Source organism: Colius striatus, chromosome 8 (assembly GCF_028858725.1).
Source record: "Colius striatus isolate bColStr4 chromosome 8, bColStr4.1.hap1, whole genome shotgun sequence".
Classification (NCBI taxonomy): domain Eukaryota; kingdom Metazoa; phylum Chordata; class Aves; order Coliiformes; family Coliidae; genus Colius; species Colius striatus.
Genome location: NC_084766.1, coordinates 1,318,276 through 1,571,445, shown reverse-complemented (window position 1 = coordinate 1,571,445; position 253,170 = coordinate 1,318,276). Strand labels below are relative to the sequence as shown.

The 253,170-nt window shown below is 49.5% G+C and overlaps 3 protein-coding genes across 28 annotated transcripts; 2 read left to right on the top strand and 1 right to left on the bottom strand.

Annotated features, from left to right (window-relative positions):
- Positions 1-42,512: 42,512 nt before the first annotated feature.
- On the top strand, positions 42,513-188,409 carry SORBS1 (sorbin and SH3 domain containing 1). Of its 24 annotated transcripts, none has more exons than XM_062001183.1 (32): positions 42,513-42,591; positions 81,656-81,714; positions 116,214-116,324; positions 130,135-130,190; positions 131,375-131,440; positions 134,357-134,452; positions 137,183-137,302; positions 139,008-139,123; positions 141,347-142,126; positions 142,577-142,948; positions 145,662-145,809; positions 147,834-147,863; positions 149,377-149,552; positions 150,250-150,313; positions 151,835-151,897; positions 154,978-155,025; positions 155,137-155,266; positions 155,586-155,700; positions 158,693-158,776; positions 161,450-161,554; positions 162,996-163,045; positions 165,848-166,023; positions 169,690-169,778; positions 171,220-171,387; positions 172,810-172,856; positions 173,549-173,663; positions 173,772-173,897; positions 174,874-175,068; positions 183,419-183,478; positions 184,245-184,303; positions 185,405-185,517; positions 186,254-188,409. In XM_062001183.1, the coding sequence occupies exons 4-32, from the start codon at positions 130,181-130,183 to the stop codon at positions 186,319-186,321; spliced, it is 3,789 nt and encodes a 1,262-aa protein (XP_061857167.1). In that variant the 5' UTR covers positions 42,513-42,591; positions 81,656-81,714; positions 116,214-116,324; positions 130,135-130,180; the 3' UTR covers positions 186,322-188,409. The 24 variants fall into 24 exon arrangements, with proteins under 24 accessions (XP_061857167.1, XP_061857168.1, XP_061857169.1 ...); XM_062001184.1 differs by lacking the exon at positions 42,513-42,591 and adding an exon at positions 74,252-74,478; XM_062001185.1 differs by lacking the exon at positions 42,513-42,591 and adding an exon at positions 75,252-75,270.
- Positions 188,410-191,193: 2,784 nt separating this feature from the next.
- Positions 191,194-226,904, top strand: PDLIM1 (PDZ and LIM domain 1). Of its 2 annotated transcripts, none has more exons than XM_062001496.1 (7): positions 191,194-191,353; positions 200,411-200,562; positions 212,118-212,202; positions 220,005-220,177; positions 223,897-224,051; positions 224,813-224,930; positions 226,383-226,904. In XM_062001496.1, exons 1-7 carry the CDS (start codon positions 191,258-191,260, stop codon positions 226,567-226,569), a joined length of 966 nt encoding a protein of 321 aa, XP_061857480.1. In that variant the 5' UTR covers positions 191,194-191,257; the 3' UTR covers positions 226,570-226,904. The 2 variants fall into 2 exon arrangements, with proteins under 2 accessions (XP_061857480.1, XP_061857481.1); XM_062001497.1 differs by lacking the exon at positions 191,194-191,353 and adding an exon at positions 191,540-191,726.
- A 1,355-nt stretch (positions 226,905-228,259) lies between these two features.
- On the bottom strand, positions 228,260-250,223 carry HELLS (helicase, lymphoid specific). 2 transcript variants are annotated; one of them, XM_062001103.1, is made up of 22 exons: positions 250,154-250,223; positions 249,200-249,321; positions 245,961-246,083; positions 245,037-245,096; positions 244,521-244,557; positions 244,360-244,424; positions 243,866-243,907; positions 242,809-243,033; positions 242,020-242,202; positions 241,630-241,773; positions 241,005-241,201; positions 240,269-240,365; positions 239,180-239,341; positions 238,563-238,705; positions 236,902-237,040; positions 235,727-235,810; positions 235,514-235,633; positions 234,207-234,323; positions 233,196-233,355; positions 230,641-230,737; positions 230,327-230,403; positions 228,260-228,789 (listed from the first exon to the last, which is right to left on the bottom strand). In XM_062001103.1, exons 2-22 carry the CDS (start codon positions 249,302-249,304, stop codon positions 228,692-228,694), a joined length of 2,475 nt encoding a protein of 824 aa, XP_061857087.1. In that variant the 5' UTR covers positions 249,305-249,321; positions 250,154-250,223; the 3' UTR covers positions 228,260-228,691. The 2 variants fall into 2 exon arrangements, with proteins under 2 accessions (XP_061857087.1, XP_061857085.1); XM_062001101.1 differs by lacking the exon at positions 250,154-250,223 and adding an exon at positions 249,404-249,478.
- Positions 250,224-253,170: the final 2,947 nt, after the last annotated feature.

The following is a 253,170-nucleotide window of genomic DNA, read 5'->3' as shown; positions in this document are numbered from 1 at the left end:
TGATAAAAGGCATTTTGATCTAAAAGGCAGGTTTCTGTGGAGGCAGCACTGTAACCCATCAGCCTTCAGAGGGAACGTGTCAGTAGTAACGCGGATCAGGCTTTGCCTGGTGTGTTGTTGTGTTGGCTTTTGTAGTTCAGTGCATAGGGTTGGGATCAACAGCCAACTGCTTTTAGTGCCAACAGAACATTCTGGAGGGTTGTCTCACGCACAGCCACGTGTTCATCCTGTTTTCCCAGTTGAGTTTAACCAACTGAAAATGCTACCCCTACCATTCTATATAAAAGCCTCAGTGTGTTGAGTTGTGGAGATCTGTGTCGCCTCTACACGTAGCAAACAGTGACTAAACTCATAAAAGCCCCCGTGGAATTTATGCTGTGAGGATACACCCTTGGCTACATTATTTGTTGCAAACTGTGTTTCAGGTGTTTTCAGGGCCGGGTCAAGATCACAGAATTCTTTGGTTATGAAATCAAGGTGTGGAAAAGGTAGCACTGCATCCACGGTTAGCTGCTGCTTTGTGCTGGCTGCAGACTATGCAAACACCCGTGGCAGGGGCTAAGGCTGCTCAAATAATGCTGAAAAAGCTGACAAGCATAATCCCTGCGTGGGCATTGCCACGAAACACACCTGCCACACCACAGCAGGTTGAGGAGAATGAGAAACAGTGGTGCCCCAGCTTAGATGTGCGTGCTGCAGACGTTGCATAGACACTCCTGCTTTTTGGACATACCGTGTATGAGGTGTCTTGGGCTTTTTATGCCTTCAATGAGAAGCTGCACAGCGCAGATCATCGCAGACACTTCACGTCTACAGACAGAAAGGTGTGAGGATCTTACCTGAAGTGTGCTGTTGTCTGGGTTTGGGGGTTGAAAAGGTTAAAAAAAATGCAAGGAAGGAAATAAAAGGATGAAATAGTATCTAGAGAGGAGATGATGAAAAGGTGGGCAACTGGAAACAGGCTTGTTTAGGAAACGTGGAAGTCCTTGGTGTGTGAGATCTATGGCCAGGGAAGGGTAGGAGACAGACCTGGAATAAGCAATCTGCTGCTTGTTCCAGCAGGATCAATGTGTTATAGGAGGTATAAAAAGTCAAGTGGTTTTATTGAATACTTATTGTTTAGTAAGATTCCTAAGTAAGTTAGTGTAAGTAAGCAAAACTAGGCCTCCTGGTGAAGCCACTCTCAAAGAGAAGAACATGCATGAGAAATCAGGCACATGAATAAGAGTGGTAAGGAGGGGGATTGTTTACATCCATGTACCTGCAAGCCTTAAAGTATCCAAGAACAATGTTGAGAGTAATTGTATCAGAGGAAGAAAAGAGTTTGTCATATTAACCATGAGGCTGTTCACTGTCCCAAACCCCCATAACATTCTGGTTTAGAGCGGCAGATAGTTGGTACCATTCTGGTCCAGAGCACCAAATAATCAACAGCTTAAATCAGTCAATTGGCCAAGGAATTCATACAGATGAATATGTATAACTTGTGTAAAAAGGGACTAATCAGTAAGAGTGATGTAGTGCGTGAAAGTAACAAGCAATGAAGGTAAAAGGCAAATGCAATGAGCAGTTCTAAGCAGGCTTTGTATACAGAGTGAAAAAGAACAAAAGAACGCTGGGGATACATATCTGTTAACTTTGATGATTCATTGGACATTCTTTGGGAATGTCCCTGGTGCATCCTCAAATAAAGGGCGTCTATTTCTTGGTGTAGATAAGTTTTCTTCCCTGCAGATTTGCAACAAAGAGCTCTAATCCAAGGTGCAGCCTCTCTGGGCAGGGCATCTAGGGCTTTTGTCAAAGGGCTTTGTTCTGGCCGCCCAGGCCTGGATGCGCCAGGCTCCTTCTGCCTCTCTATTTCCACCCGTGTTTGCAGACTGAGACGATGAGAGGAGGTCGGGCTGAGCGCCGCGGGGCTGTCCGGCAGGGGGCGGCAGGCGGCCGCGCTCCGGGCCGCGCGGGCACCGGCGCCGTCACTCACGGGCTCACAGCTCGGGCTCGGCAGCGCCTGCTCTGGGGAGCGAGGCTGCAACACAAGTTCCGCTTAAACACAAGGCAAAACTCTTTCTGTGCTGAGGTGAGGGAGCCCGGGCCCAGGCTGCCCAGGGAGCTGCAGGGAGGGTGTGGAGGCTCCTTCTCGGGAGGTCTCCAAAACCCGCCAGGACACGTTTCTGTGCGACCTCATCTAGGTGAATCTGCTTTAGGAGGGTGCTTGGACTGGACCATCTCTAAAGGTTCCTTCCAGCCCCCACCATGCTGTGATTCTGTGACTTTCCCCATCAGTATTTATTGTACGTGTTCGATCTGCCAGTTTCTTTCTTCAGTTCATAACGTTAAGATAGAATCAATGAGGTGGAATTCATGAATTTTACTTTAATTCTACCTTAATTATTCTGTGTCATTTCACATAAGAATGTCACAGAGAGGTTTACAGACAAGTGTTATGCCATTGCAATCCTAAGATGTGCTGTACAACCTCAGACTGTACTGAAATGTGTGGTAACGAAAAGTGGTTTGGGTCTTTGAGGAAAGCACGATCTCTCCAACATCTCAGGACATTCCTGCTCATTGGTGATCTGTGAGTGTGATTATTTTCTCCTGTTGACTCAAATAATGTTCAGTTACCTTTCAAGTGAGAGACATTTAATATATTACTTGCACTTAAAACGAAGAGTCTGCTTGTACTGACTTAGTCGAGCAGCTAGGTGCACAACCTTGGAAGATCAAAGCTTGTGTCATTATAGTACATTCTTCCTGCCTACCCCATGCAGTGAGAACTGAAGAAAAACCTAGATATGACTCTTAGCTTTTTCACTGTTTCCTATGAGAAGGATGAGGTAGAAGTGTGCCAGTGCTACTGTCCTTTCCATGTGATCAACTGGAGTAAGTCATCTCTGGCAGGCAGCCTTTCACACAGCGTCTCTTTGTCTGGTAACTTGCTGCTAACTGTGCTTGACTTAAAAGCATTTGTCAGGGGGCAGTGCTGTGTCCTTGAGTGCCCACTGACATCCAAATCGAATGAAGTGTGATGTCACTGGTGGCAGATAAGTAGGAAAGGTCTTGTGAAGGCAGATTGCAAATACTAAACATATCCAGCATTTGTAACAGCAGAGGCATCAGGGTGCTGTTGGCTGGGAAAATAGTACTGTCTTCCAGTTTCTTGCTCTTATAACATCACTTTACAGCTTTACTTTTCTTATCAATAAGCATGTTCTTTCCTTGGGTTGGTGAAAGTCACCACATGTGAGCCCAGACCCAAGTTGCATATGTCCCTAGAAGCACTGAGCTGGGTCTTTGGGACTGCCACTGGTAGCTGTGTCATCAGCACAAATGTGTGCTTGGGTGCCTTGGGATGGAATCTGCAGGAAGAAGTGAAGTAACTCGACTGGAAAATACCTCTTTAATGTGATGGTGTGGGGAAGCTTTCTGGGATGTAGAGTGGCAAAACTGTTAATCTGTGAGCTCCCAGGATTTCTGTGCTTGTTCCTGACAGTGTGCTCTGTCCCTCCACAGCTCTGCGCCTTTCCTCCGCTCTGAGGCAGCTGCATCGGGACGTGATGGATGAATAAGCGGGCAGTGGGGGAGAAGGTAAGAAGATAATCATTTACATACAGAAATGGGAGCTGAAAAGAACAGCAATAATAAAATCTAGGGGACAGTTTCTTTGCAGGAGCCTGGGAGACCTGAGGGTTCATTGCATTTCTGTTACTGGTGTCTTGGGTGCTGTAAGGCAAGCCATCCGTGTAACTGAAGTAATGAGGTAAAGACATGCTTTGGGGAAGTGTTTTAGCTCTTTCATTGTGGAAGGCTTGATAAGAACTGGATAGTAGTATTCTCCTCTTGTCTGTGCCCTGACTTTGGGAAAGCCAATTGCATCTCTGTTTTCTACTTCTGCAAAAGATGACTGATGATGTTGTAGTGGCCAGGTTTGTATACAGCACATGCACGGTCTACTGAGGAAAGGAAGGAAAGACCTTACCCTTTGAGGAAACAGCTTTGAGAGGAAGCTGAAGAGTGCATTTCCTGACCCAGAGACTGTGCACTTTGGAGAGGGAGGAAGTGTTTGACTAGCCTAAGCAAGAGGAGAACAGTGACTGTCTCTATACTGTTCTCCAATAATAAATGGAAGTAATTCTTTAGCTGAGGCGAGTTCCTGCTGCTGAGGCCTCAGGTGTAACAGAAAAATGTGATTGCATTTCGTATCAAACCTATTCATCATGAAAGCTTGGACTATAGTGTTTTCAAGGACTGCTTTTGCTGAATGCTGCCCTAACCATCCTGTCTGTAGACGTGAAATACCCCAAGTGCTGATGTATAAATTCACTCTCCCTATTCTGTTTGCCAAGTTGTCTTTCTGCATCAGAAAGCATGGTGCAGCACTGGCTGAATGAGCTGCATAGGGCTGGTTGGGCTGCACAGATAGGGGATTGATTCCGAGCTGCTCAGTACTCCAGCTTTTGCTCAACTTGAGTTACTGTGGCAGGCAGAGGAGTACACAAACACGATCAATTAGGCTGTTCAGGTGAGATTTCCAGCCCTCTTCTGAAAAGTCTGATTTCCATTTGCAGCTACAATTTCACAGATAATTTATTTCACCCAGTGTAATTCAGCCTGAAAAAATTAGAATTTCCCAAGCTGTTTTTAGATGTTCTGAGGATTTTCTGTTCTCATTCTCTCAGACTTTGGGGATTTGGCACTTACTATTCTGAATGACATCCCTTTGCATCTGGGTGGGTTTTTTTCTGCATTGGAATAAATTAGCTGATCCATCACTGAAGTATCACCCCAGTCATTTGTTTCCATAGCTGCCAGCAAGGCTGCCTTCTGCCAGTGGCAAAATTTATGGGAGAGATCCCTCACCATGCCCAGTCATCTTCCCTTAGCTAGCTCTAGAATCTTTCCTTTTCATTCACTGCCCTCTGAAGCCTACAGTGGATTCAGTCTCTCTCTGAAAAGGCTGTTAAGCTTCTCTCCCAGATCCTTTTGTTGTTAGGCATTTTCCATACCAGGTATGGATAAATTGCCGGTATCTTCCACTTCATCTGTGTGCACCTTGGAGTGTTCTGTAGTGCTGATGAACACAATGATCAGGTTCAGTAAGTACATCTTATCTAAGGCAGAGGAAGTCACAGCCTGTTGTATTTTTGGATGCCTTGTCCCACTTTAGCAAGTATGAGAAGCAAATTCCTGAAAGAAAACCAAAAAAAGAATGGTAAGAGGAACTTATCCAGAACAAAACCCAGAAGCAGGAAAATTATGGAGACAATTAGCTGGTTAGAAGCTCGGGTGTTCTGTCCTGGGAGATATATGAGTACTGCAGATAAATAGAGTGAAAAACTTCTCTGTATTTCTTCTGTAAAACATTTCTGAGGCTGGCAGCCTGCAGCCTTTCAGCAGGGCTTAAATTCACTCTCTTGAAAAGAAAAGCATCTCGTTCTCAGTGGTACCATTTGCTGTTTCTCAGTTTGAAATCCTCTCGTAGAAGCTCAGAGGGTTTCTCCCACAACAGCTGACCATTAAACACGGTCAGGAACAAAGATCAATTGAAAACACATTTAGATTTCAGCTTCCTGGCCTGCTTTTAATTTCTTCGAATCAGCATTGGGAATTGTTACCGTGGTCAGTCTGGCCCCTTGCTTGTTTTATGGCTTATTCATACAAATGAGCAACTTCAGGGGTCCCCAACTACTTTCTGGGGTTTAATATTGTTAGGGGCCTTTTTCATATCTCCCAAATATTCCCAAAGTTGTCAAAGGTTTATGGTTTTCAGTGCAGAAAACACGTCAAGTAGAAACACGTTACTGGAAACAGAACTGTATTTATGAGCCTAGAGGGAGTTTGCAAGAAACTCAGCTTGCAAGCTAAATTTGGGTCATGGTACCTTCAGTCTGGGGTCTGGCTTTGTGGCAGCCTACGTTGTTTCTGTTCAGATGGAGATATACAGTCACAAAAAGACACATGGCTCCAAAGAGTTTGCAGCTCAGGTAGAAATCAGGACTAGTCAGTGCTTTGGCTGAGCTGCTTTGTGCCTTTAGGGGATAGGAGGGGAATCTTAAACGTAGTTTGTAGCAACCTCTGGGCATTAAAATGACTGAAAACCTTGCAGCTCTGTCCCTGACCCTTCTCAGCCCTTAATTCTTTCTCTTGCCTAAGCTGCCACGATACTGTGTTGCCACCAGAACTGTGATGTCAGACACATGGTTTTGTTGCCAGTCTTGCAATAATTGCTGATATTGGATTTGGGGTTTGTTACTTTCTCTTTTTTTTTTTTTTTTTGTTCCTAAGCAAACTACTGTCAGCCTCAAGTCAGAGGTAATATCAGCTTTTAGAGTTTTGTATGATGTTTGTAATTCTCAATGCTGCAAAAGAAAACCATGACTATAGGAATGCTGAATGAAGCAAATGTTGTTTTGTCAAGCTGCAAAAACCTTCACCCACTTTCACAATTAGGGGATGGTTGGATGGGATGTTTGAGTGTTGAAGGCTGATGGCAGTGTAGCATCGCTGTCAAGAAGAAAATAATAATTAAAACACAGTCACAACAAATGTTTGTGTGACATATGTTAGAACAAATGCATTGGCAGATACATTGTGATGCAGACACACTCAGAATCACTTAGGTACGAGAAGCCCTAAGGCCACCTTGGTACAGCATCCTCCCTGGACTAAATACACCCTTCACAGTGGGCCACTTAATTTCTGTGCTCACTCAGCTGTGTTTTTTCCCCCATATCCAAACTAACTTTCTCTCTTGTAGGGTGTTTTCCCTAAAAAGCAGATGTTGGACAGATGGTAGTCAAATGATCAGTCATGTCACCACCTACAGCACTCCTGAGGGCTGTGGGGGAAAAGATAGTGTGTGGAACGTGCTTCTCATTCCTGTGGGAGCCTTGTGCTTTTAAAGGCATACAAAGGCTCACAGAAATATAGAAGCTGATGGTTAAGAATTGTGGAGCTGCTGATGGTTGACCACAGCAAGTCAGAGAAGCTTCACCTCAATGTGCTTGTTACCTTTGGGTGACTGAACGCTGTGACGGAACGTTCCAAAGGCGATGAGCCTACGGGCTAGCCAGAGCTCTGCAGAAGCCTGGTTTTAGGCCCAAACACTTCTTGCTTCTCTTTTGATTCCTCTTCCTTGAAAACTTTTGGATGCTTTTTTTCAGTCTGCTTTCTCATGGAAGCTCTCTGTGCAGCTGTGTGGCACTTCAACAGTGTTGGAACAGTGTCTCTCCAACTGAAAATGTCAATATTCTGTTGCAACTGAGGTGCTACAATATGACTGCCTGTGTAGATAGTGGCTTGGAGCATAGTCCAGTATTGAACAGGGCTTACGTAAGGTAGTGTTCAGCCTTTATCATCTTTGTTCAGCAGGGGAACAAGAATTGTGTTTCCTGTAGCAAGCCTTTCCCCAGACATAATTCTGACCATGGCTTCATAACAGTACTGATTTTAATGTATCTTAATTGCTGAAAAACACATTTGTTTTGTCAGCTGAAGTCAAGTTGCAGGACACTTGCTATGCAAATAGGACTTGGTACTTTATTGTTTTAGGTGATGTGTCCAGTTCTGGGGACTCCACAGGAGTTCTTCTGGGTTTTTGGGGGAGAACTTTTGCAGAGGCTCAAAACTGCTTCATTAAAATGAAGTCTTTGATTTCCATTGCCCTTTAATCAAATGCAAACCAGAGCTTCCAGGGATTGTAATAGTGTCGTGAGTTGAATTTGGCTCTTTTGTAACCCATCAAAAGAAGTTGTCCTTGACAAAAACAATATTTTAAATATCTGCTCACAAGCACTGGAGCCAAAAGGTTGCTATTTCATTTGGCAAAATACCTTCCCAAGAACAAGACCGAGACCTGAATCCGAGCCAAAGTAAGCTCTAACAGATGCTCAGCCTAGAAAGCACCAGTCTGAATGGCTAAGATTGTTGAAAGAGTATACAGGAAAAGGGAAGGGCAGCTAGCTAGTCCTGCCTCTGCCTTGCTGTGTGAGCAAGGTGCATCCCAACCGGCCTACTGCTCTGCCAAGTAGAAGGCTATATCATCTGCCCGCCCCTTCAGTTTAAAGCCCTCAACTTTAATATCAGCTCTCTAGCTGTGTGTCCATATGACTGGGTCAGATTAAAGTGATGACTTCGTGTTGTAGTAATTTTGAGAACTTTATTTGGTCAAGTGACCTTTCTTGTGGGGATTCCTTGCATCTGACATCTGTATGTAGAGCAAACAAGTGATTAGCAACTACCATGTTTGATTGGTTTGGGTTTGCTTCTGTCCTGTAATACATCCTTGCAATTCCTTCTTGGCCATTGCAAGGGATGGGAAGATACTATTCCCAAAGGAATAAAACAGTTGTTATCTGATGCACCAAGACTAGTAGGAAATCTTAAGATCCTCTGTATATCATCTGTTGGTTTTTCAGCCTTAGAGTTGCAGCTTGAGGACTGGCTCTATGAACATCTGAAGAATTGGCCGATCCACCCTCAATCCAAACATCTCTGGGTGGCTCTCCTGTGCTCAGAGGGAGGGAACCAGTTCCAGGAGCCCACTCCTCAATCTGCTATGCAACCCCAGCATGCAGGCATTCAAAGCATTTCCCATAGGTGATGTTTTCAGCTCCCTGAAGAGACCAGACTTTTTACCTCCCCTTTAATAAACTCTGGCTGCTTTCTCTACATGTCAGGAAGGGCAATGGGAGTGGTTTCTAAAGTCTTCTGCAAAGCGCTGCAGGACACCATAGTGTGTGTGGCACTGTTGGGGTCTCACAAGAAGGGATCCTTGCAGCAGAGGGGGCAAGGCAGAGCAGGCAGATGTAATAATGAGCCAGAGGCACTGAGAGTTTCCATCTGCAGCGTAGGAAGAACCTTATTAAGTTGTTCTTTATGGGTGTAAGGCTCAGCTGTTTCTCCACATTTTGAGGGGCTCCTTTTTAGTTGGAAATATTTAGACAGATCTTCAAAGCATCAGCAGATGTTTGAGACCAACAGTTCAGCTCAGTGGGCCTCCGTTTTGTTGAGACAGTATCTGATACTAAAAGAAGCTGGTTCTGTTGCTTATTACTAGTTAACCATGGTATCCTAACTGCTGAGTTTGTCCTGTTACCTCTGTGCACAAACTGCTGTGTTACCAGGTATTGTTAGACTGGAGAAGGCAATGGTCCAGCAAGAGAACATGAACAATTGAGTTGGTTTAAACACTTGGATCTAGCCACCAACTTCTTGTGGTTACATTGCAACTGTGTGGTTTTATTTTCTGTCTATAAAGTGTGACAAATGCGTTCTTCTTCCTAGCACATAGAAAATTACGTGCTCTGTAGGACAGTGACTTTTCAGTTCACGGTGCTCAGAGGACCCCTTGTGACCCGTAAGCACACCAATGCCATCACCAGTAAAATGATCATAAGTCTTCAGCCACTGACTTGTTCTCCAAGCCAGTCAGCATGGTCAAAGGACCTGCAGGAACCAGCAGTGTTTCATGCCCTTCTTGACATCAGCTAAATACTGTGATGGTGCTTCAGGGCTTTTTGTTTCAACTCGTGTGATTTTGAAGGGTGGGAAGAAGGGTGCTTTCTATACGGTGTGCTTCTGCATTAAGTAGCTGTTGCATTGGCAAGTAAAAAAGAAAAGAGCAGCCTGTGTGATGTAGCTCCCGTGTGCTGTTCTGGAAATACTGTTTCTACTGGCATGGGTTAACAGGCTTCCAAAAAATAACTGAGTATTGCATGGAATATACAGTTCTGTTTTGACATTGCATATATCTGGCTTGATATATTTATCTGAAAGATAACTGATTGAATGAAAGTAGCTCAATACCACCTCCAGCTGAGAAAACACACAGCTTTGGTACAGCATAGCCCTTGGGAAGCTCAGATGCGTGTCTTGGATCGAATTACTTTTTAAAGTTGGAGACCCCTTTGGAATTTTGGACCCTCTTTGTCAACATCTAATCAGAAGGGGAAATTTGGCATGTAGGTTCCCTGTGACTGCTGATTCAGAATTGATTGCTCATAGTTCCTCTAAGAATAAGCTCAGTGTAATTTGTGGAACATAACTGGATGTTAAAAGAATATTATGCAATAAGAGTATTGATAAGTATTGAGTACTGAGTATTGAGAGTATTGATTATTTATGCAATAAGAGTATTATGCAATAAGAGTATGGTTGATTCTGTACTGGACCTCTGTGTGTCCTCCAGAAATGAGCTTTGACTGTATGCTAAAGTGTCTGGCTGGAGAGGAAACTGGGTGTGTGTTTTCTGTCATGATACCTGTCTGAGGGAGATCTGGGTTTTGGTGGGATGTGGCAGATCTGCAGTATAGATGCCAGCAGGCACTGCAAGGCTGGTTGGGCACGCAAACAGGAGCTGCACAGTCAGATGGGTACTGCTGAGCACAACATGTTCCAGAAAAGCAAAGCAACAGCCATAGTTCAGCCCACTCCTAAGTGCACTGTAGAAGACACAAGGCTATAAACTTAGCATCTAGTCCTTCCCTTCATTCCTCATTTAATCTTCCCCTAGGGTGAGTACCAGTAAAGTTCAGTTTAAGTCATGAGTCCTAAAATTGTCAAAACTACCTGAATATTTGACCAGTAAATATAAGTCACCTAGAAGACAGAGAAGATGGCTTGTGATGTGCAAGTGAGAGATCCCACTGTGTACTACTACTATGCAGCTGGTGGTATTTGAGGTCGACCTTTCTCTTTTGGCAGTGCAGAATATTTTCCAAGACAGGCACAAGCCAGTGAGTTCCAACTCGGGAGCTCTCTGACTCGTGACTCCCTTCCTAGCAAGGGTTCAGATTGAAAGCATCCAGCTTTAAGTTCTCTTGAGATGCAACTCCTTGTTCTTTCCACATAAGGCGCAGTGTTGCCCTTCTGCAGGGAATTAATAGGACCTGGAAAGAATGCTTTGGAAAATATTTCTATTGTTTAGAGCTCTGAGTTTATCACTAAGTTGATGAATTGTCTTTTTCATTCCTCCTCAGTCACCACCTAAGTTTTTTCTCCCCACAGATATTCAGGTTTTATTTTAATCATTATCTGCCTAAAACCTATCCATCTGTGACCCTGGAAATACTAAATGTAACTGATTACTTTACACTGCCCAACTCCATAATAATTCTTTCCCATCCCAGTTAAGACTGAAACACGCAACACAGTGGCAATGGGGATCCTCTTGCACGTTTGAGAATTATGGAATGGGATTTTGGCACGCTGGCTTGCAGCAGAGTAGGACCAGGAGTTTACTTTGTCATTAACTTGAGCATGAAGTCTGACTTGCTAGTGAGCATAAAATTGCCTGGTTCCCCTATAACAGAGAAGACCTCCTGTTCAGTGATTTCTACTCTTACTGGGCTCTCCAGTATTTTTCATAGATTGAGGAGAGACTCTACAGAGCCCTAAACTGACAGTTTTGGTTTTTTATTCAAAGATCAAATGCTTGTCCTCAATGCCTAGTTGTACGTGGAGAAGGAAATTGAAGGGATGAGAGGGAAAGTGAAGTGGAAAGAAGGGGGAATATCAGCTGAAAATGTTTGCTGCAAAGTAAACACCCAAAGTGATGCCAAAACTAAGTAATCTACTGTCCATTTTAACACCATTATGTTCCTGATGCAGCTGATCAGATGAGGAAGCTTTTTCTTTCTGTTTGCCATCAGCTGCAGAATAATATCACAATGTAAAAGTGCAAATTAGAGGCTGACACGACGAAATTGATTTGCAAATGGTATAGCTCTGTTGAAAGGCTATATTAGGAACACACACACACACACACAGAGTTATGCAGATCATTTCTTTTCCATTTCTGCAGTGTGACTGAACTTCTTAGGTTTGGGTATTTAAAGGACTGTTGCTGTGTGCAAAAATGTGAGCACAGAAATGTTGGTTTTGGAAGGATATTGTAGTTGAAATTGGAGAGGCGCTGAACTAAGAGAGTTATGGCAGACTAGGAAAGAACAGATGTACTGAACCTGGGATTTGCTAATGTAGTTTGCACGCCACGAAGAGCAGAAACTTAACTACTGCTCTGAAGAGGCTTCACAATGGATCCCCCCAGCTTTAAGCTGTTCTGGTATTTTAAGAGATATCGCTTATTCAAATGCTAGATCAATGACTTAGCTGTTCATAGCTTCAACTCTGCGGAAAAACTCTTCAGAAATTTAGTTGCTGAACACATCCTCCCCTTAGTGTGGATTTCTGCCAGAAAAACCCCTTATGTTTGATGTTAAAAACCCCCTGACTGTACCAGGTTCTAATGTTCCTCCTGTGTTGTCCGAAGGCTACACTTAATGATAGTAGAAATCACGGGGGGGTAATAAATCCTGGATGTATTGGAGACTTTGCCATAGAAATTACAGGTCAGGGTAATAGCATGTTTTGTACTTCACACAAAGCAGTGGCATGCCATTTACAGACTTCTGAAAAGGCTCTTTAATGAGCATGTAAACAGCAGGTAGACACTGATATGTCTTAAATCTTACGGCTGATAGTACGTCCAGGATAGGGCTTGTTGAAGGCACGGTTTTGGCAATAAATCACGTGACTAGGCTGGAGCTGCTAGGAAGGAGGCTCTGGAAATCCTTGTCTGGGCCCAGAGACTGTACCAGAGGAAAACTTGACATATGGGGGACTGGTCGGTGTGATGCCGATAACCAGGAGCCTGAGGAAAAGGTTCAGCGTTAAGCGTTGGAGCTGGAAAATTAAACTGATTCCTCCAAAGTTGAGCAGAGCCAAGAATCAGACTTGGAGGACATTCAAAGCAGCAGGCCTTGTAGAAGTCTTGGAATGATGGAAGTACCAAATGCTTAATATTCCAAATAACTTCTGAACGATGGAGCCTGAGGGCACTTGACTGTGATCTCCAATTACACTTCATTTTGCAGGCTCTGAATACCTGGAAATGATGTACATGTGCTGCCTTCATCCTTCTGTTTCCCCCACGCTCGAGGGGATTTCTTCAGCTCCATAGCTGGAGGGATTTTGAGTGTTTTCCACTAGTTAGAAGCATTCTTGTACTCTAGATAAGAACTTTCTATTTTCAGCTGAGCTCTTTAAGGATTACTGAAACAACAGGCAAACTATAATTACGCCACAAACACTAATTATTGGGAAAATGGGACAAGTTCTAATTTTAAGACTGCTAAATGTTCAAAACTGCTAAATATTGGGGGTGGTTTCTTTGAGACTAAGCTTCAAATTAACTTCACTTTTCATTTAAGCATTCTTACGAATTGATTGCAACATGTCGGGATGTTGTCGCTACTGAGCGTTAGTAGTTCAAACTCATTTGTAGTTGGTAGCAGATAAAGGCATTTGGATAGGGAGAAATAACTATAATTCCTTGTAAAATAGCCCTTAAGAGATGTAGTAACATACTTGTACAGCTTCTAGTGCCTGACCTTGGTATGGAGCCAGGCCTTGGGGAGCTCTGTGCGTCCTTTGCTGTTCCAGACCCTATGCATGCTACTATAACCTGTGGCATTGCTAGCAGCTGCCTGGAACTTCAGCAGGTTGTTGTGAGGTGCAGATAAGTCCTGCCCACTGACGCCTATGCAAGAGGAAACAAGTGGGGAAAGTGAAAACAAGGACACTCTAGGCACTCAGTATCACAGATACTGACCCTGTTTGCTTCTTTTACATTGTATGAGGCGTTCTTACGAAATATTTGTGGTTTGATCTTTGTAATTAAAAGCAGCAGGGTGTGAAAATACAAAAACCATGTAATCCCTGCAACCAAGCAAGTGGTGCTTTGTATCTGCAAACAGGGAATCAATTAGGCATCCAATGATGACAGCTTATAGCTTATGAGGTTTGTCAGTCGTGATCTGTAGTGTGAAGTGGAATATAAACCACCCAGATTAACAACTCAGTTGCCATAGAAACTTGTTCTGAAATTGGAACTGAAACTTGCTGAAGAAGGCAGCCCAGAACAGTTTGTTAGCTCTAAGCCTTTCTGTGTAATATCAGCTGTAACAATGCCTGTGTGATGTCATTTCTTTTTCTGTCCTCCTAACTTCCGTTAACGCTGGAAATAGGTTGTTTTTGGTTAAGTCTGCAGCTGCTCTTGTTCCAGATGTTAGATCACTCCCTACAAGTGACCATTCCAAGTCCTGATATTGTAGGTAGCATGGAGGGAATTAGGTTTTTAGTATTTGCACTCAAATGGCTTTGTCAGTCACAGGCCAACTTCAGGAAGCTATATCTAGCTGAGTTCACCAGCTTCCACAACTCAGCTGCTAGACTGGATCTAGAGTGACCCTCTATGCAATAACAGTTAGCTGATTCAATGGAGAATGGCAGCGCGTGGACTTTCCATTTCTAGGACACTATTTTAAATCCTGATGTCCTCTCATTGCATGAACACTGGTTTGTTTAGCTCAGTGCATCCACAAGTTAGACATCTGTAGCTTCAGAGAGAGGCTATTGTTATAGTATGCTGAGACACATGGTGCTGAAGTCCACGTTAATGTAAAATCCATGCTTATATCCACCAGCTGGATCATGGTTAGGGTGATGAAAGACTACTCTGCTACTCTCCTGTGTTGTGTCCTCTCTGTAGCCAGGTGTTCTCTCTTCAGAGCTGTTAGTTCAAATCGCTTGAAATAGATCTTGGTGAGCTGCTAGGATAGAAAACTAAAATAGCTCTGGAGTGACTTACTGCAAGAGAGAGTGTCAAATCTTTGTTCAACCGAAAGTGAAGGGATTTAAGACTTTAAGGTTTGATCCAGCCTTTAAGTGGGATGAAAGTCAAGCAATAAACATCCTCAGCTGTAACTTTGTTCGAAGTTGTTTTCAGCAGTTTTTATCCTGGAGAAATCTGAGAGCTGGCCTGAAAAGAAACAGCACAATCTTTAAATGATGCCTAGACAGCCAGGCCTGGCTAATCCAGGTGGCTTTTAAAACCCCTATTAGATTAATAGAAAAGCCTACATTATTGACCTGTTGGTTTACTTGCACTTTAAGCCTTTGGATACCTGTACATCTGGATGAGGCATCCATGGATTAGTGAGGTCTCTGTGTAGTAATAGCTAACTGAATCCCTCTTTAACCTTTAGTCTGCTGTTTAACACATATTTACAAGAGCTTTGTACTTGACCAAATTATAATACATACACTCATTGCTATTATCAATGCAGAACCATATTGGAAACAAAACTGTCTTGTGCACCTGGGTTCCTCAGTCCAAAGTTTGATTCCTGTTGGTGCTTCCTTGCTGGCTGGGGTCAAGCCACAACGTGCCATTTTCAGCATTTTTGCAAGTTATAAGACCTAGCCTCTTGCTGCCATTTTCACTCTATGCCTTTCATTTTTTAGGGCTGTTGTTTAGAATCTAACTATTTGTAAGGGCCCTGTAACGTGCATTTTGGCTGTACTGGAAACTGAGATGGGAGTATTATAAAAACATAACCAGTGCATGCAGTCTTGGGCTGTGTGCCAAGATAAAGAAGGGACTAGGGGGCAGGGGGAGGTAGGAATAGCTGGAATGAAAAAGGTCATGTTCTCAGAATAAGTGGCTGCAGCTTGGTGTAAATTTGGAAGTTGTATCTGTTTATGCTAGTGATGAATTTGGCATAAAGTTGTTGCCAGTTCTCTTGAATCTAGAGTTCAGTCTTGTAGCCCTTCTGAATGTCCTGTGGAATCCTAGGCTTGACCCCTTAGTCTGGTTTCCTTTATTTCTCTGAAGGTGGTGGATCAATAAGGTTGGCTGGCTGTGCCAGAAGGTCTGGAAGATTACTTACACTCCTCTAAAGGAGCTGAAATTGTAAAGACTTCTAAAGGGAATGAAGCTACAGAAGGAGCCTTTAATAATGACTTTGTAAAACAGTAATAATTTAAGAATCCATTAAAGCTGTGTAGTTAATGGATGCAGTGGTCAGAGATACCAGGCTCTCTGGAGGCTGTGCTTCCACCTAGGACATGAATCCAGAACAGCAACGCACTCAGCTATCTGCGCAATTGATGCAGCTGAGTCTTTGCTGCTTTGTGGAGCCTTGCAGAAGACATGCAGTTTGCAGGATTTGACTGCTTAGTGTATGAAGGTGTTGTGGGAAATATCTTTTCAGCATATCACCTCTTACTGCTTGCATGGATCTGATAATCTGCATGGCAATAACAGTGAGCACTCGTGCTATTGAAGTTGGCACGCCTGGACTAGTTTCTGTTGTGACAACATGCTGCTGTATCAACAGAAGATTCAAACCCCCTTTATTTGTCTGCACTTGGGTTTCTCTCTCTGTTTTGTTTTTTAAAACCTGTTCAGTTGACAGCCCAGCTAGTTACTGTGCAATAGAAGGGAACAGAATTCCTTAGAGCCTAAAAGCTACACGATCGTTTCTGGAGTTTATTTATACTTGAATGTTTAGCAGCAGAGGAGTCAGGGGTGGAAGGAGTTATGTAACTGCAAAAACAAATACAACTAGAGGGACATTGCACAAAATTATGAACTAGACCAATGGAAAACTGCAGATAAAGAATGGCAGGAAATGTACACAAAACCTGCTTCTGTGGGAAGCACTTTCCCAGCCCTCCCCTCTGACAGCATGTGAAGGGCTGGATCCTCAGTTGGTGTTAGTTGCCCTCAGCTGAGCCAAAAGAGCTGCAGTGATTACCAGCTTAGGCTCTGACACAGCCCAGCTTGCACTTGTGCATCTGGTAACGCTGTTGTTGTGCAGGATATACACACATCCATGGCGGAGTAGGAAAATGCCTCAGCTCTTTTTCTACAAGAGTAAAGGCTGACAAATACCTGCAACAGAGGAGTTTGGTTGCTGGGTAGGGGAGGCCAGCAAACAAACCAACACCCCTCTCTTACCCCACCCCATGTTTATCCATGCAAACTTCTCCTTACAAGAACATTCCTGGAAAGAGAAGAATGAAATCTTTGCAAAAAGCACTTGCTGAGTACTTGTGATGATTTTTCTTTGTGGTCAGTGTAATTTGAGCAGTGCAGTGAGCCACAAACTGATACCATATAGGATAGGCGAAGGAGCAGGAAAGGCTGGTGATTGATGTAAACCAGCCTTTTTTGGCTGGTTTTGCCAGTTGGCAGGCACAAAATTGTCAATTTACTAATGCCATTAGGAGTTCAAACAATGAATGAGGAGGACATTTCCAAATTCCAAGTCTGGTCAAGTGTTTTTCTAAAGAAATAAATAGAGTAAATGTTTGAAGATGGCTTTTATGAGCCATTACTGAAATCCATTGTCCTGCACCCTTTGTAGGGTTCATTAGAACCATGACTTTGTTGAAGAGCACACTTAGAAATCTGAATCAATACAACTTTTGCAAACAAATTGATACTCTGTTGTTATTCGCAGTGCAGTTCATAGAATCATAGAGTGGTGGGGGTTGGTTGCCCACTTTTCAGGGGTGGTTCCACTGAACTGAATGGCATCGTTTAGAGAATAATGAAAATATAGTCTAATGCTGAGATTTCACTGAAAATGTTCTGAATGCTATAGCTAAACACGGGTGTGTACAACAGCTTGAGCCAAGTGTTGCAGACATGAAGGGGTTGTGGATCTGCTGGGATCTGCTGGAATTTTGCATCCTTTATGCTGATTACAGTTTTTAAGAAGCTCTTTTGGTCCTGTCTGTGCATTTCACATAAAGCACCTTGTAACAGTACTATTACAGGTTTGCTGCTCCTTTGTCATAGGATGTTACTTCCCCACTTTAAGAACTGACGTTACTTTCTCTACAGTTGAATGTTAAGGAGCACAGAAGTCTGGTTTTACCTCATCGTGTCCTTCCTTGCATGATCTTGCACAAGTATGGCCAACTGCATAAGATGATATGAACGTTGCCTGGTAACACTGATGCACAAATAGCTATCAGAATAGTCTCTACAGGGATGACTTGATTAAGGCTTGCTAGACTCAGGGAACACTGAGAATGCACATTTAAAAGAAACGTGACTGCATTAATACGCTTTTGGAGATTGGCCTCATTATCCACAACGTCCCACTCAGCGTGGCCCAGCACTAAGAGACACTCTTCCATTGTCTGTGGTAAGGGTAAAGTGATGGCTGCTTTGAATTTTCCCTTTGCAAGGGATGTTCAGTCAGTGCTAGTGACGTGGATGTTGCACCTTTGTCTGGGGAATGCACGCGATGCAACAGGTGAAAACTTCTTTTCTTGTCTTTCATATGTTTCAAGCAGCTATCCCTTTGCCTGTCAAATGTGTTTCTGAGCCTTTGAAACACTGAAAAATGATTTCAGAGTAAAATCCACAGTGCAAAACACCCAAGGTCATCAGGTTCCTTCTGTCTAGAAAGCCATAGTAATCACCATGTACCCTGTGACTCTCTCTAAAAAGGAAACCAACAAGCATTTTGCCTTTGCTTATTAAGATCTGGCAAGTCACATGTTAAACTACATTTTGGGTAAAGCTGCTCAGCTGACCGTGGTGACCAGTTTGATTTAAACAAAAGCACAAACCAGCTGAAAGCTTCTTACTGGTCTGATGAAGACACAGCTGAGGAGTCAAAAGCTCGAGGAGAAAGTTTGAAAGGCAAGTGATAGACTAGACAAGGTCACTATTTGGTGAAAAAGAAGCACAACTGTAACACTGCTCTGTTACAGATATGCAGTCAGGAACGTTTTCTAATCTAATGCCATTATCAGGCACTGAATTTGTCCTGTTTGTAGCCATTCCATATCTTGCAGGGGGAATTATGGAGGTGGAGTCTCTGAAACAAGCCAGAACTTAATTTCTATCTTGCTTTTGCAGATGAATTTACACCCTGATTAAAAAGAAAGCCCAATTGCTCTTCAGCTATCTGTTTGGGGTTCCCAGTAACTGCTATTAAAAATGTAATAAACCAAATGTGGCTTCCTCAGTGAGGCTCTGAAATGTTCTACATTAGGTACAAACGTTACGCCATGTGAGTAATGCAATAGGCTTGGAGTTCATGGGATTAGCTGAGGCTGGCAGAGTGAAATACCTCACCGAGGAAAAGCAATCAGCCTAAAGCACAGATAGATAGCTGTGGTAAGTGGAGGTCAGCACATTTAAGATAGAAATGATGGGAAAACTGTAAATACTGTGGATAAATGAACAATTGCAAAATGTGACTGGAATTCAGGGGACTTTCTGTAGGCTGCTGTCTTTATATCCAGACTGGCTCTCATGCCAAACCTTTCAAATGGTTGAGTTATTGTTGTGCTACTTAGCAGAGGGTGCATGAGTTATGGTTGTACTCCTGCATGATATTCCCATGGAGCAGTCAGGGAACACTAGTGCCCTGAAAACAGGGTTGCTGTCAGCATTAAGGTGAGGAGGATTCAATACTGGATCGTGGCATACCAAAGCAGTGTTGTGACTTCACTCTGGTAACTTTTGTTTGCTTGAGTTGATGCTAGCAACAGGAAACTGTGCATTAGCCTTTGGGGTTTGGCACCTAGATTGTGGCCTCCTTTGAAGCGAGCCCTTGCACTGGCAGGGAGAAGCTGTCTAGGCAAGGCAAACTCGGTGCCTACCTCAGGCTGCACTGTAGTTGGGTTTAGAAACACATTATGGAGAGGACAGGTTTCCTTCTGGCTCCAATGGGAGAAGGCTGAACCCTCTGGTAAGGATGCTGAGCTGACTATTAGCCCTCTCAGGCAAACAGTTTCAGCCTGTTGGAACAGGAGGCTACATCTAAGCTACTAGAAGGTAAGGACTTTGTCTGCTGTCACTGTTTTGCCTGCCATGAATAGCAGTCCTGCACAAATCCATTTTTGTCTTGCCTTCTCTGAAACAAGATTCCCTTTGTTCCACTCCAGAGCAAAGAACCTGGTCGTTTTAGATACCTGGTGGTACTACAGACCATTTCCCTGACCAGTACTTCCAGCACCTCTGGCACTGTGTGCCATTTGCCAAACACCATGCATGTGGCTTTATTCCTGTACCAAAGACGATAAATTTACTTGGGGAACTATTTTCAGCCCAGATCACAGTGCTGCTTTTATTTGCTGATTGGCCTCTGTATTTCTTTGCCAACATTCCTGCGTGTTTCTGGTTCTTATTTATTTATTTGTCTAATGCTGGTTTCCTCTCATTAATCACTCTAAACCTATACAAAAGGGATTTTCTCACATTACAAGATATCTTATGTTACTTCCTGAATATATTATAATATCTTAACTAGGCTACATACTAAATAGAAAACTACTTGATTAGATCACTTACTATTTCTGTCTATGGCAAACTAGCATCTGCAAGCTTAACCCTGGAGGCTGATCCTGGCTAATCATATAGCACATAAATCACGAGTGGCCTCAATGTAAGCAGCTTTGTAATACCCCAGTCTCTCAGCCCTGATAAAACTCTTCCCTAGAGGACAATTCAACACCTGGTTATTGGATATGAAATGACAGAAGTATGTGAGGCAGATACATTCGTCTCCCTCTTACCGAGCATAAGATGAGCTGGCTAGCTCTGATTTTTGGGAACCTGGTCTGGCACTAAATAACGTTGGGCTTTTTTGGCGTTAGGTGACTGAAATACCCAAAGCAATCCCTGCAGCAGAACTATGTCAGTTATAGTTAAGCATCATCTGTATGTGTGTGGGGGAAGAAGACTGAAATAGGTGATTTAAGAGCAAGTTCCTCCTACGCTGAATCACTAGTGGGAGCAGGGGTGTCTCACTGCACTGCAGTGGGTTTTACATCTCTTTCGTGTCTGAGAACCCAAAAAGTGATCAGGAAACAAGTAAGTGCCTAAAAGGAGGATTATAGAGAAAGAATTGAAGATATAGTTATCCCACTCAGTAAATCTGTCAGTCTGTAAGGTCTGGGACAACTGTGTGTTGGGAGGATGATCAGTGGAGTGTTGGGAACCAGCCCTTGCTGAAGAGGAACGTGGTTTCTTGTGCCAAATTGTGTTTTCTGGTTATTGCTCATTTATCCCTCTTTGAGGTTCACACAAGCAATTTTGGGGAGAAAAACTACATTGCTTTTAAAATGCATCTTCTTACACTGGAAGAGCAAGTATTTTGGAAGGGGGAAGGAGGAATATTGAGGGAAGGATCAACCTCATTCCTTGCACAGCGCCTTGATCACTTCTTTGGGTTGTACCTGCTGAGCTCTGTGCATAGCTACTGGGTATGCTCAGTACAGCTTTCAGGAGCTGTTTCCAGCCAATTTACTCAGGAGGAGCCTGTTTACCAAGTGGAGCCACCTCCCTCCTTGGTTGTGTTTATGAAAACACTAAATGTGGAAAACAAGAGAAGAGCAAACAGATTCCTTGTCCCGCCCAGCGCTCCCCTGTGCAGCGCGGCCGCTCCTGCTGTGTGGGATCCGTCACATGATGGGGACGTGCTTCTGGGAGCTGTTATTTTAAAATATTGGCAGCACATCATTGGGTGGAACTGCTCTATCTCGGATCTTCTTACATTCTCCTACTAGCTAGCAACTTTTCCTCTCTTATACATCTTCTTGCTCTGGCTGTACGACAACATAATTCTTGTTTGTCCTCTGTGTGTGGCTTTTTTTTTCATGTGCTTTGAGTGAGGATTGTTCTGTGGATGATGTGCCAAAGACCAGTCACTAAACCTGAGACTTGTGAGAACCTGGAACCCCAGTGAGGAAACAGTTAATGACCTCCAAGTGGTATGGGTGATTTTTGACACTGTATTAATGCACCTGCATGGGCCAGAGTCTGTCTGTGCCCAGACGCATGAAGAGGCAACCCTAGTCTAAAAGCAGATTATCTGTGCAAGGTGTGACAAATGGCCTTATGTGTCCCTGCTCCCTGGTGCAGGAGCATAGCCAGAACTTCAATCTGTGTGTAGGTTCCTGCTGTGCATTTCACAGCACCTTCCCCTCAGCTTGCTTGGCTTCAGGAGGTCCTGCCCTACAATCTCCTCTTCCATTCACCACACAGCAACCTCCTTCCCTTTCATTGCTTGGGACAGTGGTTGTGCATGGGGAGGGAGAATGGCAGGGAAGTGATAAAGCATATGTAAGCCCTCACCTTGTGGGTTTTTTTTCACTGTCTTGCTGTTTTAGATAGTAACTAATGGTATTTACAAAGCTTCTGGTTGTTACACAGGGTTGTTCCGTTCCAGTGAGGGAGACCCTTTGCTTCTTGCTTGGGTGTCCAGAAACAATAGACCAGTCACAAAAGGATTTTGCTTTAGCAGTTGTTGCAGTTGGCTGGCCTGCTCCTGATAACGTTTCCTCCCAACGTGTACAAAGAGTGCTTGAGCTAAAGGCTTTACTCTCTTGTATGGCCAAGGTTTTGTTTTAAAGGGTGTAGTAGTTTATTTTTGGAAGGAACTGAGGAGCGGCCACATAGCATTGAACTCTCCTATCCTGTTTATCACCTCCAAGCACAGCCCTTCTCCCAGAATGGGTTTTCAAGATGCAGCACTGTGCTTAACCACCAGACTGGATTCAGTAGTTTTCTGCTTTTGGCAAAGTATGAGTTGGCACAGGAATCTGAAGATGGAAATTGCTTGGGCATAAAGTACTTAGGCTAATTCACACCAAGAATACTATCAGTGGCTTGCTCAGTTCCTTTACAAGGGAATTTGTTCTCTTTTTCCCATATGGTGTCTTAAACCTGCTGGAATGGGACTGCCATAGCCACCGTGGGAAGGATGGTTAAGTCAAAGAAGGGCTAATCCCCACCTTAGCTGAAAATACTTTTTGAAAATAGTAAAATACTTGAGTTTTCTGTTCTCATGTATGTTGTCCTGTCGAGTGATTTGCTTGTGGTCTTGAGAGAATCCTTCACAGAGCTTTTCCAGCAAGGCTGGCAACGTAAAGAGAAGAACACAGAGGGAAAATTACTGCTTAAGAGAGCTGTCTAAGCTAGATGGATGGATACCAGCAACCCTAATTTGCAGAGTCTTGGAGTTCTGAGTAATCTAATTTAGCTGTCTGAGAGGTATAATTTTGCTGGACTTCCAGTGGTGTGCTCCAGGAGCATGACTGGAATGCTGCACCAGGAACTCGGATGTGCTTGAATGCGTCGCTTGTTTAGTTTCTTGAATGAATGCTGATAAGCAAAGCTGCAACAGCCCAGGCTTCAATCTGTTGGTTTCATTGAGACTTAAGTCCCTTCTCAAGTGCTCTTCTTGAATTATTGTCTGACTACTCCACTACATCCTTAGCAGTTGGACCCAAGTCAAGAGAACTAAGAAAACTCTTAACTGAGCAAAGCCCCACAACCTGCCTCCATTAAGGGCAGGTGTTCAATATTCATATTGGAGGGATGAGCAAGAGATAAGGAGTACAGAAGGCTGTAGTGTGTTCCCTATTGCATAAATGCATCTTTGAAAACATTACCAAAAATCCCCTGCCTATCACTTTGACTAATTAATAGAAGTAGGGAAAGCCTTTTTGTTTTGCATGTCATCCAGCCTGAGGTAGCAGAGTTGCTCGTTGTACTGGCACACCTACAAATGCTTATCTACAAGGTTTGAAGTGGGTCTTCCAATTTTAGAGAAAACTCACAAGAGTTTGAATCATGCTCTGTTTTCCTTCTGCAGAAGATCTTGGCATATGCATTTGAAATGGTAGTCGAGCACAGAGCTCGGTGCCAGCAGCTGCACCACTGAGCAGATGTTATCTAGCAAGGTTCGGAATTAATTGGAAACACCAGCTCCCTAAAAGTCTTGCATCCCGTAAGGCTCTTTTCTCAGATGCAGTTAAGTGCTGAATGCAGATGGAAACAGGTTGGGGACAATGTTAGGGGTTCAGAGAGCACAGTAGTTTCCCGGTTTTGTGTCAAACTGTGCTAAATTTGTCAGTTTGTACCTTGCTCTAAAGGTTACATGAAGGGCTGCTGACCCCTTGTTCCAGAAACTGGCAGCAGAGGATTGTTGCTGTCCAGGCCTTATTAACTTTCCCAGCTGTGTTTCCTGTAAGGGAGCTGAGGAAGAAACTGTTGCAATTGTCTTTTTCTACAAAAGGTTTCCCTGCACAGAAGTGTCCTGCTGAGAGGATTCACTGGGCTTTAAGCCTGCTTAGTGCAGTGACACAGGACAGCTGTAACAGCTACAGGATGGGGTCTTTCAAAGGCAACACTAGATACAGAACAGGTGATTTCTGAGAAGTAGTGTTCGGATACTTTGTCTCAGGGATGTCAGTGTGTGGTTCTGGTGCTCACTGGTAGGCAGGATGCACGTAGCCTTCAGTTCTCTCCAGTCAGCACAGTGAAACCTCCATAACCGTGGGGTTTCTGGGCCTTGTGAAAAGTACCATCTCTGACAGGAATGCTCCACTGTCTCTCAGAGGGGATTTATCCTCCTGCCTACTGAGTGTTGTGTGAAACTATAACCTCTTCCTGAAACTGTTCATTTAACAGTAAACAGCTTCTTTCAATAGCTTAATGTGCTGCCTTTGGTGTCTCTAGATCCTGTGTGCCTGCTTTATTCCTAATAGTGTCAGCAACAGCCATCCACATACACTGCACAGGTGCTTCACCTTGGTCTCTTGGACCTTTCATCAGTCCCAGTGATCTCTTTTTATTAAAAATAAATGATATTGACTGGGTCTGTTTCACAAAGCATTGGAGAGATTAGTGGCAGAAACTAAATGCAGAAGCAGTTGCTGTTTCTTCAAGAGATCAATTTGGCTCGTTAGAAGTGAGAAACCTTTAGCAGTACCCCTACATCCACGGTCTCTGGGTACAGATCTTTGGGCTTAGAAATGCTTAGCTGAGGCTTGGTACTCAGTGAACAACAACTGTAACCAAAGTAGAATGTTCATGTCTATTGGAAAACGTTTTAACAAGTCCACAGATTCAAGAAGGCTGGTCAGAGTGACTGAAATGGCTTGTGCTAAGTGGTACGGTCTTATTATGTGTTTTGAACAAGTGGCATTTTAATGTGTCTCTGAATTTACTTCATGAGGGTAAAAATCATCACAGAATTTCCATTCCTTTTGCTAAAATAAAATCCTGTGGCATCTGTCCCAGCCAATAGTGCAGTAGTTTCTTTTTCTGCTGGAGGCTGTCTTGTTCCCTGAACATTATGGTACTTAAGCGTAGAAAATTCCTTCGTGTGTCCTGCTAGCTTGCTTGGAAAGCCGTAGTAAAACCTCAGTGCAAGCCACACAGTTATTGTGGCAGTAAACTATGATGTGATGCCCACACATTTTCTGGTGTTTAATTTCTGTAAGCTTTTGTTAAGAAACACTTTGTAATGCAGATCAACACATGCTAGACCAGAGCTTTCCAAACAGACTCCGTGCTGTGACAGCACATGTGGATGGAGTCCTGACAACAGCACTAGTAGTTACCTGCAACTGTGCTGGCTTTGCACAGTGTTTCTAGTTGCTTCAATTGAGGTTGTGCCAGGCCTGGTCCAACTTTTGAAGGTCTTTAGGACAGCAATTTTCATCTCATCTTTTGTCCTGTGAACTATGGCAGAGAAATGAGCAATGGGGGAAAGGGACTTGCCTGAAACCAGACTGCATGTCAGTGACAACAGGGGAATGCAATGCATGATGCTGGGAGGACTGCAGTCGATCATCTCTCTTGCTAGCTTATCTGCAAGGTCCTTCGTGGCTGGAACGGGGCAAATGGGGTTGCTACAAAAACACTGACTGCCCCATTCCCCAAACCAGGCAGCTGAAACAGAACAAGGCAATGTTTGGCCAACACTGCTGCAGAAGCACATGGGAACAATACAAGCTCCTAGCACACCTGTTTGAAGGAGAGGTGGGTTGTGTTGCTGAAGGCTTTACTCTGGGCTGTACCTCTGCTAGTAAAACAAAGCTGCATTCCTCCTTTCAGATAGCCCAGCCAGGACTCCAAGTGTTCTATCACCATGGTATCTAATATTATTTTGACATAAGTGTGGCTGAAGGCAACACAGGAAAGATTGCCCGTGGTTTGGACTCTTACTGTTGTTCAGCAGACCCAGGGTCAGCTTTGCTGTGGAAAGCCGTTCTCTCCAGCCTCCTGGGACATGCTGCAGTAGGAAGGGATTTGGTCTCTGGAATTCCCATAAAAGAGGCTTAGCTGACATCTCTTCATTAATGCTGCCACTCTCATGCTGCAGTGATTTACTGCTTTGAAAGCCTCAGATTGCTTTAACCTGAGATTGGATATGCTCATTGGCAAAATTGTGTGATGTGTAGTGACAGAGTTCATGCCACCTATGCCTGGACTTTGGTTCCTGCTGAAGTTGCATACGTGTGGACAGCTTCATAGAGGATCTATAAATAGCGCAGCTTTCAGTGGGACAGAGCTGATTTACAGTCCCTAAGGATTTGGTTCTTTTTGTCTGGAAGGCATGGGGCTATGATGGTTCTGTGAGGGAGGAGGTGTCTGTCTGTGGCAGCTGCGTTGGTTGGAGCACTAGAGGGTGAGCAGTCACCTAACAGCCCTTGAGTAGCTGCAAGAAGTGTTCCCTTAGAGGGAAACTCTGAATTTGCCAGAGCAATACCTGGTCAGATGCACTCTGACCTTCACTGTGCAGCTGCCTCTCCAGATGGAGCATCAGCACCACACCAGTGAGGTGCTGGCTTGGCAGACCAGATTCTGTCTTCTGCTGGTTCTGAAACTGACTTTCATTCAAGTACTACTGTTCTCATTCGGGTTGTGAAACTCACAGAAACTTGTAATAAATGCATTTGCAAAGTGCATGGTTTCCCTTCACAACCAGCAGCTGGAGAAGTTGCTTTCTCGTGTGTGGACCAGGACAAAGCAAACAGATTGGTGCTTGATCTGCTCTTCCTTGCAGTCACTTTTAAAGGAAGTTTGTGCTTATTGTGAGAAGCTGTGGGAGATACAGCAGCTAAAAGCAATCTGTCATCTGTCCAGTCCAGATTCAGGAATATAACAGCATGTGCACAACAACTCACTTCCCTTCAAACAAGACTTGATTTATCTGTCTTTCTCACTCCTATTGTGTGTGAAAGACTTGCACTCTTTATGCAGCAATTATCTTGAGTGAAAACGAGGTGTGCATCTGGGAGACAGGGGTGTGTGGTAATAGCTTACTGAGTGACTTTGCCTTCATAACTTGAACATTAATTGTAAGCATGAGTAGATGAAAATAGGTCAGTGCTGGAGATTACCAGCTTTTTCTCAGCTCTCACCATAAATCAAGGGTTGGTTCTGTGAGACATACACTCTGCTTTGTGTTCAAATGGCATTTCTGGGGAAACTTCAGTATTCTCCTTACGCTACAGCTTTGTGTGATGTGACCTGAAGTCAGTGACAAGGAGATCCTGCGCTCTGGCACCACCAGCCAGGGCTCTCCATGCTGCCTGCAGCAAAAATAACAACAGAATTGAGTTCCTGAAGTGTGTTTTAGCAGCTGCCTTGAAAGAGGAGAATCTGTGAGTGGAATACTGTGTGAGAACAAGCCTCTCTCACAGAGGGCTGAGGGGATGGAAAAAGAAAGTGTCCACCCAAGTGGTGCAAAGGAAGAACAAATCTTAACCAATGCTGTGCAGAGGGAGAGGCTGAGTCAGGGAAGGGCCAGTTTGGCTATTGTCACCCAGAAGGCAGTGGCAGATCAGCTTCATTTCCCCATTCCACATTAGCTGTGCTGAACCCATGCTTGGTTTGGTTTACTGATGTTTAGTTACATAACCAGGGAGACCAAAATGATGCTGAGCTCCAACTAATTCCTCCATCAGAGCAGCTAACTAAAGAGTGGGAGAAATTGCTGAAGATGGCTCCACTGATGCTAGAGCTGGAGAAAAGAAAGGCAACATTTGAATGAGTCCTCATCCTTGACACCTTTAAATTGAAATCTGTGTAACTTGAAAGCTGTTTTCAGAAGTGCTGCACACTGCAGGCACTCATCACTTGAGAGGAAATAAGGGCCAAGATAATTCAAATTGTGCACCTGCAGTCAGTGATTACTTAAAGTCATTTTTACTCTATTTGCTGCTGTAGCCTTATTGCTTCTCTTTATGTATTACAGCTCTGTTCTTAACTTCCATGCCACTGCATTCCTAATGTCATGTAAAAAATGCCACAGGACATGTTTCTACCTCACCACATTTAATTTATTTGGCATTTATGTCACTGAGGTGCTTGATTTGTGCATTCAGAGTGTCAGCTTTAAATAAACATCTCTCATTTTAATACTTGCTACAAAGCTGGAAGTGTTTTACCAAAGACCTCACCAACACTGAGTTTTGGAAGCTGCAGCCATTGAATTGTCCTGGAACACAGCTCTTGTAAAAGAGAGCTCACTCTGCATAATGCTTTTCACAAAATAAAACTCTAACAGTTGCAGTTGCAGTTTCCAGGCTGCAGATGCTGACCTGCAGCTCAGGCTAGCCATGGCCTGCGTGCTTTGAGGTTCATGATCAGAGGTCAGGAGGTCCTCATTGCAGCTCTGCTGCTGACCTAATGGCTTTGAACAAGCTTCTCCTCTATTTTTAAGGGCTTCTTTATTTGTCTACAAGAATAATTAACAGAATCTTACCTTGTATATGACTACCAGACAACATTAGGAAGTTGGAATGCTGTAGAGGCTTGAAGTTTCAAGGTGCAGAACTAAGCAGCCCTGCATTTGTGTTTCAGTGTCAGGGACCTACAGCCTTGGCAACTTCTGAGATAGATCTGATAACAGAACATAAGAAGCAGCTTGCATGTGGTAGATCACTTGCTGCTGGTGTGCTTGACCCTCCGCTGTGTGAAACTTATTACCCTCTCCTCTAAAGCAAAAAACCCCACAAATCCTCTCTATTGATGTGGAAAAGAAAAATCTCCTTGCATGTGGCAAAGCCATAGCTTTAGCCTGAGTGCTTCACAGGTGCCTTGATGCAATTGCAAGAGCAGGTTTGTCAGAAATGTGAGTGCAGCTGTATTGCACAGCTCTCGATTTTACAGGCAGAATAATGACACGGGGCAAAGAGCGAGAATGTTCCATTTAGGAGAGTGCTAAATTGTTTCTGTCAGAATAAAGGAAGTGCTGTTACACAGAGAAGCACCAGGGAAAAGCCAATCTGAGGAGAAGCAATTAAGACACTATCCATTATTTGGTAATTATATGGCTGTTTCTGCTACAGGAAGGGAAAAGCACGCATTCAGTGTTTGAAACACATAAATGAGAGTGCCATCATGCTGCCTGCCACCTACCACTGAATGTGGTTCTGCTAGTGCCAGCCCCACCTTTTCATGGCCTGGCAGCTCTGGGTAAGCACACTCTGTAGCTATGGCCTGACCTTTTCATGAAGTGACAGAACTGGTTTGCCAAGACTCTTCATGTTGGTTTAGATGGCTTTAGTTTCCTCTATCGGGGAGAGACCAAGAAAGTGATGTCTGAATTTGTGAGCTTTTGGCAAGATTTGAATCAGGATTTTGGAGACCTTATGAGCTGTGACTTTAGCTGCTTTTGGGTCCCAGTAAGAGAAACTTGCTCTTAAATGGTTCCTTGATTTTGTAGGAAAAAATATTAGCCATGTCCAAACTCCTGTCTGACACAAACACGAAATAGCTGAGGGAGGGCAAATTGTAGCTAACATTGAGATTTGTTCCACGGATACGTGGATTGCATTAGAAGTTTTGGTCTTGTTCCAGCTTGTGTATGAACCTTGCACAGCATTTGTGAAGTGCTCAGCATCAGTTTGGACACACCAAGCAGAAGAAGGACCTTCTGCACTCCCCCACCTTCCTGCTCCATCCTCTGAATATGTGAGAGCAGCTCGTGGTTCTGCATCCGTCTGGGGAGCTCCTGCTTCCTCCCACGTGCAACAGACCAATCCCATCATCTGTAACTCATCTCCATCATTAAATGTGCTGAGGTCAAGTTTGATTGTTAGAGTAAGAACACCAGATGTCTGCTAGTGGAAGAGTCCTGATGATCAGGCACTCTTTCTCTTCGCTGAGCTTGTGTATCTGTGTTGGATTGTTTTCTTTAGGTAAGGGTGTACAGTGTATATATTTCAAGCACAGTGAGCGTCTCTTTCGACTGTAGCACTCTGCTCAGTCTCTAAACAGTCACTTTCTGAAGTCAGCTACATGCCCAGAAGAAGGATCTTTGTCTTGCAGAGGCAGAGCTGGTTCTGCAGCTTAGTGTAATACTGAGACAAGCCAACAAGCCAGTGAATGGCTCCTAAACCTGTAATGTTTTTTACTTTGATACTTGCCCTCAACACATGGCACTGAGGAGGGTGTGGCATTTCTCTTTGCCTTCCTAGAAATCTAAGGAAATCAGTTAACAGGTTATGGGTTTTATCCCCTCTCTTCTTTCTCTGCCGATGATACACAGAGAAATTGAGTAATGGTTTGCTAGATGTTCAATGATCCTGGAATGGTCTTTGTGACTGTTCCCTTCTGTTGCTGACTTCCAGATGCAAATGAAATGCATGGTCTGTGTCAGGGCCCAAATAGCCTGGGACCCAGGCTTGCAGATTTGTCCTAGAATGATGCTTATTTGGAACATTACATTTCAGCTCCTTGGGAACAAATTTTTTTCAGTGAAGGGCTCCTGGCAAGAACAAATTTGATACAGTAGTAGTACTATAGCAGTATAGTAGAACATGTGCCTGGCTCCCCTAAAACTGTTATTCTTTTTATCACTAGTAAGTGAAGTGGCATATTCAAAGCTTTGTGTCAGAGAAGGTAAATCCACTGGCAACGAGGGAGTGTTCCTGTCATAGGCTTGGGAAGCAGACGTCACCAGAAGCTTGTCTGGTTTTTCTCAGCTGTGCCAGTTAATTTAGGAAGGGATATTACCCTTCCTTACAAACCTTGCCCCAAAGGATTTTACTAGTAACATAACTGCTAGCTAGGGCTCAGTGAGAGCTATTCAGACATAGTATTAGTGGAAGATACTGTCGGTTTAAGCAGGGATACAAAGTACTAAATTCTGTTGTATCAGACTGATTTCCCTGCACTGCCTTTTGTAATATATTAATACTTGGCCTTTCACCACTCTGCCAGTGAAAGTTCTTACTGTTTTCAGAAGGTGAGTATTCATTATTTCACCCAGTAGAAAAAAAAAACCCCACTCAGCTTGTCGAGGTAGTATCAGCTGGATGCTTCAAGCCAGAAATCATGTTTCATTAGAAAAAACCCCACCAGCCTTGGTACCTATAGGAAAGCCAAAGGAGCAGTTTCTTTTTCATGCTAAGAAGTCATCCGCTATTTATTCATCCACCTGACTTCCCATGCCTCTGCTTTATTCCACCAACCTTTATTTCCTTATTCGTTTGCATTTTCCCCCTCAGGTGTCTTCTTTTGTAAGTGGAACTCCTCTGCCCAACTTTAACTACCTCCTAACTGTCCTCCAAAAGCCACTTTGAAGCCCGTGTTTGCTGCACTGCCTACCAGTCCCTGTCACCTGGCAGTCTTGAAGCTGGAGAGGCCAGCTGTGACCATGGTGACTGGAGATGTATGCAAGCACACCCATCTTCATTGTTATTCATGCCACCTTCTTTCACACGTTTTCCCTTAGTCACTGGATTTCTTGTCTTGGGAACATGCCTAAAATAATGAATATGAGGTGAAGAATAGATATGGAGCTTTGTGAAAAATATATTGAGTAATAATAATATGTTGGGAGTGCTTATTGTCAAAACAAGATTGTATCAAATCTAATTACAAAGGAGGACATAGCCACCAAAATATGAGGCTACAACCACTGATCTAGCCAAAGGCTGGAAGGACTTAACTCACAAAGTCCAAAGCTAGATGAGCCTCCATCTAACTCAGGACAACAAAAGAAACCTTGAAGCTTTTCTGAATTTTCTCCTCTTTCATAGGTCTCAGGGCACACCAAAGCTTTGATGTTTTTGGGACATATCCTCTCTCAGATGGCAAAACCCCCAGCACTGGTGGCTGAGAACGGGGCATGGTGTGTCACAGACATTTTTCTGTCCACATGGGACTCAAGTTCTCAAGAGGAAAGCTTTATGGCTGCTGTGTGTCTGGAAAAGAGCCAAACATTTACCCTTCTACAGCAGAGAGGAAAATACAGAAATGGGAAGCGCATAAATCTGTGTAAGGAAAACTTGTTGTACAAATGAGACAATGCATTGTTTGGGAAAAGCTGTGTCTAGTAAGTGTGACATCATTTGAGTGGTAGTTCATTCATTTTAGAGGAATATGCTGTATTCAACAGCAGGGGCCCAATCCTGCCATCACTGAAGCTCACCTAGGACACAATTCCTAAGCTGTTAAGTAATCTTTACACAATCTCTGCAGTGCCTCTGTCCCTGTCCTTTCCCAGGCCATAGCAGCAATCCAAGCTGACGTTAGAGCAAGCTGCTCTGTGTGTGTGTGTGTGTGTGCAGAACTGTGCTGCAGAATCAGCCCAGCCTTTTGGATTTATTTGTCAAAGCTCTTGTGCATGGTTTCTTGCTTGATTTTCTTGTCAACATGATTTAATGCAAATCTCCGGGGATGCCGCGTGCGCTACATGAAACGTGTTCCTGTTGTCAGAGCAGACTCGAGCAAAGAGCTTCTGTGTGGAACTGCTTTATGTTACATGCCTTAATAATATCAAACTGCTGAAGGAAGATCTCCTGGCACAGGCTAAAGCTGCGTTTGCAGAGGAATCCCTTCGCTCTTCCAAGCCCTGCCATTCTGTGGGTCTGTGATTCCCTGTTCTCTGATCTTTCTCCATTCCTTGCTTCCTCTGATGAACTTGTTTTTTGGTTTGAAACTTGGCTGATTAAGAGCTTCCTGTCAGTGCTCTAATTGCAGCCTGGTTTGCTAGCAAGGTGCTGAGCATCTGGGTGAGTCAGTGGGAGGGGCTGGCATTCAGCACTTCAGCAAACCAGGACACTTACTTCAATGACTCAGTATGGGTTCAGGAGCCTGATTTAGGCTCCTATTTTTATAAACCAGAGTCATGATATCCAAATGCATTAACTGATGTGTTCTTTGAATAATTACAGCTAGTATTTTTAAAGAGGATGAAGTCACTTAGCCAATTTTTATGGGATTTGGCTGTCCAGCACCCCGAGCTTCTCAGAAAGTCCTGTCCTGTCCCTTTGGTTCAGCATGGCTCTGAGGCAGGAGAAGTTTCTTTCTTCCATGTGTGAGTTTTGGTGAATATGTGCTTGGTCCTTCTGTTTGCCATGGCAGTGTAATTGGGATGTGGTGACTGCTTTAAAATGTGGGGACGGTCAAGATGCACAGGGTAACTCTGCTTCCAGTACATGTGTGCTGAATGTGTTTGGGGCTGCACGGGGTGAACAAGGAGGTAAGGAAAGTCTCAATGTTAAGCATTTCTCCAAAAGGTGCTGTGAGTCTTTGGTCCTACTGCATCTCTCTTGTTGCATAAATTGACCCAGGGAACATGTCAGATCTTGAAACTTAGCAAGCTTTTGCAGGTGGTGTCTGAAGCGAGCTGCAAAACAAGACAGGCTTTGATTGGTGTATGAATTTGTGTCAGTGTATGAGGAATTGCTCACATAAATCCCCGTGCTGCCATGGTGATTTATGACATGTGCAAACCTCAGAACATCCAAATGGAACTGTAGCTGTGCTGGCTAACAGCTGGACCTGGAATGAATTAGTACAATACCATAATTTATTAAAGAAGCTCTGCTCTTGTTGCAGAACCAGAGAGCAGCAAGCATCCAAGTGTTTGGTCACCCCAGCAGCGACCTGAGAGCATATAAACAAGCTTGTAGTATGTACTGCTGTTCCATCTATGCATTAACACAAGTATTTCTGTGGCACCATACTCTGATTAAACCAATAAATGCAGTCCAGGTGGTACTTGAATGAGAGATATCTGGTAGAATGCTTTAATGGGATCATTCTTTCAAAACCAATGTATGTGAGTTTTTAGAGTTACTCCTCCAGAGCTCTACACAATGGACAGGTCAGTAGGCAAATAAAACTATTTCAACAGGGCTCCAGCTTGTGACAGTGCCTCTTGCCCTGTCACTCCTTTGTGAAATGAGACCCACCCTGCAGCGTGCCCTAGAAGCCAACGTGCTCCTGTTCTGCCGACACGAGGGAGACTGATGGATCTCAGCCTGGGGAGGCTCTTTTCTAAGAATACCCTATCCCACATTTCTGTGCACTGCCCTCCTGACCCATCTCAATCAGTGTGAGAGCAATGCTGTCACAGGCAAAAGGAGGCAGTACTCAAACTAATGAAAATACGACACCCGTGCAGCCCTGTTCTCCATTAGCTACAATCTCAGAGTGGTGTTTCAGTAGAGCAATTGCAGTCTGTCTGGCTAAGAGACAATGAAGGGTCATAGAATAGAACCTTTCAGGATGGAAAAGGTCCTTAAGATCGAGTCCAACCATTAATGGAATGCTGTCAAGCCCATCACTGAACCATGTCCCTCAGCACCTCAGCTATGTGTCTTAAATACTTCCAGTGATGACAACCCTTTCAAAGTAACACCACAGACCTCTATAGTTAACACAAGGGATACTGGTTTTCTCACTCTCCCCGTATTTCTTTATCAACTGCTGTTTGAAATGCTCTCTAATAGTCTACTAGCCTTGTGCTAGCTTGAGAACTGCCATGGAGCTGATGCTTTTAGTATGATCTTTCCAGACACGATATTCATCATCTTTATTGTGTTATAAATTCTGGTCATAAGGTGTTTGTCTAATTTGTTTTCTCTTGCTTCGAAGAGTAGGCACTCTGTCTTTACTTACTCTTACAGCTAGTTGTGAATGCACTGTCAGACCCAAGGGATGCTTCGTTCTCCTCCATTCTGTGCCCCTCTCAAAGCTCCCCCCAGGCCTCGGTCAGTTCATTTACTCTCAGCCCCTGTTAATCATTGCCATGTGTGTCTCATTTTGCAGCCCATACTATGGGCCACTCATGGCTGTGGAGCAAACGTGGCAGACGCACATCAGTTGCTGGTCATACTTCATGCAGTGAACAGACCACACACAGACACAACCTTCAAAGGCTGAAAAGTCAAAGATGCCCATTAATTTAAAATGGAGCAGCTTTTTGCAGTCAGAGAGAGAGGGGAAACACTGGCTTTTATTTTTGCACAGAAACTGATTACATGATGATTTATTTTAAGGGGAGATCAGGTCAGATCTCTGTTGATAAAATATCCCTGTGAATCTATTTTAGTATGTATCCAGCTTGAGCTTAACCTCATCAGTTTAATTGGAGTTTCACAAGACAGGAATTTGCTCTATTGTTCTTGAAATTCAAAGTGCTTCACATAGGTGATCTGAATGTATTTGCACACTCCAGTATGTGTATAAATAACGTGTAGCTGCTTTGAGCTGTTCAGTTGGTTCCAACACCCAAGCTGCTTAACTGTGTGGTTCTTCTAAGTTTGTAATGTGTCAGGCTGCTGCAGCAGCAAAGGTGGAACAACAACAAAACACAAAGAAATGTGCTGATGTGGTAATAAAAGAAATGCTTTTTCACACAGCATGTAATTAAAGAGTGGAACTTACTGTTGATGAATGTCATTGAGGCCAAGAGTTTAGCAAGATTCAAAGTGACGCTGGATTTTTACAGGCTCCTCCTATAATTACTCTGTCTAAGCACAATAAAGGAAAAAACCCAGAGCTTATTGCAAGTGTGACAATTCTAGGATGTCAGCTGGTAAAGACATGACAATCTGAAGTTTCTGCTCGACTTTCCCGTGGTGTCAGGGGCGGCTTGCCTCAAATCTGAATGCCAGTGTTGTCCCAGTGCTGTTTCTCCTGTTAACCCATCCCAGCTACATTTTATTTCTGTGTGCTCACATTCCTGACAGAAGGTTCCTAAAAGCTAAAGCAGTGAGTTGTAGTGGATTAGGTTTGTGTAAAAAGACTAGAATGAACATGTTGTGTGGCATGTCACCAGAGCAATTTTGCTATATAATGGTAAGTTGACTTTCCTTTCTCTTTCCTAGTAGCAGTAGCCCATGCTGGTGTACGTGTGAGATGCCACTGCTGTGTTTCAGCAGTACACACAGCTTTAGAACCATTTAGAAGTGCTAGAAAAAGAAATGTCCAGAGGTGTGCAGCATAAAACAAGCATGAAAATAAGAAAGCAATAAAGTCTTTCTCAATGTTCAGTGCATGCTTTGCATGCCCCACTGGGGCCCCTGGGGAAGTGCAGTTTGGGGTTGCCAAACACTTTTGGAGGGGATTTTCTCAGTGTGCTCTCAACTCATGGGTGTTCTGATGATGAAGGAAACTCAGGTGCCACTATGATGGGCATGAACCCAAGAGGGGTTCAGCACGTAGCCCGCACAATGGTGCTAACTTGGTGCAAGAGGCTTGGAAAACCTTTTGACTCCCTCTCTTGTCCTACTTCTAGTGTGAGCCCTGAGACTTCTGTCAGCAGAAACAGCTCAGACTACTGTGAGTCAAAGGTATGACAAAACGTTTCAGAGCGTGATCATTAAGTCTGCTGCTAGCAGCAGGTTTCAACACGTTCACAAATATTGCTCCATCAAAAATGCTGGCAGCAGTGGCAGGAGTTGTAGCTTGAGGTTTAAAGGTGCTCTCTCACATCACCACTTTTGCCAAGGTGATCCTCTCGCATCACTTCTATGAAGGTTAATCTCATAAACCTCAGAGTATCAGAGTCTGTGCTGTAGACAATAGTCCTTTTAAAATATCTTTGTCGAGACCATCCCCATCCAGCCCAGCAATTCTGTTCTGAATGGTCTTGAAACAGCCTGAGCACAAAGATAATATTCCAAACACACCACTGAGATACCCCAGTAGCAGCAATCTCTGGTGCTGTTTAACCCAATGGGGTTTCATGTTTGCAGTCCTTAGGGAGAAGCTCTGTATCTCTCTCACTCAGCTGCACCACATTACCTGTTTGAAATGGCTATTGATTTATTTGTCATAGATGTGGCTTCTATTGATAAACATTCTCAGCCAAAGGCTTTTATACAGATGGTTTTCCTTAAATACTGGGCAATCCCAAAGCATGCCACTAGTTTTGCAACTAATGGAAGTGCTGGGATAGCAATTGAGCTGCAATTGTTTTAATGGCTTGGAGATGGTGCAGGGAGTTTTCAGGGCAGTTCCTAGGTGTGAAAGGACAGATTCTATACAAAAAAATTGCCTCCTTTGTCTTAAGAGAAATGATTACACCTTGCAGCCAGTGTCCTGTAATGGTACATTTGGTGCAAAGGAGCTCAGGCTGGGAGTCACAACAGTGGATTTCTGTCTCAGATCTACGGGGTGATGTTAGACTGTGTGCCAGTCATTTCATTGGCTGTCTCAGAAATAATGAGCTCTGCTTTCCATCTGAAAGTGCTTTGAAAGCTACAAAGGAAAGTTGACACCCAGCTTGGTCATTAAGGGTATCCCAAATTAAACAACAGAAGTATTCCTGTATGCTTGTAAGGGGTATGTCATCAAGCCCTGGTGCTTTGATCCTTTGTGATTACAATAGAAAGCATCCACACTCCCACAGTGGATCCTTTATTTAGTACACAATTAACAGTGAAAGCCCAGTGACTTGGGGCATGTCTTCCAGTGGTTGTCTCCAATTTGTATATGTTTGTTTCAAACAAATGCTGGCACAATGACTCGATGTTGCCCAAACGTTTTAGAGCATTAGGGATCCCATATACACAGCTTACTTCTTACTCATCAGTTTCCAGTCTCAGACTGAGCAGACATGCACTATGCAGCACAACACAAATGTGAGGGCTCAAAGAGGTTTGGTTGATTAATTGTGATAACTTTCAAAACAGCTTGAATTGCAGGGGCTGGAAATACTGGCAATGCAATAGAGTGGACAAGTGTTTTGTAGAGGGCTGCAGGCAGCAGGGGCAAAGCTGGACACAGAGCCAGGGCTCTACATGATTACTTCTACACATCCTCCTCCATATCACCCTATCTACCAGAGAGACAGAAGGAATAGGCTGTGATGGTGGAGACTGAAGGGCCAAACTTTATCTCAGAAGCAAACTGTCTTGGTTTGCAGAGCTGCTTGTTTCCTTTACATAGCTCCCAGCAAGAGAAGTGTTAAACCAGCATTCAGAGCCCTCGTTTCTCCTGGGGTTCTGAATATAACAAGAGATGCCAAGTGAGGCTCTAGAGCAAGCACAAACAGAATGCTGCTTTCTTCCCTTGTGCCCTCAATAGCAGCAAGAATCACAGTTCTGCACAGTGATGCCATTTGTGTTACGAAAAGTAAAGGCAGCGATCTAGAGATTCTAAGGTGGTTTAAAAGTAACTCAGAGTTTTTATGAGGACAAAACAAGGCTGCTCTTTGAAAGATGTTAAATCCTGTTTTCTAAAGCATCTCTGGACAACAATCCTGTCTTGCCCCCTCCCATATCAGCTGGGAGCCTGCAGCACTTACCACAGCCAAGGCTGAAAGCTGTGACACAAAATCCATGAGCTGTTCAAGATCACCTCACAGCTGAACCTTCCCACAGTGTAGTTGCTCTGCTTCCCCTGATTGTCCGTGCAAAGGTGATACAAATCACCGTAATCCTGGGTTAATCATTTGTAATGATTCTGATGGCAAACCAAGGCAACGCTGGCTGCTGGATACATTCAAACGGTGGTCTGTGATAGAAATATGGTCATTTCTGGCTTTTGATCTTTTTTCCGTGTTTTTGGCCCTCATCCTTGACACCTTTGTTCTTCATGCCATCATTTCCACTCTGCTCTATTCATAGAAGGTTAAATGGGAGAGGATTTCTTCCTTGGTGGTAGCCCACGTGCATTAGTCAAGATCCAACGGTGACAGAAATGCAGGGCAGTGGGGATGCAGCCCATTCATCCTGACAGCAGAAACAAATGTGTCTCACTTTTGCCCTACTATTTACTCGAGCAGAAACCAAAACAATAGAGGAGGGAAGAGATCTGAAAGAGCTGTCACAGAACAAGTGCACCATGCCAATAATTTGAAGGATTAAGGACCTCAAGCCCTATGTACTGACACAATAGCCAGGGCCATCCTGTTCACTGGGTTCCTGGATTAGAGAGATGTTTCATATGATTCTGGTTTTCTTTTCAACTCTGGCTGAACAAACATAGCCTGTGTGCTTGCAAATCCCTTGTTAGCCATGCAAAAACTCACCACAATTTCCCTTTCACTACACTCTATGATTTGGCCTTTGGAAAATGTTGCAGTGGCTCTGTCTGGATGCCTTCACAGAACCATGGCTTTGTGTCTGGTTTAAATGGTGTGATGGTGGGAGCCCAGAGGAGGAGCCTGAAGTCAATATACCTGCGTTGGGATGTGGCACTGAGAGTCTGACCTGAGTTACACCACTTGCTGTGCTTGATCCAAGATGCTGTCTTACAAAGCCTCGCTTGAGGCGCACCTTTGCTCACACTCTGTGTCAGGGTTTGGGCATCAGTGGTGTCACAGCTTTTAGTTTTAAAATGTCTTTAAATGGTCTTCTTTCAGTGCTGTGGGCCTGAGTCAAGCAGGGATTTGTGCCTAGAGGCTCAGGTTTGGCAATGTCATGGTCAATGTGGTAAACTCTCATCATCAGGAAAGCTGACCACACAAGTCTCACAAACTTCAGTGACTTAGGAGCGTGTGCAGTATGTGTGACAATACATGTTACCTGTGTTTGTGTAAGCAAATGTGCAGTATAGCCAAAGTCTTCTCAGTAAGGAGGATTCTGATACATTTGTGAGTGGTTTTGTGCCCAGTAATCAGTTTATCTCTGTTTTCCCACACCGCTTATTGAGCCATTCCATTTGTCTTGTTTCAGTGAGGGTATTTAGACTAGCATTAAAATTCCAGAGCACCTGAGTAATGTCTCAGGGTTGTGAATGTGGTGCAATCTTTGTATTTGCACAGAGGACAAACTCTTTAAAGGAAGGGATGCCTGTCAGTTGATATTACTGTGAAGGCTATTAGACAGTTCTTCTTTAGTTAGTCCTTGCACTTGTCCTCAAGAGACATTTCAAGAGTAAAACAGAGTTAAGTCTTGCAGTGGTTGCCTGGTTGCTCTCTGGGGCAGTTTGCTGGAGATGCAGTCGCTGTGGGGAATGCTCATTCAGCCTGAGTTGCCTCTGCATTGGATTCAAAACAGTAACTTTGTGATAAAAGACTTGCTCCCTCTGGGATCGCTGCTCCTCGCAGGAAGGACCCAGTTCACTTCCTAACGGAACAACTGGCCCTGCTGCATACTTGTGTTGGTCCCTCATGTTCATGTGCCCTCTCAGAATGATTGCTACATTACTAGCTTGGCTGCTGGTAACATAACAGTCCATTACAGGCCTTTTATTTTCATACAGCAGGGGCACAGGCAGGAAGGCAGGCTTCCTGCTTTTGAGTGGAGCAGGAAGATGGGGCATTTCAGGGGACAAATGTTTGCTGTTTCCAAAATGCTGAGCAGATGGGCATCTGTAAAGTCACCTGCTGACAGCAGTAAGGTACAAAGCCTTCTCCTGTTAGAGAGGAAATGCTGGCTTTTGGCAGATAGGCAGAGTACAGTTCAAAGGGGTTTGTGTCTGAGCTGAATGGTGCAGACTTGTATTTTGAGCATTTTTTGAAAGACATTTAGGTGGGTGTTCATAAAAGCTCAACATGGTTTGAAAATAAGGTCATACATGTAGGGATGCTTTCACTTAAACCCTGGTTTCTCCATGATGTGACTTGCAGTTGCCTGCTGCTATGGGTGAGACTAGTTTGGTGGCCATGTCAACGCTAAGCTTAGATCACAGCAGTCCTGACTCCTCTGTTGCAAGCAGAAAAGATTCATTTGTGCATTCCCTGTGATCCTGTCAATTCACTTGTAGTGCTGCACAGGATAGCAGGACTGGTACTTTAACAGTGCAGACAGAGACAAGGGGCTTCTTGCACCGAGAGGTGCTAATAGGGTAGAAAGGCACAGCCAGCTTTGCTTTGTGCTGCTGGTGGATCTGCCTGATAGATGCACCTGTGCTGCTAAGCCCCTACTGCCTTCTCCATGCAAGAGCCTGAACAGAACCGTTCCTCGAGATTGGTGGATCAACATTCCTGGGGCCAGGTACAAAACAGCAAATCCTCAGCCTACTTAAATTAAAGGTACTAGACCTAATCCTTAGAAGCACTTTCAAAAGCAGAGACAGGCAAACAGCCCTTACAGACCCCAAACAGGTCAGGAGAGATCAAGAGTACGGGGATTAACCTGCCTGTGCTAGCCACAGGGCAGCCTGGGCTCTGCTCCTTTGCACAGGGATGTGTGCACACCGCTCACTGCCATTTGGCACCTCAGTGAGGCTCTAAACTGAAAATGAATGTTTCGGCCCCAGGCCTTGCTGTGAGTCATTCTCCCAGGCTGCAGCTCTTGTGATGCAGGGAGCCTTTCTTTTTTCTGAGGGGTGAGAGTATCAGGGGATAAAATCTCAGCCTTTATTTCCTCCTTGGTGCTGTTCAGCCTGGGCAAGATGAGGTTGTGTGCCTGAGGTGGGTTCAATGGTTCTGGCAGGATGCCACGGATTTTAACACCCTTCTCTGGGCTGGATGAGAGAGCCATGGACATGCATTTTCTGCCCAAGCTGTACGTCAGCTCTGAGATCTCCCGGCTGTCCGTTCTGCTCTGGGATGACGGTCACGTCCCTCTCTCCTGGGGACTGCAAGGAGCGGAGGCTGCTCCGCATCACCCGCACACTTCCCGCCCCATCTGGAGGGCAGCTCGCCTACCTTTTGTGTGCATTCATCCCTCTGAAATGAAGCAGGCTTTTCCAGCTGCCCTTGAGAGCTTGCTGTGCTTTTAGAAGGAGCAAACTTTGGTGCTAAACTTCTTCTGTGCCTCTGGCCCTTGGAGCCAAATTACGTTTGATCTTTTCTCAAACTAATTCACAGATTGAGATCTAATTAATTTCTTTTGACAACTGAATCATTTGGTGATCTTTTGATTCCTGGGCAGTCTCCACTCAAGACAAATAAAGGAGATCCTGGGGCTGTCAGTATATCAGAGACAAAAAGAACGCTGAAGGTGAAAATGCAACAAAACAGATCTGTAACTGCTGAAAAGGGACAAAAAGAACATGAGATATCCCCAGGGCCTGAGAAGGATGGAATTCCCTCTGTGTCCATTGTGTTTCCTCCTCACACAAAGGCAGCACAATCAGGCCTCTCGTGGGTTGGTACCTTTCTGTTCCGTGCATGTGCTCTTGGTCACTGGCTGCCTTTCCCTCGCTTTTCTGGAGCACCTGAGCTGATCCAGTAGTGGCCTAAGCACTTATGAAACTAAAATGGACTATTAATCCCATGCACTGCAGGGTCAACCAGACAGGGATTTCCCCACCCCTCTATTTGATCTTATTTTTACCCTAGACGGAGCATTCGCTGATTTACCAGTCAGAGCCGTCTCTTCCCCCTTCCTTTGTCTCTCCCTCCTCATTTGCCTGTGATTTGTGTTACCCACGATCAATACAGCGATGGTTGCATTGAACACCCCTTGCTTCACCGCTTGCCAAGCCCTGACCCCATCCACACCACCCACCGCTTCCCCAGCCCTCAGCGGTGGGGAGCCACCAGCCACTGCCGCGCAACAGGTCGGCGAGAGGCGGCTGCCGGGCTGCCGCCTCCCTGGGGCTCAGGCCGGCTGTGTTGCCCAGGGGAGCGCAGCCCGCCGCGAGGAGCGGAGCCCGAGGAGCGGTGCCCCGGCTGCGGCGGCTGCGCTGCGGCGCCGGGCGGGCGGAGGGCGGCGGGAGGCGGGAGGCGGGGCCCGGCCCGGCGCCGCCTGCCGGGAGCGCGGCCGCACGGCGGGGCCGGGCTGCGGGGCTGCGGCGGGACTGCCGGCCCGGCGCCTGCCCGCTGCCGCTGCCGGGACAAGGTAAGCTCTTCTAAGCGTTTGGCTTTGCGGAGCAGCCGGGGCTTTCGCAGCTGCGGCAGCTGGTCCATCTCCCCGCTTCCCCCGCGATGGAAATCGCTTTGGCTCCGTGTTATTCGTGAGATTACTGATACCCATAAGGACTAGGTGTTCTTTAAAGGGCCATTATGCTGCGGGATGTTAGCGCCTCGCTCACTGCTTTTTCCCCGAGGAGGGGTCGGTGTTACACCACAATTTTTTCAAGCCTCCTTTGCAAGTAAATTAGATTGCAGATGCAAGAGAAGTCGATTTGGGGATGAGTTTCTCGTGCTTCTAAATAGAAATGTTATTCTTCCGACGGTGGGAAGGGAGAGCAGAATACAGCATTGCTTTTAAAATGAGGGGATGCACAGGGGCGTTTTGCGTGTGCCTTGGGACTCGGCAGACTGAATGAGTCTGGTATGGAGAGCGTGTGTCTGTCCCGAGAGAGCTACAGCCGGGGTGTATGCGTTATGGTTGTTCATTCATCAGTGGCTGCAGATAATGCAATTACCGAGTCAGCGGCGCAGGGATGCTGCCCGGCGTGTGACACGCTGAGGACACCGTACTGTTAGGAAGCCAACACTTAGTGTAGTTTGGGTAAAACAGAAGCTGAGAATGGCAGCATATGAGAGCGTTGTGCCGTGACGTGGAGGAGAGGCTACCGTTTCTGAGGATTTCTATTTTCTGTGCTTCTGGGCAGAGCCGTAAATACCTTTTGCCATCTGCTTGTAAGAAATTAAAGAGTGAAAAATAATTGGCAGCGCCTTCAGGTATCGCCAGCGCCTGATGAACGGGGGATGGTTTGGATGCCTGGGAATCCACAGCACTTTTAACTACATCCTACGACAGAAAAGGCTTCATTTATGTCTCAGGTTTTTTTATGTACAGCCCTGGCATGGCTACCTCTCTCCTAAGGTGTCTCGGAAGGGAAGGGGAAAACCAAATCCCCGGTGCGATTACCATGGCCACAACTATCCCTTATTTATTTATTAGGGTATTAGAGTAGTGAAGAAAAGCTGTGCCTGCCCTGCTGTGCAGATCTCATTTCAGCAAAAGTGCCCGAGCTCCTGCTGTTACCCATGTTTGATTTCTAGTCAGTGAGTGCCCCGTGCTCCTGTCACTGCTGCTATTGCTACACCTCCACGGATGGCTGTTCACTGTAGCCCCCAAATCGAGGGCATCAGAGTGGCTGGTTAGTGGGATTTGCTCTAAGCAGAATGTGCTCTTCACTCTACCCAACAATCAGCGTTTGCTTACTCGTAGCTGCTGCTTCTTTATTGTCCCTGGTGCTGCTGTTACTGTGGCTGTTCTGGAGCAATGTTGGTATTTCATGTTTATGGATCCTGCTACTGAAAGATGTTTTCTCTTGTATTTGTTGCTACCATGTCATAAAAAGAAACAGTATCTGTCCGTGACAGCTTCTCTACCTAGAAGGTATGTGTAGGCAAGGGGAGATTTAACTTGCTCAAGGTTACTAGCAGAGTTAGTATCTCTTGACTTCTAAAGGCTGAACTACGTTGGTTCTGCTGCACATACACACATACAGAGACTAGCTGTGACACATCAGTGTCCCTAACGACTGCCAGGTTTTTTACACTCGTGCTCAGTGAGTACATTTTACATAGGACATTATTTTAAAAGAGAATCCTGTTCTACAAAACCAGTATTGACTGAGAGCACCATAAAAAGATAGGAGTAGTTTTAACTACCTAAAACACAGCGAGTGAGCCTTTTTTGGAATAAGTCAGATGTTTTGTGAGTGTAAACAGAAACACACACGTACACACAAGCTCAAGCCTGGGCTGTGGACAAGAGGAAAGAAACAGTCTCTGACAGATTTCACATGCTCACAAGGCTAACCTAAAAGTCAGGAAGGTAAGAGCTGTGTGCTCCACGTGAATAGTATCTGCAGCCTCCTTTATCTTCAATACATAAGTGATTCAGAGAGTACAAGTGTAAGGATGCCTCCAAATGTCATGTGATAAACAGGTCTCTTCTTGTGTTTTCTGTTTGTAGGGGAGGGAAAATATTTGGGGGCGGAGGGGCGAGGAGAGCTCAGAGGAGCTTCGAAGCACTCTGCAAATGCTGAATTGCAAGTTTACTGGTTTTGCAAAGGGTGAATCTGGGCAGAAAACAGGAATGTTAAACCTTTGTGCAGATTAGGTGTCCTGTTTTTAAGAATGTGCTCTGTGTGTACTCAGTTCGTGTGTGTGCAGGCACTTGGGTCACTCCTAAGAGATGGCAGCACATGTTGGTCACAGAATTTATTCATTCTGATGTGTTACTGTACACAATGTGCTAATTAATTGACGAAACTACTACAGGAGGCTTTGTCTCGATGGTATCCTGCAGCACAGAGCTACACTGGTTATCATCTGTTCCTCTGTGTTTCTTTGATGGTTCTTTTTCAGTTTTCTGGTCTTCAGCTTCACTCTTTGGTCTGTTACAGAACAGGGCAAATGGGGATATCAAGGCAGTGCTGTTGATGCTTTTGGTTCTGTTTTCAGTGAAGGCTATGGTATATCACTCCTAGGATGGATGAACAATCACCAAGTTTTCTGTCTTTGCTGAATCCTTTGCAATGAGCCAGAGAGGTTCTGTTGGTCTGATGCTGAAGTCTTCAATCCCTTCCATAATCCCATTAACTTCTGTGGAGCTATATATGTGAAGGAGCACTATGGAGTTAGGTTGTACACTGTCTGTTGTTTGTGGTGCAAGTGCTAAGCCAGGCCCAGCACTTTCATTGCCTGGCATAATCTGTAGCAGAGCAGAGGCTGCCTGTGGCACTGTGGAAACAGCGTGTGCCTTTAAAGGTGGACGGGAAGCTTTGGTGGGGTTTTTGAGTGAGATTTGTGCTTTGGCTTGGTTTAGCATGGGGAAGTGCACTGGCAGCATGGGTAACATCGTGTTCCTTGAAAATTGTGTTTAATTCAGGCCTTTGAAGTTCTCAGTCATGAGTAGGTTGTTTTATTCTTTGCTCCTACTGTGTAAAAGACCATGCTAGGGCTTTTACTTGCCGATCAAGATTTCCGAAGTAGGAGCCTAGCAAAAGCCTGAGATTTCACCCATGCTGGGTACCCAGATGCATCCCTTCAGTTCTTCCTTTTCCTTGGGTGATTGGCACTTAGTCTGTGTGTCTAGACACGGATTTATGAACCTGACCTTCAACTTTGGTACGGTTTCAGCCTCCATTCCTGTGCAAACTATACTGTGACCCTTCTACATGGCACAATGTAAGCAGGTTTTGGACTGACTTGGTATTTGGATCAGTTAGGGGAGAGGGTTTGGGAAGTGATGATGTCGAGTCATCACACTGAGCTAAGACAGCACTTACCCAAGCACAGCAGGAAAGGTAAATGTGCTGCTGGAGGTCTTTCAAAGAAGGTGTCAAACTGATGCACTCTCAGTTTCTCCAGCACTCCCCAGTCCTTTTTGCGTGGAAATTGATCTGTGCCAAACTGCAGCTCAGATAGTGATGGTCAGCCACTCTGTAATAACTCTGCTAACTAGCTATAGTTATGCCTGACTCCCTTTGGTTGCCAAGTGTTGCTAAAGCAGACACTACGTGCCATCCCAGAGAGAAATGCTATTCCAATACCAGGAGGAGTAATACCTTTCTATACACCTTCTCTCTCGTGGTCTCACTGAGATGAAGCACGATGAAGTAATTCTGGATTCCTGCATCACAGATGCCCTTCGCTGGAATGTGGTTAGAAAAACAAATACTATTAGATGAGAATAATTAGGCAGAAAAACTGGTTTGTGATGTGCTTCCCAGATCAGACACTTCACATCTGAGTTTGGGTGTGTGAATTCCTGTATGCCAGTCAGTATTTTCTTCTCTCTCTCACTCTCCCCTCACTTTCACACCTGATGTGCACGATGTAAACCCGGGTGTTTGGGTTTCCTACCCATCCACAGTAAGAGGAGATGATCCAGATTGATTTTCAGGCAAGCTTGTTCCATACCCTGTGTGAAGTCTTTCTGACAGCAGAATTATAGTATAGCACTAAATCTGTTTCTTATCTGCAGATGCCAGCATAGGCAGGCAACTCTGCCATCACTGCACAGCTGAAGGAAATGACATGTGGAGAGGGAAAGCAATTTCTACAAGAAATGATCTTTTATATCCATAGCCAATCTTGTAAGAGTTTATTGATGTTTGGCCTCTTGATAATAAAAGCTTCGAAGTGAGTGGCCTTATCTTAGAAAGCAAACTGTTGCTAAAGGGTTTTTTTTGTTTTTAGGATGACTTCTGAAATAATTCCACCTCTTTTTATCCTGAGAACTGAGAGCATTCAGTAACATAACAGCTGGGGGGTTTCACTGCCCCCCTGGAAATGGGAAACCAGGAAACAGCAGCATGCACAAAAGCATAGTTTGCCTACAGGTTTGGTTTATTGCTATCTTGGTCTTTCAAAGAGTTAAGTGTTTACATAATATGAATGAAATATGTCTGAAGACAAGAAGGCTCTTCTGGTTTTGAACAAACACTGCAACAGTCATTCACTAAGGAGCAGAAGTTGTATTTTCCTTAGAGCAGAATGAACATAATTAGGATGAAGATGACTGTGTGGAAAGGGAGGCTGAAAATTGAGCCAACTTGTCTTTGTTTCTATGTCTGCATTGATCCTGGCATTTAAAGGTCAAAAGCAGTGGTGGTTCAGTTATAATTATGAGGTTTGTGAGCTTCAGCCCACTTTCCAGCACCTGCAGCGTTGCCGTTACAAGAGGAGGAAAGCCAAGCCTAAAGGTCCTCACAGTCAAGTGCCTTTTATCATCATAGGCATAGTTCTTCCAAGGCAAGCAGGGCCAGGCAGTCATGTGAGACCCTAAGAGAGAAAGGCCAGATTTAGGGACTGTGTGCTTGGAGCTTTGCCCAGCTACACCAGTAGCAGTACTGACTCGAGAGGCAGCCCTGGGCTGTGCTTGGCTCAAGTGCACCGTTTAGGAGAGCTACGAAAAATCAGCGAACCTTGCGTTGGAACAGCGTCTTACTTGATACAGTGTGGAGTTACAGCTGCCATCTCAGATCAGGTCACCTGAGATTTTACACAGTGTTGGTGGTAGATAAGGATATAGGTACAAAACTGTCCGTGTCTAGGTGAATTTATGGGTAAGCAAGGGACAGTACTAGGTAGCAGTGTTCCCTGCTCTCTGTGTTCATTGCTGTGGTGTACTCTGAGCTCTCTAAACACTGTGGTAAACTATTTCCAAGTGATTCTCTGGGAGTACCACTGAACACCCATCCAGAGGTTCCTGCCAGGGAGTAAATGGATTCACTACTCTGGACAACCTCTGTCTCCAGAAGCCTTAGAGAAGATCTTTGTCTTAATTACAGCGGAGTCCCCTTTGTCGTGTAGCGTGAGAGATGCTGCACGTAGTATTCTGTATATCACCTTAGAGTTGCCAGTCAAGTCTTGTGTTGCCAAGAAAAGTGTGGTGGTTTACTGCTTAGCACCCCATACCAGTGTAACGTGCTTCAAGAGCCCATCTTCTCAGGAACCTGTTGGGCACAAGTCTGCAGAATCGGGAAAGAATATGTGGCGTGCACAACCACGCTGGGTGAGAGTGAAAAGCTACGTGTGCCCCCCAGCCATGGCTTCAGAAAGAAATGAGTAGGTATCACGCGTTGTCCTCATGCAGTGTGACATTTGAAAGGCTAGAAATAGCACTCTGATAACACATTTTAATAGGTGACTAGATGGATAGTTTTGTTTCTTCTCTTGAAAGCTCTGGCTGTGCTGCCAGTACAACTAGACTGAAAGCTCTTAAGCTGGTTAATTATTAAAAGCACCCACTAAATATTTAACATATTTTTATTGTATATCCTTTTATCTATTGATACTGTTCTTCTTCTGACACTTTACAACAGCAGAGGAAAAACTAATCACAACCTATGCTAAGAACTTACGTGGCTTCCTAGAAAAGATTAGAAGTGAGCAAAGGTTGTGTCAATATTTGTTTCCTCACTCTCTTTGCTGCAGTCTCTCCCCACTTTCTCCACAGTACCTCTGAATGTGTTTGTTGGGTAAGTGAGCACGGTTTTTCTCTTTTTCTTGAGATGTGGTGTACATTTCTCTGTCCAACAGTTCTGTGTCTGCCCTTTGGCCAGGTGTTATATGAGTGTGGAGTAAGTGCAAATCCGTGTGGCAGTTTGCTTTCTAGAAGGTGAGATGTGCCAAGCAAGGGTCACACTGTGCTGTAAGACCTGGGCAGAACACATTCATGAATAATACATGGCTCTGTGTCCTGCCTCCCCATATTAATAGGCACTCTCACTTAGCATATCTGTGAGCTGGGAGCCTTCACTGCCAACTGTACAAACGGTTGAAAACCCATAGAATCAGAGTCCCCAGACCTGGAAATTGTGTTGCCTCAGGCACTTGAAGACATTTGGATGCGAATTTAGCATCTTGAACATGCCATCAGAATACTTGTATGCTCTCTGCTTGCTGCTCAGACATCACGTTTCCAGGAGCTGTACAGGTCGTGGTGTGGCTCTCGAAGCAGTGCCTCGTTCCACGTGTGCCAGTGCGAGAGGACAAACAATCTGTTACCATTCTTCATCCTTTTTTTGCAGCAGGTTCTAGTTTATTGCATGGATTCAAACAGCACTGGCACCAACCAAGATCAAAGTCCTCATAACAATGGGCCTTGTGCAAATACACCAGCGACAGCATTGACTCAGCATGCTGTTGTGCTGGGGACGTGGGGAGGATGGGGAGAGGACGGGGAGGTGGTGGGGCACGGTGCTGCTCACATGGGCTCAGGCCTGGGCATACTTACTGACAGCAAGTTTTTAACAAAAGTGTTGTTAAAATGTATGTCTTACCACTTCAGCTTGCTAGGTGGTCTCTGCAGCACTGTTCAAACACCAGTGTCAGGATTTGAATGCAATAATATTTGAGATGAGTATCAAATGTAACAGTAGTGTCATAGTTTGGTTTTTCTTTAAAATTCCTTACACTTGCAAAAGCCCCCAAAGGCTGTTTGCTGATGGGATTCCCATGGCCCTGTGCCTCATTGCAGAACAAATGGATACAGATGGGGCATCAGTCTTTGTGCTTCTGGTACTCAAGGAGGGATTGCTGGACTTAAATCATGTTGCTCATATCTAATGAGCTGAGAAACGTGATGCACATCCCTTTGCATGACAGTTGTGATCCTCTGTGGAAACACTGCACTGTGGGGCTAAAACCAAACAGGAAGAACTCTAACTAAAGGGTTTCTCAAGCAAGTAAACTAGCTGGAGATTCTTGGGTTAGAAGCCATGGAGGACAGAAGGGAGTCCTGTTATTTAGCTCTGAAGGGTGGAAAGCGGGATAGGCTTAGCAGTCAGATGTTCCACATCAAACCATTCTGTTCAGTGCAGGAAATGAGTGAGGCAGAGACGTTTCTTCTCCCTGCTGCTGGCTTTAACTTGTGGCACTCGTGACAGGAAGGATTTTTTCCTCAATCTCCACTATTTTGTGTGGCTGTTTCACTTTGGGTGCAATTTTGATTAAAAGGAACCTAAGTCTCTTGTTTTGCCATCAGAAACGTCTCAACATCTCCCCTCATCTCCTCCATCTCCTCCCTTGGAGCGGGGGTTGTAGTATCACTGTCCCAACGTGTGCATGTGTGAGACTGGAGATGGCCTCTGGAGAACCATCTGCTATTTTGTGAGGCTTCATTAAAGAGAGAGCCACAGCCCTTTGCCATCTCACAGCCCTCCCTTTTGTTCTTTCTTGCTGCCTTGCTTTGTTTTTCACTGGAGCACACACAGTAGGAGTGACTCAGATGTGCGTGTTTGTGCCCACTGACGGGCACGGTGTCAGCCGTGTGCTCGCTGTGTTGACCCAAACAACTGTTCTGCTGCTGATGCTGCACTCACTGGAGCTCAGACACAGTGTGAGCTGTGGTATTTTGTGACTCATGCTTCATCAGACTGTGTTCCAGCCCTCATCAGCGCAAGGGACCCAAGGTCTGATCCAAATGTGTTGGAGTTGGTGGAAACAATCTTATTGGCTTCAGTAAAGTAGATTTATCCAGAGAGGTTTTGGGCTGGGTTGTCAAGACAGGATGTTAAATAATTGCTCTCTTTTGGTTTTTAAATGTAAGTCGGGCTGGAATGAGTAGAGAGTGGGAGAGGACGTGGAAATCCTGCAGTGGCGTTGTGGTTCATTGTTACTTCTGAAGCAATGCTGTAGGAACAGCCCCTTACAGCAAATGCCAAACCCTCCTGCTGAACACTACACCGTTTGCCTTCTGAGCCTCCTCATGGCCACAGAGATTCCCTGCTTTGAGGAGATGACATTGGCAACTTCCAGTCACAAGCAGCTCAGCGTTTCCTGCTGGTCTGGGGACTGTGCAGATTCCTCAAAGAGAGATGATGGAGAAGCTCTGGCCAGGGCCAAAGATATCACCAGCTCACAGTCCAGTAAGAGAAGGCAAAGTGTGCATCTCCACCTCTCCCTCCCAAAGCAGAGCTGTTGGGAATTTCTCCACTGTTGATGTGCTTACATGAGCGGTTTCATTTGCTTTTTGGTTACCACTGGAACTGAGTGGGGTTTATTTTTTGATTGAATGGGACATTTCTCCTCTCTTCTTGTCAAACACTGTCCTGCTGCCTTTGTAGGTGAAGTGCTGTGTTATGATTTGTTTCTTTTTTAACCCCATATAGTGTAGTTCACAGAGCCTGTTGTAGTTCAGCCCTGTGACTACTTCATGATGTGCCCATGTTCAATTGTAACAGCTTATAAGCCCCTGGCTGAGAGACATGATGGATGTTTCTACAGAGACAGTTTCTTTTCTTTTATAGGAACACTAACATTTTATGATAAATGATTTCAATACCCATCTATCACAGTTTTTATCCCTCTACTAGCATGTTGCAGTACTGTAGCAGTAGCAGGCCAGCCAGTCTCTCACCTTTGGGATGAAGATGGGAGAAGTCTGTAAGAATTTCAGGCTGATTACAGGCTTTAATTAAGACCCTTGTGCTCTAGTACATTCCCTGCTACGTGAGCTAAAGCAAAATCACTGTTAGTGGGTAGTGTCTCAGAGCTCAGCAGTTGGGTCCCATCCAGGCTCTATACTCATCTGTTCAGTCTTTTCAAGTGAAATCTAGCTTTCTAATTAAAAAAAGCCATAAAAATCAACCATGATATTTTGTACAGACTCATGACCTTCACAAGTATCATGCTGCTTCTCAGGCGTGTCAGCTGAGACAAGAATTCAGTCACCTGGCAACGGGAGTCCTTCATGAGCCCCGAGTACAAGGACATCCCAGAGCTTCTGTTTGCCTCCTAGCAATGAGTGACAGGAAATCCTTGCTGCTTGAGCTGCTGGATGTCACAGACCTCTTTATCTTAGGTGGCTCCTTGATGCTGACCTAGCCTCTGGTTGACAGCTTCTCAGACAAAGCCTAATCCTATGCAAAGTCTGCTTTACTTGGCATCTTACCAAACCAGAGTTTGTCCTCGTATTAATTCAGAATCACCTAATTATTTCTGGGTTTATTGGCTTGCTAAACTAAGGCCAAGAGAGAATGCAATTCATTTTGTATTTGGGAAGACTCCCACTGAAATGAGGATCATTTTGCTTAAATAAGGAGCCTTGGGATCACTGCCTCTCGTTATTAAGGCTCTATTAGAAACGAGTCACTGCCACGTTACCTCCTCTTGCCATCATGCAGACAGAACAAACCAAATCTGTCTCCTGCAAGCTGGTGACTGCACAGAGTGTAGATGCAGGGGAGAGCATTCACCAGCAAGCCTAACTGAGCCTGTCTCAGCACCCAGCTTTGCCCCCCTGCGACACTGTGCCCACGTTCTAGTTGACACATGGAACAGGGCTCCCTGAAGCACCTGTCATGCCTCTTGATGTGGTGTCTAAGAGGGGAGGTTTCTATTTCCAGCTCTGTTACCGATATAGAGCAGGGTAAATTACACAACGTTCTGGTATGCTGCTGCCTCTGCCCTCCTCTCTGTGCTGTGGCTGGAGGACTTTTGCTGGCCAGTAAGAGTTGCCTTCTACAGCTCCTGTACAGTGGGATCCTTGGTTTATTTGTGCTAGTGCTCGAGGTGATTTTTGGGCAGGAGGAGGATGTTCTGTCCACATCTAATATTTGAATTTACATGAGAACATAACTGATGCAGGAGGCAGCATTGATGGCTCAGTCCTGCTGGGTGCATACTGCTTGTGATGCCATCCAGGGCAAGCAGCAAGTGGACTCGTAAGAGCAAATGTGAGCAAGAGGTCTGACTCTGCCTGGACCTTTGCAAGGGTACAGAGATGTTAGCTCTGGCAATGTCCCCTCCTTTTGGATGTGCTGTAGAGGCACAGTTCCAAGCATCTGTTGTAAGCTACCCCAGAAGTGTCTGTGCTCCCTGTAGTGAGCACAGGAACTTTCACCACGTGTGGTTCATGGGAGTGACTTTGAGTCATTATGAGTGGAAAGCACAACAGATATGTGAGATGCTATCTTTGTGGGAAAAAAGTCCATTGCTGAAGTTGACTTAATCATCTTTCCTACTGTAACCTTCCACTCCAAACACTGGGGCTTTGTACATTTTCTTCTGCTTGGTCAGTGTTTTGTGCAAGTCTGCTCGTCATAAGAGCTTCATAAGCAGTGGGTGTTATCTTTCAACTCTATTTTGCTTTCCCCTCCATGAAATTTTGAGATAAACACATTTATAGCCACTGAGTGGTGTGGACCATATGTTCCTGTAAAAGCTATAATTTCCCACTGAGGCCTTCTGTTTCTATTAAGGCTTTCTGGATGTGTGCTAAATGCTCTAATACCCACTGACGTGGAGAGCTGCATTGCAGCCCAGCTGGGTATGGTGCTGGTGCCTGATGCTGAGACATGAACCCAAAAGCATAGCTGAAGTATTTGGAGCCTTACCTGAGGCCAGGTCTGCGTCTGAGAGAGGAAGATTTCTTCTTTAGCTGTATGCAACAGAGAACACCTGCAAAAAAGCCTGCTGGCATGGTGGAGACTGTTGTTTATGCTCCCAGAAGGATGACAGCACAAGAGCACTCTGAGGCAGTGTAAGAGAGGAACAACTATTCAATCACTAATAATTCAGTAGCTCATATAATTCAATTCACTGGATACCCTGGACATTAAAAGAACTAAAACAACTGTCACTTTCCCCAAGCCATTTTATATCTCAGACACCCTACATAGCACATCAAGTTGCCACAGACCTTCCCAAGGTGCTTAATGGTACCTGTAGAAGAGCCATTGGTTCCTGAATTATCCTGAGCGATGCTGAGCTCCCTCAGTGTGCCCAAGCATTCCTGTCCTCAGGTGTGAATTACATGCTGAAGTACCCGTGTAAGCCTGCTCCACTTTTTAGTAGCATTATTGAGGGTGACCAGCCTGTGACTTAAAGGGTATCTGGCTCTGTCAGTTTGCACTTTTTCTGAGTGCCAGCTCGGAATCAAGCAGGGATGTGTGGATGTGGCAGAATTGGCTGGTTTTTGTTGGTGTGGCAGCAGCTGGCATAGCATGGGGCACAGATGTGGGGTTATGTTGAGACAAGGACTGGACACCGAGATCCCTGCAACTATGAACGTAGGGTGGGCAGTCTCCCTGCTGGGAGCTGGGCTCTCACTCTGGGGAGTCTCAGATGTGAGTCAGCAGACTCTGGTGCTCTGTGCTGTCCCAACCAGAATAAGAGGATAATCTTAAGAACAGGCCATGGACAAGGAGCAGCAGAGGGATAAAAGGTGTGAGTAACTTCCTCAGTTGCCACAGGCTCCTCTGGTACTCCAAAGAATGAGTTATCCCAACTCCAGTTGCTATAGAAGGCATCTACACAACTAGTCCTCAGTCAACCTGTGGGTGCCCAGATTAGGAAAGCTGGAACCACAAGAGCACAAGGAAACAGAAACCAAATCCAGTTAGCTGAAGGAACAAGAGATTCAGCACAGGTACTCTGTCAGATGGGATCTTGTGCAGCAGCTGTTTTCCCTCCTTGCTCTTAAAAGAAACTTTGTAGATTTTTAATGTTTTTTTCGAATCCAAACAATGTGGTTTGTTGTGCAATTCTTGTCAGTTTCCCTTCCTGAGCTTAAAAAAGGACATTTGCTTGTAAACATGAACCTGAAAGGGATGTTTCTGTGATTGCAGAGTAGCCAGCTGCCTGCTACATGGCTGTCCTCAAGCTGAGGGCTGTTACTTTCTGTGACCCTCTCTTATTCAGTGGCTGAACTAAATCAATTAAACATTTAATGTCCTTCTGGATCCTTCTGCAGGCCAATATTAAATAATCTATAAAAGGTAAAAAGTACACTTGTGATCTCTTGTGGGCTGAGGGGGTGGGGGGTTCTGTTCCATAGAACAAAGGCCCAAAGGCTCCCTGTTTCCTACCCCTGGTTTTGTGCTCTATGAAATAAACATGCCCCGTGTCCTTTTATAGAATAATTTCTCCCAGAGCATATGTATAATTGATGATCTGGCAGAGCCCTCCCAGGGATCTTACGGGAACGAAGGCTGACTAAACTGTCCAGGGAAGGGGTGGTTTTTATTTTGATAGCTTAAGAGTTTAAAGCAAACAAACACCTGGATAAATATTTGCGAGAAAAGTCGGTGCCTGCCAGAGGGTAAGGGCTTGCTGGGATGGGTGGCTGACAGAGCTTCAAGCCTACGACTAGGGCACCTCAGGAAACCAGAGAATAAGAGCAATTGTCAGGCCCTCAGGAATTCTTTTAAGCAGGACTGGAAAGGCCGTCTGTTAGTGTGTATTTCACCCGGGAAGGCAATGTTATAGAAATTAGACTGATGAGCAAAACATTCTTTATGGTGGTAAATGTTAACTAAACAGTAATGAACACACCTTTTTGTACACCATGAGCCAGGCTGCCCCTGTTTGCTCTGAGCAGAAAAGCCCTGTCAGAGCTGGAACGTCCTTTCCCCGAGCAGACAGCGTTGCCATCTCTGTGCCTCTGAGCATGGAGGAGCTCCGAAAACATCCTTTCTGTTTTCCTTGCTGCTGTTGATAATTAGTAACTCCTCTGGCTTCGGGAATCATTCCATTTCTTTGTGCAGGAAGGCTTTGTGTCTCATTTTGTCAGGTCCTAATCGTGCCATTGTGTCTTGCTGTGTAAAAGCTGACTCTGATACAGGGTCAGCTCCCTGTAAGTGTGTGGCTGGGGCGAGGGAGATGCACAGGGCTGAGGTGGAAGGAAGGGCCGGGAAGGCTGCTGGGCAGAATCTGTCTGGCAGTACAGACCAGGGCTGTTCTCCCTTCCAAGGAAACAAGATAAGTCATAAAGTCACGCCCTGTCCTTCGGTTCCAGACAGAAAACAAGCTCTGGACTGCTGCTCCTCTTTCACTTAACTCTGTGTGTGTTGTTAGTGCGGTGCTTGCGTGTCTTCTGGGACTTGTCTTTCAGTTGCCTGAACGTAGCTAGACAAATGTAATTGATTTGATTCCCTGAGAAGCTTGAGAGAGATATAAAAAGTTAGATGTTTTGTTTTGTTAAACTAATTCCTATCTATGAAAGCATGTCCCATTAGTTACTGTTTGGGATTATGAAGTATTCCACATGTGCCTTGGGCTGGTGCTTGATGCGCTCAGTGCTCTCCTGGATAATGGCAACTCTCTCAACTGTGTATTTTAAGTCTTCTGCTGCTTTTGGAGTAGCTATTGGAGAGCATTATCTCTGTGCTCAGGGAGTTGTGCCAACAAGAACATGTACTTGCTGTCCTTGCTGAGGAACTGCAAATGACACGAGTACTGTGTCATCAGTGAAGTCACAGGCAATCCCTGTTGCTTCCATCGTTGAGGCTGCACAGCCTCAGTGCAGTAAGGTGCTCCTCCTTTGCACAAGCTGTTGGCTTGTAAATACTCTGGAGAATGTGTCTCAGTGCTCCTCTAAGACAGAAAGCAACCATGAGAAGACATTGAGGAGAATGCAAAATGCAAGAGGAGACTCCTGAGTCTTTACAGCCTCAGCCTTTCCCCACGCTGCTGCTGCTTTCTTTAAGAGGATGAGGCAGTGGGGTTTTTTTCTGTACTAGTTTATTTTGAATTCATGGTTAAGTTCCAGGCAAGATTAGAAATAGAGCTTTGGTCTGGATTTGAGCAAACTGCTGGCACTAGAGCTGCATTTGATTACTCCAGTGCAATCTTTTTGAGGTCTGTGGTTCAGATGGGCACTGACACTAAACTGCGTCAGACAGTCGTGCAACGTTAATGTAAAAGGACAGCAATGCTCCTCTGTGTGAAGTTCATCATACTGGCATGCCTGTCTGTCAAATCTCTATTGCTAAGAGGAAAGGAAAATATTTGCAAAGGAAAGCCATGTTCTGAAGGAAGCCCTGCAGTGTGTACCATGTTGCTGGGATGCTCTCAGGGCTGGTGATTAGAAAATCTGTCCCTGCTTATGCCACTCTGTCTTTCCAGGTATTTCAAGATAGGCAGGAGTTCCATCTCCTCTCTTGTCAAGAAGCATAGAAGCAGCAGGAGAGTACTGTTTGTCTAGTTATTTGGCCCTTCTTGGCCTTAAGGGACAACATCATCATGAGTCTGGAATGATCACTAGTGTGTATTTTCCGTGGAGTACAGTGGCCATCCATTTCCTCGGAGGGAAGATGCCTCTGCTTATTTTTAGCTCCTGCTCCAAGGAACCTTGGTATTCTATGTAGAAATTAAATCCTTTCTTTTTTGCTGAGCCAGCTCAGGGCATTGAAAGCCCTGTGCTTAGACCCAGACTGAGTTCCCAGTCTGGTCCTTGTCACTGATTTTCTCACACAGGTTGAGGTGAGGCTGCACGAAGCCCCTGTGTAGGACCTGGAGAGTTGCACACGGTATGGAGAGGTTCAGCTGCAGTAGTTTCATCCAGTAGCCATGCTGCTGTAATTGTAATTGCAGTATGTAATTAAGGTGCTATGGAGCTGTATCACTCACATGTACCCTTTTGTCATTAGACATGTATGATTGCATGTGAATTCTCAGGTGCCATAATCCAGTAGAGGCACTGATGCCTGCAACCCAGGCAAAGCCGCCTCTGCAATCATACAGCCTTTTACACCGGGGCCACTGACCCTCGTATCATTTCACTCTACCTTGCTTGACTGAACCTGACATCATTTCACTCTAAGGTGTCTTTTTATTGCTCCTGCTGAGCAGCACGATGGTCAGCAGCAAAGAGCTCAGTGCCAGTGAGAGATTGTTGAGTGACTGAAGAAAGCATCTACAGAAATTGTGTGGCTTTCACGTGTGGGCATCTCTGTGGCTGGTTCCTGCTCCCTCGGTAGCTGAGCAATGGGAGTGGTCTCAGATATTCCTTTTTGTTTTCCTCTTCTTTTACTAGTAAGGTCTGAAGCAGAATCCCTCATCTGGGCACCCTTTAAGATGATATGTGTGTGGTATTTTAAAGCTGAGATACAAATTGGATGGCGTAGGCTCAGATGGTCAGGCTTAAATTAGTTTATTAGTTATTGATGTTTTTCAGGCATTTAAAATGATTTAGTAAGTACTTCAGATGATTAAATATAGTCTTCTCCTTTATAAGCTCCCTCTTAGCCTGCCTGGAAAAGGAAAAATGAATCATTTGTGTGACAGTACCAAGATGTCCTAGTGCTAGATGATGATTTCCCTGGAAAGCAACAGAAGACACTTTCAGAGGGAAGCAGCAAAATATGATTTCCAAGAGCTCTGAACTAAAAAGGAAATAAAATAAAGATTTAAAATGTATCATTTATGAGGTTATCTGAAAACCAAAGCAAAACCTTATGATTAAAACAGAAGTATTGAGTTGAGAGAGCCAGTTCTCCTCATTTCTGAATGTTTAGCTGTATTCAAGGTGGTCATCTTCTAAGACACCCAAACTCTGCAGTTTGGAGCCCAGAATCCCTCATGCCACAGAAAAACCCTTATTCAGGGCTCGTTGTTGTTATAGCTCTTGCGACTCTAATGAGCTCTAGTACAAGTCCTAACAGCAAAGAGTGCTCTGAATGGCTGTTGGGAGGTGCAAAACACATCCATCTCCTGTAACGGTCAAACGTGTGTCAGGCACAGCCTGGCCAGGCCCTCTGCTTGCAGTTTCTGTCTCCAAATGTTCTGCATGAGATCTGTTCTTTCAACTATTAACAGTGGTGTTTTCTCATCTGGAGACTTAAGGTCAGGATCCCCTGCTTCTGTAACTGTCTGCTGGTGGGTGTATTCTTGTGTGTGTTTGCTGCTATTGTGAGATGCTGTCTACGGTAGCGTTTAGCAACGATTCCGTGCTGCTTGTTGCTGTTGCCCTGGCTAAACTTAGGCATTCCATGTTCCTAAGCACTTCTCTGTCCTGGTTGAGCATATGACCATCTGCTAACTGTTTGCAGGCATGCAGGTACTGGCCTTTGGCACTAAATGCCCTCGTGTTTCCTGACAGCCATGCTCTGGTGTGCCATGGCAGGTGTTGTGTGGTGTGCCATCGTGTGTGTTTCCTAAGTGATTACAGAGAAAGCATGTGGCCTAATGCTTGTGGAGAAAGGAGCTTGGAATTAATGTCTGCTTTTGGTACCAGCCCTGTCAAAATCTGACTGCCACATTGAGCACAGTCCTTCATTTCCCTACCTCTTGGTTCATGAGCAAGAGCTGTAGTGACAGGCAGGTGATGCAGGCAGTGCCAGTCACAGGGAGGCATCGCAGTTGCTGCTGCTCTGCCTGAACAGCATCTCCCCAGCTCACCTCTTGTGAACCCCTGTTCCTGTTGGTGTCTGCCCACTGCTCTGCACCTGCCTCAGTTCCCGTGTGAAACGGGGAGGGATGCAGTGTGTGCCACCAAGTGCCCCTGCAGGTGCAACGGGAGCTGAAACACGCGTGAGAAATGCCTGTGGGACGTGCTGGGGAGTCACTGGGCAGGGGCACCGTGTGTGTGGGTCCAGGAGAAGGCAGCTGTGGGGAACAGGCAGGACTTGGGCTGTGCTTCAGGTGGCTTCACTACACCTCCCATTTGTTACCTTTGGGCCATTTTCTATGCAAATCCACAGTTCCAGTGGTTTTGCCAGACTTTATTTTCAGCCATTCAGATAAGCCTGTGAAGTAGAGCTAAAAGACAAAAGCATTATTTACAGGCTGACTTTATGCTGTGTGCTGCTGATCAAACGTTCTCCCTCTCTCCTCTCGCTAAAATGAGAGTAGCTGTACACAGTGCACCAGGAAGCCATCAGAGTTAATGACTCATCCCACAGCTCTGAACATTCCAGCCTTGATGAAAATGTTTCCATCTCTAAGTACAGATTCTGCATGTCTGATCTAAGATGAAGAATGCAAGCAGGTATTTTGCAAAGCAGCTGTTTGCATCTGTGTGCTCCCAGAGCTTTATGTGACTTAGAAAGTTTATTGCAAGAGCAGTGGGAGGCCCCCTCCTACCAGTTAAGAGGCTTGAACAGTAGAAAGGGCAAACCTTGCACTGTTTTCAAATGACCAGGGCCAAAATTCTGCTCCCTTTGCTTGGGCCTGCCATTGTTTGGTGAATCTGAAGGTAGATTGTGACAGTGCAGTGACAGACAAATTGGTGGCAATCATTGCATTTGATGCTTTTTCAGTAGAAACAATAAAAAGAGCTCAATTCAGCACAGAATAAATCTCAGGTTTGTTGCACTAGTTGTCTAGAACCAGGCTGCTCTGCTCTAGATTTGCCTTTAAACTGTTTATATTACTTAAAATGTCATTCCAGGGGAGAGTTTGGCTTAGGAATATAGCGAAAGCCATTTCATTCCATGTATGGACCTGGTCTCTCAAGGCTATTTTAGTGAGTAGCTAGAAAATGTTTGAGTGAGCCATAATTTCACTTGTGTTTATGTGCATTGGCCAGGTTAATCGAGGAGCTACGCTGTTCTGCAGCTCAGCTCTGCTTTGGCTCAGGGAACACAGGAGTCTTCAGGTGCAGGCTGAAGTTGTGGGGTACATTTAAACTCTTTGTTTAAGACTGCATCTTGAAATCACTGTGTTCTCAGTTGAGCTACTGAGGATTGAAACCCTTCTGTGCCTAGAAGAGGCTCTGTTCAAAAATGACATTCCTTCTTGGTGTTAATCAACATTGCCTGTAACAGAACTGAGCCATTTTTAAACCGCTGCAGGCGCTGGTTCCAGTTTCCCCACCGCAGGCTGCAGAAACCCACCGCTCTGTCATGGTAGGACACAGCAATAGGCGGATGAAGAAGATCTGCTGGATCAGCACTGGACTCAAAAGCCTTTGTTTAAGCTTTTATCCTCGGGACTATGTCGTAGCAGCTCTGCAGAAGACTGATGGCAGGACATTGGCATAAACCCTGCTGCTCTGGGCATGGCAGCTGGGTTTGTGCTCCCAGGACAGCTTCCCCTAGGGTGGTGAGGAAAGTGTGTTTGCTTGACTGTATTCATAATTTGGCATCATGCCATGCTAAAGAAATAATGGGGAGCCTTTCTGTGTTTGAGACACCGCTTGGTGCTTGCTCAGAATACTCCCTGGAAGTGGGTGATGTGATGTCACCCTTTAACTCGGAGGAAATGTTCTGAAAGTGACGTGTGTACAGACATAACACCAGATATAATTAGAAACGGTAGCTTTTTATGCCATTGAATGCCCCTTTGAAAGTGAAGAGCCTGTATCTTCTCCTGCTGTAAGGAGCAAACAGTCCTTATAATATGGCTGCCCTGTTTCCTCCATATATGTTCTAGAGAGTCCTTTATTCCCCTTCCAGGGGATTCATCTCTGGAATTAAAAGGCAAACTGCACCTCTGACAAGGCATGCAGCCTTTGCACTGAGACTCCCAGCTGCTGTCATCCATTGTTATAATCTTTATACTTTAAGTGACCTGGAGCCAGATTTTCAAAGGTATTTATTTGCTTAAGAGTCATTAGACTCTAAATGGGATTTCAGAATTGCCTAAGTAAATTAGATTCCCAATTCACACTGCAGATCTGTGTAGGAGGCTTCGTGTATCTCTGGGTTCCTAAATACTTTTGTATAGCTGCCTGCTGGATACTGGGAGCTAGCCTGAAAGCATCCCTGAAGGCCACAAAACAACAGACAGGACACAATAGTTTTTGGTACATTTTTTGAAATGAGAAGTATTCAGATCACTGGAGAAGAGGTGGAGGGCTCAGATCCTGGTATTGATCTTTGCCCTTCAGAGTGCTGTGGGTCACCTGCTTGAGTGAGTGCGTGTTGTAGGGCTGGGCTTGAGTGGATCTGGGGCTGACAGGACACATACGTAGCCTGTGCCACTTCCAGAATCAGCTGGGCCACAGTCTAGAGCCATTTCAAGCTTCTTCTATTGATATGAATAAGGACTCACGAGAGACATTAACAAGTGTCAGAGAAACCCACAGTGATATCCCCTCAGCTTGAGCCTCAGTGTCTGCTCGGAGTATTTTCATCCCTTGGATTGCTTTCATTCAGCTTTGAGTTCCTGCAAAAGGAAGTTTCTCTTGCAGGCAGGTGTTCAGTTGGCAGGTTTGGGAGCTTCTGCTTGTTTCCAGTGAAGTTGCTTGAAAATGTTTTAAACTTACCCTTTAAAATGAGTACTTACCTTGATCTTTCTCCTAGCACAGAAATGAGAAAACGTGCAAAAACTGTAGGAGTTGCAGGAGGGGGCCTTGTAAATCCTGAACAGCTCTGCAAGGATTCAGTGGTGCAGCAGTCTGATATTGGGAGTTTGTATGATCGTTATGCATTTAGTACGTCTCAGAGCATCGCTACTACGTTCTGAACGGTCAGTTGAGAAGGTTCTTGCACAAGAAGTTTCTTTTCAAGCATGTTGGGAAAACTGTGAGTGGTCTGTCTAGGTCTTACATCTTCTTGCATCAGCCATGGCCATGTTTTTCTGTTCTCTGTAATTCTTCAAAGACAAATGCAAACCCATTCCTCAGGAACACTGCTGAGAGGTGGTTTTATTTATTTACTTTTAAATATCAAATATTTGGTTTTCATCTGTAATTTCCTTGGAAATTATTTAACTGTCAAATACACCTGGAATCCACTGGATACTGAAGAACACTGTTATCATTAAAAGGGGCAGAGAAGCCAGGGGAAGCTTTGCTACCATGCAACAATGTCCTGCTGGAGTAGCTCTGGGTAATGATGGTTGTCTCTATGTACCCCAGAGCTGGATCACATTGTTGAACTTTGTGTATTTGCTCCTTCCTCTGAGCTGGAGGACAAACTCTTTCAATCTGAAGCAGCACACATTCATACTTCTCAGTTAAAGTGTTCCAGCTTTGGTTTCTGTGAGGATGATGTTCCCAGCACATTCTTGTATTGGGACAAAGAAGGATAATCAGTAGCAAAACACCCATAAGAAGTTGTTGGTTAGCCACAGTGATGCTGAAAGAAGCAAATCATGTCTGAAAATTCACACCCCAACTTGCAAAGAGCTATTTCTTCTCAAAAAACAACTTTGCAAAGCCAAGACCTGTCCCTTGTGCCTTGCACTGGGAATTTCACATGAGCTTCTTAATAATGGCTGAGTTCCCAAACACCTCGGGCCTCTCTTAATATCAGGAGCAGAAAAAGTCAATAACACTGTTCTGAGAATGTGCCACACGGAGAGGACAAAGCACCTGGCTCTGGGTAGCGGTTTGCAGAAGGCTGTAAATACAGCTGGGGAGATCTTCCTGCATTCACAGTCACGATGGCGTAGTGTTGTCATTTGAGAGCGCTGAGATGCTGTAGTGATCTGTTAAGTGGAAGTCCAGCAGTAGACCCTTGAAAGGTTTCCACCACGGGTTCTTGAATGTATCTGCCTCCTTTTTTGCAGTTTTGGCTTGTGCTGGTTTGCATACCAAGTACAGTTAGTTAATGAATATTTAATTACCATTAATGCAGAGACTCTTGTTACATAGGGAAATGCTTTGTACCCATCCTTACCCTAGAAACAGAAGTCTGAAAGTGTATTGGAAGTCCCCTTTTGGAAGGTTTGCTGCTGTGTTCCAGTTTCTCTTTGAGGTGGCTGGGTGTGAAAGCTCTTTGTTTACTGGGGCTTTATTGTGACTGTTCTGAGGCTAAGTGGTGCTAGATTTTTGGGCATGCTAAATGGGGAGGAAGGATCAAATAGAATGGAAGCAGTTGTGATGTCTGATTCCTAGGCTGTACCTCCCTGAGACAGCACGTGTTATGTATCTGCCCAGTGTTTCTAAGTGCTATGACAGTACAAACAATTCATAACTCATTCCAGCTTTCTTTACTGTCCAGAGACATGTGAAGAATCAAATGGTAAAGGCTTAGAAATAAAGATGAGCAGAAGTTCAGATTGTGCAGTACCTGGAGCAAGGGCAGCTGGATGAAGGGTAACTGACCCCAAACCATCAGAAATGTGGGTGTGCATCGGTAGCGCCCCAGTTCCCAAACGAACGTGTCCCTCACGGTGGCCTTTCTCTGCTGCCAGGAAAGGTTGTGCTGTGGTCAGACTAGTCAGGCTCACTGCTTTACAGGCATCAGGTTGCCTGTGGGCAGGGATCTTGAATTAGTCCAAAGTCCTCACAAACGGGATATTCAGGGCTCAGACAAACACATGACGTTGCAGCTTGAGAACAGAGGAACTCCTCAGAGTGTCTGCTGAGCGAGGTGATCTTACAGTGGAACAGTCTGGCCATTTGATAGCGTGCTCCAAGTGCCCTAAATATTGTGTTTATTTGTTTGGCAGGCATTATGCTTTCCTATTGAGAGCTCCAACGATTCATTGACAGCAGCAATTCATCGGTAACAACCTACCTTAAACAGTTGGTTATTTTCATTAAACACAAACTAAGGTGACTAGTTGGGGAATCAGAAGGAAAAGCCATTTAGATTTAAAACACTTAAAGCAAAATTGCTTTTCACACAAGTTCCTTTCAGTGCTTTTTGTAGCACTATTCCCAGAGAGATGAACTCACTAACAAGAGAGTGTAACATAAGATTCTGAAGCCTGATCAGATACCTCGGTGTGAGCTGTGGGAAATGTGCATATTATGGAAAAAACAGCTTTAGGAAAAAAACCCACCACCACCAAGAAAAAAAAGCCCTATTGTTGTGAAAACCTGGGGATATTATTCTTTGTGTAGTGCCAAGAACAAGATCCAGACTCAGGAAGTGGTATTTCTTATCTTAAAAGTCCATGATCTCTTCTCTGCAGAGAGAGTCAGAAGAGGCTAATTTTCTCAGCTGCTTCCAAACTTCTGCAAGACCTGTTTTCCCCAAGTCATGTAATTAACTGCACTTTGGAAGCCAAGTGATAAGCAGTCTCTTCCTGCAGCCTGGAGTCTACAGAGGGCGCTAAGGATGAGAAGGTGGTGTTTCTCCTCTGTCCATGTACCTACATTTGATGGATGCAGCACATCATAGTTACACTACCTAGATGCATTTCAGGTTCCCATTGTTAACTGAGCCCTCAGCCAAAGTTAACATCACTGGAATTTCTTCCCTGTGGGATGTCAGGAGCTATATGCAATGAAATAGGCAGAGCATTGGTGTATCGGTGCGTTTCTGCCCTCGGCACTCCCTCCTATTGCATCTCAGCAGTCTGGAGCAAGGTCTGAATACATCTATAAAGGACTCCTTCTACAAATAAAGTGTAGATAAGCTGCCAGCCACTGGTCTGGCATCTCAGCTCAGGTGACTCTACCTAGTGCTGTGTTAGAGGAGGTTCCTGTGAAAACAGGGGGTTCTCCTTTCAGGCAGGTGCAGATTCAGCAGGCTGCTTTGTACTTGAGTTGATTGTCTTTTATGCATCCTTTTTCTAGTTTCTCTGGAAACAGTCAAGTTTTGCTCAGTGACTGTCAAGGAGCAGTGTGTTACATGACAACTTTCAGGCAGTGAAGAGCTTTCAGTATGTAGCTGAAGAGGTTGTAGTCTGTTGACAGCTGTGACTCAGCCGCAGTTCAGCGGGGACAATGTTTTATTGTTTGTGTTACAGTGGTGCTGGTAGGACACTCTCAGGCTCTAAACCAAAGTGAGTTTAGTTCTTGACCCAAAAGGCTGACCAGTGCAACCAGACATTGTAGCCTGAAAACATTTTATCTGTGGTCAGATGGAAGTATCTCTGTTTTTCTGCTCAGCTGAAGAATCGCGTAATGAGGCGTAAGCTTGAGAAGAAGTGGAAAGCAATTTTCACTTAGCCTGAAACAATACTCTGTAATTCTTCCTTATGACATCACTGGATGGTCTCTTGCACTCTTCAGCTGCAGTAATGGCTGCTACTGAGCCTCAGTTTGTCTGGTTTGGGCTCAGACATCTTCCAGTTGATTTACTCTCGCTTTATTTGGCATCTGCATCCTGAATCTAAGTCTATCTACCTGTCAGCCATCAACAACAAGGTTGTTCTAAAAGCACAACGTTGTATCAGTTCATCAGTGTGAACTCAGCACTGAAGGTGGATGTGCTGTGGGTTTGAGAAGAAAAAAGCCAACCCAACTCAACAAGTGAATTTGGAAGCCTTTCCTTGTCTCACCTTGGTTCAATTTGCAGCGTGTTTTGAGCATACACATTACAGTGTGTGCAGGGCCACAGGACACACAACACTGTGGACTGAAATATGGCTGTGCTATTAGAATCCATTTTGCACAGCATTTTTCAGTGTCCCACCATGGCAAGAACGTTTAATTCCAGCCCTGCATCAGGTCTGTTTCACTTACACATACCACAAAATACATACCCAAGTAAAACAAAGTGACTTCAGGTGTCAGGGCTCTGAGAACTGTCTGAGCAAGTGTAACAGTCTGGGTACTTGGTGCAACAAATATTGTCAGGAGATACACGAAGGAGGGCTTTTATATCTATGTAAATCAATTAAATTCACACAGCAAAGCACAGTGACTTCCCCAGGCTGCTTAGCAAATCTCCAGGCCTCTGCGATGGTTTCAATGAAGAGGAGCAATATGTTGTCAGAATGGCAGAATTGCAATGTCCTGAGGAGCCTGCAAAAGCATCTCATGCTCTTTAACCTCGTGTTTTGTTGTACTGTTACAGGAGCTTCTTCATCAGCATTGCAATTCGGTCCTATCTGTCTAGCAAAATGCTGAACGTGTTTCTGTAGGGAGCACGTCGTTGTTCTAACGTCGCAGCAGCTTGTTGGGGGTGTTTTGGGGGTTGTTTTCTTTCCTTTAACGGCACAGCCGAGTCAGCTGTGGTTCATTTACATCCCGTGAAAGAGATGAAGCCTTTTTATTTGAAATATTGAACAGTAAATGCCTCTTTTAGTCAGATTGTCTCAAAGCAAAACACAGGAAGATTGTTAACTCTGATGGGCTCCTGTCAAACGAGATACAGAACAGCACCCTAAAAGCCCCAAAACCTCCAAATGCCGCAAATCTGACCCCAGGCTGCGTAAACCCCAGATGTCAGAGGGAACATACTGAGGCAGAGCATGAAACCAGGAGATATTCTAGTCATGTCAGACCTATAAATACTGTGTGAAACTTAGATGCAATTGATGCACATTAAAGCACGTTAGAGTTTGGTTCCAGTGACTACAAGGTGTTGGAAGAATTCCAGTGCAATATTTTTAGTAAGTCACAAACTCTCTGGAATTGAAATGTGCTTCAGAGATAGCTCAACTCTGACAGAATGCTGACAGGATGCTGAGTGCCAAACACATTTCCTGTCTGGGTGCCTGTCTGGTGCCTGGTTGTCCGTTCGCTGGGGTACCTTGTCCAGATGTCGCTACCTCAGGAGGATGCTGAGGGAACTGCCTCTGGGCTGCAGGTCCCTGGCTCCCAGGACCCACAGCTTGCTCTGCACCCTCCTGCAGTGAATGGACAAAGATTTGATACTCCTTCATTCCAAAGCAGAATAAAAACCAATTCAAGATGGAGAAATTCCCCCCACTTAAGAGCTGCTGTTCCAGAGCATGCATTATGTTGGCAAGGAGGTGGACAGCTGAAGTTGTCTGTTGGTTTAGAGTTAAGTCCCCATCCTTTTTCAGAATCAGGTATTACATGGTTGCAGGGTGAAAGATAAATGCTTGCCTTAAATTGTTATGGAGGGTGGTGCTAGGAGATGAAATGGCTGATTAAACTGAACCCAGCTCTTCAGCCTTCATCACAGGGTCACGCAGCTTTCCCTCATGAAACAAAACCAGTGTGATATTTGGCACTGCAGCCCTCCAGCGTCTTGCTGCCAGGAGTCTCTGTGCATTGGATGCTGTCTCCAGTTGTAGTGGAATCGATTGTGTTGCAGAACGGAACCACCTTCCTTACATCTGAAGGCTGCTTCCAGGTGCCCGTGTGGGTGTGATGATAGGGGTTTGGGTGATGCTATGAACTGTAACTAAGAAGCTCTGTTCCCGTGTTCTTCAGCTATAAAAAGAACTTGTTATCTGCTTCGGTTCAGGCACAAAATGCTCAAGAGGAGCATGTGGGTGCTGCTGGGAAACACGTTCGTTTTCTTAGCTCTCAAACTAAAAAATGATAAGCTTAAATGACCATGTTCTGTATTGTAGCATTTCTTAACATAGAGTGGCAGAACCAGGAAGCATCCCTAGAAGCTGCTGGCCATATCTACAGTAGCGTTTCCCTTCCCCCTGCTGCACCAGTGCTGACAGCGATGATAGCTCTGGGTGTTTAATTGGTGCCTAGTGTCCTCTCCCTGTCAGCATGCCTGGTGGTCCCAGCTGGTGGCCACGGGCTACTGGGTTTAATAGGAATGCAGACATAGCTGCTCTGGGTCACATCCCTGCATGCTTCAGTTTGTGAACGTTTCCGATGGCCTCCGGTATGTGGTAGAAAGGATACAGCAGTTAAAAGGTATCTTTCATTACCATAGACTAATTAGGGCTGTCCTGGCTTCCTGAGGGGATATGGAGTAATACCCAGTAGTTACAGAAGCCTGAAACCAGGCAGCAGTTATTAGGCTGTGGAGGAGAAAATGTACTTGTTTCTGCTCCTCTGTCCGTTAGCTCCTTCTTACATCTTCATTAACCTGGATGGAAAACAAAGGTGGGGAAAAAATGACAGAGGACTCTGCATTCTTCAGAGCCTGTGCACAGCCCCCGAGGGAGGCTGGAAGTGTTTTCCTCCTCGCTATGGAAGTGTGATTGCACATCAGCCTCGCTTGGTAAATGTGCAGATTTCTGTCACTCTGTTTCTCCTTGATTTTTGTGTTGCTGCTCACTGCCACAACTGAGGCTCGTGCTGCCGTGCCTGCGCGTCCAGAGTGAAAACAGGCTGTGTGTGCGTGAGCTCCTAATCGGAAGCGATGACAAGCCCTTGGACGGAGCATCGTTGTCCTTGTCCTCATGAAATATTTTGTCCTTTCTGACATCATTGGACATGCAACTGGAAGGAAGGCTGGTTTGTGCCACTGGGTATGTGTAGAAGCTGATCCCTGTTATTTTTGTGCAGGAAGGCCTCGCAGTGACATCTGTGGCTGTGCTGAACATGATTTCCTCCGTTTCACGGGAATAAGATGATGCTTGTGCATTATTAAAAGGCCTAACAAGTTTCTGGGGAGAGCCTGTGAAGTGTCGTGTGTAACAGTATTTATGTAATTAACTCCTGGAGATTTTAATGAAAAATACTGCCACTTACAGCCATAATTTTAATTCTGTGGCAGCCTCAGAGTAACAAGGAAGCTGTAAATGGCTCAGAGTCCCCGAGCCGTTGTCTCTGATGGGAAAAGCAGATGATTTGCTGTCTTGAAGTGCCGATTAGCTGGGATCTAGTCATGATATTAGCATATCACCAGCATTCAGTGCAGTGCCATCAAAGTGTCCTTCCAAGGATGAGGGGTAGTAAGAAACACGCTTTCCCCCCCCCCCCCCCCGAAATTTTTATTTGAAGGAGATTTATGAAACTATCAGTAAGAGGTGAAACAAAGTACGTGTGTTGCCTCTTCACTTTCTGGAGCTTTCACTCTGCTTTCCCCCTGGATGCTGCCTTTAGTCGTGGCTACACTGCTACGCATATCTGAGCTACCAAAGTGAATGGTGGCTCAATGGTTGCAGTGCTGACTGAAGGATGTATGTACCTACAGTTCCTTCCTCTTTTGTCTTGAGACATGTAATCTGCCTCTGCACTGGTGTGAGTTGTAGCCCGTCCTGAATGGCCTGTCTCTCTGTGTGGCACATGGTTTATCTTTTCCACAACAGGGTTGAGCCCCTAATTTAGTACTCTTGTGAAACATCTGAACAGCTGTCTCTCTGTTCTCCAAACCCACCAGGAATGTGTCTCAAAGACTAGCAAAGTCATCTTCACTCGGTAGGTCGCCTCTGGTGTGGGGCCCCAGCCATCTCCAGGGACTTGAACATGGTGTGTGCTCCTGCAGCTCTGTTCCCATGACAGCGGGACTTATGGATGAGGAGACCGACACGAGCTGTAAGGGCTGCTTAATAGTTGTCTCTTGGGAGAGCCCTGGCATTGGGCTTCGTTACAGATGAGGGGATGAGCTAATCATTGCTGAAGCAGGACAGTAGCCAGGGCCTCTCTGGAGATGGGCTGAGTGCATCAGGGGCTGACAGAGCCAGAGCAGCCAGCTTAGGAGAGCTGCTGCCGGGTAGAATGTCAATCGTGGAGGCTTGTTTCAGCAGAGGATGGTATAAAGTCCCAGGCAGACATGTCCAAGGAATCTTTACAGGCTTTATGCCTTGTTCACAGTGATTACCTCACACATTTTTCAAATGCTCTGTTCATTTAGGTCCAAGATGTTCTCCCTTCAGACCAGACTTTCCCGAGGCTCACGCTGCCTGTGGTGACAACAGACAGCTCGGGTCCTTCTGGTCCTGAGAGAATTTCAGGGAGGTTTTCTCAAGTGAATGATTTACTGTCTCTTGCCCTGTTCCTTCTGCAACAGAGCAGAAACATTCCAGTGACCTCAAAGCTCATGCACTCCGGTGTCTCTGGATGGAGGCAGCAGCATTTTTGGCAATGTAGTTTTGGAGCATCATTCTCCTTTTCATTTCCAACGTTTTTGGGAATACTTCTAGCAGAAATGGTGACCTTAGAAGCATCATCTGGAGACCAGTTCCTCCAGACACACTGGGGAGATGGATTTTGCTCTTCGTGCCACCATGTCCCCTGTGAAGTTGCAGCAGTTTCCTGTGCACACAGATGTGGGGAGCATGTGATCTTCTGGCTAAACATGGACCTTTATCTGTCTTGTCTTAGGCCACTGAAGTTGGCCTGTCATAGTCTGTGGTTACTGTTATATGTCAGAAGGTTTAAGAGCAAGTTTCACTGTGTCTTTTCACATCTGAAACTTTAACAAATTATTCTATAGTGGAGAAAATATTTGTCTTATTTGCTTCCATGATTGCAGCCTTTTCTTCTCAAATCTCTTACTCGTAAAAGTATCAGCTTTCTCAGCTGAATGCCCTGCTGGTGTGGATATTAGTACTCTGCATTAACTTGGAATATAGTGAATAAGAGTTGTTGAAGTGATAAATAATGACTGCACTGAGGTGGACAAGGGAAGTTGTCAGCTCTTGGCATTGCTGCATTTCTGTTGCATGGGCTAAAGAGTCAAGTCTGCCAGTTTGAGGTCTGGATCGTGTGGGCTGTACAGTGCTCCTGTGGTACCTTTGTGTTGAAGACTGTTTTACCTGAAACAATTCAAAGAATTAGACTAGTTACAGCACCTCCAGTATTAATGATAGTGCATCTCACTCTTAATTACTCTACTGTAAGGTCAGAGTACTGCTTTTCAGAGGGAAGGTGTTGGATCCAGGGTAATGAAGATCAAAAGCTTATGTAGGATCTATAGCTCAGAGAAGCTTAGGTATCTGAGGACTGGAAGTTCTGGTGTTGGCAAATAGAAGTAGAAAGAAGTAAAATGATGTGTTAGCATTGGTATTACAGTACTGCACCAGAAACTGGAGTAACACCATTGACTTCAGAAGGTACTCACACTGTACTTGTTTGTTGAGGATCTCGTCTTTTGAGCCTATATATAACCCAATTAATGCTGTTAATGTCATAATAATTTCTCTTAATTACTTCTAAAAATCCCATCTTCGTTTTCCAGATGGTACCCTGGATATGATGGGGACTCACCCAGTCAGTTCTGCCTTCCATAGGCTGATGCCAATCTGTTTGAAAATCCTCTCTTTCTATATTCATGTCCTGCGTTGGCCTTGCTCATTCACATCTGAATGCCTCTCATTATTTTAGCCATCAGGGCTCAGTCTTTGCTGCTTTGCACAGCAGAACTGGAATAAACTGGCAGATAGTCTGTAAGATATAAACTCTAAGATATTCCGTGTGTACTTCAGACAATGGCCATTCAGCTGCTTCATTTCCTTAGCAGCGTTTCAAAGATTAGTCAGAGAGTGGTGTGAGCCAAGAAGAAGATAGCTGAAATGGATGAGAAATTAAGTATTTGTCTTCATAGTGCTTTGCAATGTTTTGATAACGGTGCAGCATTCACAGCAACCACGGGGGCTTGCTTGTGTGCCTGAAATTTGGATGAGCAGTGGGAGAGCAGCTCTCAAATATGCAAGGCTAAATTTGCCGAGCCCATTTCTCTCTGGGTCTTTGATGAGCCTGCAGTCAGCAGCCAAATGCTTAATGCGAGTGGCAGAAGGGGATATGTTTCCCCTGGGGTTGGAGAGCCGGCTGCTCCTTTGATAAACTCCAGACAGAGGCCTTGTACAGTCACTGTAGTATAAACCTCTCAGCAGCTAAAGCAACATCTCCTTCATGTAGGAGAGATGGCTGTTGGGGTCTGCTAGTGAGAAAGAAAAACATCTGGGGGAAGCATCTGGATTTCAAGTGCTCTAAAGGACGAGTGTATTAAAAAGTCTTTGCCACTGGGATTTGATTTGTAACTGCCTTGATTGTCATATTACCAATGTCATGAGAACAGTTTTGTAGCCTGATTGTTATGTTAAAACTCAAAGAGTGACCCCAATACCAACACATTATTTCCTGTGTAAAATAACCCAAGTAAGACAAAAACCCCTCACTAAAAACCAAACAGCCCCTTCCATAGCAACCTGCCCTGTCAGCCTTGTTGCTTGTAACAAAAGGACATTATGTGGTGTGTCTTTCCTTCCTTCAGGGAAAAAAAGGTACAGACACTGCTTGCTGGATGCCTTTTAATGAGTTGTGATTCACTCTTGCCAGTGATTTACCAACTCCACCACAGGTGTGAGAGCTGGAGATGGTTTCTGTTCTCTTTCTCTCTGAAATCATGGTTTGGTGTGGTTTGCTTTGCTTTGTTTTTCTGACAGGCAATCATTCAGTCTTAACTGAGTATCTCTGAGTCATGGGATCAAGCAAGCCTGAGGATGAGAGTTTAGATTATAGTTTATATAGTTTGTTTAATTGCTTAGTAATACAGCAAGGAAGGGCTGGGGAAACTTTGACCTTACCTGATGTGGATTTGACTGCATTTTGGGGAGAGACAGCCTGTCCCATGCATGCTCTCTGCTTATAATCTGAGCACTGCATTTAAACCCCGAGTGGAGGAGGTGTGTGGGAGGACCCTCTGATGGTCAGTGAAGCCTGGGTTGCCCATACACACCTTGAAGACAGATGCTTAGAGAAGTTGCTGGGCCTCGTTGCTCAACGGTTACGCAGCTGAGTAAACGGGCCCTTTGAGCATGCCCCAGGTTTGGCAATCAGTGCTTTTCTTGCTTTCAGGCTCAATAACAGGCTCAAGCCCTCGAACTTGCACCTGAGAAAATGTCAGCAATCAGTTGTGTGTCCTAAATGACCAGGGATTGTGTTCTGTGCTACTGTAGCTCTTCAAGTACCCTCTGTACCGTCTTGCTTCCATACACATTTATAGGTACTCCCTTGGACCTTTTCCTTATTGCCTGCCATCAGCATGAAGAGAACATTGAATTGCCACTCCGAGGGGGTGTCGTTTCTAGTTACATAAGATCTCTCCATATGATTTTTTGGTATTGTGACAGAATCTGTACTTAGTCATGAGCCTACTCCTAGGGTTTCCACAAATGCAACCAAAGAGGCGGCAGTGCCCTCAAGAAAATCCTTAGAGCTACTTCAGCCTATGCTGCTTTTCGTGTACAGCTAATATGGAATTGCTGTAAGGCAGAGCTGCGTTAGTTTTGGAAGCAGATTATAGTGCCAGCCTCTGAGAGAAGGCACCAAGTCTATCTGCTTTGTTACTTAACTTATTCAGCATAGCAGCTGGAGATGGGGTGGCCATATGCAATGTGCTGTCCCTGGGGGACACCAAAGATTTCATTTGGCTGGGCCTGCCTCGAGCTGTCACAGGTGTTCTCCTTTCGTGTCCAATAGCTCCCTTAAAATATACATGACTGCATTTATTACATCAGCTCTTCTTCCTCCTTTGGAATACCCCAGCTAAAGTTACGTTACACATGACACATGTTCTTGCTCCCGTAAGAATTAGTTTAATTACTGATGCAGGTGGGTAAAGGATCTCTAGGGTCTGAGGTACCAACTTTGCCATGCTTTAATTAAGAGGTCAAGTGTGAAAGGCTGAAAAATACCTCCCACTTCAAGATGCTGAGTGGGAGATGGAAGGCACTGATAGAAGAGGTTTTTGCTGCCTGCAGGAGGATTGATTTTCCTGCTGCATCTCCCTGTGCCGAGGCTGGCATCTGGAAATCCGCACCAGCTTTTATTCGCCTCCTGTGGTTTCCACATTAACGGCTTTTCTCATCCGGAGTCTTTCAAAGAACCAAACCAACATGACTCTGCTTTCAAAGGTCATAGTCACTCCCAAATAACCCTGGTTTGTGTTAGAAGTGTCAGGACTGCTCCTCTTGCCTGGTGTCTTTGAAGAACGGGGTTGTGACTGTCCTGCGCCACGGTCCTCTGTGTGCTCACCCGATGGAGGCTTCCATCTCTGAACACCCAGTTGTTCTGTGTCTCACTGAGAGTGTGGGCAGATTCTTTCTGGTGTTTAATTAGAGTCTTCTTTCTGCCCAACTCAAAACCCAAGGAAATGGACTTGGAAAACGTTTGGGAAGAAAGCAGCATAAAAATGGGCAGGTGAGAGGAACTTGTGTCTTGTGGCAAGACTGGAGCAAATCCGACATTAAGAATGCCTTGAGGTAAAGCAGCCAGGACATCTGTGACTGGGCTTGTGATGTTTGCCCTGGCAGCTGGAGCAGCACTGGTGTGGATAGCAGCAGGTGTCTGCTGGCCAAACTTGGAAGGTTTTCTTGAGACTGACCTGTTGCACTTTCATAACTACTGAGTGACCCAGTGAAGTTCTGTTGCTCTCCAAACAGCTCTAAGAGGGACACTTGAGTCTTATTAATGTCTTTTTCATCACTTACTGTCTATGCAAACTGCTGGTTCATTCACATGTTCTTGTGTGATTCAGAAAGTTTCTTTTCAGAAAACTTTCCTCCTTTTTCTTGTTTGCTGTTGCTGTTTTGTCTCCTCTGTGGTGGTCGCTTCTCTTGCTTTTAAATGAATCAGTTCAGCTATGCCACTGCCTTCCTCTGCATCCCTGGAGAAAGACTGGTGTAACACTGGAAAAACACAGAGTTAAATATTAACATGAACTACTGAATGTTCCCACTGAAAAAAATCAGGAACGTTTCCAAGTAGTGAAAGCAGACTTTCCTTTCCTTTCCTTTCCTTTCCTTTCCTTTCCTGTAGTGAAGTTTTGCCACTTAACTTTTGAAACGATGGCTGGCTTGGTCGTTTTAGCAGGATTAATAGTTAGAAATTGGGAGTCCTCTATTTAATTGCTCTCACCCAGGCTGCTTCTCCTGACCAGGAGAAGCATCTCATGTGGTGATTTAGTGCTGGAACGTGTCAGGTCTTTTCAAGGTAAGAGGTTTTTGGTTTGTTTTTTCTCATTCCCTCTGTGCTTTGGCTTGGAAATGGAAGTTGCATTGCTTGCTCTCAGTCAGAAAGGCAATGTATTTAAATGCTGTGAGTTGATACCGATGCTACAGGAACTCCTTAAGGCATTGGGGTTCCTCTTGAGCTATGAAGACGCCTAGCCACCCCCATTTGTATTAGCTGAAGACCTAACTAGCAAAGGCTGCAAACGTGACATTCTCTTCTGCTGACTTGAAATGTCACCATCAATCTCTGCTGAGAGGAAAAGGGGCACAAGGAAATGGTTTTGATGAACAGGAGTCTTTCATTCTTCACATTTTGATGTATTCAGAACACATATTTATTCTGTCTTGCTGGTTGTCTCAGGTGTCAAGGCTTCTGTCTGAGTGTACCAGGAATCCCTGCTCCAGGTGTCAGAGCTCTGATCTCTGCAGAGCAGCTCAGGTGTCAGCTGTGGTGAAGCCTGTGACCCTGACCTGGAAGGGCTGGATCGGTTAATGTGATGTTTGTGGATGGTATTGCTGAATCTTCCTTTTGTGCACGTAAAAACTGTGCATGAGGACATGGAATGAGTCCTTTAGAAACAAAATGATGGGTTTTTGCTTTAATCCCATTTGCATTGTGCAATAACATCCCAAAGCAAGAGTTGTCTTGGTATTTGCATGAGGCACGTGCTCCTGCCCACCACCAGCCAGTAAGATAAGTCAATAAAAACAAGCCATGCAAGGCATGAATTGCTTAGAGGTGGAAAAGACCTATTAGGCTATCTAGCCCAGCCACATGCCAGGGAGGAATTGCTTCAACTGGATTTGCTTTAGAGGAGGGACGAGTAACAGAGGATCCCATTTTCTGTAGGCGACGGTGGGAGGCTGCCTGTGCCTCAGGTTTGGCACGTGCCTCTAACTTTGAGCCTCATAAGCAGTAATACCCCAGAGCATTCTTTTCCAGGCTGTTTGATTTGAAGTGCAACAACGGTCTGACCAGGAACTGTTCTGATTGCACAGATGGGCAGTTTTGCTTTGGGGGGTGATTTTTGTCTCGTCAAAGGAGAACAAGAAGAAAAGGCAAAAGCCTGTGAGTATGGCTCAGGTGTGTCTGTGTGTGTCTTTGACAGCATGAGAGGTCTGTCCCTGTTACACCAGTCCTGAGAGCAAAATGGCTACTCTGCCTGACCTTAGGGGGGGAATTTTACACATTGCAAAGAGGACAAAGGCCCCACTGCGTTCTGGCTGTGTGCAGCACGCTGCTGATGCTAAAGCAAGCCACCATTTCCTATTAAAGTAGTGCCTTGGAAGAGAGGCTGCAATGCAAAGTGATTTAGCTTACAGGGAGCTGATGCATCTAGCTCTGGCACGGACGGGCGAGGTCTCTGTGGTCAGAGAGGCAGACAAACACGTTGGTGCTGATGTTTTGAGCAGCTTCATCTGGCGACTGGACAGGGAATTGCAGCCGTGTTTGCTTTATTGCATTGATTTTTTTTGCATTGTTCTCCTTTTGTCTGTTCTTGTTTCCTCACCACTATTTGTATTTGAATAGAAAAAGAGCTCTGTGGGAAATGGTTTGCATGCCCCTCTTCTTTCCAGGCCTGACATGTTTATATATACAAAGAATTATGGAGGAATTAAAGAGAGGACCAAAGAAGCTCAGAAATTTCCTTGGAAGAGCTTGTCAGATGTTTAATTAATGGGCATATAGCAGAGGGAGTGAAATCTGTTGCTCAGTACCATAATAGGCAGTGCAGTGCTTCTGCCTCTCTCTGTCATCCCTAACAGACGGGTTTATTTTTGGTAATGAGACATTTATCTCCTTTGCATCTATTAAAAGCCAGTTCCAGTTTCAAAAATCAGTTGGAAACAACACGAAAAAGTTGAGTGGTGAAATGTGTTTCTTTTGGATGCTCCATCAAATGCCGAGGATCCTTTTTTGCTGTATTTTGCTGTATTTTTGCCTTGCTGCAACTTGTGTTTGTGGATGATTTAGGTGTTCCACGGGCACCAAATAACGGTGTGAATACTTAGATGGTGTAGAGAGGCTCAAGTGAGTTACTTTCAGGGCAACAATTAATATACTGTTGGTGTAAATAATTGTTCTTCAACACTTTTCTGTGTGTGGAGCCCTTAGGGCTTCTTCTTAGCTCCAGATCCCTTCCTATGTGGCTTAAGCCTATTGAAAGCAGACTTGCTTTTCTTCCTGAGCACCCTTGAAGCAGTCCACAGAAATCCATGGGTGAGTGGCAGCCTGGTCCAACTCACTCGGTGCCATAGGGGAGTCCACACAGAAGTACTTGCGGAAAAAGAAAGCTGTTTGTCAGAAGATACGGGCTCTGCGTGTATTGCTGGTCCTGATGCAGGGCAGTGAGCAAAGTACTTTCACACTGTGGTCTGAGTAATTAACGTCCTACTTCAGCAGGTCAACAAGCAGACCACTTTCCTTAATCTGTCCACAGAGAAGCTCTAGGTGAATGCAGCGAGGGGTTTGTAGGCGTTTGCTTGAAATCCTGTGCCGTTTATTAGATGCCTTTCAATAGATTTTCAAGCTGTTCTGTAGCATTCTGCAGGTGGGATGTAATTTTTCCCAGTGAGGTCTGAAGTGCTTGACAACTGTGAGAGAACAACTGCCTTCTTTTGGTTGGTAAATAGGATTTGTTTAAAGAAGCTGTCTGGTCCATTTTGTTAGCTGTTAAAGAGGGGCAATAGGCAGGGTATCAGAAGGGATTACTGATGTGAACTGACACAGAGGCTTATTCCAGGAAGTTTATTTTCAGAAAGTGTTGAGTATTCATACTTCAAGAGCCCTTTAAAGTATTTGTGATTCACACCAGCCATTCCTTTCAGCCTTGGTTGGTACCCATCTCAGAAAGGTGACGTAAGACTAAAGAGATTCATGCAAGGAATGTTTTGACTTTTTAGCTGGTGAAGTGCTAATTATGAGAACCACAACCTGTCTAGTAACAGGGTCACAGATAACAAACATTGAGAGGCTGCTGTTCCAGAGGAGTTACATCATCCAGCTCCATGCATGAAACATCTTTTCCATGGAAGAAGTTGCATGGTGCATGGCAGGGATTCCTTTCTGTACGGTACAAATCCTCCAATTGTCCTCACCTACCCATTTCCTTCCACTCTTCCATTCACAGCAGGGATTTTCCTCAGTTGGCTCCTGCCACAGTGTCTGTGCCTATGGACTGTAAACAATGCTACTCTTTCTTCCCCCTATCCTCCTACACATGCTTTTGAACAACTCTGGTTTCTAGGCTGACAGTCCTTATAAGGCTGTGGGGTTGTGGGGAAGCATCCCTTTATCAGCAGCTTCCTTGTGCAACCTTCTGTTCTTCTTTGCGTCACTTGAGTCATGTTTTTGAAAGGCATGTTTGTTCTGAGACCTCTCAGCAGCAATGCTGCCTCTTCTGTGCTCCTTGATGCTATTCCTGGGGGCTTCTTCTTTATAAAGGCACGGAAAGTCAGTGACTAAGTTGGGGAAAATGATCTAATTTCACTGTAGGCTGTGAGCTAAACCTTCAGTACCTTGCACGGGGACTGTTTTCATTTGTGATGAAAAGGGACACGTGCTCCAAACCAGCAGAGGCAGCCACACTCTGTTCTGTTCCTTCTCCTTCCTCCTTCTCCCCCACACTCACTCTGACCAACGAGGGGAGCCTGTGATGCATCACACACCCTGCAGAACTGGGCATGTTTCTCCCTCACAGAAGGTGTGTGCAGAATGGCTTCAGCTGGCACAGCAGCTAGCCTTTGGTGTAAAAACTGACCTCGAGTGAGACTCTTGCAGGCAGCAGGATGGGTAGAGGTGCTGTGTGTTAGCTCAGAAACGTGTGCTTCTGCACACTGTGAGCACTGAGTTCTTCAATTCATGTTATTATTTGAGTGTGATGGTTAGAGAGGGGCTGTTGACACTCAGTGCAGCAACTTCAGGACAATGTCCACTCCATCAAAATCAAAGAACAACAGGGATACGTTCTTGCCATTTCTGGCACTGAACAGCTCATGTTGTGGTACAAAACATCCCTGTTTAAGCTTTGCCCTGGGTTCTGCGTGTCCAATTTGTTCTCTCTGCCAGGTCTTGCTTAGATGCTGCAGTGTGGCAGAAGTATCAGCTGGGAGGTTGGATGGAGCACGAGTGGAAAGCAAAAAGCTTGTGGGGAACAGGGGGAACGGTAATTAGGAAATACTTTCAGATTGGTTTGGGAGGAGGCTTGAAGCAGAATAGTTATGAATGAGATGCAGGGAAGGGTGCCCAGAATACCTCCTCCTACCTCCAGCACCTATCAGTAGCTTGGCATCCTTATTGATGCTGTCTAGGACACGTACTTCTGCTGCCCTTACCTGGGTACCCAAACATTTCACCCTTGTAAGTCATTTGGAAGATTAACTGGAGCCCTAAAATAGCACCTCAGTGGGAGCATATGTTCTGTACATTTTGCATACTGCTCAGTTGAGAAGCTAGTAATTCAGATACTGTACTCTTTTTGCTCAAGCTGTTTGGGGGCTGCAATGTTGCCACCTAAGCACAAGTCAGAGCACTGTGCTTGCCAGGAAGGAAATGTGTGCGTGTTCTGCCCTCCCCAGCGCACTTTGCAGCGAGCGGGTGGCATCCTGGAGACTGTTTCTTCAAGCTGTAAATCAGCAGCTAAAGAGCAGAATTTCTTTTTGCCATGCCTGCCTCTCTAGCTGTGAGGAATGTAGTTGCAGTGTGTGTGTGATGTGTGTGTGATCCTCGGGGATATCCGTAGGAAGCATCTGTCACTGATTGAACTTAAAGTGGGCTCTCAAAGAATTTCTCCTCCGTTGCAAACTGATGGAGGCAGCAGTCCTTTGGTGCTCTGAATTAACATTAGATAAGAATGGTTCATGTCAGAGCTACTCATTCAATGGCAACCTGTACTGTTACTACTGTTTGCTGTTTGCTTACACATTCTGCTGCCTCGTGCTGTATGGAACGTCCATCATTTGCCATGAGCAGTGTTGCTGGAATCAAGGGATATGTTTGTTACAGTCCTCAACCTTTGACTCTCCATTCTAGCCAAAAAGCATTTGTGCAAGTAGAGAATCTGAGTTTGACAAATGACAGGCAACCTGTAGTCAGCCTTTGTCCCTCATAAATTAATATAAGGGGAAAAAAATGGTCTTTGTGTTTTGCACAACTGTGCCAGCATTGGAGCATGAGAAAGTTGGGTTGTGGCTTGAGTGGCTTTGGTTGGTCCCATGACTGAAAGATAGACATTGGAGAGGAGATTTGATGCAGAGTGAGTATGGGATAGAAAGGGAAGACACAGCTCTGACATGGCCAGTGTGCCTCTCCTTTCTCTTTATTAGAGCTCCTCTGTAGGGATGTCGGCACATCATAGCACCCTGGTAGAACAGTGTTACTGTTTCCTCTTTACAGACACCCAGTGAGAAATAAAGAGCTGAATACCACAGGGAGACAGAGAGCTAGGCTAGGCATGCTGGCAGAATGTCCCTGCTGGTGAAAGGGGCTTTAGGATGTCAGTGGTACCACTTGATACCTGATTGGTACCCCCAACAGCGTTATGTCATGGCTGGGAGTCACACTGTCCAGTGTGGTGGGCTTCATCTGTTGGCTCTTGAGGAAAATGAGCCTCAGAACCCGAGGAGATGAGGGGAAGAGGAAATGAAGTGTTCCCAGAGCCCTGGTCCCTACTTCTGGCTTCAAGCACCTGGTGAGACGAGTTGCTTTCTGAGAGGGAGGAAGAGGTGAGAAAGTTAAAGGGAATTTTACTTACTTCCCAGAGCAACATTGTGAGGAGGGAAAAGTCCCTCAGTGACTGGAGTACCCCCAAGAACAGCATGAGCATGGATCTTGTGACTGAAAAAGGAACAGTAGGAGAGAAAAGTGGTGGTGTGCTGTGCATCTGCTGCAGAGCAGCTCCTCAGAAGGGCTTCTACAGGACAGTGGACTGATATTTGATGTGAGGGGTTCCCTGGCAGTGTAGGCAGGAAGCCTTCCCAGTGGCATGTTCCCGTCTCCAAATGCTAACAGCGGCGTGTTCAGTTCTCTGGATTTCAGCAGATAAAAGGGGGTGTTGCAAGAAGTTTGGCACAGTTTCTCTTTGCAGAATAATAAACAAAGATGGTGTTGTCTTGGGTTGCATATAGACATGGAGGCTCTTGCCCCATAAAAGCTGGTTCATGGACCCTTAGCTTTGAGAGATAACAGTGCTAGTTGAGGCAGCCTGCAAATCATTGTCACATTTTCTAGCAGATGATCAGGGTGACCACAGAGTCATAGAATGATGGTTTATTTCAGACTGAAAGAACAGTTTCTAATTCATTTTTTCTAATGGCTGCATTAGATTATTATGTTCTCTAACACTTAGTGCTGTTTTATTTTCCAGGAGGAGACCAGAACATACCTGTAGAGCTGTGGCTTCTCTTTCTCCAAGCTCTGCCAAAGGTATGGACTGTTATGCACTGTTACTGTCCCCAGTGTTCATCTCAAATGCAGTGTGGAAACTTTCAGCATAGTGAGTTACTAAGCTGTTGGCAGAAGAAAACTACTTCCTTTATTCCTGAATGCAATATTTTAAATGCATTATAAAGTTCTTGCCCAGCAAGCTGCACTGAATCAGAGCTAAGCTTGACAAGGCTGGTCAATGCATACAACAGTGGCTCTCCTGCTTCTGCTGCCTTTTGCAAGGGATCCTCAAGACTAGGCTGCCTGGTAATGGCAGCTTGGTTTCAGAGGCTCCAGAACGTGAACAGAGCTATTTAACAGCAGGTCTACACTGACTTTCAAACCATGGCCAGTGTCTGTTCATTAATATGAGTCTCCATGGCTATACCCTCATAGCTGGGCAAATAATACGGCAGAATGGCAGCCCCAGGGCCTTCCCTTGCCAAGCCTGTAAGAAGCTCTGGTGTCCTAATTAAGCACTGAATCAAGGTTGTGCTGCTCCTGCTCAGCAGCTTGGTACCTGAAGCAGTTTTACCAGGAGAATTGTCTGACACAGGGGAAGTGCTTTCAGCAGATGTGTAAAATGTTGACCTAAAAGTCGGGTAGCATGGTAACTAAGCCCCTGATGTTCAAAGGTTCACAGCTGTCCTGCTGTCTGGCTGGTTGCATAACGTGGAAGAACTGAAATAGCCTTTGTGGTGATAATTGCTACCATATGATTGCAGAATAAAGAACAGTGTATTTCTATGAATGTGACTGCAAAGGCCCACAATAAAGTGTGGTATTTCTATGGGGTTCTTTCTGAACTAATGCAAAGAAGTGTGCAGCCTAGAGATTCATTTCTATACCATTCCACAGGGTGCTGAAAAAGCCTGTGTTTTCTAATGAGCTCTGTGTGTCAGCTTGGCAGTGTCTGCCTGGCAGCAGAGAAAGCAACGTATGCTGAGGAACAGTGGGGTTCTTTGGGGTTTTTTTTGTTTGTTTTTGGTGATTGAGTTGTTTTCCTTTCAAGCAGAGGGTGGGAAATGGTTCACTTGAGCTATCACACCACGTAAACTTGGACTGCTGCAATTTGTACTTGCCACTGTATCTTCTAAAGCTTCTGCGACCCCCTCGTGGCTGGAGCTGCTGGTGCCCCAGGTTCTCAGTGAGCCGTGGGCAAGCAAGGTGCTGCTTCTCTCTTTCAGTGTCCCAAGAACATTTCCTAGCTGGAAAGCCAGATATTCCCTGACCCTGTGTGAACTCACCAGTTCTTTTCTCCCTCCATAGACCCCTCTTTTCAGTGTGGAAGAAAGAGCTGAGTATGATCCAGGATTCATTTACACAAAGTTTTCCTAAGTAATTCTCAGCTGCCCGTGGGTTTTCCTGGAAGGATGGGATACAATAGGCCATTTGTCTCCAAATGGATATAGTTATTACTTTTTAACCTAAATGCCCAGCTTGACCCCAGTCTTAAAGGGCTTTTTGTTCCCGAGGCTTAGCCCTTCATCCTTGAAACCATCTGAAGATGCGTCTCTTCTGTGAACATACAGGTATCACAAATGTGTTCAGTGCTCCAAGGAATGCAAATCATTCCCATTATATCTGGGCCAGAGCTTGCTACATTTTAGGGGAACTAGAGATGAAGCAAAATGGCTATGAGAGAGCTTTTTATGGTTTCTACAGGAATAATTGCTGTGAATTGGGCCTGAATTCCTCAGCAAAACCCATCTGGGGAGTGGGGGAGGGTGGGCACACCCTCAGCAACAGCTTTGGAGGTCTGTGAGCTCTGAATTGATCAGGTGTGAGTGGCTGCTCACTTAGCTGATGTTTTTATTGTTTGTTTGGGTGTTTGAAACTGCTTTCCTTAGAGGCCAAAGAAAATGATGAACGATCCCCATCTTCTCTTTGCTTCAAGTTAGTTTGCACTAAGCAGGAAGGCATCGTACCACTTCTCCAGCTGGTGACTGGAAATACCATTGCTGGAATAACGAGGCTTACATTCTTCTGCTTACAAGTGACTGGGGTTTTTTGCTGGTCTCTGAGCAGGTAGAAAGAGTGTGTTTTCAACTTAGCCTGTTTAAAGATCTCCGCTCCATTTCAGTTTGATTCCACATAGTTTGACCTTGTGGGACACAGCTTTCATGTGAAAGTCCTCTCACTTGTAAGCTCTGATATTTGATGAGCTGAGAAGCTCATGAAAATGACTGTATCTCCAGGGGAAGTGTTCCTGACACCAGTTGCAATAGCTGGGGAGCTGCAGCCACCTTGGGTTGGCTGTTTCCACGAGAGCTAAGTGGGAGTTGCTGTAAAGGGCTCAGCCTCCAGTCAGTGGTTCTGGTTTGATCTTTCTGAAAGTCTTTGTCCCTCACTTGTTGGCACCAAGTAGCTCCCTGCTCCCTCTTTGGAACTGTAATACTTCTTACTTGATACCTGGAGCACAGCTTTGCTCCCAAGGAGAGGTCAATGTATGCCAAATACAAACACTGAGAATTGTGCTGGTCACAAGTAAATACATTTGGCCTGGCATTGAAATCCTGTCATGCACAGTCCTGAGAGGAAAGAGAGTTGTTAGCTCATCTCATCGCCCAAGCTCGATCCTGATCCCAACACGGACAGAGCAGACGGGGCCATCTCCAGGGCGCTGCTCTTTTGTTAGAGCTTGCAACGCTGCATCCTTCAGCTCTGAAACTGCAGTGTCACCAATCAGCTGCAGCTTGTTCTTAACTCCAGAAGCTTCTGACAGTCAGCAAGGATTGTGTCCAGTCTCACTGACTATTGGCACACAGCTTGTTCCAGCAAGTGCATTAGTACCTATTAAACATTTATACAGCAGCAAATAAAGTTAGACAAAGATTCACAAACAGAAATGAGACCTGTAGAGCCTCCAGTCTAAATGAAGCCTAGATGATGACATACAGCACAGCTGCTGGTGGGAGGAAGGGTGAGAAATGTTTGAAGGAAAAGTGATTTCTGAGAAGCTGGTGACTGGGGAAGGGGGTTTGCAGGTCTGGGAACTAACAAATCAGAAGGTGTAGCAAGAGGGAAATTAGGAAGTGAAGCAATGTAACGAGTTCAGGAGGTAGTAAAGGATGGAAAAGAAGTTGTTAGCTATGAGATAAGCTTGAATGTGAAATGGCTGGGAATGGACAGGAGAATCCTCTCTTACCACTTTTTAATATTGGAGGAGAGATGACTCGGTTATCCAGACCTGATGGAAAGAGGATTGCAGATGCTGAGGGTGGGACACGTTGGGTGGCTTTCTACCAACATTCTCTGCATACCAGCTGGGTGGAATAAAGTCTGCAGAGGTCTCTGTCTTGAAAAGCAGAAAGTATATTTTCTTTGGGCTGCCCTGGTCAAAATGCAAGTGTTCCTTCACTGCCCACTGGTCTTTGGAGCTCTGCACTCCCCCGCTCTGTGCTCCACCTGGGAAACACTTTGAATCGATTTGGTGCTTCCAGAACTGAATTTCTTTTTTCTAGGTTAATACTGAGCCCTTGAGGCTTCTCACAGCTTTCCCTTTTCTTTATCTTCTTCTGTTCCCTGGAACGTGTCCTGTGTGGAAGCCACAGGAAACAACCGTGTCATGAGCTTCCAGCCAAACGGGACCTCAGTAAATCTGCAAGTCTGGTACACTGTATAGGGAGTGAGAAATAGTGATAGTATTATCTGAGGCTGGCTCTGAGCAAAGCTGTCTAGGACACTAGATAGCACTGGGGGAAAAGAAAAGAAGAGTCTTCTGTGGTGTAGAAAACCAAAACTGTCAGAGAGAAAGAACATGAAGCAGTGGGATAGTTGGTGTTGACAAAGAAGTGGCATCAGTTGCTGCTTCCCCTCCTTGCTGTCTGTTGGGAGTGTTGGGAGCAGCAGGGCTTCACAGCACTTTTGACACAGCCAGGTTCATCATTCATAGAATCACAGAATCGTTTTGGTTGGAAAAGCCCTTGAAAAGCTGCTGAGTCCCGGCCCTCTCCTCGCCCTGCCACTGACCCACAGCCCTCAGCACCTCAGCTCCACGGCTTTGGGATCCCTGCAGGGCTGGGCACTGCCCCAGCTCCCTGGGCAGCCTGGCACAGGGGCTCACACCCCTCTCAGGGAAACAGTTCTGCCTCAGCTCCAGCCTCCTCTGTCACAATTTGAGACCGTTTACTCTTGTGCTGTCATTTGTTACTGGAGAGAGGAGACGGATCCTCGCCTCACCACAGCCTCCTGTCAGGGAGCTCTGGAGAATGCACTCAAATGCATCCAGTCTCACCCATGCTGCTGGGAGCTTTTCACCTATTAAAACTAATGAGTGCAAATTCTTAGTAGTTCATAAAAGTGATTTCATGGCAGTGCTGCACAATCCTGCAGGTTTCTGCCAGTTCTGTTATGTGCTGCCTTGAGGCTCCACCTGAGATCTGGGCCTAGTGCAGGCACAGGGACAGGCTCTGTGTGCACAGCCTTGATGTATGTGGTGTGAGTGTAAACTTTTGCCTGTTTGTGAAGCACTGGAAGATGTAGTGACTCAGCTCAAGTCCCAGAGAGAGACTCTGTGTTCGGCTGGAAACGAAGCGAAGCTCTTTGCCTGGAGCTTTTCGGTGCCCACGCTCCCAGCTTGTCCCTGCAGCAAATCCACCTGTGGCTTTTGGAAAGCAAATTTCTTCTGTGCCCAGCACTGCACCGAATGTTCTCAGACCATTACACTGCTCTTTGCTCCTTGCCCCCCCTCCTCCCCCAGCCATTCCTAATGTACAGATATCAGAGGAGCTACCAAACCTTTGGCTGAAAGCAGCGATTTTTCCCGGAGCCCTTGCGGAATGTGGGAAATCACAGGCTGCAGAGCTGCACAGAGACAGCAGCTCCAGGGGAAATGCTGTCAGGAAAGGGGCAGCTTTTGTTCCCCAGCACAGTTGCCAGAGAAGCGAGGAGGCTGGTGGTGCTGCCCGTCCTGCCTGCAGCCTCTGCCAGCTCCCGCTGCGGGACAGAAGCAGCACGGCTCCCGCGCAGCCCCTGCTCGGGACTCGGACCACGGTCAGGCCTTTAAGAAGGAAATCCACATTGACAAGTACTTGGTGGACTGTCTTGTCTGTAAGCCTCCATCCAGAGGGCTTTGACCCTGGTTTGGACAAACCTGCATGACTTTGGTTTCTAGTTTGTGGGTGCTTGGGCTCTGTTGCTTGCCTGATCTCTTGGCAGCTGCCAGCACTTCACAGTGATGCTCACCCACTCCTTGGGCGAGGGCTGGCTCACCAGCCCTGCTTATGTGGCTACATTCTCCTTCTGTAGGGTGATGACAGTGTCCAGGACTTGGCCTAAAGTGTTCATGTTTGCTCAGAGAAATGTAATAGCGCATGGGAGGGGATGGAAGCGCTGCTCCCATCACTCTCCCCACAAAACCTGTCTGCATAGGAGGGAGCAGACGTTGTGGTACCCTAAACCTGGGCTGCAGTACCAGTCCAGCTGCAGTGGGTTCCTTCTAGATTTGATCTACAGTTAACCTGAGCTTGTGAAACTGGCTCGAGTTGGCCTGATACTGAAACCAATGTTGAAAACATGAAGCAGAGCAAAGGTAATTTGTCCATTGCCACTGAAGGCACTGGTGCAAAGGAAAGGCAGCAGGAGCGAGGGAAATGTCACAGGGAAGGGGGGTGGGACCTGGGAAGTGTCTGTGAACCGAAGATTTATATCTATAAAGAAGATTTCAGTGGCAGCTAGAAAACAGGGGAGTGGGGTAGAAGGGAAAGTGGCCAATGATGCAGATATTAATCCTGCCTGACAAAATGTTCCCAAGAAATCAAATATCAGCCCTGGAATACCAAAGCCAGGGCTGACAGCCTGAAGGTGAAACGGGAACCAAAGGCTAAGCTAAGGTTAAACCTTCTTTTTATCTCCTCCCCAGGGAAAAGGGCAGAGACTGCTGGTTTGTGCCTGCCCCCAGACCAAGCTGGGCAGGTCATTTGAGGGATACTTGCACTATTTTAGGACTGGGTCTGAGAGATCAGGGAGATAAATTGTTACTTGCATTGGAAGGGTGAAACACATGGGAAACATCTGCTCCAAGGAGGCATCTTAGAAATAAGCTTCAGCAAGAAGGAAGGAGAAGCAGCTGTTCAGGGGACCACCAGGCTTGCAGTGAGGAGCACGAGACAAGGAGAGGCAGAGCTGGGTAAGAGAGGGGCAGAGGGAGGACCCAGACGGCAGCTTTGTGGCTGACACACCTCTTTAGTCTAGACTGAAATGAAAACTTGGAGTATCTGTGGATAGGACACTGCCCTTAGCCTCGACCCAGCTCGGGGAAGGGAACAGGGCACTTTGGACTTGTGCTGGAGGCAGGATGAGTGGTGACCATATAGAATCAATTACCAGAAATGGTATGTCTTTCATGGAGGGGGAGATATCACCCTGTAATTGGGAAGGAAATGAGCTCTCTGGAGAACATGAAGGCAGCCAAAGAGGGAAGGTGCTACGTTAGAGCTTTCAGACTCAGCTTCTCACTGTGCCACAGGCTCTTGGGGTGACCTTGAACAGAGCAGATCAGATGTTTAGTTCTAGGTCTTGAGAACTGCCAGGTGCATTGTTCTGGAAGTACAGACAGTCATACTTGTTCCCAGATACCTGGTTTACCTGAATTGTTCTCTTGGCTTTTCCTTTGTAAAAGAACTTTAAGTTCTTCTGTGGAGCCCTGGTTTTGTGACTGGTGTAAGTTGATCCAAGCCCTGGCTGCCGCTGAAAGGACATCCCACTCCACTCCTACCTCAGCTTCACCCTTACCCTGTGTTAGCTCCAGTGTTGATGGGTCAGGTAAACTGAGAACAAATGCCCTAAAAACTTACCCAGCAAACACAAAACGGTGCCTCTGACCTGGGGAAGCTGCTTTGTTTCATCTCATCCAGGAGGGCTGCCCAGCTGCAGCTTTCCCAGAACTGCTGACTGGTTTCTCATATGTGACCCTCGTGCTTCTGGTACTGATAAAGGCTTCTGAGTTCTGTAAATCCATGATCTGATCAGCTGTGGCATCTCCCAGGTCCTTTTTTTCCAGAAAGTGGGGTTTTTTTCCCCCCTACATTGCTGAAATGACGCTGCCCTTGTTTCTCTCGTTGTCTAACTTCATATCCTTTTCCCATTGGTCCTGGGAGACTGATCCATTCATGTTACTGATAGCAGGCTTTGGATCAGAAATAAATTCATGTATTGTGCCTGGGGGTTGTGCTGTTTATGCTCCACAGCTCAGATTGTGTGTCCCACAGTGTATCATTAAAGACAAGCTGGAACAGAATTCCTCCTCTGTATCCAATTGTCTCTATTACCCTTTGAATTTATGGGAAGTCCTTCCTATACTTAGAGACCACAATTGCCCTGGAACTGATCTAATCTCTGTTTTCATAAAACCTTTTTTTGGATGAAAGCATCTTAAAATGCTCTGCAATAAGTATGCTCAAACCATCCCAGTGCAGCTCTTTCTGTGGTTGTGCCATACCCCCGCTGCCAGAAGGAGCCACGAGAAGCTGCAGTTTGGGGATTGCTTCCTTGCAAGCTGAGAACTGTCCACTGCTGAGCAGGGTCGTTGTGCTGAGTTTGGGCAGCATTCATATTTGCCTTTCCAGCCTAGGTGTGCTGGAGGATGAAACCAAACAAAACTCCCCAGGAACCACGTTAAAAGCAAGTTCTGCTTTCCTGGTGAGCAGCAGAGTGCTTTTGGGGCTGGGTGAAGGTAGTGGGAAGGGAAGGGCTCCACGGTCCAAAGAACATATTGAGGCTGTCGAGGTTCTGCTCAGCATCTCTGGTGCTTGCTCACATTGCCCCAGCCTGCCAGAGTGAGGTCAATCTCACTTTGGTTCCATAAAGCATGTGTGTGTTTTTTAATGGATCCTGAGGAATTTGAGCCTCCGAGCTCGGGATGGATGTTAAAACCTCCCATGGGACTTCCATGGAAGCACTGGCAGTTTGTGTCATTCTCAGTCAAACTAAACCTCACCTTCCATGGTCAGGACAAATGCTGGGCACCAGCAGCTCGCTGGTCTCTGTTGAGAAAGTGCTTGTTTCTGAAAGGAGACAACAGTGCTGAGGATTTGTTAGCGTGTGTGAGGCTGGAAGTGGGCGTTGGGAGCACGTCACAAGTGCTGCGCTTGATGGAGGCTTGTGGCTGGTTTCTGAGCCCCACGGATCTGCTTGTAGATGCTCAGTAAGGAGCAGGAGCCCTTTATGATCCTCCAGGGGTTTGTGATGCCAGACCAGCCAGAACAGATCCTGTGCACTGGCAGCTTTTCAGTGACCTTTGTCATTGCGAGAACACAAAATGTTTTTTCCAGGTAGGCTGTGCAAAGGGCCTGGAGGAGTAAAATGCTGCAGCACTGGGTAAAGGTGCCATGAGCCCCTGGTTATGCCTCAGAAACAGTGGTTTAAAGCCAGACTTAATAGTCTGGGTATTAATAAAATCACTGGGAACCTTCCAAAGACAAGAGTAGCTCTAGTGATGTAGGGCAGGCCGTTCTGAAACCAGGAGCTGAAGGGTTGTTGTTTTGATCCATTCAGAACATCAGCCGGCTTCCTCCGTGTGGGGCTCTTTGGCAGCTTAAGGGAACTGTCTGGCAAAGATGGCCTTTGACAAAGAGAACAGTGCCAGACCTGAGCCTGGATTACTTAGACAAGAAGTGACCAAAAATAGGCAGCATCTGTACTCTACGATGTGGATGGAAAGCAGTAAATATTTATCTGTCCGTTCCTTCCCTTTGAAATAAACACTTGAGAGTGCTGTCATTCAGATAACCTCTGTTTCTAACCTAACCCGTGTCTTTAAGGGAGACATCCATTTCCCATTACAGCCATATAGAGGCCCTGAACCGAAATGTTTTGCATGCCTTTGCAGGCCTCCAGGAAACATTAAACACACAAAGAAAGACAAACAGCTACGAAGCCCCTGATTAAAATTAGGAGCAGAGAAGGCAAGCAGAGTTTGTGGCTGCTTTTCTCAGACTTAATCTGAAAAAGATGTGGAGCCCATTCCCTCGTTTTGCACAGAAGTATCTTGTTTCTCTCTATGAATCAAGAGCAGCTGTGGAAGCAGCAGGACCAGCGGGCAGTTATGCCTTTTGCCACACAGTGAATGCTTGGCCACTACAAGGGTGTTTTTAAAGTGTGTGTCTTCAACAAGAACCAAACCCCAAAACACAGCCTTGGTTGCACAAGCCATTTGTTAGCTGCTGCTCTAAGAACAGCCATTAGCCAGTGATTGCCTTAACAAAAGTAATGCTATCTGCTAAACAACTCTGAACAGTTTCTCTACTGGAGTGAAGAGGGAAGGGTCACAAATGCAGGGTTTGAAAGGCAGCCCAGCTCAGGGGCTGCCCTCCAGAAGCACAGAGCCCCTCGGGATGACTTCCAAGGGGACTGCCTGACTGTCCAGTTGTGGTTGCTAGTCCAGATCTGCAAAGAGCTGTGCTGCTCAGGGCCTGAGGGTACAGAGGTCATCCCCCCTCAGTGAAATGGGCCTCAGAACACGGGCAGCTGTTGTGAAAAGGAGGTAGATGGGAGTATGAGAACAGGCACAGCCGGGCTTCAGAGGCCCTACTGGTGCAGTCTGCTGCCTGGCCGTGGCTGGTGTCATGGTTAATGCAGATGGCAAATGCAACTTGCTGCCTCACCTGAGACAGCCACACCTTCCGCTAACTTGTGGTGAATAACTTCACTTGGCTTCACATCTTCTTTCATTTCTTTTGGCGTTTTGTTTGCTGAGCTCACCCACTGCAGTGATCCCCCAGGACCCCCAGGCAACGAGCTCTGCAATCCAGGGCACGAGGGGACAAAGTACTTCCTTTGGTTTGGTTTGAAACTTGTGCCTAAAGATTCCTTTCAGTGCCCCTCACTTCTGGTGTTATCAGAAAGAACGAGCTGCTGTTCCCAGTTTTGGGTGCCTTTCAGGATTTCATAGAGCTCTCTCCCCTGTCAACACTTGCTCAGGCTGCAGAATCCTCTTTCACACAGTGTCGCTGTGGCAAGAAATAGTTGAACTTTGGTGGTTCTTACCACTCTCCTCTGTTTCTTATCTGAACTTGGAGATGATAATCTGTAAGAGGCACGCTATCAGTTCCAAGGGTTGCTATTTGTGAGCTAGTGTTTGTTGTTTGCCTGGGATTTCTCGGGCAGTCATTTGAGATCAGTTGAGTGTTACTATGTGAAGATGTCGGCACGTTATAAAGCACACATGTACTGGGCCTTGCAGGGGGGAGAGGGAGGATCTTTTAGGGATCTGTTTTCCCTAATGAGAAGTAATGATTTTGAGAAGCAAGACCTGACAGTGCACTGTGTTATTTCTGAGATGAATTAGAGCCAGTTTCTTTAGGAGCAATGCAGGGGAAGAATGCAATTCAGAAGAAAAAATGTTGTTCATGCTGAGATCCCAGAACAAAACCCGTTTACACCTAAGAAACTTCAATAAAAAACTGCCTAGACATCCTCTTCCTTTCTCATGGCAGCTGTTTCCACTCTGTATTTTAATGAGTGGGCTGAGCTGAAACCTTTGGGGAAGGGCTTTCCCCTCCCTCCCCCTCCTACGTAAAAGGCTGCACTCCAGGACCACGCTCTGTGCTTCTGGTGAATGAGGAGATGCCTGTAGCTGGACTGTCCAAAGGAAAGGTTGCATCACGTTCTCAGCTAGTTAAGCTCCTTCATGCAAGCTTTACAAATTCTTCCTGGTTGTTCAGCTGTTGTGATTTTGGCTGCAGGGAGTATCTAAAACCCCAGAAGGTTTCAGACCGTTCCAATCTCGTCTGAATTTTCCACGATGGATAACTTGTGGAGTGTCTGTTAGGTTTGGAGGTAGGTTCAGTTTGAATGACTTTGTTTAACATTTCCTCTTAGCTGTTTATATTTCTCCTGAATGATTTAGACATTTCCTAAAGCTGCATACTGGGGTTCTTGAAGGAAAGGAACTCCAGTGGTGCCGTGTGTGATGTGTGGCGGGAGGTATTGATTCCCTTTTGCTCTGTAACAAAGTGGGACTTGCTTATCCCTGCAGATGTTGTTTCCCAACTGCTTCTTGAGCCCCCCGGTTCTTGGTTTATATCTGCCTGCTGAGTGACTTTTTCATCCTGCTTATATAGTTGTATTCAGTGTCTAATCAGTGTCTCTTATGTGTGCTGCAGACATCTGCTTTGCATGTTTCTGGCTGCTTTCACAGCACCACAGTCACTTCTCTGTCTTTTGTATGCTGTCTCATACGAAGCAGAACTGAGAAAATGGTGAAAGCAGCGGCACTGGGGCTTTTTTGCTGGTTTTCCTTCAGTACTAGATTACATTCACTGCACTCAGCAAATAGCAGAATTCCCTCTGGAGTGCTGGGAAGCAGCCCAAACTCACTACAGTTGCCTTTTGCTGGGCTATTCTTGTAGCAGGATTTTCTTCTTTCCCTCTCTTTCTCTTTCATGGTCTGCTGAAATTCCTTCTGCTGCAACTGCATTCCTCATGGTTCCATTCTCACACAGGCATCCCTTGCCTGCTCAGTTTCCCCAAATGAACATGCTAAAGCAGAGGTAAAAGAGATGCCATGTGTCTAACTGCAAATTCAAGCTGAGAATTCTTTTAACCAAAGCTAGGAGTCAGTAAGATGGGCTCAACCTCAAGCGCTCCTAATGGCTTCATAACCAAGGCTGAAATTGTCTTAATTGAATAGGAAATGGCAGCTGACATTAAGCCTTAGAGACTCGAAGTTGGGGTTTGGTTCTAGATTTCTTTGCTCCATCTGGAGCCATTTAGGGACAGACACAAACCTGATAATTTGATTCAATAATTAGTAGCATGGTTAAAAAATGTAAATGAGACCTAGGGTTGAGTCTTTGCTGCTGCTGGCATTAATATGGCAGAATTCCTTTCATTGTAAAAGTTCCAGTCTCTGTGAGCATGCAGATGCCTGGACTTCAAGACAAGCATTGCGGTTGATATCTGGGCAGGATCTTCACTTGTGTTTTGCAACCCAGCAACTGCTCTCGGGTACTGGAGTTTTTCTGTAGGCTTGGGTTTGAGGAGTTCAGACTGCAGCTGATGTGGGTTTCATTCAGGCTGTGAGCTCCTGTCTGTTCTGGTTGGGAAAAACAGGCTTCAATTCACCATACAGAGGTTACAGTGACTCCAGGGATGCCTAAAAACCCCTTTAGATTTAGGCAGATTTGGGTGTTACAAGATAGTAGCCTCGTCTTTTCTCATGATGGACTTTATTATTTCATCTAGGCATTCATCTTCTTGCTTAGTAACTTGTGGTGGTTCTGAAAGGCTTGAAGCCATGTTATATGTTGTTGCAAATAAAGGGCTGCCTGCTGCTGCTCCCAAGTGATGAGGAATCCCACTCTGCAGGGCCTTCCCAGGTCTCCTGTCAGGGGCTGGAGCTGAGGGTTAATGGTCTGAGCCCAGGGGGCCGACCAGTATGGAACACCAGGCTTCAGTGTCCTGCTAAGCTTTTCCAGATGATTTCCTTGAAGTTTAAATGGCAAAGTTTGTTATTCCACAGCTTTCTGAGGCCAACAGTTCAACAGAGACCATCATTTAGAGGCAGAGACAGAACTCAGAGTGTGGTTGATAGCTTTATAAAGCATCTTGCAGAGGACTTCCCTCCTGCTCTCCAGGAGAGGTTTCTCTCGTGAGGCTCCTCTGAGGTGACTGCCTGGTCTCTCCCTGTGCAAAATATCTCTCTGTACAGCTCCCATTTACTGTCTTGTGCACATACAGCTCATGACCGCCAAGACACAGAGAGACCTATTTAGCTGCAGGGACAAGTGGGCACAGCAGCATTGTGCAGCCTGCCCTGTGGCAGATCAGAAAGAGCTTTGACAGTGATTCCCTGGGAGGGATAAGTTTAATACCTGCCTCTGTGGTGCTGCACGCTCTGTGGGGTCTCTCACACGTTATTTGATGTGCCTGCATCACATTTCCTCACCTGGGAATGCAATAGGGCTGGTCTGGTAAGGACTACAGTCTTATACATACCTAGCACATTAGGGGTAGGGCTTGGCTGCACCTTTAGGTAATGCTGTAATACAAATACCGACATATGAAGCATGATGGTTTCAGGTAACTGCATGATCTGTGTTTATCCACACAAAAGGCAGATGCTGAAAGCTCTATGAGGAGAGAGTTAACATAGATAGAGCATATCAGGTTTACTTCACTTTATCCCAACTAATCCACAGAGTGAGGTATTTGTCTCTTACTTAGGATTCTAAGTTCTGGTAATATCTGAATGAAGGGAAGCAGTTAGATTTGTGTGTTGCTGTCCCCTATTAGGCAAAATGCAGCGATGTTTAGCACATAAATGTGCTTTGTTGTAACTTTCTGTACTATTTTTAGACTCCATTGCAATCTGCTGTTTCTGTATGTGGCAGATTCTCCAGGGCCAAGAGCACATAACTCAGGGGGTGTCCTGTCACGCAAGAAACCTCATCCAGCCCCTGCCTTGATTAGTTTCTCATTCCTGCAGTTGTGTGTTCTGAGCTCCCAAGACTTGTAAGACTCAATTTTCACAGAGAAGAAACTCTGAAGTGTATTTCTTCTTCTCATCATTTTGCCATTTCTCCATTCAGAAGAAGCTTTTGGCACTCAAATCTCTGCCAACCTGTTTTGCAGCTCGCTCTCAGGTATCTCTTCAGTCTTTATTCCTCACTCAGTGTCCTGATACCTTCTGTGTGACAAAAGATTTTTCAGCTCTCCTGATTGTGATCTAGGAACTAAAAAAAAGAGCGGGAAAGAAAATGGGTAAAGAGCAAATTTGGGTCCTCAGTAATGAGTAAGGGAGGGTAGATCAAATGTGAGGAGTGTTGTTTAAAGATGTGGTTTTCTGCACATCTTTAAAGATGCTATGAAATGGGTGCATTTTATGAAGAACAGAGTACTGGTTATCTGCAGTGATATACTTACTTGTGGCCAGCATACATAGACAGACTGTTACTCATAAACTAACTGTCCATCAAGTAATTAAAAGGTATGGGTGGATTTTTCTTTCAGTGTACTCAATATTCTCATTCTCCCTAATTCATCATGTTGTGAATCAGGGGATGGCTGGGGGAGGAGTGAAGGTGGTAGAAGGGATCGCTAACGATGCCGCCCAAAATGAAATGGCACTAGGGATCACTTTGGACCTGTCCCTTTTATTGGGGGGTGTGTGACTGGGCAGGTGAAGGCACTTTCTGTATGGCTGCAGGTACTGGCAGGGATCAGATTCATGTTGAGGACCCTGATTTAGATTTACAGCAACAGGACCGAGACCTGGAGCAACTGCATTTGAAATCAGTTATTCTGGGTTGACACAGGAGCGAGTCAAGTCTCTGCTCTTGAGAGATGCTGCAGTGGCTGAGCTGGTGGAGATGTTAGCTGGAATATTGCAGGGGAATACAGCAAGGAAATGTCACAATCTGGTTGTTTTGGGGTGGAGGGATGGAATACTTCACGGGGTGGTAAAAGTGCCAAGCTTTTATAGGATATTGATTGTTTTTTAAGTGCTTGGAAAGGAGGCTGGTGCCTTTAGTTGTGATTTTGAATTGAGAAGATGAGGCAGCACTCTGTAGTGCAGTGACTGCAGAAGGCTGGGAATCAGCTCAGAGTTCCTGAATCCCTGTTTCTCAATGAGCTCCTTGGAAAGCCGAGTCCTGTTGAATTATCTTCAGGGAGGAAACGTCACACTGAGTGGTGATCACTGAGCACCTGAGAAGGTTTGTGAGCTGAGTGCTGTCAGAGAATCCGTTTTTCATAAAGGCAAATGTGGCAGATGTGAGGGGAAACAGCTTCTGAAGGTCCAGAGGAAGGGGCAAAGCCAGCTTCATTAGCTCTGTCTGCGTCTTGCGGTACGAGCAGGAGCAGGATGTTGTCTCTGGTAAACGCCGTGTGCTCGTGGACAATGTCCTATCATTGTGTTGGCTTCCACACAACGTTTCCTGTATCCTGCATCTTTCCTCAAAGTGTGGTGGCCTTTTGTTTTCTCTTCCTGAAGTGTCTGTTTTCTATGGGGAAGCCGAAGGCTGCTGGAACGTTCTCCCCAGGACGCGAAGCGCTGTGAGAGGAGACGGGAGCTTTACACTGTGTTGGAGCTGTTCATGCCATCAGCCACTCCTAGGAATGGCCAGACCTCGCTGCTTCACGCTCACTGAAGGGCTGTAAATAAGAAACTATCCAAAAACACCGGAGTTTTGGGCAGGAAGTTTGTCTGCAGATAACATACAAGCCTACTCCTTCAGTTGTTGCTCACTGCTTTCCTTTTTTCTTCTAATAACATCAAAAGGTTTCCCCCAGTTTTTGACATAATAATTTGTATTTGAACAAACTTTGGGGCACACTGTGTGCAATTAATTTTATAGACTTGTCCAAAACCTCAAGTCATCAGCCCCTACACATACATGGAGAGTCATCTATCACATCTTCAGTAGCGAGGGAGAGCAGGCTGTCTCAGAGACATTGAAAATGCTTTTCTTTCATATTTGCCAAGTTCTTGTACTCTCTGTAGGTTTGAATGACTCAGACCTCTGCAATCTCTTCCATACATGGTTAAAGTGTGGCCACTGGTTGGGGGTGGAGGGGAGGACGGAGGGAGCCGTTTACTAAACGGACAGAGTTTTAAACAAACCTGTGTGAAACGGCATCTCGGTGCTAAGTCACACGTGTGTATCCACACACAGGGCACCTCCTGGCCATAGTCATGCTGGAAGCGGACTCAAGTATCCGTATACAGGGAATGCAGTGCATCCAGCAAGGGTTGTTAGCCCCAGGCCTTCATCCAGGCCCATCTTCGCAGCCAAGATCCGTTTCTGGAGTCTTATTTCGACAACATTCCTTCAACCTTTCTGCTTGTTGTCCATCTTCTACATGCACACTAACAAAATGACTTGGTTAATATCACCTTTTAACAGCAGGCACCCATTGCAGGTCTGTCTGGTTCTCCCCTTGAAGTGCTTTAGCACAGACAGCACGTACTTTGGAGCAGGTTAGCAATGGGTGGTCAGCAAAGCAATCAGATCAAGGGATTTGCACCCATTTCTATGTTTAAAATATCCTCTAACATAGTTTTCTCTGTGGCTGAGCCCTCTTCCAAGCTGGAAACGGATTCACAGGGGCTGGTTTGATTCAGTGAGCACTGAAGTCAGGGAAACTGAACTGTCATACTCTCTCTGTCACAAGCCTGCTGTCTCGTGTTGGTCAGACCATGCAGCTACCGTAAGTGGCATCTTCGAGGTGCACGTGTGAATCCATTCCCATTCAAGCTGAGGGAGGCCTGACTCTTATTTCTCCTAATTTTCCATGGATTTTGGTGGAAGCAAAGTTAAACAGCAGCTTTTTTAAAATGTCACTGTGCACCTTTGTTTTCCTGCTGTAGAAACAACCTAATAACACATACCTGCTTCACACAAATGCAGCCCAGCTCGTGCCACGCTTGCACAGCTGCGTGAGGATGAGCAGTGCCACATTGTCAGCTCACATCATTAACTCAGACTGATTTCTCTGCTGAGCAGTCAAAAGTTGCTGTGGTATTTTACATCTCTGAGAGAAACATCCCCTAACCCAAGCAATTGAGTCTGATTAAGGCAAACAACGTGCTGATTGGGACTGAAGAGCCCCAAGTGCCGTGTGAGTTCCCCGTGCGCAGGGCTGCATCGCTGTGGGGGGCTGTTAGGTCCCGTGTTAGCCATGCTCTTGGTCACAAGGCTACTGATGGGAGCCAGTTTCCTCCTGCCCCAACTCTACAACAGTCTGTCAGTTGCTCGTGGCATTTTGTAACAGATCCTTGCAAGACAGCTCACGAGGGTACGAGGATCGCTGTCGTCTAAACGCCGCGTGTAGCTCACAGGCTGATAATGGAGTGTTTTGTTGCCACAATGAACTGCCTTTTCTTCTCCTGTTGGCTTTCTGGAGCCCAAGTTAATACCATGCCCTGTAGCTCAGGATAACATCACTCCATTGATATTAAAGTGCTACCAGAAGTAAATACTAAAATGTATGTTAAGGGTGTTCTTGTTAGATGAGCTGAAATGGTTGTTAGGGGAGAGACCACAATAGTAAGTTTCTATTTAATAGGAGCGTACAAACAGATAGATGTGAATGAGTGCCTTGCTTTCAGTGGGCTTGCTCATGAAAAGGCAGGCTGGGTGGGGAACTGCAAAACCAGACCCTAAGCAAAGGATCCTGTGAAAGTGGGGGCTTATCTTGAGGAGTGAAGCTTTTGTTGTCTCTTTATGGTGCAGAAATGGTCATGATCTAAAACGTTGCTTAGGAACTCTCTCATTCCCTTTCCAGTCCTTAGTGCTGTCTCTGGATTTACACGATCAATAACGTCCATAAATCTTTCATGCACTTCATCTGTGTGTCCTTCTCTTGGTGGTGTATTTTTTGTCTCTGTCAGCATTGGGATAAACAGGATCTGCCAGAACAGATTATTAAATACGCCTTATAATACTGAGTGTATCTGGGATGCAAGCTGATTTCCAATTAGGAGAGGTAACTGGGGCTTGTTAACACGGGAGCTGCAAAGCACGTTGGAAACGAATAAATCAGCGCTTTTCCAATAGGTGTGGAGCTGGTTGAGAGGACTCCTTACCACTTCTGACATCCAGGGCAGCATGTGATAAGTAGCTTATGTTCAAGTGCACTACACTTTATTGGCTATGGTGTTTTATATCTGATACAGCTGTCCAGGTTCCCCACTACTCCAAGCGGGTTGAATCCAGAGACCACCAGTGATGGGTAACCACCCTTAGGACTAGCTGCAGCCAGGGTGCAGATTTCCTCTGAGGAATCCAGGCCCAAACCAGGGTTTTAAGTGAATGGCCCACCTGTCAGAGCAGAGAGGTGCCAGGATTTTAGTGTCTGATGAGCACTGAGCAGTGCAGCCTCCGTGGCACCTTTGGGAACGTGGACGCGAGAGAGATGGCATTCTGTTTGTGATCATTTTGGCAGGGGTGGGAGGGAGGAGTCACGGTAAGATGCTGTGTCCTTGTCTTCTCTCTTTGCATCAGCAAAGAGAGGAAACCTGGTTTGGTAGCCAGGTGTATTGAATCCTTTGAGTCAGCGGCCTGTAGCCTGCACCACGGGCAGTGGCTATGTCAGATGCCACTCTGGCAGTGTGGATGGAAGCCTCAAACCATTCTGGTTACTGAGAGAAGCAGAGCCTGGGGAGGGCTTGCTGTGTTACTAAGGAAGCTCTTTGTTGTTTTGGGAGTCCACTGAGAGCTGACTGTGCTGTAGACTCAGTTCACCAGGCAGGCTGCTTGTGGCTTCCTTTGGGACTTGGGGCAAAACATCCTGCCTTGCTTCGATTTCTCCATCAACAGAGCAGAGACAACTGTGTTACAGGGTCGCAGCAAGAGGGACTGCTCAGCTTGGAGTTGCTCTGAGGTCGCTGAGGTGACATATGTTGTAGGAATGCGTCATTTTGTTCCCACTCAAATGCAGCATTACTGTTCCCCTCATCTGAGAAGAGTGCCAGGACTTGGGGACTGATAGCAGTTCTCTCAGTGCATCACTGGGCACGTTCTGGCTGTTTGTAGCAGCATAGTTTCCATGTGTCACAGACTATTTCTAAGCTTCCCTCATGATTTAGAGCTGGGTTCTGTCACTTTATTTGTTTCAGTAGATGCTTTCGTCAGAAACCAAGTCCAGATGCAGTGGGTTGGCAGTAGGTCAGGTTGAACTACCCAAGGGTTTGCTGACACTAAATAAGGCTTAAATATTTTCATTCTGTTTCCTTGTAACCTTACTTATCATGCTGGCATGGACAGCAGCAAGGCTGTTCCTGAGTGTTGATCACCCTTCTGCATCGTCAGTGAGTGCTGTTAGCAGTGTTTAAAATACAAGTGACTTGTTGATGCAAGAGAGAGACAGGGGTTTGAACAGCTAACTCTCCTTGTTTTGGCAAGCCTATTAAGATGTCAAGTGGCTCATACAGTGGATGGATTCTGAGGCCTGCAGTAGCACAGCCCTGACATTTGGAACTGGCAGCCAGCCCTGAAGGTAGCTGCACTCAGTCTGGTTTCACAGTGATTGCCCTTGCAGGTCTATATCTGGTAATAGGCTGCTGCTAGCAATCTGCATGGACTAATTGCCAACAGCACTGTCACCTGTCACAGACAATTGATAATCCAATACAGCCTCTCTGCAACTGGGCAACCGCCACGTGTGTTACGAGGTGTGCTGGAGTACAACAGCACCGTACCGACTCTGCTTCCCCAAGTGCGAGTGGAGCGCTGGTGGAAGGCCACTTGCTGCAAGGCATGACTACTTCTGGCCCAGAGGAGACATTCTTTGCTTTCAGGAGACAAGAATGAGGGTTGGCTTGCAGTGTTGCATGATAAAACGCTGCTTTAAGGGCACTGGTATCCCCAAAAGAGCCTCCTGGGAAGGCAGTTGGACCATTCCTCTCAGAATAAAAGACACAGTCTCCAGTGCTTCAAACCGAAGCCTTAGAGCAATGTGGGCTTTATGGAAAGTGCTGTTCTGATTTCTAGCAGTTGAGTCAGTAAAACAGCATGACTTGGCATCTAGTTAGAGAAGAGTTTGGGGAAGGATATTGCTTGCCAAATATGCAAAGCATTTATGCGATTTACTTCAGCAAAGATGTGAAAGGCATCCTACTCAGTCTGGGCTCAGCTCAGAGCTTTGCATGGCAAATGGAGAGTGAAAAGCTGTGAACAGCCCCCATGGGAGATGCCTTGTCTCCCACCTGCTTGAGACCAGCCTGTAGTCGTGACAGACCTACCTCTGGACTGAGCCCCCAGGACAGTTCTCCGTGTGACACTGTGGAATGACCAGTTCTGACAGAAGATGAAAGTGAGTTTAGGCTCCTGTCTCAGAAGAGCTCCCGCAGTGCTTTATTGAACACAATACTGCTGGAACTTGCTAACACAGTTAAACTGGGCCACTGCTGCTTTTCTGCTGATAGAGAAGTCTCTGATTTGTGACACAATTTAATTATGCATGAAGATAAAATGCCAACTGTTCCAGTCCTGTTTGTTTCCTTCAAGCTATTATAGGAAACATCTCAAACACTGCAAGCTAATTAATTGCAGATACTATTTAGTTACCAGTACCAAATCTGTTGTATCATCTTCTAAATATGTGGACTTCTGAAAGCTTCATGTTAGAATTTCTTCTTTTACTTCCCTGGGCTTGGGCTTACTGAATACTTCTCCATGACTTATGCAGATGAAGAGGGGAATAAAATGAGGCAGCATGCATCCAGATTTCATTCACAGAAGCGACTAGAGCAGAATTTCTTTGCATTGCAGAATTCTGCCTCTTTCCAGGAAACACATGTACCAGTGGGCTCAGCAATCAGTCAGTCTTCTATGAAAGATGCCATTCTGTTCAGCTGAGATAACTCAGTGTCACATATGTAATCTGAACCACATTAAGATGTGTTTAGTCACCCACCTCTTCACGGAGCACTTGCGGTGTTTCCCTATTACTACACCACAGCTTCCTGAGAGCAAAGCAAGAGAGGATTACTATGTACAAGCAGTCAGGTCAGGTCCATGTGAAGAACAGAGCCCTGGTACACTGTGGCAGAAATGGGTGCATACTGTGGGTATATAGTGGGCAGAGATCACCTCCCTCATTCACTAAAAAAGAAACAGCAAGATCCCAGTGCAGGGGTAGAACTGCACTGATGCCACCTCGCTAAAGTCAGCCATGGGTCATACTTCATATCACTACCTGGGCAAATCTGCATTCCCTTCATCAGTTCCCTCCTTTTCTCCTTAGTCCTATTCCTGTTAAACAGAGAGATGCTTTTTCATTGCTTTTAACATGGGGCCCAAGAATTCACTGACATAAAAATGCTTTCAAATCAATGGTGTTTTACCATAGAGGATGTCACACTCAGCTCCTGAACATAAAAGGTTTATCATCAGCACATCATCAATGAGAGAAGAGGTGTGATAATTGCTAGCTCAGGGGGCTATGGAGGGCTGTGGGCTTAGCTATGGAAATTCCTCCAGTGTGGAGGTGACTTTGGGGTGAAGCCAAGGCTCGTGAGGCACTGCTCATGTAGGTGCCTCTGTGGCATGGATGTGCCTTGGTGGTCTAAGTAGTGCCTACTTTTAACTGTTAGAGAGCCTCCTTAGATGATTCTGTTGAGCCTTACTTGAACAAGAAACCCAGGAACTGTCTGGCTCAATAAAATGTGGGAAATGAGACAATTTTAAGTAATTATTGTGAGAGCTCATTCAGCTCCTCTTGGCACATATCACAGCTGGGAGCTATGGAAGGGTCAGAGCGAAATACTTCTCCTTCTAAGGTTGGAACGTGTCTCAGGAGTCAAATATGTTGGCCATGAGCATACGTTAGAAATGGCTGTGTAACACTTGAGCACAGTCACCTTCAGTGTGTACAGACCTCGCAGATTTTAGCAGTCAAGGAACAAAGAGCTGAGTCTGTAGTGCTGCTGCTTCTTGATAGTGATCTTCAGAATGGGGGTATCTTCCCAACTCATTCCAGTCCTGGCACATCATGGCAGGGAGACGTGGTGGAGCGATGCTTGCTGAGAAAAGGATGCAATGGTAGTTCCCAAGAGCCTGACAGCTTGGCTCGTGGATGTTGCATGTCTTTGTTAGTGCTTGAACATCTGCTTAGTTAGTAAACCCCAGGACAGGTGAGTACCTTGCTCTTTTTAGGACCAAACTGTCCCTTCCAACCCTGCCATTCTATGATTCCATGTTTTGGCCCAGCTGTGCTGTGATACAGCCAAGCCATTTGTTGTCTGAATGGATGGATGATGGGAGAAACACTTCTTATCATAGTATAGCCAAATATAAAGCAGTTGGGTTACTGGTTTCCTGAAACATCTGTCACTTGTACTATGAAATGATGTTTAAAAGGTCTCTCTTGTCCTTACCATCCAGGGGCTTCTACCATCCAAGGCATTCCTGAATGCCTTGTTCTGTTAGCATGCTCGTTTCTCCATAGCACTGATTTGGCTCCATGGAGTCTCAGGAGTCTTTAGGTATAAATTCCCATCCTTAAGACTGAAGGTGAGAGGCTGTGCACAAGGTGTGGCACAGGGTTACTGGACAGCTCATCTGACCAAAACGTGCTCTCGTAAATGACAGCACTTTCTCCAGTTCAGAGTTGTGCCTTGGATTAAATGTATAAACATTTGCAAATACACCAGTAAGAGCAGCTGTAATTTTGTGTGGCACCGAATGATATGAACCAAGCTGAGTCTAATCTGGATATCTAATGCCAGATGAATTACTCATGTGCATCTCTTGGACTTTAAGACTTTTTTACAATGGAAAAATGGAGCAATGGCACCTCAGAACCACTGTACAGATCACAGGAGTACTGGATAATTTGGCCTTACCCTCACAACTGTATCCTTCCTCCCTTGGGAAATTCTGCAACCATATTTGACTCCTGTGTCTGCACTCTCCTAGGCATCTTTGCTGCCCCTGTCAAGCACATGGCTGAGCTGTCTCTTGGCACCGATTTGCAATCTGCCATATCTTCTGTCTCTGCCTTTCTCTTTTTTACTGATAAGTCTGAAGAGTTTATAGTTCATTTGGGTATTTGTGAGGTGTCCTCATCTCTCAGTTATTTAATGACCATATTAGGGAAGCTCTGGAAGGCCAGAGGATCTAGTTTACAGCATCAGCTCTCAAAGTTCAGTGTGCTTTTGTTTCCTTCTGAGCCTTTGATCGTGTTTTTCAAACTCGTTTTCTGTCAGACACAAAGAAGGCTGAGGTTCTTAAATATTGTGTGGCTCTTGCATTTGAAGGAAACAAAAGAAAAAGGAAATAGCCCTTTAAGAATGGCTAAAGCTGCTCTGCAAGGTGATGGAGCTCTTCTGCAGTGGAAGTCCAGGGCTGACTGGCACAAAAGTGCAGGTAGTTACCGGCTCTGGAGGATGGTTCTGACAGCCTCTGTGTTCAGAGGCAGTGAACAGGGCTTCTGCAGGGAGGTCAGCCTTTAGGAATGTGAGAAGTAAACACAGCCTAGGCTTTGTGTATATTTAGAGTTAAAAATACCCACATGAACGCTTGATCTCACCTGGGGAGCTGGAGCAGCCAGCTTGTGCCTGGCTGACGGTGACAGCCAGCCCAGGCTTTGCTCACCTAGCTGTCTTAGCCCTGTGTTGTGCAAAGCAGGCAGCCCCAGAGCTGCTGTGCTGGGCTTTGTTTCTCTTGTTTTAGTTGAAACCCAAGATTGCTGGTTACTGCATGAGCCACAGAAGCAAAGACTTCCCAGAAAAACCCAGCTATTGTGGGAATGGCAGCCAAAGCCCAGGAGCTGGCATGGCTGGGCCTTCTGCACTCAGTGCACGTTTGATTCCCAGCTGGGTGGTGTCCCCTGACTTCACAGGGAGGAAAAGCCTCCTGGGAGATGGGATCAAACTCTGTTTCATGCCTGCTGCAGAGTAAACTGTGAAAAGAGCTGGACCTGAGAAGAACTACTGCTTTGACTCTCATGGCTTCTTTTGCTGAGCTTGACAGCCTGTTCTGTGGTGGGGGTCGGTGTCTTCTCTCTAGGAATGAATGACAGGACAAGAGGAAACGGGCTCAGGTTGCACCAGGGGAGGCTGAGATTGGACATTGGGAAGAACTGTTCACCGAGAGGGTTATTGAGCACTGGCGTGGGCTGCCCAGGGAGCTGGAGTCACCACCCCTAGAGATACCTAAAAGATGCACAGATGAGGTGCTGAGGCCATGGGTTAGTGGTGGGCTTGACTCTGTGAGGCGAGGGGTTGGCCTCAATGAGCTTAAAGGTCTTTTCCAACCAAAACGATTCTGTGATTCTCATGTTTCTCAAGTCGTGCTGAGTGAGGTGAGTCCTGCAGCAGGGGAGGAGGACAGAGCTTCCCATCAGCTATGGAAGACCGATGGGAAAGCAGTGTCCTGTTTGAGATTCACCTCTCTTGAGCTTTTAGGATTACTGGACACATAGAGCTTCAATGCTAAGAGACTGAAAACCCTCTGATTTTATTCAGGTTTGGCCCTTTCTAACTCCACCTGATGCCTGGCAGGGTGGAGCAGCCGTAGGGAGTGTTTGCTGCTCTGGCTCTCATGGGTGGAAGCGATGAGCTCTGTTGAGAGCTCCTCAACCAAGCACAGCATCGTCCTGCCCTCAGCACCCACAGCTGATGGTCAAAGGGAGCTAGTGGCTCCTGATAAATGGCACCAAGAATTTAGAAAGTCATTCCACTTGGCAGCATTTCAGCTGCTGCTTTGATGACTCTCCCCTCCCTTGTCCTTTGACATCTAGGTTAAAGGAGGGTGTGTGTTTCCCAAGAGACAGCCTCGGAGCATGGTGTGGAGTCATGTGTTCTGTGTTTGTGGTATTTCCACTTCAAATATCCTTGAATCCCCTCTACCTCACATTAAGTGATTTCAGAATCAGGAGAGGGTTTGTTTGTCATGTAATACACCTCACAGTGACTTTTGTTTGCCTTCTGGCTCTCCTCTTCACCATGAGCATCAGGAACTCCAGGATGGTATTTTGGGGGTTGCTTTTTGATTTGTTTCAGATGAAAGACTCTCCTGCAACCTTCTGTTTCCATCAGATGAGGCTTTATGGAAGTACACCACGTTGCAAGAGCTGACGAGGCCATACAAGACGTGCAGTGCCCAAGTGCAGTCAGACAGGGAGCTGGCACTTTGTGCTGTGCCCGTGCTTGACTGACTGGGAGATCTGATGTGGTTCAGAGCAGCTCTGTAAGTGGCTGGGGACAATTGTGGATGAGTTTAAGCTTTGAGAATCCCCCAGGAGGTTTTTGGTTAAAGACTGGATGTTATGACTTGACCAGAGGAGACTTTGGTATTCTCACAGCAGCGTTTTCGGAACTAGTTCAGTTCCTGGGACAGTCTGGGCTGGTGTTGCAGCACTGGGGCTTTGTTGAATTAACAGGGTGGCTTTTAAAGCCACTTTACAAGAAATGAATCTCTGTCAAAGTCTGTGCATTTTGTGCTGGTCTGCACATGAAGACCAAAGATGGAGTTTTTTGCTGCTCGTCTTCATTCACAGGAGCAGACTGAGTCAGCGCTGGGGCAGACTTTATGGGGAGAAGGACTCTGGAGCTAAAGTAAGCAACTTGCTGCTGTGTTTGTTAGCTGTCCAGCTTGCTAGAGGAACAGAAGCATCAGTCATTGTACCAGACAAAACTGTAGGTTTGCTCCCTGGCATTGGCGCAACCCAGAAGTCTGAGGAGGGCTTGAAGCAGCGCTCCCTCACGGTTTGGCACCTGCCGCCCACGGGACTGTGAGGGCCAAGCAGGGATTGTATGGCCTTTTGAATCCCAACAGTGACTGGCAAAGAGCAGATCCTGCCTGAAGGCACAAGTACAGGGCTGCAAAGGGAGAGAAGAGACGCCTTTGGGCTGATTATCCTTGGAACTCCTCATGGAGCTCTCCCATGTAGCTGTAGGTATTATTTATGTTAATATAATTGTCTAGTCCTTTCTGAGAGCCAGCAAAGCAGTTTCCCTACAGTGTTCCCTCCTTGCCCTGTGCTAATAAATTCCTCAGGCTGCTTTTATGCCACCTTTTAAGAATTATTTTATAAAAGAATATCTGTTACATTTAATGCCTTTTTAAAGCATGGAGCAAGATAAATCAGCACATCCCAGCCTCGCTTCACACTTGTTCATTCAGTGCTTGCAGCCTGAAATCAATCAGCTTTTCCTCTTCCCTTCTGTGTTTTCCAGCTAAACACCCCTCGGATCTGGCTGCATAACCTCAGTGTATGTTTGTCATCCTTAGTCTGTTAAGCATTGATTTGATTCAGTTGTCTAATCTTTCAAGGCTCCCCTGTATTATTGAATTAGACATTGGTGAAGGGAGTCAGCTTTTCTGGCAGCTGCTCCAAGAGGCTGTGGCTGCTGCCTGGAGCATTATCAATCCCAGGCCAGGTAATACTGTGGTCCCCAGCACTTTAACAGCTTCCATCTTACCTAGTCCAGAGCTGCTCCTTCCACTGCCCCTGTGCTTGAGGCAGTTATCTTTGATCATGACTGTGAGGCCCTATGACCGTAGGCAAGAGTGCTGCCCAGCCCAGCCTGGGGACTGCCTCCCGCGTTCCACCCTTGAGCAGTAACCCTGCAGTGTGCAGCAGCTGTGAGTCAGTGTGCTCTGGCCCAGACACTGGTTCTCTGAGAGCTGCCGCTGCTGCTCAGTCGGGTTTAGACTCCTGGGAAGGCCATCTGAGCAGGAGATGTTGCTCAGTGAGATGTTTTCACCCGCCTGCAGCCGTGCTGCCGTCACTCTGCCAGCTGCCCGGGCACCTGCAGCGCTGCAGCACAAGTTGCAGGGCTGGCCGGGAATCTCACGAGGACTCTGCACGTTGCACTTACAGTTGATCTGCTTTTCTTCTCTGTATACACAAGGACACCAAAACAACACGAGGTCTGAAGAAACATGAAACAGGAGTTTGTTCTTGAACAGGAAGCATTTTTTCCTCTGCTGATGGAGAGCCCTAGCAGTCACCCTTTGTTTTGCCAAGAACAGACGGTGTTTGTCAGAGCCTGAGTCTAATTTCTGAATCAGAAGAGCAACAGAGAGGAAAAGAAGTCCATTTATAAAGTCTCAGTGGAAAAGCAGAGAAGGCACACAGGCAGGCAGGAGGGTGCATGCATCAGCACACACAGAGCCGGCACAGGAGCAGGGTCCGCCAGGCACTCGCGCTGCCATCACAACGTGCCCAGGGAAAGCAGAGGGGTGTCTCCCATCAGTCACCCTGTTCGTGCCTGTGTCAGCTTTGCTGTGAGCTGATGGTCACCCCATGCAGTGCACTTGCTCCTTCTCTCATTTCCATCTGTTCAGCGTTTCACAGTTCCTCGAATCCCTGGAAGCCTACTATTGATTTTCAGATGTGTCCTAAGTTTGCCATCAGTTGTATACAGTGACATCATACTGGCAGAAAGAAAGGTTTCAGGATGCCTTCAGCCCAACAGCTACCCAGGAATATGTGGAAGATGTCTGCAAATCATTGCAACCTGCGTATAACCCCATGGAAATGCCTGAGCTGGAAGAGAATCCCCATCACCTTGGTCGTTATTGATCTCTGCAGTCGATCTTTCTTTTCATGGGAGAGTTCAGCCACTTTACCCTTTGTTCCCTGTGTTTTGGTGTGTGATCATCTCTCTTCTGGTACGTGCACAGCAGCTCAGTGGTAGCACTGTGTCTGCCTTTGCCCAGCATGTTGTGATTTCTCTCATTCTCTACCCTAGATCAGACAGATCCTGCTCTGGCAACAGCACATCTGCCTGATGTGCCCCATTGCTCCAGCAATCTACTGCCAAACCCTCTGCATGTCGTTGCACTGTTCCATTTCTCATTTCCATCTGCTCACCATTCTGGAGCTGTCTGAATAATGGAGACACAGTGATTGCTTTGGAGATGTGTCATCCTTCCTTTAATAGCCCCTTTACCAGGCAGTGCAGTTGGAGGGTACAGTGAGGGGAACTGACAACTTACTCCAGCTGTTGTGCTGAAGCAAGTGCCAGTGGCTCTTCTGCACATTTCCCTGCTCACTCTCTACGCTGATTTTCTGTTATTCTTGGCAGAAATGCTGAGGCCTGTTCTGCAGCCACTGAACATTAAGGGGGGGGCCTCGTCCCTCGAAGTGTTACAAGAGAGATTTTCAGCACTGGGGAGATGGGGAACATGAATGCTCGTACTTGAAAGGATTATTAATGTAAAGTCTAAGGCAAGAAACTCACTCCTGTTCTGAATGTTGTATGCTTCCCCCTTCCCGCCTTCATTGAGGCAGAATTAATTACCATAGTTGTTAGCTGTGAAAACTGATATTCCCCATGAAGTGAACTCTTGTGGCTGGGTTTAAAGTCCCAGCTTCATTTACAGGCACTTCAGGTTTGCCTCAAGCAGTGATAAAGACCTTATACCTTAGGGCACCAAGGTATTTGCAGAGAGGTCAGGTAGAAATGAAATGCTTTCTGCCTTGCACAGTGTTCCTGAGATGCAAAGGGAGGGTGGGAGAGGAAAAGCCTTCCCCTGGAGTCCTGGGTGCTGGGTCTGGCCCAGGTCAGATCCCACATCCCCTGGAGCTGCGGCTGCCACCCCTTCCCCGAGGAAATCCCCCTCTCCCACTGCAGCATTCTCATCCTTGGCACATAGTCCTTTGCCAGTGCCACTGCACAGAGTGGGGAGATCACTCTCAGCCTTCTCTTTCTCTCCCCTCCCCTGCTGGTGTTTCTCTTTTCCAGGCAGTTCTATTCCTTAGCCTTTTTAAACCAAACCTGGTGAGCATGAACTCTTTGTTGGCTACTTTTCCCCTCTCCCTGGAATGAGAGGCTGTTGTCTCCTCCTTGAGCACTGTAATCACCACAGTGCCTGGAAGCTGAGCCACTGTGTGTTTGACCTTTGCCTTGGTCACTGACCCACATTTCATTCAGACACGGCTGGTAAACGGTGGCACTTCTTATGCCTTGAAGATTTATGTAACAGGTGGAGGAAAATGAGAATTGGAGGCATCTCTTACTATTTGGGGGCCTGGGCTGCCTGCCAGTTGTACTTCTTGAGAAGTGAGTGTTTAGTGTGGTGAGCACAAAGCGTGGGACTCGTTCTGCTCCCTGACACGCTTTAAGGCACGTCCCCAGTGGTGATGTAGAGGAGGATGCACTGAGGCTGTGCTCGAGCTGACAGCACTCCCTGCACTTCAGTGGGCAAAGAGGAAATGAGCTCATCTGCAGCTAAATATAGAGATGATGAAAGAGGTGGAGGGGAGGGGTTGACTGTAATCTCACTTAGGTTGGGGTCAGCCGAGAGTAACCTGTGTGTCTGGTTGGTATTACTCTGGGGTAGGTCCCGTCTCACTTCTGCAGAGCTGACAATATTGGCTCATGGAAAATGGCCACCGAGTGAGAGTGTGCCCTGAGCTCTGGTGGTGCTGCAGCATTGTTCTTTCCATTCACCCTCTCCATGTTGCTGACATCTTTCTTTTCCCCCACCAATGGATGTAGGGGTAAGCAATTGCACATTGCTGAAATGACATCTTAAGGACCAAGGCTGACAGCGGATCCATTCTCTGTTGTCATGAAGGTGCACCGTGGCTTTTCCCTTCATTTGTGCAGTGTATGTTTTTTTTCTGTTTGTTCTTGTCCTCAGCTTTGAGCTGAAGGTGCAGAAGAACTCAGAAAGCAGGATACCTGCTCTGTAGCAATCCTCTCTCCCTTTGTGTGCCAGTGTGTTAGAGCTGCCGCCGAGCAGTCTCTCCACTTTCCCACACACCTACATGGGATTCTCGGGGAGGCTGCCTTACTGTATTCCTTACTGGTATCTATTAGCTGCTCCTGAGCAGCTCCTCAGCAGAGTGCTGCAGGTTTGCTGCCTGCTGGCATGCCCAGCCCGAGGGACAGCCCCAGCTGAGCGAAGGGGGAGCTCAGCAGCAGGCTGGCACTGCCGGCTGTGCCGTGAAGCGGTGCCTGCGCTGCCTTGGAGGAGAGGTGAATTGGCTTTTGCTGACTGCTCTGGGCAGGTAGAAGCAGACTTTTGGGCATGGTTTGAACAAACCTGGAAGAGGAATTTCAGCAGCAGCCAAGAGTTGCTGCTCCTGAGAAGGCAGCTTGAGCTCTGCTCTGTTACGTGCTGACAGTGTTTTCTCAACAGAGCTGAACCCAGGCGGTCAGTGTGAGCAGTGTGCGTTGGGACACCACATGAGCAGTGGGTGGGGAAGGCCACTGGTTTACATGGGCAGGCGAAGATGAAAGGTCTGTCAGTTAGAAGAGTTCTTTTTTGTGTTGGACAAAATCTAAGACAAGTTTGTAGAGATCAAGATCTACCCTGGGAAGCACTTGTGCCTCTCCTGCTGGCTCCACTGGAATCACGTGCTTGAGCATGGTTTGGCCTGGCAGTAGATCAGTACCAGCATCACTGCTGCCTTCACCCTTCCCGTTGGCCCAAAGCGGTGCTTGGGAGTCACTGCAGTCCTACACACAGGCTGAACTCGGGCCATCTGTCTCGGAGCAGTCCATACACATCACATACAAACAGCCACAGGTAACAGCTAATAAATTATCCCAAAACCTGTAATGTTAGAGGTGCCCTATCAATGGCAAAGTGACGCTCAGTGTGGTTGTCAGTGTTACCAGAGCCTGATCTTTGCTGCCCTGTCAGGGGATGGTGTTTTTGGTGTGGTCCTGACTGAACTACACCTCCTAAGATGGAGTGAATCAGGAAAGAAGCTTTTAAAAGGTGCATTGATAGCTCTTCTTGCCTGAACCACAAGCCTTATGACTTCCAGAGTGGAAGAACACAGCCGTATGTGAGAGCAAGGGTGAGCATCAGCTCAGCACCCAGCTGCTTGTGTTGAGGACAGGGACCTTCACCCTGCCTCCCACGCTGCTGCGTGCTGCTGTACCAGTGCCGAGGGCTGACTTCACCCGCAGCTTTGCCAGCTGATGAGTGCATGTCAGTCCTGTGTGATCAGCAGTGAGAAAGCAGATGAGCTTCACTAATCTTCAGTGGTGGTTCAGTTTAGGTTGTGAGATCGTGCCTGGGCTGGGGAGCGCCGGGCTGGCCACGGGCACCGCGGGCAGCAGCAGCCTCCCGCGCCTGGGGTGGTGACAATCGCTTCTCAATGCAAACACCTTCAAAAGCTCGGTGTTGGTTTCCAGCCTTGGAGGCTGGACAGACCCCTGAAAAGAGCATTGTGCTTGGAAAACAGGAGCTACAGTTTGTTCCTGGCAGTGATCCCGCTGTTACGTGATCAGGTCGGGTCCCTGCTCTGCCACGCATCTGCGTGTCCCTCCTTGGCCGTGTCTGCTTCAGCCCCTTGGAAGGGAGCTGCCTGTCCTGGTGGCCACAATGGCAAAACAACATCTTCCTCCTGCTGGTCTTACAGAGCGTTTGAAGCTGTTTTCTAAACGGCCCTTAGATCAGAGGGCTGTTTGTTGTCTTTTCTCTTCCCTCCTTGGCTCATCCCTTGCAGAGCTGGCCCCACACTGATGTGTTTGATTATCTTTTCCATTGCCATTGTACTTGCTTTGATTTTTGCAGCTCAGTGCTCAGTTCACAGGGTGCTGTACAAACAGCCTGGTAAAGTCAAGCAGGGTCAGCCTCTTTCTCTTTTTACCTTGAAAACAATGTGAGACTCCTCTGTTTCTTTTGCTTGGCACCTCCAGTCCTCGAGCTCCAGGTTGTGTGTGTGTGTCTGCTGCTCTCCTGCAGTGCTCAGGTGTGGGATCACTTGGACAGTGGTTTATGTTGCTGCCAGTGAGTGCACTGGAAGATGTGCTCTCTGCTTGGGGGTGTGTGAGGGCAAGTTGTGAAGTGTGGAAAATTAATGCAGGACCAGCAGCATGCTGGGCTGACGTCCCTGTCTGCAGTGGGTTGGTTGTGACTAGGTGCTGCTACTGGGGCACCCCAGTGTCTGCATGGGTTTGTCTCGCTGCACCCTGCCTGGCCACTGTCTGTGACAGGGAATTTTCTCCTGTTTCTCACTTCTCCTTCCTGCTTTTGGCAGTGTTCCTTCCTCCACAGGGATGCAGTTGGAGTGTGGCTTGTATCCAGCCCTTTAGAGAAGCGCCAGGTTGCTGGCTGTTGCTCTGAGAAAGGGAGAAGTAGCTGGGATGGCTTGATCCTGCACTGTCATGGTATTGTGAGCCACTGTGTCAGCCCTTAGCATGAGTAAGAGCAGCCTCCCTCCTTGGGACTTCTGTGCTTGAGGCTCATCCCTGTCTTGTTCCTGCTATTCCCTTCCCATGTCACTCTGAAAACCCCCTTAGGGCAGGTCTGGGCACCAGGACAGACTGAGGCTGAAGCCTGGTACATCAGAGCCCTGCAAACTGCAGCTCTCCCTAAGCCACAGTGATTCCTTTGGCTGTGGGTCTGAACATTTTGAACTCAAGGAGAGTTTAGAGTTAGGGGAAACCCCTCCTTAAACACAAAACAACCCCTGGGGAAACTTCTTTCACCTTCTTTTCATGGTTCTTGTGGTGTGTTTTTGTTTTCCCCTCAGTTTGCTTGACCTCAGCACTCACCTGCTCCTTCCCAGCTCCCAGGTGGGAGCTCTGACCTGGCTGTGTCCTGCTTTCTGCAGCTCCCTGAGCACTTCAGCTGGTGTCAGGAGCCCAGCATGCTGCTGCTCCTGCAGGCACAGCCCAGCTACCTTTTGCATTATTCAGTGGAAACTCATTCAGCATGTTTTTCTGTTAGAGTGGAAAGCAAAGGCTTGCAGCAGATAAAGCCAAAACACAGACTCGTAATGGCTGGAAGGGCCCTCGAAGGACCATCCAGCCCAAGCTCCCACACGGCTGGACTAACAGGATTGCTGGGTTTCACATGTTGAGAACTTTTTGGCAGAGTCCTTCATCTCTGACACCATCAGCTGCCCTCAGTGTGCTGCCACTGACAGGAAGGGGAGTTTTTTCACTAACAACAGTGAGCTTAAAGCTTGTCCCAGTGGAATCCTTCAGTGAATTCTGCCTTCAGTTCTGCTTCTTGTGTTCCTCCAGCAGCTAACGTGGGGCATGTTTCCAAGGAGAAAGTTTGGATGTTGAGCTGCATCTCCTAGGTTGGGGCACAGAGCAGCCATAAGCTGCATCTGCATCCCCCCTGGCTGTGTGCAGGGCTAGAGCCTTAGCTGTGACAACTCTCAGCACCAGGGGAGTTTCCATCAGTTGCCCTTCATGCCATTTACTGCACCCTCCCCCTCTCAACCTAGCTCTTAGTCCTTGGGATGAGTAACGAGTTCTGTGCTTTGGGCAGCTTTTGGTGGCTGGGATTCTGGCCAGCTTCAGCCTTTTGCCAACTTGCAAGGACAGGGCAGGTTGGGAAAGTGAACAAGCTGTAGTTCATGCCAGCAGGACAGCTTCTTGTGCTGCAGCAAAGGCAGGGCTTGACCTTACCACTGGAATATTAACCCTCTCTTGGTGCATACTCTGGACAACTTTAGAGGAAGTTTTCTTCCCAGTGCTAGCAAGAAGCCTTTCAAATGTGTGTTCTTTCACTGAGCCCTTTCTGCTCGTTGGAGCTGCAGAAACTGCCAGACTGTCCTGGGCAGGAAGAAAATCTCATTGTGCTTTCCCAGGCCTATTTTAGTTCTGTTTTAAAAAGGGCTGATTCTTCTGGGCTCGTTGTTTGGGCCATTAGTGGGCCTTGAAAGAAGTTTTGAATCTTGTAAAAACTGGTCTTGCTGGGCCTGAGAGCACGATCTGAGGTGGCTCCCAGGCAAGGTCCCTGACACTCAGAGCTTTCCCCTCGTCGTGTTGGTGTCCCACCTGCCCTGCCGTGAGGGCACCTCAGTGCTGAGGCTTCCTGGCTGGCAGCATGGTTGGACCAGACCCTTGGAGCTTCTGGTCTTGCACTGCTTGAAAGAAACATCATAGAATCACAGAATGGTGGGGGTTGGAAGGGACCTTTAGAGCTCATCCAGTCCAACCCCCCTGCAGAAGCAGGGTCACCTAGATCAGGTCACACAGGAACGTGTCCAGGCGGGTCTTGAAGCCCTCCAAGGAAGGAGCCTCCACACCCCCTCTGGGCAGCCTGGGCCAGGGCTCCCTCACCTGAACAGATCCCCCCTCAGTCTCCTCCAGGCTAAACAGCCCCAGTTCCCATAGCCTTTCCCCATATGAAGGATGCTCCAGTCCCCTGATCATCTTGGTGTCCCTGCACTGGCCTCTCTCCAGCAGTTCCCTGTCCCTCTGGAGCTGGGGAGCCCAGCACTGGACACAGGACTCCAGATGAGGCCTCTGTCTCTACTCCCCTCAGGGCTGCAGTAGGACACAGGCAAGGAGAGACATCTCACTAAAGCCAGGCTGCTGTTAACGTTATTGAGTGAAACAATAAAGCTGCCTGGCCATCCATCACATCAATGTCAAACCTAACCATTTAGACTGAGTACTGGAGTTGAGCAGTCCTGTTTAGTAACCTCCAGTGCATGCAAAGAAGACACAAGTAGTGCTCTGTGAGTTCTGCCCCTATGGGTGCCTGCCCAGCTCTGCACCCCACTCAAGGAATTGGGCCAAAGACAACCTGATGCATGATTCCTACTATGTGTCTAATGCCTGTCCTCCCTTCTGAGGGGTTTTCTTGCTGGCAGCCTGGGGTGGCGTTTCCTGGCTGCTGTCACCCCAAGCTCCCAGCCCAGCCTCTGGCTTGGACTCGTCTGTTCCTGCATCAGGACCAACTGCATAAGACGTGTATGCTCTGCTCTCTTCCTGCATGTTACAAGCCAGCCTTTAAATGCAGCTGGAATGAGCAGGGATTTCCATGAGCAAGCAGCCTGTGTGTTTCAGGGAGGTGTGAGTACTTGTGCTGCTCAGCTGTCCCTGCTGCTCCGGGCTGGGGGGCACATCTGGCAGGAAGGCAGAAGAAGGATGTGGTTTTGGCCTTCCCCAGAGAGCACCATAAGCATGGGCTCTCCTGGGGGGATGCTGGGATGCAGAGCTGCTCAGGCTGCTGTTCACACTGTGTTTTAAGCACAGGGAGTTGCTCCATCTAAATGTGACGTTATGTCTGTGCAGGGCCCTTTGCTTTGGCCCAGCCCTCTCAGCTGGCCGTTGTGTTGGGCAGCGGGACGAGTGGCACTAACAGCATTTTCTTCTCCTTTGGCTTTTGTAGGTATGTGCTGCAATAGAGCAGTTGCATGTGAAGAGAAGACAGAGTGCAAGTCGCTGTCAGAGGGTTCTGTCTGCCTGAGCTGGGCCTGAGGAGCTGAGCCAGCTGCCTGGCGTGAGTACCCTGCAGGGGAGGGGAGGGTGGTTCGTGTCACTGGGGGCCTCATCCTGACCAAAAGCACGTGGAGCTCGGTCACTTGCAGCCTACTTGGTCTGTGCAGAAAGCTCCGTGCTGGTGTTGTTGGGGGTGTGGTGGGAGGTGAGTCAGTCAAAGGCTCTGGTTCTGGACAGAGGAGCAGGCTCCACGTGCTGTTTTTGTGGTGAATTGTGGATGCATTTGATACACCATCATAATCCCAGCGAGGTTTAAATCCATCTTTGCCACCATCAGATGTGTTCCTTGTTTATTATCTGCATTTGGGACATCCTTCTCTGTTTATTTCAATGCTGGTGCCAGTAAATATTTTATGCCTCAGTCTAGGTCAGAAGCATATGGAGGCAGATGGGTTTGGGAACTGGAGTGAGGGTTGGGTTTTAGGGTAAGGGCCAAAGTTTAGCAGTTGGCCTTCAGTAGGCTGCAGCTCCAGGTTTAGCACTGGTGCCTGCCTGCACACCAGGAGTGAGCTGGATTCATTGTCTGACCCGTGAGAGGTCGTTGGGTTTGGTTTGAGTGAGTGTCAGGATGTGTGACTTGGTTTGTTGTAGGTTTAAAGAAGACAGGAGCTGTTGCATTGGGATCATGGTTTGAGGGGTAATTATGGAGCTGGTGACATAAGATAAAGTCAGATCCCAAGGGACTGGTGGGACAGACTGAGGGCAGCTGCCAGCATGAGGGCTACAAATACTGGTGAAGCTGACTGATGTTCTTCAGAGGAGCTGGTGTGGGGTCTTTGGTGCTGTTTGGTCTGAGATTAAGTCCTGGGTTGAAAGAGACTTGACAGTTCTGAGATGCAGTTTGATATTCTTACTTGCCTGAGGCAAAAGCACCTCAGCCTTTGAGGACTCTGCTCTGAAGCTCAAGTCTGAGGCTCACGTGCCAAGCCCTCGAGACTACTTTTCCCCCTTAGGATGACTCTGATGTGGAGGCTGCTTGTGATCAGGAAGGCAAAGATCCAAGCAGCAGTCACAGAAGACTGGACCTCTGTCATCTCAGAAATGGCAAATACAGCTCCTTTGGGCTGCTTCTTTCTTTGTTTCTAAAAAGGCTGAAAGCATGAGGGGAGCAGTCTCTCCTGTCTCCTGCCTCAGCTGTGTACCATCGGGTCAACTCCTCTCCTGTTGTAAGTCTGTCCCTGATGTTTGTCTCCATGCCCAAGTCACGTTCAGACCGACACTGTGACTCTCAAGGGTTGCTCTGTGTGTCTCCTTCAGTGATACAGAGCCCTTCCAGTAAGGCTGCCTCAGTCTCAGGCATGTTGAACATGCAGAGGCTCTTGTCAGCCTGGCTGCACCCTGTCCCTTATGAACCAGTCCTCCCTGGGGAGTGAAAGTCCAGGCTGCTGGAGAAGCTCTTGGCATGGATCAAGCCGAGGTTTATGTCATTCTCCTGCTGCCTTGAAAGCAAAATCCCATGGATCCTGCTGTTGAACTGGCACAGTTAGTTGGTTTTCTCTAGAGATGGGCCATTTTACACCTGAGTGTGATCCTGTGCTTTGGCTGCAAGAGGCAGGGAAGCTGCCTCCCCTCAGTTTGGCTGCTTCAGAGGGAAGGGGTTGTGGTACTTGGTTCTCCAGCCAGAAGGACACAGTCAGGCACTGATATGGAGAAAGAGCATCTCCAAGCAGCCTTGATTCTGAGAGACATGACTGAGAGCAGCAGTGCCAGGGCCTGGCTATCCCATGTAGGAGTTTGGAGAATGGTTTACATTTTAGCCCCCATTCCAGATTAAGTGGAGTTCTAAATGGCTCTTTTTACCTTACCTATTTATATGAGAGAAAATACTTGCTTTTCTGTAGCCTGATGGCTCTGTTCCTTTAGTTGCAGCTCATGGGAATGCAGGGAAGTGCTTGTGTACCACACTGGTTTTCATTTGTTGTTGTTTAAGATCCAATTAAGGCTTTGTGTTGGTTTTTAATGTGACCTGCAGTGCATGCTGCAGATCAACTGTCCACTTCAGACCTTTAAGTCCAGGCATCTGGCACTTAGCAGAGCCAAACCAGTTCCAGACCTGACAAGCTGGAGCAAAGGCATGGAGAGGGGGGAGAGTGCACCAGGAAACAAACCAAGTCTGTGAAACACAGTGGGGAAATCTTGACTATGTCTCTTGCTGTCATAGATGGGGGAGTCTAAGTGCAGAAAACACTACCAACTAGGTCCAAGGCTGTCCTGCAAAGGAGAGGAACCACCCTTACTACATGCAGAGAGCTGTTGCAGAGGTTGCTGAAGAGATGCTCTTCTCACTGCTGTCCTATTCCCAGGGCCAGTAGCTGCTGTCACACAGTTCCAGAATCCCTTGCTTCAGCTGGATGCTGAGGGTTCCTTGGGCAGGCTGCTGGGAGGTGTGGGGAGTCCTCCTGGGGGTGCTTCCCCTGGGACAGAGCAGGATGTCTTGCAGGTTAAGGCATTGCCCAGAGTGCCATTTTGGCTCCAGCCAGCAGGTCACACCAGCTCCACACTGGCTCTGCCCATCTTGCACGATAAACGAGGCTCCCACGATGCAGAAGCCAGGGAGCAGCAGTCAGAGGGAGCTGACAGAGAAAGCAGGAAGGTGACGGTTTCATTTTTGTTGTTGAACTTGTGGGAACAGATGGAGAGTGGATGAGGCAGAGATGTTGGAGGGGACAGTGTTTCACATGGCGAGTCCTGCCCGTTCCGTAGAGGACAGTTAGGATAGGGAGTGAAAGCTTCAAAGCCCTGGGGCCTCCAGAGGTGGATATTCCCCAAGGGCTGTTGAGCTGTGGATTTCAGGCTAAGGAACTTGTGACACAGAGGGTCGTGGGAGCAGCTCGTGGCCTGATGGGCAGTGTCTTTGTTTACTTCACTTGAGTCTGGGCTTTCTGGATAGAGACAGTGACCCAGGAGCATCTTGACTGAGCCCTGTAGTGACACTAATAGGCCAGTCCTGCCTCTCTGGATGGCCAGGGCTGGGGGTTTTAATCTGGTTAGAAGCCAGGAACAATCTAATCAGAGCCCAGCAGTGCACAGAGCAGTGCACTGAGCAGCACTCATTATCATTGCTCAGACATGCAGTTGCTGTTGCTTTGCTCTGACAAGAAACGGTGGTGTGCTGCGAGGGGGGTGGGGGAAGATCAGCTTCTGTCTTCATCTCCTTGAAAAGGCTCAAGTATGTTTCCTCTCAATACACCTAAACCCAAGTGCTGTGCTTAGAGGACAGATTTGATGTCAATGAGGCCTTCCAAACCCTGTGGCAGTTTTCACTGAGAGAAGAATCCACGGGAAGGGGTAACTTGAGCCCTCACTAAGTCCCAAGGGCAATGACTTTTGGCAGTGAACTGTGAGATGTGATTACTCTCTCATTAGCTTTCCTAGTGATGAATGTAACTGGTTCATAATTCCAGCCAGCAGGACAAGTTAGAGGCAAACCCAAGTTTCTCCTCAGCATGGTGACTGTGCTCATTCACAGCACACACCGTGAGGACACTGGGCAGAACCGCTGGGACTTCCATCAGCGTCCAGGCTCAGCTGCTGGGAGACCTGTGCTGCTTCTGGGTCTGCAATTCTTTTCCTGCAGAAAAGGTCAGCTGTGGGCAGCCTGATTAGATATTCACTTGTCTTCAGCAATTAGGGAGAAGCGTTGCAGGGAAACACTGAGATGGAGAGAGATCACGCTCTGAATCTCTGCTGCTCCTGCTAGTTCTGCTGGTCCCTTTCTTCACTGCAGGCCTACCTCTGCTTTTGCTCTTGACAACCTACCAGCTGGCTGGAAGAGGCAATGAGCTTAGGTGCTGGCCCAGAGGTTGTGCCTAAATATCTGAGTCTGAAGAAAAAGGAGAGAATTTTCCTCGGGTGTTGTAGAGGAGAGCTGATTTTCTCCTGACTGGACCTGAAGGTTAACCCAGCCTCTACAGCACAAAGGTTAAGAGCACTGGTGAGCAGCTAGTGCCATTACAGAAGCTTTTAGTATTGACTGGGCTGTATTGTGTTACCTTCCCAGCCACCAGTGCTGGTCATTGAATGAGGCCCTGGGAAGGATGGTTCTGCTGTTGTTGGTCATCTTCAGTGGAGGAACAGAGCCTGGGACCTCTTGCCACACACAATCCAGCACTCAGTGAGTGTAAGCCTTGAGTCCCATACCCCAGCTTGCTAAGTATGCCACTAATCAAGTTGTGCTTGCATTTTGCTTGAGTGTAATTGGCAGCACAGGGTACAAGGAGCCTTCAGCAGGGAAGCCAAATGATGTGTTTGCTCTTCTCAGCCGTTTGAGACGATTCTCTAGCAGTGTGTCCTGCAGCCCATGCTGTTCCCTCTGCACATTCAGCACGTGATGTACCTGCACTGCATTAATGCACACATTATTGCTACAAGGGCCTCTTGCTAGCCCTTTTGCCCTTCAGACTTGCTCCTACTGACAGGTTAAGTTTCTATCGAGAGCTCTTTAAAAAGCCTGTATGCATCTTCAGAAGGAGTTTTGCTCAGTCCCTGGTGACAGTCTGAACTCCTCCATGCCATGCAGCTTGAGCTGTAAGCGCTTCCCCAGTGCGTGTGCAGCTGCACTGAGCTGCCTGGCAGGCTGCAGGGGCTGTGGTGTCCCTGCTTCCATCTGCAGAGCTAAGGAAGCTCAATGACTTGGGCTTAGCATGTCCTGGATCTATCAAAAGTAGCCTCTTTTCTGGGAGCCTCACTAGTCTCTGAATGAAATCAACTGAAGAGCATTCCAGCTTTGCAGCTTTACCCGTGCACAGGATTTGCCTCCTGCCTGCATCTTGGAAGCTTCTTGGTGTTCTATCCAGTGTGTATTTGAAACACAACTGCTTTGAATCCCACTGAAATTTCTCTTTCCATATCTTACAACTGGAACATCCCACTCCCTCCAATGAAAGGATTTGTAGATGACTTGTGTTAGCAAAAGAGACGTGATGAGGGAAGGCTTGTCCAGTGCCTTCTAGAGCAGTGGTCCAGACCTTCCTAGAACTGGCATCTACCCCTGTAATGCCAAAGACTTCCTTTGTTGTGCAGACTGTGTTGTCCCTTTTGCTGTTGCCCAGGGCACTGACTGGGAGCTGGTGTTGAAACAGCAATGCAAAGCACTTTGGAGACATCCAGGCTGTGTCGCTGTGCAGAGCTTGCTGCCCAGTTCTCCCTTCACCCAAGTGGAAGAGCAAACTCTGTGACAGTTCAGCTTTCCATCCAGGTGGTTGTCTGTAGCAGAAATCCCTCTGTCCTTGCCGAGCTCCTTGCAGGAACCAGCTTAGACAACCTTCCAAGTCCAGAAATGTTTCAGACCTGATCCTTGCCCTGAACTTTCCCAGCTGAACGTGGACTTGAGCCAGCCCCTGGGTCCTTGTCTTTGTCTCTCTCTGGGTGCCATTCTCCAGCTGTTGTTGGTACAGTGTGGTTTCTACTCACGGTGCTTTAATCATGGTCATTTTTATTATCTGAAGACAAACTGTCAGAGGCTTGTTTATAAAGCCCTGCTACACAGCAAGCAGGCTGCCACGCTCTCAGGTGGCCCAGGCTCAGAGGAGATGGAGCTGAGGGAGGGCTCCTGGTGTGCACTGTTACGGGAACAAGCGTGTTTCAAGTCACTGCAGCTGGGGATGGCTGCACAGCTGACTTTGGCCAATGATGTGGCCTTTTCTGTTGGCTTTCCTGGTTTGTTTTTGAGAAAAACATGGGGCTTTTTGGAGGGGAGGGAGAACCTTCTTAGTAGCGAATGTGGGCTCAAGGGCCCCTTGCTTACTCTGTTTAGAACAACCAGTGGCACGTCCACACTGGCCTGTGGGATTGGTGCTAAATGAAGTAAGTTAGAGCAGCCTTTTTCAGCCTCCTCTGGCCTCTTAGCCAGTACACCAAGTCAGAATTGTGCCTATATTGGCTAACAGATGCCTCATTTGATGAGAGGTAATGGTAGTAGGATGCTAAAAGGTGTGTTGTGGAGGAAAAAGGAGAGCTTGTGCTTGAGCCTCTGTGGGCATCTCACGGGGTGTGATCCGTGTTTACCTGTGTGGGTATTTGGAGACCTTTGCCCTGTGTCCCTTCACTAACCTTTCACTGAAAGAATGTGAGATGAGTAGGCACTGACCCACACAGTAACCTCTGCTCTGTGCCCTTCTGCAGTCAGCAGCTCTTGCCATCTCTGTTGCTTTCTAGGTCTTGTTTGCATGGGGAGGGAGCTGCTGGCCCTGCAGTAATTCTCAGTAGGTGTTTTTCAGGCTGGGAGTTTGGCAGCAGAGGAATGCCTGTACCTGTATGTTTGAAGAACAGAAATGCAGGGCCAGGCTGCAGAGAGGCACTCTGGAGTGCCAGTTACAAAAGCCAGCAGTGCTTGGTGCACTAGTTGCTGTGGTCTGGTGACAAGGGACAGTACCAAGGGACCTGAAGGTCTCCTTCAAATTATTTCCACTATTAAGCCACCACATGGTCTTGCAAGAACCAGCCTCCAAGGTCTGATTTCAGGAGGCATCAGTCCCAGTTGTTTGCTCTGTAGACATTCAGTGTGGAGGGAAGTGATGCTGCTGCTCACCTTCCTCAGCAATCCGCCGTGGCCAGTGCTAATGAAACGATTCCTTCCTTGACAAGCACATACTGCCTGGCTTTAAGGAAAAAAACACCAAATTAAGGTGCTTTTTCAAGTTCTTGGATGTTTCTTCAAGGTTTGTCTGTCTCTTCCCTTCTGAGGTGCCTCCCATACCTGTGCTACCACAGAGGGTCACGTCCAGGCTTTCCCTCTGCCCTCGGCAGCGGAGCTGGAGGCAGAGCCCGTGCTTTGGTGGTGACAGTGCAGGGGAGTGACAGGCTGGGTGGGGGTGACTGATGGTGAGCAAGCCTACTGCCAGCAAGGGGTGACTAAGAACCAACTGGCTAATTAAAGCACAGCAGTAGGAGGAGCAAAGTATTTAAGGGTGCCAGAGAGATGCCTCCATAAGTCTTGTGTTATACCTCAGCAGCCAAGTGACTGGGCAACACCCTGGAAGGTTTCCTTAACTCCTTCGTGCGTCGTATGGAGTGAAATCAAGGGACTAAGACAATGGCACCGTTAACTGCCAAGCCTGACTCGAGGTAAGGACAGCAGCATGGCTTTTAGGCATGGCCAGTCAAAGCTGTCCCTCCTGGGGCTGCTGAGAGCTGAGCAGCCAGGGCTTTGTGTGGCACTGGTGTGGACAATGTGCCCCCAGTGAGTAGGTGTGCTGGAGCAGCACACACTGCCTTTCAGATTGCTTCTTTCATTTGGATAGGTATTGCCAGTTACTGCTTGAAAAGAGAGGAGATAAATGTGGGTTGTGTTCTCGTGGAGGGGAGCAGGCATGGCCTTGGCTCCTTTCCCTGCTGGCTGGGTCTTTCCCCTGAGGATTTCTCTGGGAAGGAGGGACTGAGGGTGATTCCAGGGTGCTGATTGGAAGGCAGTTGCTAAAATGAAAGTGCTGGAGTTCTCAGCTGAATTTGGTCACCTGAGGCTGGACAAGCCAGAAGGAAGCAAGGGCTGGCTTCTAGAATGTAGTTCTGTGCTGTTTCTGGGGACACTGGGAGTGTCAGTCTGTTGCCTAACCCAGCAGTTTGTTTCAGTACTGCGTAGAGGAGCAGTCACCATGTTCCTCATCCCAGTGTGTAGGTAACTTTAGAGGCAGCACAGTCCAACAAGGCTGGCATGCCTTGAACTCCTGGCAGGCTCAGGTTTGCTGTCTGCCCTTGGGTGGGTGACAGTGACCAGCCTCCTGAGTTCTGCTGAGACCTGTCTGCTGTTGATATTCAGGTAGATGAACCATTTCCCTGGTGATCTTTGTCCCTTAGCACTGCCTCTAGGTGGGCAAAAGCCAGAGGGAATGATGCTGTCCAACTTCCATCCCTAGGCTTGTCAAAGGTGTGTTGGGAATACTGTGTGCCTGGCTCTCACGTGCCTTGGCTTGGTCTGGCTCCCTGGGGCTCATCACCTCTGTGTGTAACAGAAAGCAACTCTCAAACTGGTTTTGCTTATTCTGAGCCTGTGCCAAGCAGCCTGTAAGACTGATAGCTAGATGTGCCTTGTCACAGCGTGCCAGCTCAGCTGATCTCAGCTGTTGCACAGAGACCTGGATCTTCCCTCTCTGTGTAAAACAGGAGCATTGCCCCTGCACCTCGAGAAGTGCCATGTGCTGCTCAGTGCCTGTGCAGAGCTTCAAATCAGCCACTGCCAGCAGAGGTCCTGGTTAGACACTGAGGGCTGGGGTGGTACCAGAGTGAGCACTCTGTGGTGCCTGTGCAGTTCCTCTGCCTCACACAACCAGGCGTCTCAGGGTGAGTTTGGGACGTGGAAGGTGGTCTGTAGCATTCAGGTATCTGGTTTATATGTCAGAGCTGCATCAGAATCTTCTCTCCACCCTCATTTCTTGTGAAATGTTTGTCATCTGTGTTTGAACTTTGTGACACTAGTCAAGCTCTAATTACTACTGCTCAATGCAACTTCCTCACTTGCTTCACTGTTTGAGACTGTGTGACAGAGGTGAAGACAGCCTTTGTGGCCTTTGTTACACAAAAGGGTGCAAGAGAAGCTGCTGGATGTTGTTTAGATGATCTAATTGATTGTATTTATAGAACCCCATTCACTGTAGTAAATGCAGTGTAGTGTTTGTGTCCCCCAGTCCTGCAGTCAGCTGAATGGATCCATTGTCACACATAATGAGGGTTTCTGGAACTCGGGTCTGTTTATTTACAGCAATTGTTCTGCAGAGGCACCAGTGGCCCCACAGCAGGGCTGTACAGAGGGTGAGGCAGCAAGCAGAGCCCCCCAGCTGCACAGCTCTTAGCAGCAGTCTCACAGCGCCTTCAACTCAACGACTCTTGTGTTTCCCCCAGCTGAAGAATAAACTCAGCAGCTTTGTGGCCAGGTGCAGGTTGTCTGAAAGATTTCCCTTTTGCAGAAAAAGCAAATCTGGTGTCATTGCATTAATTGCCCCTTAAGTGTAAATAAACAGCCATGTCAGGAGTTAGGTGCTCCCTGCCCGGATTCCTTCGTGGCTCTAGGTGTCCTGAGCAGCCCTGGGGCTGTGGTATGCTGTGAAGTCATTTACAGCTTTCCCCCTGGGGCTGGCAGCCCGGGAGCTCCGTTGTATTGGATGTGCATCAGCTTGTTTGCGAGTGCTTCTGTCTGTGAGGTGCTCACATCCATACCCCAGACCAATTTGGGCCGAAGTCTGAGCTTCTGCTGCTCTGCAGGGCTGTGCCTCGTGTCTCCAGCCAAGATCAACATGAGATTGTATTTTAAATGTGCCAGGCATTTGTATTTTGCAGTTTTCCAGTGCTCCTGTGAGCTGCTTGGGCATATGGGTGTGACACAAGGCAGATGTGGAGCATCCCTGGGTCACAGCCACCGTCACCGTGATCTCGGCCACCAGCTGCAAACCCCAGAGGGCAGTGGTGAGGAACTCAAAGCCTGGCTACAGTGTGTTCCAAATCTATTGTCATGGGAAGAAATGTGTTTGACTGTGAGGCTACTGATAAGAGGAGTTAACTTACCCAGAGAGAGCCAGTGATGCTTTGCATGTCAGGTTACTGAGCCCTGTGCTGCAGCAGAGCAGGAGGTGGGTGGCTGGGGCAGGAGCCCTGTCTCATCCCCACAAGTGTTAGTCATTGTCACTCAAGGAAGGTGCAGTGACTGATAGGAAGTGATTCCAGCCTGTTTCTTTGCAGGGGGGTCCCTGTAGATATCAAATCGCTACCTGAGCTAGTGTTGACCATAGAGTTGCATTCAGTAGGCAGGGCAGAATTAGGATGGACCCAAAAGGCTGCTTTACCTTTTAAAGCTTGGTTTTCAGCTCTTGGGCATGTCAGCTGTAGGCTTTGCTCTCAGGTTCAGTGACATTAAGCAGAGTTTAGACTTTGGCCTACCAGCCTTTTAAAATCTTGTGCTCTCTGCCAGACTTCAGTGAGATGGGTGACAACACACAGGCCAGTTGCTCTGGATGTGCTCATCTGCAGGCGTGCAAATTGAAGGCCCAGAGGTGCAATTGCTTTCTGTGTGTGGGGTGAGCACAAAGAGCTGCTCAAACACAAAAATGTGTTGGTGCAAAACAATTCAGCTGGAGCTGTTCACGAATTTAACCTCAGTTTGCAAACGAGAAGCAGCGTCCAAGCCGTAAGAGGAGCGATTCTGGAGCAGGCTCCCAGGACGAGCAGGGGAGGCTGGATCATTACCAGTTTGAAGCTGGAACGTGGAGTGTTCTTGCCCAGGATTGCAATAGCATGGGAGTAGGCCTGATGACCCAGGAGAGACTGGTCAGCCCCCTGCTCCAACAGTGCTGACCTTGAACTGAGTTAACTCAGGTTGCAGCTGAACTGTTTACTCTGAAGTCGGTGGCTGTAAGATGACTTAGTTCAAAAGCATCTCGAAGTTCTTAAAGGCACATTTCCTAGCTTACATTTCCTATTGACTTCTGTTGTGAAGAGCAGCACATTCCTCTCACATCTGCCAGGTTTTGTGCAGTTTACCCCAAATAACTTGATGGTGCCCGTGGGAAGGAAGGAAGCACGTGCCACACTTATAAACCCAACCCAAACCCCTGCCGTGCTGCATGTGAAATGTGCTGTGTTTGTTTGTTCTAACAGCTGTGAGCTCAATTACTTATAAGAACACCTTACCCAAGCTGGTTCTGTGCTGCCCTTTGTTTCCTTTAGTGAGCTTTCTCTGCTGACTAAAGCCTGCCGAGGAGCCCGGGGAGGCTGCTCTGTACAGTGGCCGTGGCTCTTCCACCGGCACTGCTTGCTTGTGCATAGCCTTTAGATGACATTTATTCCTAGGAGCTTAATGTCTTCTGAAGGGATGGCAGCGTGTTCTTTAACCCTTAACATAAAAATGACAGGCAACATATTTCTCAGAGTGTTTGAGGATAAGAGAATAATGGTGGTTGGCAGGAGAGGCGACTGCCTGGGTTAACCCAGAGCTGCCTCCTGCGTTCTGGTTGTATTTTCGTGCCACTTTTTACATGATACAAAGTGGTAGGTTCAGAAGGGATCTTTGCAGCCAGTTCCTTTAAGCAGAGGAACCTCCTGGTAGGAGGCCCTGGCTGCACAGCCCTCTGCCCACTGTCCAGGTCTGAGACCCCAGGTTGCTGGTACGGCTGGCTGAGCACAGGGGCACTGGTGAGAAGGGGTCTGAGCCAGGGGCTGAAGGATTCAGTGCTGTCAGTGATGTGTGAGGCCTCACCAGGTGAGGAAGAGTAAGTTCTGGGATTGCTGGTCATCCCTTAAGGCTTTCTATTTCTTCTAAACATGTCAACTCCTGGGTGATACTGTTATAAATAAGGGTTGTGTTTTTCCTTGAAGGGCAGCCACAAAACACTTGAAACTCCTGCACGTGCAGAGAGAACTTTGGATCCGCAGCCAGCTCAGGACTGGAGAGACAAAGCAGGAGTCCAGACCTCAGGAAAACAAGGGGTTTGACTCAGCCCACAGAGTTTTGAACCCTCATCTCACGTTTAGCAGCTGTGCCAGTCACCAGAGCTCCCAGTAACCGTGAGAGAGGGAGTGAAGGGAAATTACTTTTCCCCACACACACATCAGACCCCCAAAAATAACCACCACCCACGACTCTTGGCTGAGGGGCCGGTGACTCCAGAGCCCGTGTCCCTGCTGGGAACTCTCCACCAGCTGTTTGTTACTCCCTGTCATTGCAATGTTTAGAGTGAGTGAGATAATCCAGAGATGTGCTGTGCAGAAGTAGTTGCCACTTATCTGCATTCCTCCTAAATAGGCTTCTGAATGCACTGCTTGCTTTTCCACACCAAGTAGGGAAGGAGCTGCAGCCTTGGAAGAGGTATGCTGGGGGTGAAAGGGAGGAAGGAAGCGTTAAATGCCCGTCCAGGGGCATGACCCGGCTGGCAAGGAGCTGGTGGGCGTTACACAGGGACATTGGCATGTTCAGGGCTGCAGCTGCTGCCCTGTGCCCTGAGGAACTGGTGACCTTTCATTGCATTCCCAATGTCTTTGGAGCCTTTGTTGCTTTGTCACCTTTGGGAAAGGCACTAATTCAGGTCTAGACAGGGGTTAGCTGGTTAAAGCAGGGGGCTGGAGGGACACACGTGGGGGTTTGGAGGTTTCTTTGTCACTGTTATTATTTAATTAGGTTTGGCTTGCTTGATCTGGCAGTGCTGGTTTCTCTGGTTTTGTATTGGTACAAGGCACCTCGATTTTGGTTCCCTTTGAAAGGCTCCCATCTGAAGTGCTGCTGTGTGTCTACACAGGCCTGTGTCTGCTGGGCTGTGTTCTCTAGGGGAGCTGGGAGCAGCAAATGTTTCCAGATCCACCTGCTCCCACAGCCCACGGACACAGCCTGTGTGGCCAACCTGGCAGAGGCTGCTGTGGCTGAGGATGTGCCACCCCAGTGCTCACAGCACACTGACTTACAGCACGTACCTTCCCAAGGGTTACACAGGGCAACGCTTTGCCGTCCAGGTGCCACAGAGCCAGAGGTGCTGTGTGGTTAGACCACAGCTCTGGTCCCAAGAGCAGCCTTGGGGCTGAGACAGACCTGATGAGACTACAGTGTGTGGTTTGGGTGAAGCATATGGGAGACAGGCAGGATAACTCCATTGCCCTGATGCACAAAGCCACTGAAGCATGTTCTAAACTCTGACCGTGCACCACAATGCCCTCAATCTCCACAGCAGTTATCCCTGCCTGTACACAGCAGGTCCGTGTGCAGACCCTCAAGTGACCAAAATCAGCTTTGAAATGGAGTTTGTGGAGCTAGAGCAGCCCAGGAGCTCAGGACTGGTTATGCTCACCCCAGGCACTCCGTTCTGAGCGTGGGAAGCCGCGCTGAGCGTGTGCCCATTTGGGTGCCCGGGTGACGCTGGTTGGTCTCACAGTGAGTGAACACTGAATGCCTGTCACTTTAACTGGATTCCATCATTGCTGCCAAGGGTGGGCATCTGTGGAAAAGTCATTTTTATAGATCTAATGAGCTTGTGCATTTCCTCCATGTCATTTTAGCAAACTCCTTTAATTAGCACTTTATTTTTAACCTCAAATCCAATCTTGGGAGAAGTGTTTTGTTCTTTTAAGGCCAAATGGTTGTGCTGCCTTCTGGTGTGGATTCTTTCCTTGATGCTTTTCTTAATGCAGTGAAGGCCAGTGCTTCACACTGTAAGCAGTGTCAGAGCTCTGCAATCAAAAAGTCATCGTTGGAGTCAGAGTTCTATGGTAGTTGAGGTGCCACTGTTTGAACAGAGATGAGACAGTTTCAAAAGCATAGAGTATGGGGTTACAAGTGTAATTGCTTGAGTCATGCCCGTGTGGAAGGGGACCTGTGTTGCTGTGGGACTGCAGCAGCAGTGGCTCCTCCCTTTGCCCAGGCAGCTGAGCTGAAATACCTCTTTCTTTTCCTTGAAAATGTAGTATGTGAGGTTTTGGGTGTTCAGGGCTTTTGAAATATTCCTGATTTTTTCTGCTGCACTCTGGAGGAAAGCCTGCAGCCTTTTGGGCTGCTTGGAGTGGAAGGAACTTTGTTGACTTGCATGAAGCCAGTGCACAGGCAAAGCTCCCTGGTGGTGCCAGCAGCTTTGTCATGACTTTAACCCAAAAGCTGAGTTGACACTTCAGTACTGCCCCTTCGTGTGGTTTTCTCCCTGCCCTGTGGGAGGACTTGTGTTTATCCAGTGGGTTTAACTCATAACAGTCTTCCACAGTTGGAAGAGCATGATACTGCTTCAGACCTCCCTGGCCTGGGTAGCCTATTACCTTGGCTTGTGTGATGAATGTTGAGCATCATCTCCACTGCTGGCTGGGCAGACATGGAGCATGACGTTAACCATTCTGCCTTTCACTTTAAACAGACATCAACAAAATCCAGAAGTGGAAAAGCCAAGTCCCTCTGCCACAATGAGCTCTGGTAAGTCTGTGTTGTTTTCCACTGGCCTTGCTTGGCATTGCTGTTTATTACTGGAAATATTCCAGTCTACTTCTGATGCAATTACTCTGTGTGTGTATGTCTTCTGCCTCCCAGAAAAGAGTCAAAGCCCTTGAAAGCTCAAGGAAACTGACTATTAGGGCACCTGCAGAATGGATTTGTAGTAAAAAGATGTCCTGTGTTGGTGTGTGTTGTTTCAATTTGGCTCATAGTGCTCAAAAATGACTAGAAACATCTTGAGCTGGAACAGGTCACTGTCAGCTTTGGAATACACGAATCCCAAATTATGGATTACCTGAAAGAATGTGGTGTGTTGGGGTTGGAGTGGATGCAAAGTTTGGCATCTGGGTAGGAGAAATCAGCTGTTCAAAGAAATATGATGGACCAGGAAATGGGGGCTGGCTGGCTGGGAGGAGAACGGCGAGTGAGCCTGTGAGTAACAGGCGTAATGAGGGCAGCAAAGCAGGCACCATGCTCAAGTGCCACTGCAGCACCTGGGGAATAATGTTCCCACTTGATTTTAGCACCTTCTCAAGCCTCAGCTGGAGTGTTGTGTCCAGTTTTTCGCACCACATTTTGAGACAAATGTGAGCCATTTGGGGAGTGCAGAGGAAAGCTGGGAGGCTGGTCGGGGTCTAAAACACATCAGCTGGGAATTTGTCTGAAGCATGGATAAGCTTCCAGGTTGTGAAGCTCTCCTGGAACAAGTTGCTTTAGGGAAGTCTGTAAGAAGTCACTAGGCAAACATTTCTCAACAGTGACAGAGGCAGATTTGTAGCTGCCATGAGGCAGGAATCTGGCTTTAGAAAGGACCTCCAAAGGTCGTCTGGCACTGCCTTCTGTGGTTTTTTGGGTTCCCATGAGCCAGGTGAATTCATGTCACCTGAGAGTGGTGCAAACTTGAAAAATCTCTCTTGAAAATCTCCTCACTGTCACATGCACATGCAGAGACATGTTTTAAAAGAGACTGTGATCCAGGTAGGGCAAGGGGAAGGTCATCCGAGGGAGATGTGTGTCTCCAAGCAACTTCTCTTGAGGTAGCAGGAGTAACCCCTAGTTGATGAATCAAATGGTGCTGAGCCATGGCACCCCCTCACAGTCAGAGGTTAAATTTACTTGCAGGGCTTTTAACCCAGTAGCAATTTGCCTCTTCATTTGTCTTGCAGAACACGAAGAAATTGATGTTGCAAAAACGGTTGTCAACGGTCTGACCAGCAATGGACAAGAAAAAGGTGAGTGCAGAGCTTCAGAGCTCTCTGCAGCTCCCCCTGCATGTCTGCTGCCTGGTGTGGTTGCTCCCCAGACACTCACTACAGCAGGAGTTTTCCAGCTTTCGTTTGCTTGGCAACTGGTACAAGAACAGCCTTGTGCTGCACCATACCAGCAGCAGCAGCACTTCCCGGCTCAACAAGTGTTCTTTGTCTCTTAAAGGTAGCAGGCTGGACTTGCCTCTGTGTGTTTTGAGTGCTGTTTGGAGGAAAGCTGTGCACCACTTGTGCTACCTGCTAGCACCTGTGGGTCAGTATCTCAGTATGCTTAGATAGCCCGTGTTGGTGGGTGCCAGTGAGTGAATCCCATGGACTCGAGTGGGAGGTGAAGGTTTGAGCCCAAGATTCAAGGGCAGGAGCTGCAACCTTTTAAGTAGTTAAAATAAATAGTCTATCATTACCAACAACGATTTAACCCCCAAACTTACCTCAACAAAGCAGCCTTCATGTGAAGAGCAGCAGGTTTAGTGTGCTTTGTGGCATTCAGTTCTGTGTAGTGGTGGTGTGTTTTGGCAGGGTGCAAGTGTGTGGTTCTGGAGGTTGGGCTTCTGCTGGTTTCATTTTGTTTTCCCTGATGCCCTGGTACAGTGGTGAGTGTTTTGACTGCATTGTGGATGGGTGAATTCAGTCAGTGACAGAACTAGTGAGTTAGTGTTGTTTAGCAGCCCACAGGCTTTTTGGATTTGGGATCTCTTGTATTTGCAGGGTCTCCAGTGCTCAGGGAGAAGTGTGGAGAACAGGGCTTATTGTGGCTTTCTCTTATTAGAGTAAACAACAACAACAAGCACTTGGAGCCTCTCATGAGATCAAGAAATAACGATTTGATAAGGTTTGAAAAACTCTACCAAGCTCTTCCCATGTCCCTGTGCTTGAGAACCCTTTCCTAGGTTTTGCCAGGAACCATAAAGATCTGCCACAAGAGGGGGTGTTCACACCACCCTGATGGCAGAGCCTGGCTCCAGCTGCCCCAGTGCTCAGTGTTGGCCTGTCGAGTGTTAGAGACGTGGCTCCTCTTACTCCAGATTTTGCAGACAGGAGAGAGGTGCCATGGCAGGTGAGGAGACATCCAGCCCTTTCCAGTTCCTACATGCAGAGAGCTAATAGGCTTTAAAGGAGAGCATCCTGGCTGTGCAGAAGTAAAGAGCATAACCCAAGTTACTGTGGTGGAGCTGTGATATATGAGTTATCTCCTTTTGCCTTTCTGTTTTCATGCTGTAAGAATTGCTGGCATTGTGTCTGGTGCTGTGTGTGGTTTTCCCCATGTTACTGCATCTAGTATAATTAGTGTGCTTGCTGGTGAAGTCCAGTAGAAACCTCTTTAATTTACAGTTAAAATCGACAGCTTTTTTGTCAAGTGGAGCTGCTGATGGCAGCCTTTGGCATAGGACTGTTTTCAAGACTATTTCGTGTTTCTCTTCCTTCTGTTGCCAGACTTGTGAAATATGTCCCATCAGATCCAGAGTCCGTGTGCTGTGGCCAGTTTAATGTTCCTCTCTCAGCCTTTCAGTGCTTGGGGTTTCCCTGTAACTCTGCCACATTAATGTTAACATCCTTATTTTTGCATGTAGTTGATCTGAGATAACAGTTACACTAAACTTTTGGATTTTGGTGGCTTCGAAAAACTAACGTTTCCAGATCCTTTTAGTCTGCAGCAGAGTGGCAGGCAGCAGTCAGGCAGGTCAGTGTCTGTACTCCTGCAGCAGAGTGGCAGGCAGCAGTCAGGTCAGTGTCTGTACTCCTGCAGCAGAGTGGCAGGCAGCAGTCAGGTCAGTGTCTGTGAGCAGGCAGCAGAGTGGCAGGCAGCAGTCAGGTCAGTGTCTGTGAGCATGCAGCAGAGTGGCAGGCAGCAGTCAGGTCAGTGTCTGTGAGCATGCAGCAGAGTGGCAGGCAGCAGTCAGGTCAGTGTCTGTGAGCATGCAGCAGAGTGGCAGGCAGCAGTCAGGTCAGTGTCTGAGCAGGCAGCAGAGTGGCAGGCAGCAGGCAGGTCAGTGTCTGTGAGCATGCAGCAGAGTGGCAGGCAGCAGTCAGGTCAGTGTCTGTGAGCATGCAGCAGAGTGGCAGGCAGCAGTCAGGTCAGTGTCTGTGAGCAGGCAGCAGAGTGGCAGGCAGCAGTCAGGTCAGTGTCTGTGAGCATGCAGCAGAGTGGCAGGCAGCAGTCAGGTCAGTCTCTGTGAGCATGCAGCAGAGTGGCAGGCAGCAGTCGGGTCAGTGTGAGCATGCAGCAGAGTGGCAGGCAGGTCAGTGTCTGTGAGCATGCAGCAGTCAGGCAGCAGTCAGGTCAGTGTCTGAGCAGGCAGCAGAGTGGCAGGCAGCAGTCAGGTCAGTGTCTGTGAGCATGCAGCAGAGTGGCAGGCAGCAGTCAGGTCAGTGTCTGTGAGCATGCAGCAGAGTGGCAGGCAGCAGTCAGGTCAGTGTCTGTGAGCATGCAGCAGAGTGGCAGGCAGCAGTCAGGTCAGTGTCTGTGAGCAGGCAGCAGAGTGGCAGGCAGCAGTCAGGTCAGTGTCTGTGAGCATGCAGCAGAGTGGCAGGCAGCAGTCAGGTCAGTGTCTGTGAGCATGCAGCAGAGTGGCAGGCAGCAGTCAGGTCAGTGTCTGTGAGCATGCAGCAGAGTGGCAGGCAGCAGGCAGGTCAGTGTCTGTGAGCAGGCAGCAGGCAGGCAGCTCAGGAGGCAGCTGTATGTGCTGCACAAAGCAGACGTGGCCAGGGTCTGGGCGAGCAGAGGGATATTTTTAACGGTTGCATCACTGCTCTCTGGACTGCTTTTGTGTTTGAAATTTCCTGCTATTGTGTCTCCAAGTGCATTAGAAGATTTTTGTGGCATGCTTCCCAAACTCTGTTCTTCCCTTTTTGGATGTGCCATTTACACTTTTGTGTTTGCAGCTGTTGACGGCCCTTTATGTACACGCTCTATTTCTGCCGTTAAAATAATCCCTGTGAAGAAAGTGAAAAGTTCTCCTCACCTAGTGCTGCCTACAGGTATCTTCTTCCTTCCTCCCCCTGCCTTGCATTAGTTGGCCATCATTCCCTCTCTTCTCTCCCTGTCTCCCTGCCTCACCCACGCACTCGGGTAGTTTTCGGCTTCATCCTCTGCTCACTGTTTCCAGCGCTGTGGATTTCGTCAGTAGGTCATAGTTAGCTCTCGATGGCACAGCTCGCTGCTCTCCATCATGCTGCTGCTCTGCAAACAGGGTTGTGCCTACTTGGATCTGGGATCAGTCCAAGCTCTTCTACTGGTGCATCACGATGAGTAATGTTGTTGTTACAGCCTGGATTTGAACCAACCTCCTGATGCACCAGAGAACGTTTCCTGCGTCTCTTCAGCCTTGTGACAGTAAATGGGTGTCAGGGATGGTGTTTTACAGGTTCAAGCACAGTTCAGCATCAGTGCATTTGGTTTTCTGTACATGCACTGGCTTTACAGCATCTTTACATGGAGAATTAAGGACGTTGGGCTGTCTCTCACCCCCTCGCCAGGCACACACTGGAAGTGCAAGATGATCTTTGTGTTTGGGTTTGGACAGCCACCCTGGTCAAGCTGGTGGTGCTGTGTGTGCTGATCAGCCACACGTGCTGTGCTGGGCCGTGTCAGTGCTAATGCCACGTTTGTTACCAGCTGCTGGATCTCAGTATTGGGAGATCACAGTGTTTGTTTCCATCATCTCACCTGAACTGTGAGGGAGTCCAGCATCGTGGTGTAGGGAAATAACAGCAGCTCTCGTTCCCAGTTTTCTCTCCTCCAATAAAACGGAGACATGTCGAGCTCTGAAGTGTTTTAGTTTCTCTCCAGTGACGGGGAATCTAGGTGTGGAAGCAGAGGAGAGCAGTTGTCCTGCACTCTCTGTGGATGTCCAAATCCTGCCTGCTGGCTCCCAACAAGCGTGCCCGTGCCTCAGAGTTACGGCACTCTTGAAACTGGAGTCTTTTGTCCTCTGGTTTGAAGGTGGATCTGTAGAGTCCTTGGGCCGTGTGTTGTGCTGTGTGGATGGGAACAACAGCCAGAACTGGCCTCCTGGGCAAAAGGAACCCTGACCCTATGTGAGCCATGCAAAAGTCAGGCAGAGGAGGGAACTGAGCATTGAAGTTTCAGCAGGCACATGGGTGACCTTAAGGCTTGATCAGATGTGTGGTGTGAGTACAAATGTGGTGTATTGAAGGACTAAAAGAGCATTTGGTATGTCTGTGTGGATAGTCTTTCTCCCTGCAGAGGCTGCCTCAGCGCTGCCTGGATGAAGTGTGAAGGGCTCGCTTGCTTACTCCATCCTCTCTGCAGCCCCAAGCGTGCATCTGGAGTGATGCCTTTTGGGAACCCCCTGAAGCGCTGGAGACCCACCTAAAAGCTTAGATTGAGGTGATTCCAGTGTAAGAGGGCTTTTGATATTTGCCAGCTGTGTGCCAGTCCCCTCACTGGTGCTGCCCACCTGGCAGTAGTGATGCTCCCCTGCCCTGTGGCCGCCTTAGCTGGGGCTTGTGTGTTCTGCAGCCTCAGAGGCACTGTCAGGGTCTGTAGGCACCGTGCTGGTGTGTGTGTAACAGGGCATTATCTCACTGAAATCAGCCAGGCAATACTGATCTGCACAAACATGGGCTGTTGCCTGGGCAATGAGCAGCACCCTTTGCCCCGCTGTGTCCAGTCTGAGGGCGCAGCCGTCGTTTGGATCACGGTTCCTAGGCAGGGATAATAAAAGTGCTCCAGCTGCCCTTTGTGTAACACAGCTCACGCCCAGAACCTCTTCAGGCTCCCTGTGTGGTGTCACGGGCACATTTAGGTAGGTCAGAGGGAAGCCTGGTGGCAGCTGCAGGGTAAGTAACAGTGCATGAGGAAGGGAGGTGATGGGTTTTCCTGGGGAAGTAGCTTGGGTGAGTGAGAGTTACTGCTTCTATAGGCATCTTAGAGGAAACAACTCTCTGGAAGAATTTTAAGTAAGGAGAGGAAGATAGCCTTGAAATACTGTTTTTTATTACTTGGTAGGAGTAAAGAGCCCAAATCCATGGGCTGAAATGCACAAAGGTAAGCCTGCACAGCAGCTGTGCTGCATCAGGCCTCAGCCAGGCTGTGGGCATCGCCTGGTGTCTGGCACAGGGTGATCTGGACAGGCATGTGGTGAATACCCTTCTAGTTTGGGCATTTGGGCTCCTGTGTCTGGAGGTGGAACACTGCCATGAGATGGGGGGAAATGGCAAGGAGGTGGCTTGCAGTGCCCCCTGCCTTTAGATCATACTCAGCGTAGTTCTGAGACTTTATTCTCCAGTGGTCATAAGACCAGAGGTTTTTTTCCTCTTTGTCGTGCACAAGAGGCATTTTTAAGGCTTCAGCACACAAGTCATATGGCTTTCCACCCTGTAGAAGAGCCCCAGGTGTAATGGTGGAATGTCCTTGCTTGTACAGTATCTCCACATAAAGCAGACCAAGTAAAGCAAAAGGGCCCATGAAATTCAGTTCAAACACTCATCCTTTTTTCCTCCTTTTCTAGCTCTGTTGCACTGACTTAGAACTTACTTCTACATTCAGCAGTCACATGAACACCTGCTTTGATTTCTCAGTGCTTCAAATCCAGAGCTAATCTTCATCTGCATAAACATTACTAGACTGATCCAGCTGGAGGCAGCCACGCTAAAACTGCTCCATAGAGCTCCAGCGGCTCCTGAGCCTTGGCTTTGTGTCCTCTCCTTTGACGTGTCTCCTCTGTGCGTGTGCATTCCCTCTAGAGACGGACCCCACTAAAGTCTGCAGTGGAAAAGGATCTGTGACCCTCAGGGCATCTCCAGCCCACCAAGAGAACCAGAATGTCCCTTCGCCGTGTCCTCAGGAAGCTGAGCAACCTCAAAGTAAGTGGGTGGAAGCTTAACCGGAGTGTGTTACCCACAATAACCTCAAGAGAGGTCAGTCAGGGGTCTTGGGGTGACTTCTTTTCAGCTAAGATTTAAAGCCCAAATCCCATGGCATGGTCAGAAACCTCTGGCAAGACCCAGGCCAGTGGAGGGAGTCTGAGTTCTCTCCTTGTGCAGGTTTCATGACCACTCATTGCCTTATGTTTGTTTGCACTCCCTTGGCTGCCAGGAACACCAAAACGATTGTTTTGAGGTTTTTTTCCTGGCAGCCCCATGTCAGCTCCTTTCATCCCAGGCACAAAGTGGAACAGAAAGAGGCTGAGTGGTGCTCCTGCCACTGCAGCATTCACTTGGGTTGTCAAGGGAGCAGGGCTAAGTGTCCCAGGCAGACAGTATCACCACAGAGCTCTGCCATCTCCCAGCAGCAGATGTGTAATTACTTAATTGTAGGAGACAGGCAAAGAATAACAAACCTGGCGCTGGTCGTGGGTCTGGCAGAGAGGATGAACTCCCAAAGGCAAGATGCTGTTAAGGGGGGAAGGGGTGAAACTTGCTCTTGAAAGCAAAGCATGCACCCTTTCTGACTGCATTGTTGGAGAGAGGGCAATTCTATTAATTCCAACCCAAATGTGTTGCTTTCTGTGCTGTCTTCTCCACCCATGACCTCTACCCTCTTTTCATGCTTGCCTTTCTGAGTTTCTTCACTCCTGCCCCCACCATTGCCTCTCTCCTTGCTGTTGATGGCTTCATACGTTTCCAGCAGCTTGAATGGCACTGAGCCCATTATTATGGAAATCAGCTCATTAATACTTCCTTCCCTTACTCTCTCAATTGCTTCATGAAGTGTACTTGGGAGATGAGAGAGGTTTCCAAATGAAACTCAAACAGCAGAACAGGTGGAGGGGTGGGGAGGAGGAGCCCAGTGGGAGGTGGGTGAATAGGTGCTGGGAGCAATGCTGTGGCTGCAGGGACTGGGCTGGCAAGTGACATCCCATTTTGCAACTCCCTTCACACACACACTTGGCTGCAACACCTGCTGCACTGGTTGGCAGTCCTTTCATTGCACTCTGGGATGTTGGTGAAGATAGCTCCATCTCCATGGCCCATGTGGTGGCTGGAGAGGGGCTCCCTGTGCTTGCAGCAGTCCCTGGTGCCTGGGAGCCGGGCTGCAGCTTCAGAGAGCAGCTCGCTGGGCTGCCTTTGGCCTCTGAGAGGAGAATGTCAGGGAACAATTGTTTCTTCATTGCTCTGAATGAATTGCCTTGTGTTTACAAAGGTCAGAAACAAGGAGGGCATCATGTTTAGGGCTGGTCTCTATGGTAATTAGGCAGCCCAGTCAGAAGGCATTTTCTGAGCTCCCAGCTTGGTTTGGGAACTGGGATTGCTCCACGTTTGCGGGAAATGTAACGCCTTATTTTTTCCCCCTTTCTTTTCCTCTGTGCTTGTCCTCCTCCCCCCACCTCTTCTGTCCCTCCTGTCCTGGGAAATGCTTAGGTCTGGAGCCAGAAAATCCAGAAACAGGTACAAACATTGTGTGCTTGTGGTGTTGCTTCTGGTGCTTGCTTGGAATTATTTCATACTGCCTGGGGGGAAAAAAACCAACCAGAAAAGAATAGTGGGAGGGGAAGAAGAGACTTGTGCTTTCGCTCCTGCTGTAGCTGGAGGGAATCCTCTGTGATCTGAATGTTCCTTCCCCTCGTAGATGATTGGAGGTCATCGGCTAGCGTTGATGCCAATGGGGATGCCCAACCATCTTCCCTGGCTGCCAAGGGCTACCGGAGCGTGCGCCCCAACCTCTCCTCAGACAGCAAGCCGCAGGTGAGCCTTCCCTTTGGGGCCCTGAGGGTGACCTTCTGGGTTCAAGCACTGGAGTTGCCGTCAGGAGGCCTGGGCTGAACCCCAGACTTGCTGCAGACTCGGGTAAGTAGCCATGCCTCAGCGTTCCCTGCCATTCCCAGGGGGGCAAGGCTGATGTGAGCACAGTGCTGGGGAGCTCTCGTGCTCAGGCAAGCCACAGTGCTCCTTTGGGGCATGGAGGAGGGGACAGTGCTGTTTGTTTGCAAGGAAAAAGGTGAAGTAGTCCTCTGTTACTGCTTTGGCTTTTGTGTTGGTCTGTTTCCTAGAGGTTGCTGTAGGCAGAAAGCAGAGTTACACCCTACATTAAAAACAAGGTATTGGGGAGGTGCTTTTCAGTTTTAGCACTGTAACTGGTGAAAGCCAGCAAAGGAAAGGTTATTTGTGCTTGCAAGCAAGTTGTTGAAGCCAATCTATTAAGAGAAAAGCAACTTCATCCTTTTCCTTTTGTGCACTTGGTCTGCACAGACACAGTCTGAAAGCTGGTAAGGAAGCACTTTGTTATAAAGCACTTCCTTGGGTGAAACAGAGTCCCTTTAAAGCCTGGTCCCCTGTAAGGGGGACTGCTTCCATCACCAGGGACCTGCAGCAGTGCCACAGAGCAGGCACCGCCCCTGAAACTGTGAGAGAGAGTGGAGGAAGCCACGACTCAGGTGAGGGCACGGGAAGGAGCAGCACCCTCAAACAGGGACTGCTGTGCTGCCTGATTCCTACAGCTCTCCTGCAGCCCCTCATTGATCTTGGTGATGAACAGGCAGGAGCACTGACACCGACTGCACTTCTCACAGAAGTCTAAAGGGCTTTCTGTCCCAACTGAGCTGAAGTGCAAGAAAATGGAACAAAGCAATTGCAGGTGGTGAATTGGTATTTGCTGAGAATAGTGTGTAGTGGTGAAGGGAGGCCTCACCTGACCTGGGGAAATGCTGTGGCTCTTGGAAGTCCCCAAACTGAAACTGCTGTCCTTAAGGAATCAAAAGGAATGAGCCTGTTCCAGAAGCAGAAGGAGCACTTACTGCTTTTGCACTCCCTCACACGTCAGGGGGAGGGGGAAGAAGGGCTGTAGTTGTATGAAGCTATTCTATGTCTGTGTCCACGTAACAAGAAGAACATGTGTTCAGATTTGGACATTGCAGGCTGTTAAGGCATCCTCGTTCTCTGGTTTTGTCCATTTTAGTAGTGGTTGAGACAGCCTTTGCCCATAAAGATATGACAGGAGAGTGTGTTTAAAACCTGCTTTCATAGTCGGCAGAGGGTTAAGGTGCAAGAGTGCAGGGAGATGCTGTTCACTAGGTGGGTGCTTTGTGGTTTATAGTTTTCAACTACAGGCAACAAAGCAACAAATCAAACAGAACCTGTCTATTGCTAAGTTGTGTTACATCCAACCAGTTTGGCTTCCAGGAGCAAACTGGAGTCAGGGCTGCAGCAGCAGGCAGTTGTGGAGTCAGCAGCCTGCGTGTTGCAAAGAACCAAACCCAGCAAGGCTTTTTGTGCATTAGGTACTGGGAGCAGGATTTCTGTGTCAGTCATCTTTGGTTCTGGAGGCCAGTTCTTGTGAACTCGGTTCCTCCTGAAGCTGTAATTGCTCTGGTCTTCCTGAACCGTTTTCAGGACTGAAAAGAACCCCTCAGGAGGGAATTGGAGAGCTGGCTTTTAGAAGTAAGAAATGCCAGCTGGGGCAGGCTGTGGGATCCACACCATGTGTGCTGTCACTAGCACTGGGGAAGCACAGACGTGCTGCTTTATCAGCAGTGCCCTTCACCTGCAGGGGTGTCCCACAGCTCTGAGCCCGCCATTCAGAGGCCCCTGTGCTGGGAAGCGCTCAGTGAGCCTGGCTTTGGTTAGGCAGGACGCTCAGTCTCGGCTCGTGGCTCTGTTGCTGCTCAGGCCTCTCGAAACAGCCCAGCACCGAGGTGTGTTGTGCCCAGACAGAGGCGTGCGGGTGGGGGCTGGGGAGGGGGTCGGGTCCGCAGTGGTGAGCGTGCGTGAGGCAGCGTGTGCGAGTGCTGCCCTTCCAGATGCTGTGGTTGCTTTTTGTTCTTGCTGTGTTAAACCCCGCTTAACCCAAACCTAACGACAGAATTCGTTCTTCATATTTACCGATTGTTTTTCCTCCCTCCTTCCTTTCATCTGGTGCTGCTCTCCCCTCTCTTCCCTTCTCTCTTTCTCCGCGACTCCCCTCCCGGGCAGGCCCTCGCTCCTCCCCGGCCTCCTCTTCCCAAGGAGGAAAGCTTTGCATGGCGTCCTCGCGCCGACACGAAGGCGACCGACGCGCCGCCGGTGCCCGTCCTGGACCGCGTGTACCTGAGTGCCCCCAAGCCTTACCCGCTGCGTGCCTCCCCCAGCGCCGGCGCACGCGGCTTCTCGTCCCCAGCGCCCCTGGGGAGCGTCGGCGGGGGGCAGCGGGGCTCGGCCGCAGCCCCCCGGGCCGAGCTGCATGCCGGGCTCCCGGGACACCGCTGCTGCTGGGGCGCGGCAGCCCCGCCACACGGCCCCGACGGGGCAGGTCCCGCTAGCGAGGCTGGAATGGATTCCGGCCCCGACACGAAGGCGGATAAAAAGGTCACCAAACTATATGTGGCTTGTTTATCTAACAGCACTTGCTCAGCCGCGTCTGAAAGTCCCACTGGCACCGCACGTGACCCGGCAGCCAGCACCAGTTTGGGCGCTGAGCTCACTCAGGCACCGGCCACCGACATTGTTTCCTCTGTAACAGATACTGGAAAGTCTCTTCCTGCTCCTCCTCCTCCTCCTGTTCCTCCCAGGCCGTACTTTTACATTGTCCTCAGTAGAGACGCAGTTAGTTATGGTGCGGGCCAGCCCTCCCGGACTCAGCCGCCACCTCCGCCAGCCGTGAGGGACAGAGCGCTGTTGCCCCCGAGCGCTGCTGCCGCAGAGGACAGGATGAGAAAAGAGCCTGCCCTTCCCCGGCAGCGACAGCCTCCGGCCCGGCCCGTGGGGCGCAGCATGGTACATGTTTTCTCCGTAACCTTGTTCTCTTTCAGCCGCGTGACCGGTTCTTTTCACCGACGTCCCCTCGAGCTTTGCTCCCCTCCTCCCCGATCTCCCAGCACGTGCTGTGCCGCCCGAGCCTCGCCGCCTCCCTGCCTGTGTGCCTGTGCGTGTGTGGTGGCTGCCGGGGCCGGGCTGGAGAGGATCTTTGCTGGTTCAGGCAGGTGTAGAAGCAGCGAGCTGCCTGCAGCGCGGCGGCCGGTGCTTGCGGTGAAGGCAGAGCTGTCCCGCGGCTGGACGTAGGGGCGGTGAGGGGAAGGCAGGCTGCTCTGGAGGACCGCGCGTGTCGGCAGCCGTCAGGGCTGAGGAAGGGCAGGAGCCCGCCGGGGCCTCGCCTCGTGGGCGCATCCTTGCATGACGCTGTGTGCCCGTCTGCCCCGTTGCGTAACACCACCTTGTTTCCCACAGGACGCCACTGCCACCAGCACAGCCCAGCCTGGGGTTATAGTAGTGCCCCTTCTGCAGGTTAACCCAGACAGACAGCGAGAAGGCAGCTCCAGCACGCCGCCACCGCCTCTGGTTCCCTTCGGGCAAGGCTCCGCGTTCCCCGAGACCGTTCCTCCCGGCTCACCCTTGACTTTCCCGACTCTAGACGATTTCATTCCCCCACACCTCCAGAGGGGCTCCCACCATAACCAGGCACCCTCCACACCCGGCACCTTACCCTCTGTTTACCCGAAACTGCCATTCTTCTCAACGCCACCTTCACTTGTCCCTCCCGCCGCGGGGGCTTTGCGCAGGGGCTGGCAGCCTGAACTCGCTGGAGGCGTCTCACGGACAGTAAGCTTGCCAAGTGCCCTCCTTGCCCTTTCCCTAAATCTGTATTCACAGATTAAAATTACTTTCTCCTTGCAATACTAAACTCGAGGGAGGAGTGATGACTCGCTCCCTGCCAGCAGCATGACAACTGAAACCTTGTTTATGTCCTGTGCTAGTGCATGCCTGTTGCCTGCCTCGTGCAGCTTTCAGCTCCCTATCGACTTCTCCCAACACCTGACTGTCTCCCTTTGTGCCCCTTCAGCTGGGTGATGCACACCTTAGGATTTGCTCAGTGAGTTCAGTGCCGACAGTACAGCTCTTTTAACAGCATCCTTAACTGCGTTTGGAAGCGGGGACGGCAGAGCGGTTAAAGGTTAGGGCTGGTGTCTGTTCTGCTGGAGCCACAGGGCCCCGTGGGGTCTGTACAAATCCCTGCTGGCATCGGTGTAAGATTGCTGCCAGGATCTGGTGACCTACAGGCAGTGAGATAGGTTACAGAGCTCAGAGTCCTCCAAGCGTGTGGGTGCTGGGGGATGCGTTAGAGGGGCAGTGTCTCTCCCCTGTGCAATGACTTGTTACTGAAAGCCCTGAAGAATTCAATCTACAGCAGTTTTAGCTTGGAATTCACCCTATCCTTCCTGGATTAGGTTTCATTTCTCTTTAAGCTCTTTAAAAAGCCCTCGGAGACGAGAAGGAAAAGCAGCTCTCGGTTCCAATTGCAGAGGAGGCGAGAAGTGCTTGACTGTCCTTGTACAGAAGTCTTGCCACCACCTTCGCTGGGTTTATGTAGCTATTTAGTACTTGTAAGGACAAGCAAAGTGCAGCAGAAACCCCCTGGTCTCACCGTGGTGCCTTCTCTGCTCTCTGACTACAGAAACAGGGAAAAAAGGCAAGAAACCAGCAAGGATGCCGTTTCCCAAAGCCCTCAGCATCAGCCTTTCTGCTTCAGTTTTAGCTGCAGAGAGGTCTGTTGGCTCGAGGAGGTGGCTGGGGGCTGTCCTGCTGCTGTGTGGTTCGTTGGCTTTTTTAATGGAGCCCACCTGCAGAGTCCAGGAGAAGCCATGAGGCATCCACATGGGTGGGAGCAGTGGGGATTCAGTGAGGTGCTTTTGTGTGTGCTTGCTTCAGGCATGCAGGCACACGGGTGGCTTCCACAGTGGCTTCCATCATCATTGTTCACCCACTGCGGTGCTGAGCTGGGGCTGCCCACATGGTCCCGAGCCGACATCCCTCCTCTTGGAGTTGTTCTTTATGTTTCATTTGGCAAAGCTCAAACTCAGCTCTCTCATACTTTTTCCTGGCTCCTTTTCCTAACCTGCATTGGTGGGAGCATTATCACACCAGCAAAATGGGGCTGGGTCTCTCTTTTTGAGGACATCGATTTCTGAAGGCCATCGGTTCTGTCCTGGTGATGGCCTGACCATGTGCTGCTTGGAGCAAGACCAGCTTCACCCAGCAGGACAACGAGATTGTTCCTCTCTTTACCCTGTAGGCTGGAGAGGCTGTAGCTGCTTGTTGTGATCATGGCCAGTTCCCACTAGGATCCCTCTCACAGCTCTGGTTACAGGCACTCTGGCCATTGTTCAGGCCCCTGCCTGATCCTCAAAGTCCTTTCCCCTGACGCTGGTGGCTCTGAAGGGCACTGAGTTGCACTCACCCAGGAGCAGGGATTGTTCTGTACCAGTGTTCTGTGTGCACCCAGCGTTTCTCAGTAGTGCTGACCGTGCCCCTGAGTGCCTGGCTGTGCCTGGCAGGTCGGCAGCCTGCAGCCTTTCAGTCTGGCAGTGGAGTAGCAGGAGCACAGGAACCCGGTACACGGTTCACACTCCCTTTGTTGGGATGCTCCTTCCTCATTAAAGATCCAAATTCCTTAAGCTTTGAAAGATGTCAGCTGAAACCAGCACACACAGTCTTAGGCACCATCCCTTCTTGTATCTTTTCCCCTACCAAAGAAAGCCTGGAGCAGCTTTTTCACAGTGGAACTAGTTTCTCAAGTCTCCCAGCTGACACAGCCCCTACTGCAGAACAAGCAGAGCTGTGGTGATACCAGAGGTGGGTTTGAAAGAAGGGAATGATGAGCTGGATGCTTTAGGAGATGGAGAACAGCTTGCTGTCTGTGCTCCAGTGGCAAAGCCATGGCGAGTACTTTCCTTGCTAGAGCCCTACTTCTGCCCTCTGTCAGTCTGGGGTTGGTTTGGTGTTTTCTTTCCTTTCTTTAAGCAGGTAGGTGTGACACTGTCTCCTGAGTGATGGTGCTAACAACCTTCTTCCTCCGGCCTTCCTTACCAAACCAGCTCTAGTAAAGCGTGGCGCTGGAGTTGCATGAGTTCTGCATGTCTGACGCCCTGCCACGAACGGGATCCTTCTAAACCCAACGTCTGTGTGTGTGTATCAGAGGAGGGATGGCTCCCCTCCCAACCAGATTAGCCCCTTTCTGACCGCCTGTGTTTGGTCCAGACTCTGCTGGATGAATGTAGTGCCTCCTTTTGGGGTTGGTGGTGTGAAACCCATCACCAGGTCACGGCAGTACTGCCTTAGCAAACTAATGGCATTAACAGCAAGCGGGGGACATCCAAGGAGCAGGGTAACACTCATGCTTGTGCCTTCTTTTACTAAAACTTGTTGTGATTATGCTTCTCATGCAGCTTAAGATGGTTTGGGTTTCTTCCAGCCTTTCCCAGTGTAGCAGCCCACGTGCTGCATGCTGCTAACGCCGTGCCACTCCTCGTTTCAGGGCCCAGGTCCTGTGCTGAATGAAGTGCCCCAGCCTGGCACTGGCACCGACTATCCAACCTCCTTCACTTCAATCAGCAAGTCTTCCTCTGCCTATCCTTCCACCACAATCGTCAACCCCACCATTGTCCTCTTGCAGCACAATCGAGGTAAGGAGGCTTGCCTGGAGGTGTGTGTGACCTGCACAGCCTGCCACGCCACGGGGAACTGCCAGACGTGTGTGTGGGGGCAACGAAGCCCAGAGTACTAAGAGCTGACAAAGCTGGAGTGACTGGGGACACAAGGGGCAAGGCGCAGGTTAGAGGCGTGGGACACTGCCTGTGGATGAGAAGCTGCTCTGAGGTTGGGGGAGAGACTTGTAACAGGGCTACAGGTGTGGGAAACAGCTCCTCTCCCATCATGGAGGGATGCCCATGGCTGTCAGCAGAAGCAAGCTAGCTAGAGGTAGCCTGTCCCTGTCTGAAAAGGGGATGTGTTACTTCTCAGCTACTGCGGTGTGAAAGCAGCTGTGTTTTCAGTCACTGTGGGAGAAGTCTGAGCTCTGGATTCTCAGCAGAATATACCCAGTAGTAAACAACTTGTTTACTCTCAGAAGTCTCAACTTGGTGGCTTGTTCCTCTGTCCATGACTGGATCAAGTAGCCCTTGAGCTCTGGGTTTGCATATAAACAAAACAACCTTGTCTGAGCACTCCCATGGTTGGTAACCTAAGCCTTTCTCTGCCTCACAGCAGCTCCCTCTGAGCTGCATCTCTTTGCCTCTGGCATCAGAGGGAAACTTTGCTTCTCGTTTCCAGTTCTCCTGATGGCTGGTGTTACCCCAGCCTCCCACATGTTTTTGTCAGGAGACCTTGGTGACTGAATAGAGTTCTCATCAGTGAGGGTGAGGGCTGAAGCTGAGACCGTCCCCACTGGCACCTCCTCTCCTCTTTCATAACACAGCAGCCCACTCCTGATGGCCTGCTTGGAAGGGTGAGCCCTGCAGCAGGTGGTTCCCAGCTCCTTTCCAGGTTCAGATTACTGACCTTCCCTTCTGCCCACGTCACAGGGGGTTTGTTTCGTGCGTTGGCAGCTCTCACAGGAGCAGCTTGCTGTCAGTGGTCAGCAGAGCAGAAGGGCTGCAGTTAAAGAACAAAAGCCATAGAAGATATTGGTGAGGGAGCTGCACTTAGTAAGGAGAAATCTCTCTCTCCCTTGCTGAGATGAACCACTTACGACAAACACCTCATGAAGGTGTGTTCTGCCAGCAAAGAGCGTACACCTGGAGGGTTGCAGGCTGGCTTGGCCAGTGTCCCGCGCCACCCCAGTGCAGCAGGGCAGGCATTGCATGGCATGGTTTATTGTGGAGATATCACAGGTGTGGTTAATGTATTGAAGTTTTGAAGTCTTTGCATTAACAACTTGAGCTTTTGAGAGTGTATTTTGTATGTCAGTGAAAGAGTTTGTTCATTTCCAATGGCTTTCGTGCTTTAAATGAAAGGATTAACTGCCAGGGAGTAGAGCACAGAGAGCTGAGGACTGTTGGTTTATTCCCATCGTGACCTGTACAAGTCCTTTGGGCATTCCCTTTAGAGAGCAGCTGTAAGCATCAGCTTTAGGGTGCTCAAACACACTGGAAGGTACCACAAACGTCCCACTCTGGGAGCTCGGTAATGAAAGGCTGTAAACCAAGGGCACCATTCTGAGGATCAGAGCCTTAACCAAGCTGTGTCTGTGTGCAAATCACTGCATCTCTGGCTCTGTAGTTTGTGAAGAGACCCAGCAAGCACCAACAGTGACTTGATCCTTCTGTGTATCCCATCAAAGTGCTACAGCATTGTTGTTTCAAGGTGTACTTGGTGCTAACGGTAACAGAGTTGAGTCTTTCCTCTCTGTCCAACTTTTTTCATTCTCTGATGCTAAGGAAACAAATATAAACCAAAAAAAATGCTGTTTGCAAGTGCATTGGTCACAGCATGGTGAGAGTGATGTTGTTCCACGAGGCTGCTGCGTGGAGAGGGGCCTGTGCACCGTCACTCTGGCAGGGGGTTTGGAAACAGCGTCCAGCAGCTGCTGCCCTTCTGTCCGCAGCGTATCTCTCGCCTGTCAGAAGCGCAGCCCCAGAGCACCTGCTGTTCATGTCTGACCCGTTTGTTCTGTATTTCTTTTCTTGTTTTGTTTCTTCCTTCATCACAGAACAGCAAAAAAGGCTTAGTAGCCTGGCAGGTAGGATGTGCAAGGTCTGCTGCCCCCCGCTGCTGCCTGTGCCGGAGCAAAGCTGCTGCCCCGTTAGCTGATGGAGTACCTTCAGCAAACACACTTCCTAAGAACTGCAAAGGAGTTAGCACAGATACTTGCCCTGGCTTTCTCCAAGTCACTGAATGTTTGATTTCAGTCTTTTCTCCAAATGCTGCCTGTGTGGACACAGGTTAATATGTCAGAATCCTAAATTCCCCCTCTGTTCCCCCCAGGCTGTCAGATTTATTTACGTGCAGTTGGCTGGTTCTAATTGACTTTTGGGGCTGATTTTTCCAGCCTTTAGGTGTATTCCCTTGAGGCATATTCTTAAGTTTCTCTACACAGCCCCTAGAGTTAATCTCTCCTGGAAAGAACAGCAAGTTGTTTTCTTGATCATCTTTCCCTCCCCACACCTCAAATGGACGTAGCTCAGTCTGCAGCGGGCATTGCAGGGAACAGCACGTACGTGCTGCCTACCCCTGTTGTTACTCACTGATCACAGCTATGGCAGGGTAAATGGAGAGGTAGGAGGGAAGAGAGTCACACAGAGTGCTTAAACACTTCAAATATCCCAAAGCACAGGGAAGCCAGTGCTGTGTGCTCTTGCTCTGCTGTGTGGGCTGTGGCCTGGCAGAGCACGTCCCACTCAGACTTCACGTGCTGAGTTTTGCAGGGCAGAACTGTGTTTGCTCAAGGTCCCAACAGATCAGTGCCTTGTTGTGCATGAGCCCTTCCACTACTAACTGCCCCTTTTGGGTTTCTGCACATTTAATGGCTTGAGCAGTGTGGTGACGTGCATGTGAATAAACCTCTCTCTCTCTCTCTCTCCAATGCATGCACTGATGTAAAAAGGACAGGACTCGGCCAAGTCTTGATGAGGCAGACTGTAAAGTCACAGACAGATGCTTCCTCTCCAGAAAATCCACCTAGAAAAGGTCCTCAGCAGACCCTAAGGACTGGTGTGCTGCAGCTCTGCAGATCCTCAGAGCAACCTGAGCTCCCTTGCTGGCGCCTGCTGCCGTGTGTGGCTGATGGTCAGGTGGCACCAAGCCGTTCCAGGAGGCAGCAAGGCAGTCTGGAGCAAGTGCTTGTTTCTCCCCACCTTTATGCACATTCACATGTGAGAGGAGTCAAGCTCTGTGCTCAAACAGCCGTGGGGTTTGTTGTTTACAAACTGTGGGGAGGGCACAGAGCTGAACTGGAAGCATCACATGCTGGCTGTAACTGGGGTTGGCAGGCAGGTGAGTGCAAGCTGTCCAAAAGCAGTGCCCACCTGTGGCCCTCGTGTGAGGGTCACAGCCTGAGAGACACTCAACTGCTTTTGCTGCGATCAGGCACGTTCCTGGCAGCTGCCTTCCTTCAGCCCAGATGCTAACCACAGCTAGCAGTGACACAGTCTGTCTCATCAACTGCTTGCTAGGGGTTTGCCTCAAAGCAGTGGAAGATGGGGATGCAGTGGGATGCTGGGATGAGATAAGAGTCTCCCCGTTGTCACTTGCAGACTCAGTGCCAGACAGACTAGCTCCTGATAAAGTTGATTCAGCGCTGGTTCGGGACAAGCCAGCTCAGGGGACGGTGCCAAGTGAGAAGAAAGTGATGGAGGAGAAGAGGAGCCTTGTCAAGAGCCCCCAGCACGTGGCTGATAGCTCCGTGGATGACATTGGCATTCCCCTGAGGGTAAGCACAGAGCTGGGGCCAGATTCTGCCTGCCTTGAGGCCCAGGGCAGGGATTTAGGGGCAGATAGAGCTCCAGTGTGTTCTATTATGAAGGTTTCAGTGACCTGTTTCATCTGCCTTGGGGGGAAAACACTAAGAATTAATATCTCTTTTCATTATATTTGAGAATACTGCTTTCTGCTCTTCTGTTTCATTAGCAGCTAAGGGAGAGTTTTGTCTCATTGCAGCTGTCTTAAAGGCACAGATCTTATAAGCTCCTTCAGTGTTAAGGACAAATTACCATGCAAAGAATTGTTAACCTGTTCCTACAGCTGGTATCTGCAGTGACTTGAACACTGCATGTTTCCAACTGACCACTGAGTATTTAGGGATTCGGTATGTGTGACTACAGCAGGCAAGGTGTCTGCTTTCAGATGTCAAACCAGATTACCAGGCAAAGCCTTCCATACAGTCCACAGTTCTGCACAGTTGCAACCTCTCCCTGCAGAGCTTGTATGTTATTGGTAGCTGGAGTGAAGCCTGTAGTTCCAGTACCTGAGACATCATGTACCTGAGTGAAATCACTCCTGTTTCAAAGCATTCATTTCATGTAGCAGGCTGTCAACCTCTTTCATGGCTGGAGGGCTGCTCAGACCTCTGCCAGGCTGTTGGGATTCGTGGCTGTGATTGCTGACGTGTGGATTTCTTTTCCCAACAGAATACAGACAGATCCAAGGACTGGTACAAGACAATGTTCAAACAGATCCACAAGCTGAACAGAGGTACTGTAACACAGATGCTTTCATTTGCTTCAAAAGGCCACCTTGGTAGCATTTTGTCTCATTCATGTGAGAAGCTGTACTGGATGTTTAAAGGGTTAACTAGTGTTTACTCTGCACCACAGAACTCAACCAATGTATTTGAAATCTCTGATGAGGTAAAGGTGAAGCCCAAAGAAGGGTGTGAGTTGTTCTGAAAGGTGAACTGCAATGCCCTCATGAAATCAAGAGTACTGCTTGAGATCAGAGTCTGCTCATAATCCCATACTTAGAGAAGGTAGCTCCCTGAACTCCAGTTTTAGCAGCAGCTAACCCCTCCCACCCACACTCTTCAAGGACAATTAGTTGTCACTGAAACTGCTCTGTGCATAAGGGAAAACTTTTTGCACTGTGAAGCCTTAGTAGCTGCATAGCAAAGTTTGATTTGAAGCTGACTGAAGCCCCTGAGAAGATTTCCATCCATTGTTTTGGTGAGGTCAGAATCTGAACCCTTGCTTTTTCAAAACCCCAGATTTTCTCCTTTTGGAACCTGCAGTGGTGCTGAGCACTTGCAGCCTTTGCACTCTCAGGGCCTCCCCTACTTCAGGGCACATCCCTGCCCGGCTGCTGGTCTGTTCCTGCTCTTTCTTCTGTGTGAGAAAAGCTGCAGTAGCATCTGCAAACTGAATCCTGTGAGCAGCCCGACGTGCAGGGAAATGCCCATCAGAGCTGGCTGACACAATGAAACACAGAGCATGCAGAGCTGGGGCTGGATTTGCTGCTGCAGATGCTGTCGTGGTGAGCTTCATGCGTGGAGAGATGCTGTGTTGCGGTGGATGGAATGAGCTGAGAAAGAGTCGAGCTGTTTCCTAATCCCAGCGCTCCTAACAGAGGTGGTTCTGCTCAGCCAGAGCCCATGCTTCAGGAGGAGAATGAGTTGAGTCACCTGGGCTTCCAGGACCCCTCACAGGGCCCAGACATGCAGGGCAGCAGCGAGCAAAGAGGCACCTTGGTGGTGTGATGCCGGGAGAGGGACGGTTCTGCAGGCAGCCGGTGCGGGTTCGTGTCTCGCCCTTCTTCCCCTTTAAATCTGTCCTCTCTCTTCTTTTTTGCAAATCATGTTCCTCTCCTTAGACACTCCTGAAGAAAACCCTTATTGCCCTACCTACATATTTCCAGAACTTCCTGAAATCCAGCAAAAAACTGAAGGTACCAGAAGTTTAGTCAGAGTATCTGTTGTCTTGTGCTTTAACTGTACTGTAGCACTCTAATAGTAACTAGATTCAGGTTCTAGGTTTGTTACCCGTGTCTTACACTGGCTGGAAATTCAGTAATGGCCAGTGTTCCCTTCTTGTGTGCTGCATAAAGTAAATAACTGCCTCTCTGCTAATCCATTAATCTTGTATTTTACAAGTGTGGTGCCATTTACTGTGGTGGTATGGAAGTCAGCAATAGGATGATATGGCGCTAGGGAGTTGGGGGATGGAGCAGAACCTCCACTTCCCTGTGGATAGTCTCAAACCCCACTGCTTTTCTCTGCTGCAGAAGACAATCCTTATTCTCCTACATACCAGTTTCCTGCGTCTACTCCTAGCCCTATGTCTGAAGGTAATGACCAAGGACCGTATCCATTTTCTCTCTGCACAGTGCTGCCTTCTCCATTTCTTTTCTCCCTGGAGTTTCCTCCTAGTCGCTGAGCCTTGTGCTGCCACCTAATGATTTGCTGCACTCTTTAAGCGTTGCCTTGACTGTATGATGCCTTTTTGGCTTTGCAGTGCTCCTCTGGCTTTGTAACTGGTGTCTGACTAATGCCTCAGACCTGGGGGCCGCTTGGTTTCATGCGCTTCCCGGGGTGTCTTCAGGCGTGTGCGTGCCGTGGTTGTTGAATAACACGCCTAGAATGCTGACTGACATACAAAGATGTGGTTTAACTGGGATTTCTCTCACCTCTCCCTTTCGGATCAGTACATTTATTTCGTTATTTACTCCTGGGTTTGAATATTAACACAGTGTTAGGACCAGACCCAAAAGGCCACTGGAGCCCGCTGGTGCAAAGGCTGCTTGCTTCCGTGGGTTTTGGGTCAGTCCCCCAGTGTAGTCTTTTAGGAGAAATATAACCTGGTAACAGAGGTTCAGGGCTGGCCTTAGGTGCACTTGGCACATCTAGGCAAGGGCAGAGTTGGAAAGTCTCATCAGCACATCTCACAACTTGGAATAAAACTGTCTCTACCTTGGCACTCTTCTTGTGCTCAGCAGATTCCTTCAAATTTCAAACAAACCCTTTGCAGTTGTGCTCAGGGGTGCTGAAGCAGCAGCTCTGGCAGTGGCAATCCTGTACCTGCGTGTGCATGCATGGGGACACTGAGCTGGGAGAAACTCTGGAGCCTGCTGCACACACAGACGGCTCCTGATGGGGAAATGGCTGGTGACAGCCTTGTCGACTTGGTGCTTAAGTGGCACTTGAGATCCTGCCCTTAGGTAACTTGCCTCCTTAGCCCATGCCTCAGGCCAGCCCTGGTGAGAGGATTAACCACAGCATTCAATGTTTGTATTCAATGTCTGGGGGGTACTTTGTGAGAAGAAAGCATACAATATGGGTTCTAGCTGAGGTGCTCAGAGAAGAGCAGGAGGTAGGAGTAAGGTGCATTTCGCTGTTAAAGTGGAGGTGGCCTGCTGCCATGCAGCTGTCTAAGGTCCTTGCTCATCTCTTGGGGAAATGTTCTGTCTCACAAGTCACAATGCAGTGGAAGTTATTTCCTGTTGGCAGGATGGTGTGAGGGTAAGGGTGAGAGAGGAAGGCTCTCAGGAACTAATTGATGAAGGAGTTTTACAGAGATTCGCTTTTCTTGTTCGTGATGAGGTTTGAAGAGTGCATTTTGCTCCTGCCTGGACTAACACAGTTTGCACAACCAATGGTGGTAATGGATTAGGAGTCCCATAGATCACAGAATCCTAAGGGCTGGAAGGGACCTTTAGAGGTCATCCAGTCCAATCCCCCTGCCAGAGCAGGACCAGCTGATGGACACCTATCTGTACAGGGAAGAGGAGAAGAACACAGAAAGCCTAAATAATGCTGGGCTGATGCTACATGTTATTGCTGATGCTATGTGTTATTTATACTGTGTGAACATTTCTGTCTTCAGGACTTCCTGACCCAGGTGCTGTCAGCAGTCCTTCATAACCATCCCTTCCATGAGAGTTCAGAGCTTGCTTGAAAACACACAGATCTCTTTCTGCAGACATTGTGTAGAGGGAGTTCTACAGCTTCAGGGGATGATGGAGACTGGGAAAAGCTTCTCCTGTTTGTTTTGGTCTTGCTGGCTTCTGGTATCATTTGCTGTCCTCGAATTCTTTGGAGGTGAAAGGTTGTGAAGATACTTTTAGGCATTTGTTCATCTGTATTTGTGGGGGCTGAAAGTTTTGTGATTTACCAAGTGTTTTCCTGTCTCAGTAAACCTGGATTTTGTATAGGAACATCAGTCCATTCCACAAACAACTCACTGTAACAACATGAGATAAATCCTTGCTTTCTGTCATTCAGGTTCCAAACATGAGAATTGGCCTGAAAGCTGACCTTTGCTGTGTTTTCAACCTGAAGGTTGTGATAAGCACATCGGTGTCAGCAACCATCTGGTTGGAACCTAAACCTTCTGGTTCATTCAGCAGGAGAACTCAGCAAAGAGGCTAAAAGTTAAGACTTTTCAGCCTTCCTCCAAAGCCTGGAGCGGAGCTTTGGGTCAGCTGTGTCAGGCCGATTGTTTGCTCCAGAAGCTGAGGTTGGCTCTTGCAGCTGATGGATGTGCTCCTGGAGATCTGGAAGTTGTTTCAGTCTGTTGATTGGCATCCCTAAATTCACACAACACTTTTCTTAGTGTGTCCTCTCCTTATCTGTCTTCTTCTAGCTTCACCTCTTTGGTTTTGGTCGCACAGCTCAAGGCAGCAGTGTGTCCTGGGAGTGACATGGCTGTGGTGGTGCAGTGACAGTCAGAGAGGGAAAGTTGTTGCACTTGGAGGCTGAACCACCCCCCGAGCTACACTGATGGCAGTGACAGCTCTGTTAGGGCTGCTTGAACGTTTCTAGTGTGTTCCATAGGCACATCTTCCTTAGTTCAAAAGCAAGCCCTTCAGAACAAGGACAGTGTCTTGGTGCAGGTGTACGTGTGTGTCTTGGGCCAAGAGCGTTGTCTGTGCTTAGCAGATGTCTGAGTCAGTGAAGACACTTTGTGTGCAAGTCAACACATGGAGGATGTCCCAGTGATTCTCATATGTGATTGGGAGCAAGGCTCTTCAGCCCTTGCCGCTGTGTCTAGCACCTGATGAGTTATTTCAGGCATGTACTACAGCTTTTAGATCCTCCACTTATGTCTCAGCTTTTGGTAAAGTGGGTCTCATAGCCTTTGCTGTAGAGGGGCTCTGTGATAAAAAGTGGTTGTTTTCTGAAGTGCTGTGAGGGCCTGGAAGAAGGAGTTGGTGTAAGCAGTGCATCAGTGATTATGTCTAATCTAGGAATTCTGTTTCAATGCTGTTTAAACTTCAGTGAGGTTTTCTGCTTTGGGATCCTCTCCCTGTGGTGAGTACTGGGCATGTCCCTGGAACCGGGGCTGATGTGTTAGTAGAAGGATCTCTGCTGCTGCTGCTGCTGCTTTGGGGCTTTCTTAACTCACTTGGAAAATGCTTTTGTCTTGCAGATGAGGATTCAGATTCATACTCTCCCCGTTATTCCTATTCTGAGGACAGTAAGTAGCTCACACTTCCTCTGCAACCTGCCCACAGAAACAGCACGTGAAGCGTGTCTGTATTCCCCTCCTGTCAGGTTCACCCATATTCCTGTTTGCCTCATCCCACAGGCAGAACCCAGCCTGCAGTTCCCCGCTCCAAGAGTGAGATGGACAATATTGACTCAGAGAAGGTTGTTAAGAGATCTGCCACCTTGCCACTGCCAAACCGTACCTCATCGCTGAAGTCAAGCCCGGAAAGGTAACCTGAGCTGCTTCGTGCGTGTGAGCTGGGTTGAAACCCATCACTAAGCTGCTTCCACTCAGGAAAGGTACCAAAGTCTGGAGGTTTATTAGAAGAGACCTCCTCTGCTGCGGTGGTTTCAGCAGCCGAGCTGTGTCAGGCTCTGCCTGCGCCTGGTCAACGGCGGCGTGCCCTGAGCCCTCTGATCTGTTCCTCTTGCAGCAGCCTCCTGTCCTAGGTCAAAGTGCCCTGATTAAACCATGATTAACAGGGAGAGGAGGTGCTCGACTCCACAGAAAGCACAGTGCTTTGGGTTAAGGGATCCCTCTTTCCTCAGGACTGACTGGGAGCCTCCAGACAAGAAGGTGGACACCCGAAAGTACCGCGCGGAGCCCAGGAGCATTTATGACTACCAGCCAGGGAAGTCCTCAGTTCTGAACAGCGAGAAGATGGTAACGTTTGCTTTATCCTCCTCTGTGGCTTTACCCTGCTCCTCGAGTGCTGGGGCAGTTCCCCTGGGGCAGGATTCCCCATGCTCACCTTGCCCTGCTCGTGTGACGTGTATTTTGTTTTGAAGACCGGTTTGCCTAACTTCCTAACATTTTTGTTCCCTATTAAGCAAGATCCAGGGGGATTAAGAGGCTTCTTTGCTCTTGGACGTGTTGTTTTCTGTGTTAAGTATGGATCACTAACCCCGGGTTTTAATCCCTGTTTGACACTGTGACCTGTCCAGCAGCTGTTTTGCCAGCTGTACTGTTTCTAGGGCACAGCGTTAGTTGATGCAGAGGGTTCAGGCATTATGCAGCAAAGCAGGTTGCTTCACTTTCTACGTTCCTCTGCTGCTTTAAACACCAAAGCACAACTTTTTAGGGTGGCTGTGGCATGCCTCAGGAGGTGCCTCTGAGGTGCGTTAGCACACGGCCATCTCTGCTGGGGGCTGCTTCCTTGCTCGGCTGGATCTTACCACCCCTGTGGCAGGAGAGCTGAATGGCAGCTGGCTCCCCAGCTGCACCAGCGTGCACCCTGGAGTGCTGAGCAAGTTGGTTGAGGTAGTGCTGGGAACTGTGACAGCTGAGGGATGTGCTAAGGTCTCATCCTGCAGGCTTGGCAAGGGGCATGGCGGAGAGGTGGTACTGGCCTCATCAGCCAGTCCTGCATAAGTCAGCACAGCTCACTTCAGGTGGCTGTCGGTGGCCCAGGGCACACCCTGAGTGCCAGAAAACACTGAGTGAGGTTAATAGTGAGTAGCCAGTTTGGGACATGAAGATGTAATTGTTATAGGTAGGCATTAAGTTGAAGGATTCAATTCGAATCATTGATTGCACACAAGGTTCCAAACAGAAGCTGGAGCTTGTGCCTCAGCAGCTCAGGCATTGGTCCATGCATGGAGCAGGGAAAGGAACGCTCCTGAAACATCTGTCAAGGGTTTTGGACAAGAACGAACAGTGATTTAAATCAACAGAAGTGTCTGGCCTGGGCCCTGACGTTTCTCCTCAGTATCTCAGGGGGTTTCCTTCCTTCCTTCCTTCCTTGGAGGGCAGTCCCGGGTCCGTTGCTGCTTTCCACACCCGAGTCCCTTCACACTGACTGCAAGAGTTGCTCCTGATAGCAACGTGATTCTGAGTGCCCCCTGAAAGGGCAGTGGGTGACTCCCTCCTGTCCCTTCTGGGCTTTGGCTCAGCCCATTAGAGAAGTGCCAGTGAGGACTGTTTGAACACAGCATGACAGCTCCATCCCTGCAGTCCACCCTGGAGCAGGGTTTCTGCTGACTTCAGTGGCAATGTCGTGTCATCAGCAGCAGCCAAGATTCAACCTTGTGGCAAAAGGCCTGCTTCATCTGTGTCCTTAAGCCTGTGCAAAGGCTCTGTCAGCACCAGTGACACTGCTTACACGTCCAGACTTCATCAGGCACTTAATTGAGCTGATGAATTGGAGTCTAAAAGCCACAAGCAGGTCCATGGTCAGCATAAGAGAGAAAAATTGTAGAGAGCCCGTCAAAGACAAGAAGGATCTGACAGCTGTGTTACTCCCAAAGGGACTTTTTTGAGCTTTCATTTGCAGCCATAGCTCACAGAAGAAAGAAGGTCTCCACTGGTCTCATGAAGTACAGCAGTAATGCAATGGTTAGCAGCTACGTCTTGCAAGGAGGCAGCAGGAGATTTGTGGACACTTGCTGGTGATCCCACCCAGACCCGTGACTATCTCACTCCAAATCCCTTTCAGAGCAATGAAGAGCCTGCCATGGGCACTTTTTTAATGTACAGGCAGTTATGTAACAAGGTGGATGCTTGTAGTTGGAGTGCAGCAAAGAGGAAAATGGAGGCACTGCTGCTGTTGGGCCTGTAAGAAATAGCCACATCTTCCTCCAGGCCATCAGAGATCAAACATGATGCAACTCAGTTTCAGATTGCAGCATTCCCCTCCTTCAGCATCAATCCTGAGCTAGGTGTTTGTTGTGAATGCCGGGGCTGTGGCAGAGCCTGGAGCATTCAGCATCCTCAGTGAGCCCATCACAGGATGATGTGCATCGGGACACTGCACGCTGGCCCTGTGTGCGTGTGTGGCTCATCACTTGTTGTGATGGAGCACTGGGCATCACACTGGCACTGCAGACATTGTGTATTGATATTTCTCATGCACTGGGATCCATTGTGCCCAAGCCTAGGTGCAGTGAACTGCAGGAGTTAGCTGGCTGACCTTAGGGGAGTAGCACCACCAGCAACGGGCTTTATTCTCTTACCAGTGGTGTTTGGAAACAGCTACAGCTATTTAAACTCCTGTTTTGTTTCATCAGAACAAACTGTATGAACAAAAGGCAGTTTCCTTCCCAACTGTGCTGTTTTCTGTCCTGTCTGAGTTCGCTTTGTTGCAGTTTTGTCTGACTCTAACACGTATTTGTGAGGAAAGCAGTGGCACTGTCTCTCCCTCCATCCCCTCAGGGGTGTGCTCTCTCTGACCCGTGTCTCCTTTGACTTAGAAAACCACCTTTCACTCTGTTTGCAGTGTATGGAACAGGATTTCTCACATATTCATGTGCTGTTAAAGATGCAGTGTTTGGTTCAGCTCCCACTGAGTGTTTCTCTCTCAACCAAATGAAGATTGACCAAACAAGAATGGCTGCTTGCCTCCCAGCTCTTCCATCAGGTCTCCCTGTGGCTCTGGGCAAGCTGCACAGTCCCTGTCTGTGTGGGTCTCCTGATCTGGAACATGCAATCCACGTTCACTCATTGCTCACAGCGGTGCCGTTGGGCTCAGCCCCCGGCTCCAGAGCAGTTCACGGCCTCGGTGGGAGAGGTGCTGTAGAAGGTCCAAATTACGGGGCTAAACATCTGCCTTCTGGCCCAGAAACCACGGTGTCTGCATCTCTAACAGTTCCTTTCTGTGTATTCTCTGCATAATGTTATCCTTCTCTCTCTTCCACTCCCCTGTCACCAACTCCTTTAGACTCGGGAAATAAGCCCAGAAGAGATAGATTTAAAGAATGAGCCTTGGTATAAATTCTTTTCGGAGTTGGAGTTTGGGAAGCCGGTAAGTTGCAGAACAGAGCTGCCAGCACCAAGCAACTCAACCTGCCTCTTTTTTGGTTTTGCTTTTTTAACCTCCCTCCCCTCCCCTTTATTTTTAATGGTTGTCCCATCTCTTTGCTAGGCCCTAACCCTGGAGCAGCTGCATCCCAGCACTGATGCAGAGCAGCTCTTCTGTGGCCGCTTGCAGTGTCTTGAAGCCATTTACAAACATTCCCTCCCTTGCCAGCAGGATGTAGCAACAAGGCAACGTGGTTTTTCCCCCACAGCCTGTAGTTGGAGCTGCATTTTTGTTGCTCACATGAGAAATAATGCCTTGTTCTCATTATTGAAAGTCCCTATTCACTCTCCCTGCGCCCGGCAAGATCTAGGATGACTTTTGTGACCAGCTGGCTGGTGGCCAAGCCTCATGCCTAACCAGAGAGCTCCAGCTGGCACTTTCTGGCACTTGAGATTCTCTGGTTGTCCCAGAGTTGGTTATTTTCCATTGCTGGAGGTAACTTGTATTTCCCCAGGCACGATTCCCCCGGCTTCCTGACTTCATTTGTAGCTGTGTGATGTGTGGCAGGAGGCAGCCCTGGTAAAGGAGGGCACAGGGGTCTTGTGGGACTGGGGGAGTTGCTCTCCAAAGACACCAGAATGACCAGGGTGGTGCTTTCTCCATGGAGGAGAGCACACGAGCTTCCCAGGGCAGCTGAAGTGACGCTTGGCACTTCTGGGCAGCTCTGTGAGCAGGCCCTGCAGACAGGCAGCTCAGTCTCTGCACACAGATGCTTTCCCAGTGCGCTGCTGGGGCTGAGTCTCCACGTGAGGGGATGCACGTCCTGCTCACCTCCTTCCCTCCAAACCTCAAACCAGCCACCCCCCTGCAGCTGCTGCTGTGGTGGATGAGGAGCAGGCACTTGGTGGCTGGCTGAAAGTGGGACAGAGCCAAACTACAGATCCAGGCAGTCCAGAAAGAAACCTGGACCAAGACCCAGGTGTTGTAGCTCACTCTCAGCCTTGATAAACTTTGACAAGCTTTGATTGCCTGTCAGTGTGGCTTTAGTACCGTGGCCACAGAAGGCAGTGTGGACACACAGGATGGTGCTAAGCTTGCCAGCCAATACAGGTCGTTTCTGTTTGGAAACAAAGCAAATGTGCTGTGGTGGCAGAGAGTAGGGGCAGAGTCTCTTGGGGCTGTGAGGGTACCTTGGAGCTGTACCTCAGGGAGAGGTACACATCAGGTGAAGTCAGGGTATTCATTAGTGTGGTGTTATTTGAGTAGGAGCATCAGGACAAAGGCCTCTGGGTGTGAACAGCCCTCCCTGATGCTGAGGTGTGCACCCAAGCAGGGAATCCCTGGCTTGAAACCGGCGCCTTCACCTCCAGGATGAATTTTTAAATGGCTGGTTCCCAGACTTCCATGTGTCCCATCCTCCCCACCAAACCCCCCCAGACAAACCCCCAAAGCAGTGAAGTACCAAAGTAACCACTGTGCCTTCTCGTGTCCCCACAATGCCACCCCTGGGGAGTCAGCCATTTGCCCACATGGTATGTATCCACGGCCTGGCGGGGTGGGAGCAGGCTCCCTGTGCTTTGTCAAAGGCCCTTCTTTTACCTTTTCCTTTGGAAGAGAAGAATGAGCAAAAGAAATGCTACTTTTTTCTGTTCTTTTTTTCCCCCTGACTGTGTGTTTTTGTCCCCGTTTGGTTTGGTTTGGGTTTGTGTTCAGAGTGCTGTAACCCCCAGCTGTGGGCTCCCTCCGCAGAGTCCACACTCCCGTAAAGCTCCTTGCAAAGGTGGAAAGTGTCCTCCAGCACGACTGACAAGAGCCCCTCCCAGGCTGCATGTGTGCTCCCTTTTGCCTCCCATGGTCTCTGGACACTTGTGCTGTAGCAGATTTATCCCTCTCTCTCTCTCTCTCTTTCTCCGTTGTGGTTTTGGGTTTGTTTTTAAAGTTCCTCTCAGTGTTGATGCAAATCCCCTGTTGTTCCCCCCAGCCCCCACTCTGTTCTAACCCAGTTTCCATATTCTCTGTGATGTCTCTCCTTATCTCCATTTCCTCATTTCCTTCCTCTGCTTTCCATCAGCCTCCAAAAAAGATTTGGGATTATACTCCTGGAGATTGCTCTATCCTTACTAGAGAGGATAGAAAGGTAATTGTGCTCCCGTGCGTGTCCGTGGGTTCCTTTCTTTTCTTGTAGTTTCTCTTTGTAGCATTGCTTGGGTTTTGTGTGTTGGGAGTGATTCTCTTTTTTGTTGTTTCTTTAATTGGGCTCGAGCTCATTAGCCTAACAATCAGTAGCTGGTGAACTGATGTAGTGGTGAGCTGTAGTTTGGAGTGGTGGTCTCGCTCTCGCCTCACACTGATAATCACACTAACAGCACATTGCACTTTGGGGTTGGCTTGGTTCTGTTTTTTCTTTACAGGTGGGTTTTGTAACTTTATGGTCTGTAGAATTAGATTCTGGGAGGCCTGTGCATCTCTTTATTTCGAATGTGAAATGCCTGGCAGCGTTTCCTCCGCAGTGACTGGGGGTGGTTGATGGCCAGTGAATTTGCACTGTCCACACCAGCTCTGTCTTTTGGTTTTCAATTTAAAAGGCTGGCTTGTGTTTTTTTGTCAGAATTAACATTCCTTTGGTTTCCCCTAACCCTAAGCATTATTTTCCCATTCTTCTTCTCCTTCTTTAAGCAGAGTGATCTAGAAAAAGACCTCTACCTCTACCAGACTGAGTTAGAGGCAGATTTAGAAAAAATGGAGAAGCTTTATAAAGCGCCACATAAAAAGCCACAGAAGGTATTTCCTATTCTTTTCATGCTGCCAATCCCTGTTTCCAAACTCTCTGCTCTAATCTGTTCACTGCTGGATGGTTATGGAATGAGGTTGGGGTAGCTGCTGGTTCTGACCCTCGTGCCTGCATGGCTTGCTGCGTGGCTGTCAGCAGGAGCAGAACGCGACGCTGGGAACCCGCTGGAAACCCAGCTCAGATGCAGGGATTTCCCGTCTGCCCCGGCCCCCTTCAGCTGCACTCCACAGCCCACAGCCCCCTTCAGGCTTTTAGCTTCAGGGTCTCTATTTTTCACATGAATAGGCAGCAGCAATCAGCTTAAAATTCTTGGTCGGCATCACGTCATCATCTGGTGCCTTTCATGCGCTGCCATCTACCCTCCTCCCTCTCTGCCTCCACACAGCCCTGCTCTCTGCCAGGGGCTCCAACCCTCCCTCTCTGCCTCCACACAGCCCTGCTCTCTGCCAGGGGCTCCAACCCTCCCTCTCTGCCTCCACACAGCCCTGCTCTCTGCCAGGGGCTCCAACCCTCCCTCTCTGCCTCCACACAGCCCTGCTCTCTGCCAGGGGCTCCAACCCTCCCTCTCTGCCTCCACACAGCCCTGCTCTCTGCCAGGGGCTCAGGGCAGCCACACATTTGGATATTCCCAAGACATTTTAGAGCGTTTTCCTTGTGCTGCACCTTGCCAGGGCAGCTCAGCTGCTGCTGCTGCTGCTGGGAGGGTCCCCAGGCCCTGGAGTGACAGATCCATTTGGTAACACACCATTTTGCATTTGCTTTTTCCTCTTGGTTTTTGTTTGAAGCTGCAGCATTTCACCAGGACTTGGAAAAGCTGCTTTTTCAAAGCTACTGTTTGCTTTTTCTTCCTACTTAGGAGAGGTGGGGGGATGCCAACTAGGGCATTCCTTCTAGAATTGCCTCCAAGTGTGGCAGTAGCGTGCCTAGGAAGCGTTAGATGGACTTAAAGCAAGTGGCTGAGGACTGGCTTTGGCTCTGTGCATTGCTTGCTGGAGTGAGGAAGCTGAAGGGACACGCTGCTTTCCTCGTGCTTTGGACGCTGAGGAATGTGCCGTGCTGCAGAGACGCTGTGACCTACCTTTAGAGCAGTGAGGGGCTGGGGGGAAGAGCTTGGGGGAATAATGCTGAGCATGTGTCTCCTGGGCCTGGCCCAGCTGGTTAGCTCTTCTTGCTTTTGGCTTGGCTCACAGTGACTCATTTGCAGGCAAAAGAGTAGGAGCATGGGCTGTGCTAAAAACCTGTCACTGCCCTGGAGGAGCTCAGGAAAGCTGTTGCTTTTCTGCTAGGGCATTGACAGCTTAAACTGTGTTTAGACTTGAACCTCAATGTCTCTTAAAGGCTCCTACTCGAGCTATAGATGCAAAATGACTTGAGCAAGCTTTTTCCTTCTCCTGGCGTGTGTCAGTGACTCCTTTGTCTGGACTCTTGCAGAACACAGCAGGTGCTGCTCCTCTGGAGACTGCCACAGACCATTCTCCCTAGTAAGTGTTCCAATTGCTCTTTGATGTCTCTCTCGCCATCTGAGGGCAGGTGGGGTGGGTTTGGGTGTCGGAAGGGGGTTGGCTTTGTTTTCTGGTGGTGGATATAGACATGGTGAGAACTATACAGTGCTTTGTATGAGCCCAGGTAACAGCATCTGCTCTTTGATCTTGGATGAGTTTTGAAGTGATTCTGCATTGTCTAGGAAAGAACTGCTGCTTGTGCCAGGCAATGACTTGAAAGCAGGACCCAAACAGACTTTTCACTTCACCTTGGTGAAGTTTGCAGTTGGACTGTAACTTCATGCCAGAAGCTCCAGTGCACAGAGTGCACCAAGTTCCTTTCTGTCACACACACGTGGGAAGGTTGGCTCTGTTAGGTGTCCCCACCTGTGTGCCCCAGGTGAAAGGGATGCTGCTGATGGCAGGCAAACAGTTTCTGGCTTCCAGGCAGGGAACAGTAGTAGCAATGATGATGATTTCTCAAAGATTTAACATGGCACTGCTTTTCCAGAGGAGTGTGTAATAAACAGTACACTCTGTCTATAGATGAGTTGTACGTGGAGCTGATGTGGTTGGAAAGACAAACAGACACACACAAAAACCCCCCAGAGCAAGATGCTGAGCTGTGCTGAGTTCCCTGAGCCCTGGAGCCAGCTTCCACCTTGCATCTGCTGCTCAGTTGGACCGAGTGCTTAATGTCCATAGGCACAGTGATCCCCCCACCCTGCGTAGTCACCCATTAATATCACGTGTTCACTGCCACTCTGGGGCTGCCTTGGAGGTCTCCTGTAGTTCTTTCATCCCAGTTTCCTCCTGGCTGGGTTTGTTCTGCCGGGAGACTCTCAGGCTGCTGCGTTTTGTTGATTGCTCCTGTTTAGTTTTGCTTTCATTGGAGGAGAGCAATAAAATAAATGGAAATCTCAGAGGTCAGCATCAATAGCTTAATGTCTGCCAGAGCCTGGTAAGGTTTCTGTCCCCAGCAGCACTGCCTGTGCCAAAACCATGCAGCAGTGCCAGGGTCTGAGCCAGGCTGGGGGTGAGGCACCACCAGTGGAGGGGCACATGTTTCCCTGCCCTGCCTCTGCACAGCAAGGAGAAAGATACCTGCAGTCTCTTGGCTTTCTTTTGCAGAGCTGTGCCTCCCTCCCTTCACCTGGCTCTGATCTGGCAAACTGCTTTAGCCCTCATGCACTACTGCTTGCTGGCCCTGATAAGGGAGGAACCAGCAAGGGGACTCTGCCAAGGGCCTCCTCTCTTCCCCCCAGGTTATTCCCACAGGAGGATCATTTTAAGCTCTTTGTTTTTTTAACAGCTAGGCTAAAATGCTTTTGCCTCCCAGGTGAGGAACCTCAGGACTGTCATTATTCCCTGAAGCAGCTGGCAGGGCTTCCTTGGGAACCTGTCCAAGAGAAGCACTGGGATAACCCCAGAAGACACCACAGCTCTGTAGCTGTGAGTCTGTTTGAGCATTGCCCAGCTTGAAGAAATGACAGTGTTCCCTTCCACTTTCATGCACTTTTCGTGAGCTTTTAATCCAGAAGGTAGTTAGTGGGGCTGTGTGTGACCTGCTTTTCCTTGCCTGGAAACCAAAAGCTGCTTTGTGATGCAGACATTGTGTAATTCTACCTCCACAGCCAGTCCTCTGATGTGTTTGAAGGCTTTCCCTGTACCCCATGAGGACAGTGTCTATCCAAAGTAAACAGATGCATGTACAAATTTATCCCCAACAAGCAGGCAGGACCCTGAGCATTTCCACACCATATAAATCTGCCCCTCTCCTGGACATTAGGGTGTAAAACAGCTTTCAGAGTCTTTCCAAATGCCCTATTTTGTGAGGGTTTTTTTCCCCTAAACTTTCCAGCAGTCATGCATTGGCCTCAGAACAGCTTTGTCTGAGACTCTGACTTTGAAGAGCCTGGTTGAGCTCAGGAATTGGTATGAGACGAGCTCAGCCTGCAGGACATCATGACCTGGCTGGTTGCTCGGGAAGTCTTTAGCCCCAGGAAAGGCCATTTGTACCATGGCATTCTCTGCATCTCTTTTTTGAGAGAGAGAACAGTGAAATCGAGAAATCAGATGCTTGGGCTGAGGTTAGTGACTGAGGAAAGGGATTTGTAATACATGCCCAACCTTTGAAAGCCTAAGAAAGGGAGGTTTTACTCATTTTAGTGGCATTTTGTGTTTAGCTGCAGGGTAGACCTGGAGTCCAGGATTTCTCACTCCCTGTGGTGGGAGCCTGAGACAAAGCTGAGCAGAACTGTGCATGTCTGGGCATTTCTTTGGTGTTTCAGTCAGTGGTATCTACTGCTGGTTCTCTGAATGGTCCCTGAGAGTCTTGAGCTGTAGAGTTAACTGAGATGCTGAGCTGAACTCCTGGGCAGCTGTGCTTTGTGTAAGCAGAGGACACACACAGTGGCTGGTGTTTAAAGAGAGAGGACAGGGAGCTGGAAGATACTCGTGCTACTTCCAGCTAGACAATCAATCTGTGTCTGCAGAGAAGCCATGCATCTGTTCTGGTCCTCTGCCTCATCTGTAAGACAGAGGAGGAGTGCTCTCCTGATGCCTGTTTTCTCAGGGACTGAGCTGGGAGAGTTTCCTCAGGGGGGGAATTGCTATGGCAGTGCCAAAACTAGAGCGTTGTCACAGGGTTTTCATAAGCTCTTCCTTCCTTCAGCACCAGTTTCTTCACACACAGTCTGTTCTGAGTTCACAGCTGTGGGTTTCTCTTATTTTGCACGAAGCTCCCAGCAAACAGAAGTGACCCACTGGTGTCCCTCCCCCCTTTTTGTGTGTGTTTTCCAGCTCCACATATTCACCTAACTACCATGCAGTGAAGAGGGAGCCAGAACCAGCACTGGGGGACCCTGCTGGCTTGGAGAATGAGAGGCAGATTTACAAGAGTGTGCTGGAAGGTGGAGATATCCCATTCCAAGGGCTGAGTGGTCTCAAGCGACCTTCTAGCTCAGCTTCCACAAAAGGTAGGTGGTGAGGGGGCTAACCTCTTCTCCATTCTGCACAGTGTCAAAAGCCAGGTGATACGGGGCAAACTGCTGCAGGGCTCAGTCCTATTCACATCAGTCGAGGTTTTCTCTGTCCTTCCTCTTTGCCATCCCCAGTTTTCCTTCCCTTTTTTTTCTCTCAACCTGTACTGGCCAACATTTTTCATGACCCCTTTATCTGATGCAGCTTCCTCTTCCCAGCAGGGACCAGCTCTCTCCATCCAGCCCCTCAGCCATGCCCCACACCCTCCCATTCTTCCTCGAGGCTGCTCAGGCTGGCCTTGCTGCCCATCCCCTCCCACTGCTTTGCCATGCTAGAGCCCATCCCTGCCCTTTCTGCTGGCCTGGCTACCCTGGAGTAGCTGGCACCCTCTGCTCCACAGCCTCCCGCCTGCAAGGGGTGTGCAGAGAATGCAGGGGACATGAGGCAGCAATGCCCCGTGGGCCCCGAGGCAGTGATGCTGCATCTCCTCCCCTCTCCTCCCCACGTTGCAGACTCTCGAGATCATGAGGACAAGGAAGAGCCTGAGTCCCATCAGGGAGTTGCATTGGGAAATGTATCTCTGAGCCAGCTTCAGCCTAAAAATGGCTTGAGTTGAGGAGAGGACTGGGGAAGGAATGCATTAGGTTTCTGAACCACTCTCCCTAAAAATAGTGCATCATACCAAAAAGGTCTGTGTCTGTCTCCACGTTCCAGCTGTTTTCCAGCCTGGAGTCAGGCCTGTGGGGCAGGCAGGGGGTCAGGCTGGATCTGAGCAAACTCAAATCGGAAGCAGCCCTAAAAAGTGCTGCCTGAGCTGATCCCAGACGGGACCTGACTCAAAGAAAAAGTATGTCCCGGTCTGACTCCGTGATTTTTGGAGCAAACGTGGCCAAGCACGTTGTCTGGAGGGTTATTCAGCCTGTTCCTGGCGTGGGGCATCTCTAAGCAGGCAGCTCTGGGGCAAGGCCAGCCGATGTGTGCTGCCTGTGCTGTCTTCTCCCTGCCAGGAACACGCTGCTGAGTGGTGAGACCACAGTAGGTGTGATTCCAGGCTCCGCGTCGAGCCGCTTGTGCCACGTTGGTGCCTCTGCATTCTCACTGACACCCTTGCCGATCCCGCCCAGAGCACAGCCGCCCTTTCCCGTGCTGCCTCGGCTTCCCTGGAAGCTGCTGATGCTGAGCACTTTCTAGGAGGGTCCCTTCAAAGTGCTGCAGATCTGCTTGTGGCCAGGCCTCCCATCCGGGAGGCGCAGCAGCACTCCAGCCCCCTCCCGTCAGCGCGGCTTGTTGTGCGGCCTCTTCCCGCTGTCCTTTGTGGTTTTGTTCCTTTTAAATCGCCTCCTATGAAATCCCAGCATGCTCTTTCTCCTTTCTCGGTGGCTTTTCCAGCACTGAAGCTAACAGGTTGTGTTTATTTTGTTCTGCATGCTTACCAGTGGATCGTAAAGGTGGGAATGCTCACATGACTGCACCCTCTTCAGTCCATAGCCGAACCTTTAACGCTAGTCATACCGGTATGTTAGGTCACGCATGTAAGCATAAGAAGCCCTTGTCAGCTGCCAAAGCCTGCATTGCTGAAATCCTCCCTTCTAAATTCAAACCCAAGCTAGCAGCTCCGGCTGCCCTTGTGCAGGACAAGAAGGGTACCTTGCTGTCTCACGAGAAAGCTCAAAGCTGCGAAAACCTTCGTAGCTCCGTTGCCTTGTTCGATAACGAAAGGTGTGTCGCGGTAGCCGTAGGGGAGAGCGTGGCAAACACGCTGCTGCGCTCCAGGCAGGAGTACGCCCTCAAAGCCGGCAGCAGCGTGAGCCTGCAGGAGTACGGCAGCGGCGCCGGGACAGGACCCGCGCTCCCCGCCGCCAGGAAGAGCGGGCTGGAGTTCACAGTGCTGTACAGAGACATGCACCAGATCAACCGCTCCCGGCTGCAGCTGAGCGCGGCCTCCTCCTGCAGCGTCAGGGACATGGCGTCCCAGTTCGAGAGCGAGGCCAGGGACAGGGCGGAGCGGAGCCCGAGCCGGGGGGACCCCGAGCACATCCCCAAGCACACCGTCTCCTCCCGCATCAGCGCCTTTGAGCAGCTGATCCAGCGGTCCCGGTCCATGCCCGCGCTCGACTTCTCCGCCGGGCACACCAAGCTCACCGCCTGCCTGCAGCCTCAGGCTTGCCTCGGCTCTGCCTACTCTGCCGAGTTCCTTCTGGATTTGCCGCCAGCCCAGCGAGAGGAGAAGGAGGCCGCCGGCCCGGCAGACAAATCCTCTCGCTCCTGCAGCAACGTGGAGGACGCGGCTTCGGACGCGAGCGACGCCGCGGCGCTGGACACGCTCTCGGCCTGCACGGACGAGCTGGATCTCCTCTCCAACGCCTCCAACGACAGCGGCGGCAGCCTCGGCGGGCCCCAGAGGCACAAAAACAACAGATGCAAAGGCTCGTGCCCGGCTTCCTACACCAGGTTCACTACCATCCGAAGGCACGAGCAGCAGCAGGCCTCCAGGAACCCCGACCCCTTCAGAGGGGACGTCTGTGGGGACCGGCACGCGCTGCCCAGAAACGTCTACCTAATGAGCCCGCTCCCCTTCCGGCTGAAAAAGCCCTTCCAGCACAAACCCTGCAGGACTCCGCCCCCAGGCTGCGCGGGGAGCCCGGCAGTGCCCGGCCCTGACAGCCCAGAGGAGCCCCCGCAGCTGCAGGGGGGCGCAGGAGACGAGAGCCACCAGCCGCAGCAGCAGCTGAGCTCCAGGGGCCGGCCGCCGGCCCCCAGGCGCCTGTCCTCCTTTGACGTCCTGGACAGGCTTAGCTGCTTCCCCGGCCTGGGAGCCGGCTTCACGAGCCGGGCTCACGCTCCCGACTCCTTAAGCAATGGCAACCCTGGTCCTTATGCCCTCTGGCACGGCCTGGACACAAACAACAACCCGCACAGTGAACTCGGGACGTACCTAGGAGGTGGCTTTTTGTGTTCTTTACCGGTGTCCCTCCATCTGTCATCTCGCTCCCTCTCCCCTCCCTCTTTCTCCCACGGCCCTTGCATTTCCCCCTCCCCACCTCTGCATCCCCTGCCTCCCTCTGTTCCTTCCCCTGGTGTGTCCTTGGCGTGTTTTGCTGGGCATCTTTGTTCAGGACTCGTTAACAGCTGCACTTCTGAGAAACGATTTCCGCTGCCTTTGTAACCGCATCGGGCTCAGTTTGCTTCTCAAGCAACTCCAGGGACACGAGGATCTCACCACGAGATATTTCTAGTCATGTATCATTTGCACGCGTGGGAGTCTAAAAAACCAAACCCCAAAGCCAGATGATTTGCTTTAAGGAGCAGTTTCTCAAGGTCTAGTTGTGTGTGTGTGCGTGTGGGTTGGGGTTTTCTGCAGAGTGCAATGCCAAGGCGTTCTTTGATGGCCGTGAATCTTCTCTTCACACAGTCCTTCTGTGTCTTCACACTTCCCCGTGCCGTTATTTCCTCCCTGTTTTTGGCTCTTTGTCCACAAGTACAGCCCAAAAATGGCGACGGGTAAATGATCAAGACCCGATGGGCAATCTGCTCAGTGGCAGTTGAGGCTCCTCACTGCCACGGCGCAAGCACGTTGCTTAAAAGTAGCTGTTGTTTTCTCCCTTTCTGGTGATGCTGGGTAAACCCATCTGTGTTTTTAACTTGCTTATGTTGTTTCGAAGTAGATTCAGAGTCACCAAGGCATTTTGCACCGGTTGATTACATGGAAACCCCCGAAGAGATCCTGCGCAGGCGGCACGACGACAAAGAGGTAAAGCCCTCCTCTGGGGCCTGGTGCCAGGGGTAGCAGCTCCACACGCGAGTGCAGCAGCCAGCCTGATGTGAGGACAGCTCGTGTGTCCATGGCTGTGGTTCAGCACTGCTGCTGCCACTGGTTTCATGTCTAATCATAGTGCAGTTGAGCTTGTGTTTAAAATGAACCCGAGCGTCCTTATTGACTGCACAGAACGGTACGTGGGGGCTTTAAAGGAGGTGAAAAAGGTTGGAGACGTGTGTGAGATGTGCTACAAGGCACCAGGGCTTGCAGACAAAGGTGAAATGGTTGTTGTGTGAGTGACTTTAAGCTTTCCTGTTCTCCCAGCCAGCCCCTTGAGTCGCTTTTAATCAAATCTTATGGGGCTCCTCAGGTTTTGAACAGCAACTGTAAGGTGCTTGAAAGCTCTCAGAAAGTGTGAATTTTCAACCCCAGAGTTCTTTGTGGCGTCTCAAGTGGTTGGTTTTGGAATGCAGCAGGTCTGGGCAACGCTGGGGCGAGCTGTGGAGTAAGAGGAAAGCCACACAGGCTCTTCAGCAGTGCCTCTGTTCAAGCTGGGTTAAAGATGTCACAAAGGGATTGCTTTCCAGAGAGCTGGAATTCATTTTCACTGCCTGCTGGGGGAGAAAAAACTAAAGCTGTATTTTCAGTCTTAACTTTGTGAGTTCAAACAATGTTTGTGTGTGCTTTGAAGCAAGGGCAAACCTGCTCATGGTCCTTACGTGCAAAATACGGATTTGCTGTCATCTGTGAAACAGTTCATAACCCCCCACTGCCAAAATCCAGCACCAAAACTCGTATAAAGCTCTGAATTCACCGACCTGCTGCTTTCAGATGAGTTGGCAGAGCTGAACTCTTCAGCCCCCAGTCAGCCCCAAACGGTGGAAGAATCCTCCTGCCCAGGCACTCGGGAACACGTTTCCACTGCCGTGCCAGGGAATGCAGACCAGAATCGTTCTTTGGGCTTTATTTACTTTCTTGTTACGAAGTTTATTACATGAGCCCCAGAGGTGGGGGGGAGTTGAGGCCTGAAGGTGCTTGGGCACTCTCCTGAGCTCACAGGGCTTCAGAACTTGCCCGTGGAGCTGATCCAGACCTTCTGGAAGTCAATGAGAGTGATTGTTGGGCGAAGGGGGTTTGGGACAGCCTTCTGTATTACCAGCTACCTTCTTCTTAGAAGAAAGAGGTTGGGTAAAACTTGGAAGGAGTGCTCTCTGGCTTCCATCAGCTTTGAATCAGACGCCTGGTGTGAGCGGGGTGCCAGCGCTGCCCACGGTGCCTGTGAGGCCACGGCGCCCCGCGTGCCTGGCAGAGCTGCTGTTCCATTCCCAGCTGTAGAGTGGGGCCTCAGGAGTTTGGTGTAAGCCACATTTATGGCAGCTTTGGGAATGCCTTTGACTGGATGATTTACTGCCCGTTTTGTGCGATTTCATGGCAGAAACTGTTAGAGGACCAGAGACGGCTCAAACGTGAGCAAGAAGAAGCTGATATTGCAGCTAGAAGGCACACAGGGGTCATTCCAACGCACCATCAGTTTATCACTAATGAGCGGTTTGGGGACCTCCTAAATGTAGACGATACAGCAAAGAGGAAATCTGGGTCAGAGGTCTGTTCCAGTTACCTCAGTCTGCTGCTTGACCCAAAGCAACATTTGCCTCTCACAGCGTTGTGCTTTAGGCCGACATTAGCTCTTCAGAGAATGCCCTTTGGTTTGTTTTGTTTGATTTCTTTCCCACCTTCCCCTTCCCCATTCTGGCTTCATTTAGATCTGCTTTGACTCTCATGCCTGGTTAATGAACTGGTGTCTCTCTCTCCCAAGCTGCATATGTTAAAGCATGCCCGCTGAGAGCTGCTGGTGCACACCTGCATGCCTTTAAATATCAGCTGCCTGTAGTGAAATCAAAGGCATTCGGCATCTCTTGCATCGTATTGCTACATTGCCTCCTTGGCTGCGCCTTGTGCTTAGAAACTACATGTCCTGATCCTGGGCACGCCGCTGTCTCATAGTCTGGGGGGTTTCTTTAGGAATAGATTGTTTCCTCTCCTCTTGAAAGATGCTTTAATGGCCTTTAGAAGCAACGGGGGAACGTCTGGGCGTGTGGCAGCGCGTGCAGCCCGGCCGGTGTTTCTGAAAGAGACAAAGGAGGAGGTTGGATGCCTCTCCCGGGAGCCCAAGGCACTGCTGGGTGCAGGGTGCTCGCCCAAAGGCTTTTTCTTGGCTGCCTTTGGGGTTGCTGCTGGGGCTCTGGGCAGCAGCTCTGCTTCCCCAGAGGGGAACACGGTGCTGGTGCCTGAGGCGGTCGTCACGGGGACGGAGGACACTTGTCTGCCCGTGATGCAGTTCCAAATGCTGTGTGACAACTACTTAATCTATGCTCTGTTACCCAGAAGGACTTTAAAATTGTCCTGTGTGCGTGCTGTGACCACTAGAAAGTCAGCCAGGTGAACAGAGCTCTAAAGCCAAGGCCTGGTGTCAGTGTCCTCCCTGGCTCTGTGGCCTCTGAAGACCTTTTTTCAGGCATACACTTGATGTATCCATGTTCCCTCCTCACCTTTGTCTCTTTTCTACCAAGATATCCATGGGCCACAATGCAGGATTCAGCAAGGCCAGGTGATAATCAGTAGGAGCCACATCAAGTAAAACCCTGCTGTGTTTTCCTCAGCTAGTCAATTTAGCTTTTCCTCCAACACGTCGGGGGACGTTTGGTGCTGGAGCCCCAGTGACTGTGCTTGCTGGCACAGCTTTCATCCAGCAGGGTTTGTCACATTTAAAAGCCCACTGCTGTTAAATCCATCTCCTGTAGAGCTCTTAATTACTGCTAGACCAGGTGAGCTTTTTGCCCTGGTGAGCTGCAGGGACCCATCCAGCCCATTTGGCCTGTAGTACCAGTTGCACACAAGCTCGTAGCAGAACATTCCATTTCTTCCCCAGACTAATGTTAGCTGTAGAAGAGTTTGGGTGCTTTTCCTCAGAAGAGGGTTGAGAACCTAATGATTGTGTTAATGTGCTGCTTTTTTTGCTCTCTAGATGAGACCTGCCAGAGCCAAGTTTGACTTTAAAGCGCAGACACTGAAGTGAGTACGGCTCGTTGCTGCTGCCTTGGCTGTTCTTTCTCTGCCTTTTCCCCTAGGGTGCAACGTTTATCAAGTGTCACACAATTGGACTCCTGTTTTGGGAGTGTCCTTCCAGCAGCTCAAAGCAAAGGCGCCTGTAGTAAGGAAGGGGAAAGTCATATGGATCTTGCAGGCCATAGCCCCTAAAGGACCTTTAGGAAAAGGTCATCCTTTTGGGTGTGTTATTGTGATATCCCCCATCATCCTCGTTCTTTGCTGGAACAAGGGAGTGCTCTGCTGAGGGTGGGTGAGGCCGTGGGAGAGCACTCAGCTGGGTGAGACCTTCTGGCAGTCCCTCTGTCACTGCCCTTGTCTGCTGGAAGGGATTCCCCGGTGTGACATCCCTTGTCGTGCCCTGATGTAGGAGCTGGAAAACATGGAAAGTAGCCAGTGGCATCTTGTCCTTGAGCTCGACCGCGTTTTTGCTAGAGGGTGTGTGTGTGGTTAGCAGGGCCCTCAAAGGGCAGCTTCTTTTGGCAGGATGCTCAAGGAGCAAGACAGTCCCTGCACATCAGGATAGGAGCAAGCTGGTTCTCCACATGCAGCTTTTCCTTTGAGTGGAGCATGATTGGTATGAGTGGGGACTGCTGGGCAGGAGCAGAGCACGTCTGTTCTTCAGTGACGGTCTGATGGAGTGCTTGTGTTGTTAACAGGGAACTTCCTCTGCAGAAAGGAGACATTGTTTACATTTACAAGCAGATTGACCAGAACTGGTATGAAGGTGAACACCACGGCAGAGTCGGCATCTTCCCACGGTCATACATAGAGGTAGCTGCTCGCCTTGCAGGTGTCCTCTTTGCCCCTCTCCCTTTGTGCCAGTGACCAGTCTGTGGGCTTTTTGTGTGTGGCTCATTTGATTCTGTTTGTCCGTTCCAGCTCCTCCCACCCGCTGAGAAAGCTCAGCCCAAAAAGCCGTCACCGTTGCAAGTGTTGGAGTACGGAGATGCCATTGCCAAGTTCAACTTCAACGGGGATACCCAAGTGGAAATGTCCTTCAGAAAGGTGAGACTTCTCTTGTGTTGGTGAATTGAATCTAGACAAGTGCTTTCTAACACCAGCAACTTGCAATCTCCACATGAAAGCTCCAGTAAGATGAGCTCCATATTCAGGAAGGATTCCCTGTCATCATCCCTGTTCTCACTCCACAGTTGTTCCACAGGGCATTGCAGGTGGACTGAATCAAGAAGTGCTTTCTTAGGGCTGTCTCAGAAGATACTTTGAGTGCCAAGTGCTGGAAGCCTGGTCCTGCAAGGCAAATGAGACATTTAGTGACGGGTCTCCAGTCTGATCCTCTCAGGTGGAGATGCACAGTCACATGGAAATGGCCATAGAGAAAGAAGGAAACTGGATTCCCCTTCTTTGTGCTACAGCCCAAGCAGTGAGCAGAGCCAGGCGAGGTTCTGTGGTACTGCAGTGGCTGGCCAGACCTGACTGCAGAGGGAAGTTGTGTGATGGCCATCCGGAGCAGCCAGCCACGCTTAGATTGTGGCAGCACCACCCTCTGCACCAGCCTTCTGGTTCGATGCTCAGAGTAGATGTTGTGTGTCTGTTGATTATTCACCAAGGTGAGACTTGCAGGTTGTGTTAAGGATCTGGAAGTCACTTCACTTGGCAGCAGAACAGGAGAGAGCATAGAGAGGCCCAGTTTAAACTGCAGGGCCGTGCATCCTTCCCGTGTGCCTCATGCCCCTGGGAGTGCTGCGGTCAGCCTGGAGCTGCTGGCCTCCGTTGTTTTAACTGGCTTTAGCGAGCAGGGTCTTGAAAACATGAGCACTGCTGAGTCTGCAGACAGCCCAGACCAGCACCTCTCTGAACTGGAAAACATTCCCACCCAGAGGCTGGGGTCAGGGCCCCGTAACTGGGAAACAGGAGGCTGGGAGACACCCACTGTTTAGCTGCAGCAGGCTGGGAAGCGCAATCTGCTTTGGGATGGTGAAACACGCCACAGCTGGGACCCCGCTGCTGTTCTTTGCCACAGGGTGAGAGGATCACGCTGATCCGGAGAGTGGATGAGAACTGGTACGAGGGCAGGATCTCGGGCAGCGCTCGCCAGGGCATCTTCCCTGTCACCTACGTGGAGGTGCTCAAGCGGCCGGTGGTGAAGAACGCCGTGGACTATCCCGACCCGCCGCCGTCACTGTCGCCCAGCCGCAGCGCCACGGCCTCGCCGCAGGTACTTGTGCCACTGGCACGGCGTGGGGACACGCGGGGGCTGCAGAGAGGGGGCTGAGGGGGCTTGGCTCGGTTCTCCTGCAGCTGCAGGGACAGCTGGTGGTTCATTTGCCGGGAAGGTTAATCAGCGGCTCACGTGGGGATCTGGGGACTCAGCTTTTCGTCTCTGATCCGTAGCTTGAATTCAGGCCAGGTTGGAAGGGCTGCGGTTCCAGGGACTGTCTGAATAGATTTCACTGCCAGAGATGGGACACACTGGTCCAGCTCCTCCTGAGTGCCTGTGTACACTGTGATGAGTGAAGTTTCAATGATGACTGTTAAAAGGGTGCCACAGGCTGTTACAGTCTGTAGCAGTCATGTTGATCGCAGCTTGAATCAAGCTGTATACTTACCCCTAAGTGCTCCAGCTCATGAGCAAGGTCAGGAGTGTGGCCTGTACTGTTTGAAATTGGGGCTAAATAAACTCAGGCTTTGAAAGCAGGCCAGTCTGGGATCTTCCATGAATAGCAGATCCGCTATAAACCACCCTGCACTTCAAGCCAGAGGTAAAAATGGCAGCAGGTAATTGTACGGGGATCCCGGAGTGTTGGCCATGGAAGACCTGCCAGGGAGGCAGTGAGTCTCTCAATCCCTTTGTTTTGCTCTCATCCTGCAATTACTCACACTTTGGAGGCCAGCATACTGGGATGCAGCCATGAGGTTCCCTCTCCCCCATGGGACCGAAGCAATGTCCTTCTGAGGTCGAGACTGCAAGGAGCAGAAGCAGAGAGTGGGAGGAAGGGATATAGGGTACAGGACAGATGGGAGAGGCTGCTGTGGCTCATGCCTGCTGTCTGGCTGGATCTCTGGATCTCCCCTCAAGGTTTTTGTTCCTAGCCACTGTGTAAAGAGGAAAGACCTGTTGCTTGTTTGGGCTGCCTCAGCTGAGCTTTTCAGTTGGAGCCCAGCAGTCTCTCCATCGCTGTGGCCTGTCTGCCACCAGCTCTCTGCAAAGAATCACACCCACCCTTGTTTTGTTTCCTTTGCTGTTCTTTTGATTCCTCCTCTAGTAAATCAATTCTTTCCCTTTCTCTTTTTGCCTAACTTGGCAGAGGCCTGAGAAACACTCTGATCAGCGCTCAGGTAGCTGATGTCACTGACGTCGCTGGCGGCGCTAGCAAAGGGCAGAACTCGGTTGTGTCTTCTGCCTTTATAGACAGGACCTGCTTTAATCACCTCAACACAAGAGCCACAGCTGGCTCTCCCACAGCTTCAGCAATGCAAGTTGCTTGAGGAGCAGGCATTACTCGATGCTAGAGCTGGATGAAGTCTAAACTCAGCAGTGAGCTCTGACTGAGTCCCCAGCACGAGCTGCTGCGGCCCCAGCTGTTACTGGCAGGCCAGTCAGATGTGGCACGCTGCAGTCACAGATGGTGGCTCCAACCGCTCCCTGAGGGACGTGGGGCATGTCCCAGAACCCCAGAGTGCTGGGGGCTGGAAGGGCCCTGCAGAGCTGCCCCAGCCCCTGCTACAGCAGGCTCCCCTGGCTCAGGGGGCACAGCAACGTGTCCAGCTGGGGTTGGAAACCTCTTGAGAAGAAGCCTCCACACCCTCCCTGGGCAGCTTGGGCCAGGGCTCCCTGCCCTCAGCACCAAAGTTCTCCCGTGTGCTCCAGCCCGTGTCTCTAACACAGGGTCCTGGCATCCTGGCAGAGGCTGCAGAAGGGCAGCAGCAGCAGGGACACGTGCTGGGCTCTGTGGTGGCGCTTTGGCAGCGCAGTGCCGCGGGCTGGCCGCCGGCTCTGCCCACCCCACCCCACACGCTCCTTTTCCTTTCGCTCGGTCGTTGTGTTTTTTCCTTTACTCTTTTGGTTTTTGTGTTGCTGCTGTTCATTTCTTCTCTTTCTTTTCTCTCCCGCTTTTGTCTCCTTCAAGTGCCCCAGCTCTGAGCAGCTGCCCGCTCCAGCTCCCGCGCGCCGCGCCGTGTCCCCCGAGGTGCAGGCGGTCACGTCGGAGTGGATCGCTCTGACCGTGGGGGTGTCCCCCAGCCCTCCCCTGCCGCCCCTGCCCCGCAGCCCCCTGTCCCCCCACGACCACCCGTCTCCTCGCAGCCGTTCCAGCCTCTCTGGCTCCTCCGCTCCCAGCTCCCTCAGGTCCCCACCTCCCTCCTACGCGGCCGCTCCGCAGAGCGAAGAGCAGCCGGCTGCGTCCCCGGCTGCCGGCCTGGGCTGCTCCAGCCCCCCATGCCGGGCTCTGGGCAGCCCCCACAGCGTCCTGCCAGAGCAGCGTGGCACCGAGGGCAGCCAGGCCTGGCTCCAGCAGCCCGGCCAGGGCGGCAGCAGCCCCGAGCAGGGCACCCACAGGCTGGCCACGGTGTCTGCCGAGCGCTGCCTGAAGCCGTCCCAGCTAGATATGCGGGCGAGCCCAGAGAGGAGAGCCCCGGCTTCCCCCCAGGACAAGCAGTTGTGTCAGGAGCTAATGGCTATTGTGCAGGGAGGTCACACAGAGAGAGGAGGCGTGAGGAAAGGTGATCTGGGGAAGTTTCAAAGCGGGGAGAAGCAGGTACTTGTGCTGCATGTGTGTGTGCTGCCTGTGTCGCTGACTCTAACCCGTGTGTCGAGGCCTGGGCTGCTCTGCAGAGGCTGCCACGCGGCCTGGGGGTGAGCCCAAGCCCTCCACTGGCTCCTTCCAGGGCTCACCAGTGGCGCTCGCTGCAGAGCAGATCAAAAACGCTTCCTTAGAGGGGAGGAATGTAGTGACGACTAATTTAGAGCAGGTCGTATCGCAGGGCTGCCTGGTCACATCTAACGAGATGGTTGTTCCACGGTGGCTGTCAGGGGATGTGTCAGGTGAAAGCATCACACCTTGTGCCCATGGATCTCCCTACAGGCAGTTCAGAGATTTTCCAGTGTGCAATGGGTCACCTTTGCTTGCAGGATTTATTTGTTCCTCCTAAAGCCGAGGACTGGCTCAGGGGGACCTGCTTCTGCAGGGGGTTGGGCTGGATGATCTCTAAAAGTCCCTTCCAACCCCCACCATCCTATGACTGAAGAACCTTGTCATCATCAGCCTGGCTCCTAGGATCACAGAAGCTGTCCCTTGCTGGTCCTGGAGCCTACAGTGCAGTGAACCTTGGTCTGGGGTGTGCGTGACTACATCAGGGAGGCTTCACTGCTACTTGTGCATTGAGTGGAACTTACTACCTCTGCACTTCCAAAACAACGTGAAAGGGTCTAGTGGCAAGTGAGGGGCAGACCCAGTGATGCTCCTCCTCAAGAGTCTGTTAGACACAGCTGTGTGTTAAAATGAGAGGGAATGTAGGGGGACCCCCCCAGCGGCTTTATCTGCCGCCCTCAGCCCTGGTGTGGGACATCTGCCTGACTTTGCAGCTCTCAGTTGACTTGGGGTCTGTGCTGGGCTGCAGACAGCCCAAAGGCACTACAGCAGCCCATGTAATACTTCTGAAGAGTGGAATACTCACTGAAGAGTGGAGGTTTGGAGAGCTCAGAGGCACAGCATTTGAAGCACTGTGGTGGGTGCCTGCATGCCACAGCCCATCCAGCCTTCCATCGTGAGGCGTTTGGGTTTCTGACAGGACACATTTCACACTGGCAAATCTGATGACAAATTGTTTGATCTCTGCTTGGTTTGTGACCAAAAGTGTATTGGGAGCTGTGTAAAGACCCTGCCCTTCACCCTCTGGGTGTGTTTGCAGCAGCAATTTTACAGGCATAGCTTGCATGTTGAAAACAGGAGGTGGCCAGCTCAGACAAACCCACCTGGGAGCTGCCCTTGCCCTTGCATGGGGTGTGGTTTGCTGTGTGTGCATCGGATGTGCTGGGGAGCAGATGCTCTTGTCCTGGCAGTGCCTGTGATAAGAGGGTATGTGCCAAGCTGACCGACTTTTCTTTTCTTCAAAAGACTCCAGACTCAAAAGCATTCTCTTCACCCGCTCCTCTCTCTTCCTCTGCCCTATCCTCCTCTACTGTCACAACACAGCCACCTCCCAGACTTACATGCAGAGTCACTAAGGCACAGGTAATCGTCTTTGCTGGTCGCTCTCCCCTTCGTTTCCGTGCCATTGCCATTGTTTTGTCACGTGCTTGTTCAGCCAGCCATCGATCCCACAGCTGAGAGATTTCTCCTCTCTTTTAAGTCAGAATTGGTACTTAATAAACAAACATTCCTTCCAGGCAGTGCAGAAGGGCAGGTATGGGCAAAACCTTCAGCTGGTGCAAAGCCACATAGCTCCAGTCTGGGTTTCTGCCAGTCTGTACCAGCTGAAGAGCTGATTTTCTGTTCCTGCAGAGGATTAGCCCAGGGTTTATTTAGCTCTGACCTTGAGTTCCTGCAGCTCGGTTGCATTGTACCAGTGGCTTTGTAAGCAGGGGGGATGTTGCATGAGATACTCTGGTTTGGGTTTAACCACCTGAGATCAGGCTTTGGGGTTTGAGCATCTCAGAGCTGGGGGTAAGGCATCCACAACTGAGTACCCACAGTCTCAGGGACCTGTTCCAGCCTCCTCAGGTTGGATTCAGAGATTCTCAGCTCTGTTGCAGAGCTAGGAGTGCCTTCAGTGCGGGGTGGAGCAGGGTCTGTGCAGCACAACCGGCCTCAGCAGCGAGTGGCTGGGCTGTGTGGAGGGAGCAGTGCTCGGGGCTGCTGTGTCCCGTCCGTCCTGCCAGGCAGCTTCCACCAGATGGCAATGTTGGAAACACAGAGCTCAGCTGCGGGAAGCTGGGCTGCTTGTGCTGGTGGCTGCTGGGGAGCAGTCTTGGGCTCGTTGCTGAGCCGGGCAGGCTGCTCCTGCGGGATGAGGGTGGAAAGCAGCTGCAGGTGTTGGTTGTTTTCTTGTTCAGTTTGAGAGCAAGGTACAGCTTTAATCGGGAGATTTTCCTGTCCCTTCTACTCACCTTATTTCCCTCTGACTGTGAGCTTGCACAACTCCCACCTATGTCCCTGTCAGGTTCAGTGCCTGAGCACAGTAAGCTCCGTGTTCTGCTTCACCTCAGAAACCCCCAGCAGGCTCCTGCATTGGCCTTTCTGCTGAGCTCTGATTCCCTCGGTGCTGCTGGAGGTGCAGAGGAGCAGGAGCAAAGAGCCACGTTCAGGGAAGGATGTTCCCCCGAGTTCTATTCTGGGTGTTGCACCTGGCTGTAACAGGAGCCTGTGGCCTTTCTTTGGAGCCCAAGTCGAGCCAGGGTTTACATTTTATATGCCCTGACAATCAGAGCATTGTCAGTGTCAAGTTATAACTGTGCATGACGTTACCAGTGGGTTTGACCTCCTTTCCAGCTCAGGGCCTGCTGGTATTTAGGGAGCAGGAGAGGTATCTATGTGTGCAAATGACTTCTCGTTACCTGCTTGACCATATGGAGGCTGATGGCTTGAGCAGGGCTGCAGGTAACACCCTGGAGGCCTGTTCCAGAATCTCTCATCTTTTCATTGACTGTGGTCAAACGGGAGCAGCACTCAGCAGACGTGCAACTGAGGGAGTGACGTGTGGGGTTTGTTTCCATGACCCTCCATCTCTGGTGTGTCAGAGGTTTCACCACTCTGAATTTCAGGTTCCTTTCTCATTGTGGAGAACATCCCCAGTCATGGCATTCTGACTTTTTTGGGATTTGGCAGGTTTGAGGCCTCTTTGGTACAGTGCTGCTGTAAGGACTGTGCTCTTGCCTGTTCCATCAAGTGACACCTTACTCCTCACCTTACTCCCTTTTGTTTAGTTTAACAGCCCAAACTAAAAAGAATAAAGAAGGACCCCACAGCATGTGAAAGAGATTTCAAGTGTAACTTGCAGATTTCAACATTCCAGTAAATCACAGAATCATTTGGGATGGAAGAGCCCTGGAGCCCAAGCCCTCCCCTCACCCTGCCCAGCCATTGAGTGATTTCACCCCACTGTGTGCTGGTAGAGAGCTGCTGCTCAAGGCTGCCGATGTGTGCCATTCCCTGAGGGGATACCAGTGTGTCTGTCTTGTCTGTCTCTTTGTTCTGCTTGGCTTCCTCTTTGCTTTGTGTAGTCCTTTAACTCCCACCAGGAAGGGATGGAAGAAGACACGTCAGCAAGAGCTGCAGTGGATAGACACACTGCTGACACCTGCCTGAGCCAGCAGCTGGGACAGCACTATGGAGCAGCCCCAGCATCTTCCTTCCTAATAGTTAAAACCTGCCTCGGGGCTTTTCTGGGCTCTTAACAAGAACCTCTTTCTGATATTCCTCCAAACCTGTGGTGCATTTACAGCCCAAGACTGTAGGATCTGATCTGGTCAGGTTTTCATCCTGTTTAGCTGATGTTGCATAGATTCTGGCTTGGGGGATGCTTCCCCACCTCACCACGGGGCTCTGCTGTAGCCCTGGGGGTTAGTGCAGAGCCACCCACTGCTGCCTGGATCTCTGGAGTGAAGGACAGAGGGGATGCACTTGCAGTCGTGCCTTGTTGGGAGCTGGGGGCTGCCAGGAGGGCAGGGCACTGCTTGGCCTCCTCCCCTGCCCGGCTGCCTCGAGGAGGTCCCCGTGAGGATCCCGCCAGTAAAGGGAGCGTGGCCAAGTTTCTGATGCTGGGAGGCTGCACCTCCTGCTTTTACCTGCATCAGCCTGCACCAGAGACACTGCCAGTCTTTTTTAGCTTTCAAAGAACTGCTTTAATTCCGTTATCAATGCTTATTGCAGGAAAAGCTACTCAGGGAGGTCACGAGTAATCCGTGAGAAACGGACCACGAGGTCTTAGGAGCCCATGGAGCAGTTCCAGCAGTTGTGTAGTTTATTACTGTGGCACAGAATCTCCTCCTGGAATTGAAAAACCATTCTACCAGGTGCCTCTCTCCTCAGCCTGGGAACTGGTTTTCCCAGCTGCCTGGCCACCTGAGCTAGCTCTGATCTCCTCACATTTGGTGCACTGTGTCCAGTTGGTCTGCACAGCATTCATTTGACATTTCTAATGACTGCATTTGCCTTTCAGGGCTGTTGATAGGCAGGAAAGGCTTCCAGAAACCCTGTGATGGTTTCAGACTCCACAGCAAACGCTTTGGATGCAAATCCCACTGCAGCTGGCCCCATCCAACTTGCATTTCATTTTCTCTCTGTAGAGATATACATGTTAACAGAGCATTGTTTCTTGTGTCAGTGATCCCAGATCCCAGCCCCAGACAGTGCAGCTGACTACAAAGGAGCTGCTGTGGGGCTGGGGTGGCCTAGAGTGGGCCACAGTCCTCAAGAAGAAGAGATGGGTTTGCTTTAATACAATGGGAGGCACAGCTCCAGAGGTCCAAGATGTGGTTCAGAGGAGCTTTGAGAACAGGAATGAGACAGGGGTGAGCTCATCACCCTGCACTTCTCTGGGCTTTTTGAGCATACTGGGGCTGAAGGTGTCACAAACCTCTGTATGCTCTGCTGCCTGCCTCTGGATGCCCTGAGCAAGCAAGCCTTGTGCTGAAGGGCACTGCTGAAACCAGTAAAGAGGAGAGGAAGTGTAGAAATGGAGGCCTTTGGAACGTGGGTTGCAACCTGTACTGAATGATGACAGAGGAAGGCAATGCTGTGTATCCCACCCAGTCCCCTTCACCAAGCAGTCCTGCAGTAGTTCTCCCATCCCCTTTGTTCACAGCCTGCCCTTGTCAGTAGGTGTTTGAATATGCAAACCTCAGTTCTGGATACCTGAGGCACTTTCTCAGTGACCTTCCCCATAGAACCCCCAACCAACCCCCCTGATTTTCCTTGCTGCGAGTCCCTGAGGGGGGTTGTGACCGAGGAGAGAGGCAGAGCAGAGCCCAGAAGCTTCACGGGTGGTGGTGCCTGGAGCTGCATCTCCCACTCGGAGCCTTCTCTGTCCTGAAGCTCTGCCTCGTGGTGGGAATTAACTGAGCAGCTCAGATCCTGCCTTAGATTCTGGTGAGGCTGCATGTCATTGTGCTTTCTGAGGACCTGAGCTGGCCTTCTTTAACAAGCGGGTGAGTTGGTGTTGTGGAAACAGCAGCAGGTTGCTCTCAGCTCAGCGTGCTGTGGCCTCTCAGGCTCGGTGCTCTCCAGGACCTGCCTGTGTCCCCTGTGGTGTTTCCCCCTCCAGAATGCAGTGTGAGCAATGTCCATCCCTGGTTGCAGTGGTGACCCCCCTCTCTGGTTCGCTGCCCTGGGCCAGCCTCTGCTGCACTGTCACTGCTCTGTGCTGCTCTGCAGCTGCAGCCTCGATGTCTCCTGTGCAAGTGACAGGCCTCACTGTCCGAGGAGCGTGGTGTGGGGCTGGGGAGGGCAGGACCTGCTCATCATTTCCTTTTGTTGTCTGCACTCCATTTGCTTTTGTTTTCCTTTGATTCTGACCGATGTAACATCTGCTAAAATGTCTTCCTTATCATTTGCTTGGTGATCACACAGCCTTCCCACCATTCATTGAGAGCTGGACCAGACCTCACAGAGTCTGAAAAGAGCTATGTGGTAAGGCCCCTGTTTCCATCAGATGTGTAGTCCCAGACCCTCTTCACCCAGACAGTAACACCTCAGTAGAGATGAAATGCCAGCACTGTCCTCAGCTGCCAGGCAGGCACATGCTTATCTGTTTGCATATGTTGCCTTATTTGCAAGGGAAAAAGGGCACTGGGTGATGAGAAGAGCTGTCCTAGCCAACGTGGAGTCGGGCTCATGGTGCTGCCAGTCCTTGGGTCTAAGTTAAACGAGGCCAAATGCATGAAGGGAGAGGCCCACCTTGTGTTCTCGAGCTGACCTCACAGCGTTTGTGAGGGTGCCACTGCATAACTAATTGCAACCTCTTGTGCTGCTGCTTTGGGAAATGTATGTATTTGTGTTGGTTACAACATCTTCAAATTAAATGCTGAATTCTTCTGTATCTCGCCTGTTTTTCCATGCTCACACCTGGACCCCTTCTGCACTCCACTGCCTGGATATTTACCTGGATCTACAAATCTTTTGTTGTTATTTTTTGGGTTTTTTTTACTGGACTTATGTGCTGCTCCTGGAATGTCCCATCTCTTCTTGTCTCTATCTTCCCCTCCCTCCCCCCTGTTGGCTGTCCTTTGGGTGTTCTTGGATGTCAATGCTGCCTACCACGCAGGAAGCTGTTTGCAATGAGATCATACACATTGCAGAAAAGTCTGTTCATTACTGCAGTACTATTGCTCAGCCTCTTGACTCTGGCCACAAGGTGACCCCTAATGACCATAAACCATCTCTCATCATTTCTCAGCAACCTCAAGCACAGCAGCAAGGAGCCAGCCCTGACAGAAGTCAGACACCACGAGACATGTAAGTCCTTTCGGCTCCCTCCTCTTCCAGGGTCCTGTCTCTGGCTGGTGGGGAAGATGGGGAGCTGTGAAAGCTTCAGGAGCCAGGTTAGAACCATGGGAAAGTGTCAGCTTTTCATTAAAGAGCCAAAATAGCCACATCTCCTCAGAGTGAGTAGTTTAGAGCTGGGAGCTCTGCGTCTGTACAGCACCTGTGACACTGAGCTGCTGACCCAGGACTGGCTCTCCTTGGGGCACTGCATTCGTGCTGGTTGTGGAGGTTACCTCCAGATTTCAGACCTGTCTGGTGGGTTTAAACCTGGAGCTGCCATTGAGCCTGGTGGGGGCCTTTGCTGATGGCTCTGAGGGCGGCAGCCTGCACTGTGTGCTGGGCTCTGCAGCTGCTTGGTGGTTGCAGATAGAAAGAAGCCTTTGCTTTTGGCTTTGCCCTGCCCCTTTATGCAGAACAGAAAGCCTCACATCAGCTCTGGTTTCCACTCCCCAAAGGCCAGAGATTCAGGCTTCTCCCCAGATGTGCTCAAAGGTGTTTCTGCTCTGTAAGGTTCCCTTCTGATGAGTACAGAGTGCTTCTGGTGCAGGTGGTCTCGAGGGGCCGGGTTCAGCCTTAGCTTCTGCTTCTACCTGTTCTTCCTCAGCCGTGATTTGTCCAGGAACCTGAGTGCAGAGGAGCAGGCACATTTCTACAGCCCTTCACTCTGCCATTTGGTTGTTCCTGGCCCTGCCAGTGTGTCTGAGCAAGGGAGCAACAAGGGGACAAGTGTCTCGGCCCAGGAACGTGTGTGCCCGGGCTTGCGTTCGGTCAGGTGCACGCACTGTAGGCTCTGCAGGCACTACACCTTGGGAGGATGCTGGGTTGTAACAGCCAGTGCAGATAACTGCGTGGCAGAGGAGGCAGAAGCTGTGTGCACATCCCACACAGTGCAGGTGTGGCATGCCCTGGCCTTGTGACAGCAGTTGGCTCCCACCTCTCAGATGCGAAACACAGGCCCGGGCTGCGTGGAACAAAATAGAAGAGGGATGAGGAAGGGGAAGGGAGCTGTCTCCCTCTGAAGGGCTGTTGGGGAAATCCAGTGGCTAACGTGCAGTGTCTGTCTGGTTTTAGAGTTAGCTACCAAGCCCTCTACAGCTACACTCCTCAGAACGATGATGAGCTGGAGCTGAGGGACGGTGACATTGTGGACGTCATGGAGAAGTGTGACGACGGCTGGTTTGTGGGTGAGTGCCCTCCTTCCCTGCCAGCAGGGCTTCTGGACATGCAGATGAGCAGTTCTGCAGAGCATCTGGAAGTTCCTTTCATTGGTGGGGTCAAAATGGTGAAAAAAACCCCAGCTTATTTCAGTTTCTGATCTTTTCCCACCAGTAAGATCAGGGCACAGGGTGGGGGAGCCTCGTTTTCCTTCCTAGGGCTCTAGTTCCTCCTGCTATCTCTTCTTAATTTCCCTGTTTCCCCTCTTCCTCGTGATCCTTCTTGCTCACACAGATGGCAAAGGAACAGGGGGAACCAAGGAAAAATGGGTTTCTGTGACTCTCCCAAAGCTGAGGCAGCTGTGACATTAGGGGACGAAGGGAACACGGGGTCCCTGCAAATCCAGCCTGGTCTGCAGCTGTGTGTTTAGCAAAGTCTAGTCCTTCACCTGCAAAGGGTGCAAGCCTGGACAGCGTTCTCCATCTCCATACTGCAAATCCAGGCTTGTTGCCTCTTCTTCAGGCAGATGAGCTCACTTCCACTGAGAGGAGTTTGGCTTCTAGCCTGTCGGCCCGGGAGCCTTCAGCACCGTGTTAACTGTTGAAAGGGGAGACCAAAGATGATTGGTAGCAGAACTCGTGGTGATTCGGTTGGCCAGGGCTCCAGCTGAGTTTCAGAGCGGTGCCTGCAGGCAGGAGCGGCTGCAGCACCTTTAAACCCTCCCAGGGCTCCGTCTCACTCTGGCTCCCTTGTGTTTTGCGACAGGTACGTCCAGGAGAACGAGGCAGTTTGGCACCTTCCCGGGCAACTACGTGAAGCTTCTGTACCTGTGACGTGGGCGAGCCCAGCCTGGCAGCGCTGGGAGTTGTTCTCCAGATGGTGTTTTTAAGCAGTGACGAAACAGGCGATTTGTGAATGTAGCAGAGGCGAGGCGCGTTAGAGGATGTGCTTACGTGGGACAGTCCTGAGCTGAATGTGTAGCCCTGCTTTCCCAGATTCAGGGTGTGATCCGTTTGCTGAAGAAGAGACAGTTTCTAGTTTACAGTGCTGCCTCTGTGTATTCCTCTCCCCTCCACAGCAAGAGTTCTGGCAGTAATGTTAACTCGTATGGAGTACTTGCCTCTGAGAAGGCTTCAGGGAAGCACACGGCCTTGGTTTTGTTTGTGTGTTGAGATAGGATAGTGCTTTTGGGCAGCACACGGCCTTGCAGCTGCTCCCTTGCCCTGGCAAGGTGCAGGGGGGGGGCAGGCTTTCTGCTCGGTTTCTGCCTCACAAGCCTCACTTTGCTCTGCCTTCCACTCCCACAGAAAACCCTTCCTTCGTGTCGTGCACCTTAGGACCCAGCAGAGGCAAAGGCTGACGCGGTGGAGCTGCGGTTGAGCTGCAGAGCTCCGTGTGGCTCAGGGGTTTGGGGCGGGTGGTTTAATGCAGGAAGCTCAGCCACAGCGTCATGAGTAACCCAGACCCTTGAGTAACCTTGAACCCCAGACCCTTGAGTAACACCTGCGCTGTCTCTGCAGGGCTTTCCCCCTTGGTGCAGGGAGTGTGTGTGTGTGAGTGTGTCACGTGCATCAAAACCAACCGAGTCCTGGGTCTGAAGGAGAAACCAGCCTTTGACATTTACCTGCACAAAGAACAGAACCAATAGAACATCCCCGAGAGCAAATCCTGCCACGAGTCCTATGGCCACTCACTTTCTCTGCCTCTCCTGCCCTGTTCTGGCCCTGAAGGCTCATACCCTTCTCAAAGAGTACTCTTTGGGATGGAGGCTTTTCTTCCTCCCCAGCAGCAAATCTTAGAGGCTCTGCTAAATCTGAGCAACATATCACTGAGGGTGCCTTTTCTTTTCCCCTGTAGGTTCCAGTGTCGATGATAGGTCTCAAATACAAATCCATGCAATCGGGCTGCCTCTTAGTCAGTTTGGAAAGCTGTTCCCAGCACTTACCACCAGTTACCTAGGTTTGTATTTTCTCGAGAAGAAAAAAAGCCCAGAAGCCCCCAGCAAACCATGGCTTGGCTGTAAATCACCCTGGACACCCTTTTGATAGCCCTTTTGTTACGGAGAGGAAGCAGAGACCCGGGCGGTGGGCTCGGACCCCGCCTGGTCCAGTGACCACGCCAACAGCAAAAGGGGTAGATTGCTATTTTGTCATAGAGCCCTATTTAATAATATAAGATGCCTATTTTTATGCTGATGCTTTTATACAGATTTATTAAGAGTTAACTACAACTAACTGTTAGCACGACTCGCATTGTTTTGATAACAGTAGCCCTGCTCCTGGGTTCGGAACCAAGCGGGCTCGGGGCAGAGAGAGGGCTGCTGGCTCAGCAGCTCCACTGTAAATATGTACAGTGACCTTTGTACAGACAGTGTACTTACCTTGTATAGAGAAAGTAATTTAAACACATGGAGTGAAGGGAAGGGGGGGGGAAACGAGAGGTAAAACCAAGAGGCGGTTGTGAAAGGTTGGGGATTCTCCCCTGCTTTTATTTAAGTGATGGAGCTGGGTGGATGTTGACACAAAGAGTTTGAGCACCAAATCTATCCGTCGTGGAAGGGTTTCAGGTATGACACACAGCACCACTGTTTCTTTCCCGCAGGAGACACCTTTAGTCCTGCACCTTATTTTATGGGTTTGGTTTTCTGCTTTCTTGGGTTTGCCCTCCAGTTACTTGCTGCAGTATTTAGGCCTGTTGCTAAGACTGGATAACACCAAATTAATCTAGCCAGCAAAATACCACGGTGATACTGACTGTATATAACATGCTCACTTCAAGGTTTCTATTTTGTTCTCGCCCTTGCTGTTTTAAGTTACACACACACACACACACATGAACTGCAACTTACTTTTGTGTTGATTTATTTTGTTTCTTATTGCAGTGGATTACTATTTGACAATTAATAAATGGAATTATACTACTGTGTTCCTCGTACAAATCCATGGAATAAGGTCTCTTCTCACTGTTCCTGTGACAGTGCACTTTCGTCCTCTCTAGGGGTCTTTGGTCCCTACTGAGCAGAAGGTGTCTGTCATGGGCTTCCCCAGCGTCCTGCACCTCAGGCCTGAGCTCACCAGTTGTCCTGAGCCATAGGCTGTGACTTCTCTCAGAGAAACCAAGATGGAAAAGCAGAGGAACAGGCTGTTTTACACCCAGATCCGGCTGTGAGCCGCAGGCAGGGTGCAGCTGCTGTGGCCTGTGTGCACACCTCAGGAGCAAGCCCAAGTCTGCTGGTTTACAAAGGGTCTTTGGAACCCTCTCAGATGAGGAGACCACACAGGTGAAGTAGAAAAAGAAACCCCAAAAGCCAGCCTCTGAGGGAAGGGCTGTCAGCTCAGGTTGGGGTTACCTCTCCATTTTTTAACCCCAACTCGGGTCAAAAGCCGTAAGTCACCGACTTCTGCAGTAGCTGCAGTCTGGGCAGGCAGCTATGGCTGCAGCACTGCCTCGAGGCCTTTGTGCAAGCTCTGTGAGCACATCTCCTGTCCCAGCCCTGCAGCCCTGCAGCAGAGAGGGAAGGCACAGCAGAGCTGCCCAGGTGGGCTCCCTGAGGTCATACCTCCACTCTTGTGGCTCTGCAGGGTCCCTGCACAGGGCTGTGCCCATCCCCGAGGCTGCTCTGACACCAGCTCTGACTCCCCTGAGACTTCCCCCTCAGGCTGAGCCAACGTTGGGCAGCTGCTTGAAACCGGGCAGTGATGCAGCCGGGTGGCCGGGCAGGCACATGCAGGTCGTGGCTGCACTCACAGCGCTGTTAGGAAGTGGGACTGTAAACAAGGCAGTCCTGACCCCAAACCAACAGGACACCAAGAGCTCCAAGCTCTTTTACACGGCCTCAGAGGGCACACTGACACCAACCCTCTTTTGTGTTTCACAGGTTACCTTGTACAACAGCAGAAGGGCAGCCTGACCAGGGCTTTGCTGCAGGCACCAGCATTGCTGGCCCGTGCTTTACAGTGCCCCAGCCAGGGAGAGCACAAAGAGACACTCTCGGTTCTGACCTTTGCTAGTTACTGATGTCTAGGTAAGGAGGAAGCTAGAGGTGCTTTTGCAGAAGCTGGGTGTGCAGAGAGAGGAAGAGGATGCAGTGGTCTGTTACAGCTTTCCAGGAATCTCTCACAGATGGGGGAAAGGAGCTCTTAGTGTGACTGCTGCTCTCTGATGGAGATGAGATTAATAGCCCAGAAGGAAATAAAGTGAGAAATGACAAGTTAATGCAGGAAAAAAGGAGGAAGCCCAGAAAGGGGATTGCAGAGGCAAGGCTGTACCTTGTGCTGAGATCCTCCTTGTCTAGGTCAGCACGTGGGTGGCCCAGTCATCCCCATTTCTGACTGCTCTGTGTTCCCCCCTGCAGCGCTGTACCTGAACTTCTGCTTGCTGATGAGATGGATTCATTTCCCAAATAAGCAGCAAGTTGTTGCTACCTGTCCAGCAATCAGATTGGGGGGGTTTAACATGAACAGCTCCTTTTCCTGAATCACAGCTAAGGCGGTGGGCTGGAAAACCCACGTGGAGGGATTCCTTGTCTGGGGGTAGAGGTGAACAAACCCACCCAAGGCAGCTAGGCTCCATCAGCAGGAAAGGTCAGGGCCCTTCCAGGCTCATCAGCTCCCACCTGTGAGGCTGTGCGGCCGTTAATTGCCACCCCCTGCAGCCGGTACCGGAGCGAGCATCGCGCGGGGCCGTCAATTGCCATCCCCTGCAGCCGGTACCGGAGCGAGCATCGCGCGGGGCCGTTAATTGCCATCATCTGCAGCCGGTACCGGAGCGACCATCGCGCGGGGCCGTTAATTGGCATCAGCTGCAGCCGGTACCGGAGCGAGCATCGCGCGGGGCCGTTAATTGCCATCCCCTGCAGCCGGTACCGGAGCGAGCATCGCGCGGGGCCGTTAATTGCCATCATCTGCAGCCGGTACCGGAGCGAGCATCGCGCGGGGCCGTTAATTGGCATCAGCTGCAGCCGGTACCGGAGCGAGCATCGCGCGGGGCCGTTAATTGCCATCATCTGCAGCCGGTACCGGAGCGAGCATCGCGCGGGGCCGTTAATTGCCATCATCTGCAGCCGGTACCGGAGCGAGCATCGCGCGGGGCCGTTAATTGCCATCCCCTGCAGCCGGTACCGGAGTGAGCATCGCGCGGGGCCGTTAATTGCCATCATCTGCAGCCGGTACCGGAGCGAGCATCGCGCGGGGCCGTTAATTGGCATCATCTGCAGCCGGTACCGGAGCGACCATCGCGCGGGGCCGTTAATTGCCATCAGCTGCAGCCGGTACCGGAGCGAGCATCGCGCGGGGCCGTTAATTGGCATCATCTGCAGCCGGTACCGGAGCGAGCATCGCGCGGGGCCGTTAATTGCCATCATCTGCAGCCGGTACCGGAGCGAGCATCGCGCGGGGCCGTTAATTGGCATCATCTGCAGCCGGTACCGGAGCGAGCATCGCGCGGGGCCGTTAATTGCCATCAGCTGCAGCCGGTACCGGAGCGAGCATCGCGCGGGGCCGGAGCGCACCGAGCCGCGTTTGCCCGGGAGCGGCCGCGGCGGGCTCGGACGGACCCCGAGGATCCCGCCACCGACGTTATCCCCCTCCGGCAGCGTCTCGCAGCTTCCCCGGGCCGGTTCCGGCTGCCGGCTCGGCGCGGCTCGGCGCGGCGCGGCTCGGTAGGCTCAGCCCCGGGGCGGGGCGGGCCGGGGGCGGAGGGGCCGGGCCGGGGCTGGAGCCGCAGCCGGAGCCGGGGCCGCGGCGTGTCCCGGCAGCGGCGGCCGCGCACATGGGCACGCTCCGCATCGCGCTGACGGGCCCCGGGCCCTGGGGCTTCCGCCTGGTGGGAGGACGCGACTTCGAGCAGCCCCTCGCCATCTCCCGGGTACGGCGGGGCCGGGGCGCGCTGGGGCTGGCAGGTGGCGCGGGGGCAGGGCTGCCGGCGCGGCCGCGGCGGGGGGCTCTTTGCTCTCTCTTCCCCACGTCTAGTCGGTTGAGGTTGTTGTTTTGGGGCTTTCTTCGGCTCCGTGGGGGGATCCGCGGTGGCGCTCGCAGCCCGTTCGGCTGCCCGTGGCCGCGGTCTCGGCTCGTGGGCTCAGCCGGGGTTCGCGGGGCATCCCCTGCTCCTGCCGCCGGTCCGGGCGCTGCAGCCCGGGGCGCTCCCGCCGCCTCTGCCTGCCCCGTGCAGGTGAAAGCGAAGCCTTTGTTACAGACGCCGTGTTCACCTGTGCCAAGTGCCTGCTTCCTAAAGGAAAAAGGTGAGGAGGTGGCCAAGTTTCCCATCCAGGCAGTTGTGGCGGTGTCCCGTAACTTGCCCCCTGCTCCCGCCGGTGAGCCGCCAGCGCCGGCTCCTGGATAAACCCCAGCTCCCTGTCCCCCCGCGGTTTGCCGGGGCTGTGCTGGCGTGAAGGACTGGCCCTGGCTTGCCGGCGATCCTCCTGAGCCCTGAGGCATCCCGCGAGCCGGGGCTGCAGCTCCCGCCGCCGCCGGGGCGAGGACGGGCCGCTGGGACGCAGAGCTGCCGTGAGCCGCCCTTGGAGAGGGACAGGGCGGTGGAGCCCGGGCGCTGGGGAGGGCAGAGCTGTCAGAGTGCTGTCAGACCCACAGAGGGGGGCAAGGTTATTCCCTTTCTGTGTCTCTTTCAATGGCACAGACCCACAGAGGGGGGCAAGGTTATTCCCTTTCTGTGTCTCTTTCAATGGCAGTAATAACACCTCATTCTCCTGAGGCATTTTTTGGACATGAAAGCAGCCCTAGCGCAGGGGAAGTGATATTTACTCCATTGTTATGGTAATTGTTGCAGTTTCCTTCCAGCCTGGCTCTGGGGTAGAACTATGTCTGGAGTCCTACCTCGCTGCTCTTGCCTCTGCCTGGTCCCCTTTGTCGCTGCTGATGGGCACATACCAAGGGATGTAGATCAGCAGAGCAGCAAAAATAACCAGCTCATGAGAAACTGTGGCCCTGGAGACTCCGATGTAATGAGCCGGCGTCTCTGGGAGGGTGACGTCAGTGCTGACAATTGGCAGCTCTTATCACGCCGTTCTCCTCTGGCCCCTCTGACATGTTTAATTTCCCCTCCAAGGCTTTGAGCCATTAATCTTTCCTGTGGTTTGCTCCCGAGGCTCCTGGGTTTGTCCCCTTGGCCCAGAAACAAAGCTCTCGGCGAGTCCCCTCCTTTACCATGTAAAACGAGAGAGACCTCGTCTGGTTGTGGCCTGTTTGAGGAGCCTGATCCTCCTTATACGGTGATTTTTATGGGGTTCTAACCTGATTCCTCTTCCTGCTTATTGCACTTGGTACCTGTGCCCAGACTGAGGATGGGTCGAGCTCTGTCAGCAAGTTCTGGCAGTGTTGGCCTCACAATGAGCTCTTGTACCTCAGCTCCTTCCTAAGGAGCTTTCCAGCTCCTTTCTGGCATTCCCTGTGGGTTTGTCTGGTCGTGCTGGTGGGAGGCAGCACTGTGTGAGTTCCTTAGGGGATCACTGGAGTTTGACACCGCAGTCCTGGGTCCTAGCAAGCTGGGGAGCACTGGAGGTGCCAGCACAGCAGCCTGGCCAAGAGCTGCTGCCTGTCACTGGCTGCCCAGCACCAGAGGAGAGCAGCAGGTGAAAGACTCCGGTATTCCCATTGTTGTTCCACAGTCCTATGCCCTTTTTCCTCCTGAACTATGTGTTCAAAACCACTTCAGGCTCAAACACACCACGAGCATCTTCCCATGCAGTAGCTTATGGTGCCTCAGTGCTGTTGGACCAGTGTTCCCAGTGAGCCCCGAGCAGGGGGATCCCACGTGGGGCTTTCTGTGGAGCCTCCTGTCTCTTTGGGACAGATGCTTCTGGTTTATGTTGCTTCTGAAGCTACAGGGTTGTGGTGGACACTTTATTCCTGTCTTTGTCCAGTAATGCCCTGTGTTGCTCAGCATAATGCCCCTTGAGCCAGAGCCTGCCGGTTGCCTTGCTGGGGTGGGAATCGCCTCACCTTTATCCCTCTTTGGATGGCAGCACGTGGTGAGTCAGTGGGGCAGAGCTGGAGAACTGCTCTTTCTGAGCTGGGAGTGGACACACTGCAGCATCAACAGTGTGTACAGAGCTGCCCTGTGCGTGGGGTAGCTCTCAGTTACATCCCAGTGAGACTGGGGGAGGGAGCAAGAGGAGAGATGCCAGCTGAAGGGCAGCGCAGGTGATGGTCCCCATCCCCTCCGTCCCTCCCGTAACCTCAGCTCTTTCCTGTTTGCTTGCATTTGATTCTGGTAAACATTGGGGATTCCTGTTTGCAGTTTGATACACACAGGGAGCTGTCTGATAAATATTGTTCTTGAGCTGGTTTTTGTGGTGGGGATGCACAATCTTCAACGTCTGACCCAAAACACAGGCACAGGACGCTTTTGCTCTGTGTTTGTTGTGTCCAACTTCCCAGCCTCCTTAAGGAGTGTCTGTCAGAGGCTGTGAGACTGGCCATTTTGCTGTGAGACTGGCCATTTTGCTGTGAGACTGGATGCTTTCCTGATGAAAAAGGGGTCTCAAGGCATTCAGGCTCTGCAAGTGTGTTCAGAAGCTGAAGCCTCAGCGCTACGCTTGCTGCTGATTCCACCCGCAGCAGCACGGATCCGTCCCTGCTTAGCCTGTTGCTTTTGTCTCTGTGGTATTTGAAAGGTTCAGGGTTTGGAGCAAGTACAGAGCTGGCAGATAGTTGTGTATTTACTGAGTGTTGGGCTTTGGTTGGGTTTTTTAAGCATGGCCCTCAGGAACAGCTCTAAAAACTTGATTTAGCGACCCAACTGGACTCGATGGTCTGGAACCAAGCACGGGGCTGAATCCCATGGTGTGAGAAGGAACTGGGTTTGGCTGATGTGCTCAGCCCTGCCCTCAGCCTGTCACCGTGCCAGGGAGCAGCTGAGCAAAGGCATCACAGGGCACCTCTCCGGGGACTCAGCAGGACACCCGTCCTCCCTCTGGAATGTGCCGGCGCTCAGTGCCTGGCACCAGTGCCAGCCCTGGGAGCTGGGCTGCAGCTCCTTCCCCAGGCACAAAGGAAAAACAAATAGCCCGAGCTGTGGGGAGAGCTGGGGCTGGCCAGGGAGGCCTGTGCAGCCCGAGGGGAGCTGGAATGCCTCCCCCTCTGCCAAGGGAAACACAGGGCAGGGTGGATGCGATAGGAGCTGGGAATGGGCTGGCTCTCTGCCCTGCCTGGGCCCTGCTGGGCACGCCTCTGGCTGCAGTTCCTCAGTGGCACAGCTTTACCTGTGCCTCAAAGGCTGGTGCTGAGCCTGGCCTTTGTTCAGAGGTGGGCAGGGAAGGGGGAGGCAGCTGGGGAAAGCAAGCTGCAGGGGTTTATAGGAAGGTGAACGTGGCTTCACGTTTCCTGTGCTGATGTGTTTTTCTGGGCTGGCTGTGGCTGGGGGCTGTGCCCAGCAGAGCTGCTCTGTCACTAACCAGCCCATCAGTGCCTCTGGGACACTCAGCATTAGGGTCACAGGAGCCTCTGGCCCTCCCAAGTAGCCAGGCTCATGATAAGAAGGCAGCATGATGCCTTTGCTGCTGGAGGGAGTCACAGCGTCACAGAGTCATTTAGGTTGGAAAAGACCTCCAAGATCATCACACCCGAGTCCTGTCTGGTCTGAGTGTGTGGGATGTGGAGAGCAGAGACTGGCATCTCCAGTAGTGCTCTGCAGCCTCAGGCAAAGCCAGCCCCGGGGCTGTTCAGCCTGGAGAAGAGAAGGCTGATCACTGCTGATCAGTCCCTAAAGGCTGGGTGTCCAGAGGATGGGGCCAGTCTTTGTTGTGTGGTGGCCAGTGGCAGAACAAGGGCACAAGCTGGAACAGGAGCAGAAACTCCTTTGGTGCTGAGGTGAGGGAGCCCTGGATCAAGCCTGGGGACAGACTTGATCTTCTCCAGCTGTTTCCTGACTCTGGGAGGTACCTTTATCTTTAGAAAAACTCGTGAAAGCGTTAGGATGCTGCTCAGACTCCTTCTGCCAGAATGACACACAGGAACAGCACCTTTCCTCTTCTTGGAGCCAGAGTCCTGCAGGTCACCCTTTCAGACCCACTTGCAGCGGGTTCTGTGGCAGATGACCTTGAGCACCCTTTCTCTACACTTCTCTCTCAGCCCAGCATCATTTCTTTTGGCAACATCTGACCCACCTTGCTCTTGATGAGCTCTCCAAAGAGCCTAAAAAGAGATCAGGAGGGGGAATGTACCAGCCCTAATCTTAGGTGAGAACTTAAGCCCCAGAACTTCAGTTGACAAAGACAAACACTGGACTTGCTGTGAGAGAGAGAGTCCCTCTTGCTCCCTCATCTGCTTGCTCCCAGATGTCATGGCTGCAAGCTCCTTGGTACCTTTCACCCTCAAAAATCACTTTGTCCACTGAGAGATGTGTTTTAGCCTGTAAGATGCTTTGGGTTTGAAGGGTGAACATGAAAACAACAGCAGCAAAGAGATGAGGGGTTTTTCCCCAGTATGAAGAGGGGGATTGAAGGAGACCTTGGCTGCACGAACAGCTGATGTTGTTCTGGACACTGACACAGTATCTCAGATGGCTGCTGGTTGCTGGACATGTTTTATTTAGAGGATGAAACAAGCCATGAGGAAAGGCTGAGCTGCTGAGTGACTCTGTGACCACCTCCTGAGCATCTGTCTGCTCCAGTCATCTCACCTATGTCTTTTTACACCACCTTGCTGAAGTCAGCCTTCTCCTTGCTGTGTCTCATGCCTTCTCCTTGCTGTGTCTCATGCCTTCTCCTTGCTGTGTCTCATGCCTTCTCCTTGCTGTGTCTCATGCCTTCTCCTTGCTGTGTCTCATGCCTTCTCCTTGCTGTGTCTCATGCCTTCTCCTTGCTGTGTCTCATGCCTTCTCCTTGCTGTGTCGTTAACCCTGGCTGGCTGGGCAGGAGGAGGGTGAGGGGGAGCTGGGCTGCCAGATGGGCTTGTGCAGTGGAAGCCCAGATGCTGCTGGAGCAGACTGATGCTGGTGGGTTTTGGCAGCCAGGGGCATGTCCCCCTTTCCCCTTCTTGTGGTGGTGGTGGGGGCCAGCACTGTGCAGCCAGCGAGCTTTGGGCTGTGGCAGCATCAGACTGTCACGGGGCAGAGAGCAGGAGCAGCCTGGGAGGAAAGTGTTCCTTTGCCAGCTGTGAGGAACTGGCCTGTCATCCCCCTTCCCCTGAAGACAAGGGGTGGGGAACATGCTTGTCTGAGGTTTCTCATAGCCTCTGATCTCTGCTGACCCAGCTGCATGCTTTTGCTGGGAGTAACTGTGGCTGCTGAGCATCGTACTCCAGCACTGAGGACATTACTCATGGTAAAAGAGCAGTGTGGGGGTGTGGGGAGGATCAAGCTGAATGTCAGGGATGTCTAGTTGTCACTGGTGGCCTTGGAAGGATGTTGCTGCACGTCTGGTCTGTCAGCAAAGATGCAGCTAGATTTTCCTCTGGAGCTCAGATAGGTGCTGCTTACTCAGATCGTTTTCTTGGCTGATGGTGACTTTCTCGTTCCTCCTGTTCACTCTGTGTGTGTCAGTGTGGGGTGCTGGAGCCTGTGAGGAAACTGTGGCAGGCTGATGGAGGCAGCAAGCCTGAATGGATGTGGGGAGAAGGCCAGAAAGGACTGAACTTTAGACCCACCATCTGTCCTGTCTCACAGGGAGCTGCCCTACGCTGCTTCTCGTGGCAACGCTTCCAGCCTTCCTCCCTCTCACCTGCTGTGAGCACCAGCTCCCTTTGACACACTGCCTCTGGGATCCTGTCCTGCAGCACAGGCACATCCCTGTCCAGGGCCTGCAGAGCTCGGTGGGTGCTGTGAATGGAGGTGACTGCACCCAATGTGAGCTGTGGCTGGGTGGCTCTGGGACAGACAAAGCTTTTACAAAGACAGCCTGGAAGCAGCCAAATGCATCTCCTTCCATCCACCACATCAAAGTGTTTCCTATTGCAAGCACACTGGCCCTTTGTTTGCTGCCTGGCTGCTGGTTGCAAGGGGAGGACAGCAGAGAAACGACCCAGGGGGCAGAAACCTGAGCTCTGCAGAGTCCCTGGGGTGCTGGCAAAGAGGGACCCACAGGGTGTGCAGGGAAGGGGGAGACAGTTTTTCTACCCTCTTCATGACTGCAGAGCTCACTATGTATGTGTGTGTGCACAAAGCCTGTGGGAGCCCTTTGAAAAGAGGGGTCCAAGCCTGATGCTGGTCTGTGCTGGGCTTTGCTTGGGTAGAGTTGCACCATCAAGCCCATGGGTTTGGGGGATTATTGGTTTCTTCCATACACTGGCAAATGTATCTGGGCTGGTGTGGAGGAACCTGGTTTGGTGTGTGTGTCTGAGCACCTGGATTGTCTCTGTAGTAGCCCAGATGTCTCACAGAGAGGAGAACCTCCCTGGACCCAGGATGGCTGTGAGGCTGACAGCTTTTGATGGTGTTGGAGTCCTCTGGGTTGGGTTGTGTGAGCTGCCTGGCGGCTGGCAGTGCTCTCAGCACCTCTGCCTCCCCCTTTCCCAGCCACTTGCCTGCCCCTGCTGCTCCCCATGGACCAGGGAGGGATGTGACAAAAATAAAAGCAGGAAAAGGTCTTCCCAGGGCCAGCTCTGTGCTCCTGTCACAGCCAGGCCTTTTGTGTTGGGCTGCTAGGTGAGCCAACCTCAGAGGCAGCGTTGACAGCACTGAGATAAGCCCAGGCCCTGCTGTGAGGGGGAAGGGAACTTTATGAGCAGCTATTAGTCGTTGTAAAAGGGAGGGGGCTGGGTTCCCCGTGGTAGCTGCCCTTGTGCAGGCACGTCTGCTGTGAGCAGCCCTGGCAGGGAGCTGGGCTGGGTGTTGCAGGGGAGCACTCTGGGGAAGGTTGTGTTTCAGGGCAAGTTATTTCCAGAACTGAAGAAACTGGATTTTAAAACATGTTTCCTCTTGGCAAATTGACTCATCTCTCTCATTCCTGTGCATCCTTGTGGCTTCCCCTTAGGGGAGAGGTTTCTATGGTACCTGAGTGCATGTAACTGCCCTTGTGCTACCAGGGGCTCTTATCTCATGCAGAGGAGCACTCACATTTCACATTCCTCTGAAGTGGACACAGAGAGGGAAGGAAGCACCAGGAGCACTGACAAAGCACTGGGGTGCTACTGAGAGTTCCAGTGGCCCTCGGGGCTTCTTCAGGAGCCTTCAGTATTTGGGTGCCCCTGGCTGCCCCAGCTCAGCTGCTCCTGGGCCACAGGAGGGTTTCTAGCAGTCTGCCACTTGTTGGGTTGGGTTGTCAGGCATTCAGCTGTCTGGCCAGGCCCCCAGCAGTGTGCCAGCCACAGTGTGAGCCCACCCTTACTCTTTGACAGCGTGTCTCTTGCAGACTCCCTCTGCTGCAATGGTGCCTTGGGGGCTCTGCCTCGTGGCTTCTAGAACGTCAGCTCCCTTACCTGGTGGCACTAGGGGACACTTGCAGTGCTCAAGACTTCCCCATGGCTGCTGGCTGTTCCTGCCCCAAGGTTTGCATGAGCTGGAGGCATTGCATCCAGTGGAGCAGCAGCAGACTACACTCAGGGGGGTCCCAGTAGGCACCAGTCAGCTTGTGGGCTGCAGCCTGAGGGACAAGGATCCGCGGGTCTGAAGCAGACTGGCTGTATCCACCTGATGGCTCGGCTGGGCCTCTCGTGAATCACTTCCCCTGGCAGTTTGTAGCCTGCTTGCAGCATTAAAAGTGATGAGCAGGTAGGTGCTATTTGGTTGACTCATCTGAAGGTCTTTGGGTCAATGTTGAGCAACTCAGCCAACCTTGGGACATCTGTGATCCTTCCCTCTGCCATGAGATGCTGTCCTGGCACAGAGGTGGAGAAAGGAAAGCATCTTGCAGTCTTCCTTCTGGTCAGGGGAAAACGTGCCAGTGCAGCTGTGAGGAGATGTGCTGAGCAGGGAAAGCAGTGGCTGCAGCCCAGGTGGGACACCTCTGAGGGGTGACTGGTGCCCACCCAGCACCACGCCACGGGGACTCTGAGGTCTGACAAACCACGTTTACTGACGTCTGGCAGCTGTGCTGGGTTTGCTCAGCTGCTTTGCAGCGTGCTGCAGCCTGGCATGAAGGCATAGAGTGAACATCAGCTGCACCAGACTCACAAAGGAGGTATGTCCTGGCTGCCAGGCGTGTTGGAATCCGTCCTGGTGTCTGGGAGCAGCTCACCCGACTCATTTCCTCTGCTTATTAAACACTCAGTGGAAGCTCACAGTAATCATGCTGCTCCTTCCACAGAGTCATTACAGCTGAAGAATAAACTCGTGCAGTGTTTGCACAGCCACAGACAAATGGGATGTTCATCCTCTGCCCAGGAGATAGTCCTGGCCCAGAGGGCTGTGGGCTGTTGAGAAGACACCCCTGTAGCAGTAGGCAGAAGTGAGCGAGCCGTGTAGTTGATTGGCTTGCAGATGCTTCTGCTGCCTTCCTCTCTTGCAGCCTGCCTGTGAGCTCAAGCACTGCCATGGGATGGATCTGCTGAAGCCAGTGAGTGCCTGTCAAAGCGGATCTGGGCAAACCCAGTTTGTTGAAGCAGCAGCCCAAAACCCTCACCCAAACCCTTCTTCCAAGGAGGGGGCAGATGAGACCATGATGCACCCAGAGGTGTTTGTGGTGATGCTGGCTGTGCTGCAGTGACTCTGATGCTCTCTCCTGCCACTCCTGTTGTTGGAGGCTCAGGCTTTGTGGCTGTCCCCAGCACCTTGTGTTTCAGAGAGCACTGCTCCGTCCAGCCAGTTGCCTTGAGTGAAAACACGGGTTTTGTTACTTACCTGTTGTCCCCTCCCCAGGTTTGTGTCTGTGGGTGCCACAACACAGGCCACCGAGGAGCAGCCAGGAGATTCCTGCCAGCGGATTCCTTAGCCTTCACCTCTTTGCCTCCAGATACCAGGAAGAGAAACCCAGTCCATTTTTCAAGCACTGCCATGGCAAGTTCCATCAGCAGTGTGTTTGTTTTGTCCCAGGTGACTCCAGGGAGCAAAGCTGCCCTGGCCAACCTGTGCATCGGGGACCAGATCGTGGCCATCGACGGCGTGAACACGGAGAACATGACGCACCTGGAGGCACAGAACAAGATCAAGGGCTGCACAGACGAACTCACCCTGACAGTCAGCAGGTAGCAGGGCTGGGGAGAGGAGGGGATGTGGGGTGTGCCAGCAAACCTCTCTGGCTGCTGTGTGTGTGTGACCTCGTCGGGCTTTCTCTTGGCCAGGTGCTGGATAAGCAAGCACTGCATTTCAGCCCTTGACCCTGCTGCTGCGTGCACTTGCTGCACTCTGACCTCACAAAAACAATTTTCCCAGTGAGAAATGGGCTGATAATCTGTCAGGTAGAATCTGTCAGCCTCTTCTGTGGCCACTGAGAGCGGGTCTCATGAAAACTCCACTGGTATTGGAGGAGGTGCAACCAGAGATGACCTTTCCTCCTGTGGTAGTAACTTGAAGTGTGTGGCTGTGTGTTGCCCAGCCTGTTAATTGCCTCCATCCTGCCAGGCACAGACTCACAGAGATTGTCTGTTTTGGAGCCTCTTGATCAAACAGCACTGAACAGCGATGACCCAGGGTGCACCAAGGGGCGTCAGTCCTGAAAAGCTAAGGGGAGGTGGCAGCTGAGCCATGGCCTCTGCCAGCAGAGCAGAGCACAGCCAGGTTCAGCCTTCCCACCATCCTGCCCTGCAGAGCTTCATGGCTTTCAGCAGCCATGCTTTGTTCTTGGGCCATCTTGTACCACCCCTGGTACAGAAGTGGAGCCTGGGAAGGGCAGGGGTCGGCTTTGCTTTGACTTGAGAGAACCAGAGCCTGGTTTTGAGAGCAGTGGGGATCTGTGCTTGCTGCTGGGTTGAACTGCAGCTGTGGGTACCAGCACTCCTCCAAGTCAGATGTTGGGTGCAGTGTGGCATTTCCCATGGCCCTGGGTGAGTTGTTCCTGTGGCCACCGTCCTGCAGAGCGATGGCCCATCAGCTCCATGGCAGGGGCTGAGATGCTTGCAAAGGAGTCTGAGGTGATGCAGTATTGCAGTTGTTCAGGGCTTTTCTGTCATAAACAGAAGGCTTTTACCACAGTCTGGACAATGCCAAGAGTTCAGCAGGTGCTTCCCAGTTCAGGGAGAAGCGCTGGGTCAGGCCACAAAGAGCCCAGCAGCTCCCTGAGGGAACTCAGAGGGAGAAGGAGCAGGGGCTGTGTGCAGCAGCCTGGCAGCCCCAGGGCTTCTCATGCTGGCCTCTGACCTGGCAGCCTGTGTTCTTCCTTCACAGCAGTGCTCCAGAACATTAGCAAGCCCATGCCATGTGCTGCTGGCTGGGAGGGAGGCGAGGGCTGCTCCAGCCTGGGGGCAGGCTCAGTCTGCACATCACTGAGGCTGTAAAATGGGTTGCTAATGTTCATTACAGAGTCGTTAACTTTATAGCTGAGCTTGGGTGTGGAAGCTGCCCAGGGAGGGATTTCTAGCTGGAGGTACAGCTGTGTGAAACCACGCAGAGCTAGCACAGCCCAGCTGTTCCTGAGCCCTCCTCTCAGTGAGGTAGCAGGAGGGTGCAGTGGGTGCTTGTGCTGCCCCCAGCACTGACAGAAGGGCTGAGGAGAGTGTCAGGACCTGAAGGACATGAGAGCAGTCACCTGGCTTCTCATCCCCTTTGGACTCTGATGTTGCTCCCCATTGCTCTGTAAAATCCATTTCAGATTGTTTCCAGGGCTCTTTGGTCCTTCTCCTTCCTTGGGAGTAAAGTTCTGCTCGGGGAGGAACTGCTTACTGGTTTGGAGCCGTGATCCCCGCTGGAGATGTGTTTGTACTGGGGAACATAATCCTGCAGGAGGCTTTCTCAGAGGAGAAAGCTGCTCTGTAATGCCAGAAGACAGTAGTGTGCATCATGTGGGCTTTCCTGGCTGTACTCTGTGGAGAGTGTTTTGTCCCTAGTGCCCAGCTGTCTCCTTCTGGGCCCCTGTGACTGTTGCTCCCACTGCAGCTGGACTTGCTGGTGGTCAGTCCTGTGCAGCCTTTGTTACTGAGGCTGGAGCCCTTCTTTATTTGACAGCCTAAGGTCAAGGCCCTAAAATGGAAGGAGACCCAGAGGGATGGCAGAGGAGGCAGTTTAAAGCAGTTGGAGCCCATGCTTCATCCTCCTGTTCAACTTAGGGCAGAGGAAAGGGGTGAGGAAAGAAGACTGGGACTGTGGTGAGCCCTCCTGGGAGTGAGGAAGGGAAGAGCATCGCTGTGGAGCTGCACAGGGTGGAGGGCACTTGGGAAACCGGCTTCCATCTGGCCAAAGGGCACGGTGTGGGTGTCCTGAGCCTTGGGGGCAAGCTCTGACAGTGAGGTAGTGAGGAAGGCAGGCAGGGGTTTCCACCATCAGAATAGCTCCTCACGTAGGGGGCTGAGTACGAAAGGGAAAGGAAATTGTTTGCCCTTCGCTGCCACCAATGCTTGGGTCAGGTCTCTGTGCTCTGCAGTTGCAGCTCCTTGGCTGAATCAGTTGTAGCAAGCAGCTGTGCTGGCAAGGACCACTGCTGTGACAGAGCTGGGGCAGCACAGGCAGCTGGGGCTGAGCGTGTGCCCGGCTGGGACAGCTGCTCTGCAATGAGGTGTCTTCCAGACCTCCTCTTCTGCCTCCCATTCACAGAGATGTCTTGTGGAAGCAGAAATCCCCAGGGATTTTGATTTCCTATCTGAATTTCAAATGAGCTGTGCAAAGCCCTCTCCAGCCTTCAGGGTGGCAGCAAGGTCGTGCCAGCAGGGGCTGGAGACGTGGATCTGAGCTCACATCTGGTGTTTCAGTTCCATCAAGCTGTTGTGACTGTGCTGTACATGCTGGAAGGGCTGGTGTGTTGGAGAGGAGGCTGGGCACACCCATGGCAGAGCAATCCATAAAGGGCATTGTACAGCATGGCAGTGCTGCAAGGGGCTGCAGGCTGGGAGGGAGTTCCAGGGAAATACTGCACCGTGCTGCTTGTGCTCTGCTGGGGGCCAAGACAAAGGTGATCTCTGTGTGTGTTCTGCACATGTGCAGCCCTCTTCTCTTCTATGGGAGCTGGGTGCTTCAGATGCCTTCGTGCTCGGCTGTGCTGGGGATTGTTGAGGAAGAGAGTGAACGGGAGGGATGTAAACGCTTCTGGTAAAGGAAATGTTGTTTGTGCTTGATTGTGAGTATCAACAGCATTCCCATGCTTCCTGCTCAGTGCTTTTCTTCACAAAAACATTTCAGATGAGGTTGTGGGCAGGAAATGCCACTGAGTCCAGCCCTGCCACTGAGTTGAGTCCAGCCCTGCCACTGAGTTGAGTCCAGCCCTGCCACTGAGTCCAGCCCTGCCACCACCCAACAGGGATCAAACGGCCGGGGCTGGGGCTGCTTTTGACACCCAAAGGTGCATATCTGTCAGTGCCCCGGGGTTTAAAACCCAGCCACAAAGTGCTGTGTCAGAGCAGGCTGCTCTCAGCAGTGCTGCCAGGTGCCTTGCTGTGTGAACAGAGTGGGAAAGCTTTCTTTTCTGCCTCAGCAGTGCTGGTGCATGCACCGAGTTCCTGCGGGGCTCAGCGTGCCTGGCAGCTCCCAGCTCTCCTCAGGCCCGTGGGGCTTCATTCACTTTGCTTTTTGTTTCAGGCTGGAGTGCTTTTAGGAATGCAATTCCCCAGAAACTGAAGGAAAAGGTTCCATTGTTGTCTTCAGCAGTGTACAGTGAAGCTCAGCACCGTGGTGCTGTGTGGTAGGGGCTGGCCTGCAGCACACAGTGTGCTCTGGGCAGCTCAAAACCACCCGGCTGCTAAACACAGAAACTCCACTGGCAGGCTTTGAGCCTGTCCCATTCAGAGGAAAAGCTTAGCTTTGGATCTTGGGTGTTTGAGAAGAGCTGCTGCTCTGTTTTATTTCAGTGCAATGATGTACACATCCTAATAGGCATCTTAGGGTCGAGCAGAGCCTTTCCCCAGGCTGTATCCCTTACAAACATGCCCCTCTGATTTTTCCCTTCATGGGAGTAAGCAGCCAGATGTGCCCAACAGACTGGGGAAAGCCATCAACCTGCTTGGTGAACTCACCATGCTTTGGGAACGATGCTTCAGAGCACTCAGAAGAAGGGAAGGCTCAGGAGGAACAGTTTGTCCTACCACTGAATTCACATGGTAGCCAAAAGATCCAAGCAGCACCCATATCAGTGCTGATGCTCATGAGGAGCCAGGCAGCTCCCATGCCAGTGCTGATGCCCATGAGGAGCCAGGCAGCTCCCATGCCAGTGCTGATGCCCATGAGGAGCCAGGCAGCTCCCATGTCAGTGCTGATGCTCATGAGGAGCCAGGCAGCACCCATGTCAGTGCTGATGCTCATGAGGAGCCAGGCAGCTCCCATGTCAGTGCTGATGCCCATGAGGAGCCAGGCAGCTCCCATGTCTGTGCTGATGCCAATGAGGAGCCAGGCAGCTCCCATGTCTGTGCTGATGCCAATGAGGAGCCAGGCAGCTCCCATGCCAGTGCTGATGCCCATGAGGAGCCAGGCAGCTCCCATGTCTGTGCTGATGCCAATGAGGAGCCAGGCAGCTCCCATGTCTGTGCTGATGCCAATGAGGAGCCAGGCAGCTCCCATGTCAGTGCTGATGCTCATGAGGAGCCAGGCAGCTCCCATGTCAGTGCTGATGCCCATGAGGAGCCAGGCAGCTCCCATGTCAGTGCTGATGCTCATGAGGAGCCAGGCAGCACCCATGTCAGTGCTGATGCCCATGAGGAGCCAGGCAGCTCCCATGTCAGTGCTGATGCCCATGAGGAGCCAGGCAGCACCCATGTCAGTGCTGATGCCCATGAGGAGCCAGGCAGCACCCATGCCAGTGCTGATGCCCATGAGGAGCCAGGCAGCACCCATGCCAGTGCTGATGCCCATGAGGAGCCAGGCAGCTCCCATGCCAGTGCTGATGCCCATGAGGAGCCAGGCAGCACCCATATCAGTGCTGATGCTCATGAGGAGCCAGGCAGCACCCATATCAGTGCTGATGCCCATGAGGAGCCAGGCAGCTCCCATGTCAGTGCTGATGCTCATGAGGAGCCAGGCAGCGCCCATGTCTGTGCTGATGCCAATGAGGAGCCAGGCAGCTCCCATGCCAGTGCTGATGCCCATGAGGAGCCAAGCAGCTCCCATGTCTGTGCTGATGCTCATGAGGAGCCAGGCAGCGCCCATGTCTGTGCTGATGCCAATGAGGAGCCAGGCAGCTCCCATGCCAGTGCTGATGCCCATGAGGAGCCAGGCAGCTCCCATGTCTGTGCTGATGCCAATGAGGAGCCAGGCAGCTCCCATGTCTGTGCTGATGCCAATGAGGAGCCAGGCAGCTCCCATGTCAGTGCTGATGCTCATGAGGAGCCAGGCAGCTCCCATGTCAGTGCTGATGCCCATGAGGAGCCAGGCAGCTCCCATGTCAGTGCTGATGCTCATGAGGAGCCAGGCAGCACCCATGTCAGTGCTGATGCCCATGAGGAGCCAGGCAGCTCCCATGTCAGTGCTGATGCCCATGAGGAGCCAGGCAGCACCCATGTCAGTGCTGATGCCCATGAGGAGCCAGGCAGCACCCATGCCAGTGCTGATGCCCATGAGGAGCCAGGCAGCACCCATGCCAGTGCTGATGCCCATGAGGAGCCAGGCAGCTCCCATGCCAGTGCTGATGCCCATGAGGAGCCAGGCAGCACCCATATCAGTGCTGATGCTCATGAGGAGCCAGGCAGCACCCATATCAGTGCTGATGCCCATGAGGAGCCAGGCAGCTCCCATGTCAGTGCTGATGCTCATGAGGAGCCAGGCAGCGCCCATGTCTGTGCTGATGCCAATGAGGAGCCAGGCAGCTCCCATGCCAGTGCTGATGCCCATGAGGAGCCAAGCAGCTCCCATGTCAGTGCTGATGCTCATGAGGAGCCAGGCAGCTCCCATGTCAGTGCTGATGCTCATGAGGAGCCAGGCAGCTCCCATGTCAGTGCTGATGCCCATGAGGAGCCAGGCAGCACCCATGTCAGTGCTGATGCTCATGAGGAGCCAGGCAGCACCCATGTCAGTGCTGATGCCCATGAGGAGCCAGGCAGCTCCCATGCCAGTGCTGATGCCCATGAGGAGCCAGGCAGCACCCGTGTCAGTGCTGATGCCCATGAGGAGCCAGGCAGCTCCCATGTCAGTGCTGATGCCCATGAGGAGCCAGGCAGCTCCCATGTCAGTGCTGATGCCCATGAGGAGCCAGGCAGCTCCCATGTCACTGCTGATGCCCATGAGGAGCCAGGCAGTGCCCATGTCTGTGCTGATGCCAATGAGGAGCCAGGCAGCTCCCATGTCAGTGCTGATGCCCATGAGGAGCCAGGCAGCTCCCATGCCAGTGCTGATGCCCATGAGGAGCCAAGCAGCTCCCATGTCAGTGCTGATGCTCATGAGGAGCCAGGCAGCTCCCATGTCAGTGCTGATGCTCATGAGGAGCCAGGCAGCTCCCATGTCAGTGCTGATGCTCATGAGGAGCCAGGCAGCTCCCATGTCTGTGCTGATGCCCATGAGGAGCCAGGCAGCACCCATGTCAGTGCTGATGCTCATGAGGAGCCAGGCAGCACCCATGTCAGTGCTGATGCCCATGAGGAGCCAGGCAGCTCCCATGCCAGTGCTGATGCCCATGAGGAGCCAGGCAGCACCCGTGTCAGTGCTGATGCCCATGAGGAGCCAGGCAGCTCCCATGTCAGTGCTGATGCCCATGAGGAGCCAGGCAGCTCCCATGTCAGTGCTGATGCCCATGAGGAGCCAGGCAGCTCCCATGTCACTGCTGATGCCCATGAGGAGCCAGGCAGTGCCCATGTCTGTGCTGATGCCAATGAGGAGCCAGGCAGCTCCCATGTCAGTGCTGATGCCCATGAGGAGCCAGGCAGCTCCCATGCCAGTGCTGATGCCAATGAGGAGCCAGGCAGCACCCATGCCAGTGCTGATGCTCATGAGGAGCCAGGCAGCACCCATGTCTGTGCTGATGCCCATGAGGAGCCAGGCAGCTCCCATGTCAGTGCTGATGCCCATGAGGAGCCAGGCAGCTCCCATGCCAGTGCTGATGCCAATGAGGAGCCAGGCAGCACCCATGCCAGTGCTGATGCTCATGAGGAGCCAGGCAGCTCCCATGCCAGTGCTGATGCCCATGAGGAGCCAGGCAGCACCCATGCCAGTGCTGATGCTCATGAGGAGCCAGGCAGCACCCATGTCTGTGCTGATGCCCATGAGGAGCCAGGCAGCTCCCATGCCAGTGCTGATGCTCATGAGGAGCCAGGCAGTACCCATGTCAGTGCTGATGCTCATGAGGAGTCTGACACCCAGCTCTGTGTAGCTGGAGCTGCTGGTGCACAAAAGCAGACAAATGTTCACTGCAGGAGGAAAGTGGTTCCTGAAACAAATGGGTCTCTGCTGTGTTTCCTAGTCACTAAGTGGGGGGTAGAACTGTGCACACATGCAGCCCTGAGCAACTCAGAGGTAAAATGCCTATTTAAATGATTGATTCTCTTTATTTTCAACCAAAAAGCTGCTCCTGCAGTGTCTGCCCTTCCCTCTGTGTCTGCAGGCAGGCTGGGGGTGGTAATGACAGAAGAGTTTGGGAGAGGGGATTGCAAACGTGTCATCTCTTGTTCTGCTCCTGCTGTCTTTATCTCTGGATTTCAAGGTGCTTTTGTGCAGCCCTGCTGCCACCATGGAACACACAACACTAATAGGGTATATTCATGCACCTCTGAGTTTGCCAAATGATCTGATGCCAAGGGGTGAAGCCACCCATTTGTCCTTGGGGGGGTGCAAGTCAGGTCTGTGACCAGCACGTGGTAAATGCCTTGTCAGAAAGGCTCAGGTGTGGATGCTTGTGAAGAGGAGAAGGTGTGTGCCACGTCTGCATCTCATTCAGCAGCCTCAGTCACACTCCTGGCTCTATGTGCTCCCAGGGCTCAGCCGTGGGGACTAGCTGCACAAAGCCACTACAGGCTCCAGTTTGTGTTCTAGGAAGCTGGGGTGGAATCCGTTGACTCATTTTAGGTTTGCTTTTTTGCTTCCCTGCCAAGAAAGAGTTTTCCAGCTCTGTCATCTTACTAATAATTGTCCTGGCCCTGGGAAAAGGCTGATGGCTCCCTGTGCAGCTATATAAGGGCATGCAGATGGCTGGGCCCTGGGTCACAGCCTCTCGGGCTGCTGGGGTGCTCCCAGCCCTCCTGGCTGCATCCTGGCAGGTTTTACCTTCAGAGTCAGGCAGGGCAAGTCAAGCCTGGCATTTGTTGTGTCTTCACAGCCTCTTTGTGGAGGCAAAAGTAGTTAACTGCCTCAGGGGCTGGTGGGAGAGCAGCTGGATTGGGTTTATCCTTTGTGACTGCTTGTAGCTGTTGTAGCTAAAGGGCTGATTAAGTACCACCCTCCTGGCAGCCGGGAAGCTCTTGTCATTAGTCTCTAAGTACTATTTAAGTGCCTGTCTAGAGCTCTGGGGAGGGATGGAAGGAATTCTCTCACTCTTCAGCTCACAAGCTTTGTGTTGCACAAGGACCTTCTCTGCCTTTGAGTCGCTGCTTTGGTTCTTCAGTTGCTTCCATGCCAGTGGTTGAACTGGGAATGTCAATGTGCCTCTTGCCTTCACACAGCTGAGTTGCACAACCCCTGGCACACAGAGCCAGACCCTGCTTTTCCAGCCCCGAGCTTCCCCTGGCAGCTGCAGCCCGGCTCTGCACGCAAAGCGCTGATAGCAGAGCCCAGGCTCTGCTGGTGTTTATGTTAAACCAAGCTCAAGCCAGACTCCTTGGAAAAGGCTGTGGTTTGTAAATACCTCTCCAGATTCCTGCCTCCACTTGCATGCAGCTTCCTTCCTCCCAGTTCCTCCCCATCCAGACGAGCAGCAGAGTGGTTTCTTGGTTTGTGCCTGGCTGGGGCTGCGTGGCTGGGGCTGCGTGGCTGGGGCTGCGTGGCTGGGGCTGTGTGGCTGGGGCTGCGTGGCTCGGTCTGTGGCTCAGGCTGTGGCTCGGACTGTGTGGCTCAGGCTGTGGCTGTGCCTCGCTTGCTCTCTCTCCTGTAGTAAGGAAACAGCGTGGAGATATGAGCTGCAAATGGGACAAAGTCTGTCTGTCCTTGTGCCTGCAGTTAATCTGCCTGGCACTCCTTCCTGGTCTTGAGTGCCATGGGTTTGTCCTCTCTTTATGCACTAGTTGAGTGTTGCTGTCTGCTGGACTCTCACTTGAAGCAATATGGATTAGAAGCCATGCTCTGAAATACCCATTCAAGCAGGGGTCTGTGAGATCCCAGGGGGATGCTGAAGTCTGCCAGCTCCTCTCCAAGGAGAGCCCAAAGCTGTTTTTTCTCCAGATCTGAAGAAAATCCTGCAGAAAGCAAGGACAGTGCTGCCAGCAAAGGCACAGCCCCAGGGGCTGGGTGTGAGCTGTTCTGACATCTGCTCCAGATACAGGAGATAAGAAAATACACAGATAAGATACAAACATGCTGAGTGTGAGCACTGCACCGTGTTCTCTGTGCCTTGTGCCCACAATCCACAGCCTTTCACAGAGTAAGTCCTGGGCCAGCAGTGGGATGTGAGGCTCTAGGTGCTCCATCTCCTGCCACGCTCCAGGACGAGTGCAGGCAGTGACACAGGAGCAGAGCCAGGCAACCCCTACTGAGCCCTGCCAGCCACCAGCTCCACGGGCAGTGTGGTGGGATGGGGCATGCACTGTGAAAGCCCTGCCTGGCAAAGCCAGGGAGAGCAAAGCTGTCTCCTCTGTGGCCCTGCTGGAGCCATAAATGGGCTGTTGAGGGTGGCTGAGGGGCTGTGCTGCAGCTGTTGTGAAGACAAAGGGAGGCTTTATCCTCCTGGCCTTAGAGGGACAACCTTGCAGGCTATTTAACCATGCTGTTGGGATGGCTTTAAACTGGACTGGAAGTAAAGCCCGGGGTGACCTTGCTGCCTCCATTTATATGCAGTGACAGATCAGAATGGCAGCTGCTGGGGAACACACGTGAGCTTTTTGCCTTGCTAATAAATAAGGGCCAAAAGTCTGGTCCAACCCCATCCCTGGCTGCAGCAGCTGGTCCCTGTGCTGGGCAGCAAGGTGCTGGGTCACCTCCACGAAAGCGAGTGCCTGGGGGCCTGGAGGGAGGTTGCTGTCCTGTATTCATTCTGTATCCATGTGTTGGACTGCTTAAACTTGCAGTCTGGGTAAAGCCTGTTGCTGCTTCTGAAATCTGGGCATGTGAAGCTCCTGTGGGGTATCAGCACTGCAGCCAAGCCCACGGGGTGCTGGACCCAGAGGTTTGCTGTACCTGAATGCCTGCAGGGCATCATCTGGTGTGGCATGTGGCTTTGTGCTTCCCTGGGAGAGGAGGTACAGCACAGCACATTGCATTCAGCTTCCCTCTGTGCAAAGTCCAGAGTGCAATAGCTGCAACAGCAGGGCAATGACGTTTCTCCTCCTGCCTGAGTGGGAAGGCTGCCTCAGGTCCCCTCCTCCCCAGCTGTGAGCATTAAAACACTGCCTACATAGGAAGTGTCTGGGGTGTACATGTGCACCCCAGCTAAGGGTGGGCTGCTGGAAAAATGTCCTGGTGCTGGAGGACTTGCAGAGGAATGGTGTAGAGCAGCCTGAGCTTACCCTGGGTGTCTCTGTACCCCTGTTGGTTTCAAAAGCCTTTTCTGCTTAAAGGCTCCTCCTAGTCACCCAGTTAACTCTCAGCAGAAGCGTTCTTGTCTTGCTGACCGAGTACTTGAGCTGGGGCTGGCCCACAGAGGTTTGGGAAGTGCCTCTCTCTGCAGCTGCAGCCTCTACAAAGGGCTCCTGTCAAAACAGGACATGGTTTTCAAAACTTACCCCCAGAGTTCATGGGCCATCTGGCTGCCACATGATGCAACGTTTGGGGCTGAGCAGCAGCCCTGCAGCCAGCCCTTCCCTGCTGTTGAACAGCAGTGTGGCCCCTCTGAGCTGCTGCCTGTGCCCCTGACAAATGCAGGTGGTGGGTGTTTCCCCAGCTCTGCTGCTTCCTCACCCCTGTCTGTCTGCTGCTCCTTGGCACTCGGTGAGGCTGGTAGAAGCTGTTGGTTTTGGTGACAGCTCTGGCTGCTGTGAGGGAGGGGCTGGGTCAGACCACAGCCCAGGAAAGCTTGTGTAGCCTTTTTCTGACACACGATGTCATCTCCATTCTTAGTCCCGCTGCAGACTTGGATGTGTGGGGTTTTTGAAGCCTCTGTTTGCTCAGCATGGAGACCACTGGGGAAACAAGAACAAAACTCCAAAGACCAAAGCAAAAACTTATCTTTAGCTTCCTCAGGGCAGCCCAACAAAATGTTCTCCATGTAGTCAATGGAGACAAGAGCCATTCCTCATCCTGAAGCTGAAACACGCAGTGAATTGTCCCACTCAAAGGATTTGCACCTAAGGGGTGTCTCTGACTTCTGCTCTTGGGTGAGCCCCAGCCCTGCTGCAGGAGTTGAAGCCCATGCTTGATGTGTCCCAAAGGACAGGCTGGGACAGTCACTGCTGAGCTCCTGTCTCTCTCCAAGGGCCTCATACAACATCAATCATCCAACTGACACCTGAAACGAGGCTGCCTGGCTTCCCCCTGCTGCAGGCAGAGCTGTGTGCAAAAGGCTGGGGCAAGGGGGGGATTGTTATTAAAAGCCTTGAGGTTTGCCAGTAACGGCCATAAAAACCAACTCAGGATCCCAAACTGTGTGTTGCAGAACAGAGTCCAAAGTCTGGTCACCGCTCGTCAATGAGGAGGGAAAGACACATCCCTACAAGATGAACCTGGCCTCTCAGCCACAGGTAAGGCACGGGGCAGCTGCACCCTCTGATCCTCCCGGGCAGTGTGTGGCCCTGGCAGCCGGTCCTGCAGGCACAGGCTCCCTCCCTCCCCGTGGCCAGGGCTCAGGTGCCCTGCCAGGGCTGAGCTGTGTCCTGCCACCCGCCTGCTCACAGCTCCTGCAGGGCACAGAGGGCTCTGTACAGCTGGGACTCCTGCAGCTGCTCAGCCTCTTGGGCTTCACAGACGGGGAGAGCCACGAGAGGGGAGCAGAGTTACTCACTCTCTGGTGGGGTTTCTTTGTTGTTTTGGTTTTTCCTCTTTCTGACAGCCTAGTCATGAAGCAGGTGGAAGGTAAACACACCAGCCTCTGCTGTTCTCATCTGTGGGGCAGATCTTGCAGCCTCTGGGCAGGAGCCTGGCTCTGTAACCTTCTGGCAGCCTCGCTCCATCGCTCTGCTGCCTCTGTCCAGTGACTGCAGCAGCAACAGTGGCTTGGGCTGGGTGTAGAGGGTTATGCTGCACAAGTCTACACTAAGTGCACTAAAATCAGCCTGGCTCTTTAGCAGGGCAGTGATGTGGCTTCTGGCCCAAGCACACATCCAGAGTGAGTCTTTCTAGGAAAATAAGTCGAGAGAAAAGCAGCTTGATTCTGCAGTAAATGAGGTGCCAGTGTATCTGTTTGGGTTGGAAAGCAGCTGAGCCTAAAGCAGCACGTGTGCAGCAACACCCTGGCCAGCCCTTGGCCTGGGATCTGTCCATGCTCCCACTGATGCCAAGCTGCTGTGTGTTGCTTGGCTCCAGCCTGGGGTGACATTCTGCATGTAGTCAGCTGAGGCACAGCACGAGGCTGAGCCCTCAGCTCGGGCTGGGGCAGTGCCTGTGGAGCTGAGATCTGCTCTGTCTGCTGCTGCCCAAGCTCTGGAGACGTGCTGCAGCACACCTTGAGGCTTGGGGGCTGTCTCTTGCCAAAGGAGCAGGGCAGAGTCTGCACTCAGGCTTTGTTACAGAGCCCTGTTTGATTCAGCAGAACTAATCCTGGAGACCAAGTCCCCAACCCAGCCATTAACCAGAGTTTATGTAAGTGCCCCAGAGGGAAGCACAGGGCGCCCCAGTGCCAGGCAGGAGTTTGCCTTAGTCCATCACTGCCAGCACCCCTGTGCTGCCTCCCCCAGCCCCCTGTTCCTGCTGGCCAAGCACTAGTAACACAGGCTATTTTAATTAATGATGCCATCTCTTCAACTCATTTCCTATGGCAGTTCTAACCTCAGTCAATGGCTCTCCTGTAGTCATCTGCCCTCTGGCTAGAGGGCTGGTGTGTGAGATTCAGATTCAGGGGAGCCTGCTGGAAGAAATGTGAGTGAGAGGGACTGACCTTGGTTCAAGTTCTGTACTGTACAAGTCATGCCCTGCTTTCTAAAAGCCAAGTCGAGGGTGTGACAAAGGTCAGACTGTGCAGGATGTCAATAAGCCCCCTGGAGGAGTGTATCCCCTCCCAACCCCTGAGTCCTAATCCTGCTTCAGCCTCGGCTGTTACACGGATACCCCGATGCTGCCACTGCAGCACGGCTCCAGTTGTTGCCACCAGCTGACTTCAGCAGGAGAATCTGGTGAGAAACTGGCTGTAGAAAGATTCCTGTTACACACCTTATTTCTGGGTGGTGACCTTCTCTTAGTCTTGCACAAGGAACCAGCTGTTAGAAGTTTGGCTGTGACCCCTTATGATGGCTGATACTGGACAAATTCTGTACTCAGGCTCTCACAAAAGTCCTGCCTTTCTTCCTCCCTGCCTTAAAGTGAGGCCAGTTGTGAGTGGTGCTTGGTGTTTCTCAGAGCATGGACCTCTCTGCATGCTCAAGCAGAGGAATTGAGCAGTGTGAGGGCAGAATGCCTCGTTTGCAGGTCACAAGCTGCCATTTACCCTAACAGCGTGTGCAGGTCCCAGGCCCCTGTGTCAGTGCCATGCACACCATGGAGTTTTGAGGTGTTTGTTTTAGATGCACACCCATTTCCCTTTTCAGGAGGTGGGGTCTGTGGAGAGGCCTGTCAGCCTTTGCAGGGTGATGCCAGCAGAGCATGCTGCCTCCTGCCTCAGCCAGGCAGGCGTTGCCCCACTCCCCCTGGGGCTGTGTCTTTGCAGCGTCACCAGAGGATTTGGGCAGGCCTGCTGTGATGGGGCTGCAGAAGGTGCTGTGCATAGGTACCCTGTCATGGCAAGCTGCTCTGAGCCTCACCACAAAGGTGCTGCTCTCCTTGTTGCAGCAGGCAGCAGAGCCCAGTCTTCGAAGGCAGCGCCGTCTGAGCTCTTCAGGCTTTTGTAACGTGCTTGCCAGGGAAAACAGCCTCTTTGCTTTCCTTGGCAACAGCCTTGTGCAGAGCACTTATTAATTCACTTACCAAAGCAAACAGGGCAGGCTGAGTCCAAGTGGCTCGAGTCCTGATCCAGAGTGCTCTGAGGTTTCGTTCCCCCTGGCTTTGGACGTGCTGCAGGCTCTGAGGAGGAAAAGCTTTGAAGCCTTTGCTGGAGAAACTGCACTTGCAGTTGTTCAGATAAGCTCTCACCTTTCTCAGAGCTGGTTGATGTTGCCTCTCCTGCCCTCAGGATCCTCACTGAGGTCGCTCATGATGCTTCTCTACCTTTTGTTTTGTGCCCTTCCCGTTGTATTGGTGCAGTTAAAGAGCCAGATCTTTGCAAAAGGTCTTGCAAGGAGAAGTAACTTGTAGCTGTGTGACGAGCTGCACCCTTTAAGAGCACTGCTTACACATTTGAAGCAGCCCTTTAGCTGGCTCCTGTGACTCTGTTGGAGGCTGGTACTCGTGGAGTGCTGCCCAGCCCCAGGGAGTGTTTTCCCTCACTTGGAATGCAAGTTCTGAGGTATTTGGAAACCAAAAAGACATTCCACAGCCTCCCAAACATTCCCTGGAGTTAGGAATCCCAAGACTGGTGTCATTGTGTGAGCTGACCTTTGCCCATGTAACAGCCACAGTCTGATTACCTGGTTGCCTTTATCTTTGGAAATGAAGGCAGGGTGCTGATAGAGCCTCTGTGGGAAGGTGCAGCAGCTTGCTCAGTGGGGATGGCTCAGGGGCTGAGCTGCCTTTGCTTTGGGTGCCACCATGGCAACGCTGGGGGAAGGAAATGACGGTGTATTGACTCAGTTATTTCACTTGCACTTCTCACCCCATCCCGAGGGCAGGCAAGAGCCTTTCCTCCCTGCGGGACGGGCTGAAGCAACACCACTGCCTCTCCCTTCTGCTCCGGCTTTATAAGTGATCACAGCAAGTGAGAACAAGCCAGGGGCTGACTCGGGTGGTTTTAGTGCTTGTGACAGTGACCAGCAGCATAACCTCAGGCTCTGCCGTGCTCCCTGGACACCCCAGGCATTGGGCTCTGGGTCCCTGTGTGTGCCTGGTGCAAGATGAACAGTAGAGCTCCATCCCTCAGCCTGGGCTGTGTCTTGTTACACCTGGGCTCTAGGGAAGAAGGTTTGGGGTGAGTTTTTCCCCCCCCTCGTAGGGCTCTGAGGTCAATGGGCCCCAAAGTCTCAGAGCTGAGAGGGACCAGCTTTAAGAATGGCCAACAGCAGGACTGTCTCTCAAAAAGCTTGTCCAGCTCCCACATGCCCCATGTGCAGAGGCACAAGCATTAACCTCACCCCTCAAGAGTGCCAGAGCCCTTGGTCTGAGGTGGATGGGTCAGCTCTTCTCAGCCACAGAAAGAGAGGGGCTTTCAGATGGGAGGGTGTTTTCAGGGGGCTTTTCAATGAGAAATCACCTTCAGACGTGGAGGAGCTGTGGAGGTGAGTCAGGGTGTGTGTGGGATGACACAGACAAAGAGCCCCTTCTGTCCTGGCAGGGCTTCTTGAGAGCCTGTCCCGACCTCATCCTTGTCCTTGCAGAATGATGTCATTGTTTCCATCCTCTGTGTTTTATCTCCTTGGATACAGGGAAGGCAGGGGCAATAGAAACTGGGTGTGTGTCTGGCTGGGCCTTTGATAAGGTCATGCATGTGTGGGCAATGCATGGGAGCGGGCTACAGTCCCAGCCTGGTGTTTCAGAGGAGGGACCCAGCGAATCCTGAGCTGCTGCTGTTAGCATATGGATGTGGAATGTGGCAGGGGGAGAGGATGTGGGAAGCCAGCCTTGTTGTTTTACCCCCCAACAATAACAAAACCCCCAACCCTGCCTGTTTTCTAATCGGGTTTCAAAGCATTGCAAGAGATCTTTCCATAGCTGGAAAACCCCAAACAATAACAGAGGGAGAGGTGAAAGTGAAGGCACTTCCTAATGCTTGCCATCACAGCTAATGGAACATAGCATGAGGCAGAGTTTGCCACGAGCTGTTGCTGCATGCTTGGGGCGAGCAGCCTCCTTATCACAACATGCTGGCTGGGCACAGGAGTGGCTTTCACTCCAAGGGCAGCTTCTGGGGGCTTTGAAGTGCCAGTCTCTGCCTGCCTGCCCCGTCTGCAGCACCAGAGCACTCTGCTTTGCTGAGGTGTGCTCAGGGACCTGTTTTGTCAGAGCTGAGCAAACACTGATGCTGGGTGTAGTGTTTGATCTGGTTTCCTCTTGGCTCTGCAGGTGTGGGACCAGCCCTGCAGCCTGTGAGCTGGGACCCAGGAACGTCCCCCCTTGCTGGGCCTGGGGGAGCAGCGGGTTTTGCCAGTCTCTAAATCAGGACTCCAAACCCAAAACTGGTTGTTGGTGGCTTCAAGCAGCCCCTCCCCTGCTCCAGACTCAACCTGCTTTTCTGCTGGGGGCTGCAGGGTGGGTGGCCTGGGAGGGGGAGAGGAAAACCACACTTGGGGGAGAGGCCCCCGGTGTTTCACGGCTCAGCTCCGTTTGTTTAGTGAGAACAAGCATCATCCAGGTTCTCCCCGTGTTCCTGGTGTGGATGCAGCCAGGCTGTGGTGGATGGGACCCTCACCCCACGCAGGCACGCAGATGGCTTTGTGCCCCGTGGGCAGCTCAGCTGCTGGGGGTGCTGGCTCTGGGCTGTCTGACAGCTGCCAGGGAGCTGTGGGGATTCCACAGGCTGGGGCTGAGCGTGGCCTGGCAGGAGCAGAACTGGAGGCAGGGAGGAAGGGACTATTGTGTTCCCAGCCAATTCCCCATGACGCACCGTAGGAAATGCTGATCTGCTTCCTGCCCTGGCACAGGGACGTGTTGCCCGTCCCTGCAGCCTGGCACCGTGGTGGCTGGTGGCTCTGTGGGGCTGGGGGGCCAGGGGAAGCCCCTCAGCACCAGCTGGAAGGTTGGCAGTGTCCCTGTCTGTCCCCAGAGAGGGCTGCTGCACCCAGAAAGCCCCTCTGACAGGAGAGCCGTGTATTCAGCCTCAAGCTGGGCTCCTGCACACCTTGCTTCCCCTTGGGGTTGGGAAATAGCTTTTTTGTCTGGGGTGGAGGGATTTGCCCTGATGCCTGAAGGACTTGGGGAGCACATGGGCTTGTGCCCTGAAGCCACTGGGAGCTTGTCTGTATACAGGGTCTAGCCTCAGCTGGGGACGGGGCTGTTGGAGGAGCGTTTCATCTTGAAAGCAAAACAAGCTGAGGTGAGACCCCTCTGAGTTCAGGAGCAGCAGCCTGGCAGGGATGTTTGTGCAGCTGCTCATCCATTGTAGCTTGGGCCAGCCCCTCTGGAGGCATAGCTCTGCCAAGGAAGGAGGGCAGCGGGGCTGGGATCTGCAGACAAAGCAACTTAACACAGTAGCAGTGTACAGTGATCAAGTGCTGCTCCTGAATATCCTCCCTGCAGGCCTGGGAGCTTCCCTAGCTTGGCTTCAGACCAAATGCCCTCAGGGACAGGGACTGGAGGCAGGGCCGTGGCTTGCAGGCAGGCTGAGGCGAGCGCTTCTGGATCTGCCACCTGAAGAGGCCTCCACAAAGATGTAACAGCCACCCAGCTCTGTGCTGCTGACAGAGCAGGCAGGGGACATGCTCCCCTTGGGGAAGGGCATGTCCTTGTGCCTGCAGCACTTCCCTTGCACACACACAGTTACTCAGAGCTCCTGCAGCCTGTGCCCCAGCCGCAGAGGCTGGTTAGCACCGCTTGCAGCCTTCTCCCAGCCTTGGTCCCGGGAGCCCCACAGTCTCAGGGTGCTGCAAACTCAGGTGGAGCCACATCTCTGATGCCTTTCTCCCAGTGTGCAGACACTGTCACATAAGCAGGTGACTCTGGGAGCTGGGGCTCGAGCAAAACTGCTGCCCATCAGCAGCTCTGGCAAAGCCCTGGGTAAATACAGCGAGATGTTTATGTTTTGATCCTGGGATCATGAAAGCACTTGTCCTTTGCAAATCCCTTCCAGAGCTCCAGCAGAAAGAGCAGGGCAGGGCTAGGAAGCGCTAGAGAATTTGGGTTGTCCACAAGCCCTTTCTGATGTTGCTGGTGTGTAGGCTCTGGAGTTACCCAGGGAGTTACACACTGCTCTTCTCCATGGGGCCCTTTCCTGGCCTCGTCTCCAGCCACACACCACAAGATCTCCGTTTAACCCGTTACAAACGCCCTGAGGCTCAGTGGGCTTCACCCACACGCTTGTCCCAACGCTTTTGAGAGCTTCAGTTAAGATCTTGGATGCTGTTGCACCGCGGGAAACCTTCCCAGTTGCCAAAAGCAGGCCGGAGTGTCCCGTGTGTGGGTTCAGTGCCTGAGTGTGTGTTGCTGTTCTCTGTGGAGCCGAGGTGCTGATGTGACCCCAGGCTCTCTCCTCCATCTGGCTGTTTTCTCAGCACTTGAGGAACCTGAACATCCTTGAGGCCTCCCTCAGTGTCAGGCTGCCCTGGGCTCGGCTGAGGGACGCCTTGGTGGGGGAAGGAACGTGCCCACCTGCACGTGGGCTGCATGACAGGTCCCTGGCTGCCCTAGGAAAGCAGAGCTTTGGAACCCTCTCCTGGTGGCCTCTGCATCGTGGGCCACGTGTGTTTAATTCTGGTGTAAGGCCTCTGATGCTTTTCCCCATGGTGTGATACACGGGGTGAAGCCTGGGGTTGGGTTTTTTGCTCCAATCCGCAGTTTCTGCCATGGGAAGGGCTCGTTCTGTGCTTTAGATGAGAGTGCAGCAAAGGGAGATGAGCTAATTACTGCAGGGCCTGAGTGTCTGTGGTGTGTGGGAAAGCTTCACGACCGGTGCCTCAGCCAGAAAGCTGTTTGCACCCAGAACCTGTGGCTGCTGCCTCACTCTTCTGGCACTGAAGAAGCCTCTGGCAGTCAGCTCTCGCTGCCTGGGGACAGTCTGTTGTGTTGAGTGGTCGCCGTCCCACCTCCACCCTGGGAGTGTCTTGTCCCTAAAGCCCAAAGTTGTTCATCAAAGGCAGGTGTGAAGCCCAGTTACAGCTGAAGGAGCAGATGTGCTCCAGAGCACTGGTAGTGATGACAACCCCCTTCTTTGTGGGTGGCTCCTCTTTGAGCAGAGCCAACCTTTCAGATGCCCCTGAAGAGTGCTCCCCCTTCTGCCCCCCACCTTCACTTGTCCACAGGAACCAGCCCTGCTTTCAGGAGTTGCAAGGCACGTTTAAGCTCAGCTGTCTTGCAGGAGCAGGTACCTTGTGGCTTACCATAGGCTTGCAGGAGCTCCCAGCACCTCGAGGTAACAGCTCTGGCAGAGTTTCTGAGCTCTGACACATCAGCTCTGTCCTGAGGCTCAGGCTTCCTGAAGCCCTGCTTGGGCCGGGGGTCCCCGTGAGGCTGGCGGGGGACGCCGAGCTGCGTCGGTGCTGCCGGCTGTGCTCTCCTCGGCTGTGGCCCCCCACAGCGAGCTCCGTGGCAGCGGCTGCCCCACGGTGCCCCAGCTCTGACGTGTGCCACACGTGTGCCGCTCTGCCTGCAGGAGGTGAGGCCCATCGGCAGCGCACACAACCGCAGCGCCGTGCCCTTCGCCGCGCCGGCGCCCAGAGTGCTCACCGCGCAGTACAACAGCCCCGCCGGCCTCTACTCCCCGGACAACATCCACAGCTTCAACTGCGCCGTGGAGGCCAAGGCAGCCCCCGAGCCTCCCAGCACGTGAGTATCCCCCTCCCCTCCCACAGCCTGCTGCACCAACAGCTCTGCTCCAGGCAGAGGCCCCGGGGCTGGGGCTCAGGGGATTGTGGAGAGATGGAATTAATGCTGCTCTTGCCTCTCTGTGTAGCAGAGGCCGAGGCAGTCTGTGTGTGTGTACAGCCTGACACACCAGCCTGCAGCTCAGAGAGCTCCCCACCAGCACAATGCTGCTGATCCGTGCTGGCTTTGCAGGCAAGGCTGGGCAGGACGGGCACCTGCCAGTGAAGGAAGCCCACGTGTCCCTGTTCCTGCCTGGCCTGGGATCGACAACCTTGTTTTTCACGGGAGTTTTAAAAAGTAGCTGGAATGTTCATACCTGTATGAGCAGCTTTATATATGGGGCTGGATTGTCTCAACCTTGAAAGGGCCTGTTGTGGCACATGTGGCTGCACCTGAGTTTCACCAAAGGCCTGGCTGCTTTATCCCAGCCTTCCAAAGTTGCTCGTTTTTCATTGGAGGCAAGAAAGCAGGAGTTGTCTGGAGGCTTTCTCGCTGTGTTGGCCAAGTTGCTTGACTGCCCCAAGTCTCTGTACGGCATTACCAGACTGCCTGGAGGGCTTTGGCCACCTTTACAGCAAAAGCTGGGTGGGTGATCTTGTTTTCTTGCAGGAATGAGCAAAGAGCTGTGTTCCTTCCAGTGCTGTGGCACACTGTGCCTCTCCCAGCGGGAAGCTCCGTTGCCAGCCCTGCTGCACGTGGGGTACATGGCATCTCTTTCATCTTTCCCTTGCTGAAACACAGCAAGTTGCAAAGGAATGCTGGGCAGGTCTGGGAATGGGAGCTCCAATGCCAGCAGACTTTTGTTTACAGAGTCATCTGTACATGGGTTGCTGCTGGTTTTCAGGAAGAGGCAGAGGCCTCACCCTGCCATTTAAAACCCACTGTGGTCTCCCAGTGCACAGGCAGATGTGCAGTTTCTCCCTTCACACAGCCTTTCAGTTCCTCTCTGGCTGAGTTGTTTGGGTTTACCTGGCCCTTCCCTGCGTGCCCATCCTGCACCCAGCAGAGGCACAGCCTGTCTGCAGCCTGAGCCTGCCAGGGCTCACGGGGATGTGACACGGGGACCTGCTCCCTGCTCCATCCTTAGAGGGGCAGGTGATGTAAACGCAGGGCTATGGTACAGACAGAAACACCAGCAAACATCTGCAGTGGCCGTGGTGTCCCAGAGTGGGTGGGGAGGGCGGGGAGCAGCTCCAGCTGCTGTTAACGTGGCCGTGTGCTCGGTGGCGTGTCCCTCAGACCCTGCTCTGCAGCTGCTCCTGTCGCTGGAGACGATTTGGTTCAACCCTTCATTAATTTCTTCCTTCTTTCCTCTCTCCCTCTGCATTTTCCCCTCAATTCCACCACGTAAGCCCCAGCTGAGCCCCCAGCCGCCGCCGGTGTGACGCGTGTGCCGGTAGCTGCCGCCCGCGACCCGCTGCCGCCCGCCTCCGCCCCAGCAGCCCCCTGCACGTGCAGCTGCCAGGATTGCACGTGCTGCACGTGCAGCTGGGCCCTGCCCTGCAGCTCTGCTGGCAGAGCCCCGTCCCGGACCCTCTGCGGGGGCAGAGCCGGCCCGTGCGCCGCGGGTTCCCCAGGTAACCGGCGCCCGCCTCGGCGCCTCCCTCCGGCCCATCTCCTGGGCCCTGGCTGTGGCTCGTGGCCTCGGCCACTCACAAGAAAGCAGCGCTGCCCTGGCACCCTGCTGACACTGGTGTGTGCCTCTGCCCTGTGTTTGTGCCCAGCACCGACACGTGGGCTCGGCCTCGCCCCGTGTCCATGGGGCCACCTGCAGCAGGGGATTTGCTGGGGAGGGGGCTGGGAAAGTGAAAGCCGGTGTTTCACCTGCACTGAAACAACCCTTGAAGGTGCTGCCACACCTGTCCTTGTGCTTTCGTGTCACTGGCTGCAGGCCACGGCTGTGTCTGGTGTTTCATCTCAGGCTGAAGCAGGCCACCCATGTGTCTGATTGCACTCAGGAGTCTGGAGCAACGAGGGCAGGAACTGGGCACGGGGAGCCAGTTTGTGCTCCCAGCCCTGCACAGCTTGGCTGCTCTTGAGGCTGCCTCTTTGTCCGTAGGATGCTGGACAAGCTCTGAAGGCTGCAGGACCCTGCAGAGAGCCTCAGCATCACAGGGCCCAAGCGCCCTTTGGTGTTTGCCATGTGGCAGCTGGGAACTAGCTGGCCTGTGCCTCCAAGGGACAGCCCTTGGGGTTTTACAGGGAGGGCTTCAGGATCCAGATGAGTGAAGCAGAAAGCACAATTGTCCACCTCACAGGAGGGCTCTCAGGCAAGCTGAATTGTTTCAGAGGTGCCCTTGTCCTGGCACTGGGCACTACAGAGAAGTGTCCCCCCATCCTCCTGACACCCACCCTTTAGGCACTTAGCAGTGTTGCTGAGGTCCCCCCTTAGTCCTCTCCAGGTGGTCTTTAAGCAGCATTGTCTTCTCTGGCAAGTTGAGGTGTTTCACTCTGGTGACACAGCCTCCAGGATGTGGGGCCTGTTTTGGGGGTGTGTATGCCAGTGTCCCTGCAGGGTGCCCAAGGGGGAGAGCTGGCTTGCACGCTGCCATGCTGCCTGGCTGCAACATGCCGGCTGTGGCTGGCTCCAGAGCTCTTGATCAGATGATTCAGCCTTTGCTTCTTGAGTGCTTGTCAGTGAAACATCCTCAGCATGCAAAGTGGAGATGGGCTCCTTGCCTGGTGTTTCTGTGGGTGGATGGAGCAGTGGGAGTGTCTGGCTTTTCTGCAGATGAATGGATTCATTTGGGTAAACTGGGACGTTTTGTGTTGGAGAAGGCAGATCATTAGTTTATCTTGGATGAAAGGCTCCAGCAAATGAGATTCAGCTGCTTGCAAGCCTCATGTGCTTCCTGCTCCACTGAAAACTGCTAAAGAAGGAAATACTACGTGCAATTCTGTGCATGGAAACAGCACTGTGTAACACGTGCACTGGCTCTGCCTCGGGTGCTCGAGGAGTTATTACGTAGAGGAACTCCCAGGTGACTCAGCTGCCTGGTGGCATGGGAAGGATGCACTTGCCTCCTCAAGGAAAAGAGTCCCCTCTGCAGTTCAGCCTGAACATCAGTGTGTGTGTGTGTACTCTGTGGGCAGCCACAGGGTGAGGGAATGCTGAAACCAGAGACCAGTTACATTTATTAGGCTGCATTATGTAATTGAGCTGCCAGAGGAGACTCATTTTTCCAGAGGCATTTTACTCCAGCCACAGAACACAAGGCAGCAGGAACCTCCTGGGACCTCCAGTCTATTCCCTAGCCCAGCCAATTTGAACCACTGATTTACATCTTTCCCAGTGGATATTTGTCCAGACCCTTTCTAAGTGCCATGGTTTGGAGGTCGTGCAGCCACCCACAGCAACCTGCCTCCGCTGTGGCAGAGTCTGCCCGCTGGAAAGCTTTTCCCAAGGGAGATTCTGAACAGCCTCCTGCAGCTTTAAGCCTGTAGTTTATCCTGAACCCACTGGAGGCACCCCCAGGGTCCTGAGCTGCTTCCCAGCAGGCTTGTGCTCCAGCCCCTCAGTGTCCCTGTTCCATCAGCACCTCCATGGTTCGTGGTGTCCTGGTGTGTGTTTGTTTTGCATGTTCATCCTTCAGGCACCCGCCACATCGTGACCCTGTCGCTGCAGAGACTGGCTTGAGCTGTCAGCTGTTTAACAAGCGTGTTCTCTGCTCCCTCCTCAGCTCAGAGCAGCACAGCCAGCCCCCAGGCAGCATTGCCATAGACAGACAATCTGAGGTTTACAAGATGCTGCAGGAGAATCAGGAGTCACACGAGCCACCCAGACAGTCTGCCTCGTTCCTCGTGTTGCAAGAGATCCTGGAGTCAGAAGAGAAAGGTGAGCACTCACTGCACGCCTCATCTGAGTGGCCTCTGCCCTCCTGCCATTCCTTGGGCTCTGTGCCATGTTTAACACTTCTCAGCTGTGGATCATTCAAGGTAATGTGTGCAGGTGGTTTGTACAGAAATCTACAGACCCTTTCCCCAACTGCACTCCTAAATGTTCTCTCCTTGGTTAGTTAGTGTGGCTGTGGGCCCGTATCATGGCTCACTCACTGGGTGAGTGCTGGAGAAACAAACCTCTACAACATTTAGTTAGCAAGAAGGAATTCCAGTTGCAAGAACTCTTCTGTGCTTTCTAAACTTTTGCCCCTTTAAGGTAATACTCACTGGGTAAAGACTGTCTTAGAGCAGAGCCTCTGAAAGTGCTCTGTGGGACCTAGAGCTTCTGATCTCCAGCCCTCTACACAAGATGATGGATCCCACCTCTTCTTTCTGAGCCCAGGTCTGGCAATCAGCATGACCCTGTGTGATCAGGACAGGCAGCCTCTGGTGCTGCCAAGGCTGGGGCTTTGCTTTGTGCATCTCTGCACGTGTGATGCATCAAGCATGATGGGCTTTCAAGATGAGCTGGCTCTCACCTGACCACCCACCATCTCAGGCCCAATTCCCAGGGCGAGGTTCAGCTGTGTCTCTTCTCCCCACACCTCCCTAACTCCCTGCCCATGCCTCAGAGCTGGGATTTAAAGAGCATCTGCTGGGGAGGGAGCAGCCTCGAGCCTCTCCCATGCTCTGAAGCTCTCTCTTTCCACCTGCCAGGAGACCCTACGAAACCCTCTGGATTCCGGAGCGTCAAAGCCCCCACCACGAAGGTGGCTGCCTCCATTGGGACTGCCCAGAAGCTGCCCATGTGTGACAAGTGTGGGACTGGCATTGTGTAAGTAGGCCTGTGCCTGGGGTGGGGGAATGGCTGAGGTGCTGCACCCAAACCCCTTCACTCCCAGCCAGAGCAGCCAGCAGCCAGCTCGAGGCACGTTTCCTCTCCCCAGCTGTGGGAGCGTTGATGTTGCAGTTCCCCCCAGCGAGGCAGGGGCTGGGTTCCCTTCTGCAGACCTCAGGGGAAGCCAAAGCAAGTCCTCACGATGCAAACACTGAGTCAGCTGTTGCTGCAGCATTTTGCTTCCCACCTGAAATCCCAGCCAGAAACAGAATGGCCTTTGGATTGAATGCTCTTCGTGCCTGGGGTGTGGGGCTGTGCCTTGGTGGGCCCTGAAGCCCAGGAGAGCTGGGTTCTGCTCCCTGCTCTGCTGCAGGCCCTCACACCTCTGCTGGGGCCACATTTATTGGTGCCTTTCTGGGGTTCAGCCCAGCTTGCAGCCACAGCAGAGGCATGGGGGTCTGTGCAGAGCTGCCCCACCACAAGTGTAACAGCACTAGGGACCCAACCCCTGTCTTTGCTTCTCCAGTCTCTCAGTCACCAGCTCTTCCTGACTCCAGAAGCCAAGTGCCAGTAGCCCACCTGCATGGTCATGGAGGAGCCCAGCTCCCTCCCAGCACACGCTGCCCGGCCCTGGCTCAGCCCATGTGCTCTGGCTGCAGGTTGCTGGGGTGCCTGCAGCACCAAGAGCTGCCACAGCCCTTACACAGGCAACCCCTACCCTGTCAGGTACCAGTCAGACACAAACCCTGTAGTTATTCTGCCCTCTGGGTTGGGAGCACAAGGCTGTGGATAGCACCGAAAGCTAATGAATTATGGAAAAGAGAGAGAGGGCTGCTGCAATGAACTGATGCTCATGGCACATGGTGTTGCTGCTGGGGGAAGCTGTGAGGTGCTGGGTAGTGTTTTTGACTCATTATCTGCTGGATTAAGCCACAAACTTTTCAGTAAGAGCCATCCTAGGTTTGGCTGCATCCCTTCACTGCAGCTCTCCAGCAGCAGCAGCAGCACTGGAGAGCAGAGCCAGGATCTGAGCCCTGTGCTTCTCCCATACCTGGCATGGCAGTGGCCAGCTGAGCAGCCTGCACTGCCCAGGGTTGGTGGTGGGCAGCCAGCTCTGCCATTTACCCTGAAGTCTCATGGGTCTGGGTCTGGGTTTTGGCCTCCCTCATTTGCTCCTGGGCGTTTGGAAGCTGTTGTGCCGTCTCCTAAAGATGCATTCACAGCGATTCCTGCCACCACAGCCGACAGGAGTGTCCCGTGAGGATCTCAGGCCAGTGTTGGGAAGCCCTTCCCAGGGGAGGGCTCCTCTGCCAGGCGGGAGGCAGGGCCTTTGCTGTGTCAGGAGCAGAGGAGCTGCCCCAGTGCGGCGCTGGTGTGGCCCGGGGCTGTGTGGGAGAGGGGAGGCAGCGGTGGGCGGTGAGCTGAGGCTGCTGTTGGTTCCTCCCGCAGAGGGGTGTTTGTGAAGCTCCGGGACAAGCAGCGGCACCCCGAGTGCTACGTGTGCAGTGACTGCGGCACCAACCTGAAGCAGAAGGGACACTTCTTCGTGGGGGACCAGATCTACTGCGAGCAGCACGCCCGGGAGCGCGTGGTTCCCCCCGAGGGCTACGAGGTGGTCACGGTCTTCCCCAAGTGAGCCGCTGCTCTGAGCCCCTCGGGGCTGCTTTATCTCTGCTGCTTCTCCCCGGAGAGCCTCAGCCCTGCCTCCCCTGCCACGGCTTGTTTGCAGTAAGGAATGTTAGGTATGGCTTTGAATCCCCTCGCCCCTGGTGCTCACTGCTTGTGAGGTGTCACTACTTGTTCTGTTATTGTCAGCTCCTCTCCCACTGTTTGGGTTTTTAATACACAGAATCGTTCTTCCCTGCCCCTCCTTTGTGCTGTCAATCACACAGGCCAAAGCCAGATCACCACTCTTCTGTGTCCCAGTCGTTTGCCTCCTGTTTGCATTCAATAAACAGGGTGAATCTACAAGGCAGATGTGTCAGCTTCCTCCTGCTCTCCCCGTGTTCCAGGCTGGGCTTCCCTGGGCTGCAGCAGAGGTTCCCAAACCCGCCTGGACACGTTCCTGTGCCCCCTGAGTGAGGGGAAGCTGCTGTAGCAGGGGCTGGGGCTGCAGCAGCACTGCAGGGCCCTTCCAGCCCCCACCACTCTGGGGTTCTGTGAACTACAAAAGGTTTGCAGGACAGCTCTGGAGGTGCAGGTTTCTTGTGCAGCTCACAGTGTTGATCTGTTTATTGCTGTGGGAGCAGGCTGGCTGAGGCCACTGCTCGCTGCTGCAGCTCACTACACAGAGAAGGAATGCATTCAGTTTGGTTTTATGAGGCAGGACAAAAGGTTTGGCAACTGCAGCCTTGGCTGGAGTCTGACTTTCCAGATTCCTCTGGAGTTTCAGTGTTGGCAGCTGGAGTTTGTCAACAGTAAGAGAGCAGGTTAAATTGGGTCATGCCTGCAGCCACACGGAGCTGCCCGGGCTGGGAGTGAACGGTGGCGGGAGAAATACAGGAGAGGTTCCCAACACAGACACTGGCTCTGTCAGTGATTCTGTTGTGCTGCTATTGCAGGTGCCCTTGCATCCTGCAGCAGGGCTGGGTAACAAACCACTGCAGGAGGGAGAGCAGAGCAGCCTAGTGAGTGTAACACTGGGGACAGCAAGGGCTGGACTTTGCTTTGTCAGGCTAATAAGTAACTGAGCAGGAAACTTAGAACCTTTTGTCTCTGCAGCCAGGATGGAGGCAGGGCTTTTAGCAGGCAAAGGTCAAAGGCAACCTCCTCCCTCACAGGCATGTTTGTTCCCTCATAGAGGGAAGGATAACACCCCACCAACTGAAAATAACCTGTCTTAAGCCAGGCTCACAGATTCCCTCCATGGACAGCAGGAACCATCAGGTGGCTGGAAGCTACTCTCCCAAGTCAGACAGATGAGGTAGGACTTGAGTGCATTCCGTGTTCCCTCTGCCGTGGCCCAAGCAGCACCACAGCAGCTCCAGCTGCAAAGCCATGACTGCAGCTCTTTTTCACACTCTGGTAGCACTTTCACCAACCAGGATGAGCTCATGTGCTGCCCAAGAAGCATTTCCTCCAGCTGCTATGTCCTTCCCAGCAGGTCCTTTGCTGTGGAGGGGAACAAGCCCTCCAGCACTAATGGTCACAAACTTTGGGGTGTTGGGGCTCACTCCAGCTGCTGTTTTTTTTCTTGTGGGTCCAGGCTGTTGTGTTGGTTTGTTTTGTGTGGGATTGCCTACTGCTAGAGCACATCAGCCCAAGAAGGAAGGGCTGGACACAGGTAAGCTTTGCTTCTTTATGCAGCCATGCTAAAACACTCACACTTTTAGACAAACCAAACATTTATTCAACCAAAATAATTTGCAGAAGCTAAAACCAGAAGCTACACACTGGTCTGTAACAAGGCTACACATTCTCTCCCTTCCACATCAAACCCTAAATGACTCCATAACAACAAAGTGTTTCAGGACTTCCACAGGAAGGAGTCTGTTTTCCCACACCAATTGGCCAGTTTCTGCCACGGTCAGCAGAGTTCACACATGCTCCTTCTCTTAATTCTTTACAAGAGCCTACCAAAGCTACAACGTGAAACTATCACCTGCAGTGTAGAACGTGGTACCATTTACTGAAGGAAGAGGAGAGTTGAACAAGGCCTGAAGGAAAGTCAGCATAAAGGGTGAGTGTGTGTAAGTGACATCTGACATTGGCTCTCCCAGAGAGGTCTGTCCCCTAAGACCTGGGCCACGGTGGGCACGTTAGAACACACATTCTGCACTGGAATCTGAGGACTCTTCCAGGACCCTGAAGACACCCGTTTTCTCCTTTTTCGTTTTCTCAGAGGTCTTCATTTGATCTGGGATTAAAACACAGCAAAGATCAGCAGCAGCAGGTGAATGAGGTGCCCGCCAGCTCCGTGCTGCAGGCCGGGAAGCTCGGTGTGTTTGGGTTGGAGCTGGGAAGCAGGTTGGCACAAGCATTTTGCTCTTTCAGCAGCAGTTTGCACTTGAAAATATATTTTGTTTCCAGTTGAGTACTTAAAGAAAACCCAAGTTCCAGCACCTCTGGCTAAAGCTGAATGGAAAGGAGCAGTGTGACCATCTGCCTGAACTGTTCTTGTTTTCCCCAGCAGAAAAAATCTGTTCAGTGAAGTGAGTGGGAGAGAGACAGAGAATGTTCCAGCTCTGCCCAGCAAGATTCCTTTCTAAAGTTCAAAGCCCTCCATCTTGTTTTCCTCCTGCTTGCAGTCACTGTGTTGCCTTTCCAGTGAATGTAAAGCAAATGGAAAAGGATTGTCTTTATATCAAAGTCCCAGCTTATAGGGCTGCGAGGTGTAAAGCCCCTGTAGTAAATATTCAATAAGCAAGGCCTGGCTGAGCTCTCAGGATAAACAAACACCTTTTGACACTTGAAGCTATTATTTTTGCTTGGTATAGTCGAGGGGAAAAAAAAAAACAAAACCCAGACACCATTATAAATATGATGTACACTAACAAATACTAAACTTAAGGGCACCTTCTCCAACTGGAAAGGAGCAAGTCAGGTTGTTCCACAGCCTGAATGTGTACAGATACAGACCACAGTATCAGTGCAGCAAGTCATTGTTTGTCTTGTCAGCTAACTGAAATGAGCAGGTTTAGGAAACTGTTTCTGTGGATGATCTAGGAATAAAATTAGGTATAGCAACAGTCCTCCTGAGGCCAAGTTATTTTACTCAAACCATCTGTAGAGCATTAAAGTCAAGTCATTGTTTATACAGGCATTACAGTTTAGAAGTGTCCATGCTTTGTGGCTTATTTCCCCCAAAGATGCTGAGGGAAACAAAGCATACCAGATCTCCTGCTTGGACAAACTGAAGCAGTTTTTCCCTCTTGCAGAACAGTTAAGGATATTGTGTAACAGCTTGGCCTGACCAAGCCCTACAATTTGCAGACAACCTCAAAAATGTTAATGTTTAAACCCCGATTTGAGGCTCTGACAAGCCATAGTCACTCTGAAAAGTGCCATTTCCACCCCCAAAGTGTTACCTGCATCTTGAACTAGGACAGGACCTGAAGATGCTTTTAAAGGAGTTTGCTGAAATATAACAAAATAGCACTTGTTCTCAGAGCAGCTGAACTACAGCAGCTTAAAGAGCATGGCATTGCACAGCACCACCTCAGCTCTGGTTCACAGCAGGCCCAGGGCATGCTAGGCACCAATGGGCTTTTCTGCAATGCTTTAGAGCTCTGTCAGTTCTCCTTCAGCAAATCCTACTGCACATGTCTACAAAGGGCCCTCCTGCAGATGTCTGGCCCAGCTGAAGCTAAGGCAGCTTCCTAAATAGAAGGGCTCTTAGAAAACTTGGATTTACTGTTGAACAGAAAAGCAGAGAGCTGAAAACTGAGACTCACCGAGAAGATCACTTCTATCCAGGAGTAACTCGAGGTCTTTATCACTGATTACTTTTTCTTTAGATCCTTTAACCTCCCTGTTGAGGAAGAAATATCTCTCAATACAGATAAGTGCACGGCCCAGTAAGTACTGTAAGTGCTTACACACTAAGTACTGCACAGAAGAGCCATTTTCCCACATGGCAGAGTCCCCAAGACATTTTTTCCCACCCTGAAGATCCACATACCACTTCCCAAGACAAGACAGCTATTGACAGCTGCTTGCAAGCTGCATCACCAACCCCTGCTCCAAGACAAACAGGCAGTCTGCATACCTCTCATAGTCCCGGGATTTCAGCAATTCCATTAATTCCTGAGGGTCCAGGCAGCTCTTGGACTGTGCCAGACCAGATTTGCCACCTTTAAACTGATCTGCAGGAAAAGAGAAGTTGTAAGAAACCAAACCACAAGACATGGGAACAAGTTGTGTTGTTAGAATGAAGGCAGGATGCACACCTTGAGCAGATCACTCTTGCACAACAAAACTAACGCTGTGTTTGATGGCTTTAGCCCTCAGGTAAACACACCTTACACCAACAGCCTAGCTGGTGAAGACAACTGGCATGCAGACCTTTCACCTTTGCAGAAGACCTGATTGAAACACCAACTCAACATGCACACACACACACACAAGCAGGAAAGCCAGTAGTTCTACTTACAGCAAAACCACTGTAAATAAAGTTAGGTGGTGGATGCTGCAGTTTGCTCCCTTTGCATTGTGAGCTGGTTGAAACAAAGTAAGCAGTGTTAACCACAAGATAGGGAACCTGGGAAGGATGGGTGGTTTGCAGAGAGAATGTCCCTGTTTAATGGCCCAGACAGACATGACAGAATTAATACCCCTGACACAGGCTGGGTTACTGAAGAGACTGCTCTGAAGCAACACATTGATCACACTGTCAGCCCAAAGAGAATCACAGTTACCTAAGGTTATCACTTAAGCTGAGCATGGATGGGGATTCTCTCCCTCACTAACAGGTCCTACAGTGGCACACAGGCCCTGTGGTGCAGTACCAGTGATGCAGTCTCTGCCTTTCACCTTGCTCAGAGTTTCACAAACTCCATGGCACTGAATTAGTGCCATACAGGTCTTGAGTTGCAATAATGGTGACACAAACAGAAGACCCTATCAAGCACCCAACACTTTCAGTAGAAGTGTATGTCCCTCACTTCCTCTCAGTTTGACATCTACTAACTGAGATCCTGCTGGTTCCCAAAGTTTCCCAGGCAACCTTCCTCAATAACACAGAAGCAGGAGACAGGAAGAGTAGCCTAAAAAAGCATCCTCTTTGGAACAAATTCCAGTTCTGAGGCTCCAGTACTTGTACTGTACATGCCCTCCATGCTCAGACAGCACTGAAAGGCCTGAATGAAGTAAGCTCTGTGATATTCCTTCCTCAGTCACTCCTCCCACCCCTTCTTTAGATACTCCAAATTACTGGATCCATTCCACCACCTTTACATTTAGAGAGTGGATCCAGAGGCTCCTTGGAGGGAACATCCCTACCTAAGCTGCAAGATTTACGTGTGACTCACCCATAGTTACCAACATAAACATTCAACTTAGAGCAAAACTGAAGGGATGTTCCAGCCTGGCACTCGGCTTCCTCCCAGGCACACTCCCTGTTCCCTTCTGCCCTCAGGAAAACATTGTGGGGTTAATTTCCCCTTAGTATGCTATCAGACATTCTGAACTTGCTTCTGAAGGCTAATTATTCTAAGAAGCCTGTACCAAGTGACAAGAATTGTGTGTTTCAAGTGGAAAATGCTATAGGGAGCTGCAGAGTAAGCCATGGAAGCACAGTAGGATTCCCACAGGACCCTAGATTAGAATCTTGCTGTGCTTCCCTACTTGGATCCTATAGGACCCAAACAAGAAAAATCTACCCCCAAGAGCGACACTTGGACCCAACCACTTCCTAAGGCCTGTTGAGTATGATCAGCTGTATAATCAAGAACACAACAACAATCCCTGTTGATGATCAGCACATAAAATCAAGGACTATTGTTCTGTTCAGCACTGGTCAATTGTTCAAACAAATCGTTCCAACTGCTCTGCCCTGCTTGTAACACGCTGTTCTTCAACTCAGGACACAAAACAAACAGACAGATGACAGGGGTTTTTTTTATACAGGGGTTTTCCAGCTCTAGGGTTTGTGATCTCAAGCAAAGCTGGGCAGGAAGCCCCCCAGAAACAGCTTTCTGTAGCCTCTACTCACTTGACCAATTTAAACAGGAATGCTCCCATCTCCAGCCAGTTTGCCAGTGCAACTGCAACAACCTCCCACTACACACCATGAACACTGCCCTAGGTGTTCCTAAGCAGGCACATAGCCCCAAGTGAAGGAGTGCTAGAAATTAAACTGCAAGTAATAAGATGATTTATGTTAACCTGCTTTTCCATTTATATTCTGGTTCATTCTAAACAATAACTAACTCTTGACCTGTGATCTACCAGTTGGGTCAAACAAAGTACCACCTTGCTGACAAGCTACCAACAAGCCCAGAGCTCTACTCTTATTGCCTGGCTTTACCAATGTTTCTTCCATGTGGGCTCAGTGTCTCATTACCTCTCTTTTTCCCCCTTACCTACTAGTAAAGGAGTAAAAGTGGTGACTCAAGAAACACCAGAGCTGCTTTCCTTTAATTTGCTGCAGAAGTTCCCTACAATGTGTCCAAGAATGCCTTTTGAAAAGCAATACTGTATTAGCCACTGAAGCCTTTTGTGTTGACAAATACTAAGCAGCCACAAAACTGAGCAACAAGCTCCCTCCTGAGATTTAAAGCAGCAACACATGCATATAGGAACTCATGGGAGAAAGACACTCACTTTTGTGGATAATCAGCTTCTCCAGCTTCCTTTTGGCAGCAGCTCTCTCCACAATCTTCTGGTCAATAGTATTTGCTGTCACCAGACGATAAACTACCACTGGCTTTGTCTGACCAATTCTGTGGCACCTGTCTTGGGCCTGCAGGTCCGACTGGGGGTTCTGAGTAGACAAAGAAACAAGTCAGCTACACCATCAGCTTTTGGTTTTTCCATGGGACATACCACAGGCAGCATTTTCAAGTGAACTCAGAGAGTCACAGTGGAAACAATGAGCAGGGCTGCCATGGTATAAACACAATGCTACAGCTCTTTGCTCCCTCAGCCATGAGCAGCTCTGCTGCTGTAGCTGCAGAGGAACCCAAGGAGCTCAGACTGCTCCTGCACTACGTGCTGTAGTCTTCAGCACAAGCTTGTGGTTTGCAGCACAAATTTAGCTGAGGGTGGTGACTGTAGGTTTGTGGGGGTTTTTGTTGTAGGACAAGGGATTTATGACTTTGAAGCTGCTTTAGCTCTCCTGAAGCTGAACAGTCACACAAACAGCAGAGTTGTCTATTAAATTAAAGTGAAGATGCAGAGTTCCTCAGTCATTTCCTTCCATACCTCCTCCCTCCTTCCCAGCCTCCATAGTCACAGCAGCAGCAGAATCCTAGCTAGCTAAAACACAAGTGGCAGGTCACAGGAGGAAATTCAAGAGGCTGGTACTGACATGGGAGCTGCTGAAAACAGGGAACCTGTAGGAGGTCTGTCTACATTCAAATAATGAATCAAAAGAAGGAAACATATTTTTAACAGTAACAGGAAAACCTCTCCTGCTTTTGGTGTGACTCAGGTGCTGACAGGCTACTTTGGAAACCAAGTCCATAAGCTGTGACTTTCCCAAGGAGGCTACTTCCTGTGTAACTTGTTTGCCTTCAGTACCTGCTGTTCCCTTCTTGTAACACCTCGCTGAGGTTACAGAGATGGTCTCTACCACAATGGGTTAGTAAATGAGAAGTCACTTGATCAACATACCCAGTCGCTGTCGTAGATGATGACTGTGTCTGCAGCAGTCAAGTTAATGCCCAAGCCTCCAGCTCTGGTACTCACTAAGAACAGGAAGACTTCAGGGTCAGTATTGAACCGACGCATCTGGAAGAAAATTCATCTATTAAAAAGCAGCAGATGGATCAAACACCACGTGGCTGATGGTTGATTGTCAGACACCTGGGTTTAACAAGCTGGACACACACACCATTAAAGCACATGCTGTCAAATGCTAAGTAAGGCTCCAGGACACATTGCATGCCTCTGGGACAGCACAACACCAAGCACTGAAGCAATTGTGTTTTCTTATCTGGTGATTCCAGTGCAGTCTAACACACAGAGTGGATATGGTATGGTCCAAAGCACATTCACCTCCACATAACCAAGCTGGCAGAGCCCAGAAACATATCTCCTTGTGGACACAAGCAGCAGTTTAAAATACTGATGCCAACTTGATTGCAACTTCCAGCCACCCTTTATCCCTCCTTCCCTTACTTTACTTAAAAAAACTGAGAGAGGCTTTCTGGCCTCCCACTCAGCATCCAGCCTGCTTTCACCACAACACGCTTCCAAGTGTCACCACAGCCCCTACTAGGCCTGCAGTAACAGTCAAGAGCTACTCTGCTCAGCCTCACCACTCAAATGCTGGTAGAAAACTGGGAGCGTAGACTAATTTTCAAGGACTTTGATCATAAGAGAGAAAAAGAAACCATCATTCCACTACCAGGTGGAAGCAGCTATCCAAGCTCTCTAAGAGAGACCTATATCCTCTGGGCTCTCCTGGACATCAGCATGTCCAGCACTAGCAGCAAAACATGGAGCTGCTAAGAGCCTGGCTGAGCTTAGACTGGTGACCTGGAAAATTTCTCTCATTCTGCACCCATACCACACTGTGGTAGGCACACAACCAACTCCTAAAAACGCCCACAGCCAACAGCATAAAAAACGTTACCACATTAATAAAAGTCACTGCAGCTTGCTGACATGTTGCTAGTTAGTTAGCCTTTCCTCTTTCACAACCAGCTCTGACAGCAGCAACTACAAGTGTTCAGGGGTTTGGCTTTCGTCAGCCACGCTGGGGCACAGATAAAAAGGATGGGGCAACAGGAAGCTCAATTTGAGCTAGATGATCTGTCATCTGCCACTAGCTTTCCACAGAACATTAGTGCATGCTTTAGAGAGCAGATGGCAAGTGCAGCACATCCCCTTGATCCATCCCTGTATACTTCCTCCAGATGTGCATTGCTCTTTAATATCCCTGCTACCAGGCTCAAAGGACATGTACAGGTACTTACATTTTCTTCTCTCTCTGAGTAGGACATAGAGCCATCCAATCGACTAAATTTCATGTCTCTCAGATAGCAGTAATCCATCAAAATGTCAAGCATCATTGTCATCTGTGAGAACAACAAGACCTACAAAACCAGGAAGACGCCTCAGTACCATTTTTTGGTCACAAGAAGACGACTCTGACTTCCTTCCCCCTGCCCCCAAATCATTAGCTTTACCTTATGTCCTCTCTTTTTCAGTTCTGGAAGCATTCGGTCCAAGAGTAGAAACTTGCCTGAATTCTTTACTAGATCTTCATCAATCTTGGAACAGGGGAGAAAGGATCATGTGTTAGGAGGGAAGGTCACCAAGTTTCCCTCACTCAGAAGCACCAACAAAAGCTGCCCGAAAGCTTCTCACAGGAACAAGCTTGCACCAGCTTTTTAACTAAAAGCCTTAAAGACTGGAGGCAACAGTAACTAGAACAAACCACACTGAGTCAGTTAAATGATGATGACACAACCAAACACCACCATTTCATATGCCCAAACTATTGAAAGAAAACCAAACTCAAACTAATTGGTTTCCATCCCATTTCTGGCAGGAGAAACCATGCTGATTTTCAGTGGTGCCATCTGTCATCTTCCACACTAAGTTCCCCTCATCACCCAGGCTGGGCTATCTGCTTTTTATGCACTGACTTTACATTGACAAACTCCCAGCAGCTTGTTCCTGAGCACAGCTGAATCTGTTACCACTCACTGAGCAGGAAACGTGACCACACATGCCCACAAACCTACATTTAGAAGGTGCAAGTGACTTCCAGTTGTTCAAGATTCTTTCAATTCAAATCAGTTCACACCTCCCTCTACTGCCTACTGCTTTGTGTGGACTGAACTACTAGCAGGGCCCTGTGACATAACTTGAGGGGTTTCCCCTTCTGAGGAGAAAGGATGTTGTATTCTCTGAGCAGATGACTCTTGTACTTGGTTCAGCACCTCACACTTGGGAGTTACCCCCACGCCTCCTGCAGTGGGTACAATTTCTGTCATCCACAGTTCCCCCAGGCCAGCATTTTTGTTTTGAAAATTGACAAGCGTGAGGAGTGATTCAGGCACATCCTGAAACACCTGGAGCCAACAGAACCAAGCTACTGCTTCAATTCAATAGCTTTTCCAGCACTACCATAATGAATCACTATGGCATCAGTATGCAAAGGCTGAGCAGGCACCGAGGCTCAACAGGGCTCTGCAACTGCTGCTCAGAAACTTCAAACAATGATTCAGTACACTGCTGGGATTAATGGGGAGGCATATGCCAAGTACATTGGAAAGGCTCACTCTTTACTGCCATTAGCTCACAGTCTATTGCTTTTTAATGCCTGGAATCATTTTAGTCCTTTCAAAATCCCTACCTTGAATTGTTGTGTGGCAGGATCCAACGGATATTCAATAAGATAGGGGTGATTGCAACATTTCCTCAGCAACATCATAATGTTCTGCAGCTTAAGGTTCACCTCTGAGTCCATGGGAATGCTCACTTCTACCACTGGCCTTGAAAAAGAAACGTCACCTTATTAGTACAGCAAGCGTCACCTTATTATGCTGCAGATACTGAAGAGAGCAAAAACAGCAATGGAAACAGAACCAAGCAAATGGATTCGTGTGCTGTGTCAAATGTCCTCAAAATCCCTCACAGTTAGTAAAGCTATTACCAGACAAAACTTGTTTTAGTGCCACACTTGGCACCGAAGGCTCGAGAAGCCGCCGTTATTGCTTTAGAACACAAAAGGGCAGCCAGCAGCAATCAGAGGCAGGAAAAAACAACTTGGGAAAGTCACCCAGCAGAAAAGGGAACAGAAGCAAGCTCTCTCCAGAACAGTCAGATCTCCTGCAGAACAACACAGCAGCTGTTCCAAAACCAGCGCCTTGCCTGACCCATGCTGGCCACACACACACAGAGCAGGATTCCCAACAAACACAGCGAGGCAGCTCTCCCACATCTAAGTACAGTCCCCAACATAAGGGATCCATGCATTCACTCAAGTTGCCTTTTCTTGCAAAGCACACTGCACTACAATAAAGGTCTAGCAAAATAAATGCATTTCAGCCCTGAAGATTAACCTGGATTTCCTTCTGTCCAAGGGATCTCAGTTTAGAGCCACCAGCAGACCTTGCCAGACCCAGGATGAACACGATTCCCCAGCTCCCTCAGTCCTGAACCTCAGCTCTGACCTTAACCACCAGAAAGCATCCAATACCCGACACCAAACAGCAATAACCATGCTGGACATTCAGTGCCAGGCCTCAGCTTAAGCCTACACAATTTACAAACTTTCAGCAAGGAAACTACTCCTCCCTTTTCTCCAGTCCTGAGCCCAACCTGTGCTGCAGGTGTTCCTGAGGAGCCCACAAAGCACAGGAGCTGACTGCAGCTGGCACACCAGCATTACACATACCCGTGAATGGAACTGGACATTGAAGACAACAGATTTACCTCAACCTTGCAAAACCTAGCAGCAAGCCAAGCTCTTCAGCTCTTTGTCTTCACTGCTAGCTGTAGTCAGGACCCAAGCTGTTGCAATGAAATCTCAACCCCTAAATAGGTAAGATGAGGCAGTTCTTCCCTGGCTGGCACTCAACATCATCTTAAGACTTTAAGGCTTTGCTGAAACCACAGTTTTTTGCAAACAAAGTGCTTTTAACAGCCCAAAGGAATTACCTTTCATACTAGGACATTTTAGCTTTCTGTATCAATAGCACTCTCATCACAGGACCTACCCTAGACAGGCACTTGAGAGGCAGATCTATTGCTAGGTCCTTGCTAAGGCCACAGGTCTAGGAGCAAACGTCATGCAGTTAACTGTAACACCAATGAGAGATGGTACAACCTAATCATTGCTATCACAGCCCAGCAAATATTAGCCAAAAGCAAAGAAACAAACCATAAAGCTGCAAGGGCAACACATTACAAAATGCCATCCTCTTGATCAATTTGGAACTGCAAAGCTCCAGAAGCAAACTTAAGAGGGAAACATTTGATACAATAACAAGAAGGATCTTTCAAGGCAGGCACCTCTCTTTTTCTACTTCGTCTTGCACTTTGTTGATGAGTTTCTCCAGGTCATCAGGTGAGCCATTACGGTTTTCACAGTAGTCAACCACTTTTCGACTCCGGCGCTTTGGTCTGCCTGTAGGACTCAACTCAACTACTTCTTCCTGTGGGAAATGAGAAGGTTGCCATCAGCAGCAGATAGCTTCAGGCTGCCAAGAAGAGCTCTCAGTGCCACGTAGGCGTCATGCAGCGCTTGGACTCAGCGGCTCTAAGCCTTGTTAAGGGGAAAACGCAGCCCAAGTTGTAAGGGTCTGTAGCAGCAGATTTTGAAAGCTTCTGCTTGACTATTAAAAGTTGCATTAATACCTCACTGGCTCTACAGAAGAAACTGCCAATTCTGTGACAACTGTCCTCTTTTTCTCCCTAAGCTATAAGTAAGAGCATATTTATACCCATCCTGTTCTGCACCCACCAAGGCCTGTCACGTAACTGCCATTGACAGAGCTGACAACAGGATTAGACTAAAAAGTGAAGCAAAAAGTGGGTTGAGTTCCAATGGCAATGAAGCAACACCACTGTGTGTTTGCCAACAACCCAGTACCAGGTGGCACATCCCCACCATCCACCTGGGCAGGTACCTCGTTATTTCCCAGCAGCTTCATGATGGTGCGGTTGACGATGGCGGTATAGAAAGTTTCCTGCTTCTTTGCCAGGGGCGCGTACACCACAACTTCTCGTTTAGGAGGAACCTCGAGAGCAACGTCAGACTTCAGTCTTCTCAGTAAGAAAGGTGTCAGAATCTGAAAGGGTGAGCAGATGTGTGATAATCACTCGAAGCTCTCAATGTGTTAAAAAAGCCAGCCCAGCAGCACACACAGAGGTTTGCTGACACAACAGCATTCTGGCCATTTAAAGCAAGAGAGCTCATTGGCAGAGTTCCACATCTCATTGTGGAAGCTTAGTCCAAAACTTTTAGGCACGTCCAGGTGAATACACATGTTCAAACACCAAACAGCTTCAGAGTGCTGGAGTGTTTCACAGGGTGCAGCAGTAACTACAGTACAGACCTTTCAAAGAATGTTCATTAACTGAGAGCAACGTTGCTATGAAACAGCTCATCTTGCTCGTTATACTCTTCAGTTATGCTGGGAAAGCCCCAAACCTTTAACTGAAATAAGTAATAACTTGGCACCATCAATTCTAACTTCAAGGTACAATTTATCTCTCTCACCACCAGCTTATGATGGGAAAAGGATAGCTCTGTAAGCATTCACCTCTACACTCCCCTTAAAAAAGGCTGGAGTGGTAGTGCCACAAGACAGGCACGCTGCACAAGCAGTCTGTCCAAAGGTACTCTGCTCAACACCTGAAGCTGACATAAATCCCCTCAAAGTTATCTTTCAACAACATAAATATGCCAATTAAGGTTTTTGGCAAACAGAAGCAAGGAAATGCAATTAAGTTTGGCTGAACTCAGTTCAGTTCCCAGAATAAAAGTGAGTCATTATCAAAGAGATATATTGTTCCTCTCAGCATTTACAAGCACTGTAAGAGACTGAAAAACACCCCACAAGTCAAAGGTAGCCCAGCAGTACCACAATAAAAGCCTCAGGCCTAGAATTCAGCTCCACAAACAGGACTTTGACATGCTTTGGAATAATGGTCAATGTTAGAAACCAACCACCAAAAGAAACCCAAAGCAACACAAAGAATAAGTAAGTGAAAACCTGATGCAGCATATGTAAGATGTTTTGCTCCCTTTCTTTAGCAATAATGTCTTCAGCAGTTTCTGTAATGCTGGTAATGTCAAACCAGGATTCAAAGCTATAAAAACAAAGCAAATAAAAAAAGGAACAGCTTACTACATAGCTATTATTCTTTATTATTAAAGTTCTTCTCTTCACCTGTGACTTAAGGAAAACAGCACTAATATCCATCGTGAACACAGGGTGGACAGGAGGTGTTTCTGAAACACACCTCGTTCAGATGCTTGAGGTGTGAAGTGATTGGCAAAACCACCTCTCTTAGCTTGAACAGATCATAGTCAATAACCTATCTTGTGTATTCTTTTCTCAAAATCAGTCTAAAGACTGTTTTTTAACAACATTCTTCCACCCAACTCCCTACTGCTTCAGACAAGGATCTATCTCCCCTGGGTCCCATGTCTGCCAGCCTCACACAGCTTCCTCCAGCACTGAGAGACTCTCAGGCAGCACCGGGCATGCTCAGAGTAGAGTTTCCACTATCTATAGAACTGAGTTCCTTCCTTCCTTTCTGAAACAGCTAACTGTGAAGGGCAAGACACATTTCAAAGCCTTTACCACCAAAGAATCACACCAAATTACAACCATTCCACAGAACAGTGCTTCACACGCCGACACAAGCTTAATAATTAAAGAGGCTCAATAACGCCCAGACGGAACAAAGGCAAAGCTGTCTCCATCAGCCCACAACCCAACCTACCTCTTCAGATCATCAAACACATCTGGCAACAGGAAGTTAAGCAGCGACCAAAGCTCTGCCAAGTTGTTTTGCAGGGGAGTACCAGTCAACAGGAGTTTATTGTCTGCGTTGAATCGTTTCAGTTCTCTGATAAGGCGGCAGTTCATATTTTTAATCCTGTGACCCTCATCTACTATCAGGTATTTCCAGAAGCAGCTCTACAAGAAGAATGGATATTTCAATAAACTTGAGCTTCACTCCATCAAAATGTGTGGCCAGACGAGATAAGCAGCACTAGTGAGACTGACTGATACTGTCTGTTACAAAGATTCTATTTACTGCTGTTTCTCACTTTGCCAGACTAGAAGAGCTGAGCACAAAACAGTTAATGCCCTGTATGTGCTTCACGGTGACAGCATTTAGAAAGCTCAGGTCATCACAAGAAACTAATCCTGGTGACCACCATTCTGATGTTAACCATGATATTTCTATACCAAGCATGGTTTTTACTCCAAGCCTCCCTCCCCACCACCTACAGAGGTAATGAAAAGAGCAAGTACAGGCAGCAGGCAGGTTTTTGCTCCAGCCAAAAGCACCAGCATTAGTGAGGAGGCATCCCAGCCACCCCAAGGAGAGCTGAGGATACCTGCAGGGCATTCCTGTCCCGCATGGCTATCTCAAAGGAGGTGATGACCACGGGGTGGATCTGCAGAGATCCCTGCCGCCTGTGAATTTTACGGACCAGTTTCCGACGCTCCTGCTGAGATCCGTGGTACAGCATCAGTGGGATCTGAAAGGGAAACAAAGAGCTTTAAAAGTCTGGTGGATCCAGCTCATTTAAACCCAAACAGAATTAGGTCTGTTACCAGAAGGCTGTAAATAACACAGCAAGTCCCTGTACAGTGTGTAGCAACCACATAAAAAACGACAGTTAAACTGATGTTCCACAGACAGAACATTAAAGAATTAGAACAAGAGGTAAATTATTTGGGGTTCTCTTAAGGAAGAAAAGGAAAAAAATCTCGATTTCTTTTACCTCTGGAGTAAACCTCTTGAATTCAGACATCCAGTTTGGAAGAGTAGACAAAGGACCACATACTAGGAATGGACCAGGGACTCCTCGCTCCACCATCAGTGCTATTGTGGCAATACACTGGATTGTCTTCCCCAGCCCCATTTCATCAGCCAAAATGCCATTGATACCATTCTCCCAAAGCATCTGCATACACAGGAAAAGAAATGTAACCGCAAAATAGCCAACACACCTTAGGCACAACAGACATCTTTAGGAACCTAACTCCGGTGGCAACTCTCTCCTGGCCACATTTTTGTATGACAGACGAGGATGACTCTCTCCATGATGGAAATAAATACAAGCATTCTGTAAACCCTGGGCATTCACAACAAAGTGTATGTGTTTCTAGCCAACTAAGTGCCTGACTAGGGCACAAAACCCAAGAACAGTATCAAAGGAAGTGTGATACGAAAAGCTCACGCCATCAAAATTCTCACGCATCCCAGCTCCAAAGAATTCCCTTGGCTCTCCACTCTAGAAGGACAAGGTCCTGTGCTGATGTTTCAGTTTTATCTATTCAAGCACCTTCTGTAGGCACAATGGCTTCATCGGGTGCAACGCCGAAACATTCTATCTGCTGCTTGACAGCCTTTTCAGAACATCATATCCTTCTCTCCTGAGAAATGGTAACAAATCCCTTCTCTTCACCTTCCCCCTACGAACTATGATCAGACTTCTACTTTCTCCCCCCCTCTATTTCTCTGTGTCCCCGCAGCTGCAGACACAATTTCACCAACAGATGCTCCATACCCTTAGCCACTCCATGCCTTCCACTTGGTACCACCTCATTACACCACCAGTAAAAATCTTGGGCTGCTGAAAAGGCACTGGCTGTCCATTAAACTTCCGCACCGGATCGAGGAACTGCTTGGCACTGTGCCGTACAGCTTGACACAACCTGTCCTTAATGACGCTGTTGGAGTCTCCGTTTTTCTGCAGGTCCTCTGGACACAGGTTGTCAGAAGAGCTTTCATCCTACAGGGGGGAAGTTCAAGGAACATGTGACAAGGGAAATGCACATCAAAGCCCAGCCAAGCCATACTTTTGCCTAACTTAGACAAGTCTTCATGTGCAGTGACATAAGCCAGCCCCTGACACAAAGACTTGTTTTGAGTAACTGCCAACTCAAGAATAGAATATGTTTTTATGATTAACACTGTAGATGTCAACATACAAAACTGGAATGCCTCACACGCATTTACTCCTTTAGAACTGAAGAGCAGTGATAGCTACCTACTGAAGTGTCTTGGCTTATAGCTTTCTCCCCATAAAAGCAGACTTAAAACATCTTCTCAGCAGCTGGCATTTAATACAGCTCATTCCCTTCTGAAAGTGAATTCTCAAGAAAGCTGGAAAGAAATTCATGCTGTGCATGTAGCTTCTAAACTACAGCAGAGCAGAGGAGACCATGCCTGTTGTGTCCATGCCTGAATGCTTCAAGATGACTGTCTTTTAATGTCTTAAACAGCGACGCAAATGTTTCACAGTAAATTCCTGATTATTTTTGAAGCTACAGGCATTCTATACAGCATTCCAGTTCACCTCTCTTTTCTGCCTATGTTCAGCTACACATTCAAATGCAGTGCTTTAAAAAAACAGTGAATTGGAAGCTTTCGTCTCAGATTTCTGAAAACTGGGTCTAAGTGCACTCACCTGCCCCACTGTTTGAAACCTCTCATGCAGGACTTCAACCTAGCAGAGACAGGTTTCCTTACAGGAAAAGTTAAAGGCACGCTATAATGCATAAAAAGCCCTCCCTCCCTTTGAGCTTAACACACCTAAACTGCAATAAGATGTGCCCACATACCTGATTTTCCACTTTACTTTTCTTTGCCACCGATAATATTTCCTAGAAACAAAGAAAAAACATGGTTATACTCTTTTCTTTAGCCTTAAAGGCTACTACCGTTTGTGTTTAATGGCACCTTTTACCTAAAGATGTATTTTAGAAAGCTCTCCATACATCATTGATCATAAAAGTGACTAAAGGTCACACACTAGAGAACATGTTCCAGTTACAAAAAGTAGCTGAAAATTCAACTGGCCTCTGCACAGCTTGTCTCCTTAAAGACTTGACAGAAAAAAAAACCCCAGCATATCATCTCTCCAGGTCTGACAACAGAGCTTGTTACACAGATCTCTGTTGGAAGAAAGGTGTATGTTACAGACTACTGTTAGCTGGTAATCTCTCTGATGCATGAGCATGAATTGCTCTAAAGTACAGACGTGACCCAGTGATTGCCTCAGCAGCTAAAATCTGTGCCACAAAACCCCAGACAAGCCTGTTTAGCTATGGCCTACCTCTTTGGACATAATTTCTGAGATGTTGTATGTCCCATCTTCTCTCCCTCTCTTCTTTTTTGCACCTGTAAGATAAACATTTGAGTTTACACAACACGTGAAACATTAAAGAAACTAAAGAACAACAGCACCTACACCAAAGGCGAAGTCTAATACATCACCTGATTTCTCCTCTTTGCCATCTACCAGGCTTTGACCCTAGAAAATGAACACAGGAAGAGGTTCATCATCTTATGCACCTCTGTTGTGACACAGGTAAAGAGATGTAATCAGCCTCAAACCATTGTCTTTGAAAGCTTCTTAAAACTCTTTCACTCTTCAGCAATTTTTTAAAATAAAGCATCAAAAAGGTTCCTGCTTATCTTTTTAATGACTTATTTAGCATCTTGGCTGAGGAAACAGTCATGGCTCAACCAGAAAACCCTCAAAAATAATTCAAACCACCTTCTTCAGTCTGAATTAGCCAAACATCTTCTTAAGATGACTGTCATGATATGCATTTTTCTCAGCACTTTCAAACAGTCATGGTTAAAATCAATAGGGTATACTAGGAAGCTCCTGCACGTCACATACTGGCCAATCTAACTAACTTAGTTTACCTACCTTGATCAAATTTGACGTCATAATTTGTCAGACTTTTATTCAGACAGTTACAAGAAATAGCTGATCAATCTTACCTTGGCAGATTTTAACATCATCTCTCTCTTCTTCTCTAACTTCTCTTTCCTCCTCTGCTCCTAAATAAAAGGCATACACGTTTCTTACCTTCCAGCCATACCCACAGGGCAACTATCTATCACAGAGCTAACAACAGGCACGGACTACATTGGTAATGAAGAGTTCTCTGTACCCCAGGCTTCATTTTTGCAACCTCACTAAGTCTTTATTCTGAGATGGTTTAAAATAAAGCACAACTTGGAAAGTGCAGCTGCTCTGAGCTGCTTGTCAGTCAATACTTTGAACACTTAAATATGGTAATTCACAAAGACTTCAAGAAAAATACTCCAAAGTGCAAAATACTTAAGGCCACATCCATGGCAGGGAGTTGTTTGTGTATGCAGCTCCCCTCCAAGTTCTACACATGACCGTTTGTGATGTGTAGGAGAATGTAAGCAGCCTACAATGCCTTTAAGGAAGAAGTGCTTTCACGTCTCCAAGAAGATTTCCAGGCCACACAAAAGATGCCAACACAAAACAGGCTGCTCAACCTCCTGTTTGTCAATTCTTTGCCTCTTCTATCCTTCCTCCACATTTTCCTGCTCCTTAAACTTTGTTTCTGATTTCAACCGTTTATTTCCTCTTTCCAGCACTCAGGCCAACACAAGAATTGTGAAGGTATCGGTGCCACCTTTACCCTGTGCTTTTCAATCATAATTCCTGCTCCCTCTGGCCTGATTCATTTATAGATCAACTTTTAAGTGTCATGTAAAGCATCACTTCATCACTGGGCAGTAGCTCCAGCAGATTTCCATGTAGTTGCTGCACTCTTAACAGCATTTTTACTTCAGTTCAAACAGCTGGATGGCAAAAAAACCACCAACAAACCCAAACAGATGGCGGCTCATCTTAAGGATCCCCACTCCAGATGAGAATATACCTACCTCCAGTTGCTGCTGCTCCATTTTGGTCAGCAAGAATTTGGAATAGATGTTGCTTTTTTCAAGCAAATGTTGCAGCCTCTTATAGCGCATTTCAGTGGACTCCCTGTCCCAAGACGTGCGAGCCTGGACAACACAGAGAAATGCCAAGTATTTACAGATGCCTCTCATGCAGTGAAGGGCTCTTCTACAGGATAACTACACTGCTCACACACACAATCTTTCCCTCCCAGTCACTACACATTTACATTCAGGAGTGTAGGGACTCACACAGGAAGTGCTGCAAGATGAAGTAACTGAGAGCTGCCTTCACTTGCACATTTAAACAGAGCTGTGTAACACACGTGCCTCCAGGGCATCAGCACAAGGCATCTGAAGGCTCAAAGGACTCTCAACACCCATTTATAGATTCAGAGCAAAATCTGAGTTTATCTGCAGCCTGCAACATTCTAGGGGGTACACTAAAACCTGACAACATTCAGCACAGTTTCCCAAATATTAATTAGGACTCCTCCACGTGCCATTTGCACAAAGGTACAGTTTCTCATTTGGACAGGCTGTTCAGACAGCTGTACAACCATCATGCCTAATTTACAGAGGCCAAGCCCATTCTCAACAGAAAACAGAAGCTTCTGCTTTGCTCTGCTTTTTAAAAGTAACTTCTGCTGAATTAGTCAAGGCTGTGCAATTAGAAGTTTGCAAAGGACTCTTTAAAAAAGTCACATCAAGACTGCCCCAAGGAGTAAAAAACATTCACCATTCTGCCTCCATCAGACAATGCCCGTTGCACAAGTAACAGAGAAGTGAAAAGGTATAAATTAGCATCTCCAAGAGATGTCCCAGAAGGGGAAGATGAAGAGCTTTACAAGATGCTTATCTGTTCCATCACCTCCAGAAGCAGCGCTGGGGGAAGGGCACTCCAAGACAGAAAGACAAGGGAACCTTCTGAAAGTAAATAGATGAACTGGCAAGGAAAGGGGATATTAGCTGAATCATGGGACAAATCCTGTGATGCAGAAAAGGGGGAGCATGTTTCCCTCCCTCAGAATTTGTTTCGTTTCCACACACAATACTCCCTGTCATTCTTATCAGGCAGCTCTCACCCTAGTTTTTTATGAAAGGAACATATATTTCAATAAATTCTTTAGGAGAAGAGATGGCCTTCTCATAATTCTTCTTACGCTTTTCATTTGCTTGTGCTCTCCCTGATCCGGGCTTTTTTCCTTCAGATTCGAAGTACCTGAGCTCAGAAAGATCAATGCTAAGAGAGAACACAACTAAAACTAAACTACTTGCTTTGGCAAATTGTTGTTGCTCACCTTTTACTGGAGTGAACACAGCATCCTTCTATGAACTGGTCAATCTGAAGGCCCAGTCCCTCATAAACAGAGCAAGTTTCAAAAGGTAAAATAAAATATAACTCAAAGGTGATGAACAACATTGAACTCAATATTTCTCCTCTTTATCCTTTGACTCAGTCTTCAAGCCTCAATAAAGTGGAGTTTTATTTCTTTTTGACCATAAAGGTAAAAAAATTGCCATTCTTTCATCACTCTTATGCATCTGCACAGTGTATGCTGCCATCAGCCCACAGAAAGAACAAGGGACTCTCTTGCTGAACTGCTGTAGTAATCACCTGGCTGGAGGTTTGCCAAAGTGACAAGCATAAAAATCCCAGAAGAGAACTGCCTCCAGGGTGCCTGTAATGAGCAATTTCCCCTGGTGTGACTGGCCTCAGATTGCACAGATAAATCACAACAACGGGAGTGCTACCCTTGCTAGCTCTGAGGATTCTCACCAGCACACCTTATGGCATCCTTACAAAGTGGTTGGCTGTGAAACAAATTAAACTCAAGAGTCATTTTCATACTTCCTGTGCTATGAGATAATTTGCTCTACAGGGGTTTACTCCTTACCCTCCAAAGGCATTGCCTATAAATTTTCAGTTCCAAGACTGATCAAGGAACACCTGAGAAGAAGTTCAGACAGGCTCTATCATGACTTATTGTTTGCAAGAAAGGTTATGAGACTTGTGATAAAGTATTATTTTCTAACTATAGTATCATAAAATGCTGCAGCCTAAAAGCATCCCTTTACAAATCCCAACTTGTCTTAGCAAAAAGAGAAAGACTAAGATTAGGCCCAGGCCTTAGAAATTGTATTTTGCTTGCCCTTAGAACAATATTCTTAAGACAGGAAAACAAAAAGGTGATTTCTCAAGTATTTCATGTACTAGCATCTTTAGTAGTTCTTTGGAATACAGCTCCCAAAAAGAGCACTTCAGAGAAGAGTTCTTTCAAGCTTACAGTGCCTGAAATATACCTCACATGGCATCCTGATACTTGACAATTTTTATCAGCACAGGTCTAGAAGCATCACACCTCCGTGTGCTCTCTCCTAAACAGATGAATAGCAACAAACAAAAGCATCCGGAGGCAGAGAGACATGAAACGTTTGTAATGACCATGTCACTTATGTCAGGGATGGGTCATTTCCTTGAAGAAGCCTGTGTCTCCTGCCACATGAGCAAACCAAACGCCAGCTCTCAGGGTGATGACAGGTATGCAGCAACGCCAGCTCAAGCAGCTCCTGCTCCCCTCGACTCAGGGGTGCCCACACCACTGCGTGCAGGGAGGAGCAGGCTGGCATAAACCCCATCCTTTTTGGCCAGGCTTTTCATGTCGGGCCACTTCCTTGCCGCAAACGCTGCCTCAATGATGCCTGCTGCCAAAAGAAACGCACAAGCGGGCTTCTTGCTGGCAGGGATAAATGCTGCTCGTGGGAACGTGCTGCAGAGCTCTGATCGCGTCGTTTGTTTGGTGGGGTGGGCTTTGTAACAAAACAAGAGCAAAAAGAGGGCAACCAGCGTTCTGTACACACACTCAGCCATCACAAACAAACCTTCCCCTTTCACGTCTGAGACGGAAATTCAGAAGAATGCGAACCTGCGACCCTTCCCGAACTCGCTTTACTTTAAAGGCACGCTATCTCAGACTTTGAGCTCGGAAAGACCAAAGCAAAGGGGCAATTCTCGCACTGGCAGTCTGGATGCGTCTGACGCGCGCCCTCGCCGACTGCCGGAGCCCGCCGAGGGCAGCCCCCCGGCTCCCGAGCATCACCGCGCGTCTGTTTGTCCGTACGGTCGTTCTGAGCTCCAAGCGCCGCGCGACCCCCGCCCCCAGCCCGGCCCACACGCCGCCGAGACGGCTAAACCGACTCGCCGACCCCGCGCCGCCCCTCACCTTCTCCAGCATCTGCCGCTCCTTCTCCAGCCCCGCCGCCTCCAGCTCTTCCTCCTCCTTCAGCATGGCCGGCGTGATCACCGCCGCCTCCGCCTGCTCCCCCATCTCCGCGCCCAGCGCTTCTGCAACGAGCGCACCGTTACGCGGCGTGTTACCGCGGGGCCGCCCCCCTCCCTCTCCCCGCCCCCTCGCCGCCGGGCTCACCGCCGCTGCTCGTCGTGTTCCGTGCCGGCATGGCCGCGCGCCGCGGGCGTGAGGGGGCACGCGCCGCCCCCGCCGGCTCCCGCGCGCGCCGCCCGCCGGCCTCGCGAGACCGAAACCCGCGCGCTCGCCCAAGCCTCGCGAGAGGAGGCGGCGGCGGCTCTGCGGCACCGGGCCCGCTCTCGCGAGATCTCCGCGCCGCCTCAGCGCCCGGAGCGGCGGCGGCACCGGCACCGGGCCCGCTCTCGCGAGATCTCCGCGCCGCCTCAGCGCCCGGAGCGGCGGCGGCCCCGGGCCGCGCGGTGCTGGCGGCTGGGAGGGACCTTTAGGGATCAGCCGGTCCAACCCCCCGCCAAAGCGGCTCCCTGCCGGCGTCCCGGGCTGAACACAGGGAGAACGTGCTCCGGGCCTCGGCCCTGCGGAAGTGCGTTGGGTTGCCCGTGCGTCTGGCCCTGGGGGCTCCTCAGAGAATCGAGCTGGCTGAGGGCAGCCCTCCGTCACCCCGCTGCCGCCTCTGTGGCCCTGCCGCCAGAGAGCAGGGCAGAGCTTCAGACCGAGCGGGAGCTGCGGAGCTGTGCTTCCCTCTGCCGGGAACCCTCCCAAAGCACCAGCCCCGCTCAGGAAAACCTGCCTGGTGTTCAGAACACCGAATCTTCACCCACAGAGCACGAGCTGTCAAAATAACTGTGAGCTCGTCAGCTCAGACCCACGAAAAACATAAATGAACTAGTAATTTGTCTGTTTGGCACCTGCCTGTCGAATGGATCCCTCGAAACCCGCTCCACACGTGCGGGGACTGGAGCTCCACGTTCTAAAAGGAGACCTGGAAAGGGAGAGAGGAGAAGGAAAATCAGCAGCAGAACAAACAAGTCTGGTAATAGCTGAGGTGCATGGCATTCTTGTCATTCCCAAAGCCTCGACAGGCTGATTCTGGCTGTTGTAATGTGGTTTATGGACAAGTGATTCTGCTGTGCCAGGCGCAGTTGGGAGGCATTGCTCGAGATGCTTCTGCAGCGGGAACATGAGCAGGGAGGAATGTTACTAACCTCCAATAAAGTTGCTTTATTGGCATTCTGGCAACTGAATGTAGCCCTTCTCAAACTTCTGTTTCACTTGCTACTGTTCTCAAGACGTCACAGCGAATAAACAAAGAAAAGCTTCATTTTCTAAGGCACCGTGGGACCTACAGTGCTTTCCAAACTACGCTGTTAGACTGGTCACCTAGATGCCAACTGAAATGCAGCCAAGCTGGAATACGATGCTGGCTTCAGTGACTCCCAACACCAGTTGGAGGTAGGAAGGTGTAATTAAAACTCAAGACCACTCAGAAAAGTGAAAGTGCAAATATTTTTGCTAGGAATATAAACATTAACACCTCTGCTTCTTTTCAGAAGCACTGTAAGATCAGAAGCAATTTATTTTGCCTCAGTAGTCAGCCACTTGTTACCTCAGTGCAGAAAGTCACCCATCTGACAGCTTCGGTTTCAGAAGATGAAAGTCCCTCCTAACACACTCAAACACTTCCAGGGTATAATGTAAGGTGTGGAGAAAGATGAACCGAGTGGCAGGGAGGGGTCTGGGGGAAATCACAGTGCAAGAGAACAGATAAGAGTGAGAAAAATGCAGATAGTAAACAAAGACAGTTCTGTTCTCAGGCTGGCCAAGTGACTGCTGCTGAGCTGCAGTAACCCTGTGTTGTCACCTCTGAGATTTACTTGTCACTCTGGTATGCAAGACCAGAATGCCTGTCCTTTCATCACGCTGCTTGCCTGCACAGGTTGCCTAACTAATTTACTACAAGCCCTAAGTGGTTCCTTGTACTAATTGCCTTGCTGCTGAGCGACCAGAGGGAGCTGGGACTTTGAAGTAAGATGTATCTGTGCATTTCTCTAGATGAGAAAAGTGAGATGTACAATTTCAGGGTATTTTGCCCTTGCCTTACTTGTACACAGTAGATGAACAAGGCATTCCTATCCCTGAACCAAGGAGAAAGTCTCCACAGCCCCGTGACAGAGAGCAGTGGCAGTTTGCTCGCTGATAACACTTTGCTCACCAATCCTCACATTTAAATTTAGGTTTTCCTTTTCTTCCCCATTTTTTTTTTATCCCCTTAAGAATCCAGGGAAAAGAGAAAAGCACCCAGATTGCTGTGTCTCTGCTATGGCCAACACAAATACCATCACAGGATCCTCTTCTCCACCACAATCTGCAGTCAGAAATTCCAGAGGCCACCAAGCTCAGTGGATCGCCAGGTTTAACTAAACCTCCTGTGACTTCAAGTTGACCATCCAGCCGGGAGATAGGTAGGAAAACAAAGCAGTGGCGAGCTGTAAGGTCCCAGCAGGTAACCAGCATGCTATACAGACAAAACAACGCTAGATGGCTGCACAGCCTCCAAGAAGCTGCTGCTGCCTTCGAGTTTAGTTGTAGAGCTGTGGGCCTGAAACAGATAACATGGTAGGATGTGTTGCTCAGTGAAGCAGGAGCACGTTTGTGGGCCAGCCCCTCTGTGGTGGGAAGCAATCAGCGCTGGGAGCTGGCAGGCAGAGCTGCAGGCTGATGGCTGATCTGAAACATCCCACCAAATACCAAGAATGTCTTGCTGCAGTGATGCAGCCTTCCTCCAGATTTGCCATGCCTCTGTCAGCACAAGCTGAACACATTTCCAGCCTGGCCTCTGTTAATAACCTGAAACCCCCACGACTGCCAAGAGAAGGGTGAGGTGTGCAGAGGGAGGCAGAAACCTCTATAGCCATCCAGTTTTAATCATCTGTGTTTGTTTCCACACACACACACCCCCAAAATAACACCACCCACCATTCTATACATCAACATCCCCAGACTTTTTGGCATACAGCTCTCAGGTTTCTAGCTCCTGCTGCAGCATGCAGCCCAGACAAGACAGAGCAGGATTAGGGTTGTCAGGGAAAAGGATTGATGGCATGATGTTATGCTTCAGCAGGTAAACAGTTCTCTTGGGGGATGGGATCCTTCTGTAAAAGGTGACCCAAAAAATCACAACATAGCCCAACAGTTTCAGTGGGCTCTTAGCCTGGCCTTTGGATACACACCTTTTCTTCATGCCTTGCTGAAAAGATTGCTTGTGGGGTTTTTCAGTGTGGTTAGTTCTGGATGTTACAGCTCTTCTGCTTGGGATTGGGAATATGACATAGCTGAGAAATGACAGCTTGATCCAGCTCATCGTATCTGTCGAGCCTAAGTTCTGCCAGCAATGCATTTCCTGGTTTAAACTCAGGTAACTCTCACAAAATCCTTGTCTGGTTTCTCTGCCCATAACTGGTTCTTTGCAATGGTTTGTGGTTGTGCATTCACACAGGCACTGACTTCATGCACCATGAGAAACAGCACTCACCCCACTAACCATCTGCTCCGCAGCTACAAGGCTGCCCTTGCTCGCCAGGAAGACACCAGGATACCTGCTCAGCACTCCTGCTGGGGAGGCTGGGGGGTCACAGCATGACTGATGCAGCCTGTGCAGTCCCCACTGCGCCCTGGGAGCTCACAGGCTGTTCAGGGGACCTAGAGCAGCTCTGCATGTGCCTGTGCTGCACAGCAGCTCACAGAGGTGTGGACTCAGAGTCCTCGCCTGTGTTTAACATGCCTACTCCTTGCCTCTCCTCACGGCCAGGAGTCGAGTCCAAGGAGGAGTGATTACATTTTTGAGTGTCACATGAGACAATGACCTCTAAGTCACGCTAAAGAAAGACACTTGTGAAATTTTTGCTGGCAGGCAAAGGGGGAACATAAAT

Excerpts from the sequence above, each read along its gene's own strand:
- SORBS1 (XM_062001205.1), top strand. Across the intron at positions 169,779-171,219 it reads GGCGGCACGACGACAAAGAG|AAACTGTTAGAGGACCAGAG; the intron begins GTAAAGCCCTCC and ends ATTTCATGGCAG. Across the intron at positions 173,664-173,771 it reads TCCCACGGTCATACATAGAG|CTCCTCCCACCCGCTGAGAA; the intron begins GTAGCTGCTCGC and ends TGTCCGTTCCAG.
- PDLIM1 (XM_062001496.1), top strand. The coding sequence starts at position 191,258 with ATGGGCACGCTCCGCATCGCGCTGACGGGCCCCGGGCCCTGGGGCTTC. Across the intron at positions 200,563-212,117 it reads CTCACCCTGACAGTCAGCAG|AACAGAGTCCAAAGTCTGGT; the intron begins GTAGCAGGGCTG and ends TGTGTGTTGCAG. Across the intron at positions 224,931-226,382 it reads AAGTGTGGGACTGGCATTGT|AGGGGTGTTTGTGAAGCTCC; the intron begins GTAAGTAGGCCT and ends TTCCTCCCGCAG.
- HELLS (XM_062001101.1), bottom strand. The coding sequence starts at position 249,434 with ATGCCGGCACGGAACACGACGAGCAGCGGCG. Across the intron at positions 234,324-235,513 it reads ACTCAGAGAGAGAAGAAAAT|ATGCGTCGGTTCAATACTGA; the intron begins GTAAGTACCTGT and ends ATTTTCTTCCAG. Across the intron at positions 228,790-230,326 it reads GGATAGAAGTGATCTTCTCG|ATCAAATGAAGACCTCTGAG; the intron begins GTGAGTCTCAGT and ends TTTTAATCCCAG.